Below are 250292 nucleotides of genomic sequence, written 5' to 3' on the forward strand. Positions count from 1 at the left end.
TGGTGGTAGGAGTCCAGACACTGGTTGTCTGCGGGCAGGAGAGGGATCATCTGAAGGGGGCGGAGAGCACTTTGCAGGGTGGTGGAAAGGTCCACCTCTTGGCTGGGGCAAGAACAAGGCATTTCACTATAGGTAAACCTTGTTGCAAGAGACCAGCCATAGAGGAGCATGATTTCCGTAACGGGAGACTGAAGAGCAAGATACTGAGCACTGTGAAGACCTGACTAGTGAACACACAACACAGGCTGGGGCTCTGCCACCTGTCCTTACATTTAGCCCCCTCAGTGCACGAGGTAGTGTCCGTCACACCGATAAGGAGAGACTGGGAGAGATGAAAGAACTAGCCCAGAGTCACACGACACCTAAATGGCAGAGTCTGGACTCAAACCCAGCCCCCGACAGTGTGCCACCCACGTTCTTACCCACCAAGCCGTACATGGTGCAGTCTCTCTGGTGTGTCCTGAGTGCCAACAGGTTTCTTAAAGGCACGTTGTTGGGCTGGACACCAGGCTGTGAAAGAGCAGAAGCCTGCATGGTAGGAGATTGCGGATTTCTCAGTATCACACAAAAAGCCACGATTCATTCAGCTCAAAAAAAAAAAATGGAACGCATGCATAAGGAAGGGTTCGAGATTAGCAGGCGGTTAAAAATTAGCTCCTTTCCTCATTTAGCATAACAGTAGGGGGAACAAAAAAGAGCACTCACTGTCTTTAGAGAGAGCAGCTGAGTTTGCCTCGGGGTCTTGCTACAGAAGTTACTTAACCTCTCAGCACGGTCTTCAAAGAGCTGTGGAGACAATTGACTGAGTTCAAGTGTGGAAGAGGGCTTGGAATGGCCCCCGCACTTAGTAAGCACTCCAAAAATAGTATGAAAGAGATGAATTATTTACAAGGTGTGTGTCAGATTTATCGTCACCGAAACGTTTTGGAGTAAATGCTGTGACCCTCGCTGTCCACGTTCAGAGTCGTGAAGCTTGGGAGTGATGAGGCTGAGATCTGAACAAAGACGGTCTTGACTCCCTGCTGTTTGCCCTGTGGAAAGCCAGGGTGACTGCGATGGGGTCACCTTTCCCCTGTGAGGAATAAAACCACTCTTCCCGTGCAGGTTTGCATCTCTATTTACCGAGCTGGAACTGAGGCAGATGGAGCTGGGGATCGCCAGCTTTGGGGCCGCGGTCACCACCATGGAGGAGGTCTTCATTCGGTAAGCAGGGGTGAAACTGCAGACCCCAAGGGTCCTTACAGTTGGAGGGGTGCTGAGGGTCATGCATCTGAGCCCTATCCAGTGCTTGGCTCCTCCTCAGGGCGCCCACACCCTCACAGGACGGCCTGCCAGCCTCTGACCAGGACTTCCAGTAATAGGGATACTGCTCAACAGAGAAAGGGGTGAATACAGTATCACTTTCCAGCAGATACAACAAACCAAACAGGCATTGTATCACCTGGGATGCTGGTGACTGTGAGTAACATGACCCGGGACTCAGCTGGTTTAAACAATGGGGAGGGCTTAACACCTCCAGCTCTGGGGTGGGCTATGTGAGTGTCCAGAAGCAGGGAGGCTGCGATGGGGCGCTCTAGATGAGCCACCCCGAAGGCCAAACAAGGCCAGAGAGTGACGATCCAGTCTGGCAATTCTGTCTGTTACCTGCAACATGCAGGCTGTTTGCAAGTGTTATTAATGATACATTAAAATGCATATTTTATTTCATATTTTCTACTAGTCTATTTGGCTTTTTCTCTCCCTTTTTTGGGTTATTTTTCCTCATTCTATATTTTCCTCCCCACGCTAGTGGGAAATTCTACGTTCCTACTGTATTACATTAGTGGTCGGCTTGGATATTGAGACACACCTATGTAATTTATCAAAGTGCCGAGTGAAGTAATATCTTTACTCTGCTCCTGGAAAAATGCTGAGACCTTGGGACACGCACACATTACACCATCACCAATGTGTATGTTATGTATATTTTAATTCTCTCTTTTTTCAACTCCATAAAACCGTCTTATTGTTGTTTGAGAACTCCAGTGGTCGCTTAAACTCCTGTGCATATACACCTGTCTCTGTGCTCACTCTTCTTCTCCGATAACTGTCCTCCTGCCCACAGGATGTTCTTCACAGCACCCGTTAGTGTTTTTATGCAGGAGCCAAACACATTTGTGTTTTTTTGTTTTGGGGGTTTTGTTTTGTTTTGGTCTGGAAATGATTTTAGGTCTCTAATTTTTGAAGGATATTGTCACCAGATTGAAAGTTGTTTTCCATCAATGTGCTGAAGATACGACTTCCCTGTCCCCACTCTTGTTTTGCTGAAAGTGAGCTGTAGGTTTACCGCTTGTTCCTTTGAAAGAAATCTGGCCACTCTTTGCTTCGGATGTTATGCACCTTAACCATGGTGTGTTTCGGTTCGGTTTTCTTTTTAATTATGCTGCTTGACGTCTGATGGACTTCCGGCCCCCGACGGAATGCCCTCCATGAGTTCGGCCACCGCGCACTCCCACAGTTTCTGCTGCTCAGTGCTCTCTCACCCTAGGACAGGTGTTAGATCTTCTCGTTCTCTGTGCTGTGTGAGTCTTCTCTTCTTTTTCACCTTTTCCAGCCCTCTGCCTCCCGGAGCCGCATGCTGGATAATATCCTCTGATCTATCATCCAGGTCTCTTCTCTCTTCAGCTGGGTCCTCGGTTCAATGCTGCCACTGAGTTCTCTTTAACAATTACATTTTTATCAAAGTATAAAAGACATACCAAAAGGTGCACAAATATCGGGCCTACAGCTCGGTTTTATTACTGAGTTCTTATCTATTCTGGATACAAGTCCTTTGTCAGGTACATGTTCTGCCCAGCCTGCTGCTTCCCTCTTCTTATTCTGAGAGCCCACCCTTAGGTCACAAAGTCCTTCTCCTACGTTTTCTTCGGGAACTTGACCATTTTAGCTTCTGCATTAGATCTGTGACCCACCTGGTATTAACTTTTGTGTACAGTGTGATAAGAGGCTGAAGTTCATTTTGTTGCACGTGGGTATCCAGTCATGATGAGACTATTTGGGGAAGAGACTTCCTTCTACACTGAATTGTTTGGATGCCTTCACCAAAAATTAACCAACTGTGTATGTCAATTTCTACATCCCCTACTCTGCTCCATGGAACTAGCTGTCTGTCCCACGCCAGTCCCACGCCACCATGATTGCTGGAGGTTTGTGGGACGTCTTGAAGTCAAGGAGCAGATGGTTCCTCCAAGTCTATTTTTTGAAGATTGTTTGGCCTTCATAGATCGTTTGTGTTAACATGTAAATTTAAATATAAGCTCGTCAGTCTCTGTTTTGAAAAAAAGACCTTGCTGGAACACTGGTTCATGGATTACAACAGGTAACCTCACGCGAATGCAAGCTGTTCACAATAGGGAAAATAGGGGGAGCAGGGATAGAATAAATACAAGGGAACTCTGGGGTTTCTGCTCAGTTTTTCTATAAACCTAAAACTGTCTAAACTTATAGTCTGTTTTTTTAACCTGCTGGGAATATGACTGGTACTAAGTTGAGTCTACAGATTAATTTGGGGAGAATGGACATCTTTCAAATATTCATCCTCCCAACCCATAGGTATTACACATAACTTCGTTTTTTTGGGAGGTCATTTCTATCAGCCGTGTTTTGCAGTTTCCAGAAGTTCTGCATATCTTTTGTGAAACTGACTCCTAAGTACTTCATAGTTTTTGAAGGTAGGGAAATGGATTCCTAAATTTCATTTCCAATCACTTGTTGCAGGTCTAGAAATCATTTTCATATTATTTATATCTAGAGATATTATTTGACTCACTTATTAGTTCAAACAGTTTGGGGTTGATTTCCTTTGTGTATAAACATCACGTCATGTAAAGACAGTTCTACTTCTTATTTTCCACATCATGTAAAGACAGTTCTACTTCTTATTTTCCAGTCTCTATGCCTTCCACTTGCTTATCTCACTAGTAGGGTCTTGAGCATAATGCCAGCTGGAAGTAGACAGGAGGGATGTCCTCTCCTGGTGAGGGGAATATACAGCGATATAAATTTCTCTCTAAGCTTCGCCTGCCTGCATCTCATTTTTTTTGGTATATAGTATTTTCATTACCATTCAGTTAGAAAAATGCTTATTTTTCCATGTGGTTTCTGCTCTGACCTGTGGCTTACTTAGAACTGTGTTTCTTAATTTCCAAATTCATGGAGATTTTTTTAAAAACTGTTTTCTTGTCTTATTTTACCTTGTTTGTTTTATTAATGCACTTGATTTCTGACCTAATTCCGCTCTGGTCCTAGGATATACTCTGTATAGCCTCCTTCCTTCAAAATACTTATGTCTGTGGCTCAGCTTACATTCCGATTTTATAAAAGAATGTGCATTCTTCAGTTGCTGGGTGCAGTCTTTTGCTTACAACAAAAGGTCCAGTTTGTTAATTGTGGTGTATAAATCTTCGGTGTCTTTTAAAAAAAAAATTATCGGGGGTGCCTGGGTGGCTCAGTCGGTGAAGCGTCCGACTCTAGGTTTCAGCTCAGGTCATGATCTCGGGGTCATGAGATTGAGCCCCACGTTGGGCTCCATGCTCAGCATGGAGTCTGCTCGTCCCTCTCCCTCTGCTCTTCACCCCACTCTCCCTCTCTCTCTCTCAAATAAATAAATAAAATCTTAAAAAAAAAAAAGAAGTGAGGCGCTAGGTCCAGCTCACAATCAAGGGGAGGAGATTAGCACAAGCAACAAAAGCAAAAACAAGTAGGACTGTATCGAACTAAAATGGTTCTACATAGTGTACACACACCACCCCCCACCATAGAATACTATTCAGCCATTAAAAAGAAGGAAACTCGTACTATTTGCAACAACACAGATGGACCCTGAGGGCATTATGGTCAATGAAATAAATCAGACAGAGAAAAACAAATACTGTATGATCTCACTTACATGTGGAATCTAAAAATCAAACAGACAAACTCCTAGAAGCAGAGAACAGCTGTGTGGTTGCTGGAGGCATAGGGTGGGGGTGGGGCGGGGGAATTAGGTGCAGGGGGTCAAAAGGCACAAACTTCCATATACGGCAAGTAAGTTCTGGGGACGTCACGTACAGCATGGTGACTGCAGTCAACAATACTGTATGGTATATTTGACAGTTTTTAAAAGGGTAAATCTGAAAAGCTCTCACCACAAGGAAAAGCTATTGTAACTATATGAGGTGGTGGATAGTAGCTGAACTTACTCTGGTGATCATTCCCCAGTATATACATATATCTGAAGCTTACACAATGGTATATGCCAATTATATCTCAGTAAAACTGGGAGATTAGGACAGAGTGTGAACACCAGGAGGTAGAGATTTGGGGGGCCAGTTAGACCCCGTCTACTGCATGTGGAACTCTGTACTCTGCAGAAGCCTATCATCTGATGTCTGAAGAAATTGTGGTGTGGTGCTCGCCAACCTCCTGCTGTAGAAAACTCCGCTCCCCCGAAATTCAGTCTTAATAAAAAACACTCTTATTTTTTAAAATAGAAAATAAAATTCTACTAGCAGAAACCAAATGAGCAAGAAAAATGAAAAAAATACAACCTTATGCCATGAAATTTCACAGGGCCAAAGAAAATACTGTGGCGAAGTGCCCCACGATGCCCGACTCTCCCTAGACACCCACCTCAGGTACCAGATGAAGTCCTGACGAGAGGCACCACAAATCCTGGTAACTGTCACTAATATCCCCCAATGTGTAGAAAAGCTAAAGAAAGGACAAGTAGAAAGCCTGGAAAAGTCAAGGAGAAACCGTCGAGAGCAGAAGGAGAGCCTCAGCAAAGGCAGGGGGTCCTCCGGGGCACACCGTCTGTGGGAGCAAGACCCAGGGCGCTCACTCCGGCCTCGCTCCTCTCACCGTAAATATGGCTGACCCGTATAAGCAGCAAGATTCTACAGAATTAACTGTGTGACTCATACGGCTAGGTCACAAAAGATACGGTAGCCCTGTGCTCGCACACGCTCTCTCTCTCTCTCCCTCTCTCTCAGATCGCTCAGTCTGGGAGGAGCCAGCTACCATCTTATGCGGATACTCAGGCAGCTCTAGGGAGGAATTGGGGCTCCTTCCAGAGGTATGCTGGAGCTGGCTCATACTGGCTCACGAGAGCCAATTATTAAATTATCAAGAATTGTGTGAGCCAGTTAAACACAGCAATTATTAAAAATTAAACTGCATAAGCTTATAAATAAATCATGGCAAAAACAGTGGTACAATTGTGATATCCATTCCAGAGTGTGGATTTTTTCCCACATCACCAAGCAGTTAACTCCATCCTGACACTATCTGGAAGAATAGCATCAGATCCCACAGGTTAAGGGCTCAGGCCCGCAAGACTAACCCCCACCCCCTGACTCTAGACCCCAGTCCCAAGTCCAGGTGGTCACTGTGCTCTTGAGCCACCGGTTGTAAACTGGATGTTCCCACAACTCCCTCTTCGATTCATTTGCTAGAACAGCTCACGGAGCTCAGAGAAACTCTCACAGTTACCAGTTTATTATAAAGGATATGATATCGGATCCAGATGAACATGTACACAGGGAAAGGGTCCCAAGCGTCCATGCACTCTGAGGGTGCCACAGTCCCCATACCTCCACGTGCTCACCAACCTGGAAACCCTCTGAATCCTGCCCATTTGGGTTTTTATGGAGGCTTCATTGCATACACACGGTTGATTGACTAAATCGTTGACCGCAGGTGCTTAAACTCAATCTCTAGCCCCTGTCACCTCCCAGGAGGCTGGGATGTGGGCCTGAAAGTTCCAACTTTGCCATGAAATGGATGGTTCTCCTGGAAACCAGCCCCCATCCTCAGGTGCTTTCCGAAGTCACCAAAACACACCTTAACCACGGTCACCACTTAGGAAGTTAGAAGTGTTTGAGGATCTTGGTGCCACGACCGGAATGAAGACCAAATATATATTTCTTATTATAAATCACAGTGTCACAAATGGTAACACACAAGACTTCATCTCCTCCTGATCTGGCCACATCCTACAATTATCAGTGCTCTTGAGGTTACTTACATCGATTTATGTCTGTGTGATGGGTGTGTTGTGTCCATAGTTTGAAATCAACCATGGTGAGACTACACCATAGAACTTGGTACACACTATAAATTAGGGTTTAACTTATCATTTTGTTGATTGTCTAGACTTAGAAAGTCATGGAGAAAATGTGGGGTTTTTTTTAAATGTCCATAATGCAAAGTAAGCTTAAAAGTGTCTCATATCTGGAGCCATTTCATTAAGAAGAGCACAAAAACTTGAAGAAATATCTTTCCAGTATTAAAAAAAAAAAAGTAGCATTCAACTCAACAACATCGTTGCTCCCCCCAGGGATGAATGAGTGAAGTTCTGACGTTTACCCTGATCATTAATGTTAATTTTTTTTTTTTTAGGATTTTATTTATTTATTTGAGACAGAGAGAATGAGACAGAGAGCACATGAGAGGGGGGAGGGTCAGAGGGAGAAGCAGGCTCCCCGCCGAGCAGGGAGCCCGATGCGGGACTCGATCCAGGGACTCCAGGATCATGACCTGAGCCGAAGGCAGTCTCTTAACCAACTGAGCCACCCAGGCGCCCAATGTTAATTTTTTTTTTTTTTTAAAGATTTTATTTATTTATCTGAGGGAGAGAATGGGAGACAGAGAGCATGAGAGGGGGAGGATCAGAGGAAGAAGCAGACTCCCCGCTGAGCAGGGAGCCCGATGTGGGACTCGATCCCGGGACTCCAGGATCATGACCTGAGCCAAAGGCAGTTGCTTAACCAACTGAGCCACCCAGGCGTCCCGATCATTAATGTTAATTAAAACCAACATTCTTGTCAGAACCACACTCGGAGAGCCAGATAGTAAACCAGCCATGGGAGGGCACCATCTTGGAAAGGGATCCTCCTGCCCTGGTCGCGCCTTCAGACCACCGCAGTGCCCGCCGGCAGCCTCCACACACACCCCGAGAGAGCACCACCCAGCTAAGCCGCTTCTGGATTCCTGACCCACAGAACTGTGGGAGAGAATAAACCCTTACGGTTGTTTCGAGCTGCTAAATCTGGGAGTAATCTGTGCTACAGCCATAGACGCCAACAAACACACTGTCTTGTACCAAACTGCACTAGAGGGAAAATGAGCCATGATTTACTATTTTGTTGTGACAAAATTCCCAGGAGTGGAATAACTGACCCAAAGACTATGAATAAAAATATGTTTCTTGACTTCTTAACAGTTTGTTGCCCGCAATGAAAGCATCTTTTTGCCTCGAGCAGGGGGTTCGGCCCACTTTTTCTTGGAAGGCCAGAAAGCGTGCATTCTAGGCTATGTAGACTCAGGGGCATAATCAAGGAGAGTATGTAGCTGATTAGATAACCATCTAACACATAACCATTTAAAAATGTAAAATCCATTCTGACCTCAGAACCAAACAGAAAACAAGGCCTTGGGCTAGATTTGGCCTAGGCTGTAGTTTACTCAGCCCCGGCCTAGAGGGTCAGCAATGCTGTTATAATTGATGATTTTGCTCATAAGATAGGTATTAAGTGATATTTCATTTTTTGTCTTAATTTGCATATGGCATCTTTCAAGGAAAATAATGGAATCTATTCATGCTAACATTGCCTCCGTTCTTTGGAAAAGCCATTGGCCGGTTAATTGAATATTCAGTTAATTCAGTATTTACTCAGGGCCTGTTTAAGACTCTTTAAATCCAAACAAACTGAAGTGAGTTGTGATTTTTGTGAATTTGCATTTCTCTTTGTTTTGGCCTGGTTTAGGGTTAACAAGTTGTCAGACACCAACACAGATATCCAAGCCCTCAAGATCCCCTCGATGCAGTCCCAACAAAGAGTCCCTAACAGCAGGATTAAACGCATTCACTCCAGGATCTTCTCAATACAGTCGGGCCTGCCAATCCAGCTGAACACTGGGGTGAGCAAGTATTTCAAATGCATGCAAGAGGGCAGATTTGAGTTCAGTTCTTAGAATCACCCTATTCTTCTGCCAAAAAGTGCAGGTCAACCTTTCACAGGGGCTTGAGGAAAAAAAATGTGCAGATTTTCAGCATAAAAGACAGGCCCCACTAGGTTTCAGCAATGCCAGGCTCTCAGCTCTAGTTGAAAGGCAACATCCTAGTGTTTCCTGACCAGGATTAACCCAACAGAGGAAAGTATCAGAAAAGGTCACAGGAAAGGTCAAAGGAAAGGTCTTGGCCCTTCCTCTCACCAAGAAGAAAGAATAAAAGTCTACTGGCCACAAAAGCATGTTTAATCCTCCTTTTTCACCTTTCACTGTGAAAAAGATCACATATTGGATCACCTGAAGTTTAAGATTTTTTTAAACATGCTTATGAAATATATGGATAACCTATCATGTTTTTTTATTGTTAAAAAAAAAATTACTGATGTACATCTTACAAAATGGTCTCGAGTTGGCCATCTACAGGGTATGACTGTCAAACAGTGAGACTGGATTTCATGGGTTAGGGAAGAGATTGAGTCCAGTGTTTCATAATCTCGAATCACATAGGAAAGGAGAAGCTGTCATCCATGGGGCCTCTGAGTTGGAAAGGGTCGAGGCCAGCCGCCTGCCCTGTACAGGAGGCTCTTCTCCAGACTCCGGCAAGAGGTTCATGTGGGCTCCGCTTGGCCAAGCTTTGCTTCTGGAGACTTCCCAGGAAGTATTTCTCGGGGTACCACCTCAGACAAGTTGAGAGCAGTGCCTTTTGAGGAATGCTTCGTGGCCTTTGTCACGTCCAATGTGGGAAATTTCGGGGTTGCTTGCTAGAGACTTTCAGGGATTTGTCAGTATCTGGGGCCAGAAATGTAGGAACGCCTGACTCAGAACTGACCACCAAGCCTCTTCCCACAAAGGCTCTAGGTGGGCGAGTCTTGGCCCCTCTCCCTACCTTGGCTCCTGCAGCACTGCCAAGAAGCGGTGTGGGAGCCCCGGGTGCTGACCCCCAGCATCTCCCACCCCGGGCCCACCTACATGTCCTGGTCCTCAGCGCACGTGACCACACCCTTCACGGTTACTGTCCAGGCCATGGGGGACATGTGTGCACGAACCTGCAGGATGCGCCACCAGAAGTGGAGTTTCTAAGTTAAAATCCATATGAATATTAAATTAGATTGTATTCCTCCAGCTAATTTGTTTTCTAAGAAAGTTGTACCAAATTAAAACTCCAGCAGTGGCATTTTCCCCACATCCTCACCAACTTAAAATTTCTGAAAATCTGGTAGGTTAAAAAAAAGAAAATGGCATCATACTTACATTTGGTATCTGTTTAGACTACTCTTCCAGATCTTTCCAATCTATGGCTTCTTTTTCTGCCATTAAATGTCAATCAAATCACTAGGTAAAAGAATTTTTACTCGCAGCAAATTCTGAGCATCATCAAAATGTTAGGCCCAGTGTGAGAGAGCGCAGTTGGGCGTGGGCTGGGGGCCACCCAGCCCTCTGGTGGCTCCTCTCTGTGGCCATGCTAATGGGGTGCCCCGTTTCTATTGCAGCTCAGCCTTATCTGCCAACAGTTCTATGCCATGTTCCTGAAAAGGGTCACATACTCTTGGCGCAACTGGATGCTGATGCTAACAATACAGGTCCTGGCACCTCTGGCGATCACCATCTTCAGCCTTGCCTTCCTCAACTTGGAAACGCATATGGACGAGGTCCCACTGGAACTGACCCTAAAAACATACGGTCAAACCATTGTCCCATTCTATATTTCTCCCAATTCCAGGCTGGGTCCTCAGCTTTCGGAACATTTTACAAACATGCTTGTGGCTGAGGAGCAGATCCCTCTGGAGACTCTGAGTAAGTCTGAGGCTCCAGGGACAGGGCGTGCTGCGGGCATGCTGCTCCCTGCAGGGCGCCCCATTCTTTGGAGCCATGCAGTGCCCCCTAAAGTCAGACGAACAGCCAGAAGTCTCAGAAAGACGTCTTTAACCCCCCCAGATGACAGGAAAGGGAGGATGCCCAGAAATGAAACCAGGCTGTGTCTTTCTGGGGACTGCAGCATGTCCAAAAATGAAATTGATAAATTATCTGATGTGTTGGGCATGCCCTGGGAGGAGATTTACACATCTACCGAGGGGGTTTGGTGATAGACACAGAGAACATGAAGCAAATGTGAGAAAGAAAGACATGGGGCACCTGGGTAGCTCAGGTCGAGCATCTGACTCTTGATTTTGGCTCAGGTCATGATCTCAGGGTCATGAGATTGAGCCCCACGTTAGGCTCTGTGCTGGGTGTAGAGTCTGCTGGAGATTCTCCCTCTCCCTCTGCCCCTCCCCCTGCTCACATGTACACACACTCCGCTCTTTCTCTGTCTCTAAAAAGAAATAAATCTCTAAAAGAAAGAAAGAGAAGGAAGGACATTAACTCTGGCAGGGAGGTTGTACAAAAAAGGAAACACATCATAACACACCACTTGGTTCAGCTGTGAACTGATTTAACCAACCTTACGATGTGCTCCAGAGGAGGGCTGAGGAAGGGAGCCCGTAGGGGTTGCGGGTAAGAGAAGAAAGTCCTTGCTTCCATAACAGGACATCAATAGGTAAATGTGCAATTTAGCAGTCTGGAGAAATGCCAGCTGACCAGTGTGAGAGAGGGTGCCCCCGGGGAGCAGGCATAGGGGATGGCAGAGGGCAGGCCTGGGCATGGCCATTTGTCATTGCAAGTCTTGCATAATTACCCAGTTTTAAAAGTTATACTGCATGAGTTATTTGGATGAGAAATAAAATTGATTTCACTTTTTTAAATAAAGTAAAGAGATCAAATGCAGAACATGGTGTGGCAAACAGGGAGAAGGAGAAACCTCACCTCCTCTGCAAGCGAGGGCCTGCTGAGTGTCCCGCCAGCAGGGTGGTTACCATTGTTGCTGGGATGGGCAGTCCCTTCTAGCGCTGAAGACTGCCAAGTTCCAGGGAGTTCTAGGTGGGTCCCGTGTTTATGTGGCACTGTGCTGAGAGCACAGTGAAGAACGGTGTCGCTCCCAGCTCGTAGTGAGCCCCTCGCCCAGAGGTCGGAGGGGAAGTGAAGACAGTTGCAGGGACGATGGCAGCGCTGCAGGATCGCAGGGCGTAGCTTGGCCTTGGAGGGGGGCCGAGTAGCTGCAGGGTCAGAGCCTGAGCTATGAGCCTGAGCTGACCGGCAGAAGGGGAAGAGAACTGGAGAACATTCCAGAGCACGAGGACAGTGTTTGTAAGCACTGGGAACAGTGGGTCCTCAGGCGCGGCAAGAACCTGGTTTTGCAAGCTGGGTTTGGACGGTGACTGAGTGCTACAGACCACATGGGCAGTGAGGGCCACCAGTGGTGGTTCGGTAAGGTGCCGTGCGGCCACGCATGGCCTTCCACGCACACGGGAGGGGCCTGGCAAAGGTGCTGGGGCCAGGGCCCTGGGGAGGGCAGGGCATAGACAGCTGGAAAGATGACTAGACTTTTCTCCTTTTTTCCCCCACTGCTTCGGTCAACAAAAGGGAGGTTTTAGAGCAGCCTCGGAGCTGTGGGGCCCAGGCAGGAGGCGGCCCTGCAGGGACAGGGGTCACTGGAAGTGAGGGTGCAGCCACGTCTGGAGGAGCCCCCTTTCCGATGGGGCTGGGGTCCGGGGACGAGGCGCGCAGCTCTGGGACACTGCTCTCCCGCAGGCTCGGTGGAGGACCTCCTCCTACAAAAGGCAGAGGAGGAGCCCGAGGGCTTTGATTACAAATACGTCCTGGCGGCTTCCTTTGAAGACTTGGGGAACCACACCACAGTGACTGCACTCTTCAACAACCAGGCATACCACTCCCCCGCCGTGGCACTGGCGCTCATGGACAACTTTCTCTTCAAGCTGCTCTCTGGGGCCAGAGCCTCCATCACAGTGGTCAACCACCCTCAACCCCGGTCGGCCCTGGAGGCCTCGGAGGATATCTTGCATCAGTATGTGCGACTGCACTCCCCCCAATAAAGCCTCCCCGTCCACATCCACAGCGTGGCCCCTCGACCACCTGTCGCTTCTTGTTTGCTTCTTCTTGTAACGACAGATTGTCCCTGTGGAGGATGGCTTCTGTGAGCAGCTCTGCTTAAACCGCCTCCTCTCTCTCTCTCTCCATGTCCTGTCACAGGGGCCTGAAAGCACACTTTCTCATTATCAACTTGCTTTTCGGAATGGCTTTCCTGTCCAGCTCCTTTTCCATCTTGACAGTCAAGGAGCGATCCACGAAGGCCAAGCACGTCCAGTTTGCCAGCGGTGTTTACGTGGCTACTTTCTGGCTCTCCGCACTGCTGTGGGACCTCGTCACCTCCCTCGTCCCCAGTCTGCTGCTGCTGGTGAGGGCTGCGCGGTGCATGGGGGGCTTGCTGTGGGGACCCCGCGAAGGACCAGAAGCCTGGGCCGGCCGCTTACCCAGGACATGACTCCGTCATTGACTCTGGGTAAAAGGTCCAGCACCATTGGGAGCAGAGGGGCCTGCCCTGGGGTCTGCAATCTGTGGCGTGCCTATGACTGCTGCCACAGGCTAATAAGAGGCTGTGAGCTGGGGATGTGTGCTCACAGACCGGAAATAGCTCAGCAGGGCCCCAAGGGGCCAACTATTGGATCATGACACTCTGTGTGGGACGGGTCACGTCCCCCTTTGCTCGGCCTGTGTTCTGTAACCGTCGCCGAGCCCCTGACCTTACGGTGCTGACTTGCAGGGGCAGAGCCTGCTGTCTGCACGGTCAGAGATGAGGAAGTGCAGGGGAGCACCTGTACAGCAAACTTATTCTTAAAGTTGGGATCATCGCATCCTTTCTCTAATCCTTAGCATCAACTCTTAGTGACTCTTCCAAATTCTCCACCCTTTTTCCCAAGGTGGTGTTTCTGTACCACAAGGAAGAAGCTTTTACGCATGAGGACAACGTCCCAGCCTTTATCTTGGCGCTCATGCTCTACAGCTGGGCTACCATCCCCTTCATCTACCTGACCAGCTTCTGCTTTCACTACGAAGGCAGCGCTTTTGTCAAGCTCATCATCATACTCACCTTCTTGAGCATCGGCCCCCTCATTCTCATCTTAGTCACAAGCGAAAAAGGTGAGGACCGTCCTATCTACACTTATCTTTCATTCTTCCGCTCACAGCCATGGAAGGCGTACCCCTGAAAGTTAGGCTGTTCTCAGCAGCTGTCTCCTGAAAAGTCCCAAACCGTGTCCCAAACATACATCTCCAGGAGAGCGGAGAGACGTGGTGGTTATGATCATTCAGTGGGTTATGCTCAGCAACAGACAGGGAACAAAGCGCTTAGCACACACACATGCACAGCCGCGTGGATGGACATCTGACCCTGCCGATAGGACAAATCCTGGTGACAGGAGAGCAGTGGCCTCTGAGTTTGGGGGAGAGGGGCTGACTACACAGAGACCCCAGGGAACCTCCTGGAGATACTCTGCATCTCGAGCGAGGTGTTGGTTACATGTGTATAAACGTTTGTCAAAATTCATCAAATGGTCCACTTATGATCGTGCATTTCATTGAAATAAATTATTCCTCCGTTTTTAAAAAAAGTAGTAAGTCAATCAATAAGCCAAGGTTGGGAGAGGGCTATTTGGTGAGTGTGCAGTTAGGGTCGGAGCACCTGGGCAGCGAGCTGTCATTCATACTGTGCGTGTTCACATTGACATCATCATGTCTGGGCTGCATCTCTCTGCATCAGGTTGGATACACACACTCATTTCTACCTCTGTGATTCTCTTCTCTATTTACTTGGATGCCGACCACCTCCTTTAAATTGGCATTTGGGTTTTTGTTGTTGTCTCTACCTAAGAATATGTGAATAGCTCCCTGTCTTCGTCTTAGGAGCTATTCTGTCTCCTAGAGGACTGGCCATGCGTGTATTCTTAGCCGTCTTGATTGAGCATGTTTTACTGGTCTAACAGTCTGCATTCTTCCTAGTTCTCATGCTTACCAACTATGGAATTTTGGAGATGGAACTGTTTTCATCTGAGCAGATCAGAAAAGCAACAGCGTTTTGATTTTATGATTGGAACAGAACAAAAAGCATGCTGCAGACAGAGGAAAGGGGTTAGCAAAGGCATGTCCTAAGGGAACCCTAACCCCGCAGTCCTCAACTGCACTGTGCATCCCAGATTCATGGGTCAGCATGTCAAGACACACCCCAGGTGATCCCAGTGTGGACGGGCCAGGGAATCACTCTGAGCAATGCTGCCCTTGTCTCCAGAAAGAACCTGAGGATTCCTCCCTTTCCTCTCTCCTCTGCCACCCAACCCCACCCCAGACAGACAAGCACCCACAAGTCCAAGGACACTGAAGGGCCCTGATGGGGACAGAGCTCTCTCAGAGAGAATGACCAAGCCAGGGAGCATGGATCTCTGGGCCTTCTCTCTGGATCCCTCGACCTTTCTGGGATCCATTTCTTCTTAGATTACTTCATGCCCTTTCTTCTCTCCCCTCCTATACAGCAACAACAAGGACCGAGACCCTTCTCCCGCTTTGTAGGAGGCCCCCTCCCACTTAAAAGTCATGGGGGAAGGAGGCTGGAACAAGGCACAAAGCTCTGGTCTGGGGGAAGGCATGCTGGTTCCTGTGTGCACCCCATCCCCACCTCCTGAGGAAGGACACCGTTAGGACACTTTGGCCTCTATACACTCGCCCCGAGGGCCTCATTCGGATGCTGTTGTCATGGCAGCACAGTCAAGAATATAAAGCTAAATCTGAGCTCTCCTTTCTCTGAGATGCCACTAAAATAATAAAAAAGGAAATAAAGGTGTATGAATTCATGATGAAGAAGCATCCAAGGTGCATTTGGAGGGGGAAATGGCTGAGCAAGAACCTAAATGAGCACCACAGAATCCTGGAGAGGCTTGGGAGCCAGAAGCTGGGGAGTGAAGGTGGGGCTGATAACAGTGTGTGTCTGTCTCTGCCCTCACGTCCCCTGCAGGAAGCAGAGAACACCCTCCTCTGGATGAATTGAACTTGCTCCCACACAAGACCTACACATTCTGCCTGGTCCCCTGCCCGAGATGTCGCCCTCTCCCGTGCACAGAGCCAGCAATCGCCTCCCGGCGCCTCTTCTGCTTCTGTGGATAGTCAGGCAGGGTCAGCGAACACTTAAGGACAGACAGCAACCACAGAAGAGACAGAAAGTAAAGCAGACCACCAAAAAGGAAACATGGGGAAATGCAGGACACAAAACAACCATTTCGGAAAAGACAGCATCTATTAAACAGTAGAATTTTACAAGGAAAAAAAACCCCAACTCTGAGAGCAAGAAAGAGCAGACTGCCAGCACAAAACACTTAGCAGAAGGGGTGGGAGACGAAGCCGGTCAACCTCTCGGAAAGTAGAGCAGAAAGACAGGAGGACCAGGGAAGGTGGGGGCGGGCAGGTGCCAGGAGAGGGTCCAGGCGCTGCAGCCCCAGCCCCCGAGAAGGGCTCCACAAACAGAAAGTTTGAGGAAGTCACCAACAAGAAGATCTCCCGTCGTCGCAAACAAACCAAGCTCAAGGCTGAAGGGATCCGTGAGACTTCTGAAGCTGAGGGGAGAAGGGTCCAGACCTTAAAGCCAGATGCTTCCTGGGGGACAAATTCTGGGGCCGTTCAACTGTCCAGCGAGCGGAAGCACGGAATGAAGGCAACTTCAGCCACGCCAAGGGAAACGCAACCCTCCGTCTCTCTTTCTCGGGAAGTCAGTGGAGACACGTGGGCCAGCAAAGTGAAGGGACAAAGCAACAAAGAAGGCACGGGACCCAGAGGGGAGCAGGTCCAACCCCGGGTGCGGCGGACAACAGCCACCTTCCGGTGGAGGGCGAGACTCAGAAGGTTTGTGACCTCACCCCGGCCTTTGAGCAGCTTTGGGGTAGGATCCAGAGAGAAAGAAGGAAGGAAGATAATCGGGAGCCATGAATATCGGCCTCTTCAATTAGATGTGTCACTCATGGACACCTTCTTTGATTCTGGTTACGGTGAGCTGGGGGGAAGGGGGCGGCCCCTCTCAGATTCTAAGCACTTCCCACTTAGGGCCCAGAGACACCATCCGGCTGACTGTTGGTTCCTAGGCCAGGCTCAGGAACATTGTCTGTTTATGGTTAAGCCTTTCTCTGGACCCACGCAGAAGCGGCAAGGCTGGTGTCCTGGCGCTTACCCCCTGCCCCCTCCACCTCAGCCTCCAGATGAGATTTCCAAGTCTAGAGTTCTAAATAGAGCAAATTAGGAGGGCATGGCTGGCTGTGCTTCCGTCCCAGTCCTATCTGCCACCTTCCCAGCCGTCCTGCTGAGTTATAGTCTCAGGCACAGCTCAAGGCCTGGTCACCAGGGCCATGGCCCTCATGCCTTCTGGCTTGGCTCACACCTCATGCATGCGGTCCCAAACTGTGCCTCATGCCCCTCAGCTGGGCCATGACTCTGCGGCCGTTTCTGCATCCTGCCCCAGGACATGTTGGTTGGGAGACCTCATATCCCAAGTTCAACTCCATGAGGAGTGGCCCCACTGGTGAGAATTTCACAGGTTGGTACCCAAAAGCTGTAGTGCTCTAAATCCAGGTCCTGAGAGTAGAGTTCCTTTCATGTAATTGGTTCAGCCTCTCCCCACAGGATCTGTAAGTCACGTGTCCACGGGCTCCCTCCCCTGAATCACCCATGGGCGTGGAGCTGGTTGTGTGAGTTGTCACAAAGTCTACAATTAGAGCTCCCGTCCCCATCCCTCAGTTTCTCCTTCCTGCCGGTGAGGACGCGCTGGGGCATGGAGGGACAGCAGACAACAGCTGGGGCAGCGGGGGAGGGCTCAGGGACACAGTCCCATTTCTGGCCCGTGCCCCATGCAGCGCACTACGAATTCATCCTCTTATGAGCAGCTGATCAGTAGAATATTTCTTTTGCAGAGCATTTGTGTTTATTTGTTCTAAATAAAAATTTTAAAAATATTTTAAATATACATGCTTCAATTTCTTGCCAAACAACCCCGTTTGGTGTTTCTTCACTTTGTAATATAACATGAATCTAAAAATTGGCTTCTCTTAACTTCTAAGAGGCCCCAGTTTCTGTATATTTAGTTCATAACCAGCCAATTTACTGACCTTGCTTTTGTGTCTCACAGTACTTTGGCTGATTCTCGTGGCCTTTCCAGGTCTATGGCGGCGGAGAGCATCTACAAATGATGGGTTTGTCCCCACAAACGATCTAGGCAGGGATTGTGTCCTCCTTAGCTCCCATATGAGGACGCTCAGACACCCCCACAGCTGGCCCACCAGACCCTGCTGTCTGGCCCAGCTCCCTGGTAAACCTCATCCCCCTCCCGCCTCTCAGCTTGCCCCTTCCACAGACGAATCCCATGTGGCAGCCATGCTCTTGCTGGTTTTTCCCAAACACAGCTCTTCGGGATTCATCTGCACAAGCCATTGGAATAGAAGTGAAATGGCAAGCTCGGGAAGCATGGCCCAAAGGAAAGTGTGTACGGCATGGAAGTTGAATGACTGCCGAGGTCTTTGGGCTGGGGCCCAGGAGAGTGACGTGTGCCACAGGCTGTGCCCTTTTCTGACTGCAAGTGAGTCAGTACTTTCTATCCCCTTTGCAGAGATGGGCTACACAATGGTGTCGGACTCCTTGGACCGCACGTTCCTACTGCTGCCAGGTCACTGCCTGGGAAAGGCCCTCTTCAACTTATACTACAGCTACAGAATGCAGAAGTTGTGCAAAACCAGGAACCTGGACTACTGGGAGTGTAGTCAAATTTGTGAGTACTGCACGTGGAAATTTTCCCTTTGACAGGATACAACTCAGTGGGTTTGGGTATGTTCACAAGGTTGTACGAGCATCACCACGATCCAATTCCAGAACATTTCCATCACCCCAAAAAGAAGCATGGTCCATTCACAGTCTTTCCCCCGTTGCCTCTCCCCCAGCCCCTGGCAACCACTAAGCCTGCTCTCTCCATCTGTGGACTTGCCTGTTCTGGTCCTTCGTGTCCGCCTTCTCTCGTTCAGCATCGTGTTTTCAAGGATCATCCACGTTGGAGCGGGTGTCATGGCTGAATCATATTCCATCGTCTGGATGGACCACAATTTGTTCATCGGGTAATGGTCGTGCAAGATGTTCCCACCTGTTGGTAGTTATGAATAATGCCGCTGTGAGATTCATGTACAAGTTCTTGTGTGAACGTATTTTCAGTTCTCTCAACTACATACCTAGCAATGAATTTGTGTTTAGCTTTTCGAGGAACCACCAGACTGTTTTCCACAGCGGCTGCACCATTTTACATTTTGCCTGCGATGTATGAGGGTTCCAATTTGTCCACATTCTCTCCAACACCTTTAAAAAAATTTTTTTTTGAGAGAAAGAGATAGAGCAAGCAGGGGGAGGGTCAGAGGGAGAGAACCTCAAGCAGACGCCCCACCGAGCGTGGAGCCCAACACGGGGCTCCATCCCACGACCCCGAGATCACGACCTAAGCCAAAACCCAAAGTCGGACGCTCAACCGCCTGAGCCACCCAGGCGCCCCTAGATTATTCATTTTTTTAAGTTGTGGTAAAATGTATATGAAGTTTACCATTTTAACCATTTTTGAGTATACTAATCAGTCGCATTAAGCACAATCACACTGTTGAACCACCATCTCCAGAACCATTTTCATCTTGCAAAACCAAAATGGTCCCCGTGAGAGCCCAACTCCCCATCCCCCAGCACCACCACCTCCCACGCGGTGTCTGTGAATTCTGCTCCTCTAGGGACCTCACACGAAACCACCTAAGTCCTTTCTTGTTTCCTTTTGTGGACATTCTGGAGCTACTTTCTTTGTGGTTACCATAGGGATTACATTAACATCCTGAAGTAACCACATTCTAATTGGAATTTATATCAGCCTGACTTCGGTAACATAGAAACTGCTCCCAGGTGGGTCCCCACTCCCCTTCAATGATCGCATATTGTGTATCCAGAAACATAGACCAATAATTGCTTTTCTGCATTAGTTTCTTCAGTCATGGAGAAAACCACAAGTGGAGTTGCAAACCCACCTTTTAACAATACTAGCTTTTATAATCGTCCATGAATTTACCTTTGCCAGAGACCTTTATTATTCTGATCTGTATGTCCTGGGACAGTCCGTTATAGATTAAATGAAACTGGCGAATTGGAAAAAATGTGTAGTGTCATTCCGTTTATATCATAAAAGCTCGTGTCTAGAAAGGGTAGAAAGGTGACACACAAACACTAACAATAGATTGGGGGAGTGGAGCAGTCCCTCTCACATGTCCCTTTTTCCTGATGAGTGTGTATTTATGGTATAATTTTCAAATACATGTATTTAAAGGGAAAATGTGAAAGCAGATAAGATTACAGAGAGGGGACTAGAGGCTCCCAGGTGTTTCGACAGGACTGGTCAGCTGAAGCTGCAGGTGACTGACAAATGATCAAAGAACCAAACATGTAAATATCTTTCAAACCACTGTCATAGGACAGGGTGAGGTCCTTGACCTCAACACATTAGTTGTACAACGTGGGTCTTAGCAAGAGAAACAAAATACTGTTCGTGTTTACCACCCGCTGGGACGTGGGAACAGCACTGATGACGCTCACGTGTGCTTTCAACCGCATTTGCTACAGGAGGAAAGCCTGGGAAGCCAGCCGGAGTTTGGTAACACATTTCTTCCCTGTTAGCAGAGGGATACACCGTCCAGGAGAGCGTCTACGCCTGGGAGTCTCTCGGGACGGGGAAGTATCTGACGGCCCTGGTCATCTCGGGGTTTGTGTACCTCATCCTGCTATTCCTCGTTGAAACCAATGTCTTGTGGGAGCTGAAAGCCAGGTTTTCTGACTTCAACAGGAAGTGACAAGTGGTGAGTGGGGTCAGCGTGTAACTCTGGAAGCCCAGGTCAATAGGCTGGCTCCACAGTCCGTGGTCGGAAGTGGCCTTGAATGTCAGCATCTGAGGGAGCCTGGAGACCCTCTCATCCACTCCCAGGGCAGAGGGGTGACAGCCCATGCCGGGGGAGGGGATGGGGGGGTGGGGGGAGATCTGGAGGGACAGGGACGCAGAGGACTGGCCTGGCTCCTGTGACCCTGGTCAGCTGAGTAGGAACAAGACCCTGGATTTCCTAAGACCACTCACCTTTCTGGAACACCTCCCCCGCCCCCCACCCCAGCCAGGAGGAGCCCTGAAGGAGAAGGGTCTGTTCTGTCAGCTCTTCGGAAGATTCGTTTGTTTTGCCTTGAATAGCCCCAGGCTTCAGGTCTTTTAATTTTCCTCAAAAGCCAATACCAAGTGACATTTCCAGGTCCGCGGGACCCTGGTTGCCCCTGAGAAAGAGGTGGTGGTGTATGCGTGAGCCCCGCGCGCCCTCGGCCTCCTCCCCCTGCCCTCGCACCAGCAGGGACTCCCACCTCCCACCCTTGCCTCTGGAAAGCAGGTGTCAATGCACGGCGTAGCGTCCGTGCCCGTAGACCAAGATGTGGTGCAGGACGCAAAGGTGGTGGAGACTAACTTGGAAAAGCTGCGTGAGGAGAACCCACTGGTTCTTAGAGAAGTGTCAAAGGTGAAGTGAGACGTGCCTGAAAAAGCAAAGACCACCTTCCAGTGTCCCTTTCGTAAGGAAGCAGCCGCCAGGGGGCTCCCGGCGCTGCCTGCTGGCTCTCCGGGCCCCACTCGACTGGGTTGAGCTGCCGTGGAGACGCACAGGCAGGGAGCTTTCCTCTGTGAACGAATCACACCCAAGGCTGTTTGCCCTCAAAGTACCTGAGGGCAGGAGTTAGGGCCTGAACCCTCTGGCACCTCTCCGGGGGTCCCGTGTAAGGCAGAAGGGCCAGAGCCACGAACCCCAAGAGGCAGGAAGCCTTGGGGTTGGACACGACTGGCTGACTTCCAGGATCTAGAAGGCAATTTTCCAGGGAGTTCCTGGTTGGGGGTGGGGGGAGGCTCCGACAGCTCAAACCAAGCCTGGTTAGCCGGCTGCAGAGCTCCAGCCAGAATTTTATGGAGAGACCCTTCAAACATCCAGGACCTCTATAACATTTTCCCCCAGTGTATAAGTTCTTATTCTTTGTTTCCCTAGAGTCACTGGTGGCTTAAACAAACCAACCAACAGACAACTCAAGCAACATCAAGGGGGTTTGTTTGCTTGGAGAACTGAAGGGAAGAGGCTAATCCTGGAGAACGAGGCTCTCCGTTGCAGGGACAGAAGGAGGAGAGCAAATCCTCCTAACCCTGCTGGGAGGGAAAGGAAGCCTGGCCCCTCCTAGCCCCTGGGCCTGATGGCAGCCGGCACCTAACCCAGGATGGTGTGACAGATGCAGGGCGGCTCTGGGCTGCTGGCCCTCGGCCTCCTCACAGCGTGCCTTCTTTCTTGGGCATCTCAGGTCTATGTGGAGAAGGTGCCCCTGCTGGCTGTGAACAAGATCTCCTTCACTGTTCAAGCAGGGGAGTGCTTCGGCCTTCTTGGCATCAACGGAGCCGGGAAAACGTCCATCTTCAAAATGCTGACTGGGGAAGAGCCCATCACCTCTGGGGATGCCTTTGTCAGGGGCCTCAGCATCCGCTCTCACCTGAGGGAGGTAGGGTGTGACCCGGGATGAGGGGGCAGCACTTGGGAAGGGGTAGCTATTGGGAGGAGGGGATGCGGAAACGCATTTGCCGGTGTGATGCAGGCCTGGGGTGCGCTTGGTCTTTGGAAACCCCGCCTATCAGGTTTATACATGACTCCCAGCCCCACGGCCCTACCTTAGACCTCTTCTCTGAACTCCCCACCCATGATCTTTCGTGTCCAGTGCTCACAGCCCTGGACGTCCCTCCCACACCCTCCCAGGTCCTAGGTCCAGTCTCCTGGCCATTCCCACTGTGCTCACGCCGAGGTTCCTAGGGACACCCGGCTTGCCTTCCTTGCCCTCGGCAGGGCATCTCATAACACAGACCCACCTCCTGTGAGCTGCGGCCTTCCCCTCTCCTCCGGCTCTTCCCACCCTGACCCTTCTATCCCAGACGCCCGCGGAGGGTGTTCTTCGCCTGCCCGCTAGGCCATGGCGCTCATCAGGGCTGCAACACCAGCCTTCTGTCTCTCTTGCTCTACAGGGGCCGCACCCGCCTGAGCTCAGTGGTTACTCTGTCCCCGTCTTCTGCTCGCTGAGGGCACCTGTGCAGCCTCGTCTGCAGCCCGGCCCCAGTCCCGTGTGTGTGTGTTGCACGTGCGTGTGTGTCCTGTGTGTGTATGCGCGCGCACGTGCCTCCTAGACAGCCTTGCTCAGACGTCTCCCTGTTGACACCCGAGCTTCTCACGAGCTCCTCAAACCCGACCCTTTTCACAGGGTCTCCACCTCAGCTACCGGCACCAATTCGATGAACGCCCGGTAGACGCCAACGCTTGTGCCGGCCCAGTGGCCCTCGACAGCATGGAGCTCTGACGCGGTGCAGGTGAGAGCAACAGGGCAGTGGTGTGGTGTCAGCACCTGGTGGAGCAAGTGAAAGGCTCAGGGAGAGACCAAACCACAGGGCATAATGGAGGGTATACTCTTCACAGCACAAGCCATCTAGTCGCCAAAAGTTTATCAAACCAGCTTCAGTGTCCATGACGGAGATCGCATTCAGAGAGAAAGCAGAAGAACCCACGCAAGCCTGTTCCGGAATCTTTAGCCCCTTCGTGTTTGGTGCCCACAGCTGGGGTGAACAGCCGTAGCCAACATAAGCCTCTCACGGCCGCGAGACACTTATGACTCATTTTAACTCTTTTACTATCATACAAATTACGGGGGAGGCTTCTGGTAATGGCAAATTGCGTGACTCTGACTCCCTTCCTGGCAAGAACTATAACAACAGGACCAAATTTTAAAAACATCTCCAGAGAGCCTCCTGAGAAGATAGTGAAGACTTATGAGGCAGGAGGTAGGTAGGACAGGGAGAGGACCAGGGAGGCAACCATGTCCAGCCAGGGTGGCCGGGAGCCCAGGGTTGCTCCTGATGCTGAAGTGACAGGTGCTGAGGTGAGTGCCTCCTTTTTTAGAGTGAGGAATCCGAAGGGCTGCGCCCTGGGTGCAGGGATGAGCCACATGTAGACAAGCTCATCCAAGGACACAAAAGGACCAGGACTCATGTCAGTCCCTGAAATGGGGCTGACAAGACCCTAAGCCACCAATGCTCCCAGGCACCTGGTGGGAGCCAATGTCAACCTCTAGGGGAAAACGATACCGTCCTTGACTACAAACAATTTTGCAAATGCAATGCTTGGTACACAATAAAATTAACCAGATATATGTGCATAAAAGAAAAAGCCCTCCTTCAAAAAAAGTAAGAATGAAGCCTGGAGAGTCAAAAGGGCAGAAGTTATCCAAGAGAAGGTAAGAACGTTGGGCAGACCTTCGAGATCGCCCTGAGGGGTCCCTGTCCTAGCACTCGCATCCCCTGAGCAGGCCCTCCTATGCTGGACCAGGGTTGGTCCGGGTGGCAGCAAAATTTGCAAGAGATGGTATGTCATGTCTGAGGCTGGGTTACAGAAGACACTACAGCTTCTGCGTGGGGTATACCCTTTCCCACATATCCCTCACAGTGGGGGAAGCTAACTGCACATCCTGATGGTGCTCACACAGCCCGTGGAGGGGCCCACGTGGTGTGAAGCAGCGCGGGAGTCCTGAGACCTGCCCACAGCTACGTGAGCGAGCTCGGAAGCAGATCCTCCAGGCTTCCAGGGATGCAAGCTTGGCGGGGAGGCCAAGGGCCACCTCATGATGGAGCCTGCCCAGGACCGCCCAGCCAAGCTGTCCCCAGATCCATGAGCTGAGCCTCAGAAGCCATGAAATCATGAACAAACCACGGCTAAGTTTTGAAGTAACTCGTTATGTGGCAATATATGACAAGCTGATACAAAGGATCCAGTGAAAAGGTTTCACAGACACACAATTGAGGTCCCAAAAGGAAAGGATGCAAATAGGACGCAAAGTGGAATTTGAAAAATTAATGTCTATGACTTGTCCAAAATTTATGAAAGATATCGAATTACAAATAAATAAATCCCTATCAGCCCTGAGCAGGAGAGATTACTAGAAATAAATCCCTAGGAACATTATAATAAAACTGCTGGAGGGCGCCTGGGTGGCTCAGTCGGTTAAGCGTCTGCCTTCGGCTCAGGTCATGGTCCCAGGGTCCTGGGATCGAGCCCGCATCGGGCTCCCTGCTCTGGGAAGCCTGCTTCTCCCTCTCCTCCCCACTTGTGCTCTCTCACTATCTCTGTCTCTCTCTCTCAAATAAATAAAATCTAAAAAAAAAACAAAAAAAACAAAAAAAAAAACAAAAAAAACTGCTGGAAAATAAACACAGGAAGAAAATCTTGCAGGGACTCACTTTCAGAAGAGCAACAATCAGACTGGCAGGTGACGTCTTAACAGAAATGACAGTGCCCAGAAGACAACAGGACGACACTCCAGAAATGACGGAGGCGCTAACAACCAGCCTACGATAATACACTCAGTAAAGTCACGCTGTAAAATGAAGGTATGAAAAGAAGATATTTTCGGGGCACCTGGGTGGCTCAGTCGGTTAACCGTCTGCCTTCGGCTCAGGTCATGATCCTGGAGTCCCAGGATCAAGTCCCACATCAGGCTCCCTGCTCAGTGGGGATTCTGCTTCTCCCTCTGACCCTCCCCCGTCTCATGCTCCCTCTCTCTCTCTCTCACTCTGTCAAATAAAATCTTAAAAAAAAAAAGAAGACATTTTCACATAAACACTGACAGAACTGATCACCAGCACACGTGTGCCAAAAAAATAAAAAATCACAGAGCCATCTTTAGGCAGAGGGAAAATGATCCCTGAAGGAAGTTCAAAGACACAGAAAAGATTGAAAAGTGATTTAAAAAAACAAAGAGAGAAATGTATGACTTTTGATTAAACGAAGCTATAAGAATAATAATGTCTTCTGAAGTTCAAAATACGTACACAGTGACGGTAGAGGACGGTGATGGCTGCAGGGGGGACAATAAGCCAGTACAGGGGACAGGAGGAAAACAAGAACAATCACATGACCAGGGACAAGCAGGCACACGCAGGGGGAGCCCAGAGCACACGGGATACGCAGCCCTGAAGAAGCTGGTGCTCGGAAATCCCAATACATCAGTGAGTTCATTCAGCAGAAATGGACTAAAGACCCCAGTGGAAAGACTGTCGGGGAGATACTCATCAGCTGAAACATCCAGTTAGCACACGGCCAGGCGAGTCTGCTCACCAGTGTGTGCCCAAGAGAAGTGAAAACCTACGTCCACACAGCAGCTTGTACAGGGACATTCACAGCAACGGGATTCACAACTCCAGTGTCGGTCAGCGGATGAGTGGATACGCAAAACGTGGTCTGTCCATACAATGGAGTACCATTCAGCCACATAAAGGAAGGAAGCACGGACGCCTGCTGCAATGCTTGATGCTCAGTGACAGAAGCCACTTACGGAAGGCCACGTATCAGGGGCGCCTGGCTGGCTCAGTGGGAGGGGCATGTGCTCCTGATCTTGGGGTCGGGAATTCAAGCCCCATGTTGGGTGTAAACATTACTTAAATAAGTTTCTTAAAAAGATTTTATTTATTTGAGAGAGAGAGAAAAAGAGAGTGAACAGGGGGAGGGGCAGAGGGAGAGGGAGAAGCAGACTCCCCACTGAGCATGGAGCCTGATGTGGGACTCGATCCCACAACCCTGAGATGACGACCTGAGCCAAAACCAAGAGTCAGATGCTCAACTGAGTCACCCAGGCACCCCTTTTAAATTTTTAAAAAAATTTATTTAAGGTATGCCTGGGTGGCTCAGTTGATGAAGCGTCTGCCTTCGGCTCAGGTCATGATCTCAGGGTCCTGGGATCAAGCCCCACATCGGGCCCCCTGCTCAGCAGGGAGTCTGCTTGGGATTCTCTCCCCTCTGCCCCACTTGCTCTTGCTCTCCTGCTCTCTCTCTCTAAAATAAATAAATCTTTAAAAACAAAATTTTTTAAAAGGCCATATATTATATGATTTTGCCTTATGTCAAATGTCAGACCGAGCAAATATATAGACAGTAAGTAGATTAGTGGTGTCAGGGGCTGAGGGTATTAGAAGCAATGGGGAGTGAGTGCTAATGGATATGGGGTTTCTTTGGGGGAGATGAAATGTTCTAAACCTGGTTGTGATGATAAATGCACCCCTCTGAATATGCTAAAAACCACGGAATTGTACACATTCAATGGGTGAATGTGGTGAACGGGTGAATTCCATGGTATGTGAATTGTGTGTCTCAATAAAGCTGCTATAAAAGGCAAGGAACAGGGGCACCTAAGTGGCTCAGTTAAGCATCCAACTCTTGGTTTTGGCTCCAGTCATGATCTCAACGTTGAGGGATCAAGCCCCACATCAGGCTGTGCACTCAGCACCAAGTCAGCTTGGGATTCTCTCCCTCCCCCAACTTGTGCACACATTCTCTCTTTTTCGATCTCAAATAAATAAAATTTTTTGAAAAAGGGGGGGGTGAGAAACAAAGAAACAAATGAAGAAAGGAAGGGAGAGGAGAAGGGGCAGCAGCTGGTCCTTGGCAAATCCCAAGCCTGGTCTTTTTTTTTTTTTTTTAAAGATTTTATTTATTTGACAGAGAGAGTCACAGTGAGAGAGGGAACACAAGCAGAGGCAGTGGGAGAGGGAGAAGCAGGCTCTCCGCCGAGCAGGGAGCCCGATGCGGGGCTCGATCCCAGGACCCTGGGATCATGACCTGAGCTGAAGGTAGACACTTAACGACTGAGCCACCCAGATGCCCCTCCAAGCCTGGTCTTACTGTCACCAGCCCTCCAGCCCACAGACCTTCCTGAAGCTCATGCAGAAGGAAGAACGAACGTGTTCCATAAACTCAGGTGACTAGAAATGTTACATCTCTTTGTGTTAATTAAAATCAAATGACATCTGCCAGGAAATCGGATTTCAGTCTCCACACAACCCTTCTGCACATCACCTCCTGGCACAGTGTGACCTCGCTATTAGAAATGTGGGTTTTAAGTCTAGTTAAGCCTGCCTCTCCATCCCTCCACTTTCTCTTGGAAATCTTGCATGGATTCATCTCGTCAGCAAACTCCTTGCTCTCCCCGCCATGTGAGCCTGCTGCTCACCGCCCTTTAGATGGACAAGTCCTTTCAAGCATTCTTAATATATCTAAGACATATTTTTACCAGGATGCGCTGGTGTTCTAAGCCATGGCTGTGACACGTGTTTCCATGAGCCCCACTCACCGCCCCAGAATTATGTGGCTCCACTGAGGGGTTGTCCTTGGCCCACGGCACCACCGAGTGCTGAACAGGGCTCTGTGGCCACCCCAGCCAAGCCCCGGTGTACTGTGGGCTCATGTGTGCAAGAACATCACATTCCTTCATTTTCTTTAAATCACGTTACGTTTTCAAGCCTTCTACCCTAAAACTGTTTCAAGAGATAGAAAACCTGTATAGACCCAAACCAGAGGTGAACTGAAATAAAGGTCAAGATCTGTGCCTTCTTGGGACGCCTGGATGGCTCGGTTGATTAAGCATCTGCCTTTGGCTCAGGTTGTGATCTCAGGGTCCTGGGATAGAGCCCCACGTCGGGCTCTCTGCTCAGGGGGGAACCCGCTTCTCCCTCTCCCTCTGCTCCTTCTCTCCCCTTTTCGCAAACAAAATCTTTAAAAAAAAAAGCAACCCTCCATCCTGCTCATGACTCTAAAACAATTTTCAGCAAACTAGAAATAGGAATAAAATCAGGTTAAAATCACCCGATGAAGGTGACCTACCAGAAACCTTCGTATCTTGTAGTGAGATGCTTGACGCGTCTTGGTTCAAGTCTGTTTTTCCTGCGGGCACGTTGCTCCTGGTGGCAGGTGTCTTCAGGGGAAGCCCCACCCTCCGCTGTGTGATGTTCCGGGCGCGTTCTCCCCTCGTTCACTCCATCCAGGTGGTTTTCCTGTCTGTGCCATCAGAGCAGGGTGCCCCACCCCTGCCAGGGGCACCCAGAGCAGCCCTTCGCTTCAGTGGGGAGACGGATGGGAAGAAGAGCATTGGTTATTTCTCAAGAATGGCATTCTACCACTTTCATCATCTACTCCAGGGAAGCCCCTGACCAGGGGCACAAACCAGGGCCGTTCACTGTAAGTTTATAAAGGCAAAAACTTGAAAATAATTCACGTGTGCCTGGGTTCTTTATAAGCAGCTAAATAAAATCTAGAAGCCTTTCCTGAACGACTAAGTAGCAGTTAAACTGAATCGGAATAGACCTGTATTTTTTGACTGAGAAAAATCTTTAAGATACAATGTTGAGGGGTGCCCGGGTGGCTCAGTTGGGTTGGCTCGGTTGGGCAGGTAGGTGCTGGGCACTGAGGTTTCACGCCCACAGGTAGAAGGGCCCTGCGTGTGCCCACGCACAGACAGCAGCAGCGAGCGCTACATCCGGGCTCCCTAATGCCACTGTCGTCCCACCCCCTCCCTCCCCCCACGTGGCACACGTCCGTCCACATGGCGAACACACAAGGCAGAGCAGGAGCCTGGGCGGGGGCCGTGCCAGGGCAGGGGTCCAGGCCTGGACACGGCTGGCGGCTTTCCTTCTGATGTGCCTCCCTCTTGGGCTGCATTCCAACCCCAGGTGCAGCAGTGGGTGGGCTACTGCCCCCAGTTTGACGCCCTGTTCAACCACATGACGGGCCGGGAGACGCTGGTGGTGTACACCCGGATCCGGGGCATCCCCGAGAGCCACATCGGCGCCTGTGTGGAGCAGCTTCTTGACAGCTTACTCACATATGCGTACACGGACAAGCTGGTGAAGACTTACAGGTGAGACTTTCCACCTTCACCGATGAGAGGTGCCCTGGCATTCCTCAGTGCAGGCCGCGGCCATCAGCTCTGGGTTTGGGGTCACTGCACAGTCCACATGTCACTGTGCGGATTTGCAGGAGGCGGCCCCCTCCTGTGGACAAAAGAGTCCGTGGCGTGTACTGCCCAGAGGCACTGCTTCCGCTCGACCCCGGGCAGGTAGGGGGCTAAGGACAAGCAGGTAGCGTCACAGGTGTTATTGTCCTGCGCGTCACAAAGGGCCTTGGATTTTTGGTAGGCTCGCGTTTCAAGCGCACGTTACCTTATCTCACTGCGTCTGGGGCATCTGAACTGCTGATGTCTGGCTGAGAGGCTGGGGGTCTTCCTCTGTCCTCTGCGCCACTGATAGGAAGGGCCAGTCTCGTTAGCTTACACAGCAGGGCCAGTCCCAGGACTCCCTGGCAGTATCCCACTCCTAGGACCAGGAAGTCAGAGATGCCCGGGTAGCAGGCGATTGCTGACCTTGGCTCTTCCCTCCCTGTTGGCTTTGGTTTCAGGCAGGTTTTTGTACTTCCTCACATCTTTTCAAGATTAAATGAGTTAACACTTGCAAAGTTTAGAACAGCCCCGCACACACTGTAAATGCTATGTGTTCATTCAAGAAAAGCTAGCTAAAATGGCCCTCTGTCCTTACACCCCCAACACCATAGAGACCCTCAAAGACGACTCAGGGACCATGTTCCAATCCTGGACTGACCCCTGTGTCTGGGGCCATGATCTATACACTGAGTGGACAGTCAAGTCACAATGCAACCTCATAGGAGAGTGGTGGGCATGTTACTAGAGCCCCGCTGAGGAGCTGTGGGACACTTCCTCAACAGAGAACAGAAAGCCTGTTTGTGTGTGTGTGTGTGTGTGTATAGGGGGGCTGGGCTACTGCTGATTATTGATTGCCTTTCACCCAACCTTTCCCCCTCCCCCCGCTCCCAGCAGTGGCAACAAGTGGAAGCTGAGCACAGGCATCGCCCTGCTTGGAGAGCCTTCGGTCATCTTCCTGGACGAGCCATCCACTGGCATGGACCCCGTGGCCCGGCGCCTGCTCTGGGACACTGTGGCACGGGCCCGAGAGTCGGGCAAGGCCATCGTCATCACCTCCCACAGGTAGAGCCGGGGTCTCGGGGGGTCAGTGGAAGAGCCGGGACGAGGGCTGGCCGGGTGGGGCAGGGTGGACAGAAGACCTGTCAGCAGCTGGTTCAGAGTCTGTGAGGAAAGTCGCCAGCTAGCCATGTGGGCCACCCTCTGAACATGGGAATCAGGAACAGTGTGATCTGGCCGTCGACACCGGCCCCTCTGCCTGAGCCTTTGACACAGAAGGCAGGCGTTGGCATCCCCCGGCCCCTTGTCAGGCCTCTGCCCCTCTCCCCAGCATGGAGGAATGCGAGGCTTTGTGCACCCGGCTGGCCATCATGGTGCAGGGTCAGTTCAAGTGCCTGGGCAGCCCACAGCACCTCAAGAGCAAGTTTGGCAGCGGCTATTCCCTGCGGGCCAAGGTCCGGTGCGACGGGCAGCAGGAGGCGCTGGAGGAGTTCAAGGCGTTTGTGAACCTGACCTTCCCAGGTGAGGGCCACTGCGCAGAGGGCATCTGTGCCTCACCCCTGCCGAGTCCCCCGTCTCTGACCCCTGGGAGGAGGGCCGTGACTGCATGGTCCCAGGCCCTCCAGCCTGGCCCTCACGGGCACACGGTGTCTTCTTCATGCAGGCAGCGTCCTGGAAGATGAGCACCAAGAGATGGTCCACTACCACCTGCCCGGGGATGACCTCAGCTGCGCCAAGGTGAGTGTACCTGCCCATCAGAGGGAGCAAACCTGTGATGTCACCGGCTTTCTGGGGTGACTTGTTTTCTTTCCTTTGTGAAAGATGCATTGAAAGCATCTCCTCTCTGCCATCCCCATGACAACATTCACAGGGATTTCATAAAACATAAGGATGTGTGCATGGGAAGGGGTCTCTGAGATCAGCTCCTCCTGCCCCCTCATTTCATAGAGAGGGAAGTGGGTCCAGAGAGGGGACACCACATGCCCAGGGTCCCACAGCAAGCCAGAGATCCAGCTGGGGTTTCTGCCTGCTGGCACCATTCCCGGCCAAAGCCTTTCTCTGAGATCACAGACAGCTAACTTCCCTAGGACTAACTTCTTGGGAGGTGCTCTGGGGGCAGCTGAAAAAGAGATGGGTCTTTTGGGGGCTTCATCACACCCAAAACCCTCCCTCTTTCCACTCTCTGCTGCCTCCTCTCCCCTCCCTTGTGCCCATTGTCCACAGTGGCCTCCTCCTTCCCGACAGGTATTTGACATTCTGGAGCAAGCCAAGATGATGTTCATGCTGGACGACTACTCTGTCAACCAAGTCTCCCTGGAGGACATTTTCCTAAGCTTCACCTGCTCTGTGCACCCAACCAAAGAGGAACACCAACAAGGGCAAGCAGAGCCAGCAGACCATTCATCAACCTCTCCACCTCCCTCCCAGCCTCCCTCTCCACCTCCCTCCCAGCCTCCCTCTCCACCTCCCTCCCAGCCTCCCTCTCCACCTCCCTCCCAGCCTCCCTCTCCACCTCCCTCCCAGCCTCCCTCTCCACCTCCCTCCCAGCCTCCCTCTCCACCTCCCTCCCAGCCTCCCTCTCCACCTCCCTCCCAGCCTCCCTCTCCACCTCCCTCCCAGCCTCCCTCTCCACCTCCCTCCCAGCCTCCCTCTCCACCTCCCTCCCAGCCTCCCTCTCCACCTCCCTCCCAGCCTCCCTCTCCACCTCCCTCCCAGCCTCCTTCTCCACCTCCCTCCCAGCCTCCCTCTCCACCTCCCTCCCAGCCTCCCTCTCCACCTCCCTCCCAGCCTCCCTCTCCACTTCCCTCCCAGCCTCCCTCTCCACCTCCCTCCCAGCCTCCCTCTCTACTTTTCTCCTAGCCTCCCTCTCCACCTCCCTCCCAGCCTCCCTCTCTACATTTCTCCCAGCCTCCCTCTCCACCTCCCTCCCAGCCTCCCTCTCTACTTTTCTCCCAGCCTCCCTCTCCACCTCCCTCCCAGCCTCCCTCTCTACTTTCCTCCCAGCCTGCCTCTCCACCTCCCTCCCAACTTTCCTCCCAGTTTCCCTCTTCTTCCCTCCCAGCCTTCCTCTCCAGCTGGCTCTCCTCCTCCCTCCCAGCCTCCGTCACCACTTCCCTCAGACGTTTCCTTGCTGTAATAAAGAGTGCAGAACCTGCCATAGGCTGCAAGGAGTACAAAGGCAGTCTGTAGGCCCAGTGAGCTCAGTTCAGAGACTGGGTGGCTCTCTGTCAGATTAGGCCCTCTCACCTTAGAGGCCTGGTGGAGAACCTAGTTCCATTTCAGTGGAAAAGGATCCCCTTCAGTCCCGCCTGGGTGGCTCCATGGCCTCATTGAGACCTGGCTGTGGAAGCAGCCTCAGAGAAATACCTGCCATGTCCTCTCAAGGTGCAGTGGCCTGGGGGTGACCATGGTTCTCATGATACTGTCCTTCTGAAGGCAAGAGAAAAGAGATTGATGAGTTTGCTAGCCTGAGTTTCAATTTTTCAGTGTTTTAGTGTTTCAATATTTGGATTTGTGAGGCTCCATTTGTTCTCTGCCCAACCCCCCACCCAGGTCCTTACAAATCTTAGGAGTGAGCCTAAGTACATCAACTGGGTTGACAGTACATCAACCCATGAAGTATTACTCAAATGAGTAACCTGAAATTTAAGAGACATTCATCAACTTTCATAGTCAACAGGGAGTGGAGCCAAGATTCAATTCACATAGAGGTTCTCAAAGTGGGGTTCCTAAGCAGCAGTTAGAAACATGCTAGAAATTTCATCCAGGAACATGCTAGAAATTCAGATTCTTGGGCCCCACCCCAGACCTCCTGAACTGGAAATATTTGGGGTGAGACCCAGCAATCTGTGTTGTAAGGACCCCACATTAACAAGTACTTCTGATGCAGCTCAGGCGTGAGAACTACGGAGGGCAGGGCTGTGTGCTCCAGGCCACAGCACGGGCCAGCCTCTGTGTGCAGATGGATGTGGCTGTGCACCTTTGTCACAAGCACACTCCTCTGGCGCGTGCCCTGTCACAGAGCCTTGCTCCAGCGTGCTCACGCCGGTCCCTTCTAAAAAGCCCCCTCGGCTCCTCCTTTGCAGGTAGTTCTCTCCCTCCTTTCCCAGCCAAGCTCCAGTAAAGTTGGTGTCCCCTGACCCTGACCAAACATCCTACCTGCCATCACCCCTCACCCAAAATTACAGCACTGCTCCACCCCTGGCTGCCACACGGCGGGTCTCTCCATCCTCTCTCCCTGTGCCTGCCCTGTGGCATTTCAGAGTCCTTCCCACAGCCTTTCTCCCTCACTCCCGCCTCTGTGCCCTACTGTCCTTGAATCTTTCTCACTCACCCCCCATCCCATGTCTTCAACTGCCATCTTCTTCCAGCTGGGAACTTCCCCGACCCCCAACAATCTAGACTTTTCCAATGAATTCTCACTCTCCTGCATGGGGGTGTCCAGTGGGAAATGGGCTCTTCTCACCCTCTGGGAGTGGCTTGTCACCCCATGGGGCCTCCAGGGCTCTTCCTGCCAGGACGACAAATGCAGGCAAGGGCCCACAGCATGGCCAAGAAAAGAACACTGGTTTTCTGAAAAATAAGAATACTTTACCTGTGAATAAAGGAAAAATGAGGACACAAAGAACCGGGGAGAGGACAGCTGAGGGACTTAAGAGAGCAACATGCTATTTTGGGCTCCCCAGGGGAGTGGGTGTGGTGACAAAGGTGCTACTGGAGTCCAGGCTGGAAGGGCACACTTCTGCCCTGGGGGAGACCAGCAACAAAGTCACAGTGCAGGGGAGGAGGACAACACAGTAACAATGCGGAAAACAGTAACCAAACGTGTGAGGAAGGAGAAACCTGCAGAATCCACCCTGGGTTCCTCCTCATGCTTCTGGGTGGAACATGGGCCACCTGGGGAGCAGCCCCAAGCCCGCTGGGCTCCGTCCACTCTGCTTCCTGTGCGCCCCACCTCGGCCCCTCCTTCAACCCCAAGCCCAGGGCCTGGTCCCTGGCCTCTGTAACAAGGGGCCTCTCACGCTCCGTGTGTGGCCGTCCGTGTACTTCTGTTTCCTGCTGCAGAATAGCAGTGTGGCTCTCGCGTGTGCGCCCGGCTGCCCAGCAGGGACCGACGACCCTGAGGACCAGGCCGGAGGGAAAGGGAGGGCGGACTGGGGGCGCGCAAGGGTGAGGAGAGCGTCTCCGGGAAAACCACCGTGTCCTCCTCCGTCCAGCGCTTCTCCCGTGAAAGACGGGCCGGAGGGCACTGCCCAGTCCCTGACGGACACCGTGCTCGGGGTGACTGGGGGCAGTCAGTGAAGCCGGCTCCCGGCGGGGCAGTGAGGACACAGCGGGGACACACAGGGGCGACGTCCTGCCCGCGGGACTCCTGAGCCACGATTCGCGGGAAGAAGGCGCCGGCCGAGTCCCTGAAGGGGCTGCGTTCCGGTCCACGCCCCCCGTGGCTGGGCCGCCCAAGCAGCGGTGTCCTCGCCTGACGCGCGGGCGGGAGGCTGGGCGCGCGGCCTCGGGGTGAGGGCCAGGGGCGCGGGGGGTGCGCACAGGCCTCCGCCGACGCCGCTCGCCGGGACCCGCGCCGCCGGAACAGCCGGGCCCAAGCTCACGCACAGACGCCCCCACCAGCCTAGCCGGCGCCGTGCTCCCCGGGGGACTCCGCCCGCCCCGGCCGGGGAGGCAGGGCGGCCGCGCGGACTCCACCAATCAACGGCCGGCGTTCGAATTCGCGTCCTGGCGTGGCCAATCGCGAGCGCCCGGCGCGGGCGGGAGGGCGGGACCGGGGCCGGGGCCCTGTGGCCCGGCGGCGCGCGCCCCCCCCAGCCGGCCAATGGGAGGGCCGGGCGCATTTGAAAACTCGGGCGGGCGGCGAGGCGGTTTGCGCCTGCGCGGGGCGCGCGGGGCTGACGGCGGTCGGGGGCGCGGGCGGCGGAGTCGGCGGCGGCGATGGGGAGCGGCGGTGGTGAGTGCAGGGCGCGGGCGGCGGGCGGCGGGCGGACACCGAGTTGGGCGGCCCGGGCTCTTCGGCCCCGCGTGTGGGGCGTCCCGGCGGCGGCCGCCCGGCGCGCGGTTTAAATGCCCAGCGGCGCCGCGGGTGCGGGTGGGCTTGGCGTGAACGCTCCGCGCGGGGCCCGGCACCTGTCGCGGGCGGCGAGTACCGCATCCGGCCTAGAGCGAGGGGACGAGCACAGTGTCGCGGTCACATCCAGGTACCCTGTGGGCCTCGGTCGTCCCGCGCGGCCCGTTAGTTGGTGGTAGGCGACCCCGGTGCAGAGCCGGGCAGGGTAGGAAGGCCTGCGGAGGGGGTCCTGCGGGCGGGCGGCGGGGACGAGCGGGGAGGAAGCCAAGTGAGCGGCGCGAGGGGCTCCTGCTGTGTCGTCCTGGTGCGAGTAGGAGCGGAGATGGGCAGGGGTCCGAGGGCAGAACCATCATCCGCGTTGGCCGCTCTTGCCCCAGTAGCCAAGTTCCATGATCACTTGCTATTCGCCGTAAGTATTTACTGGATCTTTGAATGAATGATGGTGTCTTTCGGAATTCCCGGACCACTACTTCATTTAATCTTCGTGTGGGACTAGAAATGCAGCCGGTTCCTTCTGTGGGGAAGGCACAGTGACTGTTCCGTCGTCTTCAGATAAAACTTTGCGCATCAGCCCAGCTCCTTTCCTACACATCACCGAGACCATTCTGCTGTTCTTCTTCAGTGATCCACTGTCGGTGTGCCAAGTGTTTCTGTTACCCTACAAAGCGAAGAATAAGGAGGAGACCCCGAAACCTAACCATCTTGAGCCTCCCTGAAGATGTGCTCTTTCATATCCTGAAATGGCTTTCTGTCGGGGACATCCTGGCTGTCCGAGCTGTAAGTCGCCAGATGAAAGTAACGTCAGCCCTGTAGCTTGTTGACCTAACTTGTTGGTGGTCCCATCAGGGTTTCGTGTTCTTAAATGTGAGAACAAAATTTTGGCTACGAAAGAGGGCAGAGGCTACAAGGATGATGTTGTTACTAGACGTTTGAGGTTGTTGCAATCAAAGCTGAAACATAGCACAGTATGTTTTGAGTCTGTTTGTTGTGATGTTTGACAGAGAAAGTACCCTACTGTGGCAGTGAAATTCTCACCCCTTAAGAAATAAAAGAGTATATTAAGGAGAACAAAAACACATTTTCGAGGACAAATTGCGTAATGTCGAGCCCTGAAAGGGACTCTGGGAGTTAGTTTGCAGATACTCAACTGCACCCTCGTTCAGACTAACTTACTCAAGGGCATACAGCAAATTGGTGGGAAAACTCCAACAGGAACTTGTTTCTCTGACTCCCAGAGCCGCCTCCGTTGTGGTCATAATATCCATGGGTGCTGAGTTTTAACTGGCAATGGAAACTTTAGCCCTTGAAATGCTCACCTGTGCTAAGGGCTCCCAGCTGGGGCACTTCCTGCCTCTGACCAGGATGGTATTGAGTTTATTGGTCTTTTTCTAGAGCCTCTATTGACTTCCAGACTCCAGCCGTTTTCCCACTAGCAAGGCCCTAGGTAGAGAAGCAGAAGACAAAATTCTGTTCTACTTGCTCCTGTTAGAGTCTGCTTCCCTGATCGTTATAGGGCATACACCCTTACAGGGGCGTCACCCCCTCTTTCTCAAGGTGGATGCTTATTTTGCCTTCCGGCACCACTGTCCCCACCTTTAGAGCCTCCGAGAAACTTGTTTCTTCCCTCTCTCAAAGCAGCTATTACTTTGATACACAGGGGGCCTTTCCCCCTGGCATGGGTTGGGAGACAGGAGGCCCTCCATCCGTCTATGTCCCATGTTCAAGGGCTCCAGGAGCGGGGCTTCTAGGAGGTCCCTTGATAATGCACGCCCCCTTCCATTGTTCTGCAGGTGCACTCCCACCTGAAGTACCTAGTGGACAACCATGCCAGCGTGTGGGCATGTGCCAGCTTCCAGGAGCTGTGGCCTTCTCCAAGGAACCTGAAGCTCTTTGAAAGGTATCTGCACCTGACAACAGCTCCGTTTTCTCCCATCTCTGGGCCTCTCTGGTATGCCAGCCTGTGTCCCCAGCACCCCAGGGAGTGACTGAGGGCTGTCAGCGTCACCCGCGGAGTCACATGAAACACAGTCATTGGCCATCCATGGCACCAGCCCAGCCGGAGTCATCAGTCACTGTCATGCTTCGAAGGATCTCATGGGCTGGGACCAGTCTGCGTGACTCAAACACAGGTTACCTGCCTGTGGAAATTTTACTCAGCCCTCTTTTTATTTTTTTGGTCAAAAGTGTGTGATTTCACTCCTGTTGCATTTCACTCCCTGGTTGATGCTGTCCTCTTGCTGGGGTTGGGACCCAGAGGGAGGGTCAGAGCAGGTGTGAGCCCCTCGGCCTGGGGGCCCTGGCGTGCTGGTGACTAGACCTACCATCCACGTGTGCCAGTGGCCCCAGACAGGCCGCCTGAGACCTAAGCCACATACTATACGATGCCTCTGTTTAAGGTGTGCAACTCAGTGGTTTTTCGTAGATTCACACAGTTGTGCAACCATCACCGCTCACTTGAGAGCATCCTCATTACCCCACGGGCAAAGCCAGAGTGAATAGGGGTTGATGTCAGTGCCCACTCCCTATTTTCCCTGCAGTCCCCCAGCCCCTGGCAGCCCCAGATCTGCCCACTTGTACGTGGATTTGCCTGCTGTGGACATTTCATGTCAGGGGAATCTTACAGCATGTGGCCTTTTGTGGCTGAGTTCTTTTGCTTGGCACGTGTTTAAGGTTCGTCCGTGTTGTCACGTGTCATTGGATGAGTGGTATTTGACTGCGTTGTCTGAAAAATCCTCAGTTAAGAAACAAGCGTTCTAGCTTCGGGTGCTGTGGTGGGACAGAACCTTCATGGGACAACACAGGTGACACTGTGTGTTTTTAATGGTCTAGGGCTGCTGAAAAGGGAAATTTTGAAGCTGCCGTGAAGCTGGGTATAGCCTACCTCTACAATGAAGGCCGTAAGTCCTCACGGGGCAGGGGCTGGCCTCGCCCCGCTCAGTGCTGACCTTGTAGAACAGGCATGAGCCCTTCTCCATGGGAGCCGTTCAGCCCTTAGTTTTGCCGGGTCCAGCCGTGGGCCTCTCCCCTCAGCAGTGTGTGCCCACAGGGGGCCTGCTACGGGACCCACTGGTGATCTTTGAGTCCGTACGCTTTGATTATTTTTACAAAGCATGTTTTGACAACTGCTTTAATTCCATCAGCAGAGACTCAGAATGGGGGACCTACTCAGACAAATAGGGCTCCTCCACCAGCAGCACCCTCCTCCGTCCAATGAATGCCACAGCCCATGTAGGTGCTGACCCCTCTCCATCCTTTGCCACAGTTCCTCCCTGGAACTCTGGGGCAGCAATCAAAGGGTGCCTAATTCTTTGGGGTGTTAATAACACAGTAGCCACGGCTTCAGTGGGAGGCAGGAACAAGCAGGTCAAAGCTGGCCTGTGCCTGAACTCCTTCACCCCCCAAGGAACAGGTGCTCCTTGAAAGAACCCATATGGCCTCCTCTCCAGTGCCTGCCCCTTTGCTTAGCACACAGAACCAGCCTGCAGAGTGTCCAGTCCCAGCCCCCAAAATGCATAAAGACTGGGGATAGCTGCTATGTTTCTGCTTCTGAAAGATCTGGCATCTTGCTGGGAAAGCCCCTGCTCATAGCTGGTTGGGGTTGTTGAGACCCACAGAGACGGTGAGCGGTCCTGCCCCTCGTGTGCTCCCCCATCAGACAGCGGTTCCCAGACAGGATTCACGTACCATCCAACTCACCCATCCAAAGTGCACAAGCCAGCAGTTCGCAGTATCTTCACAGAGTGTTGTAGCCATTACCACCAGTCCAGGTTTGGAACATTAGTCCAAAAGGAAACAGTACCCACTAGCAAGGCTTCAGGCTGTAGCTCCCAGCAGGAGAGAGGGTGTGTGTACTACCCCCACAGGGACACCTTCCTGGACGTTCAGAACCTAGGCTACCGGCAGGGACATGTGATTCACAAGGGAGGGAAGAAAGGGAGGAGCCCCTGTCTTGGAGGGCTCTGCTCTCCTTAAACACCAGCAATGTTGCGCTGCGGCAGGCGTAAGATTGTAGCATTTGAAGAACTCTGTGCACCTGTCCTTCGGAGACATCCTGGGTAACGTTCTGTCCGTGTCCGCAGTGTCTGTGTCTGATGAAGCGCGTGCAGAAGTGAACGGCCTGAAGGCTTCTCGCTTCTTCAGTCTCGCTGAGCGACTGAATGTCGGTGCCACGCCCTTCATCTGGCTCTTCATCCGCCCTCCGTGGTCGGTGTCTGGAAGCTGCTGCAAAGCCGTGGTTCATGAGAGCCTCAGGGCCGAGTGCCAGCTGCAGGGAGTGGGTCCTGGTGAGGGACACACGTGGGGCCGGCGTGCCGGACGGTCTGAGCCCCATAGGGTGAGTAGAGTCCCTGGACCATGTAAGGCCAGGTGCCTGATGACAGTGGAGGTGCAGAAAATCGAGAGTGTGGGTGTGGGGGCATCTGGAGATGAGCCAGCAGGAGAGGAAGCCTCACAGCTGGGGCTCCCAGGGAGTCCCATGGGGGCCTGGGCTGCAAATGCGTTGACAGCTGGGAACACAGGACCCAGGCTCCTCGAAGCCTGGAATCGGGGGGCGGCCCTTGGGGTGGGGTGTGGGCCAGGCAGGGGCCATGAGAACAGGTGGACAGGGAAGGATGTGCCCCCCCTGGAAGTTCTCTTTCCACTCATGATCACGATTCGTCCTCCTACTCTTGTTCAGACTCACAGAGCGTCTATACTGCACTGCTTGGGGAGAGTGCTCAGTCTCTTTGAGGTGAGTCGTCTGTCCCGCCTAGACCCTGTGCTAGCTGGTGTGGCTCTGGCCCCCCTGAGCCAGCAGACGTGGAGTGCAGGGGCTCCATGTTTCTGTGCTGCTTGCCTTCCTGGCAGCTGCAAACACCAGGGACCAGGAAGTAAGCGGGAAGCAGCAGGAGGGGTTGTGCGGGGTATAAGGCCCAGGCAAGGCCCACCTGTGAGAAGCAGTGTGGAGCCCGCAGAGCGTCCGAGTGCTCGCCGGGCCATGGGCTGGTTTCATGACCTGGCTCCGGGCAGCCTCTCCTGCTCTTCCCACAGACCTCCCTATGCTGAAAAAAACTTTGCCAAGCTCATGATTAAGGAGCCCGCCCTGCAGCAGACTCAGGGATGGTGGAGGCTTCTGGTGACAGGTGCAGCCGCAGGGAGGGACACAGCTCACGTGAGTGAGGCCAGGGAGGAGCCTTGAGAAAACCTCCACGTCACCATCTGGGAGGGCCAGTGTGGAGGGCTGACCCTCCAGCGGGCAGCCCAGAGCCCAGCTAGGGGCCATGGGCCGAGCCAAACACAAACCTCCTCCTCCGGGAGGAAGGGGGCCTGTGAGGGCAGAGCTCAGAAGCTCGCTCTCCCGGCGGTTGTCAAAGCACGTATCTTAGGAGAAGTGGTTTCACTCCTAGTTTACTAACTCATTTTATTAAAAGAGAGATCCCTGAATATGCTTACTGAGAGGTCTGCGGAGAGACCATGGTGGCCCATAGAGGCCGGCGCTCTGTGTGGAGTGCGGCGGAGGAGGCTGCGGGTGGAGGCTGGTGCTCTGCTGCGGGGAGCGTGGTCAAGGAGGCCTCTGTGCTGGGATTTGTTGCAGGATGAAGAGCGGAAGGAGCAGGCCCGGGACCTGTTTGAAGAGTCTGCTCATCAGGGTTGTCTGGCCAGCTCGTACCTCCTCTGGGAACGTGACAGGAGGACGGACGTGAGTGGCCCGGGGTCTGGGGAGAGGAGGATTTGTGTCGGCCAAAGGTGCGGTCTCCAAATGGGCCCTCGGGCAAGGTTCTGTCCTCACCGGGGGCCCCTGGGCAGCTCCCAGAGAAAACAGGAGCCACCGTCCAGCAGCAGCTCCCCTAGCTGCCCCAGCAACCACCTCCATTTGGGAGATAAGGGGCTGGGAAGGAGACCAAGCTGTGGACCCTTTAGGGGTGTCGGGAGGAACATTTAGGAATCGAAGGGTTGGTTCTGAGTTTCTCCGGAGACACAACTGTATAAACAGCACGGTGACACTCTCCCATTGACAGATGTCAGATCCCGGGCGATGCCTCCACAGCTTCCGGAAACTCAGGGACTTCGCGGCCAAAGGCTGCTGGGAAGCACAGGTGAGGCAGGAGCTGGCCTTTCTCCTTCCCGCTCCTCTTGTGGGGCTGTGGCAGTGAGATTGCCCGGCTCCCTCTCATGGGAGGTAGGACTGGCCCAGGGCCGACGCCAGGGCTGACAGGAGTGTAGCTGCGGGGTGCGCCCTTCACCTCTGCGCTTCACTCCGGCGCCTCCAAGCCCCTGCTCCCCCAGCCCTCCAGCCTCTGCGTTCTCAGGTGTGACCGCGCTAGGTCTGTTGTCAGTGCTCACGTCGCTCCCTGAGGTTGCCTGGTAGCTCGGAGCAGATGGGGGTGTGCAACGCTGCCCTGTTCCCCTCATTTCACCCGCTCACCGGGTCGCCCAGGGTTAGAACCAGGATGTGAGGGATTTGCCGGTGGTGCTCTCCAGATGCTGTCCCATTGCAGCTGTAAAGAACTGTCGTTTAGGACAAATCAAAGACAGTCCCCCTTTGCCGAGCAGGTAGAAATACTCTTGTTGCCCCGCCAGGGGGGTGTTTGAGAGTCCTCTGCCCTAAAAGTGAGGGAAGAAATCACAGCAGTAGGCGGCCCAGCCTGATGTGTCCCAGAACATGGCAACGTTTATGTCCCAGGCAGTCAGCAGATTTGCGGCAGCAAGAACAGCGAACAGCGCGGTTCTCTCAGAAGCTCTAACTGATCGTAAGGATAGCAACATTCCATTAAAGGTTCACAGGGTCCTCATGCGCTCCCGCAAAAGGGGAAATAGAAAAAACTGGTCAAAGCCCAGGGCAGCGTCCCCTCTCAGCGCTATTAACGGGGCGCACAGCTAAACAAGATCGTATGTATGTATGTCTTTCTTCTGTACGTGTTGAGTGGATCGCTAATAACTTCTGAGAGTACACATTTTTCACGAGAGCAATTTTTGCTGGCAAAGATGTGATAAAACCCATTCACTTAGCTGGTATGAAAATCTGTGCAGCCGTTTCAGAAAATACTTAGGCACAGCCGCCCCTGCGGGTTGAGCACGTATGCAGACAGGTACCAGTCCTGAAATGGCTGTACCGGGATGTTCCATAAAGTAATAAATCAAGTCTAACCCTGGAGGGAAGAACAGGTGAAACACGTTTACAGGCGTTTCATACCTAAGGAGCCACGTTATTGTTAGGTGAGCTGAGAGAAGGTAAAATGTATGTGCACTATGATCAGGAATGCATAGAAACATCTAGAAGGAAATATCTAGAAATAGTTGCTAGTTACCATCAGAGGGCCTAGAGGTGCCAGGGGGCCCGTGCCAAGTGGCGGACACAGCTCTGTCAACCCACACACCCAGCTACCTAGGCAGGTGCTGTTGGGCCCTCATGAAAAGGGAAACTGAGGCACACAGCACTTCCGCCAGTTTGCCTGTGGTGTTCACACAGACCCAGGTTTTAAAGCCAGGTCATCTGAACCTCCAGCCAGTTTTGGCCACTTTGCTTCACTGACTCCATTATGCACGTTTTGTCCCTCTTGAAGTTCGTTATTGCGTGACCTAGTGTTTATTTCAAAATGAGTAGTTAGAACCCGAGCCATGCCGTTTCCAGAAGGCGGAGAAGGTGTACGTGCCCGCTGTGTGCCCACACGTCTTCTCCCCCGGCAGCCCGCGGCTTCGTGCTCACGTGCGTGTCTGTCCCGCAGCTGTCTTTAGCCAAAGCCTGTGCACATGGAAGCCAGCTGGGACTAGGCGCGAAGGCCTCGGCTGGGGTGGTGCGCCCCCTCTTTCAGACCTCCCGTGCCGTCAGCAAGCAGCAGGTCTTCTCTGTGCAGAAGGGCCTCAGTGACACGATGAGGTGAGGACCGCGACAGCGAGCGTCTGCACGGGATGGTGGGCAGAGGCAGAGCGGCAGCCAGGCTTCGGGCTCAGGAGGGGGGCTGTCGGGCCCGTTCCATCAGAGCTGCCGCCACAGGGCGCCGGGGCGAGCAGCCCCGCTGGAACCCCCTTCGTGCGTGTGTTTTCCAAAACCGGGATGCCCCCGTTCTCCAGGGCTTTGAAGAGAAGATATCCCCCGTGAGTGTCCATGCTCGTTTTCCTTTTTAACCCTCAGAATATGTTACACCATTTAAGCATCTTTCTAAAATGATGGGATTTGTATTGCCAGTTTCAGCACCCAAAACACCACCTCTTCTTGACGCCTCCTCCGGTGAGCTTCGGTGTGGCGAACGAGGGTCCGTGACCATCACGCCTGCCCAGAGCAGGGAGCAGAGCCCTCTGGGGTGGCCTCCCGCCCCGTGTGCCCTGCCCCGAGGGTTTTCATTCAGTCACAGGATACGTTAGAAATTAATGTAGAAAACGTAAATGATTCTTTAAGCTTCCACGAGATTTCAAATATGCTTTGGAAGGGCACCTGGGTGGCTCAGTCAGCTGAGTGTCTGTCTGACTCTTGATTTCGGCTCAGGTCATGATCTCAGGGCGCTGAACTCGAGCCCCGTGTCAGGCTCTGGGCTGGGCGTGGAGGTTGCTTAAGATTCTCTCTCTCCCTCTCCCTCGGCCCATCCCCACTTTCTCTCTAAAAAATTAATTAATTAAAAACATACTTTGGGTTCCGAAGGGGCAGGAACATGCTCAGTAGACGTCTGTGTTAAGCGGGATCACGGCTTCCCTGGAGAGGCTTGATCTCGCACCCGGTGCAGGGATGCACTGTCCTCTGCTCCTACATTCCATGTCAGCAAGCCGTTGTGCTCTGGAACCCTGGGCCAGTGCTGGCGGCTGCAGCCCCTTTTCCCCCCTGTTCCTCCTCCTCTGAGAAGGTGTATCCTGAGAGCACCTGTGCCCCTCTCAGGTGGCCCTTTTTGGGGGACTTTCACTGTTCTGTTTGGGGGGACACTTTCTCCTTTTCAGAAACAGAATTTTGTTGAAATATTAACATCGTCTCAGCCTTTGAGTTGAGCTTCTTTTCCTTTTCCTCTATACCAAGCAAAACAGATGCCTTTTTTTTTTTAAGCTGAAGTATATTTGACGTGTGACATTGTGTTGGCTTGGGATTTAGCCATTTTAAAGTATACAATTCCATTGGTTTGTTTTTTGTTTTGTTTTAAAGATTTTGTTTATTAGAGCATGTGTGCGCATGTGAGCAAAGTGAGGGGCAGAGGCAGAGGAAGAAGCAGGTTCCCCGTGGAGCAGGGAACCCACAGGACTCCATCCCAGAACCCTGGGATCATGACCTGAGCCGAAATCAAGAGTTAGACGCATAACTGACTGAACCACCCCAGGCACCCTGGTTGGTTGGTTTTTAGAAGTCCCATCGTTAGGGTCGCTAAGTCTGGATGGGGGAGCATCCTCTTCTGTTCCCAGTGTTGGCTGGTTTAAACCTCCAACACCTGGCGGTGCTCACGCGGTCGTCCAGCTCTGGGAGGAAACACAGGCTGTCTGTCTCACCCCCATTCCCATCTCCCTCCTTCCCTCCACCTGTGACAGATGCTTCTGCCCAGCACCTGGAACACCTGCCCAGACCCCAGCAGCTTTGTTTCTTCTCCCTCTTCTGGTCTCTCCTCTCCTTTGTTCAGAGAGCTGTTGACCGTACTCGGGCACTCTTGCTGGGGCACCCAGCACTCCCGCGTGAGGTCTGTGTCCCTGGTCCCAGGTTGAGCCCCCTCGAGGAGGGACCGCACGTCTGTCAGCCCCACCAGGGCTGCTGGGTGCTGAGAAGTCCGATGCTGGGCTCAGGGCACCCTCCTTTAGCTCCATTCCGGCTCTCTGCCCCGTTGCAGAGGGTCGAGATAAATGACCCCATGGATGGAGCCGCTCCGCGAGGAGGATATGGGTTTGCGGGAGGGCCACAGGTCTCACCAGCTTCGTGTGACTGTTCTCCTGTCCTGGGCCCTGTGATCTATCCTCAGCCCTCCAGGGTGGCCCCACCTTGCCCCTTACCTGTATCTGGGCTCATCCGGTACCTGGCTGGCTGTGTGGGAGAAGGTAGGGGACACAGGTGTGTGAGCCTAGCTTCCTCCTAGGAACCCAGCAACCTTGGGGCCTTCCCAGCCCCCTTGGACCTAGCACCTCCGGCTGGGACAAGTTCCTGGGTAAATCGACGATGCTGCAGATAACCAGCTCACTCCCTGAGGACGGATGGGCCAGGTGGGAATGGCACGCTCACCCTCATTTTCAGGGGTGGTGCTCTTCCTGCAGGTACATCTTGATTGACTGGCTGGTAGAAGTCGCCACTATGAAGGACTTCACGAGCCTGTGCCTTCACCTGACCGTGGAGTGCGTGGACCGGTACCTGCGGAGGAGGCTGGTGCCCCGGTACAGGCTCCAGCTGCTGGGCATTGCCTGCATGGTCATCTGCACCCGGTAAGGGCCCCCCCTCCCCCCGGGCAGGGCCTGCAAGATGACCCTCAGCATGCTGGGCATGCCCGGCCTCCCCGGCTGGCTTGTCGGTGAAAGGAGCCTTCAGTGTCCCACCTCATCAGATGTGGGTCTGAACTTCAGGGAGAGCGCAAGCAGAGTAGTTCCCCTCAGATGGAGGACTGACCCTTGGTGCGTGGGTGGCCGCTCATCCCGGCCTGCAGGGACCCCAGAACATGGCCTTGCTCAGGCGGGTTCAGGCTGGGCCCCTCCTCCCCTGGCCCCTGAGGGTGACGTGGTGACCTGCCCCCCCCCCGGGTCCTCCTCCCAAGATCACGGAAAGACCCCTTCTCAGCGGTCAAGCTCTCTAGCCTGTGTCATCAGAGACCTGCAGTTAGAGGGTCTCATGTCCGCAGCCAGCTCCCAGAACACCCCAGTCCCACTGCGAACAGGGGGTCCCTCCTCATACAGCTGCCTGCACCCCTGGCAACCCTGACTTTCCATGCAGAACCAGCTTACGTTTTACCTAAATCTACTGTCTTTTATCGATATTTGTCTGCCCCGGTTTTGCCTTGGAAACATCTTGAGTGTTCTTGTCTTCCTAAGGCAGACACGCCCGTGTGGTCTGCCCTTCCCCCTGCAGACTTGCCATCCTCGTCCGTGAGCCTTGGGGCGTGAGGGACAGGCTCGCCATGCACAGCGGGGTGCACTCAGATGCGCGGGCTTCCTTTGTGTGTAGCCCTGAGGCAGGGGGTCCAGGCTTATGTCGTTGGGGTGGTCTTTCTGTCATGAGGTCACGGAAAGCCCCAGCTCCTGTCTTATCTCTGCCACCCCCGGTGACCCCTGAGGCCACCGTGTCCAGTGCAGCGAGCTCAGTCATGTGGTCGTGCTGGGAACTGGGATGTGTGGTCTGTAGGGGACCAGCGTGGACTTGGGCTGCAGGCAAGGCTACCACCTGCCGCCCAGCCCCTCAGGCGTGCCCATGGGACCCTGCGTTCAGACCTTCTCAGTAGAGGTGGCAAACAGGCCCCACCTCCTCGTGCCGGAGCAGCGTAATTACACCCTTGTAATCAGAAACCAAATTACTGGGCCACCAACTGGCTAGCAGTGAGATGCTTTATAAAGATCCTAGAGGCAGAGATGCCCCACCTCTGCTCAGAGCAGCACCTGCCGTGGCCCTCTGCCCGGGAGCTCCAACACCCAGCCCCACTGGGCCCACTCCCGCCTCTTACCCTCTGCACCTGCGCTCCCCGTATCTCCCATCTTCTCTCTCGGTCAAGCCCATAGCAAACGGGGCAGCCACAGAGTCCCCAGGACAGAGCAGCCATGGCTTGGCTCTGCTCCCTTGCCGGCAGGCCACTGAACCAGCGTGTTCCCTACTAGTTGGGGCCACTGGAGAGTCGAGAACAGATGACCAGACCCATGCTGAGCACCTACCTTCAAACAACCTCCAGCCCTCCTTCTGCTGGCTCACCCACCTCCCAGGTTTAAGCTCTTGTTTACATGCGCTCTGTAGAAGCTGGTTTAATCCTCAGGTCGTTAAGAGGCTCGACCAGTCACCTCGATTATGGGTGCCTTTTGCAGACACCTCTGCGTGCCTGGAGCTGGCCACTCCCACGGCGGCCGGCACCAGTCCCAGTTCCTTTGCAGACCCTTCAGATAGGGTCACTTGAGCTCATCTGTTCCCCTCAGGGGCTGCAGGCAGCTCAGTCCGCTCTTTGACCCTCCCCCACCCCCATCACTGGGACTGAAGTGATCGCTGCCTTCAGGGAGAGCAGACTCCTTGCTCAGATCCCTGCTTGACATTCTAGGTTCATCAGCAAAGAAATCCTGACGATCCGCGAGGCTGTGTGGCTCACAGACAACACATACAAGTATGAGGACCTGGTGCGGATGATGGGAGAGATCATCTCTGCCCTGGAAGGGAAGATTCGGGTAAGTGGCCATTTGCTATTTCCTTTCACATCAGAGCTGAAGCCATGGGAGGGGACAGGTGGAATCGGGCTCCTGCATGGTGTCGAGCTTTCCTGCTCTGGAAAGTCCTCCTGGACCCAGAGGGCACGAGGCTGGAGCTGCAGCTGGTCACTGCAACACTGTGGTGCTGGTCCTCCCTGCTGAGTGGGTGGGTGAGCCCTCTGCGTGCCAGGACCCCACGTCACCTCCCTGCCCCGTGTAGGTCCCCACTGTGGTTGATTACAAGGACGTCCTGCTGACGCTGGTCCCAGTGGCGCCGAGAACCCAGCACCTGTGCAGCTTCCTGTGTGAGCTCTCCCTGCTGCACACCAGCCTGGCGGCCTACGCTCCAGCCCGTCTGGCCGCGGCCGCCCTACTGCTCGCAAGGCTGACGCACAGGCAGAGTAAGGAGCCCGCCCTTCCGCCCCGACTGCTCAGCAGGGCGAGCCGGGGACTGGGGATTCCCCAAGTCAGGACACAGGAGACGGCTCTCAGATGCAAGGGGGAGTGAGGGAGAAAACGGAGCATGTGCGTCTCCACTCGAGGAGACGCCAGGACAGACTAAAGCCGTTCTGTGGGGGTGAGGTTAAGAGATGGTTGTAGCGTAAGTATCTCCCGCACCTTGACAGTGAGCATGGGACGTTTGTCACCCCAAGCTCCAGGAAACTGCACAGCAGAACCGTGGGGCGTGGGAGGGGGCGTCAGCACGGCCCCAGCACCCCTGCTTTCCTCCCCAGCACAGCCCTGGACCACGCGGTTGTGGGACCTGACTGGGTTCTCCTGTGAAGACCTCATACCCTGTGTCCTGAGCCTTCATCAGAAGTGGTGAGTCTGTAGAAGGAAGTGAGCCCCCCCAGCTGCCACAGAGCCTTCGTCCTCGTGTCCCACGGGGGGCTCGCTGTCAGCCCGCACACAGACCTGCCCCGTAGGGCACTGCGTTCTCCGGGTTGACCTGGAAAAACGCCAGGCCACGTTGCCTGTTTGGCACCGTTTTGACATTTGATGTGTGGACAGCAGCTCCTCCCAGCCCAGAGCTCATCCTGCAGGCGGCAGTGGTAATCGAAACATTGAAGTCGGCTGCCTGAGCAGTGGCCAGTGTGGCATGGGACCACTTGTCCCCTCGCTCCGGAGTTGGCCGGCTGCGATTGCTTCCTGCCGCAGCCCTGCTCCTCGTCCGCTCACTCCAGAGCCCGCTGCCAACACGTGCCCGCGCCAAACCCCAGCCGCTGCTGCCTCTGCCAGGCCACACTCTGTGCTCTCTTCCCCCGCGTGCGGGCCTGGGGGATTCCGGCCTTCTGCCTGTCCTCGGGCACTTCCAGGACTCAGAACATCTGAAACCCAGCCTCTGACTTGAGCCCCAGGGCCTCCTCCCCTGCTGCTGGCTTGTCCAGGCCGTCCCTCCTCATCATGGATCGCACTGGGCGCCTGGAGTGTGTGCCTCGGTCATCCTAGCAGGGACCTGGGGCCAGCCGTTTCTGCCGCTCCGTTCCCGCGTCCCGCCAGCTCTGGAGGGCTGTGCTGCCTGCACATGCTCATTCCCCCAGCCGCCCCCTGAGTTACCGCGGTGACCGCCTCTGAGGGCGTCACTGCTCTGTACGCCGTCTAGGATGAGATCGGAGCTCTCCAGCGGGGCCCTAAGCCCCTGGGACCAGCCCCTTCTCTGGCCCGCTCCCCGCCCCGCTCCCGCCATGGGGAGCCAGTCAGCATGTCCTGGGCTGGCGTGTCCTTTGGCCAACCCTGTTTTCTGTCGTGCCTACTCCCAGCCTATGGACGGGGAGCACGGATGAAGCTGATGGGTCAGCGTATGTGTCTGATTGCTCACACAAGGGGTGCGAACAGCCCTTGCCTGACACCGGCTACCAAAGATTGTTGCTAGGCTGCCCCCCAGAGTTGTTTATTTTCACATCAGAGAAATTGCAAATGTTTATTTACCAACCTAATTTTTTTTTTTTTTTTAAAGATTTTGTTTATTTATTTGACAGAGAGAGATACAACGAGAGAGGGAACACAAGCAGGGGGAGCTGGAGAGGGAGGAGCAGGCTCCCCGCTGAGCAGGGAGCCCAACATAGGGCTCGATCCCAGGACCCTGGAGTCATGACCTGAGCCGAAGGCAGATGCTTAATGATTGAGCCACCCAGGCGCCCCCCAAACTAGTTTTTTTTTTTTTTTTTAAGATTTTATTTATTTGACACACACAGAGAGAGAGAGACAGTGAGAGAGGGAACACAAGCAGGGGGAGTGGGAGAAGGAGAAGCAGGCTTCCCGCTGAGCAAGGAGTCTGATGCGGGGCTCGATCCCAGGACCCTGAGATCATGACCTGAGCCGAAGGCAGACGCTTAATGACTGAGCCACCCAGGCGCCCCCAAACTAGTTTTTTAAGTGTACAATTCATATTCGGAGTTGTGCGACCATCATGACAGTTCTAGAACGTGGCACCACCCTCAAACCCTGCATCCCTCGTCTGTCAGGCCCCTGCTTCTGGGCCCTCCAGCCCCCGGCTTTCCATCTCTGTGGATTTCTTGCTTCTGGACACTTCATAGAAACAGAGTCCTGCCTCACGTGGCCTCTTGTGACCAGCCTGTCAGCTACATAATGATTCCACTGGAGTCCCAGTCCACTGTGTGGATGGACCGTTCCTGCTCATTCATGCGCTGGTGGACATGGGGGCTGCCGTGAACATCTGCGCATCTGTGTGCATTTACGGTGGAGCCACGGGGCACCCTGTCTCACCTCCCATCGCTAGGCTGTTTTTATGTTTATTTTTTTAAAGATTTAATTTTTATTTATTTGAGAGAGAGTGAGCGAGCACAAGCAGGGGGAGTGTGGAAGAGGGAGAGGTAGGCTTCCTGCTGAGCAAGGAGCCTGATGTGGGGCGGATCCGCCAGGACCCCCGATCACCTGACCTGAAGGCAGCCGCCCAACCAACTGAGCACCCAGGAACCCCAGCTAGGCTGTTTTTAAATGCATATTGTCCCCTCTCACTTCAGCGAGTGGAGGCTAAAACAAGAGTCCCTTGGGCTGGGGTGACGATGTCACCTGCCCTGGAGCCCTGCATGTGACCCCATTGTCCCTCTGTTTGCAGCTTTCATGATGACGCCCCCAAGGACTACAGGCAAGTGTCTCTGACCGCCGTGAAGCAGCGATTCGAGGACAAGCGCTACGAAGAGATCAGTCAGGAAGAGGTGCCCGTGCCCCCACTGCCCACCCCAGATGCTGGCCCCTCTGGGCCTCGTCCCTCCCTCTGACCCCGGTCTCCTCTCAGGTACTGAGCTACGGCCAGCTGTGCACAGCTCTGGGAGTGAAGCAGGGCAGCCCGGAGCCCACGTCTTTCCTCAGCACGGGGGACATCCATGCCTTCCTCACCTCTCCTTCAGGAAGGAGGACCAAGCGGTGAGTGAGCCCCGTGTCTGAAACAGTGCGTGCTGTCTGAGGGGCTCCGTTACCCCCTTTTACACAGGGGGCTTCTAAGATGTAGCAGGGAGAAGTGGCAGGTCCCACAAAAACGGAAGCTGGGGTTGAATCCAGGCCTTGGTTCCTGGGCCCGATCTCCACTGTTGGCCACCCTGTTCTCTTTCTCCAGTGCAGCTGTCTCTCTTGCTTTAACCTGGCCCCTTTGAGCAAAGGTGGTCTCAAGCACAGGCTGAGCCCAGCGCAGGCACCTGCAGGCCACCCTGTTCCACGGTGTTGCTGTCACTCCCGGCCCTGTCCCTCTGTACTTCCTGGGCTGCCCCGTCTCCCCCTCGTCTCCCGAGTCTATCCCACGCGTGTCCCCCATCTCAGTGTCCTGGCTCGACCACCTGGAATGACTTGCCCTCCCCACCTTACCCACCCGCCAAGTCCAGATGCGCAGACCCTCACTGTGCTGCCGGCCCTGCCTCTGGGAGCTTTGCTGCGAGCTTCCTGAGGGCAGGCAGCTGGGTAGCTGTGTCTTCCCCGCACCCAGCACAGCAGGCCAGGGCGGGCAAGTGCAGAGGACCAGGCTGGGTAGGAGGACCAGCCATGACCGGACTCCTGGCCCTCCCACCCTGCAGGAAGCGGGAGAACAGCCTCCAGGAGGACAGGGGCAGCTTCGTCACCACGCCCACCGCGGAGCTGTCCAGCCAGGAGGAGATGCTGCTGGGCAGCTTTCTGGACTGGAGCCTGGACTACTGCTCTGGCTACGAGGGTGACCAGGAAAGCGAGGGTGAGAAGGACGGTGATGGTGAGTGCCACGGCCTGGAGGCCGCCCAGATGCCCCCGAGGGGGCAGGGGGGGTCCACACCCAGGCAGGCATGAGACAGCAGAGCCCCTAGAACACCAGAGTGCAGTCGGGGGCCAGGGTGGGCATTCTCCCAGCCCACAGCGGGGAGAAAAGACCTGTGTCCAGCCCCAGCCAGGACTGTGGGAGGGCCTCACCCAGGGCAGGGAAGCAGAAGAGACCTTGTCTGGAATTCACAAGGAGTTCTTTCTCGAACATTGTGTGAGATGTGCCACCCACTGCCCTTTTGGGCTCTGTTCCTTGTGCACCCCTCCAGAGCTGCCTGTGGGAGGCTCTGCCCCTGTGCTCTCGAGCAGCTAAACACAAAGGAAGCCTAGTTGAAGCAGTTTCTATCAACTTTCCAATTGCTTGCTTTGTGTCCACTTGGGGATTAAGTGAATTATTGGTAACTAGTTTGTAGTCGCTCCTCCAAATCACATTGAGTGCCACCCTCAATTTCTTACCCAAAGTAGAGCAGTACAGGGGACAGTCCAGTGAGAGCCACGCCCGTCCTGGCCAAGAGCTGGACCCTGGGCCACTGGGGGTCCTGACTGGGCAGGGGGGCACCCCATCGCTCAGGCTGTGGTCGCATGTCTCTCCCCATGTCTCCCACAGTGACGGCCCCCAGCGGCATCCTCGATGTCACCGTGGTCTATCTGAGCCCCGAACAGCACTGCTGCCAGGAATCGAGTGATGAGGAGGCCTGCCCGGAGGACAGGGGACGCCAGGACCCGCACACCTGGGTACCAGGCCCCCAGACGCCTCCAACGCCAGGGCCTGAGCCTCGGCTCTGCAGCACAAGGGAGCCAGGCAGGGACAGTGTGACCTCAGGGTACTCCTCCATCAGCAGCGCGAGTCCCACAAACTCAGTGGATGGCATCTCAGGGGGCCCTCCCCAATCTACCTCAGCGCTGTCCCCAGGCAGCGACTCAAACACACAGCCTTGCCACCACCATGCCAAGAAGTCGTGTTTACAGTGTCGCTCTCCAAACCCTCTGGAGAGCAGCGTTCCCCAGGTGAAGAGGAAAAACCTATCCACCCACAGCAAGGAGGAAGAGGAGGAGGAGGAGAGGGACCTGAGCCGGGCTTGCTGAGGCTGTGAGTGTGCCCGTGCTTCCTGCAGGGAACATTTGCTAAGGGAGGGCTGCCGCTGCACTAGGGAGCCGTGGGGGCGCTGGAGATGGATGCCATGTGGACCCCAGTGGCTCTCGCACAGGGAACGGAGAGAACACGGGACGCTAAGTTTCTTTCTCCAGGGTAGTCCCATGTGAGCCGTCAGAATGTCTGAATCAGAACAAAAACTCAGATTCTTCCCTTTGGGAAGCTTAGCCTCAAAGCAATCATGCCACACCCTGTGAAGCCCGTTTCTCTGTCCCCTCTTGTGTCTGTCCTCTCTCTGGGGAGCTTGAGCCCACGTCCTGATCTCCCCAGCCCCACTGAACCCCATCCCAGGAGCCGACAGCTTTCACAGTTGAGAACACGTGGGACCAGGTGGCCTGGCCCAGCTCCCCTCCCGGCATCTCTCTGGTTTTGGGTTCTGGGGGGAGCTGACAGGTCTGAGCGCACCTCCGTCCTCATATCTCCACCCCCAACCCCCCCCCGCTCCCATCCTCACTGGGTGCAGGTCCCCTGCTGAGGGAGCCATGCCCCTGCACACTGCTGTGGACTGCATGGGACCGCCAGGTGGGGGGCCCTAATTGCTTTCTTGGCCCTCAGCTCCCTGCCCACCACACTCTCCACTCCTTCAGAAATCTGTCCCTTCCTGCAGAGTGATTGGTCTTTGTCCCCAGCAGGTGGTGTCCGTATGAACACCTCTCTTTGCACTGAATTTCTAGGCCATTTCTTTTCCTCTCTATTTCCATTCTTTGTTCTTCTAAGATGGAAATAAAAGAAAAATTAAAGATAGAAGGCATTAAATTTTAAAAAGAGATTCTTAACTTTATTTAGGCTCAACTAAAGAAAAAAGGAACATCTGATTCAGATCCCTCAGTGCTATCCTGACACTCTTCCCAGAGAGGTTAGATGGAAAAAAATTGTCATTTGTAACATCTGAGGTGACCACAGTGCAGAAGAGTGAGACTCAGAGGACCTGTCCCCACCTGTTGGGTGAGGGTGGATCTGCTGTGGGTTCCTGAGGCTCCCCCACACCTGCCACCTCCTGGGTACAGCAGCCAAAACACCAGCGGGATCTGCTCTAGACTGACCCCAACCACCCCCCGGTCGGGTGGACCACTGAGACACGTGCCCTGCACGGATAGCTTCTGCTGCTTCTCGGAACGTCAGAAAGAACCACTGGGCCAGGAGCCATCCCCCAAATGCTCTTGAACCCGAGCTCTGTGGAAGGAAGAGATACTCTGTGGTAGCTTTTCTGGGTGCTTGTGTGTGTGCAAGCGTGGGTGTGGGTGTGTGTGGGTGTGGCTGTGGGAGCTGTCTTCCTGCTACTGTAAGAGAATTCTGACCACCCTGGTGGGGCACGGTTGAGATCGCAGATCTTTCCTGTCAACTGTGCCCCTGGGCATGTGTGATCCTCAGTATCCTCATCTGTAAGATGTGGCCATAGTACCTACCTCACAGGGGTGTTGTGGGGATTAAATGTGATGAGGGTAGTGGCAGCTGAGTGATGTGCATATCTGAACTGCCCACCTCCTTGTCTGTGGCCCACTGTCAAAAGCTCAACTCTGGATGGACCCGGCTCTCTGCCTTCTCCCTGCCTGCACCTATAGGAGACCACTCCAGTGGGGACCTAATGCCACCTGCCTGTGCTGACCGGAGCCTCTCCCTCCCTTCCTCCCTGCAGATGAGAACGGGCCACTGCCCATGGACGGGCCCACCCTAAGTTCCCACCCTGGAATAGCCCCAAGCGGCATAGGGCCCCCAGCTCCCCCCCGAGCAGCTATGAAATGGACACCTCTCCATCTTGAAGCAACCTCCCCCACCCCCAGCTTGTCATCCGTGCAGCTCCCCCTGAGATTTCTCAGCCCCTGCAGGGTTCACAGTCCTACTTATTAACTCCAATTACATGGGGCCCTGCTGCCTTCATCACTCCTCCCAGCTAGCACCTGTCCCCCAGCTGTCTAAGTCACTGAAGGCCCCATCCTCCAACCTGTGGAGACCCTCCTGGAACAGCCTCAGGTTGCTTCTGTGACACCTGGCTCTACTGTCCCCTCCACCTCTCTGGGCTCCAGCTCCCCTTCCATCACCCATCCTTCACCAGTCCCTGTCTATACTCCTGTCCCACCTTGGACCATCTGGCCCCAGCCCATTGTTCTCAGGCCACCACCCCAGGTCTTCTGGACTTTGATGTGCCTCTGCTCAGGTGCCTACCTGATGCCACCCCGAATGTCGTCACTTCACCAGGATGTCCACAAGCGAACGCTCCCTCCTCCCTTGCTCTGCCCCCAACACACGTGTCCTCCTCACCTCTATATTTAAATACGTACTGGGCCCCGCCAAGTACCTTGCCCCGTGCTAGGTGGCCTGGGGTCCGCAGGGCACCTCGGCCCTGCTTTAGGGCGCCTTCAATAGGACAAAGACAAACTGAACCGTAAGCAATCACAGGTGCCTCCATCTACCCAGTCGTCCAAACCAGATGTGTCCGTGCACCACCGGAGGACCCTCTGCGACCCCCGGGCCCAGCTCCAAGCGGGAGTGGCGGCGGGTGCCCGAGCGCCGGGGGCGGGGCCGGGGCGCTGGGGGCGGGGACGCGGGAGCCCGAGCGCCGGGGGCGGGACCGGGGGGGCGGGCCCTGAGCCCTGGGCTCGGGATTGGGTAGCCCGGCCGGAAGGGGGCGGTCTCCTAGCCCGGAAAGGACCTGACTTCCCGGAGGCGGCAAATCCGGAGGATCCGCGCCTGCCTTCATGCTGCCCGCGGGCTGCTCGCGCCGGTGAGACCCGCGCGCTGGGAGGGAGCGGGGCGGGAGGGGGCGCAGCGCTCGGCCGGCCGGGGTGCTGAGCCGCCGGTGCGCCCCCCCCAGGCTGGTGGCCGAGCTGCGGGATGCCCGGGACGCCTGCGCCGAGCGACAGCGGCAGCTGGAGCGGAGCCTGTGTGTCTCCCGCCGGCTGCTGCGGACCTGGTACGCGGACCCCGAGGCCGCCCTCGGAACCCCGCTCAGAGCCCCCCAGCTGCGAGCCCGGGCCCAGCGCCCACTTGCTTGTTGCCAGCTGTGCTCCCCTTTGTCTGCAGGCTCTGAGGGTGGGGAGCTGCCGCGAGGCCAGGCGGCTCCTTGGGGTCGGTAGGTTCTGGGCCCTGCCTCTCGGCCGTGCCACGCCTGTACTGTGTCTTGGCAGGGAACCAGTCGAGACGCCGGCTGCGGAGCCAGCCCCAGGGCCAGAACCTAATGAAGAGGCCCCGCCTCCCGGTAAACCTCCACCACTCACCTTCTCTTGGTGCCGCCCCTGCTCTGTTTTCTGACAAGCAGTGGTGAGTGACCACTGCAAGAGTTTTTGGGTTTTGCAGCATGCACACCCAGCCCTCAAGAACTCAAGGAGCTGGAGCTTCTGACCCAGGCACTGGAGAAGGCTGTACGGGTGAGAAAAGGCACGTCTAAGGCTGGAGAAAGACACAAGGCCCTCAGCCTCAAGTCTGGGTCCGCTGCCGCTTCTGCCACCACAGCCTCTGCCCCGTCCCGGGCCTCCAGCCAGGCTGGCAGTCGAGCCTCAGAGACAAAACCACCCAGGGGCGCCCACCAGACCACGGTGCCTGCCAGGGGCCTCCCTGAGTGCAGGCTTCCATCAGTGGGGGATCGCACCCATATGGGGAGAGGAACCCGAGCCACCAAGCCTGGACCAGACCTCAGGGACCAACAGATACCCCCATCGGTTGCTCCTCAGGCCCCAGAAGCTTTCACACTGAAGGAGAAGGGGTAGGTTTCCCAGACCCTTCCTGGAGGAACTGTTGTGTCTGCCTGATCAGATCCTGGCCAGCAGCAGGAAGCTGGGATGACAGGGAGGGCAGGGCATTGAGCTGGATGTGGGCCAGGGAAGCCCCCAGGGTGCCATCCCATGAGATCCATGTCCCAAAGCTGGCAGAATGGACCATTGCTGGGGTCTGCCCCCTTCTCCCTGGTTGTCCAGTGCCCCATCCTCTTATCCACTCAGCCCAGGGGCTCCAAATGGGCTGTGGAGGGCCTGGGCTCTGCTCCTGGTGTCCTCTCTTCTCTCGGCCAGGGTAGACCTGGACTGTGCTGGCTCCCACAACCAAGCTGGAAGCCCTGTTGCTTGTGTGGGGGGAGAAGCCTCCAGAGTGAGGCTACTCTGAGCACTGGCTTCCCTGACAGCATCCTGCTGAAGCTACCTATGGCCTACAGGAAAGCGGCTTCCCAGAACTCCCGGTAAGGCTGGGTCTCGGCTGGGTGGGGGTGGAGGGGAGAGCAGGGAGGCCTAGGCTTGCCACCAGCACAGGGCCGCATCGGTAAGACTTTTCCAGCAGGCCCCTCTGCTTTGTTGGCTGGGTGCGGACACTTTCCATGTTAAGAGAGTCTGCCTAGCTAGGACTTAGACTCAACGGGCTTTGAGGTTGGGAGACTTTGCGTCCCCATCTGTCTTCTCTGTGGAGGTGAGGGTGAGTGTCAGCTCCGTAGAGGTGCAGGAGGGGTTAAACAAGGCAGTGCCTTTCGTGGTTAGTGCTGTGTCTGCTCCAGAATTCTTTACCAGAGTCCTAGCTAGTCCCAGTGACCCAGGGCTGCTAGTTCCTCTCCTCTCCTGCCTTGAATTCTCTCCTCGTACTTCCCAGAGTGGGTCCGCTCTGTCCCCTTTTCACGGACAGCGTCCTCTCCCTTCCCCACGGCCTCTGGAGGCGCCTCCTGGCATTCAGCAGGGCCAGACACCCCTCATGGGGCCCCTACCCCTGGCCTTTCCCTGCCTCCTGAGGCCCAGCTGGAAGGACTAACGGCATCCCCCTCTGGTTCCCGGGTGCCTGCATTCCAGCCTGTGGGCCCAGTTCAGCTCTACACAGACCAGTGACTCCAGGGATGCTGCTACCACGGCCAAAACCCAGTTCCTCCAGAAAATGAAGATGACGGTATTCTTGCTGGGCTTGTGGGACCCCTGGGGGCGGGGGGGGTTCTGGCTCTAAGCCTGGTGAGTTTAAGGAGCAACTCCAGGAAGGGCCAGAGCCACTCTGGGGTCCTATCCTTGGTGGGAGAGGAAGGAGGGAACCTGGCTGCAGAGGAGTTTCCATGACCCGTGTCCAGTCAGGCTGGCCCGGCTCTGGGCTCAGTGCTGCAGAGGCAGAGGCGGAGGTGGGGCTCCTGCAGAAGGCCTGCTCCCTGCTGAGACGGCGAATGGAGGAAGAGCTCTCGGCAGGTGAGTGGGCCCTGGTGTGTGTCTCGGGGCAGGGAGGGCTTGGACCTGGCATGGACCTGGCCTGCCCTCCCTGACTTTTGCGTAGACCCTGCTGACTGGATGCAGGAGTACCACTGCCTGCTTACCCTGGAGGGGCTGCAGGCCATCACGGGGCAGTGCCTCCACAGAGTGCAGGGGCTGCGTGCAGGTGAGCACTGGCCCCCCACCCCCACCCCCGCCCCACCTTGTGCTGAGGTCTGCTCGGCGGTCAAGCTTCTCTAGCCAAAGGGCAGCATTAGCAGCTGCCCAGGAGCGGGGTCACCCCACTGCCTCTCCAGACACAGCCCTATCACTGTAAATAGTCAGCTTGTTTATCTCATTCCCAAGATAGTGCCACGTGAGAGTCAGAGACGTACTGACAGATGACTTGCCTGGTATTGCAAGAGATGGTTGTTGGTGGATAGTAGGGCTTCATCCAGGAAGCAAGTGGGAAGGAGGTCCCTGGCTGTCACCGCATGAGGCCACATCCCCCTGTCGTCACAGCGGTGGCGGGACAGCAGCTGGGGCCATGGCCTGAGGGGAGATGCCCCAGAGCCTCAGTGCCCTGTGAAGGAAGAACAGACCCTAGCTGGAGCCCCCAGCTTCTTCTCTACTCCAGCACCAAGGAGCTGCAGACTCTGGCGGCCCTCAGGCTGCGGGTGGCCATGCTAGAGCAGCAGATCCACCTGGAAAAGGTACAGCCCGAGTAAGGGGGTAGGGACTAGGTGACTGGGTGCCCGGGGGGAGTGGTGGGCTTTGGGCCCATCCAGCAGACGGAGCCTCCAGGCTGTGCACAGCCAACAGCCCTGGCCCAGGAGCAGAGCTTTGGAAGGAAGAAGGGGCTGGCCATGGTGCCTGAAGCCCTCCCTGGAACTGCCCTGCTGTGGGGGCCTTCTGCAAGCCCTCAGCTAGCTGCCAGGGACAGGGCCCCCACTGAGATCCTGGCCCTGCATTACCCCCTAGGTCCTGATGGCTGAACTCCTCCCACTGGTGAGCACACGGGACCCACAGGGGCCATCCTGGCTGGTGCTTTGCCGAGCTGTGCATAGCCTGCTCTGTGAGGGAGGGGAGCGCTTCCTCACCATCCTTCGAGATGAACCTGCCGACTGAGCTCTTCCCATGGCCAGCAGCCCTGTACCTTGCCCCCTTCCCAGGCCGCCGGACCCCGGCAGGAGGGTGAGCTCGTTCTGACCCAGACGACTGGGAGAGCAGTACCCTATTAGGTGAACGGGGATTGAGAGGATTTTTGATGTGGTGGGCCTGGGGGCCCAGAGATGGCTATACCCCCCTGGGAAACCAGGGTTCCCCGGGTGGATTGGGGACAGCCCCCTGGATCTTCTTGAGGAGCCCAGGGCCCCAAAGCTAGTGGTCAGGCCTCCGCTTGGCTTGGCCTGGCCTTCTGCAGGCTTGGAGACCAGAGGCCTGCTGGGCTTTTTTCTTAGCTACCTCTGTTTTTTCTTGCTTCAGACTTACAAGCCGCTTGTGTGACATTAAAACTACTTTAGAAAGTATATGTGTAAGATGGAACTTGGTGTGTTTGGTTTTTTCTTTGTGTTTTTGCTTACCAAGAACATAGCAAGCATATTTATCATATTTATTGAGAACACACATAGACCTTCTGTACTGAAGGGAGGGGAAGGACACTGAAGGGGAGCAGCACTGGGGACTCCCCTCAGGCTTGGGCCCTAGCACACCTGAAACCCTTCCCCACAATCGCCTGGACCGGGCTCACTGGAAGACACAAAAGCCACCAGCCCATATCAGAGTGGGCGGGCACTATGTGGTCACAGCGGTCCTTCTAGCACCCGTGCTCACCACTTCTCCTGGGCTGTTGCTGTGGCCAGTGTGGGCCCCCCAACACTGACTTACCACCAGGGAACTCGCCCCTCACCTACGCCACTGTCACCTCCAAGGCTCCAGCCTCCCCCGCTGAAGGAAGGCAAGAAGGTCATGGCCTCTGGGTTTATACCAGTCACAGGTTTGGGTTTCCACTGTGACTTGATTTCTGCTGTGGGACTTTCAGCAAGATTCTTAAGGGCCCTGAGCCTCAATTCTCAGTTTCGTCCCCACTGTCATACTGGGGGTAATTGCTGGGAGAGGTTATTGAAGAGACGCAACCACCCGCTGCCCCGGGAGCTGGATCTGGGCCACGGGAGGTTCCTCACGCCCTCCCCTGTCCTGGGAATGTGGGTTCCACTGGCCTTTTCACTCCCAGAGGCTGCTCCCGGGACACAGCCCTGAGATAGTGATGTGGCTCTGAGAACACTGGTATGGGCCTCTCCCGACACCACCTTTTAGGCTCTGGCGGGCAGGTGCAGGGATGTAAGTTCCGTTTGCTTAGGAACCCTGCCGCCTACCCACCTGGAGGGGCCCACCTCTTGCTTCAGTCTCTGCCTGCCCTCTGCATGTTCAGCCAGTTGCAGATGACACCTGCAAGGCTCCCGAGGGGCCCACGTGCCAACAGTAATAGCTATTACCGCTGTGGCTAGGGCGAGGACAAATTACACAGTAGTAGGCCCTGGGGAGGGCTAGGAGGCTGTAGTGTTCTTTAAGTAAACCTTGCCTAGGCACCTGTGCCAATCAAGCAAATCCTCAGAGCTGGGTCATTGGCCCTTTGCGTAGCTAGCGATGAGCAACAGGGAATTAGCACCAGCCTCTGCCCCAAGGGGACCCAGGCCCCGGACCAGGTAGCTTCTGGAGAAGGCCAGGTTTTCTGAGAGCCAGGTGAGGTGTCACAGGAATGGGGAATGAGGTGAGTGATGTTGAGGCAGCCTTGGGGTGGCCCCAGGGCCCCCAGCAGGAAATCCTACTTGTAAAAGCCACCACAGTCCCACAGGCCAGAAACCTTGAACATGGAATCTCGCGTCTTGCAGGCTGCTGGGAACCAGATGACAGACCAAAGTAGGAAACCTAAAAACAGTCCTCATTGCACTGAGGGGCCTGTAGGGACTGAAAGAGCTCTGGGACAGGAACAGGGAAGGGGGAGCCAAGAGATGGGAAGCCTGGGGGACGCCTACCCCCTCCTGGCCACTCCCTTGCTGCTTCCAGGGCTCATGCCCAGTTGCTCTGATCTTGAGGAACCCTTCATTTCCAGGGTGAGTCCCACCACCACCCTGTCACTGGCCAAAATCAGTTTCCATAGCTAGTGGTCTCCACCATAATTATTTAATCCGCCAGCTCACTTGGTTTATGGTGTACCTTCCCTACTGGACCTCTGCCCCGTGAGGGCAGGGGTGCTGTTCACCTTGGTTCCTAGCAAGGCCCAGATGGGTGCCTGAAGGTTGTGGACTCAGTGACCCACCTATCAGGACCAGTCCCGGTGGTGTCTTTTGGAGGGCTGCCCGCACCTCGGCAGGAAGGGGCAGCCCGGAGCCTGAGGGAGAAGGAGGGCAGAGGCCTGGGTGAGTGCCCCCCTCTAGATTCGTGCCCGCCCACCCTGATTCAGCGCCAAAGTCGGGAGGCGGCGGCGAACTCCTCTCCCCAGCGTCCCGGTGGCGTCATCGCATCCCGGGCCAATCCGCTCTGACGTGGCGGTCGAGGAGGACGAGAGTGGGGGCTGCGCGGGCGCCCACACCCACCCAGAGCGCGGCCCCCCGTCGGCGGCATGAGCGCGCCCGAGCCCCCGCCCGCGGCGCCTGCCGAGCCCCCCGAACCCCCCGCGCCCCCCGCACCCCCCGAGCCCCCCGGGGCCCTGCGCGCGCTGCTTTTGGCCACCGGCGGCGTGGGGGGCTCCTGGCCGCGCTGCGTCCTGCCGTTCGGCGCCGTGACCCTGCTGGCCGGCGCCGCCGCCACGGCCATCACCTTCTCGCTGCGCGGACCCCACCTGGACCTGGAGCAGGGCGTGGCGCTGACCACGCTGGGCGCGGGCCTCGGGCTCCTGGCCGCCGCCTTCCTGTGCTGGCGCGGTCGGCGGCAGCGGCGGGCTGGGCGCGCGGGGCCGCGGGAACCGGGGACGTCCTGAGCCCGCGCGCGCGCGGCCCCCTCCCCAGCGAAATCACCGGGAGCCGGATGCCTCCTCCCTCCGGACCTCGCCCCCCGCGGGGCGCGCACAGCACAGCGCGTGGGACGCGGAAGCCCCCTCCTCAGACCGTTCCTTCTTAAGCCCTTAGGAGGCCAAGGGGGTGGGGGCTACGAGCCATTTCCCTCTGCTCTTCGGACTCTCCTCTCCCCACTCCTCTCAACGTTGCTTTTCAGCGTTCTGCTTGGCGCGCAGAGCGGGTCGCGACCACAGAGAGGGCCTGCGTGGCACGGGGGCCCTGCCCGGAGCGCAGGGTGCAGGATGGCCGCGGACTCGGCAGGGGCCACCCTCCTCGGGGTGAAGCCTGCCGTGCTCCCCTCCCCCAGCCGTCTGTCTTCCCTGCTGGGTTGGAAGCCCCTCTCGGCATAATAGACTCTCAATAAATGTTTGTGTGAAATGTGTACAAGTAGTGGCTTGCAAACGTCTGGAGGGAACAGGGCTGGGCCAGGAGTGTTGGATCAGTCTGCCTTTTAAGGAAAAGACCCCAGCCGCCGGAGGCCTGGGAATGTCTGGCCCCCTGGGTCCCCTCCTCCCCAGATAGGTTCCCCCAAAGCCAGCAGCTGTCACTGTGACTGGGGGTGGGAGTGGGAGGACTGCAGTGGGCTGATGAGGTGCATGTGGGGGCAGGGAGGCGGAGTCTCTTCTAAGGTGCCAGGATGGGGCAGGACCAGCGGAGAGGTGTGAGAGGCCCCAGAGGCTGGGGACAGGTGCAATGAGCCTGGACTGGGGACTGGGGAGAAGGCCCTCCCTCCCTCTCAGCAGGCCATCTGCCAGGGCCATCCTTGGGGCCAGAAGAGAATGTGTGCAGGGGGCAGTTCTGGGGGAAGAGACCGGGCTGCCTGCAGCCTCTTCCCTGGGGAGCTGGTAGTACCACCACCTCTGGGCCCAGAGCTCCCTGCTTGCTAAAACGGATGAACACTCATGCATGCAGCAGGCTGAGCCCTGGGGGCCTCCTTCCACCCACACCACAAACCACCAGATGTTCTGCAGACCTTAGCCCCAACTCCTGAGGAGGCTGGGCTGCAGACAAAGCCTGCAAGTCTGACACAGGGTTGGAGGGGAGGCTGCTCCCTGATTTCCAATTTCCTGTCTTCCCTCCTGAGTCTTGAAGTCCAGACAACCAGGGGCTCCCTGGAGGCTCGTCTCAGGTTCTGTGGAACCCTTGTGTTGGGCCTGGGCATCTCTCCCCACCGTGGCCAGCTAGTCACCTCTTAGCTTCTAACGATCCCAGAAGGATCTGTTGCAGCCGGTACTCTCTTGCCAGGGCTCCGCTCATCCCAGGCTGAGGCTGATGATCAGAAGGACCTTGAAGAGGGTGGTTGGGAAGATGCCGTTTTTGAACTTAACTCGTGCTGGAGCATACTGGGCTCCCTGTCAGCTCCCTCATTCATGCACGGCTATCTGTTGTAAGGTGCATGTTCTTTTCATCTCAAAGTTGAGATTAGGTGCCATGGCACCTGCTCTGTGGGGCAGAGGAGACCCACAGACTCCCTGCTGCTGCCAAAGGCGAGGGGAGCGAGGCCAGCAGCCCCTCTGACTCAATTCTCCCCAAGTCTCCCATGATCTCATCAGCCCCTGCACCTCACCCCCCCACCCTTACATTTGTGAGGGCCTGACCAGAAAGTGCTAGTCACTTCAGGTGCCCCATCACCCTATCTTCCTGGCTGCTCCATCCTCTTCTCCTTTGGTTTCCCCTGGGAGGCTCCAGTGTCCTCCTGTCCCTCCTCTCCTAAACAGCAAGAAGATTCTGCTTCTCTCTACCTTCTTCTTGTGGGTCCTTGCAGTATCTCTGGCCCAGCTGCAAGAGGCAGCTCTGCCTACCCAGACACACCCACGTGGCATCCTCCATCAGCTGCCAGGCCTGGCCTAGTCAGCCTCCCATCTGAAACTTCAGACCTCACAACTTCTCCCAGGTCAGACATGTTCCCGTGTCCCTGCCCCCTCTGCACAAAGCTGACCCTTCCTGGGATGCTGCCCTGCCCCTCCATCAAGGGCTTAATGGTTGTAGGGAAGTGGCGTCTATCCAGAGCAGTTCTGGTCTCTCTTGGCTGGATCACTCTCAGCTGCAGCTGCCTCATCCCCAGCTGGTGCCCAGACTGCCCAGCTGAGTTCCTGCCTCAGTTTCTCTACCCAAACCTGCTGGTATGTGGACCAGGCTCAGGGGGTCTGACACTGAGCTGTCTGTGACCAGGCCCTCCCCATGGACCAAACTCCACTCCCTACCCTCCACAGGGGTCCTCGACTGCTGACCAAGACCCTGAGCCCCATGGGGCCCTGTTAATTAGTAGGCTCTCCCCCACTCCAGCTTCTGCATTCTCCCTGCCAGCTCTGGGGACTGGCCCCATCTTGGTGATGCAACTAGATAGAGACCCAGAGATGCTTTGGGACAAGGGTTTGGCCTGATCTGGGTCGGATATGCCAATTTCATTACTTAGGTGAGCTCCAGTCAGACCCGGAGGACACATCCTTCCTGAACATAGAGCAAGAGGGACTCAAGTCAGTGGAGGCCCTGGCTGCATCCAATACCTTTGCGGCTTATCAACTGTCCCCTCCCCGCCCCCCCACCAATGGCTCAGCAAAGTTGAGTAACAGTCCAATGAAAAAAATAAATCTCAGGTTAAGGAGCCTGAACCACAGAGCCAGAAATTGGAGCAGCTTGGATTCAAAATCAGACCTGGTCCCAATTGTGGGGTTTTTTTCTACTAGAGCAGACCACTGCTTGGGGACATCCCATAACCACCAGCCCTGCTTGGCTGCTACAGCCCTGAGTGTTCCCTGTAGAGACCCAGGGGAGCATCAGGGCACCAGCCTTCAGATGCAGGGCTTAGCCTGCCAGATGGGCCTGAGGGAGGAGGCGGCCAGACCCCCGCCCAGCACGTGGCACAGCCCCAGGAGCAGTCAGGGCCTGGATGCAGGCCGGGGACCCTGCTGGGTGGTCCCCCACGGGCTGCGTGGCTGAGCCGCCCCTTCCAGACCCCTCCCGCCAGCGCATTCCTGGCTCCCCGGCCCCTCCCCCGGCTCCCGGGCCTCCCAGCCCCCTCCCCCGCTGGCCCAGCCAGTGTCTGAATCTGCTTCTGATTCCGGCTCTGCCGACGAGGCCCCCTCCCCTCCCCTCCCCTCCCTCCTTCCCGACCCGAGCAGCCCCGCCCCCGGCTGGGCCCAGGCTTGCGCCTACTGCGCCCCCCACCCCCTCCTGGCACAGCTCGCCCGCCTTCGCTACAGCCGGGAGGAGGCGGCGGCCGGGGCGCCCCAGGCCCCGCCCGCCCTCGGCCCTTCCCGGGAGGCCGGGAGACCTGCTCGACCCGGCCCTCGGTGGGTGAGTGCAGCGGCGGACGACGGGTGGGGCCTCCGCGGGCGGAGGCGCCGGGAGCGGGGGCGACTCCTGTCATCGCTCCAGGCCCAGCGGGACGACGCGCCAGCATCCCCGCTATTGCGCTTGGCCCGGGGCGTGCCCGCGGCTGCTCCCACCTCTTGGCCCCGGCTGGGGCCTCCCGGGATTGCTCGGCATTGCGGGCCAGCGGGCAGAGCCCCGGATCCGGGCTCTCTCTCCCCGAGGGCAGCGGCGTGGGGCCCGGCGGGCTGGCTGATCCACCGCGGCTCCGGCCATGCCCGGCTGGCCCTGGGGGCTGCTGCTGACCGCGGGCACGCTTTCGACCGCGCTGAGCCTGGGGCCGCCAGCGCCCGCCGACCCCTGCCATGACGACGGGGGCGCGCCCCGCGGCTGCGTGCCCGGCCTGGTGAACGCCGCCTTGGGCCGCGAGGTTCTGGCGTCCAGCACGTGCGGCCGGCCGGCCACGCGGGCCTGTGATGCCTCGGACCCGAAGCGGGCACACCCCGCCGCCCTCCTGACCTCCGCAGGGAGCACCACCAGCCCTGTGTGCTGGCGTTCCGACTCACTGACACAGGCGCCCCACAACGTGACCCTCACAGTGCCCCTGGGCAAGGCTTTTGAGCTGGTGTTCGTGAGCTTGCGCTTCTGCTCGGCGCCCCCGGCCTCGGTGGCCCTGCTCAAGTCACAGGATCACGGCGGCAGCTGGGCCCCACTGGGCTTCTTCTCCTCCCGCTGTGGCCTGGACTATGGCCGCCTGCCTGCCCCTGCGGATGGCCCACCCGGCCCAGGGCCTGAAGCTCTGTGCTTCCCTGAGCCCCAGGTCCAGCCTGATGGTGGCGGCCTTCTGGCCTTCAGCGTGCAGGACGGAAGCCCACCAGGCCTGGATCTGGACAGCAGCCCAGTGCTCCAAGACTGGGTGACTGCCACAGACATTCGAGTAGTGCTCACAAGGCCTGCCATGCTGGAGGACACCAGGGACTCCATGGCCATGGTCCCTTACTCTTACTCGGCTACTGAGCTCCAGGTGGGCGGGCGCTGCAAGTGCAATGGGCATGCCTCAAGGTGCCTGCTGGACACCCAGGGCCACCTCATCTGCGACTGTCAGCATGGCACCGAGGGCCCCGACTGCGGCCGCTGCAAGCCCTTCTACTGCGACAGGCCATGGCAGCGGGCCACGGCCCGGGAAGCCCACGCCTGCCTTGGTGAGGCCTTGGAGGGTGGCCTGGGGATCTTGGACCGGGCCAGCCTGCCCCTGACCCATCCCTTCCTGCAGCTTGCTCCTGCAATGGCCATGCCCGCCGCTGCCGCTTCAACATGGAGCTGTACCGACTGTCTGGCCGTCGTAGTGGTGGCGTCTGTCTCAACTGCCGGCACAATACCGCTGGCCGCCACTGCCACTACTGCAGGGAGGGCTTCTATCGCGACCCAGGGCGTGCCCTGAGCGACCGCCGCGCTTGCAGGGGTGAGCCTGCCACCAGCTCCCTGCACATCCTCACCTTCTTGCTCCCCGCATCCCCACGTGGGCTTCTAACCATCCCGACTCTGTCCTCAGCATGTGACTGTCACCCTGTTGGTGCCGCTGGCAAGACCTGCAACCAGACCACAGGCCAGTGTCCCTGCAAGGATGGCGTCACTGGCCTCACCTGCAATCGCTGCGCCCCTGGCTTCCAGCAGAGCCGCTCTCCGGTGGCCCCCTGTGTTAGTGAGTGACCCTGCCCTCCTTCAGCCACCTCAGCGGAGGCCACACCAGCTCCCTGCTGCTACCTGCTCATCCCCTGAGCCCTGCAAATGCTCCCCCTCCAGCGCAGGCCGTTCTCTTGTCCTGTCCGCAGAGATTCCTGTGCCTGGACCCACTGAGGAGAGCAGCCCTGTGGAGCCCCAGGGTGAGTGGACACAGAACCGGATCCCAGACTGGCATGACTGTGGGGGGAAGGCTATGGGTTCAAGGAGGGGAGGTGGAAAGGGTGGGGTAGGGAGGTGGGGATTGTTCTGTGCCAGCCTCCACACGCCCTCCAGACTGCGACGCGCACTGCAAACCAGCCCGGGGTAGTTACCGCATCAGCTTGAAGAAATTCTGCAGGAAGGACTACGGTAGGCCTCCTACCCTCACCTTCTCACCTTGCCCTTTCCCTCCCTGGGCCTCCCACTGTCGCTGGCCCCGCCCTGTCAGCGCCCGGTGGCCTCTCGTTGCCCACCTCCACCCCAGCGTTGACTGTCCCTTCTGTGCCCCCCTCCCCACACCGCGGGCGCGCAGCGTTCCTCCGCTCCGCCCGCCCCCTGACGGCTCCGCCCCGCTTGACCCCGCCCCCTCTCGCCCTCCCCGCAGCGGTGCAGGTGGCGGTGGGCGCGCGCGGCGAGGCGCGCGGCTCGTGGACGCGCTTCCCGGTGGCCGTGCTTGCAGTGTTCCGGAGCGGCGAGGAGCGCGCGAGGCGAGGGAGCAGCGCGCTGTGGGTGCCGGCGCGGGACGCGGCCTGCGGCTGCCCGCGCCTGCTGCCGGGCCGCCGCTACCTGCTGCTTGGGGGCGGGCCAGGGACCGCGGTCGGGGGTCGGGGGCCCGGGCTCAGCGCCTCCCGCGGGAGCCTCGTGCTGCCCTGGCGCGATGCGTGGACGCGGCGCCTGCGGAGGCTGCAGCGGCGTGAGCGGCGGGGGCGCTGCGGAACGGCCTGAGCCCTAAGCGCGGGCGGGGCGCTGCTTCCACATTGAGGCGCACGTTCATCCAGTGCATCCGCCTGCAGAGGAGTCTTTGCTGGCGTCGCGCGCGTCGCCATCTGGGCCCTCCCCCGACCCTGCCCAGCGACTCCCTCGATGCCACCCGCCCATGCCTGGGAGGGGTGTGACGGACGCAGCGACACCCCACCCCAACACAGAGGGATGTGATAGCCGCTGAGCTGCGTCCAGGCTCCCTTGGGCAGCTGTCAACCCACCTTCGCATTCTCTTACCCCTCCAAGGGACATTGTGATAGTCCCACAAGGCTGGGAGCCCCCTGTGGGGCCGAACAACACTTCCGGGCTCTGCGAACACCCTAAGGGCCGCTGTGCCTCCCCCACCTGTGATGTCGTGATCCCTCAGAGAGCATTCTCACCTTCCTAAAAGGCACTGTGACCCTCTCCCAACAGATATGAACCCCCTTGTGATGCCAGGACCCATCTAAGGTCTGAAAACACCCCAGGGGCTGCGATCGCTTCATCACGGACTCTGATCTCCAGAGAGTGCTCTAACTCCCCACGAGGCACCGTGGCCACCACGGACGCCTGTGGACCCCCGGGGGCTCGGTGGCACTGGCTCCCCCGCCCCCTGCCAGGACCCGCAGAGGGCGCTGTGTCTCCTCCCCCAGCGAGGACTGCAGCCTCTGGTCCCCGTCTGTCCCGCCTGTCACCTCCGCCTGCCCTGTCTCTGCCGCTTGGGCGTCCGTGTCCCTGTCCCCGCTGCGTCTCTGCCTGCGTTCGGCCTCTTTCTTGGCCTGCTGTGTCCCTGTCTTGTCTCCGTCCGGCTGTCTCTCTCGGCCTCGGCCTCAGGGTTCCACCGCTCAGGTCCCGCCCGGAGGACCCCCTGCGCCCCTTCTCCGCCCGCTCGGGACCGGACGTCGTGTCCACGCAGACGCGCGTTCCCAGGTCTACGCGTGACCCGTAGGGGCGGCGACTCTGGCTGGCAGCCCGCTCGGCTCCGGGCGCCCCCAGCCTTGCCTTTGGCTGGACACAGCATCCCCCGCCCACTCGGCTCGCGTCCCCAGGGGCCGGCGCGCGAGCCCGCGCCCCCCAGCGCAGGGACCCGACTCCGGCAGACGCAAACTCACGCCGCGCTGCGGCGGGGCGCCAGCGCGCATGCCCAGAGCCCGCCGCGGCCGAGACCCGCGGGCGCCTGGGGTGGGCAGCCGGCGGCGCGCGCTTGGCGGGGGCGGGGCCGCATGAGCGCGTGCGCAGAAAGGCCCGCGCTCAGTCGCACCGCCAGCTGAGGAGAAGCGGCGCGGCGCGGCGCGGCGGGCGGAGGTGGGTGCGCGGTCCGCGCGGCGGGGGGCGGGGGGGGCGTGACGGCGCGGCGGGGGGCCGGGTCGCCGGCTGTCACCGCAGCGGGGGCGTGCTGAGGGAGGGGACGTGGGGCAGGGCTGCGGGGCCTCCATCCGAGGCGGCGCGTGGGGGCCGGCCGTGGCGCGGGTCGGGGGTCCGGAGCCGGTGCGCCCGGGGCCCGCGGCCGTCCCCGCCCGGTCCTGCCCACCCTCCCCGGGCCGGGCCCCGCGGACCGAGAGCCGGGCGGGGGGCGCCCGGGGCCGGGGCCCACCTCCGCGCCGCTGGACGCCCACCCCGGGGGCAGGGCCGGCGCCCCCGACCCTCCAAGGTCTGCGGCGGGCCCAGGGCGAAGCGTCGGAAAGAGCTGTTCCTGTGTCACTCTTTTCTCGCGGCACTTTCCGGCTCTGCGGGGTAGGAAATCCTCTTCTGGACTCGAAATTGCAACAGATTCTCTGATAACGTTCTGTCCTTGAAGACCTGCAACTGCTTTCCTCTCGGCTCTCTTATTGCCCCAGGATGACACGCCCGCCCACCTGCCGCTTAGGTATCTATGTGCCCAGCCTCGGAGCCCTTGGCGTGGCTGCTGTGCCAGGCGGCAGCCGTCCTCCAGGCCTTGCCGGCAGAAGGAAGCATTTCCGCAGGGCCCCGGGCACTGTGCTTTCCGAGCCTTGAATAAGCACAGCTGGAGGTCAGGGATAGGCTGCACCCGGTCACGGTTTTCTTTGGGCAGGGGTGCTGGTGGCCTGGCTACAGGTTTTCATTGATGACCTCACTCCGTACAGGAACAGACGCTTTGGGGCTCCTGGATTGCCACTGACATTAAAGGCCAAAGGTTGTCTAAGAGCCACCTGGGCTATGGGGAGGCACAAGTAGACTGTTAAGATAGCGGTGCGCGCGGGAGGCACAGGCCTGGTGGCCAGTGTGGCTGTGGTTGTGATGCTGGTGTTTCGATGTTTCCCCAGTTTTTTATTCCTAGTCAGGAGTCCGTCTGCTTTTCTGGGGCCAATAGGGGCACTTGAAGGTGGTTTTCATTATTTTGATGTATGTTTGCTCAGGTGTCAGCGGGGCAATCACAAAAAAACAAACAACCCCCCCAAAACAAACAAACAAAAAACCCTATTATTCCACAGATGTAGCTGTTCCCTCCACTTGAGGGTTAGGGCTCATAGCAGACACCTGTAATTGTTTGCTTAATAGTCTTGGAGACAAGCTTGCAGGTTCTATTCATTTGAAGGGATACAGGCTCTGAGAAGCAAACCCAAATAAGAAGAGATCAAGAAATCTCAGAAAGGTTTCGCAGTTAGCCCTAGCCAGTGGTGCAAGCCCCACATGCACTTCTTTTGTTCTGAAGATTGGTCCTCAAGTAATCTTCTCAGCCCTCAGATAAAGCCTTTACGTGGAGCGCTTATTGGGTAGCAAGTGCTCTGTTTAGAAGCTTGTCTCTCCCTGCGAGCAGGGCGAGAGCCACGTCACATTCATCTTTGCTCCCCTATTGTCTGGCATGGAGTGGGCAGGTGGTTCTCTCTGAATGGCTGTTGAAATGAACCAAGGTGCTAAAGCTAGTGCGGTAGTTTTCATCTGGGTTAAGGGTGACCTTCGGCGAACGTAGGCGTCATCTGGACAGGCTTTTCATAACAGTAATAAAATTCACCTCCTGAGTCTCCAAGTTCACCTGCAGGTGGGCCTCAGCACACCTGCCAACACTGTCCAGCAGGCCAAGTGACCTTGGGTACACTGTGTTGCTCCTAATTCCAGTTACGATCTGAGCCAACTCAGAAAACATATTTAAGTGTTTGCTTTTAGATGGTTTCTGGTTTAAAGTACATAAGAACAATGAAGCAGGTTATAAAAAAGCACTTAACGTTTACCCTGTTCAATGTTTTACCTGTTGAAGCATACCTTTCCTGTTATGACAACTCTCTCCATGGAAGAAAGAAGCCCTTTTCAACTCAAAGCAGCAATTTCAGTGGCTGTTACGAGTGTCACTTTCCAAAGGGAGATAAAGGGGGGAAAAAAAACCTCAGGCATTTTATTAAGAATCCACTTGAATTCTTTATTCAGTGGTTTTCATTATGCTTTCAACACAAAGTTATCGAAATCCTACTTCCCTTCGCACAAGGAGGCCCCGTGCTGTTCTGTGGCCGCAACGCTGTGGGAGCCTCTGCGCTGGAGGTTACGGTGCAGGGAGGAGGTGAGCCGCTGCGTGCCTGCAGACATGGACAGAGTTTGCTGGGGAGAGAGGGCAGTAGCCTCCGGCTGGCTTTCAGTAGGGATTCCTAGGAAGGACTTGAGCTAAATTTTGAAGAAGGAATAGATGTGGCGAGATCGTGTGAGGGAAAGAGACTTCCAGGCAAAGGGACGGTGCGTGTTATGTTTGCAGGGAGAAGGGCACGGCTACCTTGCACCCTGCTGTTGCAGGAAGGGCCTTGGGAAACTCTGGTGGTCAGGGAAGGCGAGGCTGGTGGCAGATTGGGAAGAGGGTTTGAGTTCCAGGCTCAGGTTTGAACTTTACCCTGAGAGCAGTGGGAAGCCCCCAAGGGACCTCGGGTTTGTGAGTGACTGACCAGATCGCCTTCTCCATGGGTGAGGGGGCAGCGGTAGCCGTGTTGGGTGGTGAAGGCCTGCGCTGAGTTGGAAGCCATTAAGGGGCCACAGAAGCCTCCCTGGCCAGACGTAGGCCCAGCACAGAAGAAGGGTGCTGGGGGACAGGTGGCTGCAGGGAGGGGAAGGGCCAGGGAGAACGGAGGCATAGGGAACGCTCCAAGAGCGGGTGACAGCAGTTGGCAGCGCCATGCCACGCACATGGGGTGCCGGAAGGAAGCTGGCTTGGGGGCAGGTGACGACTTTCAGTGTGGAGATGCTAAGCTGGAGGTCAGTAAGGCTTCCCAATGGTGGGTGGATGTACATTAGTCTCGAGTCAAGGAGAACGTCCTCGGCTCGAGAACGTGTGTGGGACTCCTTCCGGTCGTGCTGAAGCCACAGGGACTGGGGTGGGCCTCCCCATAGGAGCGTATGGAGTAAGCAAGAGAAGCCTGGAGGCACCTGATGTTTTATGTCCATACAACAGAGGATGGGTGAGGTAAAGGAAGTCTGATTCATAAGCCCTTGCCTTTGGGGCCTGGGGGCAGGATCATGGGCTTCTTCGTTCTCATAGGGCCCGAGTTTGTTGGTTATAGTAAACAGCGAAATGTAAGATTCTAAAGGTGCAAAATCAGATGATTGATGCCAGGGGCCTTCCTGTCTCATGGCTTTATGTGCCTTTTGGGAAACCCAGATTGTCACTCATCTCAAAGGATCCAGTTTCCCTCTAGACTGAGGGTTGGTCCCCTCAGAGCATTCTTATAGTTAGATCTCTGAAAAAAGTGTTTTCCAGACCCAGAGACCGATTCAAAGTTGTGGAATTCTTGAGGTCCCCTTGCTGTGCTTCTAGGACCCCAATCTCTGTGTGGTACATCAGCATTAGCAGTAAGCAGGACTTTGGAAAGACTCTCGATGCTGAGGAGCAAGTGTGTGGTGCCCTCCCGTCTTCCTCCCACACCTGGGGGCTGAGGGGGAGAGGGTGGGGAAAGGCCCATGTTGCAAAAGGAGCCTCTCTCTGCCCTCAGGTGGCACAGGGCCCCACAGGGCTGGTCTGGCCTTCAGATAAGTGCACAGTGGGCTGTTAGAAGTTATCTTTGCCTCTGAAGGAACATGCTCCTCACTTAGGGCACCCAAGACAAGATCTCATTCTGTCCTGTGGCGGTTATGTCCCCCCCCACCTGGCTGTGTGACCTTATCAGTCTCCCTTGGGTGTTGCACAAGGACCTGTTGGCAGGGGTCACATGTGAGCAGTCCTGGTTTCTCCCTCCAGCCTACCCAAGCTCCTCTCTCCTTTTACAGGTGATTGAGACATGGCCTGGCCTGTTTTCGATAATCTGAAACTGTGTCTGCCTAATTGTTACACAGTTTTAATTCGGTACCGCACACAGTGAGGGGTGTTGCTTACTGATGGGCGATTCTGTTACCAATAAAAGTTACTGTGTAGTATTCTAAATGTAGCTCCTTACCTGCTTCCACTGAAAGCTTCTCTCTGCATTCTGTCCCTTCAGCATTTCCTTGTATCATTTTGCAGGGGGTCTCGATCTTCAGTAATTTCTTTTCCAGCAAAGCTAGTGCTAGCCTTCAAATCTTGGTAAAGCTGCTGGCCTTAGAAAGACCCAGGTGTATGCATTAATTCCTCCTGCCTCAAACATCCTTCCCTGCCCTTTGGGGCTGTCCCTCCCCACCACCCAGCACAGGCCAGGCCTCGGGCTCATGCCCTTTGGCTTCCGGGAGCCTGTGTGGCTGGACTGCAGGACTGTTCTGTCGTCTGCGCCGTGGATGATGATCACTGGCCTGCCCTCTTAGAGACTGAAGGGCTCACCGCCCCGAGAGGCTGTGCCCTCTGCGGCCCTGTCCTGGGCCCATGCAGTCACTTCTGCTTCCTGGGCCAGGGCCTCCTCGTCCCTCAGGACCCAGCTGAGGCCCCCGACGCCCTGTGCTTTCCTCTCTCGCGCACCTGTGCCAGGGCCAGCACAGTCCGTCCATTTGTGCCCCGTAGGCAGCGGCTCATTGAGAGTTTGCGTCTCTGTATCCGGGACTTGGTACACAGGCGCCCAGAAAGTATTTTGAATGCCTATTAAAATGATTATACCAGCAAGACTCCCTCTCGCCCCAGCTTTGTTGTCAGGTCTAAAAATACTTGCTAAGAACCAGCTCTGTGCCCAGCCTTCTGAGGCACACCTGTGACAGGCACCTTGCTTGGAATTCAGACAGGTCAGAATTCCAATACTGCTGACAGGCGGGTTCTCTTCTGCTTCTCATTCTGTGCAGCAGGCTGATGGGTCACATGCCCTGGGGGTGTTTTCCAGACCTGCAATTGGGAGGACCCTTTCTTGCTCAAAGATACAGATCCTGCATTAGAGCCCCATTCCAACCTTAGCCCCTGCCTGTGGGCAGACCAGGCCAGGCTGGGGCAAAGGTGTTTGAGGCGACAGAGGGACATAGGGAACTGTTTGGAGTGGTCAACAGGGACCCGTTTCAGGTCCTGTGCCCTAGGCTCAGGTGCCGTTGGTAAGACCTGCATTTTAACCTCTGCCTGGAGACAGGCAGACAGGCCAGCCAGCTGTGCTGTGATTAATGCCTCGTTAATGGTTACACCCCTTGTCCCTGGCATGCGCCCTCCATTGTGTGCCACCAGCAAAGGGCCAGTATCCAGTTCCCCAGAACCGGCTGCCTGGTAGTCACTGTGGAGTTGCCAGTTGCCATTAATATTTGAAAAATCCCTGTGTTCTGCTTCAGGGATGAGGCAGAGCACAGCCTGCCCTCCCGTTACGCAAAGATGCCTGCTGGGAAGGTCACATGCGTAGAACCAGTTGGCAAACGCTCCTGTTATTATTAAGAATTAAATTTGCCTCTTGGGCTAAAGTAGTTTGGGATTTTTCTGCGCCTCCATGTTTCTTTCTCTTGTTTCCTCCTTCCCGGGTGCACTGGGTATGGCGGGAGGCCCCTGGACTCAAAAATCATCATGTGGTAGAAGAGCTGGACTCATAAGCAGGTCATCGCAGCAGCGTGCCCACAGTTAAAACCATTTTTGCACAAGGAGGGGTCGAGTGCAGTGAGGGCGCCCCCAGCCCTGCCTGGGAGGTCAGGAAAGGCAGGTGAAGGAGACTGGTGTCTCCTGCCTCGCCTCCTCCTCCACAGGGGTCAACCAGCGCACCAGCACCAGGGGTCAGACCCTGAAGGGAGGGCGGGGCCAGGGAAGGGTTTCAGGTGCAGCACAGAGTTGTTTTGGTTGGTCGTGTGGAGTGTGCTGTGCTGGGGAGATGCTGAGGAAAGCAGCTGGAGGTACATACAGGGCCTGAGTTCACGAGAGGATCTCAGGCTGAGAAGAACGTGGACCCCTGTGAAAGCCGCATTTAAGAGACTCGTGGGAGGATGGGAGCAGGAGTGGCATGGCGGCTGAGGAGTCCGGAGGGCAGGAAGGAGGAGACCACCGCAGAGGAGAGCTGAGAGCAGCGGGGTCATGCATGCTTCAAGGACATAAGGGCCCAAGGGTATCCCTGCAAGGTGGGCACACCCCACTTTCTCCAGAAGCTTGACTGACAAGGAAAGAAGAAGGAGCGACAGAGCCGGAGCAATGCATGGGGTCTTAAGGCAGAGCAGGAACACTAAGGATGCAGGAAAGCGGGGTGCCAGGAAGCTGAGATCCAGGCCCCGGGAGAGATGCAGACTGAGGGGCAGGTGGAGAGGAGGGGCAGAGTGGGAGGGCCATAGGTGGGTGTGGAGCTGTCAGCTGGTGTGCAGAATGCGAGAGGATGCTGGCGGCAGCTCTGAGGGCCCTGACTAGGGCAGCACGAGTTTTCCCCTCTACAGCTGGTGTGCAGGCGCAGAGAAGTGTGCTGTCGGGCTGGCTTCCCCTGTGGGTGTGCCTGGTGGCTGAGATAAGAAGACAGGAGGGCTTGGCACGCAGGTCTAGGCTGAGTAGGCGAGGAAGTAAAGCCAAGAGGGGCTGCTGGGTAAGGGGAGATGGAGTCACGACGTGTGGGAGGAGGGGCGAGGACTGTGAAGAGCTCCTGGATGGGCTCATGAGAGAGTGTGTTGTTTGTGACACACCATCTCTGGCAGTTTCAGACCTGACTAGGATGTGGATGAAGGGATAGAGATATAAAGCTTCTAAAGTTGGGGAGCATCAAGCCAAGGCGGCCTCCTCTACCCTCTAATGCTCTGCAGCCTTTGAGCAGGGATGAGAGCAGGCAGGAAACAACCCTGGGTGGGCAGAGTCCAGGGAGAGCCCAAACGGGGGAGACGGAGTCCTGGGAGAGCCGAGGTAGAGGGGGATAGGGTCCAGGGAGAACCTGGACAGAGGGGGACGGGGTCCAGGGAGAGCCCGGACAGAGGGGGATGGGGTCCTGGGAGAGCTTAGAGGGGGGCAGGGTCTGGGGAGAGCTCAGATAGAGGGGGGCGGGTCTAGGGAGAGCTTAGACAGAGGGGGACGGGTCTAGGGACAGCTGAGGTAGAGGGGGACAGGGTCCGGGGAGAGCCCGAATGGGGGGGATGGGGTCTTGGAAGAGCTTAGACTGAGGGGGGCGGGGTCTGGGGAGAACTCAGATAGAGGGGGCGGGGTCTAGGGAGAGCTTAGAGGGGGATGGGGTCTGGGGAGAGCCGAGGTAGAGGGGGACAGGGTCCAGGGAGAGCCCAGACAGAGGGGTATGGGGTCCTGGGAGAGCTTAGAGGGGAGCAGGGTCTGGGAAGAGCTCAGATAGAGGGGGGCAGGGTCCAGGGAGAGTTCAAATAGAGGGGGGCGGGGTCTAGGGAGAACTCATAACGGGGGATGGGGTCTGGGAGGGGCTGAGATAGAGGGGGGCAGGGTCCAGGGAGAGCTCAGATAGAGGGGGATGGGGTCTATGGAGAGCCCAGATAAAGGGGGATGTGTTCCAGGGAGAGCCCAGATAGAAGGAGACGGGTCCAGGGAGAGCCCAGATAGAGTGGGGCAGGGTCCAGGGAGAGCTCAGATAGAGGGGGATGGGGTCCAGGGGAGCCCCTGCTATCTGGCCAGAAGGACAAAGGGCATTTTTGGAGAGAGGATGAGGAAGTGGGTGCTGTGTGTCACACATTCCAGAGCCAGAAGAGAGGTAGGAGTGGGGGAGGTGGGTGAAAGCAGGACAGCACAGTAAGGCAATGTGGGGGATCATTGACTGTGGTCACCCCAGTCAGTGACACCATCACCACCAGCCATCTGCAGAATTGGGGAGTCGTCCTACAGCCGAGGGTTCAGATGGGGAGATGAATATCCGCACCCACCCCCCAGGTTCCATACAATGACCTGCAGCTTTTCCCCATGGCCTCCAGCAGATTCCCAGGAGTGGAATGGGGCATTTTCCTGGCCTCCCCACAGACAGGTGGGAAGATTGGGCCTCGTGAGGAAGTCCGATTTGACTCAGACTTGAGAAGAAGGTTCTCCGGAGTAGTGGGAGAAGGTGGTCATCACCTGCCCCAGGCCTGCTCTCATGGCCTGGCCTATCCCTGCCCCTTCTGGTCCTGTAAGCCAGATGGTCTCAGGGATCTCTCCCGACCCTGCACCTCCTTCCACCTTCCTCTCCTGAAGCTGCACCTGCCATGTCTACCATTCCTGACTTGCTGGTGCCCTTTCAGGTTGCCCCTCCCACCCCCCGCCGGCCCTGTCTCGTACCCAAATGCCCTGTGAGCTGAGCTCTCCCTTCCCACACGGGTTGTCTTCCCTGCCTGGCCCACTGCCCGGTGGCCTCAGCACTCCAAGCATCTCCGAGTCAGGCAGCAAACATGTCTTTCTCGTGCACACACCCGAGGGAGGGCTGGAGCGGGGCTGTGTCATCTCTACATGCCCATCTCTGGTGCCAAGTGGGTGTTGAGGGGCTCCTCATTCTGCTGTCCCCTGGCCTTTCTGAAGGCTCTGCTGTGAGAGAGACCGATGGCCTAGAGATTGACAAAGCTGTGAATTCCACCGCCTGAGAGGGGGAGCGGTCCTGTGTCCCATGGAAGTCTGCAGACCCAGAGCCAGGCACGCCCCTGCCCTCCTTCCCTGTCCCGTGGTCATGCCACACGCGCACATGCATGCACACACCCACGCACACCCACGCGTGCACATGCGCACAGGGCTGGGGCCGCTGCCGCTCTCCTCTCCATTGTTTGCTGGTCCTGCTCCCTGAACAGATGTAGGGTTGCTCAGGACACAGGGGAAATGCCGAGCCACGGCTGCTGACGCCGGCGGTACAGCCTCCCTGTCCTGTGCTCAGTGACTAAGGCCCAGCAGGCCCGGCTCTGGACCACGTGCGGTCAGTGCTGGGGGTAGGGGGAGGAATGCGGCGGGGGGGGGGGCGGCGGGGGGGGCGGGGGGGCTGCTCTCCCTTTGGTGGCGTCCAGGGCTGGGTGTGCGCCCTCCGTGAGGCTGACTAGGTGGCCAAAGAGTCCAGGAGCCAGCGTTGGCGTCCGGATGGGGCCTTGCCTCCTGCCTGAGCTGCTTGGGCATTTGCCTGAGATCCGTCTGTGCCGTGACAGGCACCGCACACTCTCTCCGCCGCCCCCCTCCAACATCACTCCCTCCGATCTGCTGACCCTGCCCCTGCCTTGGGCCAGATTCTCTGTCCCCTGCTTGGGGGTCTGCCCCCACCCCTGGGTCACCCTGTCTGGTGGAATCCACCCCTGGGCAGTCTGTTGGGTCCTCCCCGTCTTCTCCATCCTCCCCGGCTGGCCTTATCCCACCCTCCTCGAGCCTCCTCTCTGGACTCAGCCCTCCTTCCTGGGCCACCAGGGGGGTTTTCTCACCTGCCACCTTCTGCATAGGCTCTCCTACTGCTGCCACTTGTGTGGGGCTGATGTCCAGTCAGCTGGCACACACAGCCATCGGCCCTGCCTGTCCCAGCTCTGGCCACTCAACACCGCCCACCTCAGCCTCCACTCCTTGCCGGGCCCTCCTCTCTGTGCCCTGCCCCTGCGGCCGACTGCCCGTCTTTCTACACTCAGGGTCCCCACCATTGCCCCTTCTGCTGTGCTCCAGTGGAGTCGGCGCCTTGCCTTGCTAGCTGCTCATGGCACAGAGGAGGTATCTCAACAGAAGCCTGTCAAGTGAATAAAAGTTAGGGGCAAGGGGAGGCCTGGCCTGGAAGGGAGGCGCAGAGCCCAGTGTTGGTGGTTAAGATGGCATCACCCAGGGCGCCTGGGTGGCTCAGTCGTTAAGCGTCTGCCTTCGGCTCAGGTCATGATCCCAGGGTCCTGGGATCGAGTCCCACATCGGGCTCCCTGCTCGGCAGGAAGCCTGCTTCTCGCTCTCCCACTCCCCCTGCTTGTGTTCCTGCTCTCGCTATCTTTCTCTCTGTCAAATAAATAAATAAAATCTTTAAAAAAAAAAAAATAAGATGGCATCACCCAGGCTTCATGTGTGCGCTGGTGCTTGTCACAGGAAAGTGAGGTTTAGGGGCGCCTGGCTGGCTCAGTCGGTTAAGCGTCTGCCTTCAGCTCAGGTCATGATCCCAGGGTCCTGGGACCGAGTCCTGCATCGGGCTCCCTGCTCGGCGGGGAGTCTGCTTCTCCCTCTGCCCCTCCCCCCACATGTTGCGCTTGCTTGCACTCTCTCTCTCTCAAATAAATATACAATCTTTAAAAAAAAAAGTGAGGTTCACAGCCAAGAGTTTGGGGAAATCATGTTCCCCACTTAAGAGGTGAGAAATGCAGAGGTCTTCTGACTCCTCAGACCCCAGGCAGTGTTTGGGGACAGCAGTGGGGCCAGGGGAAGCCAGCCCTGCACACGCTGAGGAGAGCACGTGGGTGGGGCTGACTGTCCAGGTGGTCTGTGCTGCCGAAGTGGGGGGGGGGGGGTGCGAAACAGGGGTCACGTGAGCACTGGAGGCTGACAGACTCAGGTGCTTCTCCCTGTGTTGGGGGGGCTCGTGGGTCCTTTCTGTACTTGGTTTCCTCATCTATAAAGTGGAGCCAGTCCCCACGCCCTTGACTTGTCCTCAGGATCAGGGGAGGTAGGAATGTAAGGCAAAGTCAGTTGGCGGCCAGCTGCTGTGGGCTCTGTGCTCCGCAGCCCCTGCAGTTTGGGGTGGGAGGGGTCCGGCTTGACCAGGTGCTGCCAGCTCCTTGTTCCTGGGCATCTCCTGCCCCACAAGGAGGTCTTGTCCGTCCCACCGCATCTGCTCTTTCCTCTCACCCTGCTCCTGTCAGCAGGGGCACCGTGCACCTGACAGAGCAGAGCCAGCAGGTTTGGGGTTCTGGGGCTCCTGCACCCCGGCCAGTACCTTCTCTTGCTGTTGCCCTGAAGGACAGAGTTGGGGTTGATTTGAACTCCCATGGGGTGACCCAGCGGAAGTGTCTTCTCATAGGAACTCCCTCCCCAGAAGCAGCCGCCCTGGCCAGGGCCTGTGGGGAGGGCCCCCCCATGCATCGGAACTCACCACAGCCTGGTGTAAACTTGCCTTTGGCGTACCCGGGACAGTGTATGTGGCCAGAGGGCACAGCGGTCATCATGATGGGAAGGGGACCCGGACCGAGCTGTCACCAGCATAGCAACATAACATTTGGGGGAAATAGGAGTCATTCATTTCCACTTAAAGTTCTGTTTTTCATTTTAGGGTTTATTTAGAGAGAGTGCATGTGGGAGGGGTAGAGGGGGAGAGAAACTCCAGCAGACTCCTCACTGAGCTTAGAGCCCGAAGCAGGGCTTGATCTCAAGACCCTGAGATCGTGACCTGAGCCGAAACCAAGAGTCCAACTGACTACACCACCCAGGGGCCCCTAGAGTTCTATTTTATTTTTGATCAAGAATAACTTGCTTCCTGTCTGTAGGTAGCCTGAACCCTCAAAACAGACATGGCGTTTTGTTTTGTTTTGTTTTGTTTTTAAAGATTTTATTTATTTATTTGACAGAGAGAGACACAGCGAGAGAGGGGACACAAGCAGGGGGAGTGGGAGAGGGAGAAGCAGGCTTCCCGCGGAGCAGGGAGCCCGATGCGGGGCTCGATCCCAGGACCCTGGGATCATGACCTGAGCCGAAGGCAGACGCTTAACGACTGAGCCACCCAGGCATCCCCAGACATGGCGTTTGTGAGGATCACTGGAAGGGGCTTACAGGGGTAGGGGAAGCAGGTCTGTCAAAGACGCCCTTTGCAGGGACTGTCCCTGAAGAGTGAGCCGGGGACTTGGGTGGGCCCATGGGAGAACCTCCCCCACCAGAAGGGGCCATACTCGGGCCCCTCTGCAGGACCGATCAAGTGATGTCCAACTGGGTCCTTGTCCCTCCCCAGATGTCCCTGGGCCTGTACCAGGCCAAGGGATCCCATACCAGGCCAGGGGATCCCATACCAGGCCAGGGGATCCCGTACAGGCCAGGGGATCCCGTACCAGGCCAGGGGATCCTGTGGAGCAGTAACAAGAGGCCCTAGGGACATCTGAGCTGCCGTGTGGGCCAGGCTAGGCTGAGTGTTTTCTATAAACAGTCCTCGTTAATCCTCATAACAATTGGCTTTAAGTACGTTTGTGGGATCACATCCCTTCCCTGCTTCCGGCTGTACCAAGAAGAAAATCCAGACTCCTCCCCGTGCGCAATCTGGCCCCTGGATGTCTCTGCTGCTCTTTGCCTTGCTTGCTGTGCTCTGGCCATTCTGAATGTCCTTCTCTTCCTGGAGCTCACCAGCCTGTTCCTGCCTCAGGGCCTTTGCACTTGTTCTTCTCATTGTCCACAGTGACCTTTCCTCAGCTCTCTTGGCTGCTGCTTCTCGTCACTTGAACTCAAATTGAGAGAGGTCTGCCCTCATTACCCTAGTAGTTGGCACCCACTGGACAGGATATCGAATGGAATTTTTTCCATTTTCCCAGAATTGCAGGCTAGGCCCAGAGCGGAGGACAGAGCACACCAAGTACTTCGCTGCATTCCAAATGCAGAGAGTCACAGGCGGCTGGTGGAGCCTCCTCCCACAGGGCTGGTGGAGAGGGGTCCCCTGAAAACCAGCCCGGCCCCCACCCCGTTGCTCTGCAGCGACCCTGAGACTGGTGGGCGGTGACCTTTAGGGGATTGCAGTGTTTGTGATCAAAAGTCATTCCCTCCATCCGCATTGGAGGCCCAAGGAAGGTGGTTTTCCAGGGCACCTGGCGGCAGGGACTGGCTGGTGGGGTGTCTGGATTGGCCAGAGCACAACAGGCTGGGGAAAGTGCAGTGGAGCCATGGCAGGGAGCACGGATGAGGGGAAGTGAGAGAGATAATGGGGTGTGCTTGTCTGCAGGGTGTCACGCACACCCCAGCCAGTGAGCCCGGGGCGTGAGCTCACCCTGCTGGTGTTGCGTGAGGACCCACGCCAGTGAGGTGGGTTGTATTTCTCAGCTCCATATCATATGCGGGTACCTGCCCTTTGGGGAAGAGGCATGGCTCGTGTGAGGTTCAGGCAAACAGAGCTGGACTTGGAAGCCCGGCCTGCCGGACTTAACACTGGATCACCTCCTGCATTAGCTCCTGCCTCCCTTCTCCACTCCTGACCCCTGACTGTGGATGTGGAAGCATGGCCTGCTTCCTCCTTCCTGGCCCCTTGGGCAGCCGCCGGTGGTGGCGGGGTGGGGGGGGGCATGGGCAGCAGCTGAGGCCTGTTTCCTGCATCCCAACAGTGTCCTATGGTAGCCATGAGCTGCAGGAGGAGGATCTGAGGGTACAGGCACGTCAGCTCCAAAACTTACCTCCAGGGCACGAGTGTTCAACTGAGAGTAGTTTATATGTTCTTACATGTTTGGTGTGTTTCCTGCCCCCGACTTCTTCCCAGGAGCCAGCTTACACCATCTAACGTGGTTGTGAATGAGTGTGTATGTGTCAGTCTAAGGAAAGGGCTTTGCGGGATACGCCCTAAAATGTGAGTCGTGTTTACCTTTAGGAGGAAGAGGAGGTAGGATTGGGGTGGGCGACTGAAACAGGACTTCACATTTTTGTTCTACAATTTTGTATTATTGGCCCTTTTTGTGATGATGCATTCCTGTTTAAAAACGACAACAACCGAGAAAACCTCCCTGGATCTGGTTTTATAGATGCCTAAAGCAGTCGCTGCAAGCCTCGCTGGCCCTGGAAATGCCATGCTGTCTCTTGGGGTGGGGCTTGAGGAGGACGCCTGTGGGGGCTCGGGGAGCTCTCCAGGGTCTCCTAAGCATGCCCCAGCCTTGGACTCGCTCTGAATCCGGCATGTCCCTGAGCTCCTTGCTGCAGCAAACGAAACTGTTTGCTCCTCCCTGAAGGTCCTTCTGAAGGAACTTTGCAAGGTGTGATAATCGTCTTTGGAGTTGCCAGTTTAATATTCCACCAGAATGGGAGGCCAGTTGAGTGAGGACTGGTGCTGTCCTGCCCAGCTCTTGTTCTGCTTATAAACATGTTTACTGCCCTGAGAAGGAGCTGCTGCTTTTCTCACACACAGGATGGGCCTGGGGTCCCCTTCAGAGGTTAGCGGGCCCAGAGCCTAGAATGAAGGATCTAAACCCTATAGGTGGGGCTCCTGGCTGGCTCAGTCCAAAAAGCGTGTGACTCTTTATCGTGGGATTGTGAGTTCGAGTCCCAAGTTGGGGGTAGAGAGGACTTAAAGAAATAAAAACTAAAAACAAAACAAAACAAAACAAAACAAAACCCACAAAGCTATAGGTAATTTGCACATGGGGCCTGTGGAGTGCAGCCTAGGTGTGGCTCTTCAGGGCCTGGGCAGGGGGGCTCCTTTCCCACCCAGTACAGAGCAAACTTACCAGCTCCGTGAAGGCTTCTTTTCTTCTGAAGAGGAAGGAAAGGCTCCAGCCCAGCCACAGGCCGGGTTCCACTGTGGGTGAGGCACTTCTTGGTGGGACGTGTGAAATAGGTGATGTTACAAAACCTTATTTTAGTTCATCTTCTCTATGGGGAAGCTCCTATAAGAGCAGCATCGACTGATACGTATCCAGGGGAGCTGGAAGCTGGACTCTGACAGACCCGGGCACACCCACATTCACAACAGCATTGCTCACGGGAGCCAGGAGCCAGCAGCGACCCGAGCCCACCTGCAGATGAGGGGGTAAACACAACGTGTTCTGTCCACATGGTGGAATAGTCTTTAGCCATGAAAAGGAACAATGTTCTGATTGGGGGAGGGCAGGATGGACAGGTGGAGCACAGCGGTATTCTAGGGCAGTGAAAATACCCTGTATGGGCCTGTCGTGAGGATACATGTCATCATACATTTGTGCAAACTCCTAGAAAATACCCTTGGTACCCTGCAGATCTCGGGTGATGATGACGAGTTCATGTAGGCTCCTCACTGGGGAGCAGTGCCAATGGCGGGGCAGTCCATGCCTGTGTGGGGCGGGCAGGGGGTGAGAAATCTCTGTGCCTTCCTCTGCATTTCCTTCCTCTCCATTTTTCTGTGAACTTGAAACTGCTCTAAAAAACAGTCTTAGGGGCGCCCAACTGGCTCAGTCAGTAGAGCGTGAAACTCTTGACTTGGGGTCAGGAGTTCCAGGCCGACGTTGGGTGTAGACGTGACTTAAAAAAAAATAATAATAAAAATCCTAAAAAAATAAAATAAATAAAGAATAAAAAATAGTCTTAAATTAAAAAAGAAAAAATTCTGGGGGCGCCTGGGTGGCTCAGCTGGTTAAGCGTCTGCCTTCGGCTCAGGTCATAATCTCAGGGTCCTGGGATTGAGCCCCGCATCGGGCTCCCCCCTTGGCAGGAAGCCTGCTTTTCCCTCTCCCACTCCCCCTGCTTGTGTTCCCTCTCTTGCTGTGTCTCTCTCTGTCATATAAATAAAATCTTTAAAAAATTTTTTTTAAAAATTAAAAATTCTGATACACGCTATAAATCTAGATGAATCTTGAGGACATGATGCTCAGTGAGGTAAGGCAGACACAAAATGACGAATGTGTATGATTCCACCTCTGTGAGGCTCTATGAGTTGTCCCATTCATAGAGACAGTAGAAGGGTGAGCACCAGGGGCTGGGGAGGGGACGTCTGTGTTTAATGGGGGCAGAGTTTCAACTGAGGAAGAGGAACGCGATCTGGGGATGGACAGTGGTGAGGGCTGCACAACCGTGTGAATGTGCTTAATGCGTGCACTCAAAAATGGGTAAAATGGTAAATCTTCTGTATATTTTGCCACAGTGAGAAATACCGTATCAAGGGGCTTTCTCCAGCCTCCTCACACGTACAGGTTTTATACTGTAATTCTTTAATTTCCACTCAGCGTTCTTAAGGCGTGACTTCCTTTTTATATTTTCAGGTGAACGTTCTAGGTGCGGGAGAAACTGGAATGATCTGGTCATTTACCGAAATCTGCTGAAGCAAAACCCTGAGCCCTCGCGTCCACCTATACCATCCCGGGCGGAAAGGCTGGTCTGAGGTACGTGGCAGACATGGCCGAGGACGGTAGTCTTTGGCAAGGACAGATGTTAAGTCTCCTGAACGGTAGACTTGCGACCCGTTAGCCAGAGAGTTGGAGATTGCACAATGTACCCATTTTGTAGCATCGGCCTGGATCTCTGTGGTTGCCCACAGTGGAGGGATGGCACCAAATCCCCCAGTACCTCTGGCTCATTCAGACCCAGAAATGTCTTAATGTCAAAGCTACGACAGCTTCGATGGATTTCAGAGCCTTCATGTCTGCTCCCCAGCAGCGATTCCTCTCTACCTGAAACTTAGCTGGCATTTCTGGAGAGTTCAGGGCTGGCCTCTGGATTCTGACCCAGGGCTGGTGGGGCAGAGCAGGTACACAGTGGAACGCAGGCCATAAGGGCCCGAAGCCTGACGGGGCGGAAACTGAGCATCTCTTGAGTTGCGGGGGTGCTGTGGTCCAGCAGCCGCAGGGTGGTATGTGGGGCGGTGGAGGGGGTGTTGGCAGGCCGCCCCCACCCCGTGAAAAGCTGTTTTCAGCCAGATCAGCTGGCCTAGCCCTTCGGGGAACTCAGCCCTAGCCTATCCTTACTCAGTCTGTGTAACCTACTCAGGTAACTGCGTAAGCCCCATGGAAAGTTCTACTGCAGAGTTCATAGTGAATTCTCAAAATATCCACTTATCTTAGATTTTTTTTAAAGATTTTATTTTTTATTTGTGAGAGAGGTCACAAGCTGAGGGAGGGGCAGAGGGAAAGGACCAAGCTGACTCCCTGCTGAGCCACTTGGGTGCCCCAATATCCACTTATCTTAAATGGAAGCCCTTCAAATACTCTATATAAAGATTGAAACAAAAACATGCTCTTTAAATTTTTTTTTTTAAGATTTTTTTTATTTATTTATTTGAGACAGAGAGAATGAGAGAGAGAGCACATGAGAGGGGGGAGGGTCAGAGGCAGAAGCAGGCTCCCTGCCGAGCAGGGAGCCCGATGCGGGACTCGATCCAGGGACTCCAGGATCATGACCTGAGCCGAAGGCAGTCGCTTAACCAACTGAGCCACCCAGGCGCCCAAAACATGCTCTTTAAAATGTGAATCTTCGGGCGCCTGGGTGGCTCAGATGGTTAAGCATCTGCCTTCGGCTCGGGTCATGATCCCAGGGTCCTGGGATCGAGTCCCACATCGGGCTCCCGGCTTGGCGGGGAGCCTGCTTCTCCCTCTGACCCTCTCCCCTCTCATGCTGTTTCTCTCTCGCTCGCTCTCTAAAAAATAAATAAAATCTTTAAAAAAATAAAATAAATAAAATGTGAATCTTCGGGGCACCCGGGTGGTTCAGTTGGTTAAGTGTCTGCCTTCAGCTCAGGTCATGATCCCAGAGTTCTGGGATCGAGCCCCGTGTTGGGCTCCTTGCTCTGTGGGGAGTTTGCTTCTTCCTCTGCCCCTCCCCCAAGCTCATGCTCACACCCGCACGCTCGCTCGCTCTCTCTCTCTCTCAAATAATAAACCTTGAAAAAACAAAATAAAAAAACGTGAACCTTCATATGCATTTAAGCCTGACTTTTAATCCAACAGGGTATGGGATGGCAAACAGGTTAGCAGAAAGGCCTCTGAGAGGGAGCTGGGGATTTGGCTGCTCCGTGCCCCGCCTGGCAGCCTAGGACTCTCCTCCTGGGCCCCCTACACCATGGACCCCCCGGGGTACAACTGCTTTGTGGACAGAGACAAGATGGACGCTGCCGTGCAGGACCTGGGCCCCAAGGAGCTGAGCTGCACCGAGCTGCAGGAGCTGAAGCAGCTGGCTCGCCAGGGCTACTGGGCCCGCAGCTACGCCCTACGGGGCAAGGTGTACCAGCGCCTGATCCGGGACATCCCCTGCCGCACCGTCACGCCGGATGCCAGCGTGTACAGCGACATTGTGGGCAAGATCGTGGGCAAGCACAGCACCAGCAGCCTGCCCTTGCCTGAGTTCGTGGACAACACGCAGGTGCCCAGCTACTGCCTGAACCCACGCGGCGAGGGTGCTGTGCGCAAGATCCTGCTGTGCATCGCCAACCAGTTCCCGGACGTGTCCTTCTGCCCTGCGCTGCCGGCCGTGGTGGCCCTGCTACTCCACTACAGTGCAGACGAGGCCCAGTGCTTCGAGAGCGCCTGCCGCGTCCTGGCCTGCAACGACCCCAGCAGGAAGCTCGTGGACCAGAGCTTCCTGGCCTTCGAGTCTTCCTGCATGACCTTCGGGGACCTGGTGAACAAGTACTGCCAGGCGGCCCACAAGCTGATGGTGGCCGTGTCCGAGGACGTCCTGCAGGTCTACGCGGACTGGCAGCGCTGGCTGTTTGGGGAGCTGCCCCTCAGCTACTTTGCCCGCGTCTTCGACGTCTTCCTGGTGGAGGGGTACAAGGTGTTGTACCGCGTGGCGCTGGCCATCCTCAAGTTCTTCCACAAGGTAAGAGCTGGGCAGCCGCTGGAGTCGGACAGCGTGAAGCAGGACATCCGCGCCTTCGTCAGGGACATCGCCAAGACCGTGTCTCCGGAGAAGCTGCTGGAGAAGGCGTTCGCCATCCGCCTCTTCTCCCGGAAGGAGATCCAGCTCCTGCAGATGGCCAACGAGAAAGCTCTGAAGCAGAAGGGCATCACCGTCAAGCAGAAGAGGTAGGCGGGCCCCTTGGGGCCTCAGGCGTGGCCCCCTGGCAGTTCTGAGGGGCCCACATGGGCAAGGGCTGGGGCACGTCCTGGGGGGTGGGGCTGGAGCCCGTCCTGCCAGCCTCTTGGTCGGCCACTAGGCCGCCCTAAACAGTTAGAAATACACAGGAGGGAGACGGGGCCTCATGGCCACGGCCACAACTGCTCAGGCAGCTATGGGTGCAGAAGGTGCAGGGTCCTGCTCTCAGTGACAAGGCCTATGGCTGCAAGGGAAGCCGGACGCTGACCGTGGAGTCCGAGGTCTGCAGGGGACCGGGTTGACCACCGAGCATCATTTCAGAGCTGCCCCGGCTCTGCCCCTCCTGCTCTGGGCTCCCTTGCTTGCTGTCCTCGTGGCTGCTGGGTATGCCCACCGCCCTGAGCACAGCACCTAGGAGCTGGGCTGGGAAGGGCGCGTGGTGTCCCCACACCGTCTCGGCCTGACCAGGCCATCGGTATGGAGGCCTCTCTCCTGGGCTACAGGCAGGTGCGTCCTGGCCATCAGTACTTGCCACTAACCTGTCCTTGTCTGTTTTATTTTTCTTTCTCTTCTCTGTGTCCGTTGCTTCCTCCTGTTTTTCAGTGTTTCACTCTCTAAAAGGTAGGTCTGTTAACCACGTGTCCATGCCTGGCCTCTCTCCATCTCTGGCCGGGCTGTCCCAGGGCCTGGCTGCTTGCTCCGGCTCTCAGGGCTGGCTTTGGCAATGCTGCCTTAAAGCCTGGCTGATGTTCAGGCCCTGTCTGCTCAGCTGCCTTGGATGGGCTGTCTGTCAGTGCTTGGCTGGCTCTCTCTCTGTCCCCATTTATTAGGGAAAAGGTGCTTTTGTCCTGGCCCAGGCTGGGTGCTCTCCCCTCTGTAACCTCTGGGAGTGGGGCTCCAGGGGTCAGTGCCATCCCGTTTCTCCCTCAATGGGTGAGAAGCCCCCTGCAGGCTTAGCTTCCACGAGAAGCTCTGCATCCCTCCGGGGTGGGGGGCACGGTCAGGGCTGGGGTCCCGGCTGTGCTCTGAGCCCTCCCTGCTCTCCCCAGGCAGTTTGTGCACTTGGCCGTGCACGCAGAGAACTTCCACTCAGAGATTGTCAGCGTGAAGGAGATGAGAGACATCTGGTCTTGGGTCCCCGAGCGCTTCGCCCTCTGCCAGCCCCTTCTGCTCTTCTCGTCCCTGCAGCACGGGTACAGCCTGACCAGGTAACCCCCGGGAGACCAGCACACACTGGGCCTGCCCTCCCGAGGCGCGCCGGTGCAGGGGGACAGAGCGAGCTGTGGGACCACTCCAGGATGTTGTGGTGGTGGCTGGAGATGGGCCCCTGGGTATTCCCAGGGGGCCCCGGAATTGGGAGGCCCTCTTCCTGGACTTCTCTTACTCCCAGGCCACCCACACTTGAGGGCTCAGTGCCCTGAATACACAGCATGGCTCCAGATTTCTGTGTGGGTGTTGGGACAACATGGGAAGCAGAATCCCCACCCAGGAGTATAAAGAATCCTAGCACAGGATGACCTGTGGCTGTCGGCCTTGGGTCACTACTCCCCGACCCCCCCTTGACTGGTCCACAGGTGGGTCCAGGGAATTCTGGCAAGGCCCCCCTCAAGGCATACCACCTCTCAAGGCAGCTCCTCCAGGTGCAGCCCCAGGTGGCCTCAGAAGTTTCTGGCTTGGGTCACAGGTGACCCCACAGAGGTGGCATAGCTAGAGATTGATTCGCCTGCTCCCCCCCCCGCCCCCCCATGCTCTGTGGGAGGCCCAGCAGGAGTGTGGGACAGCCCGGCAGGGCCACTGGGGACGCCGGGCAAGCCCTGGGCACTTGGTGCCACCACAATGCAACATCAGACCTCCTCAGGCACTTCTCAGTGTTGCCTGTCTCTCAGGCTCAGGCTCCTGGGCACGTTCCGAGCTTTCATAGAACAGGGACCTGTTCCTCTGGTCTTGCCTCCCTGAAGCACCTGGCACATGGCTGCTGCGGTTGGTCTGCCGTGCGCCTTCCCCCCACATCATACCAGGACACACAGTCTGGCGTAGCTGACTGCTCGGCCCCCGGGTTGCTTGGCCTGGGCTCTGTCTTGGCTGAGAATTATCTAGGCCAAGGTGCTGCCAGGTCCTTGGCCATCGTGCCTGCTCCCCAGGACACAGGGAAACACAGTTCCCAGGCCTGTCTACCCCAGACAGCCCGGGCTTCTCAGGTACAGTGGGCACCGGATGCTGTGGCCAAAGGTCGCACCGAGCAGGATACCAGGCTGGATGTGTGGTCTTTGCTCCCAGGTTCTATTTCCAGTGTGAAGGACATGAGCCCACCCTCCTGCTCATCAAGACCACGCAAAAGGAGGTGAGGAGGGGTCCTTGCCTCTGATGAGCTTCGGGGAGGGTGGGTGCTGCCCTGAAACCTCCACCCAGGCTTCCTGCACTCAGGGGTGCAGAGTGGAAGAGGGGTGAGTCCAGCCTCCCCGAGTGACCACCAAGGACCCAGGGCCTCCTGTCTCCTCTGGGGCTCTCAGCTCCTGCTAAAGCAGCCTGATACCCCAGGGCCTGGCTTTAGGGAGCACTGTAGAAATAACCTAGTGAGCAAGACCCTGCCTCCCCTCCACCTGCTGTCTTCACCCACCCCCCCACCCCGACAGGTGGTCATCAGGGCCTGTCCGCTGCAGTCACCTGGACGTGCCCTGAAGCATCTAGGAAAGTCAGAACTCACAGGCCTCCATTCTGGGGGCATGTGCTCCCGGTAGAGGCTCCTTGTTCCTTGGCTCCCAAACCTGCACCCATGGGAGTTTTAGGTTACTCACCCTGTTCCCGATCCTGTGTCTGCGTTCTAGCAGGTGACTCACTGTCAGACACTGGGGGCAAAGCCCGCAGCCACTCAGAGGACTGAATCTGTTGGTGAAATCTAGCACTTTGCTAGCTGACGGGGTTGGGGAACATTCTAGAGCAGGGTCCTCTCTGGGAAGCTTCTGTGTGAGGGGCATCCCTGGGGTTGACGGCCGAAGTTCGAGTGCAGACATGGGCTATTCCCCATGCTTGAGGGCCAAGGAGGGAAACAAAAGTATCCTCAAGCCGATGCCGGCCGAGGCGGCTGCCCACCCACTGTCACTGCCCGCCCCATGTCCTCCAGACTCTGACCTCCCCACCCCGCCGGTCACCTCTGGCTCTCGCCCTCAGGTTGGGGCGGGGGTGTCGCTGTGCCAACAGTGCCCCCCAGCAGTGAGTGAGGGATGCTCCTGCAGGCAGGCGGGGTGCAACCTCACACCCCAGGCCTTTCTGCCCAGGTGTGTGGGGCTTACCTGTCAACAGACTGGAGTGAAAGAAACAAGTTTGGAGGCAAAGTGGGCTTCTTTGGGACTGGAGAGTGCTTCGTGTTTCGGGTGAGTGAGTCTGCCAGCTGCCCACCCCACAGGGTGCCCCCGTGTTGGCTTCTCGTTGGTGATAGACCACACTGCATGAGTGCAGGCAGGCCTTGGCCGTGTGCAGCGTCTCCCCAGCCTGGGCGCAGGGCACGGGCAGGAGGGCCCGTGGGGGACCATGTGCTGGGACTCATACTGCCCTTTGCCCTCAGCTCCAGCCTGAGGTCCAGCGCTACGAGTGGGTGGTCATCAAACACCCAGAGCTGACCAAGCCCATGTCCTTGGAGGTCCCTGCCGCCCTGTCCCCGCCCTGCCGCCCTGTGTCCTCCGACCCTGCTGACCGCCTCTCACCCTTCTTGGCTGCACGTCACTTCAACCTGCCCTCCAAAACGGAGTCCATGTTCATGGCTGGGGGCAACGACTGTCTCATCATAGGTGGGTACCTCCCTGCACCCCAGGCTGGACTCCTGCCTGCCCTTGGTCACTTAGCCTGGGAGACGGGTGCAGGGTCGTGGGGCACAAAGCTCCTGCATAGCAGGTGCCTCCCCTGAGGGACGGGCAGAGGACGAGAACCGGGATTGTGGGCGGGAGTGGAGACAGCAGGGTGTGTCGTGGGGGACCCTGGCCCGCCCTGTGGTCTTGGAGAAGTCTCTGGCAGGGCCAGGGCAGGGACAGCTAGGAGGCTTGCCCCAGCCAAGTGGAGAGGCTCAGGAGCAGGGGAGAGTGTTCCGGGGGCGGTGCTGGACAGAGGGGCAGCCACTCACTGGAGCATCCCACAGGTGGAGGGGGCGGCCAGGCGCTCTACATCGATGGGGACCTGAATCGGGGCCGCACTGGCCACTGCGACACTTTCAACAACCAGCCCCTCTGCTCTGAGAACTTCCTCATCGCGGCTGTGGAGGCCTGGGGCTTCCAAGACCCTGACACTCAGTGACAGGCCTGCACAGACGGTGACTGAGCCGTCACCGTGGGGTGGGCGTGGGGCAGGGGCCAGGCCCCCCTTCAGGGGGAGGCAGTAAGTGAGGACCCCCCGTGCTGTGGGCAGCGGCGAGGTGCAGCAGGGGCTCTGGATCTGGGCGGGCCAGGGGATGCCAGGACCTCAGTTGGCTGGGCCTGTCCCTGCTCACACCTGCTCACACCTGCTGCTGCCTCGAGCTTGGTCTCAGGCCCCAGTTGTCCTCTGTGGAGGCATCTGGTGCCAGGGCCTAGAGGGGCCACCTCTTGCAGGCCTGAGTCTCAGTCCCTTGGTGCAGGGGTGGGGACAGGAAAGGCAGAAGGAACCTTCCACCAAGTGTGGGGCCATGGCGCCCCCTGCTGGTGCCTCAACACTGCTCCCGAGCAGAGTCCCGCGGCTACCATGGGTCCTGCGGGTAGGCGGCCACCTGGCCAGCAGCTGGCGCTGGCGGCTCCCCAGAAGAGACAGGCATCCTGGGGACTGCTCCTTGGCCATGTCCCCCTCCTGCTCCCCCTCCCACAGCAGGAGCACCTGCCGGGGGCTTCTAACCCCATGCCCTCCTCCCCGTGCTGGCCTCCTGTGGCTGCCTCTCGGACAGTAACTGCAGGGAGAGAGGGGAGGACGGGATGTGTGCTGAGCTCTGGGCCCCTCCTGAGAGAGGGCTGAGCACCAGTATGATGGAGGGCTGGAGGGGACATCACGGCTTCTTGTGTTTCAGAGCCTGAGGCTTCTGCTGGGCCCCACTGTAGGTCCATGCCCTAAGAGTCCGCCAGCTTGGCCCAGGATGGCCCAGGGAGGGGCCCTCTGCGGCTGACCCCAAACCAGCCAACTCCATATCCAGGAGAAGCCTGGACCCGCGGGAACTTCTTCAGTCCTCTCTGTCCTGGGCCACCTCTGCTCCCCAACAGTCTCTGCATTGGCCCCAGGCTCCTGTCCAGACTGCTCAGCGTGGCATGCTCATCTTCGTCCGTCCCCACGTGCCCCAGGTTGCTAGGTTTGCCCCCCGCCCAGATCCCTGCCACGCGCTCCTTCACACACCCCTCTGCATCCCTCACACAACCCTGTAGTTGGCCACGTAACATGGTTTTCTTGTGCCACCTCTGCCCCTTTCCCTGCCCGGCCTGGCCCCACACAAGCCCTGCAGACTGTAGGTGCCACATGAAGACTTATCAGGGAGTGGTCTCCTACCTCGTGACCTCCCTCAGCTGGTCCTGAGGGCCTGGGCACCCGGGGGAGGAGGGGAAGCCGACAGACACCCAAGCAGCCACGTGGGGCTGTGGCAGCCTGGGCCACAGGTGCCAGGGGTCCTGCCCCCAGCCTGGGCCCCACGTGGCTGCAGCCAGCACCTTGGTGTCCCTGTGTGCCATGCCTCTGCTGTCTCCAACTCGCTTGTTACTCCTGTGAGGCATTGGCTGTCCCCTGCCCACCTACTCCAGTCTCCTCTGAGCCAGGCCACCATGGTGCAGGAGGAAGGACCAGAAGCCCCGTGTGGCATTGGGCAAGCCACGGATCTCTGTTTCTCCAGCTGTAAAATGGGGCCAGTCATCGTGCTCTGCTGTCCCCATGGGACTATTGAGAGGCTCCGAGGGGGACAGTGTGAGTCCCTAGTGAGAGAAGAGGTGCTGGGAGGCAGTGTCACTGCTCACCTCCCCTCCACTGCCACCCTTGCCCCCCTCCTCTGAGCCCCCACAGCCCTCTGTTGTAGCGCCCACTTTGGTGTTCATTAAACATAGTCTCGTTACATGAACTCCGAGGGTCCAAGTCTGGTCTCTCCAACCAGAGGGACCTCCAGGGGCTCCCCTGGGCGCGCCACTGAACGGGGTGGGTGCGCCACCGAACGGGGTGGGTGCGCCACCGAACGGGGTGGGCGCCGGAAGCTGCACCCTCATGATGCCAGTCAGTCCATCAGTGGAGTGTTGCCTGCCTTGGAAAACGGTATTCCAGCGCTGTTTACGCGGCTCCCTCTTGAGGGAGGCTGGGGGATTCTTTGGTGAGTGAGTCCGGAGGAGTCTCTGTGGCTGCTCCCAGGGCCCTGCCTGGCCTTCCCAGAGGTCCAGCCTAGGAGGGCAGGTGCTGCTTAGTCACCACGTCTGTCTCTAGCGTGAGGTCTCTGTGTGCGCACGCGCAGCCCTCCGTTCCCTCGGCCGGCCGTCTGCTTCCCAGCTGTCTTGAACAAAACGTATGTGTGATTATTCCCTTCATTTTTAATTCCTATTTATTGTCCTTGTTACGTACGTATCAGGTGTTCCCAAATAGAACATGTTTTGTTAATACTCTATATTGTTTCTTATTACCTAAAATTTGCTTATGATGTTAAAAATAGCTAACGTTTTATGGAATTGCATGACAAATTATCATTCATTTTTCTAGAAACATTTAAAAGTTTATTTTGAGGGGCACTTGGCTGGCTCAGTCGGAAGAGCCTGGGACTCTTGGTCTTGTAGTCATGAGTTCAAGCCCCGTGTTGGGCGTAGAGTTTACTTAAAAAAAAAAAAAAAAAGTTTATTTTAAAAATAGAATATAATTTAAACCAGTTCATTAAATAATTTGTTAAAGTGGACTTTATGTCTTTAGGGCTTCAGAACATCAGTTTTTCAAAAACAATTTATAATACAAGAGTAAGTCATTGGTATTATGAATTTTTCAGTTTTAATTACTGAATTAAAATTTGTATTTCAACTTTTCCTGCTTTTATAAGCCGCGTGCTTAACTTTTTGAGTTTTTCATGGCACCATGTTTTAGAAAATTCTGAAGATTTCAGGCTTTCAAATTTTTCTTGTTTCCTGAAGCCATAAGGACTTTATAGTCTCCTTAAGTATTTTATATTTAATAGATTCAGTGTTTGTAACTTTTAATTTGGAAATAATTTTAGATTTACAAGAGAGATGCAAAGATGATGCAGAGTTTCCGTAGACACTACCCAGCTTCTGCTATGTGGATACAGGACATGTATCCCAACAGAAATGAATGTTGATATATAGTGCTGTTAACTACAGATTTAACCAGATGCCTTCGGTTTTCCCACAGTCCTTTCTCTGTTCCAGGAATAGATTTAATTTGTACAGATATTTACATTTTTATTAAATCCAGAATATGCTCAAAATTCACAAGACTAACCCTGGTCAAAAAAAAAACAAACCAAAAAACCCAAATTGCCACTAATTAGCACAGTGAGGTGTCAGGAGTGGATGCATGTCTGGACTGTGCTGGTCCTCTGTCCCCGAATGTCTCATTTGTGCGTGGAAGTTACCAACTGAAGCAGGAGTAGAGAGGACGCCTCACCAGCACTTCACTCTACCATGTCGAAGTTAGGCAGAGAAGTGTGTGGATCTTTAAAAATAATCTGGTATAAAACAAAATTATGATCCGGAGGCGTTAAGATGGCAGAGGAGTAGGGGGACCCTAAGTTTGTCTTGCCCCTGGAGCACAGCTAGTTATCAAATCATTCTGAACACCCAAGCAATCAGTTGGAGATCTGAGAGAACAAAACTGCAAGTCTGCAAGGAAAGCAACCCCCTTTTGGAAGAAACCAATATGGCACTGTATGTTGACTAAATTTTAAATTAAAAATTAGGGTCTTCATTCTGTCAGTGTCGGGTTGTGGTCAAGAAGTGAGGTACAACGTCACATGACTCATGACTACAGACGAAATGCCTCACGTGTTTGCAGACACGCTGTCTTGACCCGACCGTATGGAATTTGTTAACTCTGTGCTTGGGGCCAAGGAAGCAAAATCAGTGGACACGCTGCAGTGCAGACACACCAACTGTTAGAGACCTTCTGCTTCAGATTGCCGAATCTGCAGGTGTATTCCCTAGCTGGCCAGCTGGTTCCAGCTGTTAGAGGAGCTTTGTCGAGAGGCACCCCTGAGCAAGGGCGCCTGCAGGTCGGGTCTGCTCCAGGGGCGCCGGCAAGGACATGGAGATCCAGGAGTGGGCCCCTGCTCCGTTTCCTACTGAGGTGCGCTACCTGGCACAGACCACGGTTTGCCAAAAGCTAGTGAGCTAATGATTAAGGAGGAGAAAGGGTTGTGTGAATCACTTTACCTTTCCATTCTCATGTAGCGCGGTTATTGGCTGAGAAATGGATTTTTACTCGACCGACACTTTGGAGCATCTGAATGAATGAAGAATCGTGAGACCAAGTGAAAATAGACTGGAGTGTGGCTTGGCAGACAAATCTAAGCTGGGAAACATGAAAATAAATGATTTAGTGACCTGGTTGGTCAGTGTTCCTTTGAGTCCTAAATAAAATGAATGCCAACGAATGGAACCTCACTGAAGTATTGGCTATGAGAACGTTTCGGTGGAATGGGAGGTGGTGGGTGTGGGTTGTCTGGGAATGATGCTGTGGAGGTGTGCGGGGGACCAGGAGGCCCCGGCCTGAGGGAGGATCGCTCTCCACCACGCTTTGCTGCACTCACTGTGTGCGGCCCGCGCAGGCCAAGTCTGTCCTGATTTTGTTTACTCCTGTTCACGGCGCCGTCCTGCTGACCCATGGGGCCAGCATGAGGAACGAGGGGGGCAGCCACCAGGAACCTGGGTCCAAAGTCTCAGTCTAGAATCGCACAGATCCCTGTCCCACGGGAAACCCAGTATCAACAAGTCCTCATGCAACATGAGAGTATTTTATCTGGGAGTTTGTATCAATCCACATGAATTTTGGTCTTTTTGGATAACTAGCATTTTAATTGGGTGTACTGATATCCTATAAAGAAAACCGCAAGACCCGTTTTCTCTGCAACCGGGCAGATGCCCAACCTGGAGGGGCTCCCCCCGTCAGCTGCTGGAGCCTGGCCCGCCGCCGGCACCCCTCCACCCCTCCTGGGGCTGCTGAGGCCTCTGCCTGTGCTGGGAAACTGCTTCTCTCTTTCCTTATCTTCCTCACACTGCAGGCAGCACCCTGTCCCTGCCGCTCCCCATTTCTCTCTGGCTGCCCCCACAACACTCTGGTTCCCCTCAGCCCCTTCCTGCTGCCCCGCCCTGACGGTGGCCTGGCCCAAGTCTGTGTTGGCCCCCAGGGCCGGCTCTCCGGCCCAGCCCTCTGTTTTTCAGTTCCTCTGCTGCCTCAGGGCCTTTACACAGGCCTGTGGTCGGGGGCGGAGTTCCCCAGCCCTCAGTAGCTGGGGTGCTCTGGTCCCAGAATGCTTTCCCTCGGGCCCAGGAGCTGGCCTACCCCCCACCCCCGCCGCCGCCTTGAGCCTGGCGGCCCCTGACCAACAACCCCTGTGCTGCTGTCCCATGAGGGGCAGTTCTGGAGGGGAGATGGGTGAGCATTTCTGGGGGCCACGGTGGGGGGAGTGCCCCCCAAACTCCCTGCAGCAACTTCTTCCTGTAAGCATGCTTAGCTTAGCGTCACTTTGTGATTGACCTCGAGACAGTGGCATGGGCCTGCTCCCGGGGGAGGGGTGGCCCTGGGCGCAGAGCAGTAGCCTCTGACACTCCGGACACCTGCCTCCCTCAGCCGGCTCAGCTTCGGTGACAGTGACCCGTGTCTGTGTGGAGCTCAGCCCACCCCAGGGCGGTCCCCCAACCCCCACCCCACGCCCACCAGCACCTGCCATCACGCGGCCCCTCTGTGGACCTGGTCCACGGTGGTGGTGGCCCAGCACGCGTCCCCACGTCTAGCCAGCATGGAAGTACTTTGTTAACCCTTCTGCAGTGAGCGGCTCGGTGCACCCGCACTCCTTCTAGTTCCACGACGTCACCCCCAGAGGAACCCTGTGCCCATCTAGCACTTGCTTCCCAGGGCTTCCAGTCTGACAGGTTCTGACCAGATGAAGGGTGCACCTACCAGAGCGTCAACGCAGTGCCTGAGTGTCCTCGTGGGGGATCTTCCCCCGCGGCCCCAGGGGTCACCGCTGTTAGCCTCTGCAGCCATGTTCAGGGAACGCACCTGTGTACCCTTCCTCCGCCTCCTGCTGGTCCCTTAACCCCCGCTCAGGGACCATCCACACTGACACGTGAGCACCTGCTTCCATCTCAGCAGCCGGGTTCCATGCTTGGGACGGGCTGTGAGTTAGGGACAAACCGGGTCCAGGCTCTCTCCTGCTCCGGACCCCCTTCATCTGTGAGGACCTTGTTCAGAGACCACCCCTCAAAGGCCGTCCAAGCTACCTGACCCCACCCCTCTTTTGTATCATCTCTGCGTCCAGCAACCATAGTTCTGGGACATCATTGTCTGCACATCCAGCCCCCCGGGACTGCAAGCTTCTGCAGGGTAAGAGCTCTCTTCCTTGATTTTATATCCCAGAGCCTAGCTTGGTGCCTGCACACAGTAGAGCCTCAATAAATGTTAGATGGGTGGCTGAGGGTTGAAGGCAGTTGTAAACTCTGGCTGGTGGAGGTAAACCCTGAATGAGGCCAGACTGAATGGAGGGTCCAGGGCACACGATACCCCTTATGGGCACCCTGAGAAGCTGCTCCCCATGCCAGGCAGGGTGCCTGGCCCCCTTCATTCCCAGCAGCCCAGAGAGTGGACCGCACACCACCCCTGGGGGTCAGGGCTGGCCCCGGGGCTCCCTCTACCAGTGATGGGGGTGGGTGTCAGGTCCTGATTGTACTATGCTATATTTACCTAGAGGACGTTTTTATTTGGGGGACTTTTTCTTTTTTTTTTTTTTTTAAGCCTTCTGATTTTTTTTTTTATTACTCAAAAAAGCTTCATTTTTTTATTTAGCTTTCTGACTCTGTGCTTGGGCCTTCAACACTTTCACAACGATTTTCTGCTCCTCGATAAGGAAAGCACGCTTGATCCTGTCACGAACACACTTAGCACACATGGAACCACCATAGGCCCTGCTGACGTGTTTTTTCGTTTTGGACAACCTCATAAGGACTTTAGGTCTCACAGCACGAACTCCTCGAAGTCGGCCTGGGCACATGCCACATGCAGATTTTGGTGCTTTCCCAACCTTCTTGGTATAAAGGTAAACAATTCTATTACCAGGGGGTCGGGACAGCCTAGTTTTGTTAGAGGCTGTATTATAGGACAGCCTACGACGGTAGGTCAAACGCTGGACCATTCTGAATGCCTACGGACACCGTCCCCGGAATGGGGGACTTTTTTATTTTAAAAAATCCTATCATTTTGGGGGCACCTGGGAGGCTCAGTTGGTTAAGCGTCTGCCTTCGGCTCAAGTCATGATCCCAGGGTTCTGGGATGGAGCCCCCTGTCAGGATCTCTGCTCAGTGGGGAGCCTGCTTCTCCCTCTGCCCCTCTCCCTGCTTGTGCACTCTCGCTCTCTATCTCTCAAATAAATAAAATCTTTTTAAAAATCCTATCATTTTGTTCTTAATTTTTTTTTTAAGTTAAGCTCTACACCCAACATGGGGCTTGAACTCATGACCCAGAGATCAGGAGTCGTGTGCTCTTCCGACTGAGTCATCCAGGCACCCCAATATAAACCCTAATTTTTATTTTTATTTTTAAAGATTTTATTTATTTGACAGAGACACAAAGAGAGAGAGCACAAGCAGGGGGAGTGGGAGAGGGAGAAGCAGGCTTCTTGCTGAGCAGGGAGCCCAATGCGGGGCTCAATCCTAGGACTCTGGGACCATGACCTGAGCCGAAGGCAGATGCGTAACGACTGAGCCACCCAGGCGCCCCTAAGCCCTAATTTTTAAAAATCATACCAGAAAAATCGCCTTTGCCCATTCCCCTCACGGCACTAATACGGTCTTGTTCGATCTCATCCCAACCTTGCCTGGGCCACGTGGAGCCCTTATCCAGCCAAGCAAGAGCGCAGGTGCCATCTCTTAGCGTTATGTCCCTGTGGCGTGTCTTTGCTGTGACTCAGAAGAATGGGACTGTCCACAGGGAGGAGGCACCCGGCAGTGTCCTGATGCTCTTGATAAGGCTGCCGCCATCAGCTGCCAGACTACTCCTTTCTTTGTTGAAATGGCTTCCTTGGGATAAGTTCATCTTTCCAATCATTTGGAAAGTTATTCCTGGTCTTTATCTCCCCAGCTGTCCCCCTGCCTTCCCTCGGGGCTCTGCCAAGTGCTACTGGACTTCCCTCTGCCACCACCTTTTGGTCCTTTTATCCTCATTAGAATTCTTGGGGACTCAGGGCACTCCCTCCCCCCATCCCTCTGTATCTCTCCCTATCAGGGTCTCTGGCTTGAGTTTCCCAAAGCCCTCCCTTTGTTCCTAGAAATCCCCACCTGTGCAATGATGGGCCAGGGTCTCGCAATGCTGTGATTTTCAGCTGGGGACCTAGCTGTGAGGGGGAAGGCAGAGGCGTGTGTCCCTCGTCACACACCACACCCCCTGCCTGGTGCTGGGGGGCCAAGGGGAAGGCGCCCCGGGTCCCTCCTGGCCCTGTCACTGGTCACTGGATGCTCCCCAAGCCCTCGTGTAGGAGACAAGATGGTGTCATAAGCCACATGGGCTCAGTCCTGCTGGGAGTCAGAGTTTGAATCCAACTTCTCCCTAGCGGGCTGACCAGGGCAAGACGTTTGACCCTCCGAGGCCCATTTCCTTGTCCACAAAATGAGAGTCATGGTGATATCTTCCTCAAAGGGTCTTTATGAGGATTATATAATGCACTAAGAATGCTTAGGACAGGTGTGGCACACACTTGGTGATCAGTAAACGTTAGCTCTATGTGCCAGGCATCCTACCAGGGATCAGGGATGCAGAAAAAGAGGCACAGGGACCCTCAGTGGAGAAGGTATCGAGTGAAAAAAGGTAATAATGGAGTGTGAGGGATGAAGGAGGGGTCTGAGAAAGGAGGAGGAGAGATCAGGAGGGCTTCCTGGAGGAGGTGGTGCTCTAAGGACTGAGTAGCCGTCCCTATACAGGAAGGGAAGGAGAGAGTAGTTGGTGCAAGAAAGCCACAGGCTCAAGGACACAGGTGAGGAGGGACCAGCGAGATGGGACAAGATTGGGGAGGGCTGGTGCTGGGGATAAATGGGAGGGGACCACCAAAGGGTCCAGCCTGTGACAGGAAGATGTTGAAGGATTCCAGGAACGGAGTGGCTGGTCAGGTGTGCCAGTTAGAAAGATCCTGTGGCTTTCTGGTGAAGAATGCATGGGGTGGGGCGGTTAAGACTGAGCAGGCCAACCCGGTTAGAGGCCGTGAGGAGACCCCAGCCAGAGGGCAGCGCAGCGGCAGTGTGGGGGCAGAGCTAGGAGCCAGGAAGCCGAACGATCTCAGGGCTCGGTGAGTAACGAGGAGTGAGCAGTGGTGTGACTCAAGGCTTCTGCTGCGAGCAGTTGGGTGGATGGTTGTGTCTTTTGCCCAAAATGGAAATAAAAGAGTGGAACAGAATGGAAGGTGGGGGTGGGGTGAGCTCAGTTTGAGACATGCTGGTTTGAGGTGTCAGCAGCCCCATCGGAGACCCAGTGTGACCTCTCACATGGCGCAGAAAACGAGAGGACAGCGAGCGAAGCTGACCTGGTCCCTGAGCCCAAGGAGGGAAATGTCTCCCGAGTCTTAGGATTTCAGCCACAGTGGGCTTGTGTGCTCTGCCCACCTCTGTGTTTTTGACTGCACCGCTTCCTGACGGTGGGGTATCCCCCTTCCCTTGGTCTGAATTCTCCCTCTGCACACAGTCCCCCAGCCAGCACTGGCTCCCTGGCCTGCACTCCCCTGGCCCTGGGTCCTCCATGCCCGCAGTGGCGAGGGGCCAGGTCTGTGGCCCACACTTGGGCATTTGCTTGCTCAGAGGGCCATCAGGCGAGGGACAGGATGGTGTGAGATGGAGGACGTGATTGCCCTGGGTCGGGCGGGGCAGGGGGAACCCTGGGAACACCAGGATGGGCAATGAGCCTGAGGCAGGGCCTGGGCCTGTCCTTGCTTCTCCTTGTGCCCCCAGGAAGAAGGAATGAGGGTGTCAGAGCTGTAGGAGGTGAGCTGGAGAGAGAGGGGAGGGTGTGGTGAAGTGGCAAAGAAGCCCACTCCACCTGGAAAACATCCCTCAGCTTAAAGAAATGGCAGTCACAGGTGACCTTGGCAAAGGCAGGGGGCTGGGAGGGAGGGCAGGTGAGGTGGAGATGCAGAGTGAAGATTTCTCTTCTCAGAAGTCAGAGTCTGGGACAAGGAAGAGGGCGGCAGAGGAAGGTGGGGAGGCCTCTAGTGGTATGGTAGCCTCCTCCCTTTTGAAACAGGACAGACCAGGCACCCATGGGCTGCCAGTTCAGAAGATGGAAGACCCAGCCTGGCCAAGGGGAAGAAGACAGAAAGGAGGTTTCTTTGAAAGCTTGGGCTGAGTCCAACAGGAGGTCTAGGCCAGGAGTGGCCACCCCACTGCCCACATGGAAAAGGCTGCCACCCAACACATTTAGGGAGAGGTTTAAGAGTTCAAGGGAGACCAAGGACCAGGTGACAGCCACCCAGTTCTCAAAGGCCGGGGACAAAAGGGAACCAAAGCTTGTGGGTAGAGATAAGGCAGCCAGTCGGGTTGCCGGTAACCCCCCAGGGGATTAGCAGGACAGTTTCAGACCCTGACCAAGCTGCGTGCTGGGGTGGGAGGGAACCACTGGCTGCCGCTCCAGAAATAAATGCGTCCTTGCAGGTGCAAGCTTTGCGTGAACACAGACTAGAGGACACGGATCCCAGAACGTGCAGAAACCTGGGGAAGCATCCACAGGTCGCAACACCGACAGGGCTTCAAAACCAGTCACGCCTACACCCTGAGGGGCAGAGACAGCCCCCCCAACTGAAGTGTGGGTCTGAGGGGACAGATGCGGGGGAGGGGGCTCCTTTTCCTCAGAAGCCAGGAGAGAAGGCACCGAGACCGGGTCGGGAGATGGAGGGGTCTGTGTCTGGAGGAGACTGAGGACAGGGTCGGGGTGGGGCGACCCCGGGGGCACAGGAGGGCAGCGAGTAGAGGCCAGGACCTCACAGGTGGGTGGGGGCTTTCCCGGGGACTGGAGCAGAACAGGCCGGCTACCTGGACTTGGCATTTCGGCTCCGTCTGCTCGAACCCTCGGAGCGCTCCAGAAAATATGAAGACGTCCCAGGGAGACTTCGGTCCCGGGTCCCTGGGGGAAGGCCGTGAGAAGCCCACGACCGACCCCACACGGCGAACGTAAAGAAAAGTCGCACTCGGAACCCAACACCTGCCAGCGCCGCGCGCAGCCGCAGAGAAGGCGGGGCACCCAGGCCCCGCCTCGTATGCTAATATAGAGGGCCACCGCCCCGCCCCCGCTCCGGAGCCGGACGGGCTCAACGCCACGGGGTGTGAGAGGCGCCCGGCCCCGCATCTGCAGAGGCCGATATGGGGCTGGACGCCTGTGTCGGGGCCGGTCGGGCGGCGGCACAGTGCGGAAGCGGTCAGAGGACCGCTAGGGCGTCCCCAAGCCGTGGCGGCCCCCGCCGACGCGAAGTGGTATGGCCCGCAGGGGCGGGGCCCGGGTCATGTGACGAGGCCGCGGCCGCCATTTTGTTCTGCGGTGCTGGTATTTAGAGCGCAGCGGCAGACGGGCCGGGTCGCCTTCGCAGCTGCGTGACTGCTCTGCTTCGGTTCGCTCGCCGTGCCCGGCCCGTCCTCGCCCCCGCCTCGGTCCGCTGAGCTCGCACTTTCCCCACCCGCAGACATGTCCGAGGCCAAGAACGGCCCCGAGTACGCCTCCTTTTTCGCGGTCATGGGCGCCTCGGCCGCCATGGTCTTCAGCGGTGAGCGCCGCGGCAGGAGGGACCCGGGAGGCTGGGGGCGTCGGGGCGCGCGGGGCTCATGCCTGCATGTCCCCAGGGTTCGGTGTGACGTCACGCTGACGTAATTCCGAGCTGTTGGGGGGGTCCCGGGACTCACGTGACAGCGGGCGGGGGTCGGGGCCCCGAGGGCTGCGGAGCGCAGGGCCTGCGGGCTGGACCGGGGTGCGGGTCCCAGGGGTCTCCCGGGGATCGATAGCCGGCAGCCCTGCCCCTGTCGGTGTAGGTGCGGGGGTGGGGCGGCGGCGGCGCCGCTGCCATCTTAGCCCTAGGAGAGGCGGGAGGGAGGCTGGGGTGGGGGCGCGCGGTCCTGCGCCTGCTCCGCACCCCCCCCAATCCTGCAGGCAGGTGTGACATCACACCTCGGAAAGCTCCCCCGACGCGGGGCCGGCCCTGTTCAGCGGAGGTGGGGGCAGGGGATGGATGAGGTCCTGGCTCTCCCCTCCGAGGTACACAGCTCTGGCCCTTATGGCCTTTGTGGCGGCCCGGCCACCCGGCGGGGGTCAACGTCTGTACTCAGAGGCAGGTTCTTCCAGTTAGGGCCTGTCACTGTTTACCAGTGGTCCTGTGGGATGTGTGGATAGCTTGGGAAAACTGGGCTGAGGGGTTGGTCCTAAGAGCTGGCAGGAACCCAGGCATGGGATTGTGTGGAATGGGGGTGCTGGTCCGGACAGGCTAAGGGCCAAGGATGGGTGTCTGCGAGGCCGGCCAGCAACAACACTGTGTGTGTGCACACTTACCAAGAGTCTACCTCTGGGTGAGTGAGAGGGTGGCATGAAGTGTCAGCGTTGAGGGGGGAATTGGGTCTTTGTCCCAGAAGGGAGTCTTTTAGTTCAGGCCTGAATCAGTGAATGAAAGAGCGAATGACTTCCCTTTCCTGAGGCCCAAAATTGGGAGTGCTCCTCTCAGTAAAGAGAAGGGGCCTTCCAGGTTCTCGATAGCACCCTCCTTTTGAAGTTGGGTCTTGATGGTCATGGGGTGAATTAAGTGAAAATTGGCCTGTCTGGGAGATAGGCACGTGGGCCAGGCCCAGGAATGTGGGACCCAGGAAGGTTAGTCCTAGTCCCGCTGCAACCCTGTAGACTGGTCTGACCTGGTCTCCTCTGGGCCTTCTTGGGTAGGTCCGGTTTTTGGTTTTGATGACTCCGCCCTGCCCCACCCTACCTGGTGGACTGGGGAGGCTCACTACGCAAGTACAGAGAGCGTTTGAGCTCCAAACAGTCTCTGCTGACTGTAAACACTTGTGGGGTAGGGACCTGGGGACTCTGCTCTCTTGACGCCTCTGCCTGGGCCTGTCTACCAGTCATGAGTTGCTGAGTGAGCCTTGCCCTGCCCTTCCCATCACGTGCAAATAAGGGGTCATTTGTGGTGGGAGAAGTGGTCTGGACTTCCCCTTCCCTCCTAGCCAACGCCTCCTCTTTCCACATCTTCAGGGGCTGCCTACTTTCCAGCACTTCTGAACAGGCTGCTGTGACCCGCTTCCCCCCAGCCTTTTCTGCTCTTTGCCTCCAGAATGCCTTCAGAAATTCTACTTTGGCTGGCCACCTGTGGGTTACTTGGGGCTGTCATTTGTTCATTTAGCAAATCTTGATTGAGCTCCTACTATGTGCCAGGCACAGGGGAACATCAGTGAACAACAGGATGTTCCTGCCCCAGAATTCCTTGAGTTCTGGCTGTTATTGTTTGTTCCTGAAACCCTGAGTTTCCCCCCTAGCTCTTTTTCTGTACCCAGCTACTGGCCTGCCTCCAGTCACCAGTACATCTTTTCCTCTCCTAGAACTTAACCTGGTACTTTCAGAAGGAGCTTGACCCAAAAGCAGGTCTCTGGAAGTTACTGAGAACCAGTATCAGTGGTCTAGGGCTTTTTTTTGGTTGCCCCAGGCCCCTGAGGATTGGTGCTGCCTGCTCCTCAGGGCCCAGTCTCCCTTCCCGCTTCCCCTTTTTTCTGGTGACAAAAGTCCTGCCGATTCTTTCTTCATCAAGTCTTCCACAGGCTGTCCGTTGCCCCTTTTCCGTAATCTCTTTGACTTCCTCCCTTCTGGCAGGCACCCTACCTTTGGTGCTTTGTTCCTGGAACTGCCTCCTGATTGCACTCTTTTCTGTCCTCTGCTCGATCTGGGACCTTGTCGTGCTTGGTCTCCAGAGCTAGCATCCAGGGCCTTTGTGGACACCTGCTGCTGCCCAGACCAGCCTGCTTTTCCCTCGTGGTCGGCCCTTTTTCATCCCTTTGTTGGTCTTGTTGCCTCCCCACCCCAGCCACACGATCTTCCTGCCACCTCCTGGAGAAGAGCCCAGCTCACTTTCCACGTCTGGCCACGTCCTACCATCTGGGATGCTGACTTCCCAGTAATCCATTTCTCACTCACTTCCACACATCACCTGTGCTCTCCTGCTTGAGTAACGGGCCATGGCGCTGGCCCGTTGCGTGCATGTGACACCGCATGATGTGCTGCTGGGCCTGCAGTAGGAGCCCCCAAAATGCACTTCGACCAGGAGAGTTCCGGAAAAGCTTCGTGAAGACCAGCCCCGAGCCGTGGGTTGATGGTTCTGAGTGCCTAGTCGTGGTGGTGCTGGGTGCCTTTGGGACCGAGTGGCGGAGGTAGTACAGGTCCCTCTGCTCCCACCCCTACCTCTTTCCTCTTTCAAGTAGCTCCCAGTCTGGTGCCACATTCGTGCATGTCTCCATTCATGCTGTCTGCAATCCTTTTTGCTCATTCACACCTCTTCCCAACGTCATTTTCTCTATGGACCCCTTCCCCAGAGTCCCCCACCGGCCTCCCCACTCTTCTAGAACATGTTGCTGTGCTTGGAGGTGCCATATATGTCCTCACCAGGCTTGGGGCCCTGGGAAGCTAGAGCTCCTCGGACCTCCTCACTGCTTGGTGATGAGCATAGAGTAGTCATTTTTTTGTGGCCCAAACGGGTGAATAAAACGTGCTGAAAAATGGTCGTCCTCGTCTTTTCCACCTCTGAGCCGTGTTAATCTCTGCTCCCGCAGTGCAGTTGGATCCTGGAGGGCAGGAGTCGGAAGAGCCCCCTGGGCCCCGTGTGGCTCTGTTCTGTACAAAAGTTACTCTAGACTTTGAGGCCAGGAGAAGGGCTTTCAGGAAGGCTGCACCCCCTATCTAGCAAGAGGGAAAAGGAATAGCATCAGAGGAGACAGGCCACGCTAGAGTTTTCCCCCCACCCCGGTTATAAGAGGCCTTAGGGAATCTAGGCTTCTGTGAGCTCAAGGCCTCTGTGCATGCAGGGGTGCGTCTGGGAGGTTTGCCTGGGTGATGGCTCCCTGTGCCCTGTCCTCTCCTGGCTTGCCCTTTTTATGGTTATTTAGAGAGTATTCTTTCCACACTTGAGGATACACTCAGCCTGTTGACAACAGATGCTAGCCCTCCTGGAGGGCTGGGCGCAGTGGGGAGTTGGGAAAGCTCTGGCCCAAGATAGGACTTGTCAGGCCCTGTGTGCGGTGAGGCTCTTCCCACATGTTGTCCCTGGGCAGAGCCCCAAGGCAGACAGGCTGATCCTGGCCTGACATTGGGGCTGCTGAGATGTAGTCACCTGCTGCTTTGCCAGGCCATTTCTGACCTAAACGCCCAGGACTCCAGGTGGTTAAAAAAAAAAAGGTGTCCGGAATCTTCAGCAAGGCTTGAGCGGCCCAGTTGTCTGTTTCTCCATGTGACTGGGCTATTGGACCTGTCACAGCTCCACTTGTAGGCTGCGGGCAGCTCCACGGAGGCTCCCTGGGTGGTGGGGCCAACCTTTCTCAGCAGAGCAGGAGCCCAGATAGGCTGGGTAGCCACAAGGGCCTCTGGTGGAGAAAGGGCTACCTGGGCTCGTTGCATGCCTGGCTGGGGCTGTTGTCCCTGAGGGCCACCTGGCTGGGTGCCAGCTTCATGTCCCCTTTGTAATAACTTAGGGGTCCCTCAACTATGCTAGACCTCCCTGGGTCCTGGCCCCGGCTGCTGTGAGCTCACCTGGCTTCCCCTCCCCGCCCACAGCCCTGGGTGCCGCCTATGGTACAGCCAAGAGTGGCACCGGCATTGCGGCCATGTCCGTCATGCGGCCAGAACTGATCATGAAGTCCATCATCCCAGTGGTCATGGCTGGTATCATCGCCATCTATGGGCTGGTGGTGGCAGTCCTCATCGCTAATTCCCTGAATGATGGCATCAGCCTCTACAGGTGAGTGCTGGGTCCCTCCTGTCTGTCCTGCCCTGCCTGGGGTCAGGCCCCTGCACAGGGCAGGGAGGGCCGGGAAGGGGGTGTTGGGCGGGTGGCTTCCCCAGGAGGTGGCTAACATTTCTCCTGTGTCCTCTCTCCCCCAGGAGTTTCCTCCAGTTGGGTGCTGGCCTGAGTGTGGGCCTGAGTGGGCTGGCGGCTGGCTTTGCCATTGGCATTGTGGGGGACGCTGGTGTGCGTGGCACTGCCCAGCAGCCCCGGCTATTCGTGGGCATGATCCTGATCCTCATCTTCGCCGAGGTGCTCGGCCTCTACGGTCTCATTGTTGCCCTCATCCTCTCCACAAAGTAGCCCCTCTCCGAGTGCACCAGCCACAGAATATGATGTAAAGACCATCCCCTCATTCCAAAATGAACAGCCTGACACACATGCACGGGGCAGCTGCCCCCCCAGTAGTTGGTCTTGTAAATGCGCAGTGTCCTAGTGCCCATCGTCTGTTACCCCGGCCTTGCCCCCGCCCGCCCCGTGCCGTGGACATCTGGGCCCACTCATTACCCATCCAGGCCCCCGACCAGTGAGGATGCAGGCCTCTGCCGCCCCCACTCATCTGCCCTAGAGTGCTCTGTGTATAAGGATGAATTAGAGTTGTCATTTTCTCTTCACTGGATGTTTATTATTTATAAAGATTTGATCTGTTCATACGTCTGTGGAGCAGCCCTCCGTCTCCCAACTATATAGTAATCTTAGGTAGTGTTGCGTTGTGGGGTTACCGTTTGCCCTGAGACTCGTTGGATGGAACCACCCTCCTCAAGCCCCGCCAGCCCGGGGCCGCGGGGCCAGTGCGCTAGGCCTGCCAGGCCCCGAGCCGAGCCGTGTCCAATAAAGTTCTCGGTTGTGACTGGACCCCTGTGTGGACCGCTTGTGTGGGGGCGGGGGGGGGGGGGCGGGCACAAGTAGGGGCCGCGGCGTCAGGGCGACCGAAGGGCGCGCCGGTCACGTGGGCGGGCGGGTCACGTGGACGTGCCGGTCACGTGACACGCCTTAGTCAGCTGAGGGTCACGTGGGCCCAGCGGAGCTCCGTGGCCCGCAGTCGGCCGGGTGCGCGGGGAGCGGGGTTCGGCTGTGGGGCTCCGGGCAGTTCCCGCTCGGGTGGCTCACGATGCGCGGCGGGCAGGACGAGGCGCGGGCCCCGGTGCTCCAGTTCACCAATTGCCGCATCCTGCGAGGCCGGGCGCTGCTCAGGTGTGGGGTGCGGGGCCGGGCGCTGCTCAGAGGTGCGGCGCGGGGTGCGGCGTCGGGCGTTGCTCAGGTGGGGTCCGGGGTCGGGTGGGGTGCGGGGCCGGGAGCTCAGAGGTGCGGCGCGGGGTGCGGGGCCGGGCGCTGCTCGGGTGGACCCGGGGCCGGTGGGGTGCGGGGCCGGAAGCTGCTCGGGTGGGACGCAGCGTGCGTGCGGGATAGGCGGTCTTAGCCCCCGCCCCGCTCGGCTCTGGCCGCAGGGAGGATTTGTGGGTGCGTGAAGGCCGCATTGTGGACCCAGAGAAGCTGTTCTTTGAGGAGCGACGAGTGGCGGATGAGCAGCGGGACTGCGGGGGCTGCATCCTGGCGCCCGGCTTCATCGACGTGCAGATCAACGGTGCGGCCTACGGCTCGGGGTGGGGACCCAGAGAAGGTGCTCTGGGCACCGTGCGACCTTCCTCTCTGGCTGTAGGTGGATTTGGCGTTGACTTCTCTCAGGCCACGGAGGACGTGGGTTCGGGGGTCGCCCTGGTGGCCCGGAGGATCTTGTCGCATGGAGTCACCTCCTTCTGCCCCACCTTGGTCACCTCACCACCGGAGGTTTATCACAAGGTGAGGTCAGGCTCCCAGTCTCAAGGAGAGGGAGCTCCAGAAGCAGCAGCGCTTTAAATCTGTGTTCCCACAGACACCTCTTAGCCCTAGCATCTGGCTTTACCTGCTGGCCTCCTTCCGTATGGGGCCGGGGCCCTGCCCCTAGGCTTTTTCATTCGGGTGTTCCCCCCACCGGCAGAGTCTCCCTGCCTCTGCAGCTGTTCCATAGGCCTTCACTATTGTCGCCTCGGCGTCTTCCCGGCTACATGTCCTTTCTGCGCTGCCCTCTGGCTGCCTCCAGGCTCCAGAAACCGGTTGCTGGGACTTTGTGATTGCCACATCCTTAGCTGCTCCTCAGGCTCATCCCCCCTAACCTGTCTGTGCTCTGTGACTCCCGTGAGTGTGCTTTCCAGAAAGAAGCTCCACTGTCCGCCCAGCTGCCCCAGTCCGTCCTCCCCAGTCCATCCTCCCTTGCTGCTCTCATCTACCCCCACACCTCCCCTTTTTCCTTCTGTTTATCTGCCCATTCCCCTGGAATCGTGTTTATTTTCCATGGGAGTTCTCTGGTTTTATTCTTTATCTCATTTTATTGTTGGGTTTTCTCCTCTGTGGGCAAGATGTTCTTTCTTCCTGAACTGTTGTTTGGAGAGCAGGCTGTATTCCTCGTGTCTCTGGACTGCTTGATGCCTAACGAGTTTTGAAAAGCGTGGCTGTTCCATTCCCCAAGTTGAGTTTAGGAGGGTGGCAGTTAGGCTGTAATTCCTCATCTTTGTTCCGGGATGGTGGTTTTCTCCAGCACAGGCTCTTTACTGCAATGATGAATCACATCACCCGTCGAGGAGTCCCTCCTGGGTGTGTGCACACAGAGTCCAAGCTGGGTGTTGGGGGAGGTCGGGTGTGGGCTTTGGGTTTGGTCCGGGCCCCTTAACTTCATCTGTCAGCTGGGGGACTCAAGACAGCCTTTAGTTGTTTCTGGGTCTCTGTTTTCTCAAGTCTAAACTGAGCATGACGACGCTGTCCATGTCTGGGGGTTAGGGTACTCAGCTCTGTGTGAGGTCTGTATTAAGCACTTGGTAAACTATCAACCGTGGACGTTCTTTCGGGAAATTCCCCCGGGCCTCCCGTCACAGAGTCAGATGTTAAAAACTAAGCTCACTTTGCTGCTGGAAACCAGCACCTGGTTCTGTGTTTTTCCTCCTGGTCATTCGTCCATGCTTTTCCCTGCTTGGAACCTAGGAACATGCCCACTTTATTGTCTCTGTGTTCTTTGTTCTCCCCCTTCATGTGCCCCACCAGTGAGGCTTAGTGACTGTTCCCTAGTCTCCCAGCTGCTGTCCCTGCTCTGAGTCCTGCCATAGGGGCCTTCCTGAGGTACAGGGCTCAGTGCCTCACTCACCCCCACCCCTCCCCTTTTATCCTCAGGGTAAACACCAGCCTTCCGAGCATTCCTTCCCTACCTGCTTGAGCCTTGGTCCTCTCCCTAGGCACATTCCAGCCATTCTAGGCTGTTCTTTCTCCTGCCTCCAAGCCCTCTGCCTGGAAGGCCTTTGCCTTGTTTTGTCTGTTGACTCCTCTTTGGCTCTGCTGTGTGGCCATACACCAGCCATGCCTTCAACAGCCCATCTGACCATCGCCACACAGATGGTGAGGTCTTTTTCTTTAGAATGGGGGTTTCCGGACACGGGGACTTCTAGCTTGTGTTGTCTTGCTGGAACGTGTCATCCACCATGAACACTTGCAGGTTGAAGGCCTTGGGCAGCAGAAAGTAGTCGTGGAGGGTGGTGAATGTGAAAATTTGATTCCAGCATCATCTAGGAAATTACAGGATTGTTCACTGGGATATCGTCCTACGCCCATCCACCCACCTTCTTCCAGGACTGCCTCACACTGTGCGGAACTGGATTTCTTCTTTGTCAGAAGTTACCCAGATCCTTTGTCATCGTGTTCTGGTCCACTGAGACCACCTGGTCCTTTTCTGAGGTCTTCTCTAGCCTTACGCTTTGTTAGTCTCCCAGGAGGAAGATCTGGTTGCATTGTTCTTGGCTTCAAGTCCATCATCTGCTTCGCCAAGATCTAGTACCTCCTCAGGTGGCAGGCAGACCTTTATCTCTGGTCCCACACGCCCTCTATCCTTTGACCTTTCCCTCTGCTTTCCTGCCTGAAACATGCCTCATTTTCTCTATCTCCATGCTGTCATTTATGCTATTCTCCCCATTTAGAATTCTCTAGCCTTTTTTTTTAAGATTTTATTTATTTGACAGAGAGAGATAGAGTAGGAACACAAGGGCGGGGGAGTGGGAGAGGGAGAAGCAGGCCTCCCACTGAGCAGGGAGCCCAATGCGGGGCTCGATCCCGGGACCCTGGGATCATGACCTGAGCCGAAGGCAGACGCTTAACAACTGAGCCACCGAGGTGCCCCAATGTTCTCTAGCTTTTTCTTGTAAAACTCTGTTTTTGTTTTTGTTTTTTTAAAGATTTTATTTATTTGACAGAGACACAGCGAGAGAGGGAACACAAGCAGGGGGAGTGGGAGAGGGAGAAGCAGGCCCCCCGCGGAGCAGGGAGCCCGATGTGGAGCTCAATCCCGGGACTCTGGGATCATGACCCGAGCCGAAGGCAGACGCTTAACGACTGAGCCACTGAGGTGCCCCAGTGTTGTCTAGCTTTTCCTTGTAAAACTCTGTTTTGTTTTGAAGTGTGAAGTAAACCCTGAGTATGTTGATCGGACTTCGAGTTCTGAAGCTGAGACTTGGAGGTTACAGGAGTGGGAGTGGTGTATGTGAGCCCAGGTGGGGAGAACAGCCAGCAACGGGCATAGCATTGAGTGGGTCCCCCCCCCGTGTGTCATTCCCAGGGGAGACCCTGTGCAGAACCCCCTAGAATGTGCCACACGGTGGCTTCCCTGCAAAGACAGGAGTCTAAGGATTTACCCACAGCTCCACCCACCCCTTGGGTTGAGGTATTTCCCACCCCTCTCATCTCACAAGAACCTTGTGTCTGGTGCTGAGCTCCCTCGGAAGACTTTGGAGAAAGCTTTAGGACGGAACCTGACACTCGTCACAACAGGGTTTCCTGGTGAAATGTGGGCAACAGACCTCATACTGTTCTCTGTACAGATGGGCGGGTTGAAGGCAAGGGGTCTAAAGGATGTGTCCCAGAGCCGCCCAGCCTCTGACATGCATGCCCACCCGTTTCAGGGGGGAGAATATGTTCTAGAAAAACTCAACTGTTATCTTCTTTTTTTTTTTAATCTTTAGTGAACTTATATCTCTCCATGGCTTGTTAGGAAAGCCCGCAGCCCTTTGCCCCCACGGGCTCCCATCTAGAGACAGTCCCTTGCAGCTCAGCTGATTCTTGGAATTTGTTCTCCTATCTCTGAGTACGTGCTAGTACTCCTTTTTCATTTCTCAGTTTAGGGCGGTGTATGTGTGTGTCTGCTTCTCAGCCAAGGAGCAGAGGATACACCTGTCCTCCCCACATAGCCGCCTGCAGTCTTGGGGAGGTCAGTCGGCAGGACTGGGTGAAGGGGACTCTGCGTGGTCCCATTTTCTTACTTGGCTGCTGTGTTTTCCTTGGAATTCCTGCTCTTTGCTCCATTCCCTTATCTCATGACTCAACTCCGGGCTTCCTGCCAGTGGCTCACTCTTCTTTCGGGACATCTGGATGCGCCAGGCACTCCATCAGCATCGCCTTCCTGTGGCAGCCTCTGGCACCCATTTCCCAGCACCGGCTGCTGGCCTCCTTGGGCCGAGCTGTCCTGGCAGCTCCCTTCCCCTCACCTGGGGCATCCCCTGGCGTCTTTCTGCTGGGCCTCTGTCCTTTATCATGGGTCTTCCTCTTTGCTGGTTTACACTTTCACTTTGGAGCACGTTCACCGGCTTCCGCTAGAGAAAGGGGTCACGGGAGGTGCAGTTTTCAAGATCTTGAAGGAATGAGAATGTGTTTACACACGCTCTCTCTCTTTTTAGATTTGTTTATTTAACTTTATTTTTTTGACAGCCACAGCGAGAGAGGGAACACAAGCAGGGGGAGTGGGAGAGGGAGAAGCAGGCTTCCCGTGGAGCAGGGAGCCCGATGCGGGGCTCGATCCCAGGACCCTGGGATCATGACCTGAGCTGAAGGCAGATGCTTAACGACTGAGCCACCCAGGCGCCCCAAAATTTATTTATTTATTTTTATTTTTTTATTTTTTTAAAGATTTTATTTATTTGACAGAGACATAGTGAGAGAGGGAACACAAGCAGGGGGAGTGGGAGAGGGAGAAGCAGGCTTCCCACCGAGCAGGGAGCCTAATGCGGGGCTCGATCCCAGGGCCCTGGGATCATGACCTGAGCTGAAGGCAGACGCTTGACGACAGCCACCCAGGCACCCCAAAATTTATTTATTTATTTATTTTTTTAAAGATTTTATTTATTTGACAGAGACATAGTGAGAGAGGGAACACAAGCAGGGGGAGTGGGAGAGGGAGAAGCAGGCTTCCCGCTGAGCAGGGAGCCCGATGCGGGGCTCAATCCCAGGACCCTGGGATCATGACCTGAGCCGAAGGCAGACGCTTAACGACTGAGCCACCCAGGCGCCCCAAAATTTATTTATTTATTTATTTTTATTTTTTTATTTTTTTAAAGATTTTATTTATTTGACAGAGACATAGTGAGAGAGGGAACACAAGCAGGGGGAGTGGGAGAGGGAGAAGCAGGCTTCCCACCGAGCAGGGAGGCTAATGCGGGGCTCGATCCCAGGACCCTGGGATCATGACCTGAGCCGAAGGCAGACGCTTAATGACTGAACCACCCCGGAGCCCCAAGATTTATTTATTTTAGAGAGCAAGTGAGGGAGAGGGAAAGAACCCCAAGCAGACTCCCCGCTGAGCGTGGAGCCTGACATGGGGCCCCATCTCACGATCTCAAGACCATGATCTGGGCCGAAATCAAGAGTCCGACGCTTAACCAACTGAGCCACCCAGGTACCCCTGTTTTTGCTCTCTTTATTGAGTTCTAGTTCTTTTTTTTTTTTTAAGATTTTTTTAATTTTTATTTTTTATTTATTTTTATTTATTTTTTAAAGATTTTATTTATTTGTTTGACAGAGATCACAAGTAGGCAGACAGGCAGGCAGAGGGAGAGGGAAAAGCAGGCTCCCCGCTGAGCACAGAGCCCGATGTGGGGCTCGATCCCAGGACCCTGGGATCATGACCTGAGCCGAAGGCAGATGCCCAACCATCTGAGGCACCCAGGCGTCCCAGATTTTTATTTATTTATTCGAGACACAGAGATAGAGCACATGAGCAGGGGGAGAAGCAGAGGGAGGGGGAGAAGCAGACTCCCTGCTGAGCCGGGATCCCGATTCGGGGCTTGATCTCAGGATCCTGGGATCATGTCCTGAGCTGAAGGCAGACACTTAACCATCTGAGCCACCCAGGCGCCCCTTGGGTTCCAGTTCTGTGTTAGAAGTGACTTTGCTCTAGAATTTTAAAGGCATCGCTGTGTTGTCTTTTAACTGCCAGGGTTGCTGCTGAGAAGTCAGAAGCCACCCGACCTCTGGTACTTTGTGCGTGACTGATTTCTTCCCTCTGGAGGCTTGTGGAACCTTCCTTTTGGCCCTGGGTTCTGAAACCTGAGGGAGACATGGGTGGGGCCTGGGGGGAGGTCATCGGTAGTGCTGGTCTGCAGCACGGCCTAGCTGTCTCAAGTCTGGTTTTCGGTGCTTGTCTTGAATCAAGTTCTTCGTGATTTTCTACTGTGTTTCTCTGTAGTCTCCTTCTGGAAGCCATCATTCCGCTGCTGGGCCTCCTGGATGGATTCTCTAATTCTTCCTCTGATTCTGCTTTCTTGCTGTTTTCTCCGTTGTTATCCTGCGGTTCTTCTCTTGGGTTTTTTGCTTCACCGCTCGTGTAGCTTTAACTTGGAAGAGCTTGCTTTCTTTCTCAGAATGTATCCTGCTGATGCTCCGTTCTTGTCTCATGGGTGCAAGACCTCTCCTTACGTGTCCTCCTGTGCCCACCGGCCCTGCCCCGTCTGTCCCGTGTGTCCTTGGAGTCTTCCCCGAGCTGCTGCTGAGCTTCGGTTATCAGCTCTGTTTGAGATAGGCACCAGCAGGCTGCTGGGAGCCCCAAGCCTGTGAGGGCTTCCTGGGGGCACCCGTAGTCGAGGTCCGTGCTCAGCGAGAACAGGCCTCACTGGCTTCATGCTGAATATGTCAAGAGCATAAACTTCCACTTAATTGCTGGGTGTGTGCGCCTCGACCCACCTCTCTCCTGGAGACCTCCTGGTTTACTTCTCCAGGTGCTTGCCGGGCCCATGTGGGGACGCTGCTGCTCTTCAATGACATGTCGGTTGTGGTCCCCCTACTTCTCAAGCCACCAGGCATGGCCAAGGCCTGCAGCGCAGCATCTTTGTGCTGGCCGTGTCCCCCATGTGCGCCTGCCCGCGTCTGCCCAGCGTCGCTCCTCAGCCTCCCCGGACGGTTCTGCTCTTCTCCCGTCTTGCGCGTCACACGAGGTTTCAGCGGCCTCTGAATCCCTTTATGTTGTCTGGGGCGGGGGAGCTCTGCAGGCTGGCGTGTTCGTCCAGCAGCTCAGCCCATGGACTCTGCTGTCCTGCAGGGCTCCCCGTCCACTCCCTTCTCCATGTTCCTTCCTGAGGGAGGTGTGGGCTAGGATGCCTGCCTGCCTGTCTGCTTCCGAGATGGGTCACATGAGCGCCTGTTATGCACAAGTGACCTTCCTGATGGTGTTGAGCTCAGGCACGGTGTGGCCATGCCGTTGATGCCCGAGCCCCCAGCCCCGTCTGCACCGAGCTCTCTGGCCACTGAGCCCCTGCTTCTGCACTCGCTCTGCCTGGAGTGCACGCCCTCCTCTTGCTTCTGGCCTTGCTTCTGTTCCTGCAGCCCAAGAGGCCGGGCTGGTCAGCCTCTCCAGGTCCAGACCCTCTGAGCATGCCACCCACTGTGTCCCAGCTGCTGCCTGGACTGGGGCCACCCGGACAGGCCAGGGCAGTGGGGTTGCCTTCTGTCCATGTGCCTGCCCTCTGCGCAAGAGCTCTTTCCTCCTGTCCTGGTCCTTGCAGGCAGCTGGCCGTGCATCCCCCACGGCTCCTCCACGTCCTCATGGTTCCCAGTGCTGTGCTTTCCCTGACCACGTTTGGGGGCCTTTGACTCCCTTCTAATACCTGAGGGAAGGCCATCGGGGGCTGACCTCTGATGTTGGCTGGGCTGTGACCTCTGGGCACTGGGCCGTAGGGGGCAGGGCTTTAACAGCTGGTTCCCCCCAGGTCCTTCCTCAGATCCCTGTGAAGAGTGGTGGTCCCCATGGGGCAGGGGTCCTCGGTGAGTGGCTGACCCCTCTCCCTGCCCCCACCCTGGGAGGCTCCTTGGGGACCTGTTGGCAGCCCCTCCCCCTCCAACTGGGGAGGGAGGTCGGGCAGGTGACAGGGGCCAGGGTGGGGGCTGCAGGGCAGGAGGCGTGCTGGAGCCATCCACTCCCCTCCTCCCAGGGGTGCACCTGGAGGGCCCATTCATCAGCCGGGAGAAGCGAGGTGCACACCCCGAAGCCCACCTGCGCTCCTTTGAGGCCAACGCCTTCCACGATGTGCTGGCCACCTACGGGCCCCTGGACAACGTCCGCATCGTGACGCTGGCCCCTGAGCTGGGCCGGAGCCGAGAGGTGATACGGGCTCTGGCGGCCCGTGGCATCTGTGTGTCCCTAGGTGAGGGGGGCTGCCCCCAGGGTTGGGCCCTCATGGGGGTACTGGGCTGGGTGCGTAGTTTGATTCCAGGTCCCCCATGCAGGACACTCGGTGGCCGACCTGCAGGCCGCGGAGGAAGCTGTGCAGTGTGGGGCCACCTTCATCACCCACCTCTTCAATGCCATGCTGCCTGTGAGTAACCCCCCCCAAGTCCCGCGGGCGGGTGCAAGGGCTCCTGCCATCGCTCAGCTGCTCCCTCCTAACCCTGCCCAGTTCCACCACCGTGACCCAGGGATCGTGGGGCTCCTGACTAGTGACCGGCTGCCACCAGGCCGCCACATCTTCTACGGGATGATCGCTGATGGCACGCACACCAACCCTGCTGCCCTGCGCATTGCCCACCGGGCCCATCCCCAGGGTGAGTGGCAGGGCAGACCAGGGGCAGCGGGGAGGCCACCGCAGGGTAGGTCTAAGGTCCCTTCCTCCCGCAGGGCTGGTGTTGGTCACCGACGCCGTTCCTGCCCTGGGCTTGGGCAACGGCCGTCACACACTGGGGCAGCAGGAGGTGGAGGTAGATGGGCTGACAGCCTATGTGGCAGGTGAGCGATCCTCTCGTCCCCGCCAACTGCCTCCACAAGAACGGCCCCTCGGCCTCTTATGGGATGCAGGAATCTGGGTGTTCCCCACCAGCCTGCTGTCGCCCCCCCCCAGCCCACTGCCCACCCCCCACCACGTGCCTGGTGGCCTCTGGTCCCCCAGAGCCTGCCCTCTCTGCTCTGAAGGCACCAAGACGCTGAGTGGCAGCATAGCCCCGATGGACGTGTGTGTCCGGCACTTCCTGCAGGCCACAGGTCAGTGCGGCTGGCGTGGGGGGTATGTGTGCACATGTGTGTGCGCGCGTGCACAGAAGGTAGAGGCTACGTCTGGGAGAGGTGGGAGGGAAGCATGGAGAGTCTCGTACCTACATCCTTTGTCTGGCGGAGTTCCCAGGGGACAAGCACCAGGAATGTGGCTGAGGTTCCCCTGCAGGGAGCTCCTGGCAGACTAGGACCCGGGGTGATGGAAGTGAAGCCATGGCACCCGCGAGGGGAATGGACTGCACCTTACCCGCAGCAAGGGCCTTGGTCTTGGACCCTGTGGGCTCGCAGAACTTCATGGGTCCAGAGCTAGGGAGATGAGGTGGGGGTCAGAGCTATGCTCCAGGCTTCTTAAGGGGCTGGGCCTGTTGTTGGTGAGGTGGGAAGGGGTGTCTGGCAGAGGCTGTGGTTGGCCAGGCCCTGTGGGATTCTTCATAGTGCCCTGGGGCTGGGGTGTCACCTGAGGGCATTGGGGCTCAGCGTGCTGTTTAGAGCAGCAGGGAGACAAGCCAGGAGGCGGGAAATGGCTTTGGCCTGGCAGCTGGGGGGGGGGTGATATGGGGAACAGAAAGAATGGGGTTTAGTTGTGTGATCTCTCGAGGGGTAGCAGGAATAGAAAGGCAAGACCAGGTGGCTTCATCAATGGCTCAGGCTACTGCTTCTTTGTGGGGTTGCTCTACCTGGGATGCTGAAGGAGGAGGGGCCTGCAGGCCTTTGGGTCCAGAGTGTCTGTGAGGATGGGAGGCCTGCCAATCTGGGATGGGTGAGAGAGCAGGAAAAGGGTCCCCAGCAGTGTCCTCAGATTGGGGGTGGGGGGGAGGTGGAGCCTTGTCTCCCTGCTGCAAAGGCCTGGGATGTCTCCCCTCCCCAGTTCCTAGGCCTTGGAGCTTGGGGCTGTGGGGTGGGGGAGGGGCTGCTGGCTGAGCTGGGATGGCGGATTGTTACCCAGTTATGTCCCCTGAGCAGGCTGCAGTGTGGAGTTGGCCCTGGAGGCTGCGTCCCTGCACCCCGCTCAGCTGCTGGGGCTGGAGAAGCACAAGGGCACCCTGGACTTCGGGGCCGATGCAGGTCAGGGCCTGATGTGGGCGCCCAGGCCACTGAAGACTTGGGAGCTCCCGGGGACTTGGGACAGTTCCAGGGCAGGTGGAATCTTCCCTATGCCCAGGTGGCCTTGCCCACCACCAACCTCAGCCCGGGCCCATTTTCCAATCAGGCCCGGCTTTCTGGTGTATGAAACAAGGCCGGCTGAGGAGCTGCCGGGGCCTTTGTCCCTTGTACCCTACTGCCAGGAATACTGGCTCCAGGACTTTGGCCAGCCTGTGATGGGTTGGGGTGCCCTGCCCAAATCACGTTGCAGGCTTCAGTTTCCCCACCAGCTCCTGGGCAGGGGTGGGGAGGGGAACAGAGCTTCTCTTAGGGGTGATGAAGCTCCTGGAAGCTGGCTGGGGGTTGGGGTGGCGGTGGGCCCACCCACCCACCCCTGCCGCCACCTCACCACCCGCCTCTGACCCAGACTTCGTGGTGCTCGATGACTCTCTCCACGTGCGGGCCACCTACATCTCGGGCGAGTTGGTGTGGCAGGCGGAGGAGGCCAGGCAGTGACCAAGGACCACAGCCGGAAAGGATACCCAGCCTTAGCTGGACGCGGTCAGGGCTGAGTCGTGGAGGAGCTGGTCTCCAGGGAGCGAGTGGGCGCCCTGCCCCAGGTGGAGGCCTCCGCTCAGGAGGCAGCTGGATAAACACGCGCCCAGCAGGGACTTGTCTGGTCTCCGAGTGTTGCTTCAAAGCAGGGCGCCGTCACCTCGGTGGCTGTCTGGGTGGTGGTGGGGGGGGTGGATTGGGAGTGGGAGTGGCTGGATTCTGGCTCATCCCAGCTCTCTGGAGGCCCCTGTCTGTGGCACAGATGTGTCTGAGGCCTGCAGACCCACAGGCAGAGGTGCTGGTTGGAAATGATTGGAGGGTGGGTGGGGAAGTCCTGGGCTGTAGGTTGGGAAGTGGACCGGAAGGGGCTTGGGGACAGAGTGCAGATAGCTTCAGAAGTTCATGTGTCAGGGGACCGAGGGGAAAGGGTACTTCTTGCGATTTTAAACAAGGAGAGAACTGGCTGTGCAGGCAAGTTAGCTGGGGCTGGAGGAGCTGGGTGTAGGAGGGGCCTCGGGTGGGCAGCGCAGAGGGTTTGGAGGGCTACTGCATGAGGATGTCCCAGGGGCTCACTCTGCACCCTTGAGTTGGGTAGGCAGAGTGGGGGGCCAGGGCCATAGTGCCGGGTGCTCCTCCCCAGCCTTCAGGGGGCATCCGCGCTGGCCTCAGGACCCCAGCTCGCCTGGCTGTGAGTGCAGGAAGCAGTGGCCAGGGGCCCCTGAGCTGACCCTGGCCACTGCTCTCGCCCAGCCCGCAGCCCTACTTCTTTGAGCCCTTGGGATAATCAAGGCTCCACTTCCTGGGGTGTTTTTTCTGAACAACCCCTTCTCCTGACCCTACTCCCAGGTGGGCACGATGATCCCCCTTGCACCCTGGTGTTTGCACAGCTGGAGGTGACCCTGCCTGGTGCTGGTGGGCAGCTTGGGGGTCACCAGTGTTCTGAGCCCTGCAACTATTTTCCCGTTAGTGTCATCCCGCAGCCTTCCATGTCCCCTCCGTCCTGGCAGCGGGGTCCCCACGTTGGGAGCGTGGGCTGTTGGGTTCTCTGAGAAGGATAGCTGTGGGGCAGGTGGGCTCTGAGGAGCCGTGCAGGTCCTGAGGACAGCCGTGACATGGGAGTCGGATGGCAGGGGTTGGTGTAGCCCCAGATCTGGGGTTGACTTTCTCCCTCATCGTGTCCTGGGCAGCACCTCCACCCTTTCTCATGGCTGTAGTCCTTGGAATAGGAGGTTGAAGGCGAGTGTCCCAGGACGCCGTGGTGTGGCTTGGCCACCCTTCCCCTTGCCTCTGCCACAGAGCACACTACAGGAAGCGTCTCCAGGCCCAAAGTGACAAAAATGGGCCACGGGTTCTGGCTGTGTTTGTGGGTGAACAGCCTGGGGAGAACCGGCACCATAAGGCAAGACTCAGGAAAGGCCACCTGCAGGGGTACCAGGGGACTGGGTCTCAGGCCACATGCCCATGGGGTGCAGGGACTTCTAGGCCCAGCAGGTGACAGAGCAGAGCAGTTCCTGGAAGACAGCCACCTGCTCCACCCTGGTTGGAGGGAGCAGAGGAATGTCTCCAAAACACATTCAAAGCTGAGTGGTGGGCACTTGCCTTGTTTGGTGCTAGGCCTAAGTGCATTACCAGCGTGAACCCATTCTTCTCTGCCAAAAATCTAAAGGAGTTTCCTGTTTGTCACCCCCATTCTCAGATGGGGAAGCGGGCACCTGATTCCAGAGCTGGGGAGCACCAGAGCTAGGATTTGTCCTGGCCGCCCTACCGGGGGCCCTCCCTTAAACCTGTCACCACGCTGCCTCTCTGGGTGGAGAATCTGGGAAGTGCTAGTTGAACTCGGGGTCAGCAGGGGTGAGGCACCTGTGCAGGTTGGGAAAAGCACTCTAGGCAAGGGGAAACTACCCCACGAAGATCCCGTGGCACTCTTCGCTGGAAAGGGGTGCAGCCATCACCACTGTCATCCGCAGAACTTCACCACCCCAGGAGAAGTTCTGTTCCCTCTAGGTACTGTCCCTGTCCCCCCATCCCCTCCAGCCTGGCACCGACCACTCCACTTCTGATTCTGAGGCTGCAGGGTTTTAAACAAGATGTGCTGCCGTTTTGTTAGACCCCCCAGCAAGGAGACTCTGAGGGGCTGACTGTAGGGTGGCAGTGGGGCTGGAGACAGGTGAAGCGGGGGACAGGCATGCTCTAGTGTTGGTGTAGAGTAGGCTGCGAGGGGTGTGCCTGAGTCACTGGTGGGTGGGGGTGACATTTTCACTGAGGTGGGAAAGCTGGGGTGGGATCCTCGGGGGGGTGACCTGGCGTGCAGCCCGCACCTTCGTGGCTTGCTCTGTGTTGTACGTGAGTGGAAGGACCAGGGGACCCGGTGGTGCTAGGACCCGGTGCCGGGGCCGGAGCGTCGTGACTCTGCGGAGTGGGACGAGGGCCCCCTGGCGGCAGTGCTTGGGAGCTGCGGAGGGGTCCACTTGAGGGCCCACGACTGCGCCGAGTGCACGCGGGTTCGAATCCAGGCGCTGAGGCGTCCCTTACGAAGTCTCGGTCTCCTAGTCGGGTTGACGGGTCCCGGAGGATCTGGGTGGTCCAGACCGGAGAAGCCGGCTTGGGGGTGGGGTGGAGGGGGAGACGGTATCAACCGCGGTGCACGGTGACTCTGGCCCGAGCCTGTCCGCCGCGGGCCCGGCCTGCGGCTCAGGCGCCGGGTCCACGCGGACCCAGAGATACAGTAAGAGCTGCGGCGCACGGGGCTACGGCTTGCTGCTGGAGGGGCTCCTCCCTGGGGGACGGGCTCGTGCCGGGGCCAATGAGGATTGTCGTGCGCAGCGACGCGCCGCGGCCGAGTGGCTGGGGGTCGCGTCCGCCTCTTACCCTGTCCCGGATTAAGGGACGGATCCGGCCTCGGCTCCGGCGGGTGCAGGGGAACCGGGGGCCTCGTGCCCCCCGCGCGCTGCGGACCCCACTGCGCCCCGGTCCGCCCGCCTGCCTCTCTGCGCGCCTTCCCGCCCCACCGCTCCCCTCCCTCCCTATCGCCGCCCTGTGAATCCCCTGCGCCCCAAGCCTCCTCTCCCCGCCCCGCCCTCGTTGGCGTTGGGGAGTAGGGTGTGGGTTCCCCGCCGGCCCCCTTTCACTGCCTTTCCCAGTCTCGCCCCAGCTCCGAGCGTGTGCAGGGTCGGGGGTGCGGGAGCGGCTGGGTACAGTAGGGGGTGTGGCACCGGGAGGGTGGGCAAAGGGCGGTTCCACTTAGCCCCTGCGGCACCCCCTTCGCCCCCTGTCGTCCCCAGGCAGCCCGGTGCCCGGAGCGATGGCCCTGAGTCTTGCCTGCCTCCCACTCCCGCACCATTAAGAGCTTGGTGTGCTCCTTCCAACGTGATCCAACATACCTTGTTCTAGGTTTATGTCTTGGTTTGTTTCATAAACTGGAATTGTACTTTTGATACTGCTCTGCTAGTAACTATTTTTTAGTTAAGCAGCCTGAAACGGAAAGCTGCCTGGGTGGGGACACGTGGAAATGTCTCTGTACTTGAACAAGGTCCCCAGTGTTCTCGAAGATGGATGTTTCATAACGTTAACCAGATCCCAGCGTGGACCAGTCGGGTTTCTCCCCCCGCCAAACCCCAGCCCCGAGGAGGAGGGACCATGGAGTGATGGGCAGGGAGCTCTGGGGCCCCAGATGCCCAAGCGTGTCTAGGAGGCGGGAGGAGACCCGGTGTAGGCGCTCCTTTACGCCCTTTGGGTTCTGGGTTTGCGTGTATTCGTTTTCTCGTGTTCCTGTAACAAATTACCACAAATTAGGGGTTCAAAAGAACACATTTATTTTATAGCTCTGGAGGTGGGAGTGAGAAATAGGTCTCGGGGCTGAAATCAAAGTGGTGGCAGAGCTTTGTTCTCCCTAGAGGTGGCGGGGGGGGGGGGGGTCCTTCTGTTCCCAGCTTCCAGATGCTGCCCACACTGGTGGTCTCGTGGTTTCTTGTATTTGCTGAAGCCAGTGCTGGCCAGTCGTGCTGTTCACGTTGCCTCATTCGGGCTCTGACTCTTTCTCTTCTATCTTTTAAGGACTCTTGTGATTATATTGGGCCGAGCTGGATGATCCTGGATAATCTGCCTCTTTTAAGGTCAGCTTATTGACAACCATCATCCTTCCTTTCTATGTGATGTAACATGTTCACAGGTTGGGTGAACAGGACATGGTCATTTCTGGTGGAGCTGTTATTCTGCCTGCCTCCTCATCCAGAGAGAGGGGCCTGGGCCACGGCTCCCTACTGCCTGGGTCTAAAGGAGATACTACATCCCTATCATCAGGGTACGAAGGTGCTCCTTTCACTACATGCTTATCAACACTGGATGTTTTCAGTCTTTGGGATTTTGACCAATTTTTGGAATCAGCCCATTTTACAGCTGGGGAAGTTGAGACTTAGGGAGGGAAGGTTACTCACCTGAGTTTTGTTTTTTTTTATTCATGAGAGAAAGAGAAAGGCAGAGGCAGAGGGAGAAGCAGGCTCCCCGCAGAGCAGGGAGCCCGATGCGGGACTCGATCCCAGGACCCTGGGATCATGACCTGAGCCGAAGGCAGATGCTTAACCGACTGAGCCACACAGGCGCCCCTCACCTGAGATTTGATGCAACTTTCTGTTTCCTGTCTCCCAGTCTAGTTAAAATATTTTTTTCCATGTAGCACAATTTATATGAGAAGATATTTTTCCAGGTGGCTTGGAAATTATTGGCTTTGGCAACTCTCTCTCTCTTTTTTTTTTTTTTTAAGATTTACTTATTGGGGCGCCTGGGTGGCTCAGTAGGTTAAACATCTGCCTTCAGCTCACGTCATGATCCCAGGGTCCTGGGATGGAGTCCCGTGTCAGGCTCCCTCCTCAGCGGGAAGTCTGCTTCTCCCTCTGACCCTCACCACCTCTTATGTTCTCTCACTCTCTCAAATAAATAACTAAAATCTTTAAAAAAAAAAATGTAAAAAAAAAAAGTTGGATGCTTAGCCCCCTGGAGCCCCCAGGGTGCCCCTCCCCACCGCAAGTCAAGCCTTTAGATGGCTCAGCTTTCCCTACTCTCTCGACTGCGAATTCCTGAGAGACCCTGAGCGGGAACCACCGCGGCCAAGCTGCTCCTGGCTTCCTGACCCACAGAAACCATGAGATCGTAAATGTTTCTTGCTTGAGGTCTCTGAGTTGGGGGATAATTTGTTACAGGGCCTGGGTGGCTAACACGTTAGCTGTGTGATGCTGGGCAAGTCCCATCGCCTGTGAAGCTGGGTTCCCTCCCTTGGGCCACCGCACTTAAGAGCAGTAAGTGACGCACGGGTGAAATGCCACAGGCCATGTGGAGCACAGCGCTGACCGCCCCCACGCAGGCTGTGTATATACGGCAGCCTTTCAGCCTCTCCTAGCATGGTTATCATCCTCCTGTCCCTCCTCGGGTGGAACATGACCTCACAATGTCAAGCCAAGCATCGCATTCTTGGCCAGCGACAGAGGCACTGGGCAGGGAAAGGAGAGATAAGAGCCAGGGGCTGTCCCTCTTCTTCGTCCAGCCAGAGTGCCCGTGAACTGTGCGGGGCCAGGTGAGTCCATGTCCCCTCCTGCTTGCTGTCCCAGGATCTGCAGCCGGACCTGACCCATGGCAGGGGTGCCCTGCCTCTCGCTAGGTGAGAGGGGTGGCCTGGCCTGGCTTTTGGCTTGCACAATGGCTGCCATCGAGGCCCCATGAGAACTGAGTACTGTTCTTGTTCCTCTTTCCGAGGCTGCTCCCTGCCCTGCCCCCGCTGCCTGCTCAGCGGCTTTCCGCAGGCCTCCAGCCTGCCCCTCTCCCCTCACACCTTCCCCTGAGGCCACAGAGGATGCCTGCCCCACCTGCTGCTCCAGGGGGCTGTAGGATTCCCCGCGGACTTCTCCCTCTCGGTTTTTCCCCCTCCCTGTTGGTCTTTGAATTCCCGAAGAACTACACAGCCTTGCTTTGGTGTAAGTGACTCTGAAAAAAGAAAAAAAAGAAAAGCTGAAGACTTCAGTTTGGTTCATATTCTGTGACTTGCCTCTTTACCTTCACTCTCCGTTAGACCTTTACCCTCTTCTTTCCAGTAGCTGCATCGAATTCTCCAGGATGAACGTACCATAATTTATTTTACCATTCTCTTGTTGATAAATATTTTGGTTCTTTTTTTTCTTTTTCTCTTTTATTATTTGCTTCAGGTTAAAGTTACGCCGTCACGAACATTCTTGCGCAGTTTTACCTTCGTGAGTGAGAGCTTCTTAGAATCTCCGGGAAGAAGATACACCCACTTTATTAATTTTTATTTGCATCAATGTTTAAGAAGCCAGATAGTTGTAAAAAGGCTTGTAGGGGCGCCTGGGTGGCTCAGTCGTTAAGCGTCTGCCTTCGGCTCAGGTCATGATCCCAGGGTCCTGGGATCGAGCCCCGCATCGGGCTCCTGGCTCAGCGGGGAGCCTGCTTCTCCCTCTCCCTCTGCTTGTGTGCACCCCCCCCTTTCTCTCTCATATAAATAAATAAAAATAAAGAATAAAATAGAAATAAAAAGGCTTGTAATGCAGAACAGCAGCCGGTGCCTCACCTCTCCCCCCTCCTCACATCCCACTTACTACTGGTTTAAATGTTCTTTTTGCTGTGTATGTCTATCTTTCTAACGAATATTCTCCCACTTTATGTCTGGACTCATCACTTACAGCCATTATCTAGTGCCTGTCTGTTAGAAGAGGTGAGGATTCAGCTGTCTCATGCCCCCTCTCCTCTGGGTCCTTCTGAGGTAAAGGGTGATGATTACTGGTTGAATCCGTGCACCTGTATTATGACTGTAAATATCCCTCACAGCTGCGAAGAGTGAGGCGCCTGGTAAACGGTGATTTTGCTTCCTTCCTGATAGGGCTCTTCCTCTGGAGTTTTCTTGTCTCTCTGTCGCTTCTTAATTCAGTTTTTTTATGTGGCGAAAGCCATGAGAGGATCTATCATTTTCAGCTTCTTTCTGGAGCCCTCCGAAGCCTGCTTCCCTTGGGTCTGTGTGCTCCTTGTTCTTATCCTGGGATTTCTCCTCATTATCCATTTAAAATTTTAAAATTGCACCTTTCCCCCAGGCACTCCTGAGGCCCCACTGATTTTCTTTCTTCCCCATAGCACTAACTGCCTTCTAACATCCGGGAAGATTTGCTTATTCATTTGTCTCTCCCACCCTGCCTCCCGCCTGTGGCATCGGAGTTTCATGAGGGCAGAGATTTTTGTGTTTTGCTCGCCAGGGAATTGTCAACGTCTAGCACGGTGCCTGGCACGGAGGGGAGACTGAATCCATACTCGGTGAGTGGACAAATCCTGGGACTTGCCTTCCTCACTTTCCTGTGTGTTTTGTTCCTTCCTGTTTCCTGGATCTCCTGTCTTCTTCTTTCTTGGTTTCCTCCATCATTTGGTGGAGCACATCCATTAGTAACTTTCTGAGAAAGGTCACTCTTCATGTTTGTGTGTACATATTTTTTTTTAGACTCTAGATCTATGTATTTATACGCAATTGCGTTTAGTGTATGGTCTGGCAAATTTCACATGTAAGATGGTAATAAATACTAAGTATCTCCTAGGGTTGTGATGAGAAGTAGGATAAATCTTTAAAAAATGGTTAGCGTTCTCTGAGGACAAGTTGTCATTACTTTGTGAGGGCTACAATAAACACAAAAGAAGGGTTTGTTGGGAGGCAGTTGGGTGCAGTGCCAAGAGCAGGGCCCTGCTGTTGGTCAGGGGTGGTTTTGAGTTCTGTGCTCTGTGACCTAATATATGACTGAGAGTAGGCAGGGCACCAAAGCCTCAGTTCTCTCATGTGAAAGAGGGAGATGGTCACAGTTAACCTCCTGCTCGTAGGGCTGTTGTGGGCAAAATCAGATGTGCTTTTAATCTGTATTAAGGATTATGACGTAGAATAACGTTCTCAGTGTTACCAAGTGTTGAGTGTGGCTTGGCATGGTGGTAAGAGCTGGTATCTACCTTGACCTTGTCTTTGTGTTCACTGAGGGTTAGTGTCCGGAGTGGGGTAACCAATTGGCAATTTTCAGCCTGTATCTAAAGTCCCGAGAGGGATCCCTGTACTTTGGCCCAGCAGTTCCATCTGCTGAGAATTTATCCTAAGGAAATAAATAAAGGTGTCCTACGTGGATCTGTAAGCTATAGGCTGCCTCCAGTGGAGTCCTCCGCAGCCCTCACCACCGGGGAAGATGGCGGTCAGATGTCAGCAGAACTGTACAGGATACTGGATGATGCATTGCTAAGTGAAAAAAGTATCCAAACCGCATAAGCCCTTTTGGGGAATAGGAGTTATATTTACCATTTTGACTGTTCTGTAAGGTGCATCCATGTACAGAACACTGGAAGCTTGGACAAACAGAGGCTGTAGAGCCTAATGGTCAAAGCATAGCCTCTGGCATATGGGTATCAAGATTCTGGTTCTGGCACTGTGAGACCCAGGGCAAGTTATAGAACTGTACTGTGCCTCAGCTTCCTCACCCTTTCAAAAACAGGGGCCACACTAGCAGGGATGCTTACTTAGACATCAGGCATGAAAATTCTTTATTTTTTAAAAAAGATTTTATTTATTTGAGAGACAGAGAGCACAAGCAGGGGGAGCAGCAAAGGGAGAGAGAGAGAAGCATCCTCCCCTCTGAGCAGGGAGCTGGGACCCTGGGATCATGACCTGAGCTGAAGGCAGACGCTTAACTGACTGAGCCACCCAGGTACCCATAGGCATGAAAGTTCTTTAGTAAGAATAAGTGCTAAACAAAAGAAAAGAAAAGAAAAGAAAAAGGAGTAAGAGTTGGGTCAGTGTTAGCAGCTATCACTGCTATTCAAGAATTAACTAGTTAGTGGGCTTATGGATTCGTTTATCTAATTATTCTCTGTATGGTCTAAATAGTTATTTTTCAAAATAAATATATTTCTTTTGGAAATAGAAAAAAAAAGGTTATTTAAAAGTATGCAACTTTGAGGTAACAAAGATGATTGTGATTTTGTTTAAAACAGCATGGTCATAACACAACAGTGTGAATGCATTTAATGCCACTCAGCTGTGCACATGGCAGATGATAAAATGGTTAAGGTAGTAAATTTTATGTCTATTTTACCACAAGCACAAAAAACAACAATAACACCTCATCATTAACAACTACAAGAAAATTCAACATCTCATCAACAGTAACGACTACAAAAAAATCCACAAAACCACAGGCAAAGAAGAAAGTTCTGCAGGTGTCCCTGCGACTATTAGCAGTGATGCCATGGGATTGTTTTCTGCCTTATCAATTGGATTTTATAGCCCAAATTTCCGTCCGTGAACACTGGTCAGTTTCGTAAGCAGCGAAGTTGCGTCTGTCGTTTGCGCGGAGCCCGGCTCCCGATCCCAGCCACGCGTGGGAGCCCAGCCCCGCCGCTGCCTCGGGCGTGACCTTGGCCAGCTCGGCGCCCCTGCGAGCCTCAGTTTCCCCCGTGGGCGCCAGGGATGACAGCTCCCCCCCTCCCCGCGTCTCCCTCCCGGCCCCGCCTTGCGGCCCCGAGATTGGTTCGCGCGGGCCGCCCCCCCTCTGAGGCGGGGCCGGGCCGCTCCCGCCCGCCGGGCCCCAACCCGGAAATGCGGCTCGGGGGCGCCGGCTAGGCCGGCCGAGCCGCGGCGGAGGGACGGCGGGCGCGGCCAATGGGCGCGGGCGGCGGCGGCGGCGCGGCGGAAGTCCCGCCCGGCGTCGCGCGGGGGCGGGGCGGAGCCGGGGGCGGCGGGCGGCGGGGCGGGCGCAGGATGAGGGCGGCCATTGCTGGGGCTCCGCCGCGGGGAGGAGGACGTTGAGGAGGCGCCGAGCCGCGCAGCGCTGCGGGGGAGGCGCCCGCGCCGACGCGGGGCCCATGGCCAGGACCACCAGCCAGCTGGTGAGTGCGCGCCGGCCGCCCGGGCGCGCTGGCCCGTCACCCAGGCAAGCGCGGCGGCCGCTAGGGCCCGGCGAGGCGGGGCGGCCCCGCGTCCCCAGGGCCGGGCGGCGCCTCACCTGCGGCCGGGGGGCCGGGCCGGGGACCGCGGGCTTCGTGAGGGCGCCTCTCGGCCGTCGCGGGGAGGCCGGGCCCTGGCGCGCCGGGCGCCTGCCCGGCGGGGGCGCTGACAGACGCGCGGAGGGCGGGGGAGGCCGGCGAGGTGTCACTGGCTTGTCGCGGTGGAAGTGCTCGGAAAGTTTGTTTTCGGCGCGCCGGGGCCTGGAGCTGAGCCTCCGGGGTTACCTTTCATTCCGTCTGCGAAGGAACCGCCCTGGGCCTTCACCTGGAACGGGGTCCCAGTGCCTCTGCCGCAGCGAAGCGGGAGGGACGAGTTCTTGCTCAGAGCACCTGATGCTCCAGGCTCCCCCCAAATTCACGGTTAGGGTGGAATTTGGTAGACTCCTTTCCCGGCCCGGCGGAGCGGCATTGGGTGCTTTTCCTGCCTTGGGGCTCTTCTCCAGCAGTGGTTTCAAGTGTGGGAAGCCCCAGGGAGGTCGAGCTTGAACCTGCTACCGAGGGGAGAGTGATCGTGACAGCGAGGAGGGATTGCAGGGGAAAAGAAAAAGGAAAGCACTTGTTGGGTGAAATGTTTTGCTTAAAAGTATCGTTAGTGTTTCTATGTTTTTTTCTCTGTTGCTAAAAGTATCCTTGGTGTTTTGATGTTTTTCCCTGTGTTTGAGTTTTGAAGTCGCGAAGGTGGTTTCAGGATTTATACCTTGGGCGCGACTATGAAAATGGGTGATGGAAGCATGTCATCACAGCTTGCAAAATTTGGTTCAAAAGGCAAATCAAAATCACTTAAGTGAATGAAGATCCAGGAAACTTACCTGACTCCTGTTTTTCAGCATACAGCTTTGTAGTAGCGGTTCTTAAGCCTTTTGGGGAGTCTTGAATCCTTTTGAGAATCTGGTGGAAGGTATAAATCCTCTCCTGAGAAAAACACTGAATTACCCCACATTTTGTAATTACTTTAGCAGGTTCTTGAACCTTCTGCAGCTCATCCATGGACTTCAGGCTAAGAACACTGTAGAGATGGGTGATGATCCAGAGTCTTAAGAGGAGGACCTGTTCAGTTGAGAAAATGGTGAAAGGCGAAGGGGCCGTCTTTGACTGTTGCAACATGTGGCTGTACCCTGGGGTGTCTGGGCTAACAGGCAAAAACACGAATTGGGCTTCTTGGCGAGCCTCAGTGGAGGCCGGGGGTGATGACAATCATGGAAGTGTGTAAAATGAACTTTCATACAGCGGTGCTGTTGCAGTGCAAGGTGTGTACTTTGGTGGAGGTCATGACAAGAGGCAAAGAGCATATTTCCTCGTGGTCTTGGTTGTTCCACACGATGGGCATTGGACATCTGGAGTTTTCTTTTTTTTCCTAAAGATTTTATTTATTTATTTATTTGACAGAGAGACACAGCAAGAGAGGGAACACAAGCAGGGGGAGTGGGAGTGGGAGAGGGAGAAGCAGACTTCCCGCCGAGCAGGGAGCCTGGGCTCGATCCCAGGACCCTGGGATCGCTACCCGAGCAGAAGGCAGATGCTTAACGACTGGGGCGCCTGGCAGATGCTTAACGACTGAGCCACCCAGGCGCCCCATCTGGAGTTTTCTTTGCGTAAGTTATCTTTTTAGTGCAAAAATGCTGGAATCCAGTGAGAGCAAATGAATCGTGCTATAAAGGAGAGGTCTCTCTGTCTGGAAGTGAGAGGAACAAGGATTTTGTGTCTTCAACTAGATCCCCTCCCTCCCCGTGTGAGAATTGGCCATATTTCTTCTCAGGAATGGCGGCGTTGCCCCTAATATTGGCTTTTCACCTGAAGACGGACAGATTTGCATCGTTCAAGTGGGTTTACACCTAGATTTCTTAAAAATTATTTACTTATTTATTTATTTGTCCCAGAGAGAGAGCGTGTGCAAGCAGGGGGAGGGGCACACAGAGGGAGAGGGAGAAGCAGACTCCCCACTGAGCAGAGAGCCTGATGTGGGATTCCATCTCAGGACTCTGGGAATCATGACCTTAGCCGAAGGCAGATGCTCAATCAACTGAGCCACCCAAACGTCCCTGCATCTAGATTTTTAAGGTGGCATTGTGTGGAGAAGCCCCCATACCCGTTATTAAATTTTCCCGTTCCTCTAAGCGTGTGCAGCCAACAGGGGAAACAGTACAAATGAAGTCTGAAAATGGCTTAGTCTCCTTTGATTTCTAGGTGGGCCAGAGGCTGGAGGAACTATTTCTTGAGCACTTACTTTAGAAGCAGGCACTTTTCCAGATAGCTCACCCCATGTTGCTTGATTTCTGTTACTAGTGCTGTGTGAGGTAGGTGTCCTTCCCATTTTACAGATGTGGAAACTGGGATGCGGGTAAGTTAAGTATCTGCTTGGTAAACAGTGTGAATCCATGTCTGAGAGTGGCAGGGGCCTGGGCGCCACTCTGCCCCCTCACGTGCCCCCTCACCCTGAGGGAGGGTCTGCTGGGCGGCTCAGCGCGGCACTTGGCTTGAGGAAGTCTGTCGTGCCACTGCCCAGAACGTCTTCCCTGGGGGTTGTGCCTGAATGTCCGGACTCTGCCGTGCTGGAGGCAGGAGAGACATCTTCACATGGAAGGACAGCACGCTTATTTATTTCTTTGGGCAGATGGCTGAACTCTCTGACCCCTGGAGCCTGTTTCAGCCTCACGCTGTCAGAAAGCAGCTGTTTGGAAAGAGGCTCTGCTTCATCTGTATTTGAGCGCTGATATTCTGAATGCGTGAGGCTTGGAATCCTCCCTTTGGGAAACAAGAACTGTGCAGAGATTTCGTTAAGGGTAAAATGGGAGATCAGGCAGAGCGGCTCTAGCTTTTGCAAGGGTGGCTGCATCTGGGCGGGAAGGCGGCTGGGAAAGTGGGGAACGTGGAAGGAAGTGGGTTCTGATTTCCACACTACTTTTTGGGCTTCTCTTCCTCAGGAGTCTTGTGCGGTGTGTTGTATTTCTGTCCCTGTGACACCCCTACAGCAGTTGAGAGCTGGCAGGGCGAGGTCCCTGTACTAACAGGTGGAAGTGGAGGTTTGTGCGGTTCTCTGACAGAATTTTGTGGGAAGGATCGCAGCAGCAACCTGTGTAGCTGTGGGGCCTACAGAGAGCTCTTCAGAGCAGGTCTCAGCCTCTGGGCTGCCTTAGCACAGCTTGGAGGATGAAGAAAAGGTGGCTCCTGGGCGTGTCGTCCTTTTCACTCTATGCTCTTGTCCCCTGACCCACCTGACGTGGGGTTTGGGTGCATGTAGGCAAGGGTGTGATGAATGGAGAATTGCTGCAGAAATGGGGTGAGAAGCCCAGTCCCCTCTGAGTTGATGGAGTGTGGAGAACCTTCCCTGGCACTATACTTTGTCTCTTCCTAAGGAGTGTCTTCTAGGGAAATGGACTTTGCTGGAACCCCACGCGCTGCTGAGGAACACTTGATGCTGAAATGACTCCCTCAGCAGGTGCGAGGGCCAGGGCCGATGTGTGCAAGCTCTGTGCCTGCCCTTTGGATGACAGCCGGCCATAGGGGGGAGGAGTGCAGTTGTTTTGAAGGCAGGTTCAAAGGGCAAATCACCGGGGGAGGCAGTGTTGTTGTGGAAACCCAAGTTTTGGACATGTATCGTTCAGGCCTGTTCAGCAGTGCCGCCTTCTTTAACTGGCTCGCATTTGTTACCAGACCCTTTAAAAAATTGTTTGGGGGCACCTGGGTGGCTCAGTCGTTAAGCGTCTGCCTTTGGCTCAGGTCATGATCCCAGGGTCCTGGGATCAAGCCCTGCATCAGGTTCCCTGCTCGGCGGGGAGTCTGCTTCTCCCTCTCCCACTCCCCCTGCTTGTGTTCCCTCTCTCGCTGTATCTCTCTATCAAATAAATAAATAAAATCTTTAAAAAAATATATTGTTTGAATATCTAGAACCAGCGGTGTATCCAGTCTCTAGCTGAATCAACAGGCAGAGTGCATTTTTTCAAGAGTAATGGGGAATATGGGCGCCTAGGTGGCTCAGTCGTTAAGCGTCTGCTTTCAGCTTGGGTCATGATCCCAGGATCCTGGGATCTAGCCCCACATTGGGCTCCCTGCTCCGCGGGAAGCCTACTTCTCCCTCTCCTACTCCCCCTGCTTGTGTTTCCCTCTCTTGCTGTGTCTCTCTCTGTCAAATAAATAAATAACATCTTAAAAAAAAAAAAGAGTAATGGGGAATACGTTCTGATGATAGTGTCTTAGAGGAGAAAGGCCTTTTTGGGTTCATGATGGTTCTTGGTCTGCTTTCATTGTTTGGTTGCACTTATGTAGCTGCGCAAAGTCTGTTTCCATCCCCTTAGTGTAGAAAATTTTCCTGATTTTAACTGAGATTTTTTACTCCCAAGAAATTCCAAGTCATTTTGAATGTCTTAAGAGAGGTAGTTTGCTATAAAGGATCTATGTTTGTGGCTTTCATATCCCTCATCAGGGCAACTGATGGAAGTTTGTGCTTAAATAGCTGGATTGCATATAGGCCCGCAGAAGGAGAGCTGACTGCACTGCAAGGTCTGCGTATGGAAAAGATGGGACATGCCCTACACTAGCAGCCGCTGCCTTATTGCACAGCCCACGGAAGACCAAACAAGCATGGTTTTCATTTGGAGTGTTGTCTGGCGGCCTGATGAAGGTGAACACATAGTTCCTGGTGGCCCCATAGACAGGATCAGGTGCCCGGTGCACCAGCCACTGTGCTTTGAATCAGCTTGCAGCCTTCAGGGAAGCCAGGTATTTAAAGGTGTTGTGTGAAGGTATGTCTGGATGCCAGGGAGGTTCGTCCTGGCGGTCTGTGTCCTCTGCATGTTTGTGGAGCTGGTGGCAGGTCTGTCCACGTTGGAGAAGGCTGATGAGAGGCTGCGTGCAGACAACTGCATGTGTACATCTCGGCAGTATTTCAGTCAGAATTCATCCGGATGAGAGCTTAGTTGTTACAGTGATTTCATTGTTAAAGTCTCATTCTTCAACCTGTTTTTCTCTTTTGGAATTAATGTATTGCAGCAGGAGTTGTATCTCAAAGCGACAGCTGTATATCGGATGCTGTCAGAGAAGGCTGCTAAGATTTGCAGGGAGGCTTGAAGTCTTACAGAAATTCTTGTTGTGTGCTCTGACCTGCAGTGGTGACCTGTGAGGAACGGGGCTCGCAGTTAACTTTTCTGCTGTCCCTCCCTGTTTCTGAGAGATGGGGAGCAGAGGGTCTCCCACCCCCCTGGGGGGAGACCTTGCTCTTGAACCCAGTGTGAAGCAGGTGTGTGGACTCCGTTGTGGCCTGGCTGCGGATGCTGCCGTGCAGTGAAGGAAGGGATGCCACCTGGAGGGGCGGCCACACTGTGCTCTCGTCATGCACTCCCCCCGCCCCCCCACCGCCGGCGGGGCTTAAAATACCTCATGCTTTCTTCCCGGGTCCCCCTTTCCTGGGCATCGAGAAGTTAGCATTTGCTGGAAGGGTGCCCCTGGGACTTCCCCCAGCCTCTCATGGCCTGTCACTTTGCTCCTCTTCAGTGAGGGTCCCTTCTCAGATGCCCCTGCCGTGTGCCCTCTTCCCAGCCTATACAGGATAGATAGTGTCCACGATGTTCTGGGCTGCCAGGTTCTCCTCTTTAGGCTCTTCCTCTTTGCCTGAAGAAATTCCCCTCAGTGGAAACTACCCCCTGGTGGCTGTGAAGCCTTTTCTGACCAATCAGCTTCTTTGTGTGTCGTTCCCCCCCCCCCCCGCCCCCTTTGGTCTGCAACAGGTTTTGTTATATAGTCAGCTCTGAAACAGGTTCTGCGCTTTGTTATGTCCTTATCTTTTCTGAACCTTGAATCTCTAGATGGCTTCTCTGACTCTTTTTCATGCTTTCTCCTCATGGTTCTCATATCTGGGCTTCCTGTGGTGTATTTGTCACATACCTATCTTAACATTTTTGCTATTTGTTAACAAAAACATGTCTGAATCTTACATGTACATTCGGATTTCCTTGTATTTAGAGCTGTATATACTTGAGGGGGGAAGGGTTTCATCATAAAACTATCGCCTGTTTAATGCCCAATATGAAAGCATTCCAAACTAGGAAGGAATCAGATGGTTAAAAACACGGATTCATGTCCCACTCTTTCATCGTCTAAGGAAATACAACTGAAGAAGGGGATATTTGTTTTTTCTACATGTATGTTGTATCACCTTCATGACCCTTGAAAGGCTTTATTTCAAAGGTATCGGTTTCTTATTGTACTACAGCTCTTCCTGGCAGGTTTTGGCGACCAATTGTTGGGTTAAATCTGGATGAGCAAACTGTTAGTGTCGAGCATGTAGTGTTTGAGCTGAGGCTTTTCTTGTTGGCACTGCCGCAGTGGTGGGTGAGGCTGGCGGCGGACCATTGTCCTCCTGTCACCAGACCTGAGTACCAAACCTGTAGAAGAGCCAGCGTTGGTGATGTGGACTCTGCATGAGAGGCAGCTGCTTTCCCATCAGGAGGACAGTTTTCTTAAAAGATCGCTAACTGAGGATGAGGATCACCCTAATAGTCCTCTGACCAGAAGCCAAGTTGCTCTTCTCGTATGATGTAGGGACCTTAGGGGAAATGGCAGAGCTCTCTCTGCTGCTTTGGGCAGGGTCAGTGAGGGCTCTCCCCAGGCCTCGACTTTGCTTGAATTTCTAAGTGTCCTGTCCTAAAAGGGGCGTGTGCTCTGTGGTTGGGTGCAGCTGTATCAGCGCCACAGCTGTGGCTCCAGGTGGATATAGTGCCAGCCTCCTTGGGTGGTTGTGTGGCTGATGGTCCTGGGGGGTGTCCAAGCAGCCCACCTTGTCTTAGAGGTTCCCTCTGTGGACCTGTGCACCTCTCACTCACCATGCTCAGTGAGTGAGAGAGCCACCAACCTAGGAGGAGGGCAGAAGTGACGTTCCCGTGTGCAGTGGTGCATGGAGCCCTCCTTTGGGAAATGAGGGGACCAGCCCATTTGGGAAAATTGCTGGGACTCTGACTCTGCTCAGCTGTGTTCTTAGGAAGGTCTCATCTGGAGAGTCACAGCAGCCAGACCCTGGGAGGCAGGTAAGATTGCAAGCCAACCTACTTAGAAAGCTAAGGAGCTTGATAACTGCTCATTTCCGGGCTCTTGTCATTATTAACTGGCTTCCTTCCTTGAGGGTGAGCACTGAGCTGTTCTGCATTCTTCCCTCCCGGAGTGGCCTGTGACTTAGGCTGGACAGGAGGCTGAGAGAATAATCTGTTCCCTCAGTGCGTGATCTCTGAAGCTCAGCGTTTACTGCCCCTTTTTTCCATTGTTAACTCGTTTTTTCTTCCTGCAGTTTGGCATTTTTCTTTCATGGGGTTTTTACATTCGTCAAAATTACAGTCTTCTATGGATTGTGTATATGTAGCTGGTTATTATCAGATATACAGCTTCAAAAATGTGTATCTAAATATAGATTTTATTTGTGAATGCATTTTATTCTCTTTCCTAAAAAAAGAAAACAAAACTCATAATCTAAATGACTTTTTTTTTTTTTTTTTTTTTTAAATCTTGGGAAACTCCTGCGCACAAGCTGCTGGCACTGTGTTTTGTGTCTCTGGGGTGGAAGGGGATGACGATGGGTTGGTGATGGAGAAGAGACATGGACAGAACCAGGGCTGCACACTCAGGGCCTAAAGGAATCCGTGTGTGAAAAAGATGGCAGCTTAGTGGGTGGAGGACAGCCTGCATGCGTTGCCCACCTCTGTGAGCCCCACCAGCCACAGCCCTACCCCAGGGGCTGAAGGGAGACAGTGCCCCAAGGGGAGGGCATTGCCCTGCCAGCCTTTGTGGGGCTGCTTCAGAGAGGAGCACAGAAGAACCTGGGCCCAGGTGCACTGAGCAGGGAGGGGCTTTCCTGGCAGGGCAGCCAGCCCAGAGGGCCGGGCAGCCCGGGCGCAGCCAGGTATGGAGGAAGTTTGAGGAGGGAGCACCATTTCTAGTGCTGGGAAACGTCTGTTTCCAAAAACAGAAGACAGTGGTGGTATTAGGAAATGTATTCTAAACTTTTTCTGTTAGTTTTTTTTCTATCTTTCAAGTGTATTACTTTCCTTCAGTAGCCCTACCTACATTTTTCAAATTAGTGTTGAGGCACTGACTCTGAGTCAAGTTTTTAAATGACAGGATGTTTTCAGATCGTCTAAGTTTTCTTGAAGCTATCAAAGCCTCCAAACAAACTTATTTTAAAAATAAACTTGGGGTGGCTCAGTCAGTTACGCATCTGCCTTTGGCTCAGGTCATGGTCCCAGGGTTCTGGGATCGAGCCCCACATCGGGCTCCTTGCTCGGCGGGGAACCTGCTTCTCCTTCTGCCTGATGTTCCCCCTGCTTATACGTTCCCTCTCTCTCGGACAGATAAATAAGTAAAATCTCTTTTTTTAAGATTTATTTATTTATTTGAGAGAGACCTGTCACCCCACTTCCCCTGATGTTAACATCTGTGCAGCCACGCCACATCTGTCAAAACTAAGGAATGAGCATGGGTGCCAGGCTCTGAACTGAATGCAGCCCTGGTTGGAGCTCTCTGTCTGGCAGCCACACTCAGTTATCCTCACATCTCCTTGGGCTCCTTTGGTGGAGGACATACTCTGTCTTTCCTTGCTTTTCATGACGAGTACTGGTCAGGTATTTGTAGACTGTCCCTCAGTTTGGGTTTGTTGGATGTTTTTTGGTGATGACACTGGGGTTATGGGCTCAGGAAGCATCCCACAGAGGTAGGGTGCCCCTAGGGGCATCCTGTCAGGGGTCACTGGACTTATCACTGGTGAGGTGAAACAGGATTAGTTCTTTTTTTTTTTTTTTTTTTTTTTAAAGATTTTATTTATTTATTTTAGAGACAGAGCACAAGAGGGGGGAGCGGGAGCGGGAGAAGCAGACTCCCTGCTGAGCAGGGAGCCCGATGCGGGACTCAATCCTGGGACTCCAGGATCATGACCTGAGCCGAAGGCAGCCGCTTAACCAACTGAGCCACCCAGGCGCCCCAGGATTAGTTCTTATTGATTGGAATTAGGCCTGTGGCCCTGCTCTGCTCTCTGATACTGGTTGTTTTGTCATAGGACAACCCCTGTATTTCCATTTTGGAAGGGACCTTTGTGCTCACCCAGTTGGATCCTCCCGAGTTCCAGATGAAGATACTTGGGACCTGGAGGACTTCTAACTTAGGGACTGGGTCAGGGCTGGCATGAGGTCCAGGTGCCTGCCTGTCCTGGCTGCTTTCTGCCAGCCTGGGCACTCCAGGGATACCACGGGGACCGAGATGTCCCCAGGTGCAGAGTGAACCCGAACTCCCTGATAGAACTGGTTTCTAATCAGGACCAGGTCCGTGTCCCTCTGCAGTATTTGCAGCTAGTGATCCAATGGGCATTTGCCACGGTCTGCTCAAGTCCTCTGCGCCCAGTCCCTTCCTGCTTTCTTTGCAGGCAGGAGGCTGGAGTTATGTCACCTGGCCTTTATGAAAGTAGGTAGTTGGGTTTGATTCGTTCTCTTTTAGCTTTTTTCCTTTCTGGTGAAGCTACAGTTGTTGTTCATTGTCTGAAGATCTTTGTCTTGAGTCACAGATGAATCTGTAACTTGGCTGTTACTTGGGGCTTTTAGATTGAACGCTGAGCAGAATTTGGAGTTTTTTCTAGCCTGGAACTCAGAAGATAAGCATCTCAGGAAAATCCTGAATTTGGTTTATTTTCCCTCCCATCTACACATTTGCCTCTCCAGCCTCCTTTCTGTATAACCACAGCACCTACGAGACTGTTAGGAAGGTAGGAATTGATAGGAAGAAAACAGGGTACGGGTGTAAGGGGAGAGCAGTCCGGATAAAATGATGGTGGTGGCTCCCGGCAGGGGGGCAGATGGGCCTCAGAGCTCTGACCTGCCTGAAGGCTAAGAGAAGGCCAAATACAGATGGGCCTGCCTGCCCACCCTTCCTGCTTTCATCCTCCTTTTCTGTCTCTAAATTGGTTGTTGAGAGGAGGTGTGGATGAATGTCATGCTAGACAAAATAGATCTTTCTCTGCACGCTGATGGTGTTGTGAAGTTCCGCTGTGGGAGTTAGCCATTAACACTGGGACAGTCTTTCTGAGTCTCAGTTGGCTATTATTGTTCCCAGTAAGAAACTATTCAAATTTGCAGATACGGAGCCCAGGAAGGGAGGGCAGCTGCTTATGGTGCCTTTTCAGGTGTCAGGAGAGGTGGCTTCCGCCATCGCTGTCTCTCTTCTGCTGTTGCAAACCATGCAAGTATTTGCTGCTGGAGGGGTGTTCCTGCCAGATGACATTTATTCATGTGGCCAGTGACATTCTGGGGGCTGGTTTTTGTTTTTGTTTTTTCCTATTTCAAGGAGTGAGAACTTTCAGAAGATTAAAAATCAAAAAAAGTCTGACCACATTAATCTGGCATTTTCCTTACAGGATAGGTAATCTGTTAGGGTTACTAGAACAGTTATCCATATCGCTGTGGTTATATGTTTGTGTGTGGTTAAACTGATGGAAGATAAACAAAACGAGGACATTTTAAGGAACTGTGGGAAGTTCCCATAGGTCCCTTTACCGCTCTCAAGAATCTTGCACCTTGCCAGGGGAGATGTTGTTCACTTGCAGGTACGTGAGCCGTGGGCCGGCAAGGGCGGAGTGCAGCCCTGTCCACAATGAGGTTGAAGGACACAGGAGGAAGAGAGGGCACAGTTAGTGAGTCATTATCAGGGAGGGGAAGGTAATGGGGGCAGCTGTAGCAGTCACGTGTGTGGGAAGCACTGAGGGGCTCCAGCCCAGCAGAGAGCACCAGAGGGGAGGGGAGGGAATGGTAGGGCTGGAACCCCAGAGAAAGGTCCTCATTTCATTGGAAGTGCCCATGTGCTTTAGATTTTATTTTAAGTTTTGACTTTTGGAGGCCGTGGGAGGTTTCCCCTAAGGAGCTGGGGTCGGAAATTGGAGAGTGGGAAAGAGGAGGCCCCCAGGGTTTGGCTCCCCTGGGTAGGACAGGAAACAGTTCAGCATCTGCTGGCCTTAGTGCTTCACGAGGTAACCTTTTGATCCAAGTTAGGTATCACTCAGATTTCCAGACTAGATTGTGAGGAACACGTTTGCTGAATGAGTTTAATTCCCAGTGAGAGGTCCAGATTTAAGTGGTGTATAATTAATGTGGTTTTAGATTAGAAACCCAGTCTTTCTTAGTTGTCAACTTTAATATGTTAAATTATTAATTTTAAAGCAAAACAGAAGGCAAGAGAGTGTTGTTATTGTTTTCTGACTAATAATAGATTTTACTTAGTAAAGCTTTTAATGCATATTTATTCTAGATTTTGTCCAAGGTTATTTGGCTGTGAAATGAAATCTGAAGTATATGGATTAATTGTCTTTGAAATGTTGCTGTTTTTCTGATACAGCTCCGGGATGAAAGGCAGAAGTAGGATTTCCACACTGGGCCCCCACTGGTAGGTAATGATTTCTGCCCCACTCAGAGGATCTGTGTCAGAAAGATACTAGTTTATTCATCTTGTTAGCAAGTATCTCATCACACATTGTGAGTCCTTGTTGAATGAGTGAGCTGGTGAACCTGGAAGTTCAAAAGGTCTGTTGGTCCCATGTGATATCACCAGTGTCCTTGGAGGACTTAGTGGCCCCTGTGGTGGGTGGGCCACTCAGAAGGCCTCTCGAAGCCCCTACCCGCTGGGAGCTCCTGTGCCAGCCCTGTTGGCCCTGCCCAGGTCGGACTTTGTCCTTGGCAGCTAACAAGGTTGATAGTTACAGGGAGCCCGCTAGAAGATCTGTTTTTCTTTCTTTCTTTTTTTTTTTTTTTTAAAGATTTTATTTATTTATTTGAGACAGAGAGAATGAGAGACAGAGAGCATGAGAGGGAGGAGGGTCAGAGGGAGAAGCAGACTCCCTGCCGAGCAGGGAGCCCAATCCGGGACTCGATCCCGGGACTCCAGGATCATGACCTGAGCCGAAGGCAGTCGCTTAACCAACTGAGCCACCCAGGCGCCCCGAAGATCTGTTTTTCACCCAGTGGCCCAGCAATCCTCATTGTTTCTTTTCTGTCTTCTTCTTTTTTTTTTTTTAAACTAAATTGGGACCCCTATTGGACCTGACACGGTTTTGTCTCCTGTTTTCACTTAAGATTTTTGCTTGAGCTTTTCTGTAACCCTCTGCTTCAGTCCTCTCTGGGTAAACCGCGAGCTTCTGTTGGTGGACATTTACGAAGGCTGTTTCCAGTTTTCCAGTTGTTAGTAATTTCTTAATGAATGGTTTTGTTTTTGTTTTTGTTTTTTAAGTAATCTCTACATCCACTGTGGGGCTCGAACTCACAAACCTGAGATCTAGAGTTGTATGCTCCACCGACTGAGCCAGCCAGGCGCCCTTGAATGTTTTTGTAATGCAAATTTTAGTCTGAATTTCTTACTCTTTGGGCTAGATTCTGTGCATATGAATTTGCCAGCGCAGAGGGTGTGAGCCTAAGATGTTTTATAGTAGTGATTACTAAATGCACCCCACGAAGGGCCTGCCAGGTTAGGGCCCCACTTCATTACCTGGCTGATATGGAATATCAGCATCTGAGACACCCTCTGCTAACTGGGGTGGAGTTTGAATGTGGCTTCACTGCTGGGTGTGGGACTATGGCCAGGGACCTGCCTTGTGTGTCAGTGTCCCCAAAAGGATGTTGAGGGGTCCCTGGGTGGCTTAGTCATTATAAGCGTCTGCCTTCGGCTGAGGTCATGATCACAGGGTCCTGGGATCAAGCCCCACATTGGGCTCCCTGCTCAGCGGAGAGCCTGCTTCTCCCTCTCCCACTCCCCCACTTATATTCCCTCTCTCACTGTGTCTGTCAAATAAAATCTTAAAAAAGAAAAGGGGGGGATGTTGAGAGTTATTTTGAGGACTAACCATGATAATATGTGTAAAATGCTGAGAGGAGTGTGTAGGAAACAGTAGTAAGCACTTAATAAATGTTAATTATTTGTTAGAAGTAGAGAAAAAATGGCATTTCATTAATTTTACCTTAAGCAGTGGTAAAGATGTACCTATAAGGGATATATATAATTATATGGGGAATTAAAAGAATGAACACATAAACAGATTCACATGTGTACCCACCACCCTGCATTAAACGTAGGGTTTGGCTAAGTTCTTAGGAGCCTTCTGAGTGACCCTCCTGATTGTAATCTTATCCCCTGTGGTCCAGGGGTAACTGGCATCCTGATGTTCATGTTAATCAACTTAATGGTGTGTGAAGGTTACCTTTAGGCACTTCCAAAATTCGGGAAGTAAGCAGAGCTTCTGTGTCCACGCAGACTGTACTTCAGCGTCGCCTAGTGTGTGTGTGGTGACGTCCGTACAGAGTTAACAGTGAGGAGGCAGTGTTTGCTGAGGGCTGCCATCTGTCAGGCCCGAGGGCTAGACCACAGGTGGCTGGTAGCCCCGACCTTGTGTTCTGCCGCCTGCCTCTCCTGCTTCTTGCTGGGGGGCAGGCTCCAAGGGGCTGGAGGACAGCGTGGAAGACAGGTGCAGTGGCATCCTCAGGGATTACCCACTGAATGCTTCTCCCTTCCTTCTTGCCCTTTCTCCACCCTGTTCCGTCGAACAATGGAAACAGTCTTACTCTGGTCTTCTTTAAATCCAGCCTGCTGACCACCTGGAGCTTCTGCTGGTGAATGTGGTTCCACACTGGTTAGGAGAAGCTGCCTTTGGCTTTGTGTGGTGCTGCACTGGAGGACTGGTGGCCACTAGTCTTGTGTGGGCCACCTCCCTGACTGCCTGCAGTTGAAGATCTGTGTGGCCCGCAGAGCATGTGGCCCAGTGTGTGTTAGGAGCTCAGGCAGACAGGCACCAGGCCGAGAATCCCCTCCCGCCACCTTAGGCCCTAGCCATGCCTGGTCTGCCGACACACCTCACAGGCTGCTTCCTGCTCTTGTCTCTTGCAGGCACTCAGCAGCCCTTAAGGGCTGGGTCGATGTTATCAAGCTCATTTGATAGAAGAGTAAATTATGGTTCAGAGAGTGTGGCTTCCCCATGGTTACCCCTGGTTTCAGCTAAGTCACAAATCTAGAACTTGGGTCCTGGATTTTGCTATTGCACCACAGTTGTTCCTCATGGTGGAAGTTGGGGCTGTTGGGGAGGCAGCAGTGGTTGCTGGGCCTCGCTTTGTGGGATCTCTTGGGGTGGGAGGAGGTTCTTACTGAAATATTCTTTGCCACTGAGCCCAGTTGATGTGAGAGCAGTGTTCCTTTGGGGATGAGCTGGCTGAATTGGGGGCAGCTTCCCACCCGTTTTTATACAGGGGCCTCGCGGGAGGTGTTCCCATGGTGTGGTGTCTTGGCTGTACCTCTCAGGGTGTTTCAGAGCCCCAGAGCATGCTCTGCCCAGACAGTGTTTAAAGACCACTTAGCTTTTTGAGTTTGGGATCCTTTCCCAAGGAGAGGTTGCTGGCTGGAACCTTAAGCTGCGTGGCAGCATCTTGACCATAGAAGGGCCTGATTTTGATCGTGGTTTCTCTCCTGGTGGTTAGGGGGCTCAGCCTTCCTGTATCATTTTATCTGCCTCAGAGAATTGGGCCTCCCAAGACAGTATATAGTGGATTCCATTTTACTTAGACACATAAACCACATTTGTGAAGGGGATGGGCTTCATTTTTTGCCTCAAAAGGCTTAATTTATGATCTGATGACCCTTGGATGGGAAACCTTTGTGTGTCTTCTGTGTTATTTAATCGTAAAAGTGCTTCTAGTGTGCTCCCTCTGAGTAGTCTGGCTGGTGTGCTTTGCATAGATTAACTCATTAAATCCTCACAGTAAGGGGCGCCTGGGTAGCTCAGTTGGTTGAGTGTAGTTCAGCTCTTGGTTTCTGCCAGGTCATGATCTTGGGGTGGTGGGATCGAGCCCTGTGCCAGGCTCTGCCCTTATAAGATTCTCTTCCTCTCCTTCTGCCCCTCCTGCTTGTGCTCTCTCTCTCTAATAAATCCTTACAGCAAGCCTGGGAGCTCTGGTTCTCCTTATCCTTGGCTATGAGGTGGAGAATCTGAGCCACTGAGAGGTGACTGACGTAACTTGTTCAAGGTCAGACAGCCAGTGAGGAGCAGAGCTGAGATCCGAACTTGTAGAGTGCAAGTTCCAATAGTTTCATGCTAGTGCTTCTTTCTTGTAACTTGTCTATCTGAGGCCCAGACTACTAGTTCATACGCAGAAGGTTTAGACAGCTTAGTAACTAATGATTAAGAGTTTGGATATTTATTCTTGTGGTGTCATGGAATTAGGTTCTTCCTCAGTGTGTTTGTAGAAATGTAAAAACCCGGGGCCCCTGGAGGGCTCAGTCGGTTAAGCGGCTGCCTTCAGCTCAGGTCATGATCTCAGGGTCCCGGGATCGGGATCGAGCCCCATGTCGGGCTTCCTGCTCAGCGGAGAGCCTGCAACTCCCTCTCCTCCTGCCTGCTGCGCTGCCTACTTATGCTCTCTGTCAAATAAATAAAATCTTAAAAAAAAAAAAATGTAAAATCGTTAGGAGCCAAGACATGTTTCAAGAACCTACTTGCATTGCTCGGATATGGAGGGTGTAGGGCCACAGCTTTGAATCCTTGGCTTGTGCAGAGATGTGGCCTTCCCCTCAAGGTGAAAGACTTTCTCATCACACCAACGCTGAGTCCGGCCTCAGACTCCCCAAGCTCCATCTTTGTTTGAAATCCTTGCTTAATTTGCATTTTATCCTTCCTGAAGAGATTAAGACACGGATAAAAAACATCTGGAGAGATCTGAGAATTGCCAGTTAGTCCTTTTCCTGCAAATCCCGCTCCTCTGCCTCCTGGTGTCCACCCAGGTGCTGTTGCCTTTTCTCCTTCTTGTCCTAGGGGCTCAGGTAGGATTGGGCTCTTAGTAGGTGTTCAGTGGGATGTGTGGATAAATCACTTTTCATTGTGAAGTGTTTTAAACTACATTTTTTAAACAAAAGAGGAAAAACCATGAGTTTCCCATCCTAACACCACCTTCAAACCACTTCAGGCTCAAGAGCACCTCTACAGCTTGAGCCCCATCCTCTGTCCCCTGTGCGGACGTGGCAGCCCCGGGAGTTGCTGTGGCTTCTCCCCAGACACTGGCAGCAGCCTCCTCTGGCCTTGCCTGCGCTTTCCCACCTGCCCAGTGAGGGCCGTCTTGCCACCACTGATTACTGACTGTGAGATGTGCTTTAAAAACATGGGGCTCTGTATTTTCAAAATAAGCTTCCAGGGGCTCCTGGCTGGTTCAGTCAGTGGAGCATGCAACTCTCGGCCTCGGGGGGTTGTAGGTTTGGGTCCCATGTTGGGTGTAAAGATTACTTAAAAAGAAAATCTTTAAAAAAATTAAAATAAGCTTCCATCTACCTGGCAGTCTCCTAAGGGTTAGTGAAGCTGTCTTGTCTGGTGCCTGAGACTGGGTGGGACGTGCAAAGGAAATCTGTGGGTCATTTTTTCTCCTTTGTCCCAAGTTTATTTGTGTTTTAATTTGTGTGTCAAAAACATTTGTTACTTTTACTAGTTGTGAATGGTAGATACTGGATATTTTGATGCTGATATTTTCCTTAACTCTTAGTGGGTGAGCCACTAGTGTACTATATAGTTCAGTTGAGCCGTACTTTTTTTTTTTTTTTAAAGATTTTATTTATTTATTTGACAGAGAGAGGCTCAGCGAGAGAGGGAACACAAGCAGGGGGAGTGGGAGAGGGAGAAGCAGGTTTCCCGCCGAGCAGGGAGCCCGATGTGGGGCTCAGTCCCAGGACCCTGGGATCATGACCTGAGCTGAAGGCAGACGCTTAACGACTGAGCCACCCCAGCGCCCCTAGTTGAGACTTAATACGTTTTTGGTGAATATGAAAATGTAACTTGATCTCAAATTAATTCTCCCTTGAAAGTTTGTACTTCTAAGAGGGGACTGTTGAACTCAACACTCAAACTGTCAAAGAAGTTGAAATTCTTTTAAGTTTTTACATACAATTTGTATGAAACAAGTTAAAGTGTACGGAAAATGCCCGGTTTACAAATGGATTGTATTCTTACAAGTTCTCTTGGAAGTCAGGGTTTTGTTTATTTGTTTGTTTTAAGATTTATTTAAGAGCGGTGCTTGTGTATGCGCGCAGGGGGAGGGGCAGAGGGAGTGAGAATCCTCAAGCCGACTTCACACTCAGCATGGAGTTCCACGTTGGGGGTTTGAATCAAGAGCCCGCCGGCCGGCCAGCCACCTGAGTCACCCAGGCACCTCTCGGAATCAGTTGTTTAAGACTCGTGTTTGTCTTCCTGTTAGAGTCGCTCTTGTGAAGGGCTGCTTGTCGTCCCCACTTTGAAAAGGTAAGGGAGCACAGCAGATAGCACTCCTCCTTACTGTCTACCACACACTCATCTGTACAGAATGAGATTCATGTTGAGAGGAGTTGGGGGGGACATGGTGACACCTTTTCCAGAGGCTTCAAGGTGCCAGAGGTCAGTGGCACTGATTCTTGTAGCCAGTTCAATTGAGAACAGCTGTCCTTCCTCGTTCTCGAGCAAGCTTCGCCACAGACACATCTTTCCCATTCTCAGTGGTGAGGCAGTTACTGAAGCTTGTCCTCACCAGCCGCACAGGAGGTAGGGGAGAGAAACACAGAAGGGGGTCTTCTTCTGAGGGAGGGGGAGATGGTGGGGTGCTGGTACTGGGAAGTAGGGGCCGAACGGTCGGGGCTGGGCGTGCCCGTGGGGGGGCTCCTGGCAGGAGAGGGGCAGCACTGATGTAGGCCGGCCCCTGCTGTGAGGCTGGCGAAGCAGCTCGCAGCGCCCAGCCATTCCTTGGGTGTGAGGGGCTTGGACTTGGGGTATGCACGTGTGGGTAGGAAAGGCGAGTGATTATAACTCTCATGGTGACATGGTGCCCATGGGACCAGGCAGAGGGCTGTGTTCTTGAGAACTTTTCTTGTGATCAGCTTCATTTTATTAGGGAGGATGGGGATGCGGGACAGGCATAACTAGGGTTTTGTTACTTTAAATTTCTCTAGAAATTTCAATTTCAGAAGCTATTGAGTAACCAAAATTATTTACTTACCACAATTTTGGGTCATCAGGTGGGTGGCAAGCTGACTGGGTTGTGCTGGGAGGGAATGACTCAGCGCAGGTCCTGGGTCACCCGCGATCCCCGGGCTGTGCTGCCTCCACAGGGCGGAGTGCTGGCAAGCTGGAAGGGGCATCTCGGGACCAGAACCCGCCCTGTGAGGCCACCAGTCAGCACGTTTCCCCCAGATTGTGGCAGACCGGTTCCATGCTGTTTATGCTGCTTAAGTACCACCTCGAGACGTTTAAAAAAAAAATTAGCTGTTAAGAATAACAGCTATTATACAAATAAACATTTGGACTTTTCACACTGGAAGAGGGCTTTTCTCTTAGGCTTTTTGTTTTACAGTTGATGCTTAAAAGCTTCAAAGAGTCATACTGTGGCTATCTTAGCTACAGAAGTAAACTTCATCACTAGAACATATTCATGCCAGTGAGTTACAGCTTTGGGAAAAGAAAGCACGAGCATCTAGCTGACCCTACAAACATCTCTGTCAGGGAGGGGCCCCGAGAGCTGGGTCTTGCACTGAGGTGCTTGGCTGGCATGCGGTGGCTGAGACAGGAAGGAAATTGCAGATTTCCATGAAGGAGGAAGGCTGCCCATGACAGGTTCCTATGTGATTGTGCCCATAATTGCTGGAGCAGAGGGGACACCAGAGTAGCAGAGGTCTGGTGGCCAGCATCTCAGAGCCCAGGGCTGACGCAGGATAGTACAGCTGGGGCTAGGGTAGCATCACACTCTGGTTCAGGAGATGCTTGGGCCCTTCTGGGCAGCCCCATTTCTCATGCTCCCACCCCTGCACTTCGAGGTACCCAGAGCTTACCAGAAGTGACCCCAGAAGGGATTTTTCAGGGGTACTGAGGTCCCTTCCTGGCACCCAGGGGTTCTGTCTGGAGGTGGCCTGTACTGTGGGTCAAACTGGGCTGCTGAGTCTAGAGGTGCTCTTGCCTCAGGGCCTTTGCAATGGCCAGTCCTCTGCTGAGAAGGTTCTCCCCAGATTTCTTGGGGCTTTCCCCATCTCCTTGAGTTTTTGCTCCGATGTCACTTTCCCAGTAAGGGCTTCTGTGTTTAAATTTGCATATCCCACAGCTACTCACCTCAAATAGTCCTGTTTTCCTTCCTGGCTGTTCTTTTCTCATGGTAGTTATCACCATCCAACACTGCAGCACTACCTGTTATTTGTTTTTTGGGGTGTCTGTGTGCCATACCGGAATGTAGCTGCCTTTTTTTTTTTTTTTTTTTTTTTTTTTAGATTTTATTTATTCATTTGACAGAGAGAGAGTGGGGGAACCAAGAGAGCACAAGTAGGGGGAGTGGCAGGCAGAGGGAGAAGCAGGCTTCCTGCTGAGCAAGAAACCCAATGTGGGACTCGATCCCCGGACCCTAGGATCATGACCTGAGCTGAAGGCAGCCACGCAACCGACTGAGCCACCCAGGACCCCCCAGAATGTAGCCTTCTTAAGGGTGTAGGCTTGGCTGTGTTCTTTGTTGCATCTCCAATACGTAGAGCGGTGCATGGCACATAGTAGGTACTCAGTGAACATTTGGTGAAGTGCGTAAAGCATTGTGGTCTTGATGGGGCTGCATTTGCTTCAAATCGCTGAAGCTGCGGGGGGGCTCTGGCGTTTGACGTAAAGCACATAATGGCAAAGCAGGTGTGTCTGTCTGTCTGTCTTACAGCATCTGTTACCGCCATCTCAAAAATCCAGAGTTCTTTCTACACTTCACTTGGATGTTGATTTCAGAATGACTTGCTTTTCTTTCTGACTCGTGACAGCTGCTGTATTTTGAATCTGAAACATTAGAGGAAAGTGAAACTTTAAAATGTGTGATGCATGCGGGGCACCCGGGGTGGGGGGGATGTGGTCGGTGAGGCAGCCGGATCTTGGTTCCAGCTCAGGTCATGATCTCAGGGTCATGGTCTCAGGGTCATGGGATTGGCCTGCATCAGACTCCGAGCTCAGATACTCATTCTCTCTTTCTCTCTTCTCCCCCCCCCCCCACCCGCCCTTTCCCTCGCTCAAGCACATGCTCTCTCTTTGTCTCTCTCTCTCTAAAATAAATAAGTCTTTTAAAAAATGTGATACATGATTAGCTGTCATTACATTTTACTTTCTGTACATGAATATTCTCTTCCTTGCTGTGCAGCCCCATCTAAGCTGCCAGCACCTTCCTGGCTCTCCACCTGAGGCCACTCCCAGCACCTGAGAGACTCCCTCCACCAAGCCTCCTGCCAACTCACGCTTTAGCCCCATGGCAGCCACAGATCTGCTTGGGCTACTTCGTGCCCCCAGCACTGGCCCATCTCTGTCGTGGCCACCCTCCCAGCTTTGGCCAGCCAGTTTCGTAAATGACATCAGGCCCATTACCCTGTCGGGATGTCGCTTCCTAGGGGCAGGGACCACATCTGCCTTATGGCCATGTCCCTGGACGGTTGCAAGCACAGTGGTAATGTTTATTGAATTAATAAAGTAGTTAATTGACCTTCTTTAAGGAACTCTGATGAGCAGGGCGCCTGGGTGGCACATTCAGTTGAGCATCTGATTCTTGGTTTCAGCTCAGGTCATGATCTCAGGGTTGTGAGATTGAGCCTCGAGTCGGGCTCCATGCTCAGCGTGGAGCCTGCTTGTCCCTCTCCCTCTGCCCCCCCCCCCCCCCCCCCCGCTTACATACGCTCGCTCTGTCAGATAAATAAAGTCTTAAAAAAAAAAAAGGAAACTGATGAGCAAAATGAGCACATATGTTCCTATGAAGTAACACAGAATCCGTGGCTTTGGAGAGTAAGGTGTACTTATGGGAGTCTCCCTGACAGCCTGAGTTGTCTGCACTGGTGGGTTCAAGGTCTTGGAGCTCCCCTTACCCTCCCAGGACAGGGGTTGCTGCATGTGCTCTAAATTGTGGCAAACAACAGAATCTGCTGAGCCAGGGGGTGGTGGGTTGGGGGGGAGGCAGTGGGGCCCTGGGAATGAGAGGTAGAGGGGGTGGTGGTTGTGACTGTGTGTGCCGCCTGCTGGTTTGTGTGGAGGCACTTGGTGTCCTCTCCCCGCCCCTGCTCAGCCTGGCCTCAGGGCCACTCACCACCCTCCAGTGTCTCCATCTCTGGAGCAAGCGCCCTGTTTGTCTCTTCTTACCATGGCCAAGCCTTCTACTTCGGTACCTGCCAAACCAAAGCAGGCACGGCACGGCTTGGCTCAGGCTGATGGTTTCAGCCAGCTACCAACAATACAGGAAGACGACTAAATAGTTTTTATACTAAGGTGCTGTGGGTCTCTTAAAGGAGAGGCTTATTAATGCCTTCCAACCTTTCATTGGAATTGTGCTTTGGGGCAGGGTGAACTTGCCAGGAAAGGTAAGAGTACCAGGTGCATTCGTGTTTACAGGCGGGGAAAAGCGGGGCTCAGCTTTTATCTCATGACAGTCTCTGTGAAGTATACAGAACACAGTGTTTCTCTGCCCAAGATCTCAGTCCTAGACCACCTGCGGGGTACAGTGGTAAGAATAATGTGTGGGATTGTTGTAAGTCTTTTTTTTTTTTTTTTAATTTTTTATTCATTTTTTAGAGAGAGTGAGCATGACCAGGGGGACGGGCAGAGGGAGAAGCAGACTTCCCGCTGAGCAGGGAACCCCACGTGGGGCTCGATCCCAGGCCCCTTTACCTGCTGTCTAGGGGGAGCTCCTTCCCAGAGAGGTGCCTCCCTCCGGGAGCTGTCATTCTGGGACAGGCTGAGAGGCTGCAGGTCTGGCGTGCTCAGTGGCTTCTCTCTCATGTGCCACTTCTGGCTGGATGAGTTCTTATTTGCATATGCCTGCTTTACCATGGAATAAATGGTGTTCTTTATGGCACTCAGAGTGGGCTTCTAGCTGTTTTTACTTTTCCAGCTCCAAGTTGAGAGTTTATTTCATTAGTTTAAAAAAATCTTAAATCAGAGAAATTATTGAGTATAATCTTACAGCAGGTGAAATGTCAAAGGCTGGCATTTGGAAACAGCATTGTCAAGCAGAGTTCCAGCCAAAACCTGTGTGTTGGCCAGCTGAGCCCAGAGCCCTGGAGAAACTGAATAAGAAGCCAGGGCTCGTCCCCAGCCCAGGCCTCGCAGCTGCTGTTGGAGCAGTGGGCTGCTTTCCCGAGAGCAGGGGGCTGTGCGGACACATTTCAGATGCGGGCGTCTTTGCTGGATTGCGGTTCTTATCCTCTTGAGAGTTGAATGTGGGTCTGGCTGCTGAGGGAGTGGGCTGTTACCCCCACCCACCCGTTGGGGGTGTACCCACCCCCTTCTGTGCCTCTCCTCCAGTTCCCGCAGCAGCTACTGGCCCCTCTTCCTTGCACTGCCACTGGGCTCGGGAGAGCTGGGAGCACGTTGGTGCTGTGCTTTCTTCTGCCCCAGTCTGGTATTGCTTGGTGTGAAGCCACACCCCTGGTTGGGAGTCTCACCGCCAAGCCTCATCAGCACTGCCCTGTATACTGTTTAGGTCATGGGAGTTTGTTGTTGTTTCCCAAACACGGCATTAGGGTTTGTTAACATGCCTTTTTCAGACTGGGTATACCTGCTGCTCTCCGTGGATCCCAGCTTCCGGTCCTTGTCCTTCCTTCTCCCTCCTGCTCCAAGAGGTAGCTGCAGGGCCTCATGCCCCACGGGGCCTCCCTGAGGGCTGCATGCTTTCAGGGGGGGCGGTCACTGAACACTTGGTGGGGTTCTTCCTGGGGAGGGGAGCATGGAGTTTGCCAGAATAGAGCAGGACTTCTCCCCCAGGAACTGTTGCCACTCAGACCTGATCATTCTTTGTTGTGGGGCTGTCCTGTTCATTGTGGGGTGTTTACAGCATCTCTGCACCTACCTACCAGATGCAGTACCCCTTTTCCCTCCCCCAGTTAGCACCCCAAAATGTCTCCAGACATTGCTAAGCGTCCCCTGGGGGGCAGAATCAGCCTAGATGAGAACCACTGGGATGGAAGATGTGTCAGTGGCTGCAAACTTCCTAAGACTAGGAGCTCACGGGGGTCGGCTCCCCCGTAGCAGGCTGTGCTTTAGTGTGGCCTTGGTGACTCCCAGAATGAGCCCCATGTTGGGGCAGCCAAGAGACGGAGGCTGTTCTCATGCTCACTGCTTCTGGCCAGGGAACAGGCACTCATTTTGGGAAGGAGCTCTGGGAGCACATGTGGGCCGACCTGGTGCTCTTGGCCCTGGGCTGCTGCAGCCTCAGGCTTGGAGTCCCCTACATCCCGTGTGTGGACACGGGGCAGCCCCCTGGCACTGCAGGTGTGCGGGAGAGTGGCTGGTCGCAGTCCAAGTCCTGTCTCTCTCCCTCTGCCACTCCCAGCAGAATGCATACACCTCCTGACTTTGAAATGGCACTTCTCCTCTCACACCTGCTCAGGTGGCCTGGGCATTTTCTGTGGTGCTTACCGTCCTCACATGTGGACTGATGGCAGAGAGGAAGGGAGCAGGTTTTCTCCAGTGTGACGCTCTACTTCCTCAGCAGTGCCAGGCCACATGCTGCTCTGGGTCACAGGGTCTGTTGGGTCAGGTCCGCATCCATCAAGACAGCCCATTAGGGCGCCTGGCTGGCTCAGTCGGTTAAGCATCCGCCTTCTGCTCAGGTCATGATCCCAGGGTCCTGGGATCGAGTCCTGAGTAGGGAATCCCTGCTCAGCGGGGAGCCTGCTTCTCCCTCTCTCTCTGCCTGCCTCTCTGCCTACTTGTGCTATTTCTCTGTCAAAAAAAAATAAGATCTTAAAAAAAAACCTTTAAAAAAAGAAAAAGAAAGAAACAAAACCCAGCCCATTAGTTCCCAGTGCGCCACACAGCGTGGCCAGCAGCCTGCCGCAGAGCCTGGGAACCGGCAGAGGGGTGTTCCATGGCCGCTCTGCCTGGGTGGGGCCTGCTGGGGGGGTGGGCAGTGCTCTCCTTTGAGAATCTCTTCTGGAGACCTTTTAACGACCATAGACACCACTTTGATGAAAGAAAGCTCTCAGGAACACATGCTTGTAAACTAGAGTCCCATCAGACTTACCTGGTCATTGTTTGGGGGGGGACTGGTGTTGCCGTTGGTCAGTTTGCGGTCAGGAAGTCTGCTGAAGACAGCTTTTCTTGCTAAGTGCTCCTGAAGCCAGTGTAATCATTCTTATCATCCCTCCCAGGATGTTTGCTATCAGGGTCCTTTGTCCCCAGAACAGCCAGTTTGCTGGGTGGGGGTTGTCCTGCCCAGGTCTCCAGGGCCCCCTGGCTTTCTGTGGCCGTGGACAGCTGCTGCCTGCAGTGCCCAGCCTCCTCGGGCCTAGTGGCTGACCCTTTGGGAAACTCTTCACTGCTCTTGGATGTCACCTGCTGCACCTCCCAGGACTGAGGTTCTGCCCCCTGTGAAGAAGCCTTGGGCTGTCCCCCACCTGTGCCCAACCATTCAAGTGAAGATGTGGCAGTGCCTTTACTGGAACTGTCATCGAGTCCAGAATCTTGTCCATGCACAATTAACATTTCTCCAGGTCCATGAATCAGCCCGTCACATTTCATTCTTTATTAACTTCATGTTTGAGATTTTGGTCAGTATTTCTCTTGTTGGTTTTGAATTAAAGCAGTGTGTGTCATGGTCTCATGCGTCTCTTCTGCTGTCTCCTTGAGCCTTGCTTGACAGCAGACTGGGCACACAGGTGATTTTAGGTGAGGCCACATTGATCTGATTTACACAGTAGCTGGAACAGGTTGGGGGGCGGGCATGACAGAGACAGGCCGTACTCTTCTCTCCCATCCCCCATGGGGCCCTGTGGCCAGATTAGTTCACAGCACTGCTGTCCTGCCCGGGACTGTGCTATTGGAAGTGCTGGCTCCTTCCCACTTCCCCTCCCTTGTGTGTATCCTTTAAGTCACACAGTCCAGCTGCTCCTCGGTCCTGCACCTGAGGGTCTGCACCCGGGATGACCCTGGAGGCCCAGGGAGCACGTGCCCTTGGTTGTGTCCAGGAGTCCCGTGAACGCCCAGGGCTCTGTGTGCACAGCCGTTGCTTGCCAGTGTAGCTGGCCTGGCTTGTGAGGACAGTCCAGGCCTGTCATAGTTCTTGATGGGCCTTAGCCTGGCGACTGTGACTCTTCCCCACTTAACTGCCTCGGAGGACAGAGAAGTTCCTGCTCATCTCTGGGGGGAAGTTACTGAATTTGATGATGCTTCTGTTAATGGTACATGCTTTGCTTATAAAGGGACAAACCATTAAGGTACTGACTGCTCCTCAGCTTGGTCCAATCCTTGGTACCTCCTGTGAGATGGAGTATTTATGAAATATGTGAGGCACACTTGGCTTACTGCCGAGCCATAGAGCATTCAAGAAAACAGCCGTTTTCCATACATAAATGGTGCACTTCAACTCGCTGTCCAGCTAGAGGACCTAGCCCGCTGGCCACATTTGTACTGTGTACTACTACATTTAAAAACTCAGATTCTCTTAGGTAATTTTTACAAAGTCAATTAGTCATTCTTCAAATGTTTCCCTGATACTGGGTGTTTGGGTAATTTCTTCATACTGGTCACAGGCATAGCTCGTTTTATTGAGCTTCACTTTATTACCCTTCACAGATGCTGTGTTTTTAACAACTTGAAAATTTGTGACAACCCTGAGCAAGTCAGTCAGTTCTTTTCTTCCAACAGCATTTGCTCACTTTGTGTCTCTGTGTCACATTTTGGTAATTCTTACATTTCAAACTTTTTCATTATTACCATATTTGTTATGGTGATCTGTGATCAGTGATTACAACTTCTGAAAGCTCAGATGATAGTTGTTTGTTTGTTTGTTTGTTTGTTTTTTAAAGTAAGCTCTGTGCACCCAATGTGGGTCTCAAACTCATGGTCCACCGACTGAGCTAGCTAGACTTCCTGATGGTTAGCATTTTTTAGCAATAAAGTATTTTTTTATTTAAGGCATAGACATTGTTTTTTTTGACATAATGCTCCTGGGCGCTTATTGGACTACAGTAGAGGGTAGGCATAATTTTTTAAGTACTGGGAAACCAAGAAGTTTATTTGACTCACTTTATTGTGACATTCACTCTATTGCAGTGGTGAAACTGAACCCACAATATCTCCAAGGTAGGCTTGCACCTTGCCTGCGGTTCTCGTGCTCTCCACAGACCTATACGTGACAGAGGCCTGCCTCCTCCCAGCTGTGGTGCGGCCCCAGCGTTGATGGTGATCCCTTGGCTGGGAGCTGGGGCCTGGTGTGTCTTCAGGGCCGACCCTGCCTGAGCCAGCCTTCCTGGGGCCGGCCTGCTGCAGGGAGAGGGGCTCAAGCAGCACTGTGGGGGCTGCCTGGGCTCCTGCCTCTTGCCCCCTGCTGCTGCCCTCTCTGCCTCTGCCCTCATCGTGTCTCTCTAGATTGGTTTTGGACTTCATGTGCTTAGTGCATCTCAAGATGAGCTTCTCCTTCGGCTCTCCTCTTGTGATGGCTGAGCTGTCACCCAGGGCACAGTACTGGCTACCTGCCCACCTGTCCTTCCTGTTCGTGGCACACTTTCTACAGGCCTCTGGTTTCTTCATAGTTCCCTGTGTGTCCCTGTTTAAATGGAGAGGAAATGTTTGTCCTTTATGAACAAACAGTACAAGAGACAGACTCTGTAAGACCACTCCCTTAGTTATTCAGATTTATAAAATGAAATGTTCATTGTAATCAACCTGCCTTTTTATAGTATTGATAGACTTATCACCTGTGTATATTCTTACAGACTCAGGATCTTTCTGTTTTGGCTTATTCTGATTAGCTATACTTACTAATGGCTTTTTAGGGTTTACAGGGTCACAGCTTGGCTAGTGACAGCCGCTCCAGGCCAGCTTCCCCACCCTTTCCTCCTACCACAGACACTTGTGAGGGCCTCCTCATTTTTAGACATGGTGTTAACTGCTGTCCTGTGTTGTTTTTGTTTGCGTTTTTTTTTTGTTTTTTTTTTTTTTCCTGAGTTCTTTTCATGGGGACTACTATTAAAAGCAGTCTGGATGCTCCGGGTTCATTTTGTGGTGTTCTCCAACAATCTGGTGGTGGGTTGGCTCATGATGTCACTGCTAGAACACTTCAGAGTCAGAGCTGGGAAAGGCAATTTTCTTTGTGGTTGTGGGTGAACTTGTATATATTTCTGATTTAACTTTGAGACTGTCTAATCCTTTTTTTTCCCCCAAGATTTTATTTATTTATTTGAGAGGGAGAATGAGAGAGAGAGGTAGAGAGCTCGGGCAGGGCAGAGGGGCAGAGAGAGTGGGAGAGGGAGAAGCAGACTCCCCGCCGAGCAGGGAGCATGATGCGGGGCTCGATCCCAGGACCCTGGGATCATGACCCGAGCCGAAGGCAGACGCTTAACGACTGAGCCACCCAGGCGCCCTTGTCTAATCCTTTCTTAATGCCCACCTAAATTTTTACTATTTCTTCTCCCGTCTCTGTAGTATTTCTTTGTGTCTCATTGGCAACTGTTCTGTCATTGCTTTCTTCACAAATTACCAAATTGCTTTCTAGAAAACATGGGTTTCTTGGTGCCAGCCACAGTTAGAGAGGTGCCCTCTTTTATCCTGGCCTTGCCAGCATTTGGTGTTCCTGTGTGTTGTGAACATATTTAATCGTCATTACTTGTCTGTCTGTCCTCTAGCCTCTCCCGTAATTACAAGTGTCCAGTGCCATTGTCTTTGGATACCTTGCACATTTTCGTCTCTTGGTTCTTTGAGTTTTTTTGGTGCCTACCCTTTGTCCATTTCTTCACCTAAAGTCTTAATGGTGTATAAATTTGAATGAGTTCTTGTATATAAATGAATGCAGTCATATGTGATATAATTATTGTTAGCAGCTTATTGAGACATAATTTGTATACTGTACAGTTCACCTGTTTAAATAATTCAGTGGGTTTTAGTGTAGTCATAAGGTTATATAGCCATCATCACAATCTAGTTCCAGAGCGTTTTCAACACCCTAAAAAGAAACCCAAGACCCATTAGCAGACCCCTCACCCGCCAGCCCCTGATGACCATTCATCTGCTTTCTGTCTGTGGATCTGTCTCTTCTGGATATTTCATGGAAATGGAATCCCACAATATGTGGCCTTTTGTGTCTGGCCCTTTTGACTGAGCATAATGTTTTCCATGTTCATTTATGTTGTAGTGTGTATCAGTACTTCCTTTTAATGGCTGAATAATACTCAGTTTTTTGGCTAGACTATGTTTTGTTTATCCATTTATCCATTGGTGGACATCTGGGTTGTTTTCACCATTGGGTTGTTAGGTCTCATGCTGCTGTGAACATTCTTGTACAGGTTTCATGTGGACATAGATTTCAATTTCTCCTGGGTATACACCTAGGAGTGGAATTGCTTGCTTATATGGCGCCTGTTTCCTTTTGAGAAACTGCCAGACTGTCTGCCAAAACGGCTGCACTATTTTACATTCCCAGAGCAGTGGGTGAGGGTCCTGACTTCTCCACGTCCTCACCAACACTTGTTACTGTCTTTTTGATTCTAGCCACCCTTGTGGGTGTGAAGAGGAACCTCCTCGTGGCTTTGATGTGCATTTCCTTAATGACTAATGATGTTGGGCATCTCATCTTGTGCTTATTGGCCATTTATGTGTCTTTCTGGATAAATGTTTATTCAGATCCCTTGCCTGGTTTTTAAGTGTGTGTGTGTGTGTGTGTGTGTGTGTTTTAATTGAGTTGTAAGAGCTCTTTATGTCTTCTGCATACAAGTCCCTTAGCAGATACGTGATTTACACATACTTTCTTCCATTCCATGGGTTGTTTTTTCACTTTCTTGATGGTGCTTTTGAAGTGCAGAAGTTTTTAATTTTGGTATAGTTCCTTTGATCTGTGTTTTTTTTTTTTTCCTTGTTTGTGCTTTTGGTGTCATATCTAAGAAGCCATTGCCAAGGTCAGGAGGATTTACTCATAGATTTTCTTCTAAGAGTTTTATAGTTTTAGTTCTTACATGTAGATCTTTGGTACATTTGAACTAGGTTTTGTATATGATACAGGAAAGGCATTCGATTTCATTCTTTTTGTGTGTGGCTATGCATTTTTTGAAAAGAATGTCCCTACTCATTGAAGGGTCATGGTGCCCTTCTCAAGTATGAGTAGACTGTAGACATCTAGGCCTGTACTTCTTTTTTTTTTTTTTTTTAAAGATTTTACTTATTTATTTGACAGAGAGATAGTGAGAGCAGGAACACAAGCAGGGGAAGTGGGAGAGGGAGAAGCAGGCTTCCTGCCGAGCAGGGAGCCCAATGTGGGACTCGATCCCAGGACCCTGGGATCATGACCTGAGCTGAAGGCAGACGCTTAACGACTGAGCCGCCCAGGCACCCTCTAGGCCTGCACTTCTAAGCTGTATTCCATTCTTCTCTGCATCTGTCCTGTGCCAAGACCACCCTGTCTTGGTTACTGTAGCTTTGTAGTAAGCTTTGAAATCAGGTCGTGTGATAACGTAGTTGTTCAGCTTTGTTCTTTTCTGAGATTATTTGGCTTTTCTGTGTCCCATGTGAATTTTAGGATCAGCTCGTCAATTTCTGCAAAGAAGCCAGCTGGGATGTTAGTAGGGATTCCATTAAATAATTTTTTTTTAAATTTTATTTATTTTTGAGAGAGAGAGAACGACAGAGAGAGAGAGAATGAAAGGGGTGAGAGTCAGAGGGAGAAGCAGACTCCCTGCTAAGCAGGGAGCCCTATGTGGGACTCGATCCCGGGACTCCAGGATCATGACACGAGCCGAAGGCAGTCGCTTAATGACTGAGCCACCCAGGCGCCCCTTGAATAATTTTTAAAATTTGTTAAATTTTGAACTTAAGTAATTTAAAAACCTAACACTCTATCTGGTTTGGAGGTAACTTTGGTTGAAGTGAGCAGGTGGGCTCTAGATCAGGTAGTTTCCCAGTTGTTAAGCAGTTAGTCCACTGCTGTCTTTTTTGAGAAACTTGTTTATTTTTATCAACTGTAACTTTTTCTTTTTGAAATAGGCTCCGCACCCAGTGGGGAGCTCAACACCAGGCTTGAACTCATGACCCCGAGATCATGACCTGAGCTGAGCTCAAAGAGTCGGGCGCTCATCCGACGGAGCCACCCAGGCACCCTCAGCTGTAACTCTTATGTGTAGCTGACAGTTCCTGGAGTCTTCTTTCCATGAAATTCTACTTCATGCTCTAGGACTGTTAGGTTAAAATTCTATTTAGTTGTGGGATCCAGTCTTAAGTCAGTCTGTGTGTTCAAGCCCTTAGTACCTTCTGTGTGTCCAGCTTTGTATGAGGTGTGGGTAGGTGATTAGGCAAGGAGTTCTGGATGCGAACACCGTGGCCAAAGAGTTTGGACTGGCTTCCTCTGTGGGCTGGTGTTGGCTGCAGGTGGCATTGAGGTTGGGCAGTGATGGGAAGGCCAACTGGCTGTGGCAGGGGTGGTTGGAGATTCACTCAGTGCTGACGGAGGAGAGTGAGGGCAGATAGGAGCTGGATGGTGGGGTTGCTGGGCACATGGGACGAGGGGTGGGGGCTGGGATTTGAGCAGGGAAGGGACTTAGGAGAGAACAGTGGCCTGAACCCCGTGGCAGAATGTCAGATGGCTTGCCCTGTACTTGGTGTTAACACTTTAGTTCATACATTTAGGAAAAGTGAGCCACTCTGAGTCTTACCTCTTTTTCCTGTGTCCACCAGTATGACACTGTTCCAATTCAGTCCAGCGTGGTGTTATGTGCTTGCCCATCCCCATCAATGGTGAGGACCCAGACTGAGTCCGGCATAGCCCCTGGCATTCCCAGCGGTGGTAGCAGACAGGGCCCCACCATGGACAGCACCGCGGCTGAGGCCCGGCCGAGCACCAACTCACTGCAGCACACCACACAGCCGCCACCACAGCCTCGGAAGAAACGGCCTGAAGACTTCAAGTTTGGGAAAATTCTTGGTGAAGGCTCTTTTTCCACAGTGAGTACCTGCCGCTGCTCTTTCTTGAACGAGTGTATTTTCCTTGGGAAGGCTGTAGCTAGGGGACCCCGTTACCAGGGCGGTGTTCTTCCCCAGGCGAGGGTCTCAGGCCCCTCCAGGGTTCTACTCCGGTTTTGAGGGTGATTTGGGGCTGCCTACCACCAAGTAAATCACGTGGTTAAAATACCTAAGCCGTGACTTTGTAGATGAAAGCTTTAAAAGGCATCTATCTGTTGATCTTTCTGTTTGTTTTGGTTTGGTTTTTGATGCAGTTAATTTTTATTCTAACCAGTCATCAACAGATTCCATCTTGTGTCCTTGTGTCCCATTAGCAAGGTCTTAGGAAGCTTTTCTGTCCCTTCGTTTGGAAGTGTCAGTATCAATATCTCTTCAGAGCTTTTGGGAAACATTTAACAACCTTTACTATTTCTCTGTTATTTAAAACAATATATAAAACAGCACAGCCTTGACCCCTGCTAGAGGTGCAGCCCCAGACCTGCTGGCCTCCGAGTTCTCGTGGCCTCGGTTTCAGTCAGTACCTCTGTTTGCTACCTGAGTGAGTTGTGCCTGTCTTGTGGCATTTTTCCTTTTCCAGCAAAGAAATGAAGGTTCAGAGCAGCCCCTTTGCTGAGGTGGGAGCCCCACGTGGCTGTGATGGGGCCGGGGGCTTGCACAGGCTTGGGGGAGACCCAAGCACCAGCGTGCCCTGTGAATGGCCAGGGCCTTCTTGCCCAGCCTCTGGGAAGAAACCTTATGTGAAACATGTTTCCCTTTTCTCTTTTTACATTCATGAAATGTTGCAAAATAAAAAGAAGAACATGAAGTTTTATAGCTCACCCATATTCTCAACTTAGTTTTAATCAATGTTAACTTTTTGCTCCCCATATATATATATATATATATATTTTTTTTTTTTTTTTAAAGATTTTATTTATTTATTTATTTATTTGAGAGAGAGGGAGCATGAGTGTGTGTGCACAAACGGGGAGAGGCAGAGGGAGAAGCAGACTCCCGCTGAGCAGGGAGCCCAATGCAGGGCCCCATCCTAGGACCCCCCAGGTCATGACCTGAGCCAAAGGCAGATGCTTCACCAGCTGAGCTACCCAGGAGCCTCCCCTTACATTTTTAATTTAGATTTTTTATTGGCAGTTTCTGTTTAAATTATGAAAGACTTGTGCTCTTGTGATAAAAATCTTCAGCTATGAGGATAGTACCCAGTAGTTCTGGTCCTCACAGATCCTTTCAGAAAGAAGAAACTAGGGGCGCCTGGGTGGCTCAGTCGTTAAGCATCTGCCTTCGGCTCAGGTCATGATCCCAGGGTCCTGGGATTGAGCCCCCCATTGGACTCCCTGCTCAGCGGAAAGTCTGCTTCTCCCTCTCCCACCCCCCCTGCTTGTGTTCCCTCTCTTGCTATGTCTCTGTCTAAATAAATAAATAAAATCTTAAAAAAAAAGAAAGAAAGAAAGAAGAAACCATTTTGAAAAGAACCTGGGTGTTCTGCACATTTACTTAAAATAGTCCGGTAAGAGAAGTAGTGTTCTCTCCCTCCTCTGTTTTACCTCATGGACATTTATCCTGACTAGTAAATGAGGGCTTATTTGTGAAACTCCCCCTTGTCCGTGGGTCTGCACAGCGGGTGAAAGTAGGCACCACCCATTCTGGATGATGCCCTCCTAATGTTGAAAAGCCCCGGCTATAGTTCTTGTCACCCCTGTGCCTTTTGAACCCAGGTGCCAGGGAAAAGCACCATGAGTTGGAGGCTCCTTCCTGGCGCTGTGTGGCATCCTGCAGCTCTGGGTCTCAGGTTATATGTGCTACCCTCAGGTCTTTTTCATCACTCCTGAAATAGAGACCACTTAAAATTAGATTTCCAGGGGAGGGTGGAGGACAAACGGCCGTTCCCAGGCTGGGCAGGATCTGCACTTGGCCGAGCCTGGCCCTGGAGAGTGGGGAGGCCTGGCCTGCTGCTGCCTGGCCTCCTGGGGATGATCTTGACGTCCAGATTGGCTCTGCTGTTGGCCCCTGTGACGTGGAGGGATGCGTCATGCCTTGTTGCCTGGAAGAGGGATACTCCCTGCCCTGTGCCCATAAAGAAACCTGCATGTGAAATGTTGAATTCATACAACGGAAAGATTTCCTAAGTACCTCCTTCAGAAAGGATCCCATTAATTATTAGTACTTTCTTTTTTTTTTTTTTTAAGATTTTATTTTTTGACAGAGAGAGACACAGCGAGAGAGGGAACACAAGCAGGGGGAGTGGGAGAGGGAGAAGCAGGCTTCCCGCAGAGCAGGGATCCTGATGGAGGGCTCGATCCCAGGACCCTGGAATCATGACCTTAAGCAGACGCTTAACGACTGAGCCACCCAGGCACCCAATTATTAGTACTTTCTAATAGTTTTTTTCTTGCCCTTTCCTACTAGGTAGCTAGTACGTGCTTCTGTGAAAAAATGTTAATATTTCATAAACACATAACCTAGGGAGGGGTGTCTTTCCCCAGCCCCTCCCCATCACCTCCCAGTGCTTGAGAACAGTCCACATAAGTGTATTCCTCCAGAAAGATCTCTGAGATCTTTCCACTTGAGCACATATAATCCAGCCCCATTCTTCTTAATCACTGCAGTGCGTTTCACATGGTGCTTTCCCAGGATCACTTCTGGTGAGTCTCCTGGAGAATTCTGTAATGGGATGAACATGACCTGTGGCCTCCAGAGGTCCTCCCTGGAGGCCCAGGGATCCCCCAGGATTTGGGCAGGTTTCCATCTGCACTCGGGTCCTCAGGCTGTCCTTCCTGCACGTGTCTTAGGAGGGGCATCATCCGCCTCAGCTGGCTGTGGTAGGTGGGGGCTGCCTCAGCTCCCCAGCCAACTGGCCTCATCTGGCATGTGGAACTTGGTGCTCAATTGTGTCCAGGGGTTGCTCATGTAGAAATCTCTTTTCCATGTTGTGCTGTGCCCTGTTGGCTCTCTGTCCCCCCAGTAGAGTGTGAGTACAAGCCCTAGGTGTGCTACCGAGAAAGTCCACCAAGAGTGGGACTGCACCCCGGGCAGGAGGTGCGGCTGGTGGGAGGCGCTCTCTGTGAGCCCCACGGGCCTTCTTGTGCCCTTGATGGCAGGGACAGTGCTTAGTGTACCTGAGTGCAGCATCAACTGAAATGTATGGTCACAGTTATTTGAAAAAGCCCAAACTCAGGGTGGCTTTACAATGAACATATACTGAGAACATATTCTAAAAGTTATTTTTTGAAGGAATTCCCAGGACCCATCTGAGCTATTATTTGCTGTTTCTTTGTACTGTTTGTGAGGGTTATATTAGTCCAAGATGTTCCTGAATCTATACTTCACTGCACCATGGGAATGTAGCAGCTGATGGAGAACCTTCTGAAGGCAGTTGATTGATCTATGCATTTCCTGTTTATTGGAACACATTAATTTCATTATTAACATCCAGCCAAATTTGTTAGCACAGGACCAGTATATTTGAATGTAATTTCAAATATTTAAATGTAATTTCATGGTGGGGGCACGTTAGCCTGTGTGGTCAGCTGCAAGGTGAGAGTCGATGCCCGGGTTATACTGAGTGTTTTTTCTCTTCTCTTTCCCCCTTTTCTTCCCAAACCAGGTTGTCCTGGCCCGAGAACTGGCAACCTCAAGGGAATATGCTAGTAAGTACTAAGTCCAGGGGGCTGTGTGTCTGGGATGCAGGGTAGGTCATGTGTTGACACGTGGCTGCCATGCTGCCTAGCACCTGGAGGTTCTATGCTGATTTCAGGGGTGGGACGCTGGTGGTCTTAGAGACCACAGAGCTGGTGGGTAGGTTTTGTGAAAAACTTTAATTTGTATCAGTTACCTTTATGAGTTTTTTTTTTTTTTTTTTTTTTTTACCGTTATCAATCGTAGTAACTTGCTTTTCTCTTACTTTAAGTTAAAATTCTAGAGAAACGTCACATTATCAAAGAGAACAAGGTCCCGTATGTAACCAGAGAGAGAGACGTGATGTCACGCCTGGATCACCCGTTCTTTGTTAAACTTTACTTCACATTTCAGGATGATGAAAAGCTGTGTATCCTTTGAACAGTCAGAGCCTTCTGAAATCACACCGGTGACCCCATTCTGTTGAATCATGACCCCATTGTGTATTTTCACAAGTCGTTCCTTCCCTGGAAAGGACAAGGGTGGCATATTCTTTTTTTTTTTTTTTTTAAAGATTTTATTTATTTATTTGGCAAGAGAGGGAACACAAGCAGGGGGAGTGGGAGAGGGAGAAGCAGACCTTCTGCGGAGCAGGGAGCCCGATGCGGGGCTCCATCCCAGGACCCCGGGATCATGACCTGAGCTGAAGACAGACGCCCAACGACTGAGCCACCTAGGCGCCCCAAGGGTGGCATATTCTAAATACGAATGAATTCACATCACTTTGCTTTGGGAGCCCCTGGGATTGCTGATGTTCACTGAAGTAGAATGTTACTTCAAAAGAAATCATCACAAACCTTTTTTGAGGTTTTTTGTTCATAAGCATTGTATTTAAAGGATTATTATTATTTTAACTCCATGGTTGCTGGACATTTATTCAAAGGCATTCCCTTATTCCTCTAACTGGTATCCTTGGAATATCCATCAAGTGTCAAGTCCTCTGCTCAAAGCAGGGAAGTGAGGGAGGAAGAAGGATCTTGGGCATCCAGGGCCCCTCTCTGCCCTCTTTGGCCCAGGGGTATGGGATTTGGTTGGAAGGGACATCTTTACCAGGGTTAGCCCCCAAGTGAGAAGTCCAGGGAGCCACCCTCAGGAGCCCAAACTCTTTCCCACAGTACCCAGAACACTGTCCTCCCCAGGCCCTCCAGCCTCCCTCCCTTCTTCCTCCCCTCCGCCCTCCCCGTGGCCCCCGCCCCAGTGCTCTCTGCCTGTGGATAGCTCTGAGCACCCAGTGCCTCTGGCTCTCCAGCAAGGCTGTCACACCTCACTGATTGCTTCTTCTGCTCCCTGATTTCTCCACTAACCCCTGGAGCAATGTTTTTTCCCTTCTTTTACCTTTCCTTAGTGAGCAGGGCAGGCAGGGCACCATGGTGGCCAGGGTAGGCCACACTGTGTTGTCTAGCTTGTCCCAGGGCTTTCCCATCATGTGGCCTGGCTGTCCAGTTTCTCCTCACTCCACAGCCCTTTCCTGTAGTTTTTGCCAACCAGGACCTCCCCAGCCCCTCTGTGCCCCAGCAACTCTGTCCCCAGTCCCAGCAGATGCTCTTCTGGTTTCTGCTCCCCTGAGAGAGGTCAGCTGTCAAATGGAGTTGCCTCGGGGCTTGTTCAGGCCTAAACCTCAGTCTTGGCCTTCGTTCTTTCCCTTCAGCCCTCACGTGTCCTCAGCTTGCGCACCCGCAATGCTGGTCCCCGTAAGGGCTTGGTTTCCCCCTCCACCCCCTCTCCCCCAGGCTTTCCCTACCTCTCTCTACACAGATTCTTCTGGTTTAGAACTTTGCTCCATCGCGTTCCCCCTTCAGCACCATTTTCTGGCCTCGTCAACTGTCAGCCAAATGTATTCTTTTGCTTACTGAGAAGTTCTTGTTGAGTGCCAGGTCATGGGGATATGCTGGTGAAAAGGTGACCAAGGCTCAGCCCTCAGAGGGTCTGCATTCTGTGGAGTTAGACACACCCAGACCATTAGTGTCCGTGGAGTAGACTTGAGGGAGCAAGGGCAGTGAGGGCAGGTAAGAGGGTGAAGGGAGGTGCTGCTCTTGTAGCTTGGTGGTCTGCAGGGACGTGGACTTTGGCCAGAGACCTGGGTAGAGCTAGGGTTGGAGTGCTTCTGTGCTGGTGGAGTGAAAAGGCTGGGCAGGGACCAGCTTCTCCTCCCCTGGAGCATGGCAGCAATTACGGATTTTCTTCTGAGTGTGCAGGGAGCCCCGAGGGGCTGGAGCAGAGCAGCCGTTTGCTATGATAATGGCTGGTGCTGCACTGAAGGCTCTTGCAAGTGAGCCAGGCAAGGGCAGTGCAGTCAAGGTGGCTCCTGGGTGGGCCTTGGGGTCGGGGTGCACAGGGGTGCTGTGACTGAGTCGGGAGAGACCAGGCTGGAGGTGTGTGTGGCGTTGGCGTCTGGGGCATCTGTGGGCGCCGGCTGCTGCTGGGTGCTTGCTGGCAGAGCTCAGTGAGGAGTCAGGGTGGCATGCAAACTGAGGGCTGGCTGGCTGGCCGCTGGAGGGCACTCAGCAGGGAAGAGTTCCGAGGCCTGAGCCCGGGTCACCCCCACACAGAGACTGGCACGCAGGAGGCAGGGTGTTGCCGGTGAGCGGAGGACAAACCTCGGGGGCCGGGGGGGCCAGCTGGTTTCCAGTAGCGGGGTGCTTGGAGGCCAGGTCAGGTGCTGCGGACTGCTGGCCGAGTACCTAGGGCCTGGGTCTGCCCTGTGGAATGGCCCCTGTACAAGTTGTTCTGGGGTGGGAAGGGGATTTCAGGAGACAGTGGTGAGGGGGTCGGGGCAGCACACACAGTGGGTTCTGCCCAGTGGTCCCGCCTTCAGGGGGCAGCAGTAAAGTGATCTCATAGCTAGAGGCGTGTAGGGCAGAAAGGGGGCTCCTTGTTGGTTTGTTTAGGGGTTAGAGAATGTATGCTTCTGCCTGGCTTCTGCATCACCCCTGTCCCCGCCATTCTGCCGTCACTGCTTATGGCCCCGAGGACATTGAAGAGTCTTCTTCATGGCTGCTCAGTGTCTCACCTTTGGGGCCACCTTGACTGGCTGCTTATCATTGTGTGTCCCCTCTTGCAGCTTGGGGACAGGAGTAGTGCTCTAAGCCTTAGGAGGCTGTGCTCCAGTTCTGATCCTCCTTGGCTTTGTGACCTTGAGTCAGTTGCTTAACCTCTCCGGGCCAGGTTCTTCTGCCAAGCACAGGCATTGAGCTTACTGGGCTCTATCACAGGCTTGGTCTTCGCTCATCCTTCCAGGAATTCACCCACGTCATGGGAGAGAACGGCTTCCTCCTTGCTGCCCTGGGCCACTGGCTGTGCCAAGAGAGGGAGAAACGTTCTAGGATGTAAAGTGGACCCAGGAGGTGTGAGAGAGTACTTCTGGGCATGAGGAAGGTGTGTGGTTGGAGACAACACGGGCTTGGAGCCGGGACCCTCAACAGTTGTCATGTTCAGAACCTTTGGTCACCTTAGCTTCACAGCTGAGCGGAGAACTAGAAGTGTCCCTCACCCAGGAAACAGGAACTCAAGGAGTGGTCAGATAAGGGGCAAACCCCGTGAAGCTCAGGGAGGCGCTGTGCCTGTGCCGAGGCTGAGCCTCCTTAAGTCTACTGCAGGCTCCTAAGCTCTCCTCAGTGCTGAGGTTCATGGCTAGTCCAGGTGGGGCTGCTGGCCCAGCCAGTGCCAAGCTGCTGCTTTGGGGTCAGACAGGCCAGAATCTGCAGGCCGCTGGGGAGGTGTCCCCGGACACCAGCCTTCCCTGCAGAGAAGACAGAATAGGGCGAGCTGTGAAGGGGTCTGGCTGGGACCCCTTTCCTTCCCTGTGAGTAAGGTGTATTTTTTTGCTTCAGGTTCCTGTTGTCCTAGTTGGAAGGGCTTGGGTGGCCACAGGTGGGGCTGAATCAGAGACAGGTTTGGACAGCTTTGGTCGCTGGTCCCTTCCATCCTGGGCTTGTCCTCACTGGCCTGCAGCATCAGACTCTGTCCTCGGTGGGAGACCGCAGTGCCCTGGTGAACAGAAGCCAGATGGAAGACCTTGAGCACCGGCCACCCCTTCCTGCCCTCAGAGCCACTACCTAGGACAGTGAGGACTCCTGTCACTGTGTCCCTTGGCTGCTAGGGAGCTGTGAAGTACCTGTAGGTTTCCATTTATAGGTGCAGATGTTTGGTGCTTCCAAGAGGAAGCTGTCATATGGGATCTGTTATTGTTCCAGTCTGTAATCCTTTTGGGAAGGGAGAATACAAGCACATCACAGCACAGTGGTGTCCGAGGGAAAGATGCCTGTGTTCCTTGCGTCTCTCCCCAGCGGGTGGCCAATAGATAGACTCAAGAAGATAATAAAATGGTATTTGTCTTATAAGACTTGTTACTTTTTACTTGGACAGGAGCATGCATTTGAAAAACCTTTATATGAATTGACTCTTAGCACACCATGGAATGTAGTTGGTGCTCAGTAAATGCTGTCTGTCCACTGTGGTGCGGGTTTGGAGGCTGGATTAGGATGGAGGGTCCCCTTCCCCTTGCTAAGGCCTGCTAAGAGGCATATATGCCATGGGCTCTGGCCACTCTCTCTAGTGGCTTCCCTTCCTTGAGCCCTTGGGTGCCTTTGAGGATGGTGGGGTCCAGAAGGAGCAGTCAGGCCAAGGGGTGTGTGTCATTGTGTTCTTGGGGAGAAATCCATCCTGGGGCCCGGGCCTGGGGCTGGGGCCAGGGAGTCCTATCAGCCCTGGCGGCTGTGGGTTTGATCACGGCAGGGTCTGACCTGAAGAGGGACCACTATCTCAGGCCACGGGTACCTTTGGTTTTCATGAATTAAAAGTATTCCTATTGGGCTGTAAGGTTAGCTTAAAAAAATGACTTTTGTGCTCTTCCTTAACAATGCGATATTTAGACTTTGGTCTTAGTTATGCCAAAAATGGAGAACTCCTTAAATACATTCGCAAAATTGGCTCATTCGATGAGACGTGCACCCGGTTTTACACGGCCGAGATGGTGTCAGCTCTGGAGTACTTGCATGGCAAGGGCATCATTCACAGGTATCACACCAGCTGCCTGTGGCTTTGCTCCCCGGGCCTCGGGGTCAGCTCTGTGGGCTTTTCTGGAGGGGTGGGAGGCCTCCTTGTGAGAACTAAGGAGAAGTTGATGTCACCTGATGTTGAGACTCATGGGCCTCCCAATACCAGGTGAAGTTGGTGGCCGGTGGTGCTCTGGGCTGTCCCGACTTGTGCTTTTAGTCCCCGCCTTGTAGCTCGCGGGCGCGCTTCTTTCTGATCTCCGTTTCCGTAACTCTGATATTGTCAAATCGAAAGTGTTCGTATGAGCTCTTTTGTTATTGTTGCTGTTACGGATGTTTTTTTGTTTGTTTGTTTTTTTAAAGATTTTATTTATTTGAGACAGAGAGAATGAGAGAGAGAGAGCACATGAGAGGGGGGAGGGTCAGAGGCAGAAGCAGGCTCCCTGCCGAGCAGGGAGCCCGATGCGGGAGTCGATCCAGGGACTCCAGGATCATGACCTGAGCCGAAGGCAGTCGCTTAACCAACTGAGCCACCCAGGCGCCCTGTTACGGATGGTTTTTTATTGTGGTGAAATACACATAACAAAATTTAACATTTTAACCTTTTTTTCTGGTTTTATTGAGAAACAATGAACATTGATCACTGTATATGTCAAAGGTGTACAACATGATGGTGGTTGATTTATATATATTGTGAAATGATTATCTGACCACAATAAGTTTCAACGATCTTCCTTTTATGGGTTAAAAATGATGGCTTACACTTTAATAAAAAGTATATTGAAAATGACAGATGCATTTATGAAGTAATGTAGTTTGAATCTACTCATTAGATGCAGTTGGATATTTGTTCAGTGTGAACTTTCTATTTCTAGACTTGCATTCTTGGTTGTTAGTCCATAAAGATTGTAAGTATGTATGTATGTATGTATTTACTTATTTAAGATTATAAGTATTTAATCAGTTCATTTGTTTTCAGCAAAACTTAAGAGTAATAACATTGCTATTTAAATATTTCATCTCAAATGTACAAAATCTGCTTTCACAGGGACCTGAAACCAGAAAACATTTTGTTAAATGAAGACATGCACATCCAGATCACAGATTTCGGAACAGCAAAAGTACTATCCCCGGAGAGTAAACAAGGTGTGTGAGTGCCCTGTTTCATTGCTTAAGATCAAAAACAGCTTCTTAGAAATGTGTTCAATGGCATTATATTCGTTGTCAGTGACATGTTAGTCATACCTTTGCTGTTGTAAAGTAGACATTTAAGCTTTCACAGGGGCAGGCCCTGGCTTCCGTGGTGGCTCTGTCTGAAGGCCTGGGCAATTTGCACCTGGGCTGGAGGGAAGGTTCTTCTGGGCGGTTTGTGGTTGGTCTGCCAGCCCCTCTCTGCATGTTGGTGTCCCAGGTCCCTGTGAGCGCCTGGGAGTGTCCGCTACGGCTCAGCCTCCCCAGTCCTAGAAGATGCCAGGGTGCCACGTTTGTTCCTGGTCTTCTGTGCGGGAGCGTGGGGTCTGTGGAGTCAGCTCCCAGCCCTCCCGTGTTGGCACCGTGGGTTGTAACTGTGAGAGCACTGTCCCTATGTCCCAGTCCCCGCCATCTGCCTGTCTCCCCGTCCCCTGTGTGTAGTTGATCAGGCACGCCGATCATAGTGAAGTTCTGTGAAATTACAGAACAAGTGGGGGCTGACGTTTAATCTGCTGCTCAAGTGCACATTTATAATTACAAACCCTCCTAATCACTGTTCCCCTAGGGTAATTCCTGGTGTTGATTTGTGCATCATGGCCGCTCCATCACCTGAGGAGGAGTTGCTGACAGTAAAGTGGGCCAGAAGAGTCCCTTGGGGTGTCCTGGCTAGCCATTGGGGACCTTGAAAATGAACCTTGAGTCAGGACACGTGTCCCGAACAGAGCCACCCTGAGCCTGGCCCGCGAGGCTGGGCGTTGTGCTCGCCTCTGCCAGGGCTCGTGGGGACTCGTGAGAGAGAAGGACTGGGTTCAGATGGAAGCAACCACCTCGCTACAGCTGCCCTCCTGTGGAGAGGGGAGCTGTAAGCCCCATGAAGCAGTGGGAGAGCCTTCTAGCTCGGCCAGGCAGGCCTTGTCTGCCTCAGATTGAACTGAGGCCCCCTTAGTGAGCGGGTGCACGCAGGGCGGCTACCAGGCTCTGATACCTGGGGTCCCCTCCTCCCAGCTGCATCTGGCTGGGCCTCTGTGAATTCTTTTCCACAGGGTGCTTTATCTTTGCTTCCCAGGTGCTCTTGCAGCCCCGTGTTTTCACCCTCAGGATTATTGTGAAGATTCTGTTAGTTAGTGCCTTCCTGTTTGTGCAGACACTCATTGAATCACCAAGAACTGTGTCTTGGATTTGGGAACTTCTCTGAGAATCCTAGGGCACCACTCTGTGGAGCCAAAACAAAACTTGCAATCAAGGAAGACACTTTTATTTCTCAACAAATTTCAGTCCTGGTGCCACTCGCCTGCCTTTTGCAGCTCCCTTTCCCGCCTTCCCACCTTGGGGAAGTCTTTTGGGCACTTGTGAGATGCCCTGAAATCTTGATCTACTTGATTCATTCCTATCGCACAGTAACATTGTTTTTGTGGATACGGTGTAACCCATATCCATAAGCATTGTCCATGACCCAGGTGAACTGAACAGGAACTGCCATGGCCCCATTTTTGTCATCTCATGTGTGACTTCCTGTGGGGTCCCCCAGTCAGCCTCAGGAGCCATCCCCCTCGCGGTCTGCTCTGTCCGTTTTTCCTCTGCGCTCATTCCCTTTAGAATCTGATACTTGGCACAAGCTAGTCCTGTTGCCTTGTAGCCATTTAGAAAATAGAAGAATTTAAATGCATTAGTGAAATAAACCTGCGTTTCTTTGTTTCTAGAAGTAGAAGTCTAAAAGTCCTTAGACCGTGAACCAGGGAGAGCTGCTCGTATATAAGGATGAGTTGGCTGTTTTTTTCCTTCTTAGGGAAAGAGGGAAAAACATGTATAATTATGTGAGTGATTCACTTTAGTGACTTACTCTCACTTTCTGTTTGAAGTAGTTCAGATTCTTAGAATTTATTCTTGCATTAGCTTTTAACTTTGTACGTCGTACAGAGATGGTTTCCCGAAGACCTCTTAAGCTTGCAGAGAGCAAGCGTTGGTGGGAACATGACCCAGGCTCCTTAACTGTACTGTGCACATGAGCTTGTGTCACCCTCCTAGCAAGAGGCAGGTTGTCTATCTTCCCAGACCTCTGTCCCAGTGGGTCGTTCCTGGGTCTCTCTCACTGCTTTCTGTGGGGTCAGAGTGGCCCCATGGTTGTGAGGGGCAGGAATAGCAAACAGCAGGTAGCTGTTGAGGAGGGTGTGTGGGATTGATGAGGACTTCCTGGCTCAGAGGACTTGTGACTTCTAACCTAACCTAACAAGGGTCCCACAGACCTATCCGAGTGGGGGCAGCTTCATCATGCAGAGTAAGCCCCTTGTCTGTGGCTGTGTCACTGGCCTTTGCCTCTTTGTAAGAGGTTTGGGGAGCTCAGGAGGCCACAGAGGTTCAGACTTAGGGTTTGTGTCTAGAAACCTGTGTCTTGAGCTGTGTTGGCCTTTCTGGTGTGCATCCAGATGCGGAGGTTCCACTTACCAAACGGGGGGGCTGGTAGGTGTTAGGGGCAGGTGATGGGAGAGGGGTTGGGGGGAGGAGGCTGGAGAGCCGGTCACTTCTGTCACTCCCTCCAGCTGTACCTTCTGTAGATGGCCATCATCCCGACCCTCGGACCAGTATTGACCCCCTCTGGCTGTGCTGTGGACTCTGGACCCTGCCCCAGCGCCCCTGCCTCCGCCCCCCCCCCCCCCCCCCCCCCCAGCAAGGGCAGGACAGCTCCACCCAGCCCAGAAGCAGAGCTCACACGTTAGAGGAGAAAGTCCAGTTCCTGTACTTACGCCACCAGATACAGCTCTTTACATCGAGAAATGGTTTACTCTGGTCTTCTCAATCTTGGTGTTTGTTTAGTCATAGCTATGATAAATGCAGTTGTTTTTTTTGTTTGTTTGTTTAACAGAGAGTACTTGCTTTTTGTAAAATTCAAACCATGCATGTGACCTGATTTCCACCATCATCAATTTGTTTTCTCAGTAAATATTTTAGTATTTATCACTAAAATATAAAGTTTTTTAAAAAAAATATGACTACACAGGGCACCTGGGTGTCTCAGATGGTTAAGCATCTGCCTTCAGCTTGTGTCATGATCCCAGAGTCCTGGGATCGAGCCCCATATCAGGCTCCTGGCTCAGCGGGGACCTTGCTTCTCCCTCTCCCACTGCCTCTCCCCCCCGCCCCCATCCATTCTCTCTCTCTCTCTGTGTCTCAAATGAATAAATAAAATCTTAAAAAAAAAAAAAAGACTACAATAGCAAACCATCTTCATACATAAGAAACTAACAGTAATTCCTTTATATCCCAAAATACTGTGTTAAATTTCCAGTTGTCATAATTCTACATCATAATTTTTTTGGTGGTTATCTACTTGAATCAGGATTCAAATAAAGCTCCACATTGGGCTTAGCTCATTTGTTTCTTAAATTTCTTTTTCACTCTTTATTTTTTCCCTTGCAGTCTGCTGAAGAAACCAGGTCATTTGTCTTAGAGAGTTTCCTGGAGTTTCCTGATTGCACCTCTTTGGAGTCATGTAACAATGTTCCTGTCCCCTCTGTGCACTGGAAATGGGAAGTTAGATCTGGCCCCTTGATCACATGCACATTCAGTCCTCTCACACCAAAGGCTGGGGTGTGTTCTCCATTAGGACACTCATAACACTCCGTCATCTCTCTCTGTGATGTCAACAGCCCTTTATAACCATAATGGCCTAGATCCACTAATTCTCTAGAGAATGCAGAATGATCATAGCCTAACTCCTTCATTCATGGACTGGAGTTCTTTGAAGAAAAACTTCCCCATAGCAATTATTTGGTAACTATAGTGGTATTGACTAAGGAGGAAGAACAGAATAAATGCTTACTTTCCTTTCCCCTTCATTTGCCACTTGTGAAAACCTTCAACTGGTTCACTGTCCTCCTTCAGTATTGACCAGTTCATCAAAAACATGATTTACCCCTTTCTTGCACCATACGCAAAAGCTAACTCCGAAGTTAACTTGGCTAGACCAGAGATGTGAATGTAGAATGCAGAAACTGAACCTCTTGAAAGAAGTGTAGGTGTAAATCTCCATGACCTTGGGTTAGGCAGTGAGTGGTTTCTTAGATACGCCACCTAAAGCATGAGCAACAGAAGAAAAATAGACTGCATCCAGTTGGGAAAGTTTTGTGCTGTGTTACCGTTCAGAAAGTGAAATGGGAAAAAATATCTCCAAATCATATATCTTAAGGGACTTATACCCAGAATGTATAAAGAACTCGTAACTCAAGAAATAAAATGAAATAAAAATTTAAAAGTGGGCACAGGGTCTGAATAGATGTTTCTCCAAAGAAGACAGACAAATGGCCGGTAAACACATGAAAAAATGCTCGCAGGTCATTGGGGAAATGGCAGATCAAAAGCACACTGAGCTACTGCTTCTAGGACGCCTGTGATCAAAATGACAGACCGTGATGACAAGCCTTAGTAAGTGTGTCAAGGGACCGAAGCCCTCGTGTTCTGCAGGCGGGAATGTGAAATGGTGCAGTGGCTCTGGAAAGCAGGCTGGCAGCCCCTCCAAAGGTTAGCCATAGTTACCTTGTAACTCAGCAGTGGTATTTGCCAGGGCATACCCAAGAAAGTGGAAAACATGTTCACAGAAAAAAGGTGTACAGGAATGGTGAGAGCAGCTTTCTGTATGCTAGCTAGAACGTGGAGAAAACTCCAGTGTCCATCAGCTGATCATGCACATGGGACTTGTCATTTCTTTCAGAAATCTTTCTTAGTTTTCAATGTATAAGTTTTGTACTATTTTTAGTAAATCCCTAACTTTTATTTTTGAGGCTATTGTAAGTGGAATTGTTTTCCAAATTTCATTTTCAAATTACTCACTGCAACTATATAGAAATACATTTGATTTTTGTGTCCTGCGGCCTGGCAGAATTTGCTTCTTAGTTGTGATAGTTTTTTGTTTGTTTTTTTGTTTTTGGTTTGTTTTTTTTTAAAGATTTTATTTATTTATTTATTTGACAGAGAGAGAACACAAGCAGGCAGAGTAGCAGGCAGAAGGAGAGGGGGAAGCAGGCTCCCCGCTGAGCAGGGAGCCCGATGCGGGGCTCGATCCCAGGACCCTGGGATCATGACCTGAGCTGAAAGCAGATGCTTAACAGACTGAGCCACCCAGGCACTCCACTGTGATAGTTTTTTAATGAATTCCTCAAAACTTTCTGCATGTAAGATCAAGTCATCTGTGATTCAAGATGGTTTTACTTTTCCTTTCCACTCTGGACGCCTTTTATCTCTTCTTGCCCACCTGCCCTGGTAGGACCTCCAGGACCTTGTGGAGTCAGCGGGGCCAGAGCAGGTGCCGCTTGTCATGTTCCTGATCTTAGGGGAGAAGCTTCAGTCTCTCACCATCGAGTGGGATGCTCGCTGTGGGGTTTTCCTAGACGCCCTGATCAGGTTAAGGAGGTTCCTTTCTCTTCTTCTTTTTTTTTTTTTTTTTTAATTTATTTATTCATGAGAGAGAGAGAGAGAGAGAGAGAGGCAGAGGGAGAAGCAGGCTCCCAAGGAGCCGAGAGCCCGATGTGGGACTCGATCCCAGGACCCCGGGATCATGACCCGAGCTGAAGGCAGACGCTTAACCATCTGAGCCACCCAGGCGCCCCGGTTCCTTTCTCTTCTTACTTTGTGACGTATTTTTGTCATGGAGTGTTGAATTTTTATTAGATCCCTTTTCTGAATCTGTTGAGATGATCATGTGGTTTTTCCCTTTATGCTAATGATACATAGTATATTTATTGATTTTTATATGTTGAACCACCCTTGTATTCCTGGGATAAACACCACTTGGTCATGGTGCAGACTCCTCTTGATGTGTCCCTGTATTCAGTGTGCTCATCTTTTGTCCAAGAGGTCAGCCCATTTTGTGGAGTGTGTTTGCTGTGCTTCACTTGGGGGCTTATGGGTACGATACGAGCAGTCTGTTGCACTTCCAGCTTTGAAGAGAGTATAGGTGTCCTCTGACCTCAGAGACACTTCTTGAGGTCCCTCCTTCCTCACTGGCACTTCTGAGTCCGAGGTGGTGGCCAGAGCGTTCCACGGCCCAGGATGCTGGTCAGTTTCTTTGAATCACTTTCAGGGTGGAGACAACAACGCAGCCCAAGACCCTCTTCTTTACCCTGACCCTGTGGCCTACTTCCAGTGGGTCAGTGGCATGGAAATGGCAGCGTTTTGGCCAGTGGTGGGTTCTGGACCTGGTTTTCTAACTGGTGGAGCAGTTTGGCCTTCGGTTCATCTCTGAGCCTCTGGGGGGAGGGAACTCGGTTATCTGTGCATTTCTAATGCTCTCTGGGGCTCTTACCCTGGTGTCATGCATAGAAGTTGGCTGTGTGTGAAGCTGAGAGGAGAAAGTTGCTTATTTTCCCTAAACTTTCAGTGAAATTGAACATTTCCTTTAATTATGAAGGTAGGCAACAAATGTCTGCTGTCATCAGGAGCAGTCACAGGTGTTTCTCTGTTCCGTTACAGTTGTCACAGATTCCTTTTTTTTAGATTTATTTATTTATTTTAGAGCACACACAAGTTGGGGGAGGAACAGAGGAAGAGGGGCAAAGAGAATCTCCAGCAGACTCCCCACTGAGCTCGATCCCACGACCCTGAGATCATGACCTGAGCCAAAATTGAGTCGGACAGTCAACCGACTGAGCCACCCAGATGCCCCTGCCCCCAGCTTTTTTTTTTTTAAGATTTATTTATTTGGGAGAGATGGAGTGCCAGTGTGTACCCACGCTACCGCCAGGAGCGGCAGAGGGAAAATCTCCCCTAGACTCCCTGCTGAGCACGGAGCCTGCCATGGGCTCCATCTCATGACCCTGAGATCATGACCCTGAGCTGAAACCAAGAGTCGGAGGACACTCAACCAACTGAGTCCCCCAGGCGCCCCCACAGTTGTCACAGATTCTTGGTCTGTCATGTGCCCCATTGCTGCTTTAGGGTTACCGTATTGTTAGACTTGCCAGATCTTGTTATTACACTGATAAAGAAAATCACGTACTGTTACATCACACTGTCACTGCTTTAATATTTTGGTATTTTCATCCTTTGTCCTCCTGCATATTTTGTTATGCCTTTAGAACATCATTCTGAGGGCGGCCCTGTTCTTTTCCACGTGCTAGAGGAGTCATTCATCTCATGACTAACGAGAGCTCCTGTCCTCGGGGGTGATTTCATACCTCCCTGGGGACTCGGAGTCCTGCCTCTAAGAAGGTGGGCATGGGCTCCTGGGTGAGAGGAAGCAGCAGATGTCATGGGAGACAAGCCGACCCAGGCCCAGAAAGCCTACAACAACCACACAGCCCTAATGACATCATGATTCACTGTTTAAAGCCCAGCCACGGGCCGGGCTGGGAATGGTGTATACCTTTTAGACTTTATTTGGTGCATCATGTAGCTATTTTTTTTTTTAAAGATTTTATTTATTTGACAGAGAGAGACACAGCGAGAGAGGGAACACAAGCAGGGGGAGGGGGAGAGGGAGAAGCAGGCTTCCTGCCGAGCAGGGAGCCCAATGTGGGGCTCGATCCCAGGACCCTGGGATCATGACCTGAGCCGAAGGCAGACGCTTAATGACTGAGCCACCCAGGCGCCCCATCATGTAGCTATTTAAAAGCACAACACCTCTATATATTGTTTGATGGCCTGAATTATTTATTTAATTATGCGTAAATACATCTTTCCATACAAAAATACGTTTTTAAAACTTTTTAATAGTAGCATTAAAAAAACAAATCTCAGGGGCACCTGGGTGGCTGAGTCGGTTGGGCATCCGCCCTCGGCTTGGGTCGTGATCCCAGGATTCTGGGATCGAGCCCCATGTGGGGCTCCTTGATCAGCGGGGAGTCTGCTTATCCCTCTCCTCTGCTCTCTTGCTCTCTCTCCATCTCAGGTAAATAAATAAAACCTTAAAAGATAAAATAAAAAAACAAATCGCAGAAGCAACTCATGTTTACCATGCAGAATGGACACACAGTAGAGGCAGTGAATTACCAAGTGGGGCTCCCGGGGTTCGTGTCGTCCTGCTGTCTGTGCTGGATCTGTCCTTGAGGACCAGGTGCCAGGAGTGGAGTTGCTGGCTCAGAGGGCAAGTTTGTTCTCTATGAATTTTGATGCTTTTTGGAAAATTGCTCCCCTGAAAATGACTCCCTTCTGAATCCCCACCAGTAGCACTGTGTGTGTCTTCTCAAATCTTTGCCAACAGTGTGTATTTCCTTTTTTATCTTTGCTGATTTGATAGGCCATCGTGTTTTAATTTGCATTTCTTTGATTCATTGCATCATTGAATGGTTTCATTTGGTTTTGGCTCTGGGTTTCTTTTTTCCTCTTATGAATCACCTCAGTGTTCTTGGCAGTATCACTCAGGGTCCTGGCAGGATGCAAATGCAGCCACAAAGTCTTTACAGGAAAATAACTTAATGAAGGGAGCAGTTACAGAGAGCTGGGCCGAAGAAGCAACAGGGCTGGATCCCCACAGTGGTACTGTGAGCCTCTCGGGCCCAGGGCAGGTCGGGGGCATCGTGGTGGGAGAGGGGTGCAGCCTGGGGTGAGGCAGAAGTAGTAACACCCATGGCTCTCCCCTGGCGCCCCCCTCTGGGGGCTCCTGCTGACTCCAGGGCTGTAGTGCCCAGGATCCCCCCCCGGAGCATCAAGGAGGACAGAGAACACGTTTGGGGACACATGGGGAAGAGCGAGCACACTGGCTTCGTCCGTGTTTTCTTCCTGGGCATCTGCCTCAGAGGCCTTTGGACAGCAGTCAGGAGGTCTCCCCCGCGGCAAGCCCCCGCCAATTTAAGGCCTCCCCAGGGATGGTGAGCGGGGACGCGATGGCCTCTCTCAGCCCAGATGCCACGTGCTGCATTGGTGTGGCTGGACACCCTGGTTTCCGTTTGCATTTTAATTCAGGTGTTGTGTTATTTATAGCCATATGCTGTCAAGAATTTTGTAGACAGACCAAACATAGGTCTGCTGTGTTTTGTCCCAGGAAGCTGTAACCTCAAGTCATTTCTCTGTCAGGACCAGTCTGAGGTGCCCAGTACAGAGCCTGCAGTCAAGTGCAGAAGGAGAAGGTTGCTTCCCCCGACTTAACACACACACAGCCGCGCAGGAAAGACGAAGGCACGTTCAGCTGTTCTCCCTTCCCCAGCTCCCCTTCCTCCAGAACGTCCCAGAACGGAGCTGGCTCCTCCTGTTCTATTTAGGGCCGTGTCTTCAGAGGGTTGGAGAGCGCTGTCCTAGGGAGGCTGCACGGAGGCCACCGAGGGCCTGGGGACGTGTGGGGCTGAAGAGCTCCTGCTGTTTGCAGCCTGTGGGATGCTTAGCTGCAGCCCTGGCGTCTGCGCCCTAGGTGACCGGAGCTCCCTTCCACCCCCGTTGTGCCAGCTGGAAATGTCTCCCGGCGTTGGCAGATGTCCCCTGGGGGCCTGTCTGTCCCCAGCTGAGAACCCTGCATAGAAAAGTTCAGACACTTGTCGGTAAGCCCACCCAGCAGGACCCTGCATGGGGCTGGTTGCTGCTTTCTGTGTCCCCGGTTTCAGAAGCGGGGGTCTGGAGACCATTCGCTGGTAGGTGTGTTGCTGTGATGTTTTACTTCTTAGGTCGGTTCAGGAAAATATGTCCTTAGGGACAAATACTTTTGGCAGGGATTATTAAAGATAATGAGAAAAAGGACCGTTTGATCTGCGAAAGGGTCAGGCTAGGTCACGGGGCTTGTGTGCCCGGAGCAATATGCTGTTGAACCATGGTTAGGTCTCCTGTCTGCCACGGGTTGCTGGGACAGGAGACAGGGCCGTGCTGGAACCTGCTGCTGGGAAAGGTGGTCTCCTCCAGGGGCCTGTCCGAGCAGGACCAGAGCCTTGCCAACAGCTGTTCGGTGTGGGTACAGGGTACTCTTTATGTGGGGCCGGGTGTGGAGGGCCATGCGTGGCAGGTCACGGCAAGTGATGGCGGGGGGTGTCTCCCGGGAAGTGTCAGGGGTGACGCAGCATTTCACATGCTCCTAAGAGAAGGGTTTTGCTCTCAGACAGTGGGCAGTTGTCACATGGGAATCTCAGTCCTGTGTCTGTCGGTCACAGGGAAAGGCGGAGTGACTGTGCTGTCCTGCATAGCAGAAGACGCCCCATGCAGATGCCTCAGGAGCCATGTGGTAGAGCAGGCCGGCTCCTGCCCAAAGTGCCGCCCTGTCGGGGCTGCTTAGCTGCTCATGAGTGCCTGAGGACCTTGACGGCCACTGGGGTGACTCGGGTGTTGTTGTGTCATCTGTTTTGTGATGGGCGTGTCCAGAGGGTCCTGCTGTCACTGACCCTAGGAGTCTGTGGGTTGAGCTTGGCGAACCTGGTGTTGCACAGCCCAGTACCAGAGGCGGCAGGGCGTTCAGAAGGTTTCCTGGCCAGGACTCCTGGGTCTCACTCCCTTTATCGCCCCTAACCACCGTGAGCTGTTTGTCAGGGGGGGCGTAGCCTGCATGGGGTCAGGTCCGTTCCCACATCGCTGCGTTTCCCATCTGTGCCTGCTGTGTCTGCGGCTGTTTTAGGCACCACAGGTCCAGGAGTGAACCAAACAGATAAGCCCCCTGTCTTCAGGATGCTCCCAGCTAACAGGAGGCTGGGCGAACGCCTCTCTAGTGTGTCTGTGAGAGGTGCCCAGAGGACTGCGGCGGGCTGGCCTGGAGGGACTGCCCTGGCAGTCAGGGCTGGTGTCACGGAGCGGGTGACCTTTGAGCCAGCCCTTGGAGGAGAGAGCCCCAAGAAGGGGGTTTGAGGGGAGGGCCCGGGACTAGTGCTGTGACCGAGAGCTCAGTTACGCCTGGTGAACCATGACGTCCCTGATGGGTGAGCATCCATGGTGCAGCGTTGGTAAATGCTTGTGTCTCAGTGTGACCTTTCTCCCTTTTTTCTTTTCTCATCAGCCAGGGCCAACTCGTTTGTAGGAACAGCCCAGTATGTGTCTCCAGAGCTGCTCACAGAGAAGTCGGCCTGTAAAAGGTAACTCACTTTCATCTGATCCGGGATATTTTCTTTTCACTACAGTAGCTCTTACGTTTGTTTTTTCATGTACAGTTAATAGTTAAGGGAGTGCCTTTTATGGCCTTTATCAGTATCTTTCTTGGATAACCTGTGTGCTCCTTTATTGTTCTTTGTTATACTTCCTGGGGCTGTTGTTGCTTGATGCTTTGAGATTTGATCTTGTTCCTTTAGGAGCAACTATTCAGTGGGGGGGAAAGTGTGGCCAAGAGGTCAGTATTCCTTGCCGTGTCCCTGAGCCCTGGGATCCTTAGCGCTGCCTCCGGCTGGTGCCCCCTGGTGGTGGCAGCGGCAGGAGGTCAACTCTAGCAAAACAGGCTCTGCAGAGTGTGGGGAGAGGCCCGGAAGGCAGCCCGTGTGGGAGGGGGTGGAGCTGGTTTCCCAGCCAGGGCCCAGCCAGTGCGAGCCATCCCTCCCCAGTGCTTAGAACCAGCACAGGCCTGGAGCCACAGGGTCGAGACCCTGAGTGGGGGCCTGAGTTTTGAAAATGAGAGGTGCATAGGTGAGGTTCTGCTCGCAGGAACAGAGGTCTGGAGAGTGAAGAGTCAGCAGCAGGGCAGCAGGGGACAAGGGGATGGGGATGCCAATGGCCAGGAGCAGGGAGAAGTCAGGAGAACGGTCTAGGGCAGGCCTGAGGCAGGCAGAGGACGGAGAGGTAGCAGAAGAGTCTGTGGTCTCAGTGTTGAGAGCCGTTCCAGATGACAAGTTCTGTGGCTGGAGCTTTTCTCTGGCTCCTTGATGCTGGGGGTGGGGGGGCCTCCCCCGGGTTGACTAAGGGCCGTGCCGTCAGTGTCCTGTACTGGCCGGCTGCAAGGAGCCACTTTCCTGAGAGACAGCCCTGCCAGAAGTGGCAGAGGAGTGAGTGGTTCTGGGGGTGGCTCTGTGTTTCTGAGTGTGACCGCTTTTTAAAAACTCTCTAGGGGTTGGAGGCGCAGGGCACACATGAAGGTGGGTGGGCCTCTTAGCAGTCTCTGGGTTCTTTTTTTTTTTTTTTTTAAAGATTTTATTTATTTATTTGAGAGAGAGAGAATGAGAGACAGAGAGCATGAGAGGGAGGAAGGTCAGAGGGAGAAGCAGACTCCCTGCTGAGCAGGGAGCCCGATGCGGGACTCGATCCCGGGACTCCAGGATCATGACCTGAGCCGAAGGCAGTCGCTTAACCAACTGAGCCACCCAGGCGCCCTCTTTTTGTTTTTTTAATCTTACTCAGTCCACAGATTCTGAACTCTTACTGTGGGCCAGACATTGTTGTAGGGCAGGGCTTCTTAGCTGGGGCAGTTCTGCCCCCCAGGGCACATTTGGCCCTGTCTGGACACTTTAGGTGTCGCCACTTGGCAGGAGTGGGAAGGGAGTGCTATTGGCGACTGGCGGGTGGAGGCCAGGGACGCTGCTCAGCCTGGTGAGATGCAGATACAGCTCCCCAGCAAGACTGAATAGGCTCCTGGTGTCCACGGTGCCGAGGCTGGGTGGTGGGTGCTGCGGGCCAGATTCTCGAAACATATGTCATGGCTGCCTAAAGGCTAGCTTTTCCTCAATTTGGGGCTTTTAGAATGAAGTAGCCCTTTAGCACTGATGGCGGAAGGCCTCCAGCTCTGCTGGGTGAGATGGGAAGAGAGAGTGGCCGCTGCCTTCTGTGTGAAAACTGGAAGGAGCATGTCTACCCACATTCACTTGTCCGTCATTTAAACTCTCCTGGGTGGGTGCGCTGGCAGTGGGGGCAGTGGCCTGCTGGGGGCGTGAGGGGGTAGCTAGCTCTGTGAGGGAGACAGCATTGTGTATCTTTTTATGCTTTTAAATGTTTAAGTCGTGATATTTATTCGAAAATAGTTAAGATTTGTTTTCTGATTCTAAAAGTGATACCTGTGTATTATAAAGAATTCTTAGAAAATATGGAGGATACAAGAGCAAGGAACACTCAGAGTCTGCAGCCCACTTACACCAGTGTCTTTGCAGTTAGTTATTTCTGTGTGTCTTCTGTATGTTCACATGACTTCTGTTCACCTTGAGCCCTGTTTCTTGGGATTACGGAGCCAGCATCTCCCGTGTCCCTGAAGTCATCTGTAGACATCTCTGACACTGTGTGCTTCTGGCACATGGATTTACTGTAGGTCATTGAGTTCGTCCTTTATTGTTGGCACTGAGGTGCTTTTCATTTACGTGGCACAATCTTGCGTGACTGCCACATGCCACACATGCCAGGCCCCGGGGAGGGGAAAGGTGCCCCTGCGTGTCCTGAGTCTGTGGGGTCTGCCTCACGGTCCTCCACTTGGATTGCAGGAAGCGGAATGACTTGGTCTAACTTAGCATTTTAAAAATCCTTGGTACAGGGCGCCTGGGTGGCTCAGTTGGTTAAGCGACTGCCTTCGGCTCAGGTCATGATCCTGGAGTCCCGGAATCGAGTCCCGCATCGGGCTCCCTGCTCAGCGGGAGGTCTGCTTCTCCCTCTGACCCTCCCCCCCTCATGTGCTCTCTCTCTCTCATTCTCTCTCTCAAATAAATAAATAAAATCTTAAAAAAAAAAAAAAAATCCTTGGTACATACTGCTTTCCAGAAACGTTACACCGACTTCCCTCTTTAGTTTTTATTGTATTAAAAAACCATCTTAAGTGGTAGGAGAGCGGCTGGTGATAAACATTCAGATAATGCACAGGAGTGAGAAGAGCCCAGGCCCGGCTGTGTGGACAGTCCCGCTTCCTGGAGGCGGCAGCCCGCCCATAGCCGCCCGCTCAGTCTCTGGCTACTGCCACTGCCAAGGGCCGAAGCTTTTCTGTTGGTGTCTGTCTTGTGTGGCTCCCCATTTTAACTAGACTGGATAGTAGAGAAAACCAAGTGTAAAACTAGTTATTGGGTAGAATGTAGATTCTCTTTTTTTTTTTTTTTTTAAGATTTTACTTATTTATTTGACAGAGAGAGAGACACAGCGAGAGAGGGAACACAAGCAGGGGGAGTGGGAAAGGGAGAAGCAGGCTCCCCGCAGAGCAGGGAGCCCGATGCGGGGCTCAATCCCAGGACCCTGGGACCATGACCTGAGTCGAAGGCAGACGCTTAACAACTGAGCCACCCAGGCGCCCTTGTAGATTCATTTTTTAAATGCCCTTCACTCCACTTGTATGTTGTGCCTCAGATTTCTGATCTGTTCTATCTTTTAACCCATGTCACACGCCCTTCCTGCCCCCGGCGCTGCGGCTGGCCTGACCCTTCCACCCGCACCCTGCAGTCTCATCTCCTGAATGCCAGGCCGTGGCCTCTTCCAGAAGCTGGTTGTATGCAGCAGCCCATGAGCCCGTGTACATTTAGGGCTTGGGGGAGGCAGCTGGCGGTGTGGGATGAGTTGCATCTGGATGCTTTTGTAGTGCTGAGCTGGGAGTAGAATGAAAAACTTCCAGGGGCGCCTGGGTGGCTCTGTTGGTAAGGGAGAGACTTGTGTTCTCTCTCTCTCTGTCAAATAAATAAATAAAATCATTAAAAAAAAAAAAAAGAAAAACTTCCAGAGGAAAGAAAATATGCAAAGTTGATGTCAGCCATGAGCTCCAAGAGGGCACTGAGGGGCAAGAGTGAGCAGGGTGGGGTGGGAAGGGGGCGGTGACATCACAGGCAAGGAGAGCATCCCCTCCAGGGTCCCTGCTAGCTGGTTCTGGAAACAGCTTAGGGAAGTTTAGAACTGTTTCTTCTAAAATGTGGAATTAAAATGTTTATGAAGGAGGGATAGGGCTTTTCACAAGTTCAAGAAGGGACAGAATTAAAGCTTGCTTTGTGCATATCCTGTGGATTGTCTCATTTGGCCCCTTGGCTTGCGTCTGTGTCCTGGGGGTAAACGCTGAGAGAGTTGCGAGAGAATCTAAGTTGATCCATCGCTGTACTGACCTGCAGTGAGTGCCAGGAGCCCCCTTACCAGCGCCACCACCTGCTGCCTGGCACTGGAAGAAGGTGCTTCACTGTCACTGTCAGTGTTTCTGTAGTCAGGAATGACCTCTGCTGTCTCTTCAGGTCCACGTGGGCCCTGTGAGACAGTTGGGGCCCCCCGGCAGTGGCGGGTCTGTGGGAATGGCCGCATGGCCTGGCCCAGTAGTGCCTGCTGTGTGTGGGACTCTCCGAGTCCGGGTCCCCAGGGAGGCCCCCTCAAGAAGGACCCTGAGCAGGTTCCCACCCTCACACTGACCTGGTTTTAAAGAAGAGAAGTAGATCAGAGATGGGGCAGTAGAACCAGTAGGGCAGAAGTGAACTGTGCTTGTCACGGACATTTTACAAACGTCGTTCTTCTCTGTTTTTCCCCTCCCTTAAAGTTCAGACCTTTGGGCTCTCGGATGTATAATATACCAGCTTGTGGCAGGACTGCCGCCTTTTCGAGCGGGGTAAGACCACCCACCACCCCCAAGCCCATCGCAGCAGCTGCAGGAGAGGTGGGAGGGGGCAACCCTGGGGCTGGGCCAGGGCTGGGCCAGGGTTCGGGGACTTCTGCAGCAGTGTCTCTGCAGGAGAGAGGGAGACTGCTGGCCCGGGAAAGGTAAAGCTCTGTGCTGGGGATGTTTGTGCACTCTGCCCAAGTGATGGTGTTTCTTGTTTTACAGAAATGAATATCTTATATTTCAGAAGATCATTAAGTTGGAGTATGACTTTCCTGAAAAATTCTTCCCTAAGGCAAGAGACCTTGTGGAAAAACTTTTGGTAAATATTCTGAATTGTCTTCTGTAAGATGATCCGACAGCCACACTCTGAGTCCCTCTAAACTTGTGGTCAGAGCAGCTTTCCTGGAGGCCCCTGTGTTTCACAGAAGGGTGTCTTAGGGTTGATAATGAGTGTAGGTAGATTTTGTCATCTGATTACTATAAGTCCTTTTCAATTTCCAAATGCCCAATTCTTGACTTTAGTAAGACAGGAAATCATTGTATCATTTTGCATTTGTTCATCAACATACATGGCATTTTAAGTTACTTGTTGCTGGAGCTACTGGGTGTATTATAGTGGCAGATGGCTCTAAATCCTGCACAGTGACATCTGTGGGTGTCAGCTTTAGAGTCTGCTGCAGGAAGGTTTTAAAGATCACCCAGGTACTATAGAAGAGGTAAGCGATTCACGCAGCAAAGGTATTTGAGTTTGTGTTTAGCAGCTGCAGTGTCCCTGCCCTGGTGTGCACGGGTGCTGGACCTCCCCTTCACTTTCCCTTCGTCTTGGGGACAGGGTCAGTCCTGTGTCGGCCTGCCTCTCCGGGGCCTGTCCCGTCAGCAGGCAGCGTGTTGATGCTCGGTGGGTCTAGGGCCGTAAAGCTGAATCTGGGAGGAGACGACTCTGGGGCCCTTTGAGATGAAGCACAGTTGGGAGAACACAGCATTTTGAGTTCTGTCCGTGGTAGCTCGCCATCTAGACAGATTCTTGGTCTCTTTGTTATTAAAGACAGTATGTTTATTTTTTTCTTGTTGTAGGATTTTTAATTGTGTATTTTAAGAGAACGCTTGATGCTATTCATTAAATTTTGAGTTATTTTCACCTATGCAAGGGGAAGGCTAGGAGCTTGAGAGAGGTAAACGAAGCCCCAGGGGTGACTCTGCTGTCCACGGCATGCTGTGGGATGGGGCGGGACAGGCCCTAGTGCCCTCCTTTGTCTGAGATGAGAAGAATTGAAAAGGAGTACTCAAAAAGAATGTTTTTGTCAAATACTTTTCGATCCAAGCACTGACTTGTGTTGACTTCTGTTTCAGGTTTTAGATGCCACGAAGCGATTAGGCTGTGAGGAAATGGGAGGGTACGGCCCCCTGCGAGCTCATCCGTTCTTTGAATCCATCACGTGGGAGAACTTGCAGCATCAGACGCCTCCGAAGCTCACCGCCTACCTGCCAGCCATGTCGGAGGATGACGAGGACTGCTACGGAAACGTAAGCCAGCCAGCATGTGCACGCATGTGCGCGCGTGTACGCAGTGTATGTGCGTGTGGGGGGGGGTGTGCATGCGTGAGTGGTGTTTGTGCATGTGTCTGGCGGGGGGAGCGTGTGCGTGCACACGCACGTGTGTGTCAGGAACAGCCCCGCAGTGCTGTGTGCCACCATTCCTCGGTGCACAGGGAGTCCTTGCCATGGGCCCTGGGAGCCCAGCTTGTGGAATGCATGGCTGGAGGGGAGGCCAGTATAGACGTGTTGGTGGCTGAGCCCTGTGCAGCCCCTGGCCGAGTTTCCCCAGTTCCAGGGCCAGTGAAGCGTCCACCTGCCCATCTGCCCAAGCGCAGATTGCCAGGCTGGGGGGGGGTGAGGGCAGTCTCCTTTTCTTACTGTAGTTAGTTTCCCCCCAGAGGCAGCGTGCTGTTGGGTCAGGGAGACTGGAACCCATGGGAGCAGCACCCTCCATGCTGTCCCCCTGGGCTTCTGTCTTCTCCTTTTGGCTGGTGCTTTGTAATTGTGCGTCTAAAGACATTCTGGAATGCTTCTCATCTTCCAGAAGCCCAGGGTGCTGCTGCTTTGAACTTTTGGGGGACATTGGTCACTGTTAGCTTTTCGTGCCTAGTAGAGGTGGGGTCTTGAGTATATTTGTTGTTTGAACGTTCCTTATGGAGGATGTGAAGACACGGAAGTGGGCAGAGGGATACAGTGAGTGGCCATGCACCCCCCTCACACCACCAGTGACCAGCTTCTTGGCAGTCCTGTGCTCCCTCCTCACCCTCCACCATGACCCCCCATGTTTAAATATGATTTCCCATGTTTCTGTTACCATCCACAGTCCGTTCTCCTGGTGTAACTTCTGTCCTCATGGCTTATTCTAGCCAATTCCCGTGTATAGAGTGCCACATTAGTTGACTGGGGAATTTAGATTTATCTAAAAGTCATCCACAGCTTAGTTAAAATTACTGCTTGTATCCTCTCAGAGACCGAGTTTCTTCTGTCTCCTACTTACTGTTGTAAACAACACATTACCCTTTCATTGTCCTAAAATATCCTTTGTGCCCAGACTTGAAGGGAGTCGGATGTGGGTAGCCATCTGGGCTCACTTCTGGCCTGCTTCCCCCACCACGGTGGTCTCAGCTGTCAGCAGCCTCCACGTGTGCGGACCGCGGGGGACCCCACCACAGGCCTCCGTCCCCCGGGCCTGACGTCCTTCTGGAGCCGTGGCCAGTGAAGCAGCTTGCTCCGACTGCCGGCTCTGCAGGGGCCACTCATGCTGTTGTTGACTCGGGGCTCAGCTTCGTGGAGCTGTGTGTGCCTGTGCACGTGTATTACACGCACGGTGGAGTATCTTGGGCAGGCCTTCTGTCTGCTGGTTGGTCGCATTCACCTCGCTGCGAACCCTGGCTTCTCAGTACTCAGGTGTGGCCATCTTAAAACCAGCTCCATTGGTTAATGGCTTACTTTCTGTTAGATGGCGCATCCTCAGCTTTCCAAGCTGTGTGGTTTGAAAGCCTTGGGGGGGAGGTATTCAGGCAGCGCTCGCTGTACCAGACTTTGCATTTGGACAGTGAAGTGAGCCTTGACCTGGGAAGGTGTCCAATATGGGAGGGGGCACTCCTATTCTGTGGGTGTTGACAGTCTTGCAGGGGCATGTTCTCATCCACGAGGCCCCAAGAGAGTCTGGGGTCCTTTTCAGCAGGAAGGGGGCTCCCTCTGGGGGCAAAGAACTGGGAACTGTGTTTGCTCAGGGAATGAAGAGAGCGGGCACTTGGTTCTCTTGTGTGTTCTTAATCTGCTGCCGTGGCTGGTGGTGGTGCTGGTGGTTAGACCCTGGATGGGGTGTGCCAGGTGTGGCACCCTTGGGAAAAGCCTCTGTGCTGGAGCATCATGGGGAGTTTCCTTAGTGTGCGCCGGCAGGTACCCCCATGCCAGCCAGCGTCACCCCTTGTCACTCGCTCTTTCTGGGCTTGCGTTTTGTGCTGCGGGTTGTCCTAGATGCTACCAAGGATCGAAGAGCAGAGAGCTGAGATACATCTGGAGCTTTCTGTGGGGCGTGGTAGGAAAGACGTAGAGGACTGGTCCTAATTCGGTGCTAGCTAGCAGACTGTGGTCTTGGGGCAGTTCCATGCCTCAGTTTCCCTGTTTTAGAAATGGAGATGATGGAGACATCCGTCTCATTGGCTTTGCAGCTCCTGAGACACCTGGCAGTGGAAGCCTCTGTAAACTTTGGGATGTTGAGCAGAGGCGGCCTTGGTCCAGGGAGTCCTCACAGAGCAGAAGCAGAGAATGTGCTAGAAGAAGACCTTACTTAGATGAGAGGCCGTAGGAGTGTCCAGCCAGGGTCAGTTCCACCCAGGAGCCAGTGAGGTGGGTCTGAGCCTGCTGTCTGTGCAGTGTGAGCATCTGGGAGAAAGCCACTCCTGGCAGTGAGTCAGGAAGGTGGGAGCACGGTCTGCAGGGGGGGGGGGGGGTGCTGTGTCCAGGGCCCACCTTCAAGGGTGGCAGCAGGGGCCTTTCTGGACACATAGGGGACTTGGAAGGACACACGGGCTCTGGTCTCAGCCCTTGCTGGTGGCTTCTTTTCCCTTATATTTGGCTGCAGTGGGGTTCAGGCGTGGGGCCTGCAGCTGTGGGGAGCAGGCCGTCAAGGGCGAGCACTCTTCCTTAGGTCTTTGTTGGGGGCTCTCTGGCCCTCTCACCGGCCCCAGGGGTATCTGAATGCACAGGCACTTCTGTGAGTAAGTCCATTTTCGTGTTACCACCGGTTTATAGCTTTCTCCAGAAGAGCAGGCAGCTTTTTATCAAATTTAATTAATATTTGCTATAGTTGGGGCGCCTGGGTGGCTCAGTTGTTAAGCGTCTGCCTTCGGCTCAGGTCACGATCCCAGGGTCCTGGGATCGAGTCCCGCATCGGGCTCCCTGCTCTGCGGGAAGCCTGCTTCTCCCTCTCCCACTCCCCCTGCTTGTGTTCCCTCTCTCGCTCTGTCTCTCTCTGTCAAATAAATAAGATCTTTAAAAAAAAAAAAATATTTGCTATAGTTAAAAGGGATATATATATTTTTTAAATTGAACACAAATTGGGACAAATGACAACTACAGACTTTTAGAAACGTCAGACCACAGGGTCAAGGAGGAGGGCTCCTGAGCTTACAAGAGGGTGCCTCTGCACCCAGGAGGCCATCCATCCCTCCTCTTCTTTCCTCTGGTTGGGGTAGCCCAGGGCTTGCAGGAGTCAGCAGTCCCCAGGCCCTGGGTCTCCTCTTCCTGGGGATGAAGACTGGGGGTCAGCCCATCAGGAGGGGGACCAGACCTGGCAGCACCCAGCCCTGCCTTGGTTCAGGGGCTCACCATCTGGTGCAGGAGGAGTCAGAGCGGCCACGGGGGCCTCAAGACCTCCAGGGTGTGAGCTTGCTGGGTCTGGGCTGGGGGCCCAAGGGAAATCGTGCGTGGCTCTCACTCTTCCCTCTTCTCTGTGCAGTACGACAACCTCCTGAGCCAGTTCGGCTGCATGCAGGTGTCCTCGTCCTCCTCCTCCCACTCCCTGTCCGCCTCGGATGCAGGCCTGCCGCAGATGGCGGGCAGCAACATCGAGCAGTATATCCATGACCTGGACACTAATTCTTTTGAACTGGACTTAGAGTTCTCTGAAGATGAGAAGAGGTTGTTACTGGAGAAGCAGGCCAGTGGAAACCCTTGGTAAGAATCCATAGATGTAAGCTGTGCTCCATTTAGAAGAGCGGAGCCAAGCGCGTGGGAGTCGAGCAGCGGGAGACCGAGAGCACGGGCGCCCACCCTCCATCTCCACTGCCTGCCAAGGCCCCGTATCACCTCACACCTCCCTTGCTGCCATTAATGCTCAGGAAACAAGGACCCTCAAAGGGTTCAGCTTGAATTAGGGATTTGGAGGTGTTGGCCTGGGGATGAGTGGGTTTGAGACCCTCAGGGCTCAGTGAGCCAGGCCTTGTCAGCATCAGTGTTCTGACGTGGATTTACCACCGACCAAATGACCACCGCTCCTAGGGGGCGCATGTGGGGCATTCTAGAGTTTTCACTATTGCAGATCATCTTTTGCATGTAGGTTTTCCCACTTGCCTGGGTGTTTCTCGTAAGGGGGGGCCCTGGGTTGGCAGGTGGAGTGGGTGTGAGCACACGTGAGGATGCGGTGCTCTGTGTCCACGGTGCCGGGGAACCCCTGTCTCCCAGCACTCTTGCCTCTCCTGAAGCACTTTGATGCTCTAAAAATGGGTCATGGGAATTTGCATCTGTATCCTGGTTGAGGCAAACATCATTGGCCGTTTCTATTTATCTTTTAAGGTACTTGGTCTTCTTTGACTATTTTTCTTCTTGTACATTTTCCATCTTTTCGAAATTGGCTCTGAGAGCCATGGATGCAAAGAATACTTTTGTTGTATGTTTCACAAACATTTTTCTTCAGTTTGTCTTTTCAGTTTTTTGTGTGTATTTTTGTATAGAAGTTCTAAATTCTTACAAAGTCAAACGCATCTGTGTTTTTATTTTCTGTTTTCCATCTTGGTCATGTTGAGAAGAGTGTGTCTACCCTGACACTTTTCTTCATGCATTTTTATGGTTTCACTTTTCACTTGGGCGGAGGGGAGTCCGGCGCAGGGATGAGCAGGGAGGTGTGTTGGGGTAGGCGTGGGCATGGAGGGAGAAGGCAGGCTAGTTGGAGGGCTGGGCTAGGCGAGCCTGAAGGAGTAAGAGGAGGAGGCAGGGTGCAAAGGAGAAGGAGTGGGTGATGAAGCCAGGATTGCAAACCATTAGAAATTATCGTCTCTAGTAAAAGTATAGTTAGACGTCAGCCAACTGGAATAACCTACACTTCTCGGGAGTTTACCCTTCCTAAAGTGGTGTTGCTTAGGAGTATCAGTGTGTATGGAGTAGGGAGGAAGAGGCTTTGGTCAGGATGGTGTGAGCACCACCAGGCCGGGCACTCCGGGCAGGTCTGTGCGCCGAGCTTCCTGGGCCCGCTGTTGTGCAGCCTTGGGGTGACTCCCCAGAAGGCTTTTGTGCCTTTGCCTAGGGCCTTCCCTGAGGCCCTGCAGCCTGGGTTCTGGGCAGGACTGAGGCCTCTTGCCTTCCCTCCCTTTGTTCCGGCTTCTCGTCCCTTCCCTCCAGGTTCAGGCTCTCTGGGCTGGTGATTCTCGAAGCTTGGCAGCATCTCTTATTTGGCAGGGCAAGATCTTTGTTCTTACGACAGGGCTCTCAGTGTACAGCCCAAGGGGCATTGGTAATAATTGTGTAATAGCATTAAGAGGATCCTTGCTTTCTCCCTCTCATTCTCTGAGTGTGTGCAGTGCACGTCTTCAGAGGCTGCACCCTGGACCATGATGTTGTTGCTTTGGCAGCTGCTGGGCTGTGTGCTTCGTCTTTTTTGAATCTACAGGAGTAGGTTTACAGTATAAATACGTGCAGCTTTAGAGATTTAGTGAATTCTCAGTATTCCTGCTGGGCTCTTAACTCTCTTCAGTTACATCTGCTATAATCACTGTAACTCGGTGTCATCTGTTAAATCCTTGCTTTGAAATCCTGAAGTTTTCCTTAGGCTTACATGGACACACAACAGGATCTCAGGGTACTTTGCTGACTTGTTTTGCAATAAAATTTAAAGATTTCTGAAAAACATTTCTAAATTTCATCTGAAATTATCATTGTAGATCTTAATGATATGTTCTAAACAAAAGGACATTTATAACATTTTTCATATTGACTCAGAGAGAGATGTGCTTTCTCAGCCCCCAGCAGTGCCACCCACATTCGAGGGCTGTCAGAGCGCTCTCCGGTGCGTGTTCCGGAGACACTGGGCAGAACTGTAGATACGGAGCTACAACAGGCCAGGGCTCTCTTCCCCTCATACACGGGACGTCAGTGCCTTCCGTCCGTGTCTCTGAACAGAACGGTTTTGCATACTGTTCTGGTGCTGGTGGAACTGCAGCGCCAGAGGCCTGTCATTCAGAGTTGGAACGATAAATGAATAGCTTGTTGTAAGTGTACATGTGAGGAGCTCTTTCAGAGCCAAACTTCAGAAGCCGCTGTGGCATCTTAGAAGTTACGTTGTCCAGGCTGGGAAAGTGCACTCGACAGCTGGGAGGCCAAGGAGTGTTGGGCCGTTGACATGGCGGAGTGCCGGCCAGGTGACAGTCGGGGTGAGGAGTCCCGGCACTGCCACAGGCCCTGGTGCAGCAGCTCTCTGGGCTAAAGAGGCGGCTGCGGACACCAGGAGTGAGTTGGCATCCCTCTGGCCAAGTTATATTTTTCCTTACGAGTGGCTAAATCTCCAGATACTGCTCATATTGCAAGCATTGAACCAAGTGTGGTCTTCAAGTCTCTGAGCCCAAAATCACATATTTAGGAAGAGAAAAGCTAACTGCGGTCCATGCACATGGATGAAAACTAGAGGATCATTCATGGTTAATCACACTGTGGTGTTGAAAGCTCTAGAAGCCGGAAGTCACAGGCCTTTAGGTCTTTGTGGATGTGTCCCGCAAGGTATCTACACTTTTCTTGAGCTGAGCAGCCTCATCATCCTTCAGCTTCTGGCTGATCGCCCTGGTTAATCCCCGGGCATTCAGGATACATGGAAAGCTCAGGAATACTTTGTTCTCAGTGCCATGCATTCCCTGCACCATCGTCACCGGACGAATCCTGGCTAGATTTTCAATGTGGATTCAGTGAGTTCAGCCATATTTAATCCACTAGTCCGGTTGGTATGTCCTTTGAGCGTGATGACTTCATAGGCACTTTGAACCATCCTCGTATGCACTCCCTTCCAGTTTCCACCGCCACCATCTGTTCCCATTTCTGGATTCAGTTCCTGGGAACAAATGCCTGCTGCATTCACTCCACTCCACACATCCGCTTTTGAGTCGCCATGTTCTCCCAAAGTCCATCCATGGCAGCTGCTGGGATGAGTGCCAAGTGTTTCAGCCGTAAGATAGCGAAATCTAACAGAATCCAGATTATACCCACTTACAATCACACAGTGCTTGCGTAGTCCCCTTAGTTTCCAAATCACATATGTGAGACCTCCCGCTGAGTTGAAAACCACAGTCACAGGACCACCAGGACCATACTGGACTATCGAGGGACGGTGAATTGGAAGACACTGACATTCCTCTGCACCAGACTGAGCCGGCTCTCTCCCTCCTGCTGGGAGCCCCTGCAGTTACCACCCCAACGCTAGAGTCGGCGGTCCTAGAGTAGTCTTCACCCGCCGCACTTTTAGCTGTCTGAAGACACAAGCTCCCATGTTGCAGACCCATCATTTCTTCCTTGAGTTTATCTTCCAAAACATCCACGAGGGCAAGTTCATCAGCCAGAGAGTTTCCCAGAATGCTTACGGCACACACCATACCAACTTGTCCGGCACCCACCGGAGTGATCCTACCGTTTGGGAAGGTTGCCTCTTCTGCAGTTGCAGTCAGTTTCTCCGTCAGAGTCGCACAAAGAGCACAGTGTCAGCTGCGCGCGCCTCCTCAGGCGCAGGGCAGGGTCTGCCTCGAGTCCTGCTTTGGAATCTCACTGCCTGTTCTGGAACAGATGTGTTGTTGACCTGTGCGCCAGTGTTGCGGAAGCAGTGGCCGGCACAGCCTCGGGGGCAGGTCAGGAGTCCAGGCTGTGGCACCAGGCAGTGCTCGAGCACCTGGGCTTTCCACGCACGCACGGGAAGAAAAGAAACCAGGCTCCCCTGGGAGTAGTCGTCAAAAATTACTGGTTTTATTAGTAGTCTGAATGCAGTGGGAAGTCTGCAGGAAGCATCTCTGCTGCCAAGCCAAAGGTGAGTTCTCTCAAGCAAAGCAGTGGTGTTGGGAGTGCGGTCAGCTGCTCTTTGCATGCAAGACCGTTTTCACTAGTGTTTTACTGGCAAACTGGGGTTATTCAGACTTGGCCGTTGGGCTGTTTTTTCTGGAAAAGGAGTGGAATGAGCCCGTCCTTTAAGACAAACAACTGCCAGTATTTGTTACCAGGGATAAAATCGAAATTAGGATTTGGGGAACCTTTATCCCTCACTTGAGTTTGACATCTTCCCAGGACTTAAAGACTTGAGGAGAGAGGTCGTGACGGTAATGAGTTGATTGGCGGATATCGTGGGAGGTAATTTGTCGGTGTTGGGGCGATTTCCATGACTCGGCAAACCACCGTTTTCCACGTTGGGTGCTGGGGGCAGAGCTGTTCAAAGTGCCAGGTACACCAATGAGTTCTAGTGTCTCAGAGTGTGAGAGAGCCGTCGTGGGACTCCAACTCCAGGTTGGCAGTGGACCTTGAAGGAACTCCGCTTGTTGAGTTTGGGTGCATTATCAAAGAAGAACGCCCATCGTCATCTGAAGAGGCTTTTAAAGGCACTCCTTCCTGTTCCAGCTACTTGACTCAGTGAGGCTGAGTCCTTCGTGTGCTCTAGCCTGCACAGCGGGGCACAGCCCAGTGAAGGCTGGGGCAGATGGGGGTACCCAGCTGTCTTCTCTGAAGCCAGATGTTAAGGAGATTTGCAAAATGTACAGTGGGGTCATGCTTCCCATGACTTATCTTTGTTTTGGAAAAAAGTTACTCTTGAATAAAAATGTTATTTATATTAGTATGTGATGGTTTTATTTGTGGTTTTTAATGAATTAAGTATTTAAAAATGTCTCTTTTAATTTCTCCTACCTAAATATCAATGTGTAACTCCAATAAAGGAAATCTCTTTGGGATCTTCCATCAAGTTTGAGGGTGTAAAGGGGTCCCGAGAGCTGGCATTTTAGAGCAAACTGGCCACAGTCGCTTGTTCTTCCATCCCCTGGGTCAACGCCCAGTGTGGAGAGGCTTCCTGAGGTGGTCAGAAGAGCCGCCTTGGGGTTCTGGCCGGCTCACTTGGCTTCCCTGGGAGTGACTGTGCCCTGAAGTGGCTCAGACTTGCTTGTGGCCTCAGGCTTGCATCTTCCAAGATGACCTTCTTGGGGCCTGGGGGTTGCTGGAGGGATAGGGTGAGGAGGAGAGAACCCTGGCTTTGGGATCAGGAGCAAGGAGTACCTTGACAGCATCCCCCCTAGCAAAACGACCATGGGCAAGCCTGCATGGACATTGGCACAGAGCCAGTGGTGAGCGTCACTGTGTGGTCAGCACGGCTGCGGTGACCTGCCTGCTGACCACACTCTGAGAGTCTCTGACTCAGGTCTGGCTTCAGCTCCAAGTCTGCGGACGGCATCCACCATTTGCCAGCAAGGAAAACGCGCCTCATGCGCAGGGCGGGGGGTGCATTTTCAGGGGAGTGGAAATTGACTTTTTGAAGTAAAAAATTGAAAATGACTCCTTTAATAAGTACTTAAACTTTTCAAGGTAGCTCACTAGCAGCCTGTTGTAAGCTAATTGGCAAATGCACTGCCCTATCGGATTGTGGCATTTGTGCTAATAATGGAGCTTCTAAGCCTCTCTGCGTCCTGCCTCGGGGTCGTTTCACCCCAGCCACTGGATGCAGTCAGGAGCCCGCATTGGCTGTCCCCGCCCGGGAGGAATGCGAGAGGCGGAGGCTGCGCTTGTGCGCGTGTGACAGGGCCTGAGAGCGTGCTGGTCCATGTAGTCAGGCTGGGCTCTGTCAGTGGGGTCCTCACGGCAGGGACGAGGAAGGGGCTTGCCTGCTTCCCTGCGGTGCCAGAATGTTCTGTTGCTGAGCCATTGCTGTGGTTTCGGTTTCACTGTAATACTACTGTTGTGGACATCTGTGCTTCTAATCTTCATTTTTCTTTACCTCCTGAGGGTAAATGGCTGGGAGTGGGATTACGTCTCAATACATCATTTCCAAATTGCTTTTAAGCGAGTTTCAAGTTCAGGACCACAGGCGCCGGTGCTGAGCAGGCGCTCACACACACACACCGGGGCAACCCCAGTAGGGCACCCAGGAAGGGCAGCTAGCTCAGTTTTGTTTACTTAGAGCCATTGAAAATTTGGGGGCCATGCCCTCTTTGGGGAGTTGCTAGTTTGTATCCTTTGTTCTTTTTTTTTTTTTTTTAAGCCTTAAGCCTTTCCTATTGCTTTGCATGTGCTCTGCAGAGTGATGTTGACCCTGTGGGCCATATTTACTGAAGACCTCTCCAGCCTGCCTCCTGGTTTACCCTGGTGGTTCTGTAGTTGGAGGTGCCTTCGTCCTCCCGTGGTCCTGATTGCTGCTTAGACAGGAACTCCTCCCCCCTCTCCTAGCTCTGCCCTGGCGGGGGGGTTGGGTTGCTTTGGGGCTGCCTGTGAACTGGAGAAAAATCTTCCCCAGTTTCTCAAGCTCAGGGAATCTATCCTCGAGAAAAATCTTCCCCAGTTTCTCAAGCTCAGGGAAAACCAGAATCTCTTGTTCGATTTAATATTTCATTTGGTGTCTCCTGTCACACCACATGAGGCTGCAAAGATACCGTGAGGCCACTTCTTTCTGTACCTGTCTGTCAGGCTTCCCTGGTGCTGTGGCACCATCGGCCCAGCGCCCCCCGGGGGTCTGGCTGCCTCCCCCGCCCCGGACCCTCCCACACCTAGTACACTTTAATTCAAGTCTTCCCCTTATGGTTAGTTTATGGTTCTTTACTACACATCCAGTTCTTCTACATTAGGGTCTGTTGGTTAGAAGGGACTTTCTGTCTGATCTGTTTCTGTGCTGCAGATCATTCTATCTGCTTTTCAAAAATCTCCTGAATTTTTTTCCTCTTTGTTTCAAGTCTTGGTTTTGTTTGTTAGTTTGGTTTTTAAGTAACTCTGAGAGGGAGGTGTTGTACTTTTCCTCATACAGCACTGTTTTCATTAAAATTCTTTTTAGTTTTCAGAATCTACCTGCGGCTATGTCCACTCACATGTAGGCTGGGTTCTTGGGAATGGGGCCTCTGTGAGCTCTGGAGCCAGCCTGGGTCTGGTTGGGTTAGCATGGGCAGACCTCGGGGCCAGGTGAGCTGGGTGGGAAAACATGGTTTTGCTAGCTCGGCCAGTCGTCTTGCACGCACTGGGTCCCTTGTGGGTGCGCTCAGATACTAAAGTGGTAATAAAACTGTCACTATTGGAGATGACAGTTGTCTTAGGCCTTTCCAAATAAAAAATATTGTTGTGTTCTACAGTAGATCCTCAGATCAGGAATTTCAGTAAAGTCAGAACATAAACCGGTAACTATTCACTTTAACCAAAAGCAAGAACCCGTAGACATTAAAACAACCTCTTTTATCCTCCTTGGAGTCAAAGTGAAGTATACTTGCTAAGAATGCACATTAAGTCAAAGTTGTGTTCCTAGCTTTCTCTTTCAAACTCCTGCCGTATTTGAGTAGGAGTGCTGTGTTACTGTGGTAGAAACACCAGAGATGTTCTCAAACCAAGTCTGGCACAGGTCTTTCCGGAATCTGTGATTCGCAGCTGCTCGGTGGTTTCTGAGCATTGGATTGGGGGGCCCAGCTTGGGGAGGTAGCACGTGGCCAGCAGTCCGTGTCCTGGGGCTGACTCTCAGAAGCCTCCTCCTTTTCAGGGGCTCTGTGTTCACCCCAGCTTTGTTCACATGAAGGAGGACTGGCGTCCCCTTGCCACCATCTTTGTGCTGCCGAGCCAGAGGTAGCAGCAGGCAATGGTGCTGGTCCGCGCACCCCGACCGAAAGCGGTTGAGCAGTGGGCACCTGCGCCCTCTGTGACACTTGGGGCCTCCTGAGTTCCTGGAGCGAGTTGGGCCATGACGGGAGAGGCCTGGGCAAGGCACGCAGATGCCCTCAGCAAGTTCGTTTTGAGTGGAGGAGCTTGGGGAGAATTTTTATCCCTGACTCACGTGAGCGTCTCATTCTTGTTTTCTTCTTTTTATAGGCATCAGTTTGTAGAAAATAACTTAATACTAAAGATGGGTCCCGTAGATAAGCGAAAGGTAAGTCCGACTCTCTCTGCATCTCCCCGAGGGTCTGTCTCCCCTCAGCCACGTCGGGGTCTGGTCTTCCGCCGCAGGCTCCGGCTGATCCTTGCTGTGCATGTGTCCTTGGTCTTGGTTCCCTTTCTCTGAAAGATCATGTCTAGATCTGACGGCCAAGGAAGACTTGAGCCACTGGGGGAAGCTGTTTGAAACCACACAGGAAGGCTGTGGTAAAATAGAAATACAGCCTCTCGTTCTGGCTTGGGGTTTTGATATCCTATCAAGTCGTCTCTTACTTCATTAGAGTTGTTTTTGAAAGTTGTTATTTGTTTCATGGATTAGTTGTGTCAAAAATATCAGACTCCACAAACACTCTGCCAACGTGGGCCCTTCTGAGTTCAGGCCCCAGGCCTCCGTTCCTGGCCATGCTGCACACGCCGCCCTGGTTGGTGCCAGCAGTGGGGAGCCCCACCCCCACCCCATGGAGCAGAGGGCACAGGGGGCGCCCTGACTGTCCCTGGCAGGCTCGGTGGAGCAGGCTCGGTTTTGCTTGCCGGTGGGAGACACACCCAAGTGGGGCTGTTGGAATCCAGCTCGCAAAGGCCAGGCAGGCTGGGCGCTTCGTTCTGCCTGCCCCTCTGTGACCTGAGAGGCCAGGTTCCAGGCGAGTGGACAGAGGGCTGGCGCTGGTCCCGAACCCCAGGCTGCTGTGATGGCCAGGCCTCTGAGGCCGCGGTAGGTGCTGCCCGCTCCAACTTCTGAGCCCTGACGAGCAGGGTCTTTTCATTTTGCATCAGGGCTTGTTTGCACGACGACGACAGTTACTGCTCACAGAAGGGCCACACTTGTATTATGTGGATCCTGTCAACAAAGTCCTCAAAGGCGAAATTCCATGGTCGCAAGAACTCCGACCAGAGGCCAAGAACTTTAAAACCTTCTTTGTGCACACGGTGAGTTTGTCTGTACGGGTTCTCCTTTGCAGGGCAGTTGTCTCCCCCTTTTCTCGTGTCCCAGGGGCCCCACGCTCCCAGCTCAGCTGCGAGCTGGGTCCCCCAGGCCCCTGTGCTTGTCTGTCAGGGTGGGGGTGACCTAAGGGAACTGTAGGTCCTTGCCCGCATGTGTGATGTCTGCACATATGCACAGGGAAAACCCATGCTCGTGTGCCTCCAAGTGTACCCTCCGTGGCTGCAGTAGGGTGCTGCTCTCGGTGGCACCCCCTCAGCATCGTTAAACGGTTTCTGTCTCCACAGCCGAACAGGACGTATTACCTGATGGACCCAAGTGGGAATGCTCACAAATGGTGCAAAAAGATCCAGGAAGTGTGGAGACACAGATACCAGAGCCACCCGGATGCCGCCGTGCAGTGACAGGTCTGCGGCTGCCACAGTCGCTGCCAGGACACTTGCCCCAGCGCGGCTCACCGCCCTCCGGGACGCTTCCAGACCACCTGCCAGCCATCTCAAGGGGGACGCAGACGGCAGAACCTTGCAGCTTTTTTATTTAAAAGAAAAGAAGAAAAAAATACCCAACCACACAAAGAACAAAACCAATAACGAAAAGGAATTCAGGGTCGCTTTGCTTGCTCTCTGTGCTCTGTGGAGGTTCCCCAAGCTCTCCTTGTCTTGGGGACCCAGCGCCGTGCACGTCCACCTGATTCCCGCCCGGGCGAGTGGAACAGACTCGAGTCACCAGCTCTGCACCACACGCCCTGGTCATGCACCGGCCGGTCCTCCTGTGGCCGAGGGGATGGGGTGTGTGTCTGGGCTCTTCTTGCCCCTAGGTTATCACAGAACCCGTCGGCAGGGAGCCATGCACGCCTCTGCCAGGGTGGCTTCGATCTCTGGCGGGTGGGAGGGTTCCTGGCTTTGGTCTGTGTACTTCTTTTCTTGTGTCCCTTACTTGATGCCCCTTTGCCCTGCCAGGGCCCCTGCTTGCCTTCTTGCATCGCTCTGGCTGTGAGCACTCCATGGCTTGTGTTCGTTGGGCAGGCTCCAGGTGTGGAGATGTGGAGCGGGCTGTCGGGGTGTGCTATGGAGCCGCTGCTGAGGTTGGAGGGTGCCAGCAGGCCGTTCGCATTGAACGTCCCTCTGAGCGGGGTTGGCCCTGTGGAGCTCGAAAGAAGCACAGGTCTGAAAAGAGCACCCAGTTGCGCCAGGAGACAGGGAAGGCTGTGCCCTGCTCTGGGCACGAGGCCAGGGCAGCAGGGCAGACTGGGCCTGGCGTCCCCCACGTGGGGGAGTGCTGCCTGATGAGCCCCTCCTGAGAGTTTGGTCCGAGGGTGGAACATGCAGGCCCCCCGGCGCAGTTTGCTAGGGCTGAGGGTCTCTGGGCACCAGCCGTCTCCCAGCTGTGACACGCACCCCTTTCGTGGTGAGGGAACATTCTTGTAGCCTGACTTCCAGCACGTTCACATCTCCACAGTGAAAGTCTGAAAGCCTTCTCATGCTGCCAGGTCATTTATCCCCATCAAGATGTGGACCTTGCCAGGAAGAAAATGTTGCTCACCTTGCATGAGGGGTAGGAACACCACACTGGAGTCTGAGCGCCCAGCCTGCTCGCCCCCTGTGCTTTCAGCCTGCCTGCCTCTCTCTTTTCAGAGGCAGCACAGTGCTGCATACCTACCGCAGGGGGTCCACGATTTACTGCTCCTTTGATTTCTTTGCTGCTGCTCCCTGGACAGAGAAAGCCTGTGGGCCTGGTGGGGCTCGGAGCTCCTCTCCCTGCCCGTGTCCCTTGAGGGCAGTCCGCAGCCCCAGGTGGGCGCGGTAGAGGCACCGCTGCCTGCAGGCTGCTCACAGACTCATATCTGTCCCCAGGGGATGAACAACTTTGCCGTTTCCTGGAGACTTTCACGAAGGCACCAGTAGAAGGCTCACACAGGAGAGGTCCCCCCGACCACTCTGCCTCCATCTCCTGTCTTGAACAAAGCATCCGTCACCCCGTGTTGACGAGTGGTCCAAATCGGAGAAAAGATGTCTTTCTCAAATGGGTTTAGTGATATGAGTGGCCCTTGTGTCAACCCGGTGAGGGGAGTGTGGCTGTGGAGCTGCCCCTGCTGGGCCGGACAGGGGGCCGGACAGGAGCGGAGGTGGGGCGGGGAGTACCGGCGGCTTCCTTTTGGGTCTTGTGCACTGCTCTATGAGAGCTGCGCGTGCATGAGTGAGCGAGGGTGCGTGTGCGCGCGTGCCCATGCCGGGGCGGGTGCCAAGCTGTGGGGGGCGTGCCTGCCCTTGGGGCACCCAGGGGAGTGGGATGCTGCCGGGGCCAGGGTCATAGGTCACGCTTCCCTCTTCTCGCTTTTGAAGAGGCTTGCCTGTGTTCACCTGCTTTTCAAAAATTAAGTCTCTCTGGGCCTTCAGGAATGTCATTTCCAGCTTACTCCCATGTTGATCATTTAACCTTTCTTAGAACACCCGCGTCTGTGGGCGTGCTGTTTGGAGAGTTGGGGGCTGCTCTTGCACAGTGTTCTTCCTTGGGTCCGGTTATGGGGAAACGAGCAGGGCTGGCGTTTGGCTCTCACAAGAGCGCTCGGCTGGGCTGCTCCGGGAGAGACGCAGCGTCTGCTGCATTCCTCTCTGGACAGCGCCACTACCTCCTGGGCTTCACCCGCCAGCTCCATCGTAACCTCCGGGACCAGAGAATGAGGGGTTCAGGGTTCAGCTCGCAGCTGACAGAGTTGAAGTGACTGCCCTTGCCTGAGCCAGTGACAGCTGAGCCCTTCTCCCTTCGCCACCTTTCTCCTCTCAGAGCCTTCTTCCCCCCTTCTCTTTTTTTTTTTAAGGCACATACATGTTCTTTTCCTACCCTGTGCTTGTCCATGTCGGCTTTCGTTGTATGCAGCTTGTCCTTAGAGTGCCTGTCCCCGGTGCAGGTGCCTTGCCTTCTAAGATGTGGGCATGGCTGTCAATCGAGTATGTACCAGACATACATGGAAGTACAGGTGATTTATCCACACTGAGAAAGAAAGTGTTCTGTTGACTAGATTCAGGAGCCATGTGTCTTAGTGAGGGCCAGGAGAAGGTTCAGTGCCAACCACATAGCCGGCACGTAGAGCTGGTCCCATACCATGTGGCCTCGCCGGGCATGGAGGGGAGGGGGTGGGGCTGTGGCCTCCACAGGCTCAGGTGGCCCACTGCGCCTTGTCCCTCTCTGGGAACTCCAGGAAGCCAGGCTTGGGTGGGGCTGTTTCCTTCCCTCTTTCTGTGGACCTGACCAGGACAGTGGGCGATGGGTCGTGTAGCAGGTGGCCCCGTGAGGTGCACAAAGGCACTGCACCTGCTGTTCTGAACCTTGGCTCTCAGGAGTGTGTTACAGACCTGCTTTGCGGGAGATGCCTCTCGCGGCTGTGCCGGAGCTGGTGGGCCCCGCATGTTCTCCAGGCCCCTACTGCCGCCCTTTGGTATTTGTGGCTGGGGCCTGTAGGCATTGCAGGAGTTGCCCCGTGGCACAAACTCACCGAGGGCCAGGTGCCAGCCCAGGGGCTCCAGGTGGTTCTGTACTTTCTTAAAACATTTGCTTTCTGAGAACATCAACTGTAGGCTTACCACCCAGAAGAGACCACTGTGAACATTTTGGTGTATAACCCCCCCACCCCCCATGCACATATTTGTTTGCTTTTTAAACTAAAGTGGGAACATGAAACACACACTGTTCTGCATCTAGCTTGTTTCACTTGATAATTTATCTTAGGCATTTTTCCACATCATGAACAATGATTAAAAACATTGTTTTTAGTGATTGTAGAGCTTAATATGGTTATCAGTTTTATCGTAACTTATCTGACCATTTTCCTGTTATAAAACATTTAGATGGTTTCTGGTTTTTCACTATTTAAATAATGCTGTGATGAATACCCTCGTAAATCTTTGATTTTGACTCTGATCGCCCCCCACCCTTGGTTCCTAGAAGTAGTGTTTTGGGGTCACAAAGAGTTTGTTTTAAAGGTGGTATTAGTCTCTCTTCCTGTCTTCATCTGAGGCTTAGATGCTCAGAGTTCCAGCACACAACCTCCTCAGTTGTCCTACAGATTCTGGACAAATCAGTTTCTGCTAAGGTGTGTGTTCCAAAGAATGTTTTAATAAGACTGCTCTTTTTTTTTTCCCCACAATGCTAAAATATCATTTATTGCAGTCCGTTTGTGACAGATTTTTCCAAAAATGCATTTCCTTATTTTCATTGACAGAATCTGGTTATGCTTGCATGTTAGTTACCTTCCCATCCCTGCTGCTGTGGCTTTCACATGCTTGGTGATATTTTCAGAAGCTTGTACTTTGTGTCCACAATGGTACTGAATTTGCATCTGCACAGGCAGCAGAGATAAAAAGTGTTGAACTGACCTTGCCACATGCATAGTGGATGATTTGTAATTAAGTGTGTGTAGACTCTGAAAATACATTGGGCCATTTGGAATCAGTAAAAGAGCAAAATCTCTAATTGAGAAAGAGACCATGTAGGCAGTTGGGTTTAACATAAGGTTATTTGCCCCTATGCTCTTCAAATGGTGGCACTCAGTAGGAAGGTCTTAGCAGTTAGTAGAGCGCAGTGGCCAGGCCTTTTCACTGTAGAGGGTGATTGTCCTGGCCCACGTGGCTTTCGGGACTCCTCCCCTGTCCTCCCTCACAGTGTTGCAGGTTGTCTGGCTGTCTTCAAACCCAGAACACCCAATTTGGTTTCATTCCTGATTTCTCCACTTTAGTTTGGGGTCCATTGATTCTGAGAGGAGAGGTGCGTGAGAGATTTTTTAGGTGCTGTGCTCAGTGTCACTTGAGTCTGCCAGAGATTTTTGGCTGGATTGTGGAGAATTGGACTTCCTGCCCTCCTCTGACACCCCAGGTTCCCTGTCCCCTGTCCGGTCCACAGACAGGGTGCTCACTCCCCAGACCGCAGAGGTTGCAGCCGCTTGCCAGAATATGATGCAGGTACTATTCTTAGAGATGTCGCCATGTGCATTTTTCCACATTGTTTCTTTTCATCCAAAGCTCACATGAGCTGACAGTGACTCAGGTGGGTGTGGCCCTTCCCACTTAGGCAGCCTATATGGCAAGTGCCCTAAATCAGGGCAGGAGTCACTTCCAGAGCTTCTGAGGGGGGCAGGCTGCTGGCCCAAGGTTGTGGAGTTGCAAATCAGGCTGCCTGTGGAGAACTGGTTTGGGGAAGGAGCTGTTCCAGCCAAGAGCAGTTTTATCTGTAGCTCGGACAGCTGTGATGGGCAACTGAACTAGCCTACATGTATACCTGAATTTTCCCCAGAACCCACTTCTTCAGTGTGAAGAGACACCAAACTTCGCGAACAGAGAACTTTTTACAAAAGGCAGACCTTTTTTTAGCGTGTGATCCACCCTAGTCCCAACCAATCTGGCAGAATGATTTTTGAATAGGGGTCGTTTTGCTGGTGAAAAGCCTCTCTATCCTTATCAGAAGTTTGATTGGACATTGACAAAAATAAATTTTTGCATTATTTAGAACTGCTGTAGCTGTTCCTTAACACAAAATCGGATGAATCAATAGTATGTTAGCTGTCTTTCAGGTTGGTGGCAGTCAGTTAGAACATGTGTAAAATTCTCTACCTGGTCTGTAGCTGTAACTGTGATGTACAGGCAAAGCAAAAATTTAAAACTTATGAAAACAAATAATGCAATGATATTAGGATATACACTTTTGTATTTTTATTCTTATATAAGGTTATTTGCTGGCTATTGTTGGCCTCTAGTTCAGTCTGTGTTATTTAAAATCTAATATATGAATTATTTGGATTGAATTCATGTTCGGGGCCACGTTGTTGTATGTATTGATGTACAGCCTTGAATGTGAATAATTATTGTAAACTATATTTTACAACTTTTTTTCTGGCTTTATTATATAAATTTTCTATTTGGTCAATGATTTAATCATATAATTTAATGAATCTGTTTCTTCTCTTTTTTTCAAATACTTGTGCTTTAGATGTAGTTACTGGATGATGAATTTTCCACGTATGCTCGGTAGTCTTGTAATAAAAAGCATGTAGAGTGTAGACGCTCGCTGGCCTAACTCTTCTTTGACCGGGGGCGCGGGTCGGGCTCGGCGGCCACCTGCATTCCGGGCCCGGAACCCAGCGTCCATGCGCCGCACGGGCGGGGGGCGGAGGCCGGCGAGCCCCTCGAGCCCGACGCCCGGCTCCGGCCGGAAGGGGGCTCGGCCGGTCGCTTTTCCGGACCGGAACTTCCGCCTGCCGCGTGACACCAGGGCGGGCGCTTTACGAGGGCGGACTCGTGGGCGGGACAGAGCTAGGAGGACGGTATTAAAGGCCGGACGCTTCCGGTGGAGAGGAGCTGTGGCGGGGCTTGCTGGGATCATGGCGGAGAATCACTGCGAGCCGCTGCCGCCGGCTCCGGGCGGCCTCGGGGCGGGGCTGGGGGCCGGGCTGTGCCGCCGCTGCAGCGCGGGGCTCGGTGCCCTGGCCCAGCGCCCCGGCGGCGTGTCCAAGTGGGTTCGGCTCAACGTCGGCGGCACCTACTTCCTCACCACCCGGCAGACGCTGTGCCGGGACCCGAAATCCTTCCTGTACCGTCTGTGCCAGGCCGACCCCGACCTGGACTCGGACAAGGTGAGGGCCGCGCGACTGTCCGTGCCGGGCCGGGGAGGCCGGGCCTGGTGCCCGGGCGCCCACCGCCCTCGAGAACTCCCGGCGGGCCCACCTCGGCTCCCTCTCGCCCTCTCCGCTTCCCGGCGGAGCTTTCCCACACCCCGGACCTTGCTGTGGATCCACTTTCTTTCCCCTCTAGGTTCTCATGGCCCCGCTGTGTGCGCGTCTCCTCTGTGGCCCCGTGTACTTAGTGGCCCTGGAATCGGAGAACCCTGGCCGCCTTCTCATCTGCTCACATTCCAGACGTTTAACTTCACGTTGGCGTGGGGGGGTTGACACGGGTGACCTGCCTTTCCCAGTGACTTGCATTTAGAGAGTTGGCGCTCCGTCGTTTACAGCCACAACACGCTCGCATCGGCACTCGCAGAAGGGGCCGGCCCTAGAGTAATTTTTCGAAGGGAGGGTTGCGCGTGCGAAGGAGTGGCAAGGAGGGACCAGGTAGGAATATTTCGTCAGGCTGCGTCCCCATTGCCCTCCCGAAAGGGTAGGAGTCCCTCGGTTGGTTTGCAGCTTGTCTTTCATTAAGTGCTGGTACTGTTGTGCAGATCATGATGGAAACTGTTTCGGTTATGACCTTTATGAGACTTGTGTGGCTGAGGAAGAGCTGCTAGGGGTCTGTACGAATTGAAACTCCGAAAAGGCTCTATTGTAAGAGTAGTTACCTATATTTATCCGCGGCGGTTCGCAACCTAACTTTCCTGGGTCTTCTCAGTTGAGCGTACATAATTGCACTTGGCTTTGTGCCTCGCCAGCTCAACGCTTGCCAGGCATAAGTCTTCCCAGAAAGATTCAGCTCCCTCTTCAAGTTCGGGAAGGCAGACGGAGCCCATCCTCAGGGTGGCATGACCTTACGATCAGGAGAGGAGAGCTCCTGAGTTACCACAAGACCACTTGTCGTTGGCAGAAATCAGGGTTTGAGATGTCAGCGCTCCAGTCTCCCCCGCCACCACCCCCAGCTGCTTCCACTGCTCCTTTGACCAAGCTCTCGCCTCAGAGAGAATTGACCTCCCAGAAAATGGCAGGCCTCTCCAGGACAGAAATAGGCTTTTGTTTGCTGTGATTTTCCTTTTATGGCAAGGGTGTATGTTTTACTGTGTGTTTGTTTGTATTAAAACACTGGGCCACAGTGGTCATTCACTGGGATTTCTACTCGAGAGTTCGTTTTGTATATTGCATCAGATTTTAAATTGCACTTGTCCACTGGGGTTTTGGTGTGTGTGTGGTGTTTTTTGTTTTTTGTTTGAGGCAAAGTCTCTATTCATCACTAAAACAATTGATTCAGAGCCAATTAACTATAGCTTCCACAGTTAAGTCATTTCATTCCTTTATTTTACTGTCTCAAAACGACTTAAAAAAAACTATGCTCTACTGTAATAACAGTCCTTTGGGGGAGGTAATTAACCCACCAGAACACATCTGCTGCGGTTGCTTCTTGTCACCATCCGGTGCTTACCCACATTTGATCTCCAAATTGTAAGAGTGAAATCTAGAACATGAAGGTAATGCAGCAGATACAGTTTCTGTCTCATAGGTAGTCGATAGTAAATAAGGGTGAGTTTTTGTCACGGGTAATGGGAATTTAACAAAGAGTAATGCTGATTCACATCAGTCACGGTAGGAGTGTGCTTTACTTCACATGAGACACAATGTGTAAGATACTGGGTTTTCTCAGTGTCACCCCCCCCAACTTTCTGATGAAAGAATGTCCCAGAGCTTCACTCCTAGATAATTAGACCCTGAGTGAGGAAGCGAAGGCTGAGGGCGGAGGGGAAGGGGTGTTTGGAGGAGTGGGACGGCCAGTGATTATTACATGATGGAAGAGAAACAGGATGTTGATTCACTTGTAAAAACCTCGAAGCCCTCACTTCATAGTTAAAATGAATGAAAGCATACCTGGCAGATGTCCCTAGGGCTGGACATCAGCAGCACAGACCTGGTGGAAGGTTCCTGCTGGGCACCTGACTAGTGTTTATTGAGCTCCTGGGCTCCAGCAAGCTCGTGCTTGCATCGGACTTGGGTGGGGGGGATTCGAGGAGAAGTTGTTCCAAGGAAGGGGGAGACCAGGACCTTTCGGCAACCTGGTGGGTTGAAGTTCACTGGAAGAGTGCCTGGAGCTTGTGTTTAAACACTGCAGAAGCCTATGGGAGAGGTGGAGTGATGGGACGTTTTCTGAAGAAGGCAACAGTTTGTTAAGGAGGGTGGGGAGCGGGGCTGCAACTGGTCTCCCTCTCTCAGAACTGAGCCTGGGACCAGCTCTGGACTTCAAACCCTTACCCGTTGGTTTCATTGTGGACTCTGGGCCCATTGCTGCCGTGTGGTTCTCTTTATAGACCGCCCAAGTATGAATTCTCACTTCCTCCTGGGGCTTCCTCCAGCCGGGCTGTGTCTGGGGTGTTTGTTTCAGCATCTGCTCCCCTGCTGTCTGGGTCATCTTTCTCCCAGGTTCTCGTAAGGGGCGGGCCAGGTGTGACACTCCTTCCCGGAAGTGCTTTGTGAATACTTGATGTGTGATTCATTTGGGTTAAGTCTCTTTGTATTCCATGGTACCTGGCCCATTAGGCATTGCTGAAAACAGGTTAGCGTTTGTTTAGAGCTGAATCAGCCCCCGTTTCAGTATGGAGATGCTTTAGGAGTTGAAAGGGAAACAGGAAATACTGCTACTTGGTGGTTGGAAACCACTCAGGTTAAGTAGGATTTGAGGTGGGTTCAGTCTCTGTTGCCTGAGCCAGGCCTGGAGAAAATCTGAGCTTTTGTCCGTTGATGGGGTCATTGTTCTGCCTTTGGGGTGCAGATTCTGTGGCGTTAGATGGGTCTTTGAGAGGTGGGGCCATCGCAGGGCCTCTGGTGACATGGCACTTGCAGTTCTTTGCCTCTGCTCACTCCGGGTGTACTTGGTGTTGGCAAGAGTGTCGGGATTGGAAAGATAGTGGAAGAGATTTTACAGACAACGGCCAAGCGATGAGGGATGTGGGTGGGAGTACAAACTTCTAAGTTGCTTGGCAAGAGAAGTGGGGATTCCTTAGAGTGGAAAGAGCAGATTATGCTCCGTGTAACTAAATCAGAGGCGAAAGGCTAACTTCCCGAATTCTGAAGAGCGTCCTGGGCGCCCATGAGAGCCGTGTCGGCCTATCTGAGGCCTGGAGTGGGCGACCCGAGACTTGGGTGCATTTCATTTCACACTTTGGTCGAGGATGTGGCTCTGAGCGTGTTCGTAGCCCTGGCCACGTGCCGTGGTTGGTCTAGGCCCCGGGTGGAGGGAGGGGCTCCCACCCTTCCCCCGTACAGCAGGTGTTTGCTGGCAGAGCCCACGTTACGTCTCCACGGGGTCCCTAACTGGACAGCCCTGGACCTGAAGCAGCCCGTGATTCCAGGCCAGAAGGTCCTGAGAAAGGACTTGCTTGAGTGAGAGCTTGCTTCAGGGCCTCAGACATAGGCCCTGGGCCTGCAGCTGTCCCCACCATCAGCCATCTGAGGGCAGCCCGGGAGGAAATGGTTGTCGCTGCAAAGCACTTCCTCTTTCTGCCCCCTGCACCGTGACTAGGCTTGGTTGGAGCCATAGTCAGAACACTGTGGCCCACCTGCCTGATGTTGCAAATCGAGTTTTATGGGAACACTGGGGTGCCCACTTGTTGACAGGGTGTCTGTAGCTGCTTTCACCTGTGAGTGGGTGCTCACAGCTCCCTTCCAGAGACGCTCCAGGTCAGCAGTCACTGGGCCAACTGTCCTTAAATTCCCTTAAAGGAGCTGGCTCTGCACCGAGGGAGGTTTGTGCATGGCCAGGGTGCTCTCCCCGGACTGCAGAGCGCCAGAAGCATCCAGGCTGGCGCTGGTGTGCTGTGGGTACTGGGGAGACGGAGTGTCTTCCCTGGTGGCAGAGTGAGACTGGAGACTCGGGCCTGACTTTGACTTTGACCAGAACTTAACTCGCTGTGCGACTTTGGGGTAAGTTGGTGCACCTCTCTGAGCGTTAGTCCGGGAGTTGCTGTGAGAGTTTGGGAAGATGGTGCAGGTCACACCACCTCCACCCAGTGCCCCGTGCTGGGTCCGTGCTGGGTCCTCACAGCAGATGGAGATGACTCGCGGTGGTCTCTACTTTGTTTTTAGAAAGAATGCTTTTTTCTCCCCGTCAGAATTTGTTCTTGCTGCTGTTTGTTTCTTACACATACTCTCTGAATCACCGCAAACCTTGGTCCCAGAGGGGAGCTCCTGCTGCTCGGCCAGCCTCGAAGGGGAGTGTGTGCGAGCCTGGCCCTCCTGTCCCCCGTCCATCCCTGGCCGCCTCTTGGCGCTCCACCTAGAGCTCCAGGCTGACTTGAGGAAAGGCCCGAGGGCGGCTTCCCAACTCTGGAGCTGGAGGCTGTGCCACAGGGGAGGGACACAGCTTCCTGGGGAGCCACCGAGTTTTCTTGCAAGAAACTTAAGGTCTTTGAGCCTGAAGACTGTGGCTCTAGGGTTCCAGTCCCATCCGCCCGCGTGCTTGGAAGGGGCTTGAGGCATCCACATATGGGTGTGCACAAGTGTCTCTTCCCATCATCCACATTCTGGTGGGTTCTAGTTGCCTCAGCAGTTGGGCTTCTAGGATCTTGGCCTGGTTTTGCAAGTCAGGCTTGGGTGGCCACAGTTCTGGAGTTGATGAGCTGGGCCAGCTCCAGCAGGGAGGCCGAGGCAAGCAGCAGGGGCACCGACCGAGCCTAGTCACCGTGCAGTGGGCAAGAAGAGGGAGGAGGTTCGGTGACATAGCAGAGGAACCACGGGCCTGCCCTTCGGTCCCAGCAGGAAGGAAGGCTGAACTCTGCACCAGATCTGCCAGCAGGGCCAAGTGTAGGAGAGCAGAGGCCCCCTTGGAGCCCGCAGGGCGGTGGCCGTGGGGGCAGCTGGTGGGGAGGGCTCGAGGGCATCACCGGAGCAGGGGGCTAGGCGTTAACCGAGGGCAGGGCGTCCCAGGGCCTGGGGGCTCTGGGCTTGAGGAGGCCTCGCCTCTGGGGCTGTGGAGGGGCTTTCCGGTGTGGTGCTTCTACCCCAGGTGATCATGGTTCCCGCCTGTTTCCATCACTAGTTGACCTCCCTGTGCCGGCAATTTTATGTTAAACACACGCACTCACGCCACCAGAATCAGTAATGTGACATCTGTTGAGGATGTACGTGCAGGTGTTTTGAGGCTGGAATGTCTCTAGGGAGGGGAGCACCTGCGAAATCCCTGCAGATGGACGATCCCTTGCTTTGTGACATAAATCACAGCAGCTCTGACCTGGATGGCCGGCCCTCAGGCTGGCCGGTCCACTCAGCACCCTGGCCCCAGAGTGACCCAGCGTCTGCTCTCAGTGCTCGCAGACCTGCTGGACTGAGTGGGTCGCTGTGAATCACCCCCATGGATTCCTGGGGCCCTGGGAGTGGACCCACTGTGGCTGAATCTGACGCACACCTGCTGCAAGAGGAGCCTTGCAGATGGGCCCTTTCTCGCGGGCACTTGTGTTTGCTTCTGGGCGAGCCTTATGTGAGTCGTGTATGTCATCCTAAATTGGGACATTGTGGGGGTCGGGGCCCTAGGAGCTGGGTGCTCTTTGAGGTCTGAGGGGGTTTGTTGCCAGGGCCGGCACTGAGGGTGAGAATGACCCAGAAGCCGGACACATGCACCCTGCGTTGGCCCAGAGCCCTGCTTTTCCCTTACTTCCTGGGTGGGCATGGGAGTGTGTCAGATCTCAGCACACATGGGGCATCTCAGGGGGCTCATGCAGGGAACGGTAAATCAGAGCCCGCTGGCACTCCTGGGTGCCCAGGGGCCCAGCCCGGCAAATCCTGGTGCCTCAGACAAGTCTCTTTGGTCTCCGGGTCTGCTGCCTCATCATTTGTAATTGGTGACATCTCAGGCCTCTTCTGGACGGAGGGTTTGACAAACTGTAGAAAACAACAGAGAAGGGGGTGGAGGTTGAAGGTTTTGTGTGCAAATTTGGACTGGTCTCTTAAAATGGATAATTTCTGAGTAAAAGCTAAGTATTTCTAATTAGGTTGATTGCAGATGTTTGTGCACAGAGAATTCTGTGCGTTTACATTTAGATTTTAACAGGGAGATTTGACAGAATTTATCTCCCATTTAGCTCAGGACACTCAGCCGTCTTCATTTCCAGTCTCCGGTGGCTGTGCTTTTTCTCCCACAACAAAGTGGTGGCGGAGTCCCGTTTCCTGGCGTGTTTGTGGAGGCTGTGAAGGTGATGGAACGGGGCCAAGTGCAGATGCTCCATAGAGAGCTGTCACGCCAACAGAGTTCTTTTCCATTTAGAATCTTGGTGAGAGTCTCACTCCTCATCGCCATTTCCAGGACCAGCTAGCCCTGAGGGACGAGCAGCACCCTCTTTATCTACAGTGCGTTGCTGGGCAGTGCATTCGATCCTGCCCCTTGAACCTGATGGCCGGGTTTTACTTCTGGGTACAGTGTGGGCAGGGAGAACCTCAGTCTTGGGGGCTGTTTACTGAGTGGCGCAGGTGTGTTTCTGCCTCTTGCAGAACACTTGTTTCCTAACCAGTGGTGTGGGCTAGAGGCGCCGGGTGGGCTCAGAAAGGAGAGGGTGGGGCAGGGCAGGGAGTGGGGGAGTGGTTTCAGGTCAGGATTGTCCTCTCTGCCTCCCTCCTTGTCAGGGCTGCAGTTAAGTGTCTCCTGGGAGAGCATGTGATGTGGGCTTGGCCCTACCTTTGCCCACTGGCTCCTCTCAGAGAAGTGACTGCACACGGGGCTCGTGGCCAGAGCATGATCTCTCTGGCCTGGCTGCCTCCCTGCCTGGGGCCAGTGGCCCAGCAGCCCAAGCTCAGGGATGCAGGGTTCAGACTTCCCGTGGAGACCAGCAGCTCAGCCTTGGGAGGTGGGTCCCACTAGGAGTGGGATCCAGCCGACCTGGGCATCATCAGGCCGCCCTGCTCCAAGTGTGTGTGGACTGACAGCCTGCGGGGAGTTGGCCCTCGTTACCTATTCCTAAGCCAAGGCCACTTCCCCTGTTTAAAGCCCTTAAGGTACATGTATATTTTTTTTAATTTTTTTTTTAAAGATTTTATGTATTTATTTGACAGAGAGAGTACGAGCAGGGGAGCAGAGGGAGAGGGAGCAGTAGGCTCCCCCAAGAGCAGGGAGCCCGATGCGGGGCTCGATCCCAGGACCCTGGGATTATGGACTGAGCCACCCAGGCACCCTAAGATACATATATATTTTTAAAGCCAGCGCTTCACAAATAGGTCAGACGCTAATTCAGTGAGAAGTAGGGAAGGTCAGTAGAGGGAAGTGATTTGTGAAGAAAGGAGTCTCCATTCTGGCTCTTTTACACAAAAACACACAGAGCTCGCCACTCTATAAATGTAGCACACACTTGTATAAATCGAGGACAGGACAGAAAGAGGAGACGAGGGGCCCACGAGTCTCGCCACCAGCCAGCGTTCATGTCCTGCCGCATTCCTTGCTGCCTGTTGTAGGCGTGAGCGGCCCAGGGTCCTGTCTTGCGTGCTGTCGCAGCGATGCCCATGTGGCATGCCGGCGGCCGCACCCCCACTGCCCCCCCCCCCCATTCGCCAGGGTAGATGGCACCAAGGTGCTTTTCTCTGGGCTTTTGCAGAAGTGAGCCTAAGATTCATATTCTGAATTGGGGTTTTTTGTTTGTTTCACCGTTTCTGGGTTGTGTGTTCTTCCTTATTTCTGCTGTAGGCTAGAGGGCCCAGGGCTGCGTGCCCCGCACAGTACATGAGGCACCGGTGTCGGCGTGCCGGCCGCGGTGCTGGGGGGGCCTGTCCCCGGCCTGCCCCCAGCGACGCCACTCAGCTCTAGAGCCTGCTGCTCCCGCTCAGGTACTGAGGCGCTTGCTTTTTACAGAGGTCCTGCTTGTGCGCGTCTGAATGAGCGTCGGTCTGTGATCGTCTGGGCAGCAGCCCGGGATAAAGCCTGGTGGAGTTTTGGGGTCTTGGTGTAGGGGCCCCGGCACTTCCTGTGGAGGCTGAACCCTCCACTTGACGAGCCCAGGTCAGAGTACTGAGAGTCCTGCCCAACCTCGGAGTCCATCCGATCAAAACAAATCCCCAAGAAGAAACGGTCCAGAGAACTTTGGCAGGACTCCATGGAAGAAACCGCTTTTGAGTTTCCCTAAGTGCTGCTCCTCAGTGTCAGGGCCGGGCCGGCTGGCTCGTCACTGGCAGGGGGCGGCACATCCCCGGCGTCGGATTACTAGGGGCACAGCCTGCCACACAAGGCCATTCAGTGAACCCGCCGTTCTGGGTCCAGGCGGGGGGCCCCCAGGCAGCCTCGGGATGAGGGCTCGGTGTGTTGGCGCCCACGTCAAGACAGCCGCGGGGCTGAGCGCACACTGCCTCGGAAGCTCTGGAGCTCAGGCTTGCCCCCCATGGGGGTAGTGCGGTGTGATGATGGTCCTCTCGAGCTCCTAGTGTGGGCCCAGTGTGATAGGGAGGTTCCCTGGGGCGCCCTGTCCCCATCGGATCTTGTCCTTCTGCCAGCTGGCTGTCGAGGTTAGTGGGGAGCCAGTGAGTCGTTCCTGAGCTTGCTGATGTGCACATGTCATGCACGGGGCTCTTTTCACACCTGAGGGTGGGGGTGGAGACGAGCCCCTGACTTCATGGCCACTTTTTACTAGTAGGGAGACTGGTCGAGCATCCTTCTTCCAGAAGCTGGTCCACGGGGTCCTTGGTCTTGCTCGGAGAACAGGCGGGGTCTGGGGGGACAGGAGGCAGGGGTCCACGGGACAGTGTCTGGTGCTTCCTTAGGTGGGTGGGGTGGAGCATGAGGATGAACTCGGGAGGTCTGGGTGAAGCTGGGATGGCGCCTTGGTGGACAGAAGCCCACAGGGGAGAGCAGGCAGTGGCCTGTCCTGGCAGGAGGTTGGGCTGAGTGCCCGGGTCCTGCCCACTGAGCAGCAAGGCTCCAGGTCCCAGCATGCACACATTCAGAGCCCTAACTGACTTGACGTAAGAAGAGCAGGTCTGCAGTGGTGGACGTCAGGAAGCCCCTGGAACCTCCAGGTTCTGCCACACTTGGGTGAGAAATAGGGCCCTAATGTGGCCCTATTGCTTTACGGTCGGGATGCTTCCTGCCTCGCTCTGTCTCTGCATCTGGTGTCCGTAGGCAGAGCACATCCAAGAGCTCCAGGTCTTCCCACCACCATGCTCGCCCTACAGAGATGCTGACACACTGTCCTCTGTGGTCTCCGCTGGTCCTGCTCCTGTGGATGGCCCCCCCAGAGCCTGCCACACTGACTGTTCCATTGACCTGTTGTGTCAGGGAGGCCTCCCCAGGGCCATGGGGAGGGGAGGTGGGCTTGCGGGAGGAGCAGGATGGCAGCCCGGGCCAGGCCCTGCCCAGCAGACCCACAGCAGATAAGCAGTGCCCTCGACGCAGTCAGGTCCATGGCCTAGAGTGGATCCCAGGGTGCCGTCACTCCCCACTAGACTGCTGTGGCCCTCCCTTGCAGACAGTACCCTCCATGCCCGTTACTCTGGGCAGGACTCCCTGGGCTCTACTCCGTGGAGGCGTCTTTCAGGGACTGCCCCCACCCTCGTGCCCAGGTCGGCATGTCCGCACCCCCTGGGCCGGTTGTGGAAGCTTGCTGGGCAGAGCACTCTAACCCTCAGACAGGCCCCAGGCACTTCCGGGAGGAACCAGGGCCACCCGGTGTGGGAGAAGAGCCTTCTGAAGGTCTGTTTTGTAGACTGCTCAGACTCTGGAACTACTGCCCCTGGGGTGTGGCTCTGACCCCGCCCCAGGATAAGAAGTCCCTGCCACAGGTGCCCGGGAGGAGAGTCTGTGTTAGGTTCCTTGTGTTGGGCAACGTTGAGATGCACGGAGGCTGAACCATTCCTCAGCCTCAGTCACCTCGCTGCCGAGTAAATAAAGGGAGATGAACTTGGCCTAGACCTGAGGTGGTGACAGACAAGGTGCCAGGCTGCCGACTGCCAGAGGCCGCAGAGCCAACTCCCCGAAGTGCTGCAGCGCTGTCTGGTTGTGGGTTAAGGGACACACACGACCCACGTGCCTCTGCAACCCTTTCCACGCGGCCTGGCCTGGAGTCACTTGTGGGGATCCTTGCCTTCCCCGCCAGGACTCACGGTGTTCTCTTCTTTGTAGGATGAAACTGGTGCCTATTTAATCGACAGAGACCCCACCTACTTTGGGCCTGTGCTGAACTACCTGAGACACGGGAAGCTGGTCATTAACAAAGACCTCGCAGAGGAAGGTGAGTTGGGGATAGGGCCCCTGTGGACAGGCTGACTGGTCACTTGAGGCAGATTCCTCTGAGCCCGAGCCGCCCTGTGAGGAGCAGGCCTGGCACACCTTCCCCTGCAGAAATCCCAGATGCCTGCATCCCCTCGCTGGCTCCCAGCTGCCTCTCACCTGTGCCCCATGGGGCAGTAGGCGTTTGTCTCCAGGAGGTGAGGGCTGCTGGCCACCTTGTCCCCTGTCTTCCTCCGGGAAGCAAAGACTTCACGGCCAGGTTGACCTGTCAGGACTGCTGTCAAGCGGGGAGCGGGTCACCTGGGCTCTGGGCCATGTCAGGAGCCTAGTTAGCGATGCTGCTGGGGCTAGGGCTCCGCTCTCACGGCTACTTTAGCTCACACTGTCCTGGACATAGCCGCCGGGTGAGCCCCGGGTGCACTCCTTCCAGGGCACCTCTGCACCCTCACCTCTGAGCTCTGTCTGTTCTCAAACGGTCCAGCGCTGGGCACAGCGAGTAGGGAGCTTGACGTGTCAGGACCTGAGAGGTCCAGGTGTTTCCGCTCTGCGTGGGCTCTGGCTCCTGCCGGGTCCTCTAGTGACTGCCGGGACTGACCTGGGCTCACTTCTTTCACTTTTGCCGCTTCCTGGGCCTCCAGACCCGAAAGGGACTTCCGTGTACACATGCACTCGTGTTGTTTGGGGCGCCTTCCTTGGTCTTGGTGGAGCCGTGCAGTTCTAGGCTAAACTTCACAGACTGTTCCCAGGGCGGCTTGCTCAGAGGCAGGTGCTTGCTGCAGACAGGCCCCTGACGCCCTGCCTCGTCCCCTGCCTCCTGGCCGGCCTCGAACGCCGCACTTTCAGAAGGGTCCATGCGGGGGCGCCTGGGTGGCTCAGTTGGTTAAGCAACTGCCTTGGGCTCAGGTCATGATTCTAGAGTCCCGGGATCAAGTCCCACGTCGGGCTCCAGTTCCACGTCGGGCTCCCTGCTCAGCCGGGAGTGTGCTTCTCCCTCTGACCCTCCCTTTCTCATGCTGTTTGTCTCCCATTCTCTCTCTCAGATAAATAAATAAAATCTTAAAAAAAAAAAAAAAAAAAAAGAAGGGTCCATGCGGCCACCGGCACCTGGAGCGTCCCACTCGCAAGGCCTCTCAGTCCCCACCCACAGGTCTGAGGGGGGTGGCCGACAGGATGGCACCAGGCTTGCATTTCGTCACCCACACGGCCACACGCCGTCCTGAGAAGTGACGTTGTAAGTGCAGCTGCCCACCGCCAGGCTCCCCGTCTGACTGTGCTGCCTGGGGGCCGGTTAGGACATGGCCCGGAGCTGCTGGTGCTGCCGGTGTGGGGCACCGTGTAGACTGAGGCCTGGCCAGGGCGGCCAGCACAGCCCTTCTGGAATGCGCAGGAGGGGTCGTGGGGCCGGAGAGTCCCCAAATGGGTGCAGCACGAGTTGCAGCCTTGGGGAAGAAGGACAGCCCTAAACTGTCAAGAGTCCTGGAGCTGCCCTCTCAACCGGCCCGGCTTCCAGTGGAATGGGGAAACTGAGGCACCAAGTGACAGACCTGCATGAGGGCCTCACATGAGGGCAGCAGATGGCCCGCGAGCGACGGAGGGAAGGTTTCCAAGTTCCATCCAGGGGCGCCCAGGGCGGAGCTTGGGGTAGATGCGTGTGCGACAGTGTACCCAGCAGGCCACCTGGAGTGGCACGTGCCAGGAGTGTATTCAGGAAATGGGCCCTCTGCCCTTGATCCTGGGGTGCCCCACTGAGCCAGCAGAGTCTGCATGGGGTCCGTTGGCACGGGGCCGAGGAGCTGCCGGGGACCAGGGCCAGGCATGGGCTATAGGTCCACAGAGGGACAGGGGCGGGACATTCATTCTTGGATCTGGTGAAAATTACTTTTTTCTATTCTAGGAGTGCTGGAGGAAGCAGAATTTTACAATATCACCTCACTAATAAAACTTGTAAAGGACAAAATTAGAGAACGAGACAGCAAAACGTCGCAGGTAAGAGCAGTGACTAATAGGCCCGAGTTTCTGAGGTCTGCCACAGTGGTGCAAGTCGCTCCCTGCCTTTGTGCTGGCTAGGGGCGGCCTCTGCACGAGACCCCAGGATCGATGCTGTCCCTGTCGTGACTGTCTTCCTCGGGAATCGTCCTAATGCCTGACGGGCCTGCTCTCTAGCCACGTCCTGTGGCACTGCTGTAGCCGCACTCTGGGTGTGTTTGTCCATTCCTGCCCAGCCCACCCTTAGGGGTCTCCACCCCAGGGGCAGGGGACAGACAGTGCCGCAGAGGAAAGTCCAGGGATGGAGAACAGGGAGGCTTCCAGCGTGGACATCTCAGGGAGCGCATTGTAGCAGGGTGCAGCAGGTGCAGAGGGCCTGCGGCTGGCAGTGAGCTCAGGGTAGATGGGGGTGGGGTCCTGCAGGCCAATGTGGGTTTCACGAAGACGTGGCTTTTCCTGGGAGAGAAGAGAGCAGTCAGGGCTCTGTGTGCCTGCCTGTTGGGGCTGATCCCCATGTGGAGCCCACATGCACTTGGCCAGTCCAGACACTCTGCTGCCCGTTAGCCCAGTGTGTGAAGCAGGCCATGTCCGGCATCTTATGCAGAGGGAGGTGCCAGAGGGGCTGAGCTCCGCCCTGGCTGGCAGAACGGCGAGCCGTCTCCCAGTGAGCAGCTCCTCAGGGGGGATGCCATGAAGTGGACGCGCCCTGAGAGCCACCTTGCTCATCTGGAGTCTACACCCCTCTGAAGCCCCTTGGCTGCCCCGTCCCATTGTGGGCCCTCCCACCGGGTGTCTGACAGGCCCCGAGCTAGAGCTCTCGGCCTTTGTGAGACACTCGCTGACGGCCTGGCCGCTCAGATTGGCCATGGTGCCCCCAGCCCTCTCTCCTGCGGGAGCCCCTCGGGCACCAGACAATGAGGGAGGGGTCCAGGGAGGGGGCAGGAGACCCGACCACGGGCTCCTGGGTCGTCTCTGGCCATTGGCTGCCGCACTCCCCTCTGTCCAGCCACCCCACTAAACACGTAGTATGACCCATGCCTGCAGCACTGAGGCCTCTGCGTGGTGGGCATAGAAGAACCCCTCCTCGGGGCCTGGGCCAGGAGCGCCGGTGTCGTCCCTGTCACAAGTGAGCGCACTGGGGCTGTGTGACAGCCTGCCCCCTCCCGGCTGTGGCCACCCATCACACTCGCGCCGAACGCCGTGGCCTCCTACCAGAGGAGCAGCTGCAGGGGGGTAGGCTACTGGCCGGCAAGGCCCCGTGGTGCTCTGAGCACCAGAGACTGTGCCTGGAGCAGAGGACGGTGGGTGGGCGCCTCGGCGCCGTGGGTGACACAGCAGCTTTTCGGAAGCCACCTCCCCCAGGGAGGGCCCGGGTCTGAGCGCTGTGGGCGGCTCCTCAGGCCCTCCCCGCCGTCCCCTCCCAGCTGCCTTCCCTCACGTCCGCAGTCCTCGCGCGCTCACATCTAGCTCAAGGTGCCGTCGGGATTTCAGGAGCACGACTCACTGAACTTTGCGGTTTAGAAATAGAGACCTGTTGGACGGCAGATGCGGGGGAGAAAAACAGCTGTTCAGCCTGTTTTGCTTTGCTGGTTGCGTTCGGGGTCGCTCTGTGCACCGTGACCTGAGCCTGAGGGGGATGTTAGCCTCCCTGGGTCCCCCGCGGGGCGCGTCTCATCCGTGGCTGTGGCTCTCCCAGGTGCCGGTGAAGCACGTGTACCGTGTGCTGCAGTGCCAGGAAGAGGAGCTCACTCAGATGGTGTCCACCATGTCTGACGGCTGGAAGTTCGAGCAGGTGAGGCCCCAGGGACCAGTAACGAGGCGTCGGGGGCCTGTGGCGGCCTGTCACTGTCCTCCAGCACCTCGCCGACGGGGGCCTGTGCCCTGTCCTGACGGGATGGGTCATGGGTGTTCGGGTGGGGCGGGTCGAGTTGTTCTAGGGCCCCTCCCCACAGAAGTCCCCGTCCCCGCTTCCCCACCCTTCTCTCTGAGTTATCCTTCTTATTGAGCCCGTGCTTTGCAGGGACTGTTCCCTGTGCTTCCATCTGGCATCTCCGTGTGTGTGGGATTGACAGCCTGCATGCATCCCGGCCTGGCCCTACCTTCCCGTCCCCTCGCGTCCCCTCCCATGCTGGCTGAGCAGATGGTGGCTTGGGCTCCTTTGTGCTGCTGTTGGCACAGATGCCCTTCCCAGCGGGGCTGCTTTGCGGCCCCCCAGGCCCTTTCCTGCCCTCGGCTCTGGCGCAGCTGTGCCCTCCACTTTGCCGGCCTGACGTGAGGATGTGGGAGTGCTCCTTCCCTTCATGGAGCCCGGGCTCCCGGCCTGTGCAGCTGCAGCCCACTGGCTATGGGCCCAGGAGCGTGTCCAGGATGCTCACCGATTGGCCAGTACCTTTTCCACAAACTGCTCACTGTTCCTGTCCCTCAGGCAGGTTCGAACTAAGGTTCGGACCTGTGACCCTCCCCAGCCCCCAGCCCCAGGTCTCACCTGCCCTGCTCGCCAGGCCCCCTCAGGCCTCAGAGCTTTCTGTTTCCATCCAGTGTAGGTTCCGGCCACGGCGAGTGGTCCTGCCGGGAGAGAGGGTGGGAAATTACAGGCTCACCCCAGCCTCCTAATTAAGGCCACACCTTTTCTTTGGGTCTTTTGAAACGGGATCATACTGTAGAGTATGCTTGGAGTCCCCTTAAAATGTCACTGAGACAACTGCAGTGTTTGTGTCCTCCCTCCAATCGGGTGGGGGGGGGGGTGGGCCTGAGGCCGTCAGGGCTGCTCTCTGTGTCCTCTCACAGTGTTACCCGCGTGCCGGGGTCCAGGTAGTATCTGACCTCGTTACATTTGTGCCACAGACCGTGCAGGGACAGAGGTCCCCTCCCATGCCCCTCGCGTCCTCCCTCGCCATGCGGCCCAGAGAAAGGCTGGGAGATGGGGGCTGCAGGCACCGGGCAGGGTGTTGCAAGGTCACCCTCGCTGGGAACAAAGCACCTCTGTAGCTCTCTCGCTGAGAGGGAGAATCTCCTGCCTCCCGTGTGGGCCTCTCCCTTCCTCTCTGTGTTCAGCTTGAGGGTTTAGTCCTTAGCTCCTCTGGGCGGATCTCAAATCATCACACATGCCAGGTTCCTCTCTGTCCCTGAGTCTTTGTCTCTGGAGGATGTCGTCCTCCCGGTTCTTGCCAGCAAAACTCCAGAACCAGTCCCGTTTGATGAGAAATACTCTACTTCCCAGAAGCAGGAGCTGGGACTGCTGTGGGGAAAGTAGGGTAAGAACCCTGAGTGGTGGGGGCGCCTGGGTGGCTCAGTCGTTAAGCGTCTGCTTTCGGCTCAGGTCATGATCCCAGGGTCCTGGGATCGAGCCCCACATCGGGCTCCCTGCTCTGCGGGAAGCCTGCTTCTCCCTCTCCCACTCCCCCTGCTTGTGTTCCCCCTCTCGCTGTGTCTCTCTCTGTCAAATAAATAAATAATATCTTTAAAAAAAAAAAAAAAACAAACCCTGAGTGGTGTTGGCACCAAGCCCAGGGTCAGCCAGTGGTGAGCACCGAGGCGAGAACAAGGTTCCGAGGTTGGTTCAGATGAGGCTTGCGTGCCCTCTGAGAACACGGTCTGCATGCAGACCCACGGCTCCATCTGCACCCCCAGGGTCCACAGAGGGCAGGGCACATGTCTCCAGTGGCTGGCCCGCCATGCTCTCCCGTCTCTGGCCACACAGGCTATGTTGCCCACGCACTCTCCTTGCTTGGCCTTGCCCGCTGCCCCCACACTGTCCTCGTCCTTCCCACTCTGCTGCTCGTGGCACGCCCGCCCCTGGCCTTCTCCATCGCCCCGAGTGCCAGCTGTCCCCGGCGTGCGCTCACGGGCTAGAGTCTCCCTGCCGGCGGATGGGCTGGTGTGCCGTGCTCACCCCATGCTGCTGCTCTTCTGTCTTCCCAGCTGGTCAGCATCGGCTCTTCCTACAACTACGGGAGTGAAGACCAGGCCGAGTTCCTGTGCGTGGTCTCTAAGGAGCTGCACAACTCCCCATACGGCACAACCAGCGAGCCCAGCGAGAAAGCCAAGGTGGGTGACTGCGGGCAGGCGGGCGCTGGGCCAGCTGGGCACAGCTACGGACCCTCCAGTTCCCGCCTGCAGAGGGGCCCATGGGGTGGCGGCTGCCCTTGGCGGAGTTGGGCCCCCTCTCATCGTCTCCCAGCTGCACAGGCTGCCTGGCGGCTCATCCATCTCGTGCTGTCGTTCCTTGTCACAGAGTTCTTGCCTGATGCGTCAGCAGAATCCCGGAAGGAAGGACACATAGGTCCCATGGCCCGCAGGTGGTGGAGCCAGGGGTCTTTGAACAGGGGCTCCCCCTGGAGGCGAGCCCCTGTGGCTTCTGTAGCCCATGCCCTCTTCCTACACCTCTTTGGACAGGCAGAGTTGCTTCTGGAAGTTTGTCTTTTGATACCATTTTGGATGGTTTTCCTGGGAACTTGAGACATCAGGGCTGGAGAGGGAGGCCACCCAGGTGGCACCTGCCTTAGCCACATCCATCCATGTCTTGGGGTTCGTGTTTGATTTGTAAAAGGTGCAGCAGATCCTGCAGATGCTCTGATTTTCAGACTCCTCGAAGTGTTGGCTCAGCCCGGGCCGTCCCTGTGTACTGGCTCCATGCTGGGCATTGGCGCTTCTGTCTTCCGAGAAGGGCAGGGGTGGCCGTGCTGGGTTTTGGGGTGGCCTCGCGGCATGGGGCAGCAGCTGCCATCTTTTCTGGGGTCGCTGGCTCCACCTGGTGGGACTCCTGGGCCTTGGAGGATGGTGGTGGCCTGAGGGCCGTGCAGCCAGCTCTGAGGGGGGCCAGGGAGGTGGGGACGGGGCTCTGGCAGGCACCCCCACAAGCTCAGAACCCCGGAGTACCTGAGTGAGTGCAGGAAACACCAGAGCCTGGAGGATTTTAACTAATGACGTTAAGTCGGGAGTTTCTGACGCTTCCTCAGACTCTTAGCCCCACCAGGTGGCCTCTGGTCAAAGCCACCGGCCCAGAACTGCCCTGTGACCCTTTCAGGGCCTTCCTTGGAGGTGTGGGCTTAGGAACAGACAGCGGAGTCCCTGTGCACGTTAGCCTTCTCGTGGTGGCCGTCCTCATGAGGCTCATGGCCGGGTGAAGAAGTCCTGCGTCTTCCTGGCAGGGCGACTGTCCAGCACGCGGGGCGTCCCCACCCTGGCCCACAGCACTGTAGCTGCACGTGTGGGGGCGGTGCTCGGCCTGGGGACGTGCTTCCCGTTGAGTGGGGCAGAAAGTGACACCACCACCACCCCCCCGAGAGCCCCCAGCCTCATAAGGAGGCACATCTCTCTGAGCAGTTGCAGAATTCCTGTGTAAGTTGTTCATTTTTAGCAGCTTTGATTTCTGAGCTTGAGAAGTTTTCATAGCTGTGCTTTACCAGGGCAGCCGCCTGAGCTCATTTTCCTCAGGTAGCTTTTCTGCTGCAGAAAGGCTACGTCTGTGCCGTGAGGAAGCTCCAGGCATGACCCCAAATCCCTTTGTTTCTGAAAACGTGCCCTGTTTTTCTCTCCAAAAATACCTGGGTCTGAAGTGTGGCAGCCACTGTGGCTCATAAATGGGGGCAGTGACAGGAGCTCCCGAGGAGGCGGAATGTGGTTGGAGCCTCCAGAACGCCACGGAGAACCATTGGGGCTGGATTGGGGGCGGTAATCTGGGGACCCCGGGCACAGCGTGGTTGTAGCAGGGCGCCAAGGGTCAGCCTCCCAGCACTAATGGCCAGTCTCCTGTCTCAAGGTGGTAATCGAGTGGGCAGCTTAGTGAGGGCAGCGGTCCACACAAGGGTGGCCCGCCTCAGCTGCCAGTTTGGGGGACCTCCCAAACCCCAATCCGAGATGTGCTGGAAGCGCTTGCAGGACTCACTGAGGGGACCCTGGGGTATGGTTTGTTGGTCGGAAGGACAGAGAGGGAGGGCTCAGGTCCAGCAGGGGTGGGCGTGGGGCTCCTCTGCGGAGTTGGGACAGGTGGTAGCATGCAGAGAACAGTGCCCCCCAGGGTGTCCCCCGCCTCCTTGTCCAGGGATTTTACTGCTCTCGGTGACACACAAGATCGATTGATAACTGATCAATGACTGATCGCCCACTTGCCTGATCACAGTTTCTAGCCCCCTGGCCAACTGAGCCCTCCCCTATCATGTTCTTAGACCATCCCGTGTGGCCTGGAGATCACAACCTTTCCAGGGCCAGCAGCAAAGACCACACCTCTATTTGAGCAAGGTTCAGTTCTTCACTAAAAAGAGGGAGGGAGGGCGCCTGGGTGGCTCAGTCGTTAAGCGTCTGCCTTCAGCTCAGGTCATGATCCCAGAGTCCTGGGATCGAGCCCCGCATCGGGCTCCCTGCTCAGTGGGAAGCCTGCTTCTCCCTCTCCCACTCCCCCTGCTTGTGTTCCCTCTCTCGCTGTGTCTCTTTCTGTCAAATAAATAAATAAAATCTTTAAATAAATAAATAAATAAATAATAAAAATAAAAAGAGGGGGGGAGAGGTCTGGAACCTTGGGAGTGCCAGGCCTGGGGACATTGGGGCACAGGAGACGCCCACACCCTGTATTTTCTTCCATGGCATGTCAGGGCACGTGGGTTCGGGGCCCAGGACCCCCACGCGAGACTGGCCCATCTGTGCTTCACCACCCAGCACAGGAGGGTTCCTGCCCCCGAGCACCCATGCTTGCCGCCGCCATGGGGAGACTCAGCCTCTGCAGGCGGGCTTCCCGGCTGCCGCCCCGTCCCAGCCTACACTAATGGTGCCCTCTCTTCTCCTTTGCCGCATGCTGCGTGCCGAACCAGAGCGACATGGGTCACAATGGGGATGTCTCAGATTAAGTGTAAATGTCATGGTGAGTTCCGTCACCCTTTCATTGACCACTCACTTTAGTCTCCTTGACCCCAGCCCTTCCTCCACTGCACTTTGTGATTCCTCTAGTGGACAGAACCTTCTGTGTTAGAACCTGACTGTAGATCTCCAGCGGAGCCAGCCTGTCTGGGGCTGGGGGTGGGGGGGGGGGGGGCTGTCTGTCTGTGTCCTTTAGGATGTCTGTGGGTGGCATCGGGACATCGGCTGGGGTGCCTGAGAACCCTGTGTGTCGGGCTTTGGAACGACCTCATTGCCGTGGATGTCCGCAGGCAAGGACACCAGCCGCCCCTGCTGTCACTCTGCCGTGGGCTCGGGGCATCTCCTCCCCTGAGCCTCAGGAGAGGGATGCTGATAGAGAGGAGTCTGTGAGGACCTTCTGTCTGTTTGCCCTGTGATGAGGGGCTCTGCGGACGCTCCGTTGGCCCCCAACTGCTCCTCCCGTCCCTCTTCCCGTCACCCAGGTCCAGAGCCCGACTGTGCTCACCACTAGCAGGGGCCACCTGCTCTGTGCCCTCATCGTGCACACAGGGAGTCGAGGCCCAGAGAGGGCAGGTTACAGATGGGTGAGCCATGTATCATCCACGGGGCTCCCCTGCTCCCTCCAGACCCTCCCCGCCCCCTGGTCGTGGGCCAAGCCATGCAGATTGGGGGCCCCTCAGCTTCTGCCCTGGGACATGCTTGGGAAAGGCGTGTAGCCATCCAAGCCCTGAAAGGTTGACCGCCCAGCCATGGGAGGTCTGGACTGGGAATTGCAAATGGAGAGTGGCATTTCCGTTTTTAGTTCCTTTCTGGTGATTACATACATATACAACATCCTCATTTTTGCTTCTTGATCCACCAATCCTCAAATATTTGTCACCTGGCTCTCTGAGACAGTTTGCCGAGCCCTGGTCTGGACGAGCGTGGTCCATCTGTCACTTCAAACTTTTTAGTAGCCACGTCGAGAAAGTCAAGAGAAACGTGAATTTAAGCTTATACTATTAATTCAGTACACGCAGGACGTCAGAAATCACGGAGGTGTTTTACTTCCCTCACTCAGTCCCTGGAAGCAGACGTGTGGTTTGTGTCTGTGGCCCCCCTGTGTTCAGAGCGGCCGCGCTGCGGGCTCAGCAGGCACCTGACCTGGCCCGGCAGAGCATGAGCACAGCTTGCCGCCTGTGATAGGAGCGGGTGGTGGGAGGGGCTGGTCACACAGCAGCCCTGGGTCCGCACGGTGGGGTGGTGCCCCCTGCCTGGGCCCGTCCGAGGGGGTGCTGCCTGGGGGAACGCTGCTGGTCCCTATGAGCGGCTCTGGCCCCGCTCTGGGAGGTGGCCCAGTAAGAAGAGCCCATCCCGGGCAGAAGGGCTGTGACTGTCACAGGTCTAGGCCTGGTTTTCTGTCCTCGTCAGGAGACAGTTGTTGGCTTACTCTGGTGGGGCGGCCCCTCTGGTGTGGTCACCTTGCTCCAGGCCACGTTTCGGTTGCACAGGCTTCATCCTCTCCACTGTGGACTCAGACACTCCCTCTCCTCTGCTGGGCTCCCATGGAGTGAGGGACAACTCTTCATGGGCTCCCACAGAGTCCACCTTGCCCTACAAACAGCAAAGACGATGGGGCTGAGACCAGCACTTTGGGAATAGCAGGGACCTGCGTGTGACCATCCTGGGTCCCCTCCCCAGACCGCATTCCTCTGACAGGGGCCTCCTGGGCTTTCCCACCCAGCTGACAAACCCTACTAGATGTAGGGTCTGTTCTTGTCTGGGCTGAGGAGGGACATTGAATCCGGGACACTGTTCCCCTATCACAGCGGAAGGTGCACCTTACAGAGAGCGGAGTGGGGTCCCAGGGGGTGGGCACAGAGGATAGGAGAGCATGAGACCATGCCAGCTGGGTGTTCCGGAGCCCTCAGACGTGGCAGGCAGAGGCCCAGGGGCTGGCAGGGGTGTGTAGGGCACCAGGGCAGAGGCTGGAGTGACCCTGAAGAACTTGGGCCTTCTTGAGTGGGTCAGAACAAGCCCTTGGTGAATGTGAGTGACTGGCATCCCCGGTCCTGTGGCCTTGCTGCTCTGGGCAACCCCCCTGGCCTGGGAGCAGGTGGCCGCGGGCTGGCGGGGCCTCACTGGGAGGCGGTGAGCTGCTTTCTGGCCAGAGGGTCCATGTGGGCCTGGACCTGGTGTGCGCGGGCTGGCCCCTCCCAGGGCACAGTCGCACCTTGTGCCCGGGTCTGGGCTCAGAGTGTCCCCAGAGCCGTATCTGGCTCACCTCTGGAATTCAAGCAGAAAATGCCCCCAGGAGGCAGCTCTCACATGGCCGATGACACGGGCTGCCATACAGTGCTGGCCTCAGCTGGGTTGGGCCAGGCTGGGACTCAGGCACTTCTTATGGTTACGTGGTGCCTAGCAGCTGTACTACACGTATTGATCGAAACAGCGAGAGATCTGCCAGCTCTGAAGCCCCCACCCGGGGACACGGGGTGGTCCCATCCCTGCTCCCTGGGCTGCATGGGGCTCAGCTCTGCAGGTGTCCACCCGTGCTCAGGGCTGAGGGAGGCTGGGGGCCCTCTCTGTCCCTGAGATGCCAAGGAGGGAGGAGTGAGAGGGACAGGCATGGTGGCCAAGGGGCAGAGGACTCTGCAGGGCTGCAGTGAGGAGAGGCCGGCACCCTTGAGGCAGGGGGGCCAGCGCACTGAGAAGCAAAATGGGAGGCCTGCCAGGCAGCATGTGGGCTGAACTGATGGGTGTGGAGGTGATAGAGCAGGCCTGGGGGCCCAGGCTTAGGGGTCGTGTGACTGGGGCAGGGTTGAGGGGACACTGAGGGGACGTGGTTTGTGATGGGGCAAGGAAGAAGAGCAGGTTGAGGCGGGGACCGCTGACACCCTGAGGACCCTGAGGATCCACACATGTCTGCAGCCTAGGATCTAGCCAGGCTGGAAACTCAGGAGTTGGTGCCTATCAGGTGGGCTGTAGCACCTGCAGGAGAGCAGGGGCAGCCATTGCGGGGGATCCTGCGGGGGACCTCTGGGCACTTGATAAGGAGCCAAGTCCCAAGTGTCCCCCCCAACACACACACACACACACACACACACACATCCCAGGCCTCCCTGAGGTGGCCCAGGGAGGTGCCTAGTAGGGGACGGGCCGGCTGCTGTGGTAGGAAGTGGGGGTGAATACGCCTGCCATGGGTTGGGATGGAGATCTGGAGGGACTCCTGGCCAAGGGCCGGGAGGTTCGTGGGCCGGCCCCTGCAGCAAGGGTCTCCCAGCCTGTTCTTGGCCCCTGACCCTCCGTGCCAGCCTCCTCGGCCCCCTGAGCCACCTGCAGGCAGACTTGGGGTCTTGGGCCCTGCTCCTGGAGCAGGTGCTTTGCTTCAGGGCCTCGTGGCTCCCAGCTGGCCACAGGCCACAGCCCCGTCCAACACCTAGGTCCTCATTGTCTGTGTTTGGCGTTTTCAGATTTTGCAAGAACGGGGTTCAAGGATGTGAGAACACAGTGATGACAGCTGAAGAAACATTTTATCTTGTCCCAAGTTGCGACGATCTGCCATGTGGAGGAAGCTTGGCCGTGAGAAGAAACCTGCGTTTGACAATTTCTCTGTAGAGATTTGGGTGTGGATCCTTTTTTGCCTCTGAGGTGGGCGGTGAGAGACGGGACCAGCTGTCTGAGGCCAGGCGTCCCCACTTGGAGGAGGCGTGCTGGCCGGGTGGGTGTCCCCACGGGGGCCTCCGTGAGGCATTCCCCGGGCTGCATGGGCCTGAGGCAGGATGCTTCCAGCCAACCCCTGTAATCACCGAAGGTCATTTAAAGGACAGCGCTCTTGGTGCTAACATAAACAGTCTGTGACGGAGCCTAGGCCTTGCTGGTAGGAAGTGGCCGCAGCACCGTGGCCCCAGGCTCTGGGTGCCTGCTGGTCACCCACACGTGCACCAGGCCCTGGTCCTCGGGTCAGGGAGTCTGCTCTGCCTCCCCGGCAGGAGTGGTTGGCAATTTGCACCCCTGGCGGGTGGCTCCTGAGAGAGACGGCCTCCACGTGTTCACTACTTCCCGGGCCTCGGCCCCGAGGCCCGGCCTCCTTCCGAGCCAGGCTCCCCGGCCTGACCCTGCCTGGAACAGTCGAGGCTTCTCCACTTGTATTTTCCAGGCCAGAGAACTTTGCGTCCCTTCTTCCCTAGTGTGGACGGACTACCCTGCGTTTTTACTCCTTAGAAATGCCTACAAGCGTTGCCGCATTTGGGACTGATGTGTGAAGTCATTGACAGGGACAGAGCAGTTTGTGTGGTGTGGCCCGGCCATGGGCCTGTGGCGGAGCTGCCACCCGTCAGTGCCTTTGTCTCGCCTGGGATGGAGGTCGGGGCGGGAGGCCCATCCACCTGGCTTCCAGAGTAGAGACTCCAGGTCACTCTGAAAACCGGATGTTTACACAAATCTCTCCCTCTTGCCGGCTCGCTCCTTTTCTTTGTCTAACTATGCAGTTCTCTCTGGGGTTTGGGGTGTTTGAGACTCCGGCGACCCGCACGGGCTCTGCACGGACATGACATTGGAGCGACTGGGATCCCTGTAAACAGCGCTGCTCGCATGCTTTGAGGACAGATCTTTCCTAGCTGTCAGGGGGCTGTCAGAGCCCGGTGAGGGGGTTGGCTCGGACGAGCAGCTGTCTGCCTCCTCGCCAGGGCCGCTGTGCGCTCTGACTGCCGCTGAGCAGGGCAGAGGCCTGGGCGTGCTTAGTTTCCAGTGCTTCCGGAGGCTTCTTGCCTGTGCCCTCTTCTTTGCCAATAACCTGATTAACCAAGTTCTCCGGCACCCGGGCTTTACCTCCTCCTTTCTGTAAGGTCTCTTGTACATTGTTAAATGTTTGGCTTCAAATTCATCGCAACCTTTCTAGAGGGCACGTTTAGGGCCCGGCAACCCGTCCTCCCGGTGAGCCCGGGGCAGGGGCAGCCCCTCGTTGGCCTTGGGGTGTACCTGTGGGTGCTGCTGGCCACGTAGCGTTGTTTGATCTAGGACCTTGACATAATAGATAGGCTTGTGGTTTTTTAATTTAAAGATATTAAGACTTAATTCACTAAAATTTATTCTAAGGGGATATTTATACTTTTATACTTTTTTAGGTATCCGTATTTTATCAGCTTACAGTTTAATGCCTAAGTTTCCCCTGAAAATAGCAAATAAAATTGTGTATTTATGAATGAGAACAACTGTAAGTGCCTCAGAATGCATGGAGAAGGGTCTGCTGCAGAAGCACTTCATGGGCTCGGGGTGGCCCCATCCGTGGCCCCATCCATGGGCTCTGGTCTGTGACCTGCCCTGCGAGGGCCTGTCTTCCTCCCCTCGGCTGGGCCGCCTTGCCTACCCCCTGCTGGCATCCTGCCCCCTCCCCGGGGACAAAGATCATCTTCGAGTGACATGTTTAAAGCACGCTCATCCTGCCCAGAAGTGCCAGCTGCGGAGACATTTCTCCGGTCCTGGGGTGCCTCCCCCGCCCCCCATCCCCACAGCTGCTCCGGCTTCCCCCACTGGCTGTTGTTCGAAAGCTCTGGGCCGCCCCCCCACACTTGGGGGAAAGCCCCCCTGAGGCTGGCTAGGATGTCTTTGACCCCAGCCTTGTCCGAGTGTCCATCCTGCTTGCAGGTGTGCCGCTGGCCTAGCCAGGGCTCCCAGGGTCCTGGGGCTTTGTCCTGCTGGCCCAGTTTGGGGAGCTGGACCTACTTGCCTGGGGGAAGGTGCTCAGTGTGCAGCCAGGGGCACATGGGGAAGGACTCCAAATCCTGCTTCAAAGAGTTGGCTTTCCGCGCAGACTGACTTGGCACCTTCCAGCTCTGATGCCAACAGCAAATCTGAACGTGTCTCCTGTCCAAGCAAAGGACTAGAAGGAAGCCAGCCGCTCACCCCTGTCCTGAGACTGAGGGCCCTTACTCTGGGTCTCCTGGGCAGGGAGGGAGCCCTGCCTCTTGAACCTTGCGCTCCAGCCTGTCTGCTGGGGGTAGGTGTGAGGAGGGCAGGGGCCCAGCTTTCTGGGCAGCCAGCCCGGTAGCTTCAGCAGGCAGGACAGAAGAGGGAGGCGGGTGCATGGAGTGTGCAGCTGCTGGTCCCCCCCGCTGAGCCCATGTCCAGAACCTTCTAGGGCCCTGCAGAGGGGTAGGCAGCAGCCCTGGTCCCCTGGCCGGGCTTCTCCTCCCTGCTGTGCTTGGTTGTGTCCACCCAGCAGGTCTTTCTGGCCTCGTAACATCCTCCCCAGAGCAGGAGGCAGTGGCTGGCTTGGGGGGCCCAGGGCCGCAGCTGTTCCTCCGTCCCTGGGAGCCTGTGCCCTCAAGCCGGCCGGGTGCCTCAGAGCTTGTGTGATCAGTGGCCTGGCCGGGGGCAGACACAGCTCCGCTCCAGCCCCCCGGGTTGAGAGGGACTTGGTCTCTGGCTTTTACTTGCACACACACCCCTTTTCCTTCCTCCTGAGCGCGTCCCGCCTGCCCTGCCTTCTGAGCACCTGACCTCGGGGTGGCTGCCTCAGGCTCCTACTCCCTGCACAGATGCTCCAGGGCCTGGGACTCAGCACAGGGTATAGGGCCAATCCTTTGACCTCACAGCCATGGCTGACCTCTGGTTCCTGAGGCCAGAAGGGGCCTGGGGAGCTGGCCCAGTGGTTTTCCTTCCTGGGACTCTCACAGGCTGATCGTAATGCGCACACAGATATGGATTTCCGTGCTTGGCTGCAGCCCCCGAGAGGTCGGCCCCCTCCTCCTGTTTCCCCTGCAGGCTGCTGTGGTTGCCCCAAGGTGGGCTTTTCGCTGTGGGCCCCAGCCTGTGCCGGAGGACAGTCTCCTGGTCTGTGCCTGCCTGCTCTCTGACACCTCCGTCCACCCCCTGGCAGATGGCTCTGAGGCTTGGCAGCAACATGGAAAGTTGTGTATGAGCTGCCCCCCTGCCCAGGGTGGGAGAGGAGACGGTGACAGCAGGGCGGTTTCTCTCCTCAGCCCCTGTCCCAACACTCGTCCACCTGCTGTGGGTGTCAACTGCATGAAATAAACCTCTCCCTTTAAACCCCCAGCCTCTGCGAGAGTGTTTTCTCTTCCCCTCTCTCGAATGTCTGCCCCTGGTCTGGGGGGGCCCGAGTTTGGGGAGCCCAGGGGATGGGGACTATGCCCAAGGATCCTGACCAGGCCCCTGTCCTGTAGCAGAGGCAGGAGGGTGGGGGTGATGGGGGTTGCTCAGAGCAGCAGAAAGCTGAACAGCCGACGAGAGGAGGCACAGGTGGGGTGGCATGGCCTCCCTCCAGAGACCAGTCAACCTCGAAGCACCCCCCCCCACCCCAGCCCCGGGCTGGAGGCTTTTTCTACCCCCAGAATGGGGTGGTGGGTTCACCCGGGCTCTCTCCAAGGCTGCAGGACCCAGGCCAGCCCCTGTTCCCAGCCAGAATGACCCAGAGCTCGTCCCTAGGGCTGCCCTCAGCCCAGACCCTCTCCCCCCACCTCCATCTCCATCTGGACCTCAGAGCAGCTGCTTCCCCCCGCCCCCCACCCAAGGGACTTGGAGCCCATCTGGTCTGGAGAAGGAGCTCGTCAAGCCACCTGATCCCTAGAGGGCCACTGAGCAGCCAGCAGGGGGGTGGGACCCTGTGAGCCTCTGCCAGTTGCCTCCCCTCCCTGGTGGCAAGGACATCCCAGACAAAGTGGAGCACAGAAGGGAATTCGTGTTCCCACTCTGTCCCCGGGGCCGGTTCACAGCAGGTGCTTGCTAAGTGGTTATTGATCCATTCCAGAAATATCCAGGTCTGCCTTCTTCCCGGCACCAGGCCTGGGCAAGCTGTGCCTTTGTGTGCGCCCGTGAGTGTGTGCATGAGTGTGTGTGTTATATATGGGTGTATGTGCATGCGTGTGCACACATGTGTGCATGTGTGGGACGCAAGGCAGCCGGAGACCTGGCCCTGCCTTCCTAGGAGTCTGGTCCAGTGGATGGTTGCTGAGCTCACAGGCAAGCCCAGATAACTTTCAGGAATCGGCCCAAACGAGGGAGCTGACCATCTGGCTCCAAGAGGGGCCTGCTGTGGTTGTATCTGGGCCAAGCGACGAGCCTGAGGTTGTCTCCTGGGGCAGCCGCGCCGGGCAGGCCTGAGCAGGGCTGGAGCAAGCTGGGGATCTGAGCTCTGGAGACCTTTTGTGCTGGATTCCTGGTGGCAACAGGCCACAAGAGGGTGGCTGGGAAGCAGGGGTGAGCTGCAGAGCTGGGAGGCTGTGATGGATTCTAGCTCATTTCTGAGTTCTCAGGGATCCTTGCACAAACCACTGAAGACTCCAGCTAGTATGGCCTGAACCCTAAACCCTGCGGAAAGAAGAAGGAAGTAGGTCCTCGCCTGGGCAGGGGGGCCTGCCCTGTTGACCTCCATGGGCCTGAGTGGCCTGCCCATGCAATGTGTGGATTTGGGGCTCATACTGGTCCCTGCATCTTTGAGGTTTAGGGAGGCCTGGCCTCCCAGAGTGTTGGGGTTGGTGGCCCAGCAGAGCTGTCCCCAGGCTGTTGCCAGGGAGGTCTGGAGCCTAGGAGGGAGGTGGGCAGGCATGGGAGCCCAGGGGCAGGATCTAGGTCTCTACCTCTCCCTGCCTTGACCTTCACTGAGTTCACCACCCAAGTCACCTCTGATAGTCAGGTGGGGGCGCTCTTCTCGGCTCAGAGAGGGTAGCAACTTGTCTGATGTCTCCCAGCAGATGTGGGCCCCAATTCCAGTCCCACCCTGTTTGGGACTCACGACTGAGAAACTGAAGCTGAGGGAGGGGGTGCAGGAAAAGGAGCCAGGGCCCAAGAGGGACCCAGGGAACAAGGAGTCCCTGGGGGTCCCAGGGCACCAGGAACAGCCCTTGCCTTCCCCACCCCATTGCAGTAGGAAAGCACAGCCATGGGTGAGTCACCCTGCTAATGTTATTTAGAGGAGTCTTGGGGTGATTCAGACACAGGCAGTGGGGCTGTGGGAGATCAAAGCCTTCCTCCTCTAGGACCCTCCACTGGGCCCCTGCTTTTTCTGCTCGTATCTGTTGCTGCCCCCCAGGGGTACCCTTCAGGGATACAGTGAGGAAGGACGATGTTGGCAGACGCTGAGGCAGGGCTGGGAGCAGGGAAGCCCCTATGAGGGGATCTGGGGATGGGTGTCCAGTGCACCTGCCTCAGCTCCCTTCCCACTGGGGAGCCTCAGCCCCCAGCCCAGAGCTGCATCAGCCCTCCATCTGGTGTGCCGCCACCCGCCTCCCCCTGAGGCACCACGGGGCAGCCAGCACTGAGGTCAGGTTTTTATTGGAGAACAAACATAAATAAAAAATGGGCGTTTGACCGGAAATAATGGGAGCGCTATTTACAAATGTACAGCATGGGTCCCGGGGCTCAGAGGAGGGTGAGCAGGGCCACAAGGACCCAGAGGCCCGCATGGGCTGCCAGGCAGGGCACAGAGTTCTGAACGAGGGACTGCCAGGGCCCCCGCTTCTGGCCACCCAGCCTGGCCTGTTGGAATTGTAGTTCCGGGATGATCCGATGGATCCAGGTATGGTGGGAGGTGACCCGGATGTAGACACCTGGGCGGTTCCGGCGGGCACAGCCCTCGCCCCAGCTGATCACCCCGGCCTGCAGCCATGACTGACCCACCAGGCACACCAGGGGTCCCCCCGAGTCGCCCTGTGGAAGAAGCAGAGGTGCAGTCAGAGCCCATGGGCCCAAGAGCCAGCCTCTGTGGCACCCAGGTACACGCACACACTGCCTCCCCTTGTCCCTCTCCCCTGCTCCTCCAGGAACATCCCTGCCTGGGACCCCCATCCCACCACCCGCTGGCTGGTCCTTCCTTTTCTGCCCTGGGGTGCCCATTTCCCTAGCACCCCCAGATTACCTGCTCTGATTCACATCCGAGGGGCTTTTGAAGGTTCCTGGCCCACCGCAGACCCTTAAACCGGCCGACCATGCTGGGTGGGGTCCGGGAGTCTGCGTTCCCCAGCTGATGGAATGCCAGGCTCTGGTGTGGACCATGGCCCCACCTACTGGGGCCGCCTGGGCCCAGCCAGGCTGGCTCCCACCTCGACCTGGCCCTAGGGAGCAGGGCTCGGCCTCGGGCATGGCCCATCCCAGCCCCTACCTTGCAGGCGTCCTTCTTGCCCTCGGCAAAGCCAGCACACAGCATGTCGTCCTTGATGGCTTTTGCCTGGAAACCTGACTCGGTGTCTTTGCTGTAGAGCAGGTTGCACTTGAGTGTGTCGATGATGGGCACTGCGAGCTTCTGCAGGATCCGCGGGTTGGGCAGGCGGTCTGGGGAGGGTGAAACAGCCCACAGCTCAGTGCACGGTCTTACCGAGGACCCCATGGCCCTCTGCCCCTCCTCATTTCTTGCTTGGGTTGAGACCTGGCTCTTGCTACTCCCCTTCTCCCCACATGCCTATGGCTCCTGAGCTCCGCTTTCCCGTACCCACTCCCCCCTATGGAGGAGAGACACGTGTACCAGTGTCAGCAGAAGAGTGTTGGTTCAGAGTGGCCCCCCCGCCACAGACTGCCCTTCTCTAGACCTGTCCCCTGCTCTCCCCCAGCTCTGCCCCATTACCTTCCTCACTGGGGCTGCCCCATCCGGTGACCCAGCAGTTCGTGCCCGTCTCAAAGACGACCGAGGGGTCAGGCACACACACAGGGAGGATATAGTTGGTGAAGGTCACCGGTGCCTCCAGCTCCACCAGGGCCACGTCGGCACTGGAGGCCATGCCCTGGTACAGGGGGTTGCTCTCCACCCGCTTCACCGGGGCGTACACAGCGTGTGGGCCTGGCCTCACTAGCTGCTGCGCCCCAAGCAGGACCTGGTACAGGGATGTCTGGGAGGTGCTGGTGGGAAAGAGCAGAGGGCTGGTGTGAGACAAAAGAGGGACTGGGAGGGGTTGGACGGAGCTTCAAAACAGGGAGGGGCTGGGGTGGTCCCTCTGCTACCAGCCCCCTCCCCGCCCGCCACGGTGCCTGCATGCGGTCTTCAAAACAGTCCTCCCCAGGGGGACGCACAGCACAGTTAGAAGCTGAAGCAGCTTTAATTCCTGACTCGAATGCCCAGACCCACCCTTGGCTACCAGATGACCTTGGGCAAGTCACCTAGCAAGTTCTCTGTGACTCCGTTTCCTCCTCTGTAACAGTCCCTACCTGGAAGGGTTGAAAGAGATGCCACCCAGTCTGCAGCTGGGGGCCAGCCCATGAGCCTTGGGCAAGCGACCTACTCCCTCTGAGCCTACATTTCTGAATTTAAGATGTGAGTTTGTTAAAGAATCCCAGCGCTGTGGTGAGTCAAGAGCCCAGATGGGGGTCTGGGGCCAGGCGGCTCCTAGTATGGTGGCATAGGGGACCTCAGCCCGAGGGCTTATCTGGAACCCAAGTCCCAGTTGGAAAGGAGTGTCCTGGATTTGAGGTATGGGAGGGGGGCAGGGACGCGGCCCCCCGCCTGGCAGAGCGCCTCACTGGCGAGACCAGCAACGGGGCGGGGGACCCTTCCCTGCCAGGCTGCGGGCTTTGGGGCTACGGGGCGGGGCCCAGGTTGCGGGGCTGAGAGCCCTAGACAGCAGCCAGGTTGGGCACCCGGCCGGCCCGGCGCTGTCCGAGGTGCTGGAGCCCTTGCTGGGGGTGGAGGGAGCCTGGGGGCCAGCTGACTCACTTGGAGAAGCAGTGCGCGGCGGTGAGGACCCAACGCTCTGTGATGAGGCTGCCCCCGCAGAAGTGGCTTCCGTTGCGCTGGATGCTGACCTGCCAGGGCCACTCGCCCTCCAAGGCGTCCTGGCCGCCCACCATCCTGTTCAGCATCCTCGGGCGCCCGCACACTAGGGGACAAGGCCAGGGTGGCGCTCACTGGGGGTGCCTTCTGGTTCCCAACCCCACACTCCAGCTTCCATTTTCTGCCCAATTCTGGGCCCTCCCTACCCTTGACCTGCACGGAGAACTTGGGCAGGTCAGGGGCGAGGGCGGCCAGACACAGACACAGGGGGAGAGTCCCCCCACCCTTCACTTCTGAAATGGTGACCTCAGACCTACCTCTCGGGTCATGAGACTCGGAGAGGGTTCAGATAATTCTCAGTAAGTTCTTGTCCCAGGGCCAGGCAAACAGAGGCTTCCGGAGGGACAGCGGGCACCGGGAGGGTCCCCCACAGCATAGGTGATGCTGCGGGGTCTGTTACTGTTACAGCAGGATGGTCCTCAGATTGTCTTTAGCCTCTCTGCTGTCACTTTTCCCTGCCCGCCTCCTCTGTGCGTCCTGCCTCGCTGGGCTCCTGTGCCTTCTGTACCGCGTAGCAGGCCCTCCTCCTTCTCTCCTGTCTTGGCTCTAATTCTGCGGAACCACAGCTGTTCTTACTTCGGGATTCCCCGTGCTCCACCCCTGGATTCTGGGTCTCGCTCTGGCTGTGTGTGTGTGTGCATGTGTGTGTGTGTGCGCGTGCGTGCGCACGTGCCTCTGGCCAGTCTTGCTGCTCTCAGACTGGCCCCCGCCCTTGTCCCCCAACCCAAGGGCCTCAGATGCTTACCACTTGATGCCGCAGCTCCTGGAGTCCCTGGAGGTGAGAAAAAAGGGTGATCGTCCGGCTTTGCCAAAGCCAAGGTCAGCTTCTCCCCTGCCCACTGCTGGTCAGAGCAGCCCTTCCTCCATTCCACTCCCAGCATTCTGAGGACACCGAAGGACAGTCTACAGAGCAGCCTGGCAGGAAAGGCCAGGCGGCTTCTATGTCTCCAGAGGCCCAGAGCTTATCTGCAAGGGCAGACCAACTCCCTGCCACACGGGAGCCAATCAGGAGACGCCAGTGAGGGGACCCCCATCATGGCTTGACTCTGCTGCTTCTGTCCTCGGGGTCTCCCTCCATGCCCTATACCAGTCCCTATCTGGAAGTTCTGGTGCCAGGGGCGGGGGAGGTCTGCCTTCCCCCCCCGGAACAGGCTGGAGCTGGGATCAAGCAAGAGGCCTAGAGCGTCTCACACACAGTCTGCTCCAGCAAGAGTCAACCTCCCTAGGGTTCTTCCCAGAGTGTCCCTCAGGTCTCTGCGGTCCCTGGGGAGCAGAGAGAAGCCAGCCAGTGACATCATGGGTCAGTCCCTCCGAGATTCCAGACTCCCAAGAACTGAACACCCATCACACATCTCAGTATGTTCTGTAGTTAGAGCCCAAGACCCCCATGCTGGGCCACCCCCCCAGGGGAGGGGACAGGCAGAGGGGTCGGAGTAGAGCCTGTCTCCCCAGGACCCGTCACCCCCCATATCTCTGGACACAGGGAGGCACACGGGAACCTCCACCCCAGCCTGCAGACCCCAGCCCAGTGTCAGCAACACTCCAGAAACACTTGCCTGTCTCCCAAGTGTCCCCAGCATATCTGGTTCACTGGGGGAGAATCTGATCAAAGCTGGGGGGGTGGGCTCAGGACAGCTTCTCCCCACCTCAGCCCCAACCCATTTGGTGACCAGAGGGTGTGGCAAGTTCACTCTGACCAGAGGAGTTCAGCAGTTCCACAGAGGGGAGGGGCTGCGGGGGCTGAGCCACGCATCTCCATGACGCTGGGGGTTTTTACAAGGACCCCATGCTTCCTGCTAGAGCACCAATCCGAGGGGTACGCTCCCCAGTGCTGAGGGTGGGGTTGGCAAGAAGCAGAGATGGGGAGGGGCTAGATGCGGGGCGCTGAGCAGGCACAGGCAGGACTGGCGCTCTTCAAAGTAGGGGCGCCAGGCAAAATGTGGGGGCAAGCGTGCTGTCTGCCCAGGCCAGTGATGGCGACAGGAAGTCTGCCCTGGACATTCTAGTCCCTGATTTGTGTTAACAGGTACCCTTTTATTTATTTATTTTTTAAAGATTTTTATTTATTTATTTAACAGAGATAGAGAGCACAAGTAGGAAGAGCAGCAGACAGGGAGAGGGAGAAGCAGGCTCTCTGCCGAGCAGGGAGCCCAATGCGGGGCTCGATCCCAGGACCCAGGGACCATGACCCGAGCCGAAGGCAGCCGCTCAACCGACTGAGCCACCCAGGCGCCCCAACAGGTACCCTTTGAAAGTGCAAATGTCCCCTGGGCTGTTCCCTCCAGCCTCCCTCACCTAGTATAAAGTAATTTAACTGTATTGAAGACACCCAACTAGCTGCTTTTCCTAAGCTCTGATGATTATGCTTGTAGTCGATGCTTCAGTTCACCCCAGTCCTCGTGGGCACTGACGTTCCTTCAGGCTCATTCCCTCCCTGTGCAGATTTTCCAGGGCCTTCTGGTCCCCCCCACAGCCAGCCCCCCTTCCCTTACATGCAGCTGGAATCGTGGTCCACACCCAGGATCGAGTACACACGCCTGGGGCCCGGTGGATCCCCCCTCCTCGAGTCTTTGCAGACTTCCTCAACCCAGCTTCATGCAACTGTTTCTCATATAGGCTGAGTCTTCTGACCTCTGAGTGCTTGCTAACAACACCCCTCTGCTTAGAGGCCCTTTCCTCCTGGTCTGTACTAGTGTGAATCCTACAGGTCCTAATCCAGATCAAGGTTCAAGTGAAATGTCCCTGCCTCCAGGCAGCCCTTCTTGCTTGTGCTGTCTAGGAAGCCTGGCTCCCGGTCCTGAGCTCTCCGTCCTCCTGCTGAGCCACACAGAGCTCTGCCCACCTCGCTCTGGAGGGAGTATCCTAGTCTCATCTCACCTAGGGGCCCAGGGGCTCAGTCCAGGCAGAGCCCCCTTCCAGGGGGCCTGAGCCCAGGGAATGTACAGAAAGAGAACAGCTGTGGGGGCAGGGCTGACCAGAAGGGGTACTGTGGAGCCCTGGGCTCTGCAGGGTGGGTGCCCTGTTGGGGGCTGGCTGAGCCACAGGGGGCATGTGGCCCCTGGTGTGGGCCCAGGGTCCCCATGCTCCTGTAGCTGGTCAGGGCTCAGCTGGCGGGGTTGGGAGAGACCCAAGGTTTTAGGAGGTGGGGAGTGAGGATGGCATTGAAGGAGCCCACAACTCCTGCTCACAACTGTTTGTAAAGCCAGATGCAGGCTGCTGTTTCCACTTTGGCAATGACCGTGATTACTCACCCCATTAGAAGTAATCACGGCATTACACCCCTACTGGAGATGGGCTCCCTCCAAAAATGTCATTATCCCCGTGCCAGGAAGCCAGGAGGGAGAAGCCAGGCAGCAAGGGTTGGGGAGGCCCCATAGAGCCTGGGGATTCTGGGGCCTCCCCACTGAAATGCCAGCCTGGTGTCCTCTGACCACTGGTAGGAAGCCTGGAGCCCCAGCAGAGTCAAAGCTTGGGGTGACCTGGCCCATCCCTGGGAGGTGACTTGAGGACAGGGAAGTGATGTGGCACCAGGCTGGCCAGGCTAGCCCAGGAATGCGGGAGTGTTTCCCTGGCAGGGAGCAGCCTGCCTTGTGGGAAGGGGCCTGGCAGGTGGGGTCCCCCTGGCTGGGACCTGCTGACCCTGACCCAGGACTGGGAGAGGGGAAAGGGATGCAGGCCTTGCTCCTCCCCACACATCCTCCCTGTCTGGTACGAGCAGGAGCCTGCACCCCTAGCTCCCCACTCCCCCAGTGAGCCCCTACCGGCCTCCTGGGGGCTCCCAGGCTCGGGTGGCAGCTCAGCCACCCCTCCCCTAGCCCAGCAGTAGGTGATCCAAGGCTTTAGAGCCCAATGACCCCAAGTTCAGATCCTGCACACATGCAGCCCCATGCCTTTATCTGGGGGACAGGAAGAGACTGAGATGGGAGGAAGCAGAAATCCCAAACCCAGAGCTTGGCCCATGAGCAACAGAGACAAGCTGGGGGTGGGGGGAGGAGAGCCCCTCCCATGTTTCTGCCTCAGGGTCCTCTTGGACCTGTGCCCCCAGCCTGTCACTGGGCTGCCTTCCGCAGGTCACTGCCCCAGGAGTGAACCTTGGAGCCTTCCCACCTGCTCAGCAGGTCCTCCACTGGGGCAGGAAAGGAGGGCTGGTGCTGCAACCCCAGGTCTGGCCTGGGAGTGGGGGATTTTGCTCGAGCTCCAGGCAGTTAGAGGACGCCCCTCTGGGCAGGAGGGGGACCCACTTTCTGCAACCTCCAGTACTCACCAAACCACAGCAGCAGCAGGAGCAGGGCCATGGCTGGCCGTCGCCTCCTGGGCTCAGCCCAGCTGGGGCACCGCACTGGGGGGCAGTGGTAGCCGGAGGTCTGTGAGCACCAGCTCAAGGTGCAGGGCTCCATGAAGTGGGCTTTTATGCTGGAGGTGAGTGTCAGCTTGGCTATGCCACCCAACCTGTTGGCCCAGCCTGCCCAGCTCCTCTCAGCCGGGAGGAGGTGCCCCAGAACCCCAACTTCTCCATGACCTGTCCCTGAACCCCGAGGGAGCAGACCCCTCACCCCAAAATAACTTAGGGTCTTGTGCCTGCCCCATTTGGGTGCTTGTGGCCTGGGATTCCACCATAACTGACCAGATAGCCCCCACAACTGGCCACAGGCCCCACATAAGCTGACAGCAGTCTGCCCACCAGACCCTCCCTGTTTCATTCATTGATTCATTGGTTCATTCATTGATTTTTTGAGCACCTACTTTGTATCAGGGCATCAGTGATCAACACAGTTCAGGTCTGTGGCTTACACTGATGAGGAAGGGGATACGGAAAAGTCCAGGTCACCAGTGCTTATGGGACAAAGAAGAGCAGGGGCGCCGTCGGGTTGGGGGGGGTTATCCTTAGCTGACCCCAGTGCCCCTCACGGGTGGCCCCGAACCGCGTCCCCTCCCCGGGGCTGCCCCCTCCTCCCGCGCGTGGCGGGCCGGGGCGGGCGGGGCGGAAGCGGCTTCTGGGAAGGCCGGGCCCGGAAGGAGCGTCCCCGGGCGCCCCTGCCCTGGGCGCGACCGGCCGGGCTCCGAGACATGCGGGCGGCGGAAGAGGCTCCGGAGGAAGTTATTTGGAGCACGGGGCTGACGTCAGGGCCGGACTCGGGGCTGGGGCGGCCACTTCCCGCCCGGGCCGCGGGGTCCGGGCTCGGGACCAGGTGCGGTCGACCCAGGCAGGCTCCGGCGGGTGGGCGCCGGGCCGCAGACGGAGACCTGCCTCAGTTTCCCCGCCTGCGCAGCAGGTGCGTGCGCGGACTGGGAGCGAGTGGGGGCCGGGGTCGCCGGCTGCGGGGCGCGCTGAGTGTGCCGCGGCCCCCGGCCCTTGCGGCGCGGCTGGTCGGCGCGGGCCCGCCTCCTGGTGGCCGCCGGCTGCAGTGCGGGGCGCGCGGGCTGGGGTCTCTCCAGGGGACGAACCCCGCCCCCGCCCATGGTTCCCGCTTCAGTCCCCCTGCGAGGGGTGTGGGGGGGTCATCACCCCCAGTTCGTTTGTCGGTTCATTCCTTGCACACGGTTTTCTGAGCACAGGCGGTGCGCCATATCGAGGTGAACAAACAGACGACAAGGCATACTTCAAAGGGAAAAATGTCTAATCACAAACTGTGGAAAGTGTTTCAAAACGACAACCAATTTGACTAATAGGCTTTACTGAGAAAGATCCAGCCTCTTTAATCAAGTAAATGCAAATCAGAGCCAGCCGGGAGAGGCCAGTTGTCCTGTTCGGAGTCAGCAGGTGGCAGAGGAATGCCGTTGGTCGGGGCTGTGCGGAAATGGGCTGGCTGGTGGGCGCAGCTCTTCTGGGAGTCGGCTGGTCAGTCTGTGGCTTCAGCTTTTTAAAAGTTATTCCCTGGGGCGCCTGGGTGGCTCAGTTGGTTGAGCAACTGCCTTCAGCTCAGGTCATGATCCTGGAGTCCCAGGATCGAGTCCTGCATCGGGCTCCCTGCTCAGTGGGGAGTCTGCTTCTCCCTCTGACCCTACCCCCTCTCATGTGCTCTCTCTCTCCTCTCATCTTCTCTCTCAAATAAATAAAATCTTTTAAAAAAAAATAGTTATTCCCTTTGATTCGACTTCACTGCTGGCAGGCTATTCCAAGAGGAAAATCCTAAATACAGAAAAAGCAGCAAAGTGTTAGTGGGCCACGTTATATTTGTACTTGCAAAAACAAACAAAAGCTAGTTTGGCAATGAGTAGAATTCGTAAGTATAAAAATGATGAAAACATTTTAAGTTTTGTAACAACAGCAGCAACATCCTCCAGCATCCAAAAGAAAGGTGGCAAAATGTTCAGCAGTGACCAGCTGGGAATGTGTAATCATGTGGATTTTTTTCAAAAGTAGGGGACAGGAAGCCAGCTTAGATACATGGACCCCAAGGGATGTTCTCAGAAGCTTTGGTGGGTTGGCAGGACCTGGTATGTGGGACCTTTCTGCGATGCTCCAGTTGAAGGAAGAGATGCAGGACCCAGGGTTGTGCTGACGACCTTCCTTCTCACCCCCAGGATGCTCTGCCTCTCTCTGTAGTGCCCAGGGTGACTCCCTGAGCTGGGAATGTGGCTACCAGCTAGAATGTCTTCCCTAAGGAATGTCAGCTGAGAGGACCAGAACTCCTTTTCTGCCCCATTCAGATGAACCGTCCCAGGAATAGGACATTAAGTGGCCCAACTTGGCCCCTGGCCATTTGATCGGCCCAGGCTGGTCAAATGGCCACCATTTGGCCATAGGACAGAATTTTTTTTTTTTAATTTTATTTATTTACTTGACAGAGACACAGCGAGAGAGGGAACACAAGCAGGGGGAGTGGGAGAAGGAGAAGGCTCCCCACTGAGTAGAGAGCCTGACATGGGGTTGATCCCAGGACCCCAAGGTCATGACCTGAGCCAAAGGCAAATGCTTAACCGGCTGAGCCACCCAGGCGCCCCCAGGACAGAGTTTGTTAACAGAAAGGAGGAAGAGGGAAAGATGCTGGTCAGTAAGAAGCAATAACCACCACACTCTCAGTAAGCGTGAGAGTAAAATAAAGACATCTTCAGACATGGGACATCACGAAAAACTTAGCACCCATGCACTGTTCTTGGGAAGCCACTGGAAGAAAGATGCTCTCTGACTACAGAAGAATTTTCCTACAGAAAATTAGGAAATGTGGGCTGCAAAACACAGAGCTCAAACACAGAAGAGCAGTGAAGGGACCCTCTAGGACACTGGTAAAGGGAGGTGCCGGAGTGACAGCTGTGCCCCAAACAGAGAGGGCGGGCAGTCCTCACTGGGACACTGGGACACAAGCAACAAGAATGCCAGCATCATCACCATCATGCCCTCTGCTGTTGCACGGTCTTTTCAGGATGTGCTCCATCAATACAAAATGGAAACCGAGGCAGAGGAAGACATGAGACCCAGGACAGGGAATACAAGCCAGGAGAAAGGCAAACGGAATTCCAAGAATGACAGCTAAAGGGATGTCCCAGAGAGGAGGAAAATGGGCATCTCAAGGAGGGATGAAGCAGACAAGGAGAAAAAGGAACTGATGTAGTCCCTAATGGGATTGACCCTGTGGGGAGCTGGAAAGTGTGGGTAGGTACAAAAGAAATGAACACCACCAACAAAAGCAATCATTAATTTCAGGGAGTCAAGTTAAGAAAGGAAGCAAACACAGGAAGTACATGCAAGGCGTGCCCAGTGCCCCCAAAACCTCATCCCATTCTGGCCTCAGCCAGCCTTGAGCTCCAGGACCTTGTCCACTAAATCAGATTCAGTTGCAGGGGAGCCTTCATGGGTGTTGTTGCTCTCCATCTGAGGAACTAGGAACTAGAGTTCACCTTGCCCATGCAACACACACGGCAAGGGAGGGACAGGGCAGCCATCATCCATAACCACACATAGCAGTCGCTGGTCCATAGCAGTTCCAAAATCCAGCTGGGCACATGCCGCTACTTTCTCCTACTGGGAGCAGGGAGTGTGGCTCGCCTGGAGTCCCTGGAAGTGGTTCCTCATGACTCTCCATACCACCCTCCAGCCTTTGGGCTCTGGTTTCTGAATCATCTGTCCTTTTCCATAGGAAACAGGCTGTGTCTGTAGTAGAATAGTTTTCTCTGCCAACCTGTTTCTTATCTGTAGAAAGTTGGGAATCTAAAGAACCCTTCCTTTCATTCAAGCTTGTACAATGTGCTGACCTCTCCTGAAAAATAATGGAGGCCAGAAGACAGTGGAACATCTTCATGTTGGAACGCCATTAGAATGATGATGGTGGTAGCAGTGGTAATACCTGTCAACCCAGAATCCCATAAAACCCATATCCTATGAAAATATGCTCCAAGAATGAGAGGGAAAACACAATTTAAGATAAATGAAAACTAAGAGAATGGATTGCCAGTAGGCCTTACGCTACAAGAAAAGCCAAACGAAGGTCTCAGGCTAGAGGCAAAATGATCCCAGATGAAGTCACAGATCTTCAGAAAGTAATAAGGAGCATGGAAAGGGAAAATATGTAGGTAAATATAAAATACTGCTTTTTCCTCCTCATTTCTTTAAAATACAGGAGCATTTAAAATAAAAACCATGTTTTGGGGTCTGTAACATGTAGATATAATGCATATGACAACTATAAAGTACAAGGTGAGGAAAATGAGCCTGCATAATTACAAAGTTTGTACATTTTAAATGAAGTGGTACACCAAGAACTTTATGTAGACTGTGAAAAGCTAATAATTTCCACTTTTTGGCATTTGTTATTTGGGGCATCTCATGCATTTAACCCAAACTCCCAGGTAACCAATACCTTATTAGGAGCCTTATGTGTTAAATTCTCAGAAGACACCCAACACTCTGGACTTCACTGGTTTGTACAAGAATTTCCACTCTGGCTAAAAATTATTTAAAATTTGTGTACCTGGGGCGCCTGGGTGGCTCAGTGAGTAAAACATCTACCTTTAGCTCAGGTCATGATCCCAGGGTCTTGGGATCGAGGCCCCATGGGCTCCACTCTCAGCAGGGAGTCTGCTTCTCCCTCTCCCTCTGCCCTTTCCCCTGCTCGTGTGCACTCTCTCTCTCTCAAATAAATAAATAAGATCTTTTTTAAAAAGTTGTGTACCTGTAATTTATCTCTGACTCTGACCCAAATAAGAGGTAAAACCAACCATCAGTTTTAAAAAGCCACTTGAGAAAGTTAACCAATCTGACCCTTGACACTTATTCTTCTAGTTAGGCCTTGTTTGCCTAAAGCATTGAATACAAAATATGCTCCACCTGTTTCTCACAATACTTGTGATTGTTCTCAGACAAAATTTTTTGCACTTTTTTTTAAATAAGATTTTATTTATTTATTTGAAAGAGAGAATGAGAGACAGAGACCACGAGAGGGAGGAGGGTCAGAGGGAGAAGCAGACTCCCCGCTGAGCAGGGAGCCCGATGCGGGACTCGATCCCGGGACTCCAGGATCATGACCTGAGCCAAAGGCAGTCGCTTAACCAACTGAGCCACCCAGGCGCCCTGCACTTTTTTTTAAACTTTTTTTTTTTAAGATTTTATTTATTTATTTGACAGAGAGAGAGAAAACGAGAGCAGGAACACAAGCAGAGGGAGTGGGAGAGGGAGAAGCAGGCCTCCCGCCAAGCAGAGAACCCGATGCAGGGCTCGATCTCAGGACCCTGGGATCATGACCTGAGCTGAAGGCAGATGCTTAACGACTGAGCCACCCAGGTGCCCCCTTTTTGCACTTTTTGATACTCGGGTGCTTAGATATCGCCACAGAACCATTATCCTGAACAGGCATCCAACAAATCACATTGCGTCAACAAAAGACCAAAGCCTCATGGTCAAATGGGGTATTTTAAGAGCTTGTGGGATTTTCTTTTGGGGGGGTGGTGTTGAGAAATTCTAATGAGGGAAATGGTGCACACCTGGGTGACCTGAGCATGTTCTACCAGGATAATGGCAGACATCATGTAACCTGTCACCTACGTCCACCACACGATTCTCAAGATTTTCTCAGATTCCATAAACAAGGGCAATTGTTTTCTCTGATATCTCTAGAAGACCTACTCAGGGACAGAACAACCAGACCTATTGCTCTGCTGATGAATTTACCTTGCAAAATGTGTAAAATAGATTCACTTTTGCTAAACCATTTGGTATGTTCATCCTTTCTCTTTTTCTCTCTTATAAATATTTATCTGTTTATTCATCCAGCTTTATTGAAGTATAATTAACAAATAAAAATTGTGTATATTTAAGGTGTACAATGTGGTTTCATATATGTATACATTGTGACATGATTACCACAATCAAGTTAATTAACACATCCATCACCTGCTGTAGTAACCTTTTTTGTGTGTGTTGTGAGAACACTTGAGGTGTAATCTCTTAGCAAATTTTAAGCATACAATACACTATTATTAACTACAGTGACTGGGCTATACATTAGATCCCTAGAACTTATTCATCTTATAATCAGAAGTTTGTACCCTTTGACCAGTCTCTCCATTTCCCCCACCCCACAGCCCCAGCAAGCACCACTCTGCTCTTGTGAATATGACTTTTTCAGATTTCACATATAAGTGTGATCATACAGTCTTTCTGTATCCCTGATCTTTCTGTATATATTGTGTATATCCTAACAGATATGCACAGATGTATTTTATTTCAGTGTCATTTCAAATCAGTGGGGAATGAAATGATTATTCAGTAAACATCATTGAAAAAAGCTAGCTAATATATAGTATCTCTGTACTTTCGATCATTCACAAAAATGTTTTTGAAACCCTAAACTATAAACATATTGAAAGAAAATATAGAATGTGTTTACAACTCTGGAATACAGAAACAGAATGCAAATGTCATAAAGATTAAAACATTATTTTTAAAGATTTTATTTATTTATTTGACAGAGAGAGACACAGCGAGAGAGGGAACATAAGCAGGGGGAGTGGGAGAAGGAGAAGCAGGCTTCCTGCGGAGCAGGGAGCCCGATGCGGGGCTCGATCCCAGGACCCTGGAATCATGACCTGAGCCGAAGGCAGATGCTTAACGACTGAGCCATGCAGGCGCCCCTAAAACATTATTTTTTTTAAAGATTTTATTTATTTGAGAGCATGAGAGAGAGATCACGAGCAGGGGGGAGAGGAAGAGGAGAAGCAGACTCCCTGCTGAGCAGGGAGCCCAATGCGGGACTCCATCCCAGGACCCTGGGATCATGACCCAAGCCGAAGGAAGATGCTTAACCGACTGAGCCACCCAGGCACTCAGATTAAAACATTTAAATGTAAATGCTATTCAAAGGCAGTTTTATTTTTATAATTTGTCCTATGGAATGATTTTGAGTCATACATTCAACTAGGCAATAAATTTGGGTAAAATTTACAAAATAGAGTGTGTGAATGAGAGAGAAAGAAAGAGCATATATGTGTTTGAAGAGAGTTTGGGGCGTAAGAGCAGGGGTACCAGGTATGGAGTCAGGCTGCTAGCAGTATTCCTTTCTGGTGGGAGCACGTAAGGAAGGTGGGAGATAG

At 54.7% G+C, this 250292-nt stretch overlaps 9 protein-coding genes and 1 pseudogene across 23 annotated transcripts; 7 read left to right on the forward strand and 3 right to left on the reverse strand.

Annotated features, from left to right (window-relative positions):
• The first annotated feature begins 35688 nt into the window (after positions 1 to 35688).
• CCNF (cyclin F) lies at positions 35689 to 55287 on the forward strand. 2 transcript variants are annotated; one of them, XM_045870482.3, is made up of 17 exons: positions 35689 to 35785; positions 36525 to 36679; positions 37693 to 37799; positions 38732 to 38799; positions 39982 to 40235; positions 40578 to 40631; positions 41475 to 41579; positions 41899 to 41976; positions 43606 to 43757; positions 46094 to 46258; positions 48064 to 48187; positions 48429 to 48609; positions 48943 to 49030; positions 51288 to 51387; positions 51468 to 51595; positions 52237 to 52406; positions 53058 to 55284. In XM_045870482.3, the coding sequence occupies exons 1-17, from the start codon at positions 35770 to 35772 to the stop codon at positions 53534 to 53536; spliced, it is 2424 nt and encodes an 807-aa protein (XP_045726438.2). In that variant the 5' UTR covers positions 35689 to 35769; the 3' UTR covers positions 53537 to 55284. The 2 variants fall into 2 exon arrangements, with proteins under 2 accessions (XP_045726438.2, XP_064448434.1); XM_064592364.1 differs by lacking the exon at positions 41899 to 41976 and having other exon boundaries at positions 53058 to 55287.
• A 944-nt stretch (positions 55288 to 56231) lies between these two features.
• TEDC2 (tubulin epsilon and delta complex 2) lies at positions 56232 to 60306 on the forward strand. 3 transcript variants are annotated; one of them, XM_045871602.3, is made up of 10 exons: positions 56232 to 56325; positions 56416 to 56514; positions 56729 to 56799; positions 56898 to 57303; positions 57718 to 57771; positions 58367 to 58460; positions 58633 to 58744; positions 58830 to 58931; positions 59267 to 59457; positions 59726 to 60306. In XM_045871602.3, exons 1-10 carry the CDS (start codon positions 56300 to 56302, stop codon positions 59870 to 59872), a joined length of 1302 nt encoding a protein of 433 aa, XP_045727558.1. In that variant the 5' UTR covers positions 56232 to 56299; the 3' UTR covers positions 59873 to 60306. The 3 variants fall into 3 exon arrangements, with proteins under 3 accessions (XP_045727558.1, XP_064448436.1, XP_064448435.1); XM_064592366.1 differs by lacking the exon at positions 58830 to 58931; XM_064592365.1 differs by lacking the exon at positions 56416 to 56514 and having other exon boundaries at positions 56263 to 56325.
• Positions 60307 to 65991: 5685 nt separating this feature from the next.
• NTN3 (netrin 3) lies at positions 65992 to 69251 on the forward strand. The gene is made up of 5 exons (XM_064592375.1): positions 65992 to 67313; positions 67385 to 67813; positions 67944 to 67994; positions 68128 to 68202; positions 68438 to 69251. The coding sequence occupies exons 1-5, from the start codon at positions 66386 to 66388 to the stop codon at positions 68776 to 68778; spliced, it is 1824 nt and encodes a 607-aa protein (XP_064448445.1). The 5' UTR covers positions 65992 to 66385; the 3' UTR covers positions 68779 to 69251.
• A 483-nt stretch (positions 69252 to 69734) lies between these two features.
• Positions 69735 to 97254, forward strand: TBC1D24 (TBC1 domain family member 24). 5 transcript variants are annotated; one of them, XM_045874747.3, is made up of 10 exons: positions 69743 to 70098; positions 85885 to 86004; positions 87565 to 88641; positions 89255 to 89272; positions 89701 to 89859; positions 90929 to 90992; positions 91927 to 92022; positions 92214 to 92436; positions 92781 to 92951; positions 93675 to 95470. In XM_045874747.3, exons 3-9 carry the CDS (start codon positions 87677 to 87679, stop codon positions 92933 to 92935), a joined length of 1680 nt encoding a protein of 559 aa, XP_045730703.1. In that variant the 5' UTR covers positions 69743 to 70098; positions 85885 to 86004; positions 87565 to 87676; the 3' UTR covers positions 92936 to 92951; positions 93675 to 95470. The 5 variants fall into 5 exon arrangements, with proteins under 5 accessions (XP_064448443.1, XP_064448444.1, XP_045730703.1 ...); XM_064592373.1 differs by lacking the exons at positions 92781 to 92951; positions 93675 to 95470 and adding an exon at positions 97021 to 97254 and having other exon boundaries at positions 69735 to 70098; XM_064592374.1 differs by lacking the exon at positions 92781 to 92951 and having other exon boundaries at positions 69739 to 70098.
• A 2316-nt stretch (positions 97255 to 99570) lies between these two features.
• LOC123844372 (large ribosomal subunit protein eL34-like) lies at positions 99571 to 100023 on the reverse strand. The gene has a single exon (XM_045874749.3). The coding sequence runs from the start codon at positions 99978 to 99980 to the stop codon at positions 99627 to 99629; it is 354 nt and encodes a 117-aa protein (XP_045730705.1). The 5' UTR covers positions 99981 to 100023; the 3' UTR covers positions 99571 to 99626.
• Positions 100024 to 104335: 4312 nt separating this feature from the next.
• On the forward strand, positions 104336 to 109694 carry ATP6V0C (ATPase H+ transporting V0 subunit c). The gene is made up of 3 exons (XM_045874751.3): positions 104336 to 104579; positions 108611 to 108794; positions 108938 to 109694. The coding sequence occupies exons 1-3, from the start codon at positions 104501 to 104503 to the stop codon at positions 109140 to 109142; spliced, it is 468 nt and encodes a 155-aa protein (XP_045730707.1). The 5' UTR covers positions 104336 to 104500; the 3' UTR covers positions 109143 to 109694.
• A 162-nt stretch (positions 109695 to 109856) lies between these two features.
• Positions 109857 to 207345, forward strand: PDPK1 (3-phosphoinositide dependent protein kinase 1). 8 transcript variants are annotated; one of them, XM_064592367.1, is made up of 16 exons: positions 109857 to 110033; positions 110288 to 110424; positions 110500 to 110639; positions 161471 to 161737; positions 165357 to 165399; positions 165660 to 165797; positions 170299 to 170443; positions 171470 to 171567; positions 182507 to 182582; positions 186905 to 186973; positions 187190 to 187286; positions 188318 to 188491; positions 191970 to 192187; positions 200294 to 200351; positions 201131 to 201283; positions 201584 to 207345. In XM_064592367.1, exons 1-16 carry the CDS (start codon positions 109951 to 109953, stop codon positions 201698 to 201700), a joined length of 2013 nt encoding a protein of 670 aa, XP_064448437.1. In that variant the 5' UTR covers positions 109857 to 109950; the 3' UTR covers positions 201701 to 207345. The 8 variants fall into 8 exon arrangements, 7 of the variants coding, with proteins under 7 accessions (XP_064448437.1, XP_064448438.1, XP_064448440.1 ...); XR_010411783.1 differs by lacking the exons at positions 200294 to 200351; positions 201131 to 201283; positions 201584 to 207345 and adding exons at positions 194245 to 196286; positions 196541 to 197081; XM_064592368.1 differs by lacking the exon at positions 186905 to 186973.
• Positions 194921 to 195945, reverse strand: LOC123844977 (L-lactate dehydrogenase B chain-like; annotated as a pseudogene).
• Positions 207346 to 207617: 272 nt separating the features above from the next.
• KCTD5 (potassium channel tetramerization domain containing 5) lies at positions 207618 to 232203 on the forward strand. The gene is made up of 6 exons (XM_045874760.2): positions 207618 to 207918; positions 218066 to 218174; positions 220068 to 220159; positions 221856 to 221951; positions 224081 to 224206; positions 230464 to 232203. Exons 1-6 carry the CDS (start codon positions 207667 to 207669, stop codon positions 230491 to 230493), a joined length of 705 nt encoding a protein of 234 aa, XP_045730716.1. The 5' UTR covers positions 207618 to 207666; the 3' UTR covers positions 230494 to 232203.
• A 4092-nt stretch (positions 232204 to 236295) lies between these two features.
• Positions 236296 to 243061, reverse strand: PRSS27 (serine protease 27). The gene is made up of 7 exons (XM_045870491.2): positions 243008 to 243061; positions 239512 to 239538; positions 238913 to 238919; positions 238650 to 238812; positions 237567 to 237838; positions 237108 to 237277; positions 236296 to 236656 (listed from the first exon to the last, which is right to left on the reverse strand). Exons 1-7 carry the CDS (start codon positions 243059 to 243061, stop codon positions 236369 to 236371), a joined length of 981 nt encoding a protein of 326 aa, XP_045726447.1. The 3' UTR covers positions 236296 to 236368.
• Positions 243062 to 250292: the final 7231 nt, after the last annotated feature.

This window comes from Mirounga angustirostris, unplaced genomic scaffold (assembly GCF_029215605.1).
Source record: "Mirounga angustirostris isolate CCGP_5_RB_7025 unplaced genomic scaffold, mMirAng1.0.hap1 SCAF_5, whole genome shotgun sequence".
Classification (NCBI taxonomy): domain Eukaryota; kingdom Metazoa; phylum Chordata; class Mammalia; order Carnivora; family Phocidae; genus Mirounga; species Mirounga angustirostris.

What these genes read in the sequence shown, in the direction of transcription:
- KCTD5 (XM_045874760.2), top strand. Translation starts at nt 207,667, where the DNA reads ATGGCGGAGAATCACTGCGAGCCGCTGCCGCCGGCTCCGGGCGGCCTC. An exon ending in CCGACCTGGACTCGGACAAG is followed by an intron (nt 207,919 to 218,065) that starts GTGAGGGCCGCG and finishes TCTTCTTTGTAG; the next exon opens with GATGAAACTGGTGCCTATTT. An exon ending in ACGGCTGGAAGTTCGAGCAG is followed by an intron (nt 221,952 to 224,080) that starts GTGAGGCCCCAG and finishes CTGTCTTCCCAG; the next exon opens with CTGGTCAGCATCGGCTCTTC.
- TEDC2 (XM_045871602.3), top strand. Translation starts at nt 56,300, where the DNA reads ATGCTGCCCGCGGGCTGCTCGCGCCG. An exon ending in CCCGCGGGCTGCTCGCGCCG is followed by an intron (nt 56,326 to 56,415) that starts GTGAGACCCGCG and finishes CGCCCCCCCCAG; the next exon opens with GCTGGTGGCCGAGCTGCGGG. An exon ending in AGCAGATCCACCTGGAAAAG is followed by an intron (nt 59,458 to 59,725) that starts GTACAGCCCGAG and finishes ATTACCCCCTAG; the next exon opens with GTCCTGATGGCTGAACTCCT.
- NTN3 (XM_064592375.1), top strand. Translation starts at nt 66,386, where the DNA reads ATGCCCGGCTGGCCCTGGGGGCTGCTGCTGACCGCGGGCACGCTTTCG. An exon ending in TCCGGTGGCCCCCTGTGTTA is followed by an intron (nt 67,814 to 67,943) that starts GTGAGTGACCCT and finishes TCCTGTCCGCAG; the next exon opens with AGATTCCTGTGCCTGGACCC. An exon ending in ATTCTGCAGGAAGGACTACG is followed by an intron (nt 68,203 to 68,437) that starts GTAGGCCTCCTA and finishes CCCTCCCCGCAG; the next exon opens with CGGTGCAGGTGGCGGTGGGC.
- TBC1D24 (XM_064592371.1), top strand. Translation starts at nt 87,677, where the DNA reads ATGGACCCCCCGGGGTACAACTGCTTTGTGGACAGAGACAAGATGGAC. An exon ending in CACGGGTACAGCCTGACCAG is followed by an intron (nt 89,860 to 90,928) that starts GTAACCCCCGGG and finishes CTTTGCTCCCAG; the next exon opens with GTTCTATTTCCAGTGTGAAG. An exon ending in GAGAGTGCTTCGTGTTTCGG is followed by an intron (nt 92,023 to 92,213) that starts GTGAGTGAGTCT and finishes CTTTGCCCTCAG; the next exon opens with CTCCAGCCTGAGGTCCAGCG.
- ATP6V0C (XM_045874751.3), top strand. Translation starts at nt 104,501, where the DNA reads ATGTCCGAGGCCAAGAACGGCCCCGAGTACGCCTCCTTTTTCGCGGTC. An exon ending in GGCCGCCATGGTCTTCAGCG is followed by an intron (nt 104,580 to 108,610) that starts GTGAGCGCCGCG and finishes CCCCGCCCACAG; the next exon opens with CCCTGGGTGCCGCCTATGGT. An exon ending in GATGGCATCAGCCTCTACAG is followed by an intron (nt 108,795 to 108,937) that starts GTGAGTGCTGGG and finishes TCTCTCCCCCAG; the next exon opens with GAGTTTCCTCCAGTTGGGTG.
- CCNF (XM_045870482.3), top strand. An exon ending in AAGGCTGACGCACAGGCAGA is followed by an intron (nt 48,610 to 48,942) that starts GTAAGGAGCCCG and finishes TTTCCTCCCCAG; the next exon opens with CACAGCCCTGGACCACGCGG. An exon ending in GGGTGAGAAGGACGGTGATG is followed by an intron (nt 52,407 to 53,057) that starts GTGAGTGCCACG and finishes TGTCTCCCACAG; the next exon opens with TGACGGCCCCCAGCGGCATC.
- PDPK1 (XM_064592367.1), top strand. Translation starts at nt 109,951, where the DNA reads ATGCGCGGCGGGCAGGACGAGGCGCGGGCCCCGGTGCTCCAGTTCACC. An exon ending in GGCAAGGGCATCATTCACAG is followed by an intron (nt 170,444 to 171,469) that starts GTATCACACCAG and finishes CTGCTTTCACAG; the next exon opens with GGACCTGAAACCAGAAAACA. An exon ending in GTCCCGTAGATAAGCGAAAG is followed by an intron (nt 200,352 to 201,130) that starts GTAAGTCCGACT and finishes ATTTTGCATCAG; the next exon opens with GGCTTGTTTGCACGACGACG.
- LOC123844372 (XM_045874749.3), bottom strand. Translation starts at nt 99,980, where the DNA reads ATGGTCCAGCGTTTGACCTACCGTCGTAGGCTGTCCTATAATACAGCC.
- PRSS27 (XM_045870491.2), bottom strand. Translation starts at nt 243,061, where the DNA reads ATGGCCCTGCTCCTGCTGCTGCTGTGGTTTGGTGAGTACTGGAGGTTG. An exon ending in GCCGCGCACTGCTTCTCCAA is followed by an intron (nt 237,839 to 238,649) that starts GTGAGTCAGCTG and finishes CTTTCCCACCAG; the next exon opens with CACCTCCCAGACATCCCTGT. An exon ending in GGGCAGCCCCAGTGAGGAAG is followed by an intron (nt 237,278 to 237,566) that starts GTAATGGGGCAG and finishes CACCCTCCCCAG; the next exon opens with ACCGCCTGCCCAACCCGCGG.